The following is a 288,358-nucleotide window of genomic DNA, read 5'->3' as shown; positions in this document are numbered from 1 at the left end:
CAGTATAAAATTTTACAAAAAAAATGTTTTTTACGGTAAAATTAATTTTACGGATGATGCACCAGAATGCTTGTAGTACATTTTATCATAATTTGATCCAACTTTTTTTAAAAAAATTTTTTGGTGATATGCATTACTGGCATAAGTGAATCCTAACAAGATCAGGAATATCATTTAATTACACTCTATGCAGAAAAAAAATAATAAACATTAAAATAAAGTAATTCTAAACCCTAATGTAGCTTTTAAAGTTCATGTGATAATAATATTATAAGTTATAATGTTATAATTATCTATAATAACTTTATAAAGTTAATTCAAATTACTCTTAAGACATTTACCATTAAAGTTTTAAAGCCTTACTATATCAATGGAAACAGAATTATTCTAAATTCCACTCTGAAACGAAATTCGAATCTGAAAGCAAAACATATTTGAGGTTTACAGTGGAAAGGAAGTGAAGTCATTGGAACAGAAGTATTTTCTGTGTAAATAGGAGAAATGACATTTTGAAGCCGAGGAATTAATATCCGTTTATTAATCAAGTATAATGAGGCAAATGAGACAGCGTGGAAGAATTGAGGATTAAATTATTTGGCAGTAGCTAAGAAAATCGCCTCAAATAACTTAACTTTGGAGTAATTTGAATTTTTCCAATCGCACATGATAAATTCACATTATGTCACAAGGTAATGACTTCTAAAAGTAAGATTGCTACAAGTTTTGTATAATATGCATTTAAAGTAGATTGGTGCATTAGCACGGCGTTAATGCATTTTCCTTTGGTAAATATTAGTTTATAATTGAACTTTTTTTAAAAAAATTAGAATCAAATGAATAGTTTTTCTATTAGTTTTGAAATGAAACTTTTTATAAAGGACTTATTTAAGCTGTTTTGTATGTAAAATTTATTTTGATCAAAATTGTTTTAAGTTTCATGAGAATGACATCGTATTTAGGAATTCATATATTGCATTAAAAAAAAACATGGTTACATTTAAACATTTAAGAGAATGTTAGTCAGTAATAAGATTTCTTTCTTTTTTTTATTTTTTTTTATTGGAAAATAGGACTGAAATTTTTTTCAAGAGAATTATTATTGGCAATATAAGATAAATTTATTTTTTAAAAATTATATGTAGTGTTGTAGAGCACTTCTGAAATCAAATAGTGCAAAATTATTCTAAAACTTCACAAAAATGATATAAGTTATATACATTTATTATATACATTTAATATAAAGTTATAAAATAAAGTTGTATTATAAAATAAAGTTGCATTATAAAATAAAGTTGTATTATAAAATAAAGTTGTATTATAAAATAAAGTTTATAAAATAAAGTTGTATTATCAGCTGATTAAAGAGTATTAAATAATTTTAAAGAGAACTCCATTCACAGAACTCGCTAAATTATTATAATTATAGGGTTTTATTTCTCTTATTTCGAATTCCAAGTTGCAATGTTTTTCAAGCTATAATACATTTAGAAGTCGTGATTTATTTTTAAATATATATATAATAATATATAATATAATATATATATATATATATATAATATATATATATATATATATATATATATATATATATATATATATATATATATATATATATATATATATATATATATATATATATATATATATATATATATATATATATATATATATATATATATATATATATATATATATATATATATATATATATATATATATATATATATATATATATATATATATATATATATATATATATATATATATATATATATATATATATATATATATATATATATATATATATATATATATATATATATATATATATATATATATATATATATATATATATATATATATATATATATATATATATATATATAAATAAATAAATTAACAACTTTTCAGCATTCTCACTTACCATGAATTTACAGATAGTTGGTAAACTAATTTGTCTGGAAATTTAAAGTAAAGAGTATATTACCTGTGAACTTTCCTATTCATGAATAAGAAAGGACTTAGAATTATTTCACTTCATTAAAGTTCGAACTCTGACGAATTTTGATTGAAACGGCTTTTGAGAAGTCGCTATAAATATTTACTATGCTCTGTAATCGTAATTTATAATGAAAGAGTACAATGTGCTTTCAATAAAAGATCGGATATTGGAGGCGCACCCAATCTCCATAACACAAGTACTAATTAAGTATTTGATTAGAAACCAACTTAACGGAACTGAAATTAATGTATTGTTTAATGCGACCTAAATTTTAAGAAGGAATGGTAAAAATTATAACTTTAAGAGCAATTTGCACTTGTAAATATTCTATTTACTTCTTGAAAATTTGATCGCAATTGCGGTTAATAAAATTTCTTGTTCAGCACACCAGCACTGGACATTTTGATGGAACTAACCCGCATTTGCGTCATATTCGGGAAATAACACGAAAACCTCCTACGGTTAGCCTGGCAGCAATGTGACTCTAATTCATGATCCGTCTACCACTGATGATTATATACGTCATCACTGTGGTAGTGCGAGCGACTAGCCATTGCTGGGATTCAAACACGGGTCACCTCATTGGGAGATGAGAGCTCTATTTCTGTAGCAACATCGGCTCTAGATAGTTTATTGACATTCTTTGAAGACTGAGAAACTTGATGATTTGATCATAATTTCTATACATTGATCTCTCTCCTCTACAACTGAGTTTCCTACAAGGGCAGAATTCGATATCCGACAGCAGTATGTGTGTATAAAATGTTACAATGTTAGTTCTTTGTTTATTGGAATGTTTGTTAGAATATCACTTCTTTGATCTTAATTTTCTGATTTTTTTTTTGTACTTTAATGGCTTTTATTGCTATATGGATATCATTGGATCCATTGAGACTTTTTTCACTTTAATATCATTGTTTTCAGCTGTAAATGAGTTCAAGTTTTTCATTTTCTACATTCTTTCATGGTTTTGGTCATGGAACAATTATTTATACTAAACCTGTTAACATTCTTATAATTGTTCATATTTTTCGTGAAAGTAGTAGCAAGCGGAAATTTTAGTCAGGGCTAGTATTTTGGAACTGAAATTTTATGCTCTGATCTAAGCATCTAATGCAAAATTCATAACTTTTTTCTGTTCCTTTAATGTTTTTAGAGTAATAATTTCATGCATTAGTTTTGGTATTTATACCTGTCAAGACATCCAAGTTTCTAAAATTAGACGTAATTTGACTCGGCACTAAGGTTCTTTACTAATGTACTTAGTTTACCAATGGTTTTGTATTGGGAAAAATAAGAATGGAATACAAATTTTTACAGCGAATAAGTAACGATAAGTACACGTCAGATCAGAAAAATAAAAAAAATAAAAAACATTTTTGTTACTTTAAAAAGCTTTTTTAATAAAATCAAAGTTGACTGGTGGAAAAATTACACACCTCTGACCTATAATTTTCCAATTTTAATTTTTGATAGTCGGCATTAAAATGAGAAAAGAAAAAGGATAGGAATAAAATTAAGTGTCATTAACGATGACGTTTTAAAATTATTTAGTACCGTGTATATTTGATATAGTGTATAATCAGAAATATCAACATTTTGATCCGTATTATACTCCAGTCACCAATTTTAATGCCATTAGTCAATACAAAAGTGGAAAATTGCAAAAAAACTGCTTTTCTTTCTAAAATTTTTGAATTAGTAATAAAAACTTAAAATCCCCATTTAAGATCTCGAGGTCTTTTATCGTCGCACCTTCTTGCACATGGGATAATGTTAAGAAATCCACTTTATCAACTGTTTTTTTTTTTAATTTTATTTATTTTTTAAATTTATTTTTTAAAAATGAAACACTCCTATTCTTATTTTTATTGATTTGACGACAATTTCTCAAGATACAATACACTAAACAATATTACTTTTCAATCACATTTGCACATTTTTAACTCAAATTGTAACAAAAAAAAATTGAGTTTGGAATTGAAAGCTTCCGACTTCCCTAGATATCTAGTATCCAGAAATTTATCCGTATTTGAGAAATTTACCCGTAAATTTATCCGTCCGCTTCAAAATCAAACGTCGTTAATTTGCCTCAGTACTATAGATAATTCAAATTGAGGCAATAACTCATCGCCTAAATTAATCATAAATTAAACTCAAGTGAGCGATTTGTTACCTAAGCTATCAAGATTAGGAATTCTGTTTATATTTAGAAAAGGATTATCTTCAAGAATTAAGTATAACCATAGTCACCAGCTCAATCAATTTTTTTGTCAGCAGTACTGTTATTTATTCTAGCCCAGTGATATTTTTCTTTCTTTAATTATAGAAGGGTCTAAAAAATGCTGTTTTTATTTTGTTAAATTTTCATATTTTATTCCGCTTTAAGTATTTTTATCATTTATTTTTTATTTAAGTTTTTAATGATATACAATATCTCAATTTTTAAGGAAATTAAAATACTTTTTATTATATTAACAATAAATATTTACTTGAATTCTACTCCTAAATTAACAGCTATTTGTTGAATAAATCCATTCAGAATTAACTTGTAGAAAAAAACTTAATTTTCAGAATTAACTTCTTTTCTCTCTCTCTCTCTCTCTCTCTCTCTCTCTCTCTCTCTCTCTCTCTCTCTCTATCTATATATATATATATATATATATATATATATATATATATATATATATATATATATATATATATATATATATATATATATATATATATATATATATTATATATATATATATATATATATATATATATATATATATATATATATATATATATATATATATATATATATATATATACATATATATATATATATAGTTATGTTATGTTATAGTTATAGTTACGTTCGAAATGTAAATAATCATTTGTTTTCGTTAAAAATAATAGTTATTTATAATTAGCAAGTATTTAACTATTTCATACATTTTAACACAGAAATAATCCAAATCTCCATTAAAACTAACAAAAATATCATCATGACTTAACACAGTATTATTTGTAGCTTAAATATTTCTGCAAGGAGAAAAAAAATTGAAATTACCGTACTGTATGGTTATGACATTTATAGTTTTAAAAAAGCGTAATTCTCATTATAAAAACCAAAATATACGGTATATAAATCATTCCTTTGGTAATTTTTCCGTTCATATGGTAATAGCTTACCAGAAACTCTGGTTTCTAAAATTATAGTTCTTATTGCCACACATTCAGTAAAATAAAAAAAGAGTTAATTTAAACTAATAAATGATTTTTTACCGTGTTCTAAGGTTTTATGATAAAATTATCAAATTTTAACACATTTGCCAAATTTAATCACACATTAAAAAGACATATTTAATTGTTAATTCAGCCAAAATCATTACCATCTAGTAAAAACTACTGACCTCCATAGTGCTCTCATAGTGCCAAATACTGGGTAACTTTTATGATATTCTGACAGTTCCGATCATACAGTTTACATAATCGAAGGGAAATATCTTTATTTATCCCCAATAAATCTAACAAAAATCTCATAATGCTTGAGCACAATGCTTTTCACGAAAAAAGATATGTGAGAGCCTTTATGAACCCTGATAATTATAAATAAATAGATTCTCATTCTCATGGCTGAAATTTCCTCTTTATTTTCAGGTTTATAAATCTATAATCAAACACATGAATATTAAAAACTCTATTTCCTCCACTCACATCAAGTGATGTAACTTTACTTAGTGATTAGGAATTTTGATATTTTAATCCCCAGCTAAGTGCATAATGCTTTAAGAACAAAAGACCAAAGAAAACTTTTAGTTGGTAAAGTGCAAGAAACAACATGCTAATTTAATTCCGGATGTCTTAAGATGATGATAAAACAAATATGATGCAAGCATAAACTTTAAAATAACTTTTAATTTTTCTTATTACAACAGGTTAATTGAAAATACATTAAAATGATGGGTTTCAAAATTATAATATTGAAGATGAATATTTCTTATTATTTAAATTATACTTGTTGAAGATTAAAGAAAAACGTAATATCACTGAAGGAAATTATTTTAATTAATAACGAAATATATCATACTTAACCTTTTATAAAATTTTGAGAGACAAAATTTTCAGAAAACACGGTGAAAAAAAGGTTGCAAAATAAAAAAAAGTCAAAAACTCTGAAAATAAATTGAGCTAAAAAGTGCCAAAAAAAGCTCCAAAACATACTCTAATTTTAAAAGCTCATGTACAATATCAAATTAAATTCCTCTATATTTGTTTCAGAAACGCTTTGTCACATTTTTGCTGAATTTTGAAAAACCCTATTTAGCAATGAAGAGTAATTTAATTTAAAATTATCTTGCTTATAAATAAATTAATTTAAATTTTTTATTTTTCAATTTTTTTTTCTGCATCATTATATGAAAATAAAATGCAATAATAATACAAAAATACAACATAATATAAAAATAGAGCAGCATAAACTAATTTTATATAAACCATTTAAAAAAATTAGCAAAATAACGTGATGAAAAAATAACTTAGGAAAAGTGTTTCATATGCTGTTTATCAAAACTCCCATAACTATAAAACAATGATAATTCTAAAATAATACCAGACTTTGCGTTCTGCGAATCGAAACGGGGTCATAACATTACATAACTGTAACAATAATTTATTTTGTATTAAACGCCAAAAAATAATTACAACATAACTCCAAAAGAAAGTAAATGTAACATGACTTCTTTGCATTTTTTAATGATTTATTAAATATAAAAACGCTATTATAAAAACATATTCTAGGGCTAAAACATAAGCCAGAAAAAAATTATTTCTCAACAACGAAGGGGAAAATCTTTTTGCTTCGGTGAAATTATTGGATATTGTCATATCTTATGGGATTAGAGTAATTCCAAACAGGAACTTGAGATACTTTTTGGGTAGGTAAGGCTGAACTAACTCATTTAATTACTGAAAATAATAAAAAAAAGAACACGCAAATAATGATCTGAATATATATCATGCGTGTTGAAGTTTAAGCTGCTTTATTTCAGCTTTTTCGTTCCCTTTTAGTTTAAAAACCAATGCGCATAAAAATGTACGGAAAACTAATTAATAAAAGTTGCGGGAAACTCTAAGCCTGATTTTACTTTTAAACATGGCTAAAAACTATGCTCATTTTTTCGTATGGTTTCTCTAGGCACTTGCACACTAGAAAACATGATGCGAAACTACATATATAACTTAATTAAAAATCATGACCTAAATCGTTAATGCTTTTCTGTATTAAGTTATTTGTTAATATCTAATAGTTTAAAATTTAAATCTAACCGCAATATTCAACAAAATGGTTTTTAAAAAACAATAAATTTCGTCGATCAGTTTTTTTTCTTTCATAAGTGAGCGAACAACTTTTGATAATAAGTATTATAAAAGGAACGAAATTATAATGATATTAATAACAGCGATGGTAAAAGTAACATTTTAAACTAACAATTTTCCTTCTTGAAAAAGTTAAATTTTAAAAAGAAATTTCAGAAAATTCCAGGATTAAATAAGGAAAATGCTACAGCAAAATTTTTCATCCTAATACTGGGTCAAATGCAAAGTAAACGTGGGCTTAAATAGAAGTAATATTTAGACGGTTTCTAAACATCGTTCTGGGCTATAATTCGTAAATAAAAAATTTATGTAGCCATAAAATAATTAATTTACTATTCGTGAATTTCATTTGAATAAAAAAATCTTAAAAAAGTAAAAGAGTACACACTGAAAAAAGTATGGTAAAAAGTATCAGAATTATGATAAACTTTACCATGCTTTTGCCTCTATAAGAACACTAAAAAGCTCAATGTGAAAACATGTGAAAATATATGTTCGCAACTAAAATAAAATATTTCAATTAAAAAATATCTCAAAGTTATATTATAAAATAAAGCACAGGGGTTGAATACTCTAGAATACTTTTTTTGAAGCCAACCTAGTTTCGGATCGATATTTACCAGTTAATCTGGAAAGTAAGAACGAAAATGAGCGCAATACTGACCTGACCACATTGCCTCCTTCGATTGGTACCAGTTCGTCTTGGAAGAAGGAACGACAATGAGCGCAATACTGACCTGACCACATTGCCTCCTTCGATTGGTACCAGTTCGTCTTGGAAGAAGGAACGACAATGAGCGCAATACTGACCTGACTACATTGCCTCCTTCGATTGGCACCAGTTCGTCTTGGAAGAAGGAACGAAAATGAGCGCAATACTGACCTGACCCTACGTCCTCCTTCGCTTGGTACCAGTTCGTCTTGGAAGAAGGAACGACAATGAGTGCAATACAAACCTGACCACATTGCCTCCTTCGATTGGTACCAGTTCGTCTTGGAAGAAGGAACGACAATGAGTGCAATACTGACCTGACCACATTGCCTCCTTCGATTGGTACCAGTTCGTCTATGAAATAAGAATGGCATTGAACGTAATGCTAACTACATTGCCTCGATCATGTCATTGTCTAATATTCAGTCTAATATTCTAATATTCATTGCATAAATATAATGTCTAATATTCATTGTCCGATATTCTAAGTCATAACATCCATGTTCCCCTAGACCACAAAGAGTTGTTGTAGGAATTTTTTTTATCTCATAATTTATTTCCCTAAAATATAGTAATTACATTTACAGAAACATTTGAAGAATGTATAAAGCGTATAAGATATTCAGTTACCTTCTAAATTTGCTAATATTGCTTAGATTCACATTAAAATAATATAAACATTGTAAAAATTTGAATCATGCTTAATTTAAAACTAACTAATAATCTCGAAATATTATAAAAATATTAATGTCCACTGAAAATTTATTAAATAAAGTCTTTAACTCTCTGACGGCAATGCACATATAAAGTTTTGTTTTTACGTGCATTTTTCACCACGAAGCAACAAAAAAAAACTATCTCTCCCATATTATCAGATAGGTGAAGAGTGTAATATCATAGAAAAATTTCTAAACACAAAATTGTTACATAGAAATGAAAATATTTCCAGCATTGCACATATTTCTGACATTCCATACTTTTCCTACATATTAAAAATATTTATATCTAAGGCCTAAAATGTGTCAAAAACCGTTGTGTAACCTAAACCTTATTTGTAAAAAACATTTTAAACAGAAATCAAACTTACTGAATAAAAGGTTTAAAAAAGTAAAATGGAATAAATCTTTGCAATACTACCAGTGGCAAATAGCATTACTTACAAATCGTCAAAAGATTTAAGCTTTTAAATTGAAAATTTTCGCTTTTTTTTCTTCGAATCTAAATAACGCCTCCAGTTTATCTACCATATGTTGATTCAAAAAAATGTGTTCGCAGAGTACCAGAGACATATTTTTGAAATATCAGAATAAAATTTGAGAGCATATTCTGAATTTTTAAAATCAGATGTGTCTTTTTCAGTGCTAAGGAAGATATTTTCAGAAATAGAAACACATTGTAAAAGTTTTTATTCACAAAAAAATCCAAAGTTACAAAGTATTTTCTAATCATTTTTCTCTTTACTTACCATAATGAAGAAAGAAATAAAATCTTAGATTTATAAATTATTCACCTTCCTGACTTGAGTAACACACTTAAAAATGTACACTGGTTGAAAACAACTTCATTTTTAAAATTATTATGTGTTCGTGATTTTTTTCGTGATATATTTTATGTATGTATATGCAGTAAGTTTTGTTATATGCATGTTTATTTCGTTTTTGCTAAACTTTTACTAGAATAGAGAGGAAGAGAGAGGTGCTGTTTGCGAAATTAAATGCTAAGGAACATAAGTGCAGAAATACAAACACAGTATAAAATATATATATACAAGAAATATATATAAGTATATATATAAGTATATATATAAGTATATATATACAAGAAACGAAAAAAAATTTGTTTTGCATCTTTAGTCCTTTTTTTTTTAAATATTTTTTTAAAAAGGAAAGAATCTAACACACACCTTATTTATAAATTATTCATTTTCGAAACTTAATGCGAGCGACAAAGCAAACTTTTAATTATTACTAACATTACGACAGCCTGTTTACTTCATTTTATAATAGTTTTACGAAATAACGTTTTTTTTTATCACTAAGTTTGGCAACATTTTAAGATTAAACACATTACATATTGAACATATTTAACAAGAATATCTCGCGCATTCTAAATAACAATCAAATAAATATAAATCAAAATTCACTACTTGCAATTGTTCAAACAAATGCCAGTAAGTGAGCTGATCCATTTTGTATTTTTAATGTTTTTTTATATTAATATAAATAGAAATGATTTTCATATTCTTTCTGATTTGTATAATTACAACTGTTCTTATCAATCGAATCAGTATTTTTTTTACCTCTTTTATTTAACAAGATGATAAACAATAAAAATGCGAATTATAGTATAGTTGCGTAAAGTTACATACTATGCACGATGGAATCATACTATGCGCAGTGGGTAGTGCATAGTGGATAGTGCATAGTGGGTAGTGCTTAATGGGTTTTCCACAACTATTTTATGACCGTCGTTAAACAGCCGACCCAATTGTATGGGTTTAAATGTTCAACTCCACAGCCTTGTAATTTTGAACCCAATCCAGAAGACAAGGAAACTTGCTAACCATAATGCATCGAGTATTGGGAGAAATTTGCCTTCAAGGAGGACTTTTTGAAGGAGCTAACCCACATTTCCGTTACATGGAGAGGAAGACCACGAGAAACTCCCACGGTTAACCAGATGGCAAGGGGTTTCTAACCCATGATCCGTCTACCACTGAGGATATTTCACGTCAGCATTGTTTTCGGTTTCAAGCCGGATGCAGAATTCGTATCGACTGGGATTCGAGCCCGGTTCACCTCACAGGAAGGCGAAAGATCTGTCCCCTGAGCCATCGGGGCTCTGCCACGACTATCGTAGTTAGTTGAAAAATATATAAGCTCGAATTGAAATTTATTGTTATTTTGTTTACATTAGGTTTGTTTTTAAGCCAACTTGAGAAAAAAAAATGAAGAAAACTACCATAATATAGTAAAATTTACCATGTTTTTGTCTCGATTGGAATATCCGATAGTTTAATAATTTTAACCGAAGCACTTTGGTAATGATTTTGATAAATTATTAATAAAATATGGCTTAAGTTGTGAAAAAATTAGTAAATGTTTTAAAATTTGGTAAATTTATCATCATACTTAAGAGCGTATTGCAAAAAACCATTTATTTGGTTCAATTTATTTTCTGTTTTGTATTTTTTACGAAATGTGTAGAAATAAAACTTATATTTTTTGAAGACTAGAATTTCCAATAAACCATTACCATATGAGAATATTACCAAATGAAGGGTTTAAATACCATATATTTTGGTATAGCAAGAAATGTGTTTCATTTTTTAGAAATGTCTGTACCATATAGTACGGTAATTTTATTCAAATGTTTTTCTACATGTACCACTACTAAACTATTACGACTAATATTTTAACAAGCTTCAACATTTTACTTCATTTTTCATCCTTTCATTTTATTCCATTTCCTCTTCAACTTCTTCATTTTAATCGGGTTTTTTTCTACGTGCGCTATTGCTAAACAATCAAGACAAAGTTTTTAACAAGCATCAATAACAATTATCTTTTGTGTTTCTCTTCTTCAGTAATAAGTTTTTTCCATGCACCCCTACTAAGCTATTAGGATAAAGACTTTAACAAACTTCAGCAACAATTATCTTCTGTTACTTTGTATTGAAACTTCTTCTGTCATAACGATACAGTTGTTTCATACGATAAGATTGCTTTCCTTTATTTTTTTCTACTTGTGCTATTACTAAACAATCACGACAAAGATTTTAGCAAGCTTAAACAACAATTATCCTTTGTGTTTTTCTTACTAGTTAGAAAAAACTAAAATTTGAATAAATGGAAAAGATACAAGCTTATTTTACATATTTTCTAAAAAATTAAATGCGGAACAAGAAAACAGAAAAAATTTAATGAAGCATTGCATTCAAAGTTAAAAATAATATTAAAAATGATTTTAAATTAATTAAATTACAAGCAACAATGATGAAATATTAAAAAAATTTATTTGTAAGATGTTGAACTAAATGAAACATAATGATGTCAAAGTTATGTGAATAAATACTAAAATAAAAATTGTTTTTTAGATGTAGTTGTTAATGTTTATTATTGAATAAAAAAATAAAAATTTTAAATATATTAAAATTAAGGTATTTCTAAAAATATGCCTTGTGACGCCTTGTTTAAGAACAAAATCTGGAGAATCCATAAATAACTTAACCATATTTACTTAACAGAAAAAATGAAATTTGAATAAATAAAAAAACTTAAGCGAAATTTACATATTTTCAAATTAAAGGAAGAAAAATAAAAAAGTAACCCTTTTTAATGAAGCGTTACTTAGCAAGTTAAAAAAAACGGTACAAACGATTTTAAATTATTCTGAATTATAATCAGCGATGCTAACTTAAAACAAATTATAAACAACTACGCTAAATTATTAAAAATAATTTCGTAAGATATATAATAAATGAACAATGAAACTTTCGTAATTATAGGAAAAATTTTTTTTAAATTTTTGAATTTTTGTTTGCATTCAGCTGTTACTGTTTATTTTTAAATATAAATTACCTCTAAATCTGGGCCTACTATTAAAAAGTAACATATTTTCAACTTATTACTAAAATAATTAGATCTTCTCTAAATGCACTGAACAAAATGTTTACATTTCAAAAAATGCTTACTTTACTTTTAAAAAAATAAGATACTTTATCTGTTTTTAACTAGGAATAAAAATTATAACAGCGTTTTAATTAAAATATATTAAAATATTCCGTTATGCTGGAAATAACAAGAATAAACTTTGTTGTTGATTAAATTATTAAATGTAATACGCAAACGTTCTGGAAACAACTATCACAGAGCTTTAAATAAATTATACAAACATTGTATCTACCCAATGCGTATTATACCTTGATCATATAATCTAACTGTTATTGTGAAAACAGTTATTCTGCGCCATTATGTTCCCTGAATTTATGAGGAACGAGCTATGATATCAAACTCGATCGTTCTGTTCTTGACATCTCCTGTATACTAAGGTAAATCCTCATTATTGATTTACATACCATAATGGGCTAAGTACATACAATTAAAGTTAATAAATTGTGAGATCAAATAATATGATAGCAGATAACATTACTGGTATAAGATTTCTTATTAGCATATAATTAAGTAACATTTTTAAAATGGTATAAAAATATATTGAAAATGCATACACTATTTCCTTCATATTTGTATGCGAAAATTGATTAAGAAAAAAAAATCCTGATTTATTTATTTTTTATCAACACATAGGGGAGAATCGGGTAGCCAAGCCCAGAGGGTACCCCCGCCCACTGTCAATTTCATATGTATAGAATATTTTTTCAAGTCAATGGGCCATCGGACATTTATTCTTATATTAACAAAAGATTATTTTCAAAGTTTCAAGTATTTATGCAGCTGTTAACATGGTAAAAAATAGTTTTGAAAATATGTTGAATACAGTAGTCATGAAATTAAGAAAACTTGGTTGAATGTTTCGATTAAACTTCATTTTAATACAAAAAAAATAATTTTTTTCTATACATGCAGCATTAAAGTATGTAGTCTTAAGTTTAATTTGCACAAAGGAAGAAGTCTATATGTGAAAAATTGTTCGAGTAATTACAAATTTACAAAAAAATTGGATTTCGGGTAGCCCCGCTCACATGAATGTCGGGTATCAACGGCCAATTTCATTTCGTCGATAAATGTACGGTTGCAAAGATTATTATTTTATTGCTTCAAATTTGAATGTTGTATGCATTTTTAACAACAAATATTGTTGTTATTAAATTATTGTTATTAAATGATAGAATTCACTAAAAGTATATAAATATGCAATAAATAAAATAATTTTGTGATGAAAATGATAAACGAGGTTTACCTATTGTCAATACATTGGTCATTTTCATTTGCACCTGAAAAAACAGTCAAAAAATTTAATTTTTGTAACTGGGCACACATTTTGAAAAGAGCTGAAAAACATGTTTTTTTTTAAATTTCTATTTCTTTAAGTTAAACTGTTTTTTTTTGTTTATTCTTTTTGCATTATTTAATTCGACGATAAAGCAATAGAAACATACAAGAATATTGATTATTACTCAATATTATACAGAAATATAAGCAATACTCCTTAAGTGAGCGGGGCTACCCGACTCTCCCCTAACTAAAAAATGATACAATGCAAAAATATAATGTCATTTTTTGTTTTTAAAAATACATAAAAGAGTGAAATATAGTAATTAATAGAAAATTAAAAACAGTTTAACGGATTTCTTTTTATACAATCTTCCTTATTATAAAGTTTCGACATATGACAGAGGCTAAACTTTACACAATTTGAAAACTTCATACCTTAAGTACTTTTCTTATAAGTCTAAAACCTTCGATTAAAATTCTTAAAAAATAAAATTTGAAAATTGAAGTATTTAATATAAGTAAAATTTTTTCGTTATTAAATTAAATTATAAAAACAATATTAAATTTCAAAATATGAAGTTCTCGGTAATTTTTTTGGATCAAGAATCAAAGGAACAAAATCAAGAAACTGAAGCAATGTTATATATTTGCATATTTTTGAGCTTGGAACGTGAATTTAATTTTATAATTGCCAGCATTTTTTCCAACTTTATCACATCAGTTCATCTTGCTTTGGAATCTTGTTTTAATTAAACGAAGGCGGATTTCTCAGAAAACAACTTTAGTTTCAGGTTTTATACATTTCTTAATACAAAGCTTCGACATATGACAGAGGCTAAGCTTTATACCATTTAAAAACTTTCATACCTTAAGTACTGTTCTTACAAATCTAAAACCTTCGATTAAAATTCTTAAAAAAAAACTCTGAAATTGAAATATTTAGCATAAGTAAAATTTTTGTCGTTATTAAATTAAATTATAAAAACAATACTAAATTTCGAAATATAATGTTCTCGGTAATTTTTTTTTGATGAACAATATTAAGAATCAAAGGAACAAAATCAAGAAACTGAAGCAATATTATATATTTACATATTTTTGAACTTGGAACGTGAAATTAATTTTACAATTGCCAGTATTTTTTCCAACTTGACCACATGAGCTCATTTTGCTTTTGAATTTTGTTTTAATTGAACGAAAGCGGATTTCTCAGTAAAAAAATTTAGTTTCTCACCATCTTGCGCTTGGAAATGTAACATGCCCTTATTTGTCTCAGTTGGCTACCACGGTTTTTCTACTTTTGTTTTTTATATCTTCTTTCAAATTTTTCGTTGATAAATTTTGCAAATGATTTTGTTTTGTTTTTTTCATTCACGTCCGGAAAGTGTTGAGAATAGGCGTTTCCTTCAGAGGCTCGGAAGATGTCGACTTTTATCACGTTGTTTCTTAAACGATGTTTGGTTCACTAATGAGTATGATTTTCGTCGTAATTTTTTTAGTGTTTTTCGTTTTAAGTGTTTCTTATGATACATTTAAAATACCAATGAAATGTGAACGATTAATTTAAACTCAACTAGTAATTCTTTATTATATTGCTACTATTACTTTGAGGGTATAGAAGTTCAAAATTTCTCTTTCAGTGTTTCTCACATTAATCGTACCTAAGTTAATGTCATATTAAGATGAATTTAAGTCAGCAACAAATTGAGAAAACTGAACTAGAAAATCATTGAAGTTAATAAGTTGAAATATATTTTAACAAAAACTTCCGTTAAACTGTTATTAAGTTTTCGCGTAAAAGCTGTATGCATCGTAGTATAAAGCTCTTTATGTTAAGAATAAATTATTATTATATTTTAGACTAATTCAAAACGAAAGTAATAAAATTGAAATTAAGTCTCTTAATTTCAAAATCTCTGTCTCTTCTGTCATTAAAATTATACCCCTCTACAAAAATTTCGTCTAAAAGCACAGACTTAATATCTTAGCTGACTCATTAAATATATTCTCTACATACTTTGGTTTAAGGTCAGTAATTATTTAACAACTATTTAGCTTTTTAAAAACTTAAAAGAGCAAGTAATGTCAAAATAACTTGATTATAAACAAGCCGGTGTTGTTTTCTCTAACAAAGTTTAAACTAACTAAGATCACGTTTAATATTCATAACAATTTTGAAACAAACTGTTAATTTTTCACTTTTACTTAGACAAATAGTTTTTTAAGTAAAAGCAATATTCAGTTTATTTATGTTATTGAAGCTAAAAGCTTAAAAATTTTCGACACTTTTTATATTCTTTACCATTTGTGCTCATAAGCAATTTCGTTTTACAAATTTCTTTATTAATGCACAATTGTTAAATTATTTGCTTTTAAAAGATTGTAGATTATATATTTAAATTTTTATATACTATACTGATGTGTGATGTGGGCAATAGGATTATACTTTGCTCTTATACTTACTCTTTGGATTATACTGTTTAGAAAATTTTTGAACAATTAGACTTATTTTTTTGATTACTTATATCTGTAAATTTGTAAAAAAAAATTGATTTCTCCAGAACATAAATATGTTGTTTTTAAATAATTATTACACATTGATGGTCATAACTTTTTAAATTCCAGACTTTAATTGCTTTTAATTTTGTATATAATGTTCATCATAATATGTTCAGGTAATGTTCCGTTCTATTGATTATACTTTCATTTATTTCCCATTTTTCTTAATTATTTGATTTTAGGAGTTTGCAGAATGTATATTTCAATTTTCATTTATTCTACTGATATGTTATGTGTGCAATAGTATAATCCTATTTCGATAACACTATTTAAAAAATTTCTGAACAGTTAGACAAATTCTTAATATTGATTACGCATAAATCAATAAAAGAAAATAGATTTTTCCAGATCAAAAATGTACTACTTTTTTAATAAAAATTGTTACATTTATATTCATAACTTTTCAAGATCAAGATGTTAAATAATTTACTTTTTTTTAAATTTTGTATATAATGTTTAGCAAGTATTGTTCAGTGCTATTGATTATACTTTTATTTGATATTAAAAGTAGTTATTATACTGATATGTGTGAAACAGACATATCTGCATTAGACTTATCTTTATTTTAATCCCGTATTACTTTAGATTAGTTTTAAATTGAACGTAAAAATATGCTTAAAATTAAAAGGCTAGAAGATTTATATTCTCATGATTATAGATTATTCTTCAATTCATTTATTTTATTACCGTTTGATGTATGCAATGATGTTATGTAGATTACATTATTTATAAGATATTTAAAGCCATTTTTTTCATCATTTAAGTAATTCCTTTTCGTTACAAGTATTTTTGTCAAAATGCAAAATTTTTCCACTTTTGATTGCATAATTAATCTTTTTCTAACAATTTTTTCCTAAATTTAAGATGTAAAATTATTTACTTTTTGAAGATTGTAGATTAAGATTCCGTTTTTAGAGATTATTCTGAGGTATAGAATTGTATAGTCTTATGTGTTAAAATATATATTTTGACGCATACTTTATTTTAACAACGTATGGCTTAAAACATTTTATTTTTATTTTTCATTGAAGTGACCAAATTGTGTTTAATAATTTTATTTATCATAATAAATTATTAGAATTTTACAAACTTTTTACTATTAGAATCTTACGAATTTTTTTAGAGTTGATTTACAAACAATTTGTATATTTAATCTGTATTCAGCGTAATTTGATTGAAACTTGGGAAATAAAAAGTAACTTAAGAAGTAAAAACCAAACTTTACTAATTAAGTTCAATAGAAAGTTTCTTTTCTTGCGTCCCTTGAGAAAATGTGACAGTCCATGAAAAAGTGCCTTTTATTCGTAGACACAGTTCCCGTAAATATGGAAGATTTGAGTCTTTTCTTAAGGTTAAAAAAGGTTAATGCGGCTCTTTCTAGTTTAAAAGTAAAGCTGTTAAGCTAAAAGGAAATTAAATTTTCGGTATTATTACCTCATGCTTAACATGATCAACAAAAAACAGACTGTTTAACTCTAAAAGTTAATCATGGGCACGAACGAAATTTTCAAAAGCTTGGCTAAAAATATTGGCCTGTATCAAAGTTGCTCTAAATATGGCATTAGAATATAAAGCTATTAATTATATTTATATAAAACAATTCAAAAATCTATAATTTCTTGAAATATTTCTTTTTCTAATGCAATAAAAAAATTGATAAAATCTGAAAACTTTCAAAATGAAATGTTTCTATGGATCTTTGATTATTATATTTGACTTTCAAGAAAACTCAATATTCCGTCTGTTTAAAGCTTCTAAATTCTTTAAAAATATTTCTTGGTTATTGCTTGATTATATCATATTAATCTTGATCAAAACAAAATTGAATTACTTCTATGGATCAAAATAACTGTAAGTTCAAAATATATATATATATATATATATATATATATATATATATATATATATATATATATATATATATATATATATATATATATATATATATAATCCCGTATATATTTAATCCCGTGTTACTTTAGATTAGTTTTAAATTGAACGTAAAAATATGCTTAAAATTAAAAAGCTAGAAGATTTGTATTCTCATGATTATAGATTATTCTTCAATCCATTTATTTTATTACCGTTTGATGTATGCAATGATGTTATGTAGATTACATTATTTATAAGATATTTAAAGCCATTTTTTTCATCATTTAAGTAATTCCTTTTCGTTACAAGTATTTTTGTCAAAATGTAAAATTTTCCACTTTTGATTGCATAATTAATCTTTTTCTAAAAATTTTTTCCTAAATTTAAGATGTAAAATTATTTACTTTTTGAAGATTGTAGATTAAGATTCCGTTTTTAGAGATTATTCTGAGGTGTAGAATTGTATAGTCTTATGCGTTAAAATATATATTTTGGCACATACTTTATTTTAACAACGTATGGTTTAAAAAATATTATTTTTATTTTTCATTGAAGTGACCAAATTGTGTTTAATAATTTTATTTATCATAATAAATTATTAAAAAATTTTTTTAATATTGTATGCTATACTTTGATATCTATAGTAATTCATGATGCATGAATTAATATATGTTGCGGTAAATAATAAAATTTGCTAGAACACTTAATTTTGCTCGTACTTTATTTTGATTTAGTTGAAGTCAGGAAGCGATTGTAAAGTAAATATTTTTTCATGATGATATTCATATTAAAACTAAATTGCAAAAGGTATTTTTAGAGTTGATTTGCAAACAATTTTTATATTTAATCTGTATTCAGCGTAATTTGATTGAAACTTGGGAAATAAAAAGTAACTTAAGAAGTAAAAACCAAACTGTACTAATTAAGTTCAATAGAAAGTTTCTTTTCTTACGTCCCTTGAGAAAATGTGACAGTCCATGAAAAAGTGCCCTTTATTCGTAAACACAGTTCCCGTAAATATGGAAGATTAGAGTCTTTTCTTAAGGTTAAAAAAGGTTAATGCGGCTCTTTCTAGTCTAAAAGTAAAACTGTTAAGCTAAAAGGAAATTACATTTTCGGTATTATTACCTCATGCTTAATATGATCAACAAAAAACAGACTGTTTAACTCTAAAAGTTAATCATGGGCACGAACGAAATTTTCAAAAGCTTGGCTGAAAAATATTGGCCGGCATCAAAGTTGCTCTAAATATGGCATTAGAATATAAAGCTATTAATTATATTTACATAAAACAATTCAAAAATCTATAATTTTTTGAAATATTTCTTTTTCTAATACAATAAAAAAAATTTATAAAATCTGAAAACTTTCAAAATGAAATGTTTCTATGGATCTTTGATTATTATATTTGACTTTCAAGAAAACTCAATATTCCGTCTGTTTAAAGCTTCTAAATTCTTTAAAAATATTTCTTGGTTATTGCTTGATTATATCATATTAATCTTGATCAAAACAAAATTGAATTGCTTCTATGGATCAAAATAACTGTAAGTTCAAAATGTACAGAAAAAAGGGAAAAATTTATTATGTTATATATATATATATATATATATATATATATATATATATATATATATATATATATATATATATATATATATATATATATATATATATATATATATATATATATATATATATATATATATATTGTATCAGTACAGTTTTTATTATTTATAATATTTATATCATTTTCCGCATAATATTGCAAATAAAAATATTTTAATTATAATTTAATTAGAATATTTTGAATAATATAATTTAATTAGAAAATTTTGAATAATAAAATTTTGAGAATTAATTGTATATTAAATTCCTTTTATTTTATAATGATGATTTTATGAGGAAGTTAGATGAACATTTTAATTAAATTTAACCTAAAGCTGAATTAAAATACATTAGTTTTGATATAAATGAAATAATTAAATAATGACAATCGAATATTTACTTACTGTAAGATATAATTCGTAGCAAGCATTATTCATTGAAAATATTAATTTCTAAATTATACTTAAACCAAATATTAACACCTACATTTCATTTAGAATTAAAAAGTATTAAATTCATTTCATTTTGTTGCATGTATTTATAATGATTTATTTGATTTCAGTGATAGAACGTATTGAAGTTACAATAGTTCATCTAAAATAATCAAATATGGGGCCATTTTCAGTTACAAAGCAATATTTGATGGTAAAACTAATAAAGTATTTAAATATACAGTCTGAAACAGTATATTATTTAACAAGGCTAATACTACATTCTTTTAAAGTATGTGCTTAAATGTGTTTGTGTCGGAAAGTACTCTCTAAAATAAATTTATTACATTCATCGAGTTTAATTTAAAACATAAAACGAAAGATAAAAAATAAAATGTAAGTTTAATTTAACTGTGAATAAAAACTTATTACCAAAACCCTAACTATTAGTTAATTAAATATATTAACTTCCCAAAGAATCATTTTTTTACTTTGCTTTTATTTAATTTTAGTTATCTGGTTAATTTTTTTCATATTTTTGTTTCTAAGAGGGCAAAACTGTGAAGTATTCCTAAAATAGTTTAACCTGCAACTAGTTAATTACAACTATTTTTTAAAATTTTATTTACTTTTGTTATCAAGACTTGAAAAAAAATATAAGCTCTATTTCTGAATCATAAAAAATTTGACTTGTTGAGAATGTAAATGTAACGCTAAAAATTATATATTTTAGCATTAAATTTCAATTTTTTTTCAAATTATCGAAATTAAACTCGAATTAAAATGAACCAAAATTAGCATTTTTGTACTCTGTAGGGTCCTACCTAAAAAATTCCTTTATATTTCATTACTTTACAATAAAAAAATTAAATGATAATTATCAGAACTTTCCTGCCACCTAAAATATAGATTTAATTTATTCCTAGAATTCACTTATAATATATATATATATATAAAATTCCGCGTAGATATAATCTATACATTTACTTATTTTTCTTGTTTCAAAACTAAACTAGAAAAAATTAAAAACAGTGAAATAATAGACACTGCTATCGTAAATTTCATCATTTTTTATCATAATATAATTTTTTTTACATAGTTAAATAAGTTGCTGAATTTCGAGAAGAAATATGAAAAAAAGTTTTGTTCAAAGTTGAAGAAAAAAAAAGCAAAATTACTTATTCTAATTAAAAAATATTTTTTTCTTTTTCCAATACCTAAAATATTAATTTACTTAACTAAGGCTTTATTTATTTAACTATTTAATTTAGTCAAACTTTTTAATTAGACAAAAGGAAATTTAATAAATTAAATAATTAAATATGCCATTTTTAAAAGAATCATGATATAATTACAAAATTTTATCACATATTATAAAACCATATTTTATTGTTAATATTTGCAAAATCATTACCAAACTCGCCTCAGTAAAAATTACCGAGCTTTTTGGTGTTCCCATAAGCACAATAAATTTTCGACCATACTTTTTCCTCAGTATCGAAATATCAGTACCATAGGCTAGACTTACATAAATTTCAAGCATCATTTATTAATGCATGAAAAGATGATATTCTCAGTTTAAAAAAATAGTTTAAATAATAGTTGAACTTTGGGAGGCAAATTCTTTTTTATCGGCATTCTTTAACGCACTGTCTGTTTAGCAAATTGACAGAACTCAGAGAATAGTTCTTTCTAATACACTATTTCTCTATTTAATAACATTGAAAAACCAGTTTTATGCGAAGAAGACTACAGGTTAAAATACAACTTTTTAAGCGCAGAACCGTCATTGGGTGAAAAAATATCACAATTCCGATCACCTATCAATAAATCTTCCTTGTTTAGCTTAGTAAGTATCTAAAATCCCAATTTATTTAATTAGTGTAAACTTTTTAATGAACACACCTTGATAATCAAAACACGTGCGTTAGGCTTAACTCTAAAGAACTACTTATCTTTTCTTGGTTCAAAATGAAAGATATAGAAGGGACATTAACATTGGCATCATACGCTGGTGTTTAGAAAACTCTAGGCTATTAACGAATCTGATAACAGCTTCCAAAACTAAAATGTTATGGACTCCCGCTGGCAGCTTGTCCTTGGTGTAAATGAGTATCTTTTATATTATCTGGGTAATGGAAGATCAGTGTGGGGAAATTTTTAACTTAGTTTATAACCGCGATGTATAATTAAGTACTCTTGTTATGCAACTTCCAGCACAAGATTTTATCTGTACAAAATAATCTTTGATTAATATCTGAAATTGGAATTATTGGCTCTCGTTAAAACAGGATAAAAATTGCTGAAAATAATGTTTTTCCCTAGTGTCGAAAATTAAATATCATTAAAGCGAATTTCTTTTTTGAAACAATATTTTTAAACAAATAATAATGTGATTTTATTTCTTTTCAAGAAATATAAACAATTAAAAATTAAGTACTTATTTCAATTCAGAAATTTATAATTCATTGTCTTCTGCATTTTTTGTATTGTATAAAAAATTACAATGTAAAAAATTCCGGTTCAATTTACGGTTAAAAGTACCGACATGCTAAGTGCCACTTTTCATTATTGCTTAATAGTTTTGATAATTATCTGAATTTGCTGTAAATTGCACTCATTAAAATTGCTGAAACTTAATCAAAATTGCTTAAACTCAATCAAAATTGCTGAAACCTAATCGAAATTGTTGAACTGCTGCTAATATGTAACAAAAAGTGGCATTTAAACTAAACATGCTTTGAAACAGTACTTTCAAGAGCATTACAATGCGTGATTTCCCCATTTTAAAAATATATAAATTTTAAAACAACAATAATTTTTATTAAAAAAACTTTATAATGAAATCTCTTCTGCATTTATTATATTACGTAAGTAATACTATACAAAATTCCGGATCAAATTTTGTTAAAAAGTACCGGTACTTTTACCGGGACATGTTACGATATGTAAATCTGAATCTGACATTACAAACAAATCTGACATACCGTAATTTTAAAATTACATTACTTATTGTTAATCTTTAAAGTATACAAAATAGTAAATAATTTAGAAAATAACATATAAAAGCTTTACTTTTTTGCCATTAATATACTGTTTAGTTTGCCTTTTCTATCTTCATTTGTTTCAAAATTATTGAATTTTGAAACCAGGTGCACTTTCATCGGACACCTTGTATGTTAAAACAATGTAAATATCACTAAATCACTCTTATTAATTTACACTGTATTTCGAATTGTCAAAATGATTGTTGAACATTAAACACAGAATTTTTATAGAAACATTTAATAAATGTCTTTATTTTAATTTAATTTAAGGACTCGGTTTTAACCACTTTTCCTCACAACTTGTAACTTATATAGCTTATTAATTTTCTAATAATAGTACTTTTTAAAATAATATTGATTGTAAACAAAAATATTATTCTCAGAAAATAATAATTTTTGAAATTCATGCTGCCATTAAATAGCATAATTAATTCATAAAGTCGAAGCGAAATGAAAAAAACATGAATATCTCTAAATCTTCATCTTCAGAAACATTAACAAAAATATCTACTCAAAAAATATTTCATTTCTATTTAAAATTCAAAGTACGTGAGAATATTGAGATGCTAAAAAAGTTTAACCAAGCATAAAATATATAAAATAATGAAATTGTACTTAACAAAGAAAATCCTATTTCTTGTATTTTCAATGTAGATGTTGTTAAAGCTTTAGTTGAAGCGAAATATTTGAATACATTTATTTTAAAGTAATTTTACGAACTTTAAAAATGTATTACCTTTTTAAATGTTTTGTTATAGTTGGTAGTCTTATGTTTTTATTTCTTTATTTTCAATGTCACTGCATAGTATTAAAATAATTACAGCAGAAGTATGCTTTGTACATAAATAAACAGTTACATTTAAATTTGGACTTACTGACTAAAATTTATTTAAATGCACTAAATAAGAAATCATATTAACGAATAACTAAGTTTTTTATTATAGCAATAATAAGTGTTTTATGAAAAATGTATTTTAATAGAACAATATAGCGATTTTGAACCCTCATGACAATTGCTTAAACCAGATTTTTGCTAAAATAGAAATCAATAATTTGTTGTCAAACAGTTAGTTACATACAGATGTAGAATTCTCTTTAGAATATTAAGTCAAAGCCAAATAGGGGTCGTGAGTTTGAACCTGGTTGCTGACAAAATAACAGATGTAGATGTAGCAAGGTGCACGTTAAATCTGTCGTATCTGAAGGTCCTCTCCTTGTCTTCGGCGTGAGAGCTTGGAGAGAGGTACCAGCTCAGGAGCTGACCACGTTCCCTCTTGAGGGTCAAAATTATGTGACATTTTTACCAAGTCCTTAAAAACAGGTTCAGGTGTTTGGCAATGGTAGGGTGTTGATGATGTTCAATTTCATATAATCTAGTTTTTCGCTAACAGAGCTACGAAAAATAACGATTTTTCCCGGTGACGTGTCTTAGCGGAACTTGATTTCAAATATTTTATTAAATTATTATTTTATTCATTGATACTGATTCATTATTTTATTCATTGATATTTTATTCATTGATTATTTTATTCATTTAACTTCCTGCTCAGTGGGTTGGATTGAGAAATTAGCACTCTCCCAGAATAGCTTCTTTCGAGGTTCAATTTCCCGTGTTAAATCCTGAGTGTCTAATCTATTCACACTTTCTTTTATGGTATTTATTTCTAATTTCACTCGTTAATTTATTGTTTAGTTTAATTTATTGTTTAGTCTTAATTTATTGTTTAGCTTATTTTTGTAAAATTTCTGGGTCTCCTGTGAAGTGTTTTCGATATATTGTTTTTTTTTCTCTGTGACTTTACATGGAACTCCTGATAAGTGATTTCTGAAATATTCTCATGTGATATTTTTTACTTAAAATTTAGGTGGTTCTATGAGACTGTGTTAGATTAATTTTTGTTGCAGTCATAAATTTTTACGCTTGTAATCAATTTTATAATTAATCTTATAATGAACTAATATCTGATTGTTATTCAATAGGCTGTCATGTATTGTTTTTGAGTCTAAATTTTTCAAGTAACTATTTCAAATGAATAAAAATAATTCTCTGAACAATATTCCTATATATCTGAAATGGTTCTAGAATCTATATTTTATCAATAGTTCTATGATCTATATTCTATCAGTAGCTCTATAGTCTAGTTCTATAATCCATATTCTTATCTGTCCAAATATATATTTCAGATATATAAGAAAAATACTAATAAAAAACAATTTCTCATACGAATACACTGTATTTTGAATTCATATAGTAAAAGTTATATTATAATAAATTTTATTGTCTATAAAAACGCATTAAAATAGTTTTAATTTCTTTCAATTAATTAATCAATCTTAACTTTTTTAATTATTTTATTTAAAATTAACATTTTATCGATTATTTACTTTTAATTATGCTCGTATAAATAGTCATTTTTTTCGTAATCCCGTATACTACTATACTTTTGATTCCAATTTCATTCCAATGCTACGTTCATTATTAATATCATATCCCATTAAAATTTATTAAAAGATAGTTAATAAATTTTGCATTTTTTTAACATGAAAACTTTATTTAAACTAAAACTATTAAAAAAATCTTCAATAAAATTTTAAAAACGCATGTTTTAAAATACCCTTATTTCAAGGATCATATATAAAAAAGCACTCGAATACAGAAAAAAGTTTTTCGAGAAATTTTGACACAGAAGCTGTTTATCTTCGCACGTGCAGAACGTGTGTCGACTGAATACAATCGTCTTATTGCTCGTGATTTGTGGTCAACATGTCGACTACAACGCCTTTCTGAAAATATTTGATAAGCACTTTCATATTCAAATAAAATATTCGATCCAAAGAAGGGGGAATTTAACCAAAAAAATCCTTCTTTTTCAGCAAAATGTTTGAAATCTCTCTCTCCATATATATTTTTTAACAAAACCTATTTGTAAACTTTTTTAATACAAACTTTATTTTAATGAGTTTACAAAATTCTCATAAGTTAGGATTTTATTTAATGTTGTAACCTACATTCACATTATTCATAGTTTTTGCCTGAGACTAATGTAATAACATCTCTTATCAACTAATTCATGATAAGAATTTCAGTTTTGATATATAGTAATATAATTGCATCAAAAATGATACAGGTATTAAGTAGGATGCATAAAATAATTATTATATGGCTTAAAAAATAGACTTTGAATATGGTTAATTAGTCATTTGAAATATAGTTAATTAAGCGTAACATTCAATTAATGTATGCCAACAAAAAACTTAAAGCTTTAAACAATCTCTTTTCGTTTCTTTTTTAAAAGCATGCCTCTGATTTATTTTAAACCAAATATTTAATAAAACTAAATCTCTTTAAATCTAATGTTTACATAAATATACTTATGATATTTTTTTTTAAAAAAATACGCTAAACTTCCGTTAACATCCACACTGTAAAGGAATTCTGGATCAAATTACGGTATAAAGTAATTTGGATGCATCATTTATAAAGTCCACTTTACAGTAAAATATTATACCGCAATTTTTACAGAAATATTTATTTAATTAGAATAGCTCAGTGATTTTACGGTAATTATTACTGAAACAATTACAGCATATTAGATTTTTTGTTATTTAGCATCTTTCAACAAAAAAAAAAGGATTTTACGGTAAAAAATACTGTTATCCTGAGTGCCGGTATACGTATAATAAACATGACGTATAATTTTTTTTTTAAATCGAGATATGCATTTTTTTAAAATTATTATTATGCTTTATGTTTTACTATCAAACTAAAAATATTACTTATGCAAACACTTTCAAAAATTTTTGTGAAGGGTAATGTATGGAGCATAAGCTTTAATAATGTTCAAAATACAAGAAGTACATTTTTACTTCTTTAATAAAACTGAATTTCTTCTCTTACAATTTTGCTATATTGAAAATCTATCTAAAATATTTCTGTGACATTTTGACTTTATTTCATCTACTTCAGAAACAAGTTTCTTAGCAAAAATGTAATTTCTGCATTTTATGCTGCATGCGCGACGAAATTAAAAAATTTAAACTTTAGATAGGATAATTAAAATATTTAGAGAAAATGTTTTATCGAAATTATTAACTTTATGATCTTAAATATCTTTTAATGAAATTAACTATCTATACTAATAAAAATTTTAAGTAAATATCCAAGTAATACTTCGAAATATTGGTACATTTATATAACTTAAAGTTTACAAATGAAATAAGTAAATAAATAGACACAAAAATTAAAGTCATCAATGAAATAAAACAGAGTTTGCAAGCCTATTGAGTATTTTTCAGTTTGGATTCAGTTGAAATTGCATATTATAATACCTCAGAAATAAGGTTTAAAAATATTTCTCACGCAATGCATTCTGTTGTATTTACTTGAGAAATTCTTGAAATAAATTGAATTTGAAATGCGCATTCTGTGAAAATAGCTTTATAAAAGTTTTGTAACATGTCGTAAAGGCTTCAATTTTTTTACAAATCAATTTAAGCCTCAAAAACAGTTTTGAAAATAAGAGTATTCAAAACTAAAAAAAGAAGAAAAAACCTAAGTTGTTTCGCTTGTTAATACAAATTTAAATGCATCCATTACCAGCTAATGATTAGTGAAAAGCTCGAGAATCATTCTAAAATATTCCAGTTGATTCATAAAATTTCACTTCTTTTTTCTTTTACGGTACACATGTTAAAGAAGTTGAAAGATTGTTAATCGATCGGAAAAAGAATTAATGATCGGTAAAAAAAGTAATGAGTCATCTAAAGAAATGGGCTAATAGTAAAAAAAATATATGTCATTATTTGAAAATACTTATATAAGTTTTATTTTGAAAGTAGTTTTGCAGATTTTCTTATGTTTAGTTTTATTATTTTGTTTCCATTTTTTTTCCAGTAAGCAATATCTTGAGTTTTAAAAATAAAAGCATTCTAATCAAGCAAAAATGTTTTTAGAAACAAATCTATCGTGTTTGTACACTTGAAATGTACAAAACATTATTTGAATAATCCAAAAATTTTCATATTTACTTCTTGAAAGGAATCAAGTTTTGCCTTTCTGCAACCCTACTTATATCTTTAATTTTGGTAATATCTTGAAACTCTTATAAACAACAAAATGCATTGAATAAAAATGTCTTATAAGCACAAAATATATTGACGTGGGTGTAGTGTTATTTTTTTTTTGACAATTTGCAGGAAAGCAAAGATTAAATAAATTTTTTGTAAAAAATAGGATTGGTCTTTTTTCTACCATGATCTCAATCTACTAACTAAATATGTATCGAAAGCAGTCATTTAAACCAGTTCGAAATTGAATAACCGACACTCCTTAATTTGTAAAATGATCTCAGAAGAGATGATATCTTTGAAAATATGCAACAATTCATTTTAAATAATAAAAAAAAAATATTTTTTTAAGTTACTTGAAATATTACTTTTGTCAAAAATATGCTTCAGCGGCATTATATATTTATAATTTATATATTGTGTAATAATTTATATATAATGCACCTTTACACATTTAACTCTAAATGTAGTGCTATAATATTTTCGATTTGTTTTACTGTTAAAAGAATATAGTACTCTTAAGTGACATATTTTCTTTCATTTCTTAATCAAAGTAAAAATTTCGAGATATAGTAAATTTCAGTGACGAATTTTTTTTTTAAATTTCTTAATCCAAGTTGAAATTTCTAGATATAGTACATTTCAGTGACACGGTTTTTTTTTTCATTTCCTAATCTAAGTTAAAATTTAGTAATCTTCTAAGATTAGTTTATGGTTCATGCGATGCAACTTTTATTTTCTATTTTTGGATTGCAAATTTAAATTCATTTTTTTCCAAAATTGATTGACACAAGCCTTTCCTTGAAGTTCTCGTCTTTTTCAAGTATTATCTTCATTGAACACTGCTTAAGTGAGCCAATTTTCAAGGTGGAAAGGTGAAGAAAAAAAACATATCGAAATATATTAGATATCCTTTAATTTTCCTAAAAATAGTAGTTTTTTTTCTTTTAGGAAGCTAAAGGCCGTGTTTTTTAAAGTGGTCATGATAAAACAAAGATAATGTTGTTTCGCTAGTTGTTTGTTATATAATTAAGCTATAATTTAAATTTGTATTAAAAATAATAAGTTTTGAGGTTTAATTTTAATATTGCGTTTAATATATAATAGATTAAGTATATCGAACTTTGAATCATCACTTCGAATAATAATTTACTCACAATCTAAATGCAACATTAAAATTATTCCCTTGGCACAAATTTCCAATCAAATTTAACCTCAGTATTAAGAGTTAAAATATAATAAGGCTTAAATTTTTCTATAACAGGACTGAACTTAGAACCATATTGAGATTTGTCCGAATTCAAGCTATGTTAAGGTTTAACACCATTCCAAAATTCTCCATATATATTTTACAGTTTATATTTCTTTAAAATTTGAATACAAATTGTTATAAAAAATAATGTATATAATAGTAAAGTTCTTCATATATATATATATTGTGTAATTTCAGTTTTCTTTTTTTTTCATTTTTCCGCAAGCGTAAGTTGTAGCGTAAGTTTTTCGAAAGCAATTTAATTTTATTCAGACATCTTTACGTAAAACTGACAGTTTTCTCACTGTTTGGCAGCAAGTTTCAAAAGTTTCTCGCCAATATCATATTAAGTAAATATCTTGTTATCTGTAGCAATTCTTGTGTTATAAAGTGTGGTTCATAGTGCTTCCAAGATATCACTTTTCTAGTTGCGTAGTTGGAAAGTTTTGATATTTTGACATGAAAAAATGACATTTTATTAATTCAAATGGAAAGTGTTTTGCTTTATAGAAAATCTTTCGCTTAAAAATTATTTTAAAAAAATTAATTTTAGCATATTTTTAACAAATAAACATTTATTGTAATTTATGCTTAAAATACATCACTATTATGAACGATAATTTTTAAATGGTACGGTGAACAAATTTTCAATATAATAATAAATAACAGTATAATTTTCAATAATGAAATCCAAAATTTGAAGGGAGTAGGTTGAACAGATATTGATAAATAAAGAATCTACTTCTCTTAAATTTTATTTCTCAGTAACTATTCAACCTATTTCGTTCAAATTACTTTATTTCACAATTAAAATTTACGTATTTTAAAATGATGTAAAACTTCGTATTCCTTAAGATTCAAACATTTTCCGACAGTTAAAAAAATTATTTTTAAAATCAAGCAGAAACCACAATTTTCGATTCAATTCACCGATGGCCATTGGATGCATCCAGTGTTACGGCGAGACTCAAACCCACTACCTCCATTCAACAGAACATATGGCAGAACAACAACATCGTTTGTCTAGGGTGGCTGCTTAAAAATAAACTAAACGAATAAATAAATAATCTATCTTTGATAACTATAGAGTCAATAACATTAACTCGAATATATCTGCTTAAACAATTCTTCATAACAATATTTGTTGCAATTTTTGCTAATTTGTTTCCTTAACAACGTTACGTTTTTAAATCTTAATACCAATCGTGTTGTACTTTTACTGACCACAATCGATCATTTTGAGGGATATTATTTTTTTTCAGAGCAAAATGTTTCTCATTCGGGAAAACATACTTGTATTCTAAAAGATCCGCAAGAAATCTATAGTTTCCGAGAAAAAATCTCTGTTATATAGATTTCTGATAATATTTTTTCCTCTAATTTTTGTAAATTCGCTGGATTAATAAAGCTCCGATTTAAAATCTAGACACTAATCGTGTAGTACCTTCACTGATTGAAATCGATCGTTTTGAGGGATATTAGGTTGTTCCAGAACAAAAATATTCTCATTCGCGAAAACAAACTTGGCTCCAGAAGGCTCCGAAAGAAATCTGTCCAAACAGGTTTCGAGAGAATTTTTTTTGAAAAAATACTGATAATAGTATTAGCTATAAATTTTTGTAAATTCGTTGCATTGATAAAGCTGCTTTTTAAAATCTAGGCACTAGTCGTGTCGTATCTTTACTAACGATCATTTGGAGGTATGAGTTATTGTTCCAGAACGAAAAATTTTTTATTTGCGAAGAATGACTTGGCTCCAGCAGTCTCCGAAAGAACGTTGTCTTTCCTTTCTTCTGCTTTTTAATGATATTCGATATTCTGAACATTTAAGCTTTGCATCTAATATATTTTTTTCAAGTTTGTGCATTGTAGATTTGAATATTATAGTTCTGAAATAAAAGAGCTCTTTATGCTTGCAATTAAATACAATAAAGATAAAATATAAGATAAAATATAAGATAAAATATATTTCATAAAAATGTAATTGGCATCTTGTAAATGAGAGAGCAACCGTTACAGAAAATTTGCAGCATTGGATCTATTTTTTAAGCTAATTATTTAAATTTCTAAATTAAAGCCTAATTTAAAGCAATGCTTAAAATCCGTTATAATTTTTTAATCTACCTTTGATTATTTAAGTACAATTATCTGTGAATTAAAAACATATTTCATTTTAAATTGGCTTACTTAAGCTGAATTATGTTCTAAATCCAATCATGGGTATATGATTAATACGATAAAACCTAGATTTTCACAGTGCTTAGAAACTGTGATAATTTTATGATTTTCTTAGTATTAATTAACTACAATTAATTTAGGGGATATTAAATACGTATTTATCTTAAAGTAGGTATATGTAAGATGAATTATAATCCAAGTCTGATTTCGGATATACGATCAATGTGATCATTCATTAAAAATATATTTTCACGCAGTGCTTACGGAATTTAAAATTCTAAGATCGATTTAAATTGTTTAAACACAATTAATTAAGTATGCATTAAATGCATACTTTTATTAGAATACTTTAAAATGATTTTTTTTTGTCGTTTGTCTGTTTAGGCAGTGGGGGTGCGATTGTTCCTGTTTTTCAGTGGCGCCCTCTATGCCCAGGAATTCGACTTCTGCCATGCCATTCAGGGCGGGTCACATTCACACACATTCACACACAAAGGAGAAAGGACATAGAACACACACCGAGGGAAAGATACATTCATGCCTTGTCCGGGATTTGAACCTAGGACCTTTCTGATGCAAGGACAGTTCCCTGCCCCCTACACAGGCGCGGCTTAAGATGAATTACGATCTAAGTTAGATCAAGAAAATACGATCAACACGTTCGTTAATTTAAAACTCATTTTAAACAATGCTTAAAAACTGTTGTAATTTTAAGATTTATTTAGAATTATTTAAGTACAATTAAAGAAGTGAGTATTAAAAACGTATTTTTTAAAGTCGGTTTAGGTAAGATGAATTATGATGTAGGTTTAATAAATAAGATCATTAAATAATAGCTTATTTTCAAGTAATGCTTATAAACTGTTTAAACAGAAATTAACTAGGCGTGTATTAAATACATGCAAATATTAAGGTAAGCCAATGTAAAATGAGTTATGATCTAAGTCCTATCGCAAGAATATGTCAATATGGTTATGGGAACATATATTATTTAAATAGAAATACGAAGTTTTATTTTACGAAATTTTATTTTTGTTTTAAAAAAGCTTAACCAATCCAAACGCCCAAATTAAATTTCAAAATATTGAAAACATTAAACAAAACATATTAATAAAGTACCTTAAATGCAATTTAGATAGTTTTGTAACATACGTGAAAGTTTTCGAGATGGTATTAAATTCAAATTTAATTTTAGAAAGGAACTCAATATTTTTATAAGATATTTCAGAATTCGAAAATTGCACTTTTCTGGCTTAATTACATATTTTCTTACGGAAGTTTGATAAATGTTTTCAGATGTTTTTTTGGTTAAAACAGTTATTACTTCAGTTTCAAAGTTTATTATTAATATTTAATGTTTTAGAGTACTTACACGAGAATAAAAGGAATAGTAAAGAGTGTTACTTGCAATTTATTTTTATGTTCGGTTTGGAATTCCGATTTAATTAGAATTTTTGAGTTTAAACTTTGGAAGAAACTATTAAGAATTCCTGAGATTATGAAATATATATATTTCAAGAAATAATATGGTAAAAATAAATTACATACACCTAAATTAAATTTATCATATGTTCAGAGCAATTAAAGTTCAAAATTTTTAGAACATTCAGAAAATTCGTTTTTAGTTATTTTCTTTCGACTGTACCAATCCCCTTAAGGTATTCTTACAATTTTTACTCTAGAAACTCTTTGGTTTCTCAAAACAGACGTAAAGCTAAAATACCAACTATTAAATTTAAGAGAGTGTTGTTGTTTTTTTCTTTTAACAAAATTATGTAACGTGATTAAATACGAAATACCCAACACATTCCTTATTAAGCTTGCTATTTCGAAATATTAGTTTCAGATTACTTTAAAAATTTTAAGTTAATTAAATCCTTCCTTACTATAAGAAGCAAACTTAATTGCTTCTAAATATAAGTTTCATTCATTTACCTTTATTTTGAGAAATGTGTAACATTCTAAACAAAATTATATGACTCACATTAATTCAAATCTGAATTTAATTTTCATTTATTGTTAGCAATTTTTAATTGATAAAGTTTTGAGTAGTGTATGTTTCAACTCTTAAGCCTTTTATAATGATGCATCAAAATGTGATTAAGAATAATTAAAAATTATTGATAGCAAAAATTAATTTTTAAATTATCCCTCACTTATTTTATATTTTGAATTTTTTAAAGCAATTTGGTTAGAAAGGTTAAAAAATTTTTTTTCATGAAAATAAAATAGAAAGTTATGTAAAAGTAAAAATAAGTATACGAGAATATAATCTTTATTAATATGTTAGAGAACAATGACTCAGTGGACAGATATCAGCGATGACTACGAAATCAGCTCCCAGCTCCTGCCGACCACTCTCCTTGCAATTGAGCTACTTTCGGAAATTGTCCTCTTCATGCAAGATATTTCCGTGATAAAGTCTATTTATCACAATATTTGATTCATTGAATCGTGGTGGCTCAGGGCATAGAGCTTTCGCTTCTCAAAGAGGTGACCCGAGTTCAATGAGGTGACCCGGGCTCCAGTGCTGAGTGGTCGATACGAATTCTATACCCAGCTCACGCCGACCGCAGCTCTAACATAAAATATTCACAGTGGTAGACGGATCATGGGTTAGATTCCCCGTGCTGGCAGGCTAATCGTACTAGTTATTTATAGTTTCCCTCTCAAATGTGGTTTTGTTCCATCAAAAGGTTCACCACAAAGGCGGAATTTCCCCCAATACATGATCCAGAAGTTCCCTTGTCTTTTGGATTGGGTTCAAAATTACAAGGCTATGAGGTTGAACATAGAAAATCGTAAACTCAAAATTAATTCGGCTGTTCTATGACGATTATAAAAGGAAATAAAATGCATGTGTTTATGCTTTGTATCTTGCCGACCTGGTGGCCGAGTGGTTAGCATGCCTGACTGCGGAGCTACTGGTCGCGGGTTCGAATCCTGCTCAGGGCATGGATGTTTCTTTCTTTCTGTGTTCTTTGTCCTTTCTCCGTTGTGTGTGAATGTGACCCGCCCTATAATCGGGTTTGTGGTTGTGTGACGTGGGCGACGCTGCTCCACCACCATGGCTTCGCCACAGGTGCCCACTGGGTAACGAGAAAAGAGTAGTAGTTCTGGCATTCTTGTGGCCAATGGGACAACCCCCAAGAGCCCGCCATTGAAAAAAAATGCTTTGTATCTAAAAGAATGAAGTCTATTTCTTCGCAAATTTTTCCATATTTGAAGCGTTTAGACATTTATACAGAATAACACTGAAATGCCTTCTTCACATGCTTAAAAAAATAATAATTAACGAAATTTTAATGAGTAGCTTTTCACAGATATGAGAATTTTGTAAATGTTTAAGTGCATGAATAAAAATATTTCTGTACGGAAGTACACTACCAAATGTTTCATAAATTGTTGTAGCACAATTTCGTACAAATTTGCTTCAATATTAATAAGAAATTTGAATGAACCAAATAATTGTATTTCTTACACTATACTATGGTTCAACTTAACTGGGAATATGATTTAATTTAACACCTGATTGAAATAGTCTAAAACTTGAGCCGTATTATAGGTCATGGTATTGATAATATGATTCAATATTTAACACACTTTTCTAAGAGTAAATCGAGAAAAAAACCATTGAAATCAAAACAATTTTTATTCACTAAGAATAGTGTTAAATTGGTATAAATAAATTTTAAAATGCAAAGCAATATTTTTTTTCCTAACATTTCAAAACTTTTTAATAAAACCTCGAATTTTGTGTAATTTATATGTTAAATGTTTCAGCAAAAAAGCAAACAATAGCTACAATTTATCTAAAATAAATCTGTTTAAATCAACAAAAAAAAACTATGTTTCATTCATCTGATTTTTCTTACAATCTCATGTTCATTAAATAACAATTAAATATAATTCATTAAATATAATTTATTTATTAAACACAATATGTAAAACAAGGTAAAACAAGAATTAAGGAATCGATAATAAAAAAAACTACTTAGTCATACACATAACTGAAAGCTATATGCCGATAGAATTAAATCAATTAAAATAATTTCAATTTCTTTTTTTATTACTTGCCTCTCTTTTCGTGGCTTTACATTATTTTACCAAGCAAAACACGTTTTTAGAATTTTAACTCATTAAAATAAGGATTATCTTTACTCAGACTTATTAGACTTTGAAAATAAAGCTATTGATTTTTGCACTAAGAAATAAAAGTATAGTCAAAACTACTAGAATACGGTAAAATTTATCGTGTTTCTGGCCATATGGGAACACCAAAAAAAGCTAGGCATTTTTCAACGGAGCGCTTTGGTAATGACTTTGGTAAAATTATCAATTAAAATATAATTTTATAATTTATGACAAAATTTGTTAAATTTCGTGAAATTTTCTAGAATATTTTGTAGTTTTGTCATGATACCTTAAAGCATGGCATGAAAACCATTATTCGGTTAACATGACTTTTCAGTTTAGCAATTTATTACTAAATGTGTGGTAATAAGAACAGTTATTTTGAAAATCAGAACTGCAGATAAACCATCACCATACGAATGGAAAAATTACCAAATGAATAATTTAAATATAGTATACTTAAATTTTATTAACCAGAATTATGGCACGCTAATTTAACCAGAGTTTATTCTCTGTGTAATAGTACAATAATTCAAATTTAATAAAAACTCTAATCTTTTTAATTCCATTACTGTTGATTTTTCATAATATGGTTTCATGAAAACACGTTTAAAAAGCGTAGCAATAAATAAAATAATCACATGATAAATAAAATAAACACAAAGTTGGTTTCTATGTCTATTAGTTTCTATTACTTTAGTGACACTTCTATTACTTAGTACTTTACCACGTTCATTTTCTTTTAGCTTTCCTGAGATAATGAATCAAATATTAAATATTAGGTTGAGCAAATATACTTAATATTATCTTTTAAGTATGTGAAGAAAAAAGGATTCGCAGTTTAATATGCAACAATCTAATTCTAACTCTATGCATAAAATGCCTGTGTCATATGGCTCTCGAATAGACTAATTGAAATTTTTGAGCAATTTTTTTTAAAAAATTGTCCTTGCACCCGTTGTTCTAGCGCAAACGGTCTGAATAGTTCTAAGAGAAACACAAAATCCTGGACAAATTCTTCATTTTGTTAATATAGATTTTCATGTTACTTTTTTTCCATTATGGTTTACAAACAAAATTTTCAGCTAATTTGTCCAGTTAATTTTAATGATTGCTATTATCATTCTTGTCCTGTTAATGATTGGTATTGTCATTGTGATTCTATAAATAATTCCTGTTAATAATCCTGTCAATGAAGATAAATGATTTAAAAAATCGTCATGCATGCATTTTTTTCTTTTATTTATAATTATAACTACATACAGAGAAAAATATTTTGGTAAAATTACTATACCGTATGGTAATGGGGTTTCCGATAAGAAAAGCCATAATTTTAGTTAATAAAGCCAAGCTGTACAATATTTAAATCATTCATTTGGTAATTTTTTACTCCATATTACTGGAAGTTCTAGTTTTCAAAATTGTAGTTCATATTACTATACATAATACTGAAAAAGAACGAAACTAAAAGGTAAATTTAACCAAATAAATGTTTTTTATGTCATGTTTTAGGTATAATGATAAAATTACCAAATTTTATTGTTAATTTTACCAAAATCCTTAGCAAAGTACTTTGAAAGAAATTACTGAGCTTTTTAGTTTTCCCATAGAGCCAGAAACACGGTAAATTTTACCATATTCTAATAGTTTTGACCATACTTTTTTCTCACTGCATGAATTTCACACAGTATGAATTAATACCAAATTCGAAAGGACTTTTTAACCACTTCAAAAATAATTAAATACTTAAAATGAATAAGTACTTATTTTTTAAGATCATTCTAATTTAATTAAATTGGTTTTTCAGTACATGGGAAACATAAGAAATAAAAATTAACATTTCCTTAAGTAAACAGTTTTTGAATCTATCTAAAGTACGTAACTTTGCCTTTCCAGTAAAACAAAACTCATAAAAAGTGAAATTAATTACTGAATTCCAAATCGAATTTTTTTTCGTAAATAAAAATAAATTAAAAACTATTCGATAGATTAAAACGTAAACTGCAATATTCGTGTTATTTTAACACTTACCAAAACATCTTTTGACATTAAATGATTATTAGTTTTTACTTGCTTTCTAAAATGAGCAAATAGCTTCCAGTTAAAAGTCATGTGTTTGCAATTTAGTTTATGACTTTAATTATGACATGCATTTCAATTCAATTTCTTTAGTTTCTTAGAAACCAATTTAGTTCCAATACTTGATTAAATTTAAGGCTTCAGAAAATTTCTTAACATTTTTTTTAAACATCGTGTTATGTAGTTTGACTGGATTATTTCAAAACAAGTATCTTTAAGTATTTTAGTTGAGTTATCAAAAGAAAGATATGCAAGATATTAAAATAAGCAGAAATGAAAGTAGAAAGAAATGAAAATAAGCAGTAATTATGTATTCATATAAAATTGGATGATTTAATTAATTCAATATATTAATTAATTCAATATATTATTGTCGTTGCTTTATAAACAGTCAATAAGTGTTTTTTAGTTTTATAATTTCTAAATATCTTCAAAATTAATATTGCGTAGTACCTATTATAATACATTCCCCTTTATATTTATAATATTATATATAAGAAATATAAATAACTTAATATCTTACTTTTTTCGCACAAATCATTTAAGCTTAAGGGAGTACTCCCAAGAAGCTTGAATACTGAGAAAAAAACTTCCGCTTGAAAGCGCATCCAACCCCAATTTGAAGTACTCCTCCACCATCATTCCCCTTAGCTGCCACGGTATTTTATTCGCTCTGTTTTCCTAGTTTTTTTTTTTTTTTTTTTTTTTTTTTCAACTTTGGGATTTACTTACAGAAATCTATTTTGCCTTTATTATTCTCTCGTGGTGGATCGTGAAAATGAGTGCCTTTTTTCTTCGAGGGCCTGAAACATGTTAAATGTTTACACCCTAATTTTTACAGTATGCTATTCCAGTTCATTGAGAGTTATTATTGAAGAGGGATATCTAATGTTGAAATTTTATCGTAAAATTTTGTCTATTGCTCTTATTAATGCCTACACTATTTAGTAATCAACTATAAAAATGTTTACATTATTTATGTTTTAATTAAAATAATATTATTTTTTTATATTATCTAGTCTAGTGACTGATAAAAAGTTTATAAATACAAAGATAAAAAAAAACAATAATCAAAAGACACAAATAGATCATCAATACAAGTAGATAAGTAGATCAAACAGATCAAATGTAGATCACAAGTAGATCAATAGATCAAATAGACAAAAGACACAAATATATCATCAGTAATGTAATGATTTATTTTTTACACAGTGAAAATTATGGTAAAATTATATTCTCTCCAAAATTGATGTTCATCAACCCTAAATATTGCGTGAACGAACATTTTTATTTCAGGTTAACCCCAAATGAATTTTTCATATAAAATGAATGTATGAAAACACAAAATATAAAAAATGCAAAAACTTTACCCCTAGATTACACACCTTCATATTATACACTGTAAAATTTTTAGTGTATCTCCAAGCGCTAAATAAGGCCTTATTTAATACTTTACACCTAAGTGGTATAGTGAAACCCCATACATAACTCGTGGATCAAGTGTTTCACTATTTCAAGTGTTCGTTTACATTACTTGATGTAAAGTAGCAGCTACCATTTTTGTTATTCAATAACATTAAAATTTATGATTACAGTAAGATAAAATACGCATAAGAATCAGTAAATATCATTATTTAGAATGCATGCATGCACTAATTCTTTAAAAAAAATAGTTTATAAATCAAGCATTTTCGTAGCAAGCTTAACGGAACGGAAGCTGGTGGAAATCATACATTATTAAATCAGTTAATACCGTTCTAAGAGACTTAAAAATTAAAAGATAATTATGCTTATAACGCAACCTAATAACATGCATTCAATATATGCAGCAAATCTTTGTCTCCGTTGATGAATATCAGTGTTGTAAGTTACAACAAACTTATACCAGTTTATTCCAGATTGTAAAGAAACTACTCAGTATGCTTTACTTGTCTTTTATTGATCTGCAAAGCTACATATATCAAAGCTCTTGATGTTAAAGCGTGAAAGTTTAGCTTTTAGATTTAAATTTCACCCATTAAATCACATATGAAAGCGTGATTTGCTGTTGACCAAGAATAAAATATTCCTTTACACAATTGTTTGGGTTGCTCAACATTTTGTTTGTGAAGATATTACATCACAGTTTTATCAATGTACGTTAAATGTTTTCATTTCCAGAAGCTCCGATGTTGTAGAGTTTTAATATCGTCTTTAATTGTTTACAATCAATAACAAAATAGCGAGCATTTTTGATCATATTCAGTGTTGTTTTCGCTCTACAGAAATGTAAGTTCGCCGTTTAAAAATGTGTATGTTTACAATAATGTAATGAGGATATTTATATCTCAGTTTTCAAGTCGCTATAAACTGTATTTTATAATGTATAATTTTTATCCGTTTCTGCTCTATTAAGCCTAGTTTGAATTCTCTATGTGCTACGCACTTGTTTGATTTAAAAACTAATTTGATTTTAAGAATTAATGTCTGTATGCAATATAAATTTCTGATCATTAGTTTATATTGTTCTGTAAACATAACTTTAGTGATTCTTATGTTTATCATATCTATAAATTTTAGTGTTATTGAATAGCAAAAATGTTGGTTGGTGCCGACTACTTTACACAAAATAGTGTAAGAAAATATTCTAGGTGTTCATTGCACCAGAAACTAACCTTGAGTTTTGTTAATAACAAAAATGTTGGTTGGTGCCGACTACTTTACACAAAGTAGTGTAAGAAAATATTCTAGGTGTTCATTGTACCAGAACCTTGAGTTTTGTTAATAGCAAAAATATTGGTTGGTGCCGACTTCTTTACACAAAGTAGTGTAAGAAAATATTCTAGGTGTTCACTGCACCAGAAACTAACCTTGAGTTTTGTTAATAACAAAAATGTTGGTTGGTGCCGACTACTTTACACAAATAGTGTAAGAAAATATTCTAGGTGTTCATTGCACCAGAAACTAAACTTGGGTTTTGTTGTAGTGGAACACAACTTTCGAGTAAAGTAATTGCCACAATTTTTTGGTGTTCATATAAAAGAAAATCTCTTACAATGTAAGAAGTTCAAAACAAGTCTGAAAACTTTAAACAGGAAAATCTGATAAATTCTATATTTTTCTAAAATATATTAAATAAAAAAACATGACTAATGACAAATAGTTGTAAAGAAATCAATCATTTAAAACGCGTGTAAATTCGGGCAAGTATAAACGACATAATTAGCAATAATAAAATATCCATCTATTTTACCTTCAAATAGCAGAAATTAAAAATGCATTCTTCTACGGATAATTATATCTAATAAAATTCCTAAAAAGTAATTAATCTTTTTAAAAACTTATAAGAACAAATTACATATTTTTCTCTTGTTTAATTTTATTATTTACAAACAAACCTTAAATTTTTCAAAATGAACGTAAACGCTATTGAATAGTCAGTAAATAAAACTTTAAAGAACGTTTGAGAAGTATATATTCAAGCTTTCTGAAAATACTTCATGCAGCAATCAATCAATTTCTGAACAACTTTCTATAGAGAAGGGAAACTATTCCTTGTTTTATTTAAAAGTAACAATAAGTTTCGAAATTTAATGTTTTCAATGTTTTGGTAGAGAGTATGAACTTGTCTTTAATATAAATATTTGATTAATATTAAAATTTTAAAGTCTGTCTATTAAAAATACTTCAATAGAGAAATTACTACATTTTACAAATTTCAGTAATTTACGGAGAACTCATAATTAGAGAAGTTTTATAAATGTTTGAATATTTAGCTTTTAAAACTATTTAAAAATGAGTAAAACGTTGAGGGTAAGAATTTTTTTTAAAAAAACAAAACACTGAAATTGTCAAATTTGATTTAGTTTGGCTCTAGTAGAACAATCCATTCAAACGAATGTTTTAGTTATTTATGTGTTTGTTATAGGTGTAGTAAAATATTAGTACAATGCAACTCAGAACACTCAAGGAATATATTATGATTAACTAATTTTCAGCGAAGAGTTTCTTATGATTAAAACTAATTTACATTTGCATGAAACACTGAGGAATAGCAAGAAATTCACCAAACACTACGCCTGTACAGAGAATATTATTCAATCCAATTAAGGTACTACTAATTTCTCTTATATAGACAAGATATACAAATTAGTACTACTCATAAATATTTCATATTTCTTCATTTGGTTTAATCATTTCTGCAAATTCGAGATGAAACAGTAAATTTATGTTTACAATATTAAATTATTTATTTTAGTAGAGAAAGTCAGACGCATATGTGTCTTTAATGCTTTGTTATTTTTCCTAAGAAACTCCATGATAAAAATTGCTTAAAATTTTATTTAAATGAAAAAAATAATTCTTTGACTTCAAAAATAGAAATTTTTTACTTTAAAAAAAGCAATATTTCAAGGGGAAAATAAATTATTTTTAACGTGCGCTAAAACATGATTTCTTAAATATTATTGCAAATTAATTAATATAATGACCGGCCAACAAGTAAAAAAAACAGCTCTAGTAAAATTACCGGAGAAAAAAATAAATAAATGAATTAAAGAAAAACCATAATTTTGGTAGTAAATTATCTGTTACTAAAACATGTATAGGGCAAAAAAAATTATTCACAAACAATTAAAGATGTCATTAAAAAAATTATGTAAATTTTACACCAAAATAATGCATTAAATATTAAGCAAGACATTGAGGTTTTCGGTGCAATGCAGACATTTTATATTAAAAACGTATTTGAACCATTCTTGACTAAATCCAATATCTTATCTACATTTATCTAAATATAAAACATTTCTTTCGCTTGCTCTTGCATCAGGTGCATCAGGTGCAGTTGCTCATTCTTTGAAGAATGAATTCTCATTCAATAAAACCAGTGTTCCATGATATCATACAAAGGATATCCATGATATAATTCACCATATTTCACTCATGCTTGCATTTTTATATTTCATCTTTTTTTTAAAACATTTTGACTGGAATTCACTCGTTTGAAACTAAAAGAACGTATTACAGATTTACATGCTAGTGAACTACATTTATTTATCTAAATGCATGATTTTTTTTAAGAAAAATTTCTAATCAAAAAAGGTGTTTCTCAAAATTTTTTGGATGAATAAAATTATTTCTTGCACTTCATTTTTAATCCTCATCTATGAAATGAATGTCAGTAATAATAGTGAGTTATCATATCTGATTATATTTAAAAAGGAAAAATTTTATTTTGTTTTATCTTCATGATTTTTTGATCTGTGATAAACAGCAGACAAAATTCTGAGTTAACGGCTACCAATATGCACCGACATAGGCTTGTAATGTTAAACCCAACCCTGAAGACAATGGAATTCTTGGATCAAGCATTTGAAGAAATTAGCATTCGTGGAGGATTTTTTGATACAACTAACTGACATTTTCGTTACATGGACAGGGAAACCAAGACCAAGAAAACCACCCATGGTTAGCCCGTTGGTATTGGGATTCTAACCCCTGATACATCTACCACTGAGGATATTTTTCGTCAGGACTGTGGTCGGAGCGATCCGAGAGCAGAAGTCGTATCAACCAACCACCTCTGATTTATGAACTTGGTTCATCTCATTGAGAGACGAATGCTCTATTCTCTGAGCCATCTGAGTGGTACATTATTTTGATTATCAAGTATTTTTTTTGTAATTATCTATTACACAGAGGTTTTTTGAATTATAGATAGACATATTACTTTATTTCAGATCTGCAATGAGAACTATTGTCTTTTGCCTCTTTCATGACTAGCAATTAACAAAGTAAATATCTTGAAGTCTTTCTTATTCTGCAATTTAATGTTTCAGATTTAAACTCAGTTTTTTTGCCTCCTTTTTGTACCCAGCATCTGTCTATAATGATCGAATATTCTTTGAATTTCGTAACCTCATCGTTTTCTTTTTCTTTGTAGTATTTTCTTCTTCGTTTTTACTCTCTGTAAATCATATGGTAATGCTACAGCGAAGGTAGCACCAAGTCTATCCGGAATTCTATATCTGACACATGTTCTAGCAAATGTCCCAAGTATAGTTCTGTTTCAGATGTGACTGAAGTTTGAAGACGGTGGAGAGCCTGAAACTTTTGGTACTCATTTGACATCAAATTCAAAGTCTTCAGAATTCGCTTCTTTGCCTTCTTTTGATTTAGTTTGTTTTCTAAAATTTGAAAATATATGCTTGGCCTTAAGCTACATTCTTTTTTATCTATCCACATTTGTAATTAATTGTTCAAAGACTTGCAAAGTAATAAAGCCTATACTTATTCATAATACAGTTTGCTAGTCATGAAAAAACCTTAAGGCTTGGTTTCTTAGGACAGGACGCCGTCAGCTGGAAATCAGCGCTAACCTCTGATTGGTCCATTTGTGAGTTTGATAGTATGCGTCATCGAACGCTCATCTTGAACTACAATCGCCGTCCAACTCAACTGCAGTTGGATTACAACGTGACGTTAACCACAGAAGCAATGGCGGACAACATCCAACAGCACATTGAAATCAGCCAAGATTTTGATTTCGACATTAAACATAGCTTCTTCATTAAACATAGCACTCTTCATTTAACTCAGCTATAATGTGTTTTTTCTTGGACAAAGTCATTATTTGTTCTCTAAAACACTGATCGACAATAACAAAATCAATACAAATTCCAAATAAATCTTTGTTTACGTTATTAACGCATGCGCAATGAGAGATAATGTCTGCGTAGGACAGACTGCTCACGCTGAGCTAACAAAAAAGTATTTTTTTGGCGTCAGCTCTACGTCAACTTTCCGCTGACGCCCAGATAAGGCGCTAGTTCTAAGAAACCAGGCCTTGAGCTAACAAACCAGTATTTTGTTGGCGTCAGCGGGACGTTGACGTCCCGCTGACGCTGAGATAAGGCGCTTGTCCTAAGAAACCAGACCTTTATTAGACATATTTTTCCGTGATTTTATTTGAAATGTAAATCAGCCACCAATGCTACTCTTGTGAAGATATGGTGTACTCTTTAGTTTTCCTCTTTCTTGTTTACTTTTGGTTGTAATTTCAAAGGCATCGCAATAGTATTAATAATATGAAAAAATCTAAAAAATCTATCCAGTGTCCGTTACTGAGAAAAATGAACCAGAAAAAATATCAAAACATTTCATGAGTGATATATTAGCACATACACAGAGTTTGTTAAGTTTTTTATTTTTTTTTTCTAATAATTTTTAAAAATTCGATTAGTTTTTTTTTTTTTTTTTTTGAAAAATTTTATATAATTTTATATTTTTTATAGCTGTTACAAGGAGTGTAAATATCAAGAAATTCGAAGTAATACTTCATTCAATAACTTTTCGAGTGATAATTTTTTTTAGATGACATTCTTTGAAAATTTGAATATATATATATATATATATATATATATATATATATATATATATATATATATATATATATATATATATATATATATATATATATATATATATATATATATATATATATATATATATATATATATATATATATATATATATATATATATATATATATATATATATATATATATATATATATGTCTCATGTAGCTTCGCCTCTATTTAAATTTAAATAAAAGATCTATTATATTGTTCTACAAACTGAAAGAAATTACTCTGTGACAAATATTTTATGTCATTGAATTTAATATGAAGTGTTTTTTTTATTCTAGAAATATTCTTGTCTTCTTTTCATAATATTTTGTTGTATTAGTATCTTTGAAATATTTTTTTTCTAAATAGTCATCGAAGTACCTTTTAAAGGAATAAAATGATAGAAATGTGAATTTTGGTACTTTCTCTCTCTTTTTTTAATTTTAATTTATCTTCTATACAATTCGTTGTTGATTTTTAATTATTTTAAAACATTTTCCTTCAATTTTAATGAAAGAAATAAAATTTTACTAATTCATTCTGCTATTTGCATATCCTTTTTAAATTTTAAATATCTCAGAATATTGAGGCTTGCATTACAATATGTTTATTACTGATCAAAATGTTGCAAAAAAGATGTACGCGATTTTTACTAAAATATTAAAAATCTATTATTAGTTGCAATGAATACTAAAGTATATCAAGAGAAAGAATTAAAAATCAAAATAATCAAAATTTATGTATTTGGATTCATATAAATACAACAGAAGTATATAATGTTTCGACATTATTCTAAGTAATTTTCTTTTTTTTTCTCTTTATGTTACTTATGATCATATATAGTTATGGATGTTTCCAGAAATATTAGATTTTTGTATTTCTCAAATGCTTCAAATCGAATTTTAATTAAAAAACGTGCTGATGTTTTTATTGTTATTCTTATTATTATTATAATTATTCTCTACTAGCTGAATTCCCATTCTTCGTATAGAGTAAAAAAAAATAATTTCTAAATCAGTAAAGAATAATACAAAACTAACCGACACAAAAACTAAGGCCAAAATAATTCCAATACTTATTTATTTATTGTTATTTGTTTCCCTTCTCGGTGGCTTCACGTTATTTGATAAAGCAAAACTCGTAATTAGTTTTTCATACGATAAAATACAGATTAACTATATTCAGTATCATCTAGCATAACGTTGTAGTTCTAGACTACTCAGATATTTCAAATAACCCACAATCAAGCTACTTTCTCCTGTTCTTGTATCTTCAAGAGGATGTAAAAACCTATTTTCTCAGTATCTTTCATAAAAATATGCATTATTGATGAAGCTGTTATTACTACCAAATTTACGTATAAAATGCCTTGTACCTATATAAGACTATATTCGTATATATTAAAACTGCATAAATTTCTATAATGTCATTAGTGCCTATTATGAAAATTAAGCATCATTGGTGTCAATATTTGCATGACTACTACCTTATACGGTAATCTCTATGACAAATAAGTGCATTTTCTGCATTAACTTTGCTTTTTAGTACATAGATTATTTTTTTTTAAATTTCAATTAGTGCCTGTTACCAAAACTAATTAAGCTTCATTGACATCAATAATAGTTTGTCGACTTTTTATGCCCTCACATGCGAATACCATTTCTCCATTAATTTAGCCTTTTCGTACATAGATTATTATTCCACTTCACTGAATAGCTATAACCAAATTTAATGACAATTAGAGTCAAATGCGTATTTTGGCGTAGCATATATTGGCGATTTTTTTTACATTTATCTTCAACGTATTAGAACTATTTCTCCATTAATTCACAATACAGTTACAGTACAATTTTTTTTTATTTCAAACGGTTGATTTTAAAATTGAACGGTTGATTTGTAATAACGTTTTGTAATAACACGTTTTAAAAGCATAACTATGATTACGTTATTTCAGGTAACCTTAGGAATACTAATTTGGTCACATAATCCGCCTATGCGCAATAACGATTGCGTTTGTCATTCAGATAACCTAGAATTAAAACTTAATCTTTTTAACGATGGCTTCCGCTAAATCAACGTCAATATTCTTTTCTTTAAATGTCTCTGAATTTAAAAAGTAATTAAAAAATTGGAAGTTGACCATGTTGAATGTCGTACTTTTAGTGCCTACAATTTACCCCCAATCTGGTATATAAACACACAGAAAGACAAGCGCACACACATTTATTTTTTATTTTATGATATGTATAGATTAAACTTATGTTGAATCTAGAATTCCTTAGAACATAAAGCTTAGTGAACGCATGTTCAAATCCTGATTGATTCATATACTACATGAATTCTTAGTTTTTTAGCAATTCAAAACTTAGTCAATGATTCATATACTACCTACTACATCGACAACAGTATTGAAGTAAAATTTCTTGCTGATAGACATATCGGACATTTGGATCATTTTGCCAGCAAGATAACGCAGCAGACTTCCGCATTTTTGATCCACGAAAGCGAAATTGCTCTAATGATAGATTAACGACCACTCGTCTTTTAGGTCATAGTTGCTGTAAATTCAAAAATATTGGCTATTCAGTATAGTAAAAAATAAAACTTGCAACAAAATGAAAATAAATTAAATAAAATACGTAAAGTAATAAAAAAAGATGATGGTTTTAAAGTGAAAACATTTCACAAATATTTGAATGAGAGTCATTTTTGCCTCTAGCAACACTTCTCTGAAAATTGACAAATTTAATTTCAATATCAAAATCCTCTTTTGCATCACTCAAGTAGAGATAACTACTGCATTTTGCTTCGGAATTGCATTAAAAAAATTGAAGGACGTGTTCCATATAATACATAAAACAGAATAAATAATTAAATTTTGACTCCCAGGAGAATTTGTTGAGCGAAACACAGCTTTTTTTTTCAGAAGGTTAAAAAAAAACTGATAACTGATAAAGATAATATTTCTTTTCTGCAATGATTTTCTGCAATTTAATATCGCTTCATAAAATCTTATAAAAATTTCAATTATTCAACAAAATAGAATTAAAAATATTGCACGTGTTATTTTTCATTTCATGTAAAAATAAAACAGTCTGGATTGTGAGTAACGAGTTTTATAACAAGACGGATCAGTTCGTGACGACAAAGAAATCATATTCATAGAAAATGGGGAAGAGGGAAAATCGAAACTAAAATACATTTTATTTTTACCAATTTCTCAATTTCTTATACCAATATTTATGTTCAAGGTTTTTAGCGTAACTGCCTCTATTTTTGAATCAGAATTTCATCATAATGGAACATGACAGAGACGAGTTGAGCTGTCTTTGACTTTTTTTCCATTTCTCGGATAAAAGATCTTTACATTCATTTCTAAAACAATTGTTGTTAAAGCTCAGGAGAAGCGATATGTCAGCCTGTTATTCTTCGATTTCGTGATATGTTCTAGAACACCAGTCCTTCTATTATCTTTCGTATATCGAATTTAGTTCCAAAGTCCTGTTTTCAGCGACGGTTATGAGTTCGAAAATGTATTTGCAGAAAGGAAAACACACCGGAGGGAACAAGGAAATTTAGCCTGGAACAAGATTCTCCGGGAAAGTGTTTATGGCGTAGAGGAAAGTTCGAGAACGGATCAGTTTTAGATGCATCTCATTAAGATTTGACTTTCAATTACATTATTCCAAATTTTCGAGGACAGAGTTTTCGTACGAATTCAGCACAAAAATAAACAATATGCTGATGCAAATTATGTAAATTATACGCATATGCTTATGTCTCTTACCCAATCGAGAATTTAAGATAGGAATTTATTATTTTATATTAAGAGATGTTAACAGATGTTAGGTGTTTGAAAATCAACAATCCGTTTGAACAAAGTGAAGTGATAAGCAAAAGATGAACAATTTACTTAAGGGAAATATCTGAATTTCAGTACGATGCTTCTGATTTAAAGGAAATAATAATTGATTTTAGTAAAATTGATAAAATCAGTTTATTAAAAATTTTGTTCTTAGAACATATTAGTTATTGTCATTGACTCTCTACTAGTTAAGAAGAGAAGGTATGTAAATTTTAATAATTAAAATGGTACTTAAGACTTGAAATTTATGTTTCTTTTCCATACAAGTTATATTTTATTGCTTGCAATCAATAATTCCATTCAAGATTGTAAAGTGATAAGCAAGAAATTAAAAATTTACTATCAGGAATTCCTAAATTCTAGGAAAGATTTTTTTAATGTTTTTATGAGATAATAATTGGATTTAGTAAATTAGACAAAGTTAGGTTATTTTCCGATTTACTAAACTTCAAAAAATTAATAAAGAATTAAAAACCCTTATCACATGTTGTTGAAACACTGAATGCTTATAAATTTAAATAAAATTGGTGAATTTATAAATGATCGTATATTGTTTTATTCGCATATTAAAAGCATTTTTATGACTTATTTCCGTTGATTATTCCATTTATAGACTTCTTGTAGAAAGTTAGATATGGTCGTAAATTTTTGAATATAGTATTAAGCAAATAAAACCTCAAATTTTTATATTAGATGAATAAAAAATAGAGAATGCCTGAATTTGTCATATACCGTGACGCAAAAAAGGTGTAAATAAAAAAGGGTTTTTTAAAAACTAAATAAATATTTTCTTCAATAAGCTTCTACTTAATTTTTAAAAGGAATAGAAAACATTTGACTTTTAACAATCGCAGAACTTTTAGGATAGCTGAAAATCTTGCACTGCTTCCTTAATAACTCTATTTTAATTTATCACATTTATAAATGTGGGGAAATATCGAAAGCGTTTATTTCATTTTATTACAACTTTGGAATAGTTTACTATTTCAAAGACTTTTTAAAAGTAGCTCCACTATCAGAGTACTTTAAGAGCTGGTGATTTTTTCTTACATCACATTTATCTGCTCATTGTAAAAAATTCAGTTTCAAATTACAGTTACAAAGTACTGGAACACCAAGTGAAGCAGTCGTACATTTTCTTTTACCATAAAATTTTCTATCGTTGTCTTAAGAGTAATATTACAGTGATTCGGAAATTTAGAAGTAAATATTATTGCAAAAACTACGGTATCTAAGGTTTTTTTGTTTCATAATATTTTAAGGTAAAAAGTAATCTTTTTAATAAAAGTATTTTAAGGTAAAAGTACTGGCAACCTGAGTTCCATTAAATTTTACAGAATTCTGTGCAGTGTATGATGTACGAGAAATTATATTTAGTTTTATTACTTTTTCTCTACATCTCTATTAAATCATGAAACCAGTGCTGAGAAGAAAAATATGGTCAGCACTACCAGAATATGGTTAAATTTACTGTGTTCTGGGCTCTATGGGAAATTTTTACTGAAAAGCTTTGATTATGATTTTTGTAAAATTCACAATAAAATATGGCTTATTAATTTGTGATAATATTTGGTGAATGCGGTAAAATTCAGAAAATTTTTCATAATAACTTTGATCCTGGTATAAAAACCATGATTCGATTAAATTTACTTTTAACTTTCGTATTTTTTACAAAATAAGTTGTAGTAAGAACTATGATTTTGAAAACCGGAATTTCCAGTAAGTCGTTACTATATGGACGGAAACATTTATAAATGAATACTTTACCGTAGACCAGTGTTTCCCAAACTTATGACTTTTGTGTACCCTTTCTAAATGTTTCTTGCCGTGTACCACTCATAAAAAATTGAATGTATTTTTTACCATAAAAAAATTGCACAAAAGTTAAACATTACAATTGGCTGTTGACACCACTCATTTTTAACTGTCAACTCTGCAGAAAATAGCAAATAGAAAAATACGTTATCGTCAAATTTTCATGGCTAGCTTTTTTGAAATTTTCGTTTATTGCAAGATATCCCACATAAGAACGCGTACCCCCGCTGAACTATTCCCGTACCCCTAGGGGTACGCATACCACACTTTGGGAAACACTGCCGTAGACGTTTTTGAACCAGAATATTATTTTTTTTAACCAGAAATATCATTACCGTATAGTACAGCAATTATATCATAATTATTTTTCCGTGTGTTAGAAAAAACTCTTTAATAAAAAATCTCTTAATCTTATCCTTAAAATCTTAGTCTTTTAAATGATGTTTAAATTGTGATACTTTAATCTAAATAATAATATTTTGTAATTCAATTTACGTTTATTACATAGAAATTATCAAATTTAAAGTTTCAAGAAACTTTGTGGTATTAGTTTTAATATGTTGCTTAAAATATTTTAACACTTCTGTATCATCTTACGATGACTTATTCAATAACAACCAGGTTTTCTTTATAGATATTTTATAGTATAATAAAGTAAAGTATTCTTATGATAAAGTAAAGACATTTCTTAAAAATGAATTATTTTAATGCAATATTATGTAATACGAACTTCTGGACTAAACGTTTTACATTTGCAAATCATATTCAGAAAGAAAATTTTCCCAAACGAGCAATTTATTTGCTTAATAGCATTTTTCAAAGTAAAAGTTTTATTAAGCAATCACTTTTATTCTCTTTTTGTTTTATCTCAAGCTCATTTTACTTATGACGAACAGGGAAGAACCCTTTAACAAAACCATTTAGCACTAACAACATAGAAATAATAACATAGAACAGATTGACATAAAGGACCATGTCAAACGCAGACTCTTTCATGGAATATTTCCGCGAAATACTGTTATTTTGATAATCTCTTGGAAAAATATTACCACAAGCAGAAGATAAAATCATCAAAATTCCCATTTTCTTCGAAAATGCTCAGTGTCTCAATTTAATCTTTATTTTTTCATATTTTGATGTAATGACATGAAAGGAAAGAAAAATGAGACAGTGATTTTTGATGAATTACCTTCTAAAGATAGAAATTTGGGTTTTATTTACTAGCAAAGGAAAATACATTTTGTATCCACTGTAAAAAATTAAAAAATACTGTTAGAAATTTCTCCGTAAAACTTATTAAATAGCAATATATTTAATTGTTATTTTACCATATTAAACCAAAACATTGGTGGTGTTGTGTAAATGAAGGATCAAATACACCCATGGGTTAAAAGCACACGGGCAGTAATCTCCGTTGGGTGGTTGGAAGGAAATAAAATACCTCCCCTGGACAAACAGTTGGATGTCCAACCTGGCACTGGCAACATATTTTCCATGGAGGAAAACCAAAACAATCAAATAACCGTAAAAGAAAGATGATATTCTAACGGATTCAGAAAAAACATTCATTGTACAAACGTAACAACAAGAATATTATCCGTGCCAACGAGACCCACCTTATGAAGCCATCCTATTCCGTGCAACTAGGTATATACTTAGGCTGAAAGGACTAAACTGCCAAACATATAACCGGTTGAACATGGGTTTGGATAACAGAATTAACATCAAAAGCAATTGACATCGAAATATTTCTTTCCATTCGTTAATCGATGAAGAGCTTTCAAGGTCCTGCACTCTTCGATTGGTGCTCCTGGACTATCAGAATACAAAACTACCATTCACGCATAAATGACGCAGCACGATAAAGTTCCAACGCTAGCTTGAATTTAATTTTTCTGGTTTAGAAACTATGGTATTTTTAAATGTACATAAAAACCATATAGTTTTGATTTACGGTTTTTTAATCGTACCAGTTATAAGCAGTTTCAAAACCGTAAAGATAAAAAAATTTGTCTAACCATAAACTACACAGCTTGTCGGATGAAAAGATTGCTGCCGGTTAATTTCAGAAGGAAAATTCTTACAAGGAACCTGAACGTCATAGAATAACTTTTAAAAAAATTTAAAATATTTTAGTTTTTAAATATTTGCATAAGGAAAATCTAATAAACTAATTAAGTTGAGATTTTGCTACAGAATTATGAAGTAAAGCAACTAAATCTTATCACATAAAAACAACTAAAAAAGAAACATAGTTGTAAAATAAATCTTTATTATTGTTAGATTTTTTTTTATCCAGTGACTTTAATATGCATTCATAGTTTATACTTTTTTAATTTCCTTCGATTTTTTTACTCATTATTTTAACCAAAATTTCTTTAAATTCGAATCCAATGACTTCTGGAATTCTACACGAATTAAGCTCAATACCAAATCAAGTAGAAAATAATTTTAAAATATTGAAGAATCCTTTTTAGTTAAACCCCATCTCATTAATATTTCTCGGTTTTTGAGCCTGATAAAAAAAAATTAAATTTATTTTGACATTTCTATTTCCCAAAAAAAAACGTTTACGTTTGATCTTAATTAAAAGCACTTTCTTCTGAAATATTTTTTAACCTCTGACGAATGGGTAATTGCTAGGTTTAAAATAAATTTCGAACGGATTTACTTGCTTCAAAAAATACAACTAAAACATCTGAGGTTTAAAGGTTTTATTTTAATAAATGGCTAGGTTTTACATTAAAAATTACTTATAATTTTTAGTGTATTGATACTTGAGTTTAAATATGCATTATAAGTTATTTATGTAATTCATGAAATTTGTTAACTTATTTTTGGCAAAGCATATAATATTCATTTAAATTTAATGTTTTTACCGGAAACAAATTCAAAGCTTTAGTTTTTATGGATAATCAATTTAATCATTAACGTTAAAACATTGAAATCCAAAAATAATTAGTTGCAATATTTTTTGCTCATTGGTAAACTTTAAAATGATGATATTTGAAAAATTCAAATAAATAGTTGAAATTGAACAAAAAAAATTTCATTCGCTAAAGCTTCTAGGTTTCATTTAATTGAAATTAAATATTGTAATATTCATAATGTACATTTAATACTTTATCTTAATTAATTATGACTTCATTACGACTTCAATTAATTATAACTTCGCAAATAAATACAGAAATAATAAAAAGAAAAGAGAAAAATGAAAAAAAATTAAGAAAATTACTAAGTTTTATTTACTACGCATAAGCTGCAAGTATATAGAACTCATAAAATAATTTTTTATAACATAAAATAATAAATTCTTACAACATCCTGCTACCGGAAAAAGCCATCTCAGTCAGTTTACCTATTCTCTATCTATTCGATACTATATTTCCTCATCTGTTAAATTTCAAGTCTTTTAATCCCTTCTCTACTCTATTTAATCATCTTTTTCTAGGTCTTCCTCTTTTTCTTTTTCCCTCTGGCACTTGGAGGTTATTTATTAGAGACCCGAATAAATTCTAGTAGATTTTTAAAAGAAACTTTAAAAAATTGTTTGAGAAAATAATGGTAAGCTTTAAATCATGTCAAAACCACAACTCTTGCTCGTAATTTAATTAGTATTTCCTTAAACCTAATATTTTTCATTAACATGCTCCTTACTAGGTCTTGGATCCTAAACTCTTTAACTGAGAAGTATTACTATATCCCTTAAATGGGTAAGATACATAAAAGGAATTTCAATTATCTATTGACAAAGTTTCTTTTCTGGATTACTTTTAACAAAACGTCGACAGTTTTAAAATGAACAAGTATCAAATATCGTTCGAAATCGAATATCATTTCGAAACAAGTTTTCGAAATGATAGAATACTTCATCCAAAATGCAATCGAAATTAAATGTTAAATTACCTCACAAACACTATGCAAAAGTTTGTAAAATTCGTAATGGTTAAAAAACATATATTATTTTGAGGGAGTTGTGTAAAATACTAAATTATAAGATTCTTATTTTTTGCCAAAATTTTGATTTCCAAAAACTATTTTTTGTAGTAAAGTATACCGTCCCTAGTCAAATTATTAGACGCACTATAAAATTCTATGTAAAATCTTAATTATTAGGTGATACTATACAGCTTTATTGTTTTTATGTGACTGAAACCGGCTTACATTTGTTTACGTTATGGTATCAATTAGTTAAATTAGACGATATATTGTATAAATATGGAATATTTAATATATCAAGCATTATATTAGTATATTATAATAATTAGATCAAATTATTAGACGCACTGTAGTTTTTTAATAATTACATGACTTACACAAGTTTATATGCAATACTTCTATATTTAAACATACGTGTAATGCGCTTTTATTCTGGAGATTTTTATATACCTCATATTTGTATTTATTTTTAACGTATTGCATTACAATGTTAACCAATTGATACAGGAGCGTAAACAAATGCAAACCGGTTTCATTTGAGTAAAAACATTACAGCTGTATAGTACAACCTGATAATTATAATTATACACAGAATCTTATATTGCGTCTAATAATATGATTAGGGACTATAGAGTTTATTTTAAAAAATATGAAAATAATTACGCAATTAAAACTTAAAAAAAATAGAAAACCAATAAAACCATTTTGAGAGTAGAAGCAAACAGAAGTAAACGTTCACACTTTTTTTAAATGGCTTTTTATTTAATTACGATTAATGAGTTAAAGGTATAGTTCAACTTAAAAAATAATATAAGAATAAAATACATCCTCAATATGTATAAATACGGAAAGAGCGTTTTATGAACGAAATTTGTTCCCCTGAATGATATATTTTGCTCCAGGATTCATTCTTCATAATTAAATCAAACGAGCGATGAAATCTGATCTTTTAATTACAGTTAGAAAAAATTAGAGCTGCTCTTTCAACTGCAATCAGTTTCAACGCTACAGGTATCAGGAATTTCTCTCTTTGTGAAAAGTCATTTAATCTATTGATTTTGATTTTGGAAATTGATATTACAATAATAAAAGGAACAATAATTTTAGTGGTTATAATTTCATTGCCATAGTAAAACTATTACTGAATTCAAAATAAAAATGAAGGGAATTTATAATTATTTAGGATAATATGTTAAGTAAAGTAAAATAATAAAACAATATCCATTAAACCAAAACTGTGCATAGAGAAAATAAATTTCGGTTGAAAGACAATAAACAAATTCGTTTATATTTCAAAATCAATTTTTCAAGCAATTGCTCATGAATTTTTCAATTAGTTAGAGGTTGATTACTGAATGCTGAAGTATTATATTATTTTGCGCTTAATATTAGCCGATTCTCCATTTAATCATCATATCATCCAAAGTTTCTAAAATCGTAATAAATTTCTAATATATTCAACCATGTTTTGATTGAAGTGAAATTATAATATCGTGGAATAATAATAATGAAAGATTCATTCACACGATGTCAATGAATCTTTCATTATTATTATTCCACGAAAGATTCACCCATACAATGTTCTCATTATTATTATAATAATTCCAGTGGATGCTCATGATTTGAGATTCCCAATGGCTGTCGAGTTTTGCAACATTTGAACGATATTTTTAAAATATCAAACAAATCTATTTTTTGTTCTCGTTTAATTTCGATCTGGCATGCATTTTTCGATCTAACTCCATTTCAAACAATTAATTTCCAAGATACCCATTTTACCAATACCAATTTGTACCCATTTTATTTTGCAATCATCTGCAAGCATAAGTAAAAGATAAAAAAAACTATATGTCGAATTGGTTTACTATTTTCTGGATATTCCAAATCTGGAACAAAAAATAATGATTTCCGACTAGGCAGGAGTTGGGGAGGGTGGTAAGAGTGCGTTTCGTGTTATTGAATCAATATTTTTAAAGTATTATGCGAGTTCATTTTGAAATTTTTAAACCAAAGCGTATTTCTATATTTAACCACTCTGAAACTTTTTGGACATCCTGCATATAGTTTACAATATTTTTGAAAGTGCATCATCTTAATAATATGTATTATATTTTTATTCGCGTGTTCAATACCAGTGCTTTCCAACATTTTTGTCACGTCACCGTGGACAGCTAATTTGACCAGGGCCCGATGAAGGAAGGGGGTGACGGACGTTGATTGTTGTATTTCAGATGGTTTAGACTTAATAATTTAAATTTAATTCTATTTAAACCCGCATTCGAAACAAAAGACAGTTACATGAAAGTGTGGATGTGTCTTTAGGGGGCTGATCTTTGTTTTAAGTTTATCTTAGATTAAGTTTTATCTCAGTTCCCATTTAACTTATTGTCCATAGAAAGTTGCACAAATCTAAGAGAAATACACCACTGTAAATAAAATGGAAATACTAATTTAATGTTTCTTGGGCTGACAGGTACCATTCAATTAAAGGTCTTGTACCGGTTCGTAACTCGAGTGTTGGGGACCACTTTCTATACAGTCTGTGTAACGGTTTATTTGTGTTTTAAAAAAACATTCTAACATGTGTGTAAAAAGTTCAATTTACGTTAAACCATTTGGGGCATTTAAAAAACTCGCTTCCGTGTTGGATACATAAAATATTGCGTAACTACCAGTGTAAGAAGTACGTTTGCTGGGTCCTTTCAATTTTTATTTTTATTTTGACCTTCTATAGAAAATTGTTTCAGAATTTTATATAAAGGCACTCAAACATGTATGTAAAACGTATGATTTACGTTGAACCATTTTGGGACTATCAAAATACTCGCTTCCGTGTTGGATGCATAAAATATTGCATAACAGCCAGTGTAAGAAGTACGTTTGCTGGGTCTTTTTAATTTTTATTTTTTATTTTGAGCTTCTATAGAAAATTGTTTCAGAATTTTATATAAAGGTACTCAAACATGTGTGTAAAACGATTGATTTACGCTAAACCATTTTGGGACTATCAAAGTTCTTGCTTTGTTGGGCACTTAAATTATTTCATATCAACGCTTGATGGCTTTTTAATTTTTTACTTTGAGCTCCTATAGAAAAATTGTTTCCGAATATTATATTGCTACACGGTTAATAATTTATCGCTAAATCAACGAGAATCTCACCTTTTCTTGGAACACTGGTTGGGTGGTAGTCTGGTTGTCTTAGGAGTCAATTTTTTGGTACACCTCATATTCGGCGTAAAAAGCCTTTTATGTTATACATTTTAATTACTTTTCGAAATGTTTTTGATTAATAATTTCTTTTTATGTATTGTAACTTAAGCATAGTTTATAAGAAATTTTTATATCAAGTTTTAAACAAATTATTTAATGTTACATTTTAAGGGAAAATATTTTTTCGAGTGAAATTTTGCATTTTTTACCATTAGAAAAAGTTATATTTTCATCTAAATACATCTAAATATTTCCAATATTGTATAGATTAAAAGCACATTTTTATGTTATTCATCAAAAGTAAGATTTTATTTCAATCATTTAAGTTCTTACTTTCCATATTATTTTCCATAAATATTTTTCAAATGTAATGATCCTCGACATTTATAAAAAAAATTTATTTTACGGTAAGGTGAAAAAATACTGTTTGAATAAAGTCAATGAAAATTAGCATATTGTTTGTGAACATTGCTTAAAAAATCAAATGAAGTAGCTTATTTTTCCATGATGTATGATTATATAATACAATGGTAATATGAGGACAACATTTCTGAAACTTAAAAATAGAATATTTTTTTAATGAAACTTCCTTTCTAAAATAAAATTCTAGAGAAAGATATAAACGAATTATGACTTCTTTATTAAAAGCATATATGCTGAATATAGCAGTGTGCAAATTTTCAGAATTTTTGAGAAAGTGGGATTAGGTATGATTGCTCGTAATGATGTAAACAAATGCTTATTAAATTTATATCAAAAATAAAAGCTTATATATTTGTACAAAAGTTTGATTATTCTTGCCCAACATATCTACTTAGATTTAATCTTCCCAGATCATAATTGACTCTACAAACTCCTATTTAAAAGAAGAAAAAAAGTTTTTAACACTTTCCTTTTCCAGGTCAAAGCATTTGTTTAATTCTATTTTGATGCCTCCACTAAAAACTTCTATCTAAAATATTTTGTTCAGCATTGAATTTAACAATTCGTTCCATAGGTTCACCTGTTCTTTATTTATGTATTTAAACATTCTTTTTCAAAATTTTCTACAAAAAAAATAAGTAATAATAATAATAATTTTAAATTTAATTTCCTTTTTTTCTTTTTTTTCTTTAATTTTCTTTCTACTTTTTTTCCATTTTCTTTTTTCTTTTCTTTTGACACTTCCTCCTTTTTCAAAAAAAAAAAAAAAAATTATTTGTTTTTACCCTTTTCTTAAAAAAAGAAGAATAAATAAATATAAATTATTATAATTATCTATCTTAGTAAAATATTTCTTCTTATCCTTTTTTTAAACTAATAGACTTTCTTGTTTTAGATTCAATTTTAGGCTTTTGATAAATTTCCTTTTCTGAAAATTATATTTAAAAAAAAAAAATTCTTTTTTTATTTTTCAAAGAAAAATAATAATAATTATTCTCTATTATAGTCTAGAATTTTTCTTTTCTTTTCTAAATTTCCCCTTTGCTTTTTTTAGGTGTTAGAATGCTTTCCAGTTACAAAATTTTTTATTCTTACCTTAAAAATTTTTTGACGTTGTTTTCAGCTTCATTTTCTATTCCCTGTATAAGCCATTTATTCTTGTTGTAATTTTATGTGTTTTATGTATGTTTAATGTATGTTTTGTATGTAGAATGCATGTTCTACTCTCGTGTGCCCTTGAATACGATCGAGATAAGAATAAACAATATATTCTATATTCATAATATTAAAATATATTTATCATTGAAAATGAAAAATTTTTTTACAATAAATCAATTCAATTTTTCGCTTTTGTGAATGTCTTAATTCCCTAAAGTTTGATGCAATTAAACTCATTATGAATTAAAAACCCTATTCATTAACTTTTCAAAGCTCTAGTATATTATTATTTGCTTATTTTATTCTTGTTGTTTTTCTGTGATATATGAATTATAAAGCCCTCCTCCGTTTCTTTTCAAGATTCTAATTTACTATTATTCACTTACTCATAGATTTTTTTTTCTCCTCATTCATCTTCCTTTGTATTTTCTTTCCACATCATATTCTTCCTAAAAACCTGGAAATTGAAATAAATATTCTGATCAAATATTTTCTATACTTTTGGATTTAAGATTTTACATTCGTTTTCCTTATCGAAAATAGCAAAATGAAGAGTAATGCTGTTGAAATAAAATGTAATCTAACTGTTACAATTTTATTCTTGATTTATAAGAAAAAAATTTGGCTTATGAAAAATCAAAATATATTTTGAGCGGATGTTAAAAATTCATTTTATATGTTATAACCTAAGTTGTAAAAGTAAATTACTACTAATTAAAAAATTATAGCTTATGGTTTTTCATCAGAAATATTTGAATTCAGACAAACTTCTTTATGGTTTGCAGTTCTTTTTTTTTAGCATATTTTTTTATAATTTCACTACTTAGACTAAGACATTCCTCTTGATTGCATGTTTCAATAGGTTTTTATATCAGTTCAATTATACCAACTTGTCAATTTTCATACTATGCTTTAAAGATTCGTGATAGAATTATCAAAATATTTTTCAGAACTATCACTTGTTTTAACTATGTATTTGTAAAATTTAATGTTTTGATGTCTAAGTCTTTTAGCAAGCAGAATAATAATAGACCTTGTAATCTGCTTTCACTTGAGTTATTTATAAGGGCAATTTACTTAAATGGCTGATAAGAGTTAATTTATTATATATTATTAATTTTCCTGTAATATTTCTCAATTATAACAGAAGGAAAAGGGAATTAAATGGTGTTTTGAAGTGTTTTAAAGATGGTAAGCTTGGATTGATCAAGCTACGGTATTTGTTTTATGCATCTCTTATAGGGGACATGAAATCTGTTCTAAACTTAATTTTACACTTATTTCAAGGCGTTATAAAACTAAGGATTTCTTCTTAGTTCATATTGTAAGCATATTTTTAAATAGTGAGAGTTAGATTTAAGAATTAATTTATTCATAACATAAAATATAGTATGGTTTAAAAAAATACGACACTATTTCAAATCTACATTTTACAAGATTAAACCAAAATTTTCTTTCTTAATTTCTTTCGTTTACAGAAGGTCTACCATTAAAAATTTTAAGTGTAACACGTGATTGGTAGCAAAATAATTAAAAGTTTTTGAAAACGAAAAGCCCTAAATACAACGTATTATGCTTGCAGTCGTTTTAATTTTGAATCAGCGATATATATGAAGATATTTACGCTTTATACTAAGAAAAAAAATATTGACGAAATTTCCAGAATGTGCCAACATTTACCATGTTTCTGGCTCTAAGAGTACACCAATTTGCTTGGTAATTTTTAAAGAAGTGCTTTAGTAATGATTCTGATAAAACCAACAATAAAACCTGGTTTTATGATATGTGATAAAATTTGGCAAATTAGGTAAAATTTAGTAATTTTATCATGATACTTTGGAACTTGGCATGAAAACCACTTAGTCGGTTAAATTTACTATCCAGTTTTGTATTTTGAAGTTTTACTAAATGTTGGGTGACAATGACTATAATTTTAAAAGCCAGAATTTCCGGTAAACCGTTTCTATATGAACAGAAAAATTGTCAAATGATTTATTTAAATACCGAAGATTTTAATTTTGTTACCAGAATTATTTCATTTTTAATTAGAAATGAGTTTGCCATACGGAACGTAATTTTATCAGAATATCATAATATTTTCTCCCCGTACTATTTTCTGTAATTATGATTTAAAAAATATAGAGTTAGATATACGAATTATTTAATTCATTAGCGTATAATTTATAAAAAATATGTCATGAATTGCACGAATATCACAAACAAAGTTTTTATTTCTTTTATCCATGACCAACATTAAAATAGTGAGTGTGTGTTGATAGGTAACGAAATAGATAACAGTTATATTCAGAGACTCTAGAGTGCATCTCTATTTATAATACCCCATAAGAGAAATATATACGCACAAAAGATAATTACTTAAGGCATATTTTCATGTTTCTGACAGCCTCAACTTATTTTTAAAATTTCACATAATTAAAATTTCTAAATTTGTTTTAATCTTTATTAATTGATTTAAATTTTAAAAACTCGTATTAGTTAAATAAAAATAAAATCAATAAAATGAAATAAAAAATGATGAAATAGAAATATGATTGACATAGATTGTAAACTTTCACAAGGATTTTAAATTGATTACTTTTCAAAATGATATTTCTGACAATGTATACAAGGCATGTTTTATAAACCCACTCCTTGAAGAAACTCTAAGTAAAAAAGTTTAAAAGTGTTCTTAGTGCTGAGAAAATTAAAACAAATGATTAGGAAGAGAGAGTAAGTTAATTATTCTTCTTGTCAAAAAGTATTTTGCAACAGCTGCAAGTAGAATATTTTGATAGTTTACTCTTTTTTCCTGCTAAAATGTGTTTTCACGTTCTATTACTTTAAAGCATAAAGAAACAACATTCTGTGTTAGTTTTAACTTAAATATTCAATTTTTCTTACTTTTGTAAGAGACAATTTTTTTTCTTAGTGATAGTTATTAAGGCAATTCTATTTTTCTTGGTTATTAAGACAAGACATAAAACTATAAATACAAATTTTAAAAAATTAAGTACAAATAACATGATGTACACTTACAAAAATTATTTTAAAAATATTTTATAAATATAAATTTCCATTACCGATTTTTAGTAATTAATAATTTATATCATAATATAGTAATTTTTAAGAATTGCTTTTAGATTAAGATGCTATATTTTGCAATAAGAACTGGTTAAAAATGCAAAAAAAATAGTTTTCCAGAGTAAATATATGTATATACAGTACCGCTTAAAAGTATCAGTACACCTAGAAACTTATAAAAAAATGGCAAAATTCAAAGTGTCATAACTTCTTTAAAAATGATCAAAAATGCTTCTGCTTTAGCTCATTTTGAAGCTTAAAATCTCTACTTTTAAATACTCTAATTGTTTTTAATTAATATATTTTGCAACTACGTACAATTACACTCTAAGCAATCATGGAAAATTGTATTAATTTTTTGTGAAGTTTGACGCGATGTACGGGCATAAAGGGGTTAGATATTGTTAATTTCTACTATACCATTGAAAAATTTGGACTTTTAGCTTTCATTTTAAAAAAAATTCCAAAAAAACATGTTTTTTGACGAAGTTATTGTCAAATAAAAAAAAGGTTTTTTTTCAGAATTTAATGATTTTTCAGAAATTATAATGAATTTTAGTGTAATTATTATATGATAGGAAAATTTTTTAATTAAAGTAAAATAAAATTTAATATTTCTCGATAATATTATTTCATAATTTATAATAACAATTTTAACTTTTTTTTTTGGAAAATATAATAAAGAAATAAGAATCAACGTTTACAATTTAATATTTTGAAATTTATTTTTTCGTATTTTTCTCCGAAAAAAATTGAAAACAAAAATGTATGTACATTGTACGTTGTATGTACATTGTATGTACATCGTACGTTGATTTTTATTTCATTATTATATTTTCCAAAAAAAAAAGTTAAAATTTTTATAATAAAATATGAAATAATATTATCGAGAAATATTAAATTTTAATTTATTTTAACTAAAAAATTTTCATATCATATTATAATTACACTAAAATTCATTATAATTGCTGAAAAATCATTAAATTCTGAAGAAAAAAATTTTTTTTTTATTTGACAATAACTTCATCAAAAAACATGTTGTTTTGGATTTTTTTTTAAATGAAAGCTAAAGGTCCAAATTTTTCAATGGTATAATAAAAATTAACAATATCTAACCCCTTTGTGCCCGTACATCGCGTCAAACTTCACAAAAATTAATACAATTTTCTATGATTGTTTAGAGTGTAACTGTACACAGTTGTAAAATATAGTAATTTAAAACAATTAAAGTACATAAAAGTAGAGATTTTAAGCTTCAAAATGAGATAAAGCAGAAGCATTTTTGATCATTTTTAAAGAGGTTATGACACTTTAAATTTTGCCATTTTTTTATAAGTTTCTAGGTGCACTGATACTTTTAAGCGGTACTGTAGATACTAACACAAGGGTTTAAAAATTTATTTTCTATATAAACTAACAAATAAAAATTCGAAAATTATTAAAAATGTATATAATTACGCATTGTAAATTCAAGGTTGCTCTATACTGTAAAAAATTCCGGAAAAAATTACAATATAAATTATTGGCACTTTGGGATCATCATCTGAAAAAATCCCTTTTCACCGTAAAATATTATACCGTATTTTTTGCAGTATTACTTAATGAATTATAGTGTTTTAGTGATTTTGCCATAATTATTACTATAAAATTGCGATATGTCAGAATTTTTTTGTACCGTAACCTGTTTCGGCCGAAAAAAATAAAAATACGGTAAAAAGTAACAGCACCCTGAGTGTCGGATCTTTTTACCAAAATTTGCTCCTCAAAATTTTTTACGGTATATGCTTTTTAATTTTTTTCATTACTTTGTTTTAAAATGTTCACATACGACGTAAAAAATTAATTAAAGAAAAATTATCTTTTTTGGTTATCATGCATTTTATAATAATTCAATTTAATTGTTGAAAATAGATTAAATATACTACTGAATAGAAATATTATTTGTGTCAAAAAATTTATCCGAAATATGAGTATTAAAATAAAAACGTATTATTGATAATACATTTTTTAAGTAACCCAAGCTTCAGTGAATTAATTTCATTCTTTTCCAAATTATGATAAATATAATTATAATGAATTCAAAATGCAAAAATTGAATAAATAATATATTAAGAAAAATTAAATGCCGTCCGTGACAATAATTATTACAATTCCATATTATTAATAAAATCGTCCGTGCCGTCCGTGACAATTCAATATTATTAAAACATAATTATAAATAATATTAAATTAAAGAGTAATATATTAAACTTATTACAAAATAAAAGCTTGATATATTCTTTTACGTATAAAAACTAATTTGTTGGATTATATGCATGAATAACGATAGAAGAAACAATTCTCGTGAAATGATTCTTAGAATTTGTGTAGCATTATTAAAAACACTTGGAATATAAAATTTCAAGATGTTTTTTGATTACTATTTTCATAATAATACTATTTTCATTTCAAAATAAATAATATTCAGGCTTTAATATTATTAATTTTAATTGGTCAAAACTAAGAAACTTAATACTTAAAAATATACACTATAGATCATTATTTAAAAAAAGCAAAATTCGTTTCGAAGTGACAGGAGAAAATAAATCAGGATAAGAAAAAAAACATAGATTAACAAGTCCCAAAGACAGAAGGAAAACGAACAATAAAACGTAACCTGTCCATTTCTTATAGTCGTAATATTGACTCGCATATTAACAATGTGACATTGTTTACACAAAGTAAACTTTTTGACAATAAAAGTGCATAGTTACATGCGTTCTTTTTTTCTCGAGATTCTCTTATGTTTTGAGGGCAAGTCATATTCTTTTGTCAGTATGGGAAAATCATGTTCCTTTACTTGTGAAAAAAAGACTGTGAATCCTTTTATTTTCCTATCAATATGGAATAGGTATAGTGTTCAAAAGGAAAAACTTAATAACTTGTGATCTAGTAACCATATTGTCATGTGCTATACAATTCTATCAAAATGGTTTCAGGAGCAAGTCTTAAAATTGTTAATTTTCTGTTGCTGTTGATGTTTTGAAATACCTAATTAGACACAAAAAAAATTAATTTTTCATTTTTTGATCAATTAGTATTACTTCATCTTTAAAAATATGAAAGTGTAGAAGTTCCTTGTATAAAATGTTGGGACATGAGAAGAATATGCTGTAGTCAGTTAATAAATAGAAAAGTAATTTATCAATTTCTCAAATAGTAAAGGCAAAACAAGTTCTGAATAACGAACTGCATATCAAATTATCATGATTTAGAGATTTAAAAAAAAGTAAAAAATAAATACTGAAAATAAAGTGTACAAAGTAAGAAACAGATTATCTTGAAAAACTTTTATTCTAATGATCAAATTTTCATCTTCTAAGACTCAATCTTAATGGTTTGAAAGTGTGACTTAATAGCTCCAGGGGGTGACCTCAAATGTGCTAATTAATTAATGCAGATGATATTTTAAGTTACAAACTCAGAAACAAAAACACACTTTTTCTTAATAAATATACCTTTTTTTTTGACGGATTAGGATTTTTGATTCCCAAAATAAAGGTGTAGCCGCAATTTATAAAATATGGAGTTTGGTCAGAAAAGCGGTTCTAAATTGATACCATTTAATGTTAATGTTACTTTTTGCATTTTTCGTTATAACTCAAGAACTTTTTAAGGAAATTAAAAAATATAAAAACAATAACTTTTACTAAATATTTATAAATTTTTTTATTTTATTTAACTACAGTCGAACAATTTTTGAATTGTACGGTACATAATTTTTACTTTACTTCAAGAAATAAAATTTTGCATGGCAAATGCAAAATTTGAGTGAAATCGATCGAATACTTCCTGAGAAATCGAATTTTAAAAGCACGACATCTTTACTTTTTGTTAACTTGTTTTGCTAAGAAATAATTATTTTATCATGTGTGTTAAAGCTTTGTAAATGGGGTAAAATTTCATAATTTTATCCTGATATCTTAGAACATGGCATAAAAAACATTTATTCGGTTAAATACGCTTATCAGTTTTGTATTCTTACTAAATGTGTGGTAATAAGAACTACAATTTCAAAACCCTGCATTTTTAATTAATCGTTACAATCTAACTGGAAACCGTTACCGTGTGAATATTTGAAATAGCGTATATTTTGGTTTTATTGCCGGAAGAATGGTTTTTTCAAAGAAATGTCTTTCCCAAGCAGTGCAAGAACTTCACAAGAATTTTTTTTCCGTGGAGACACACATTTTGAACTCTTTCTGACATAATTTATTTTTAAAATTCTTATGAGAAAACTTTCCTCACTTCCCATTAAAATTTCCTCTCAGAAACGTTTTAAAAGCTTTTAATATTTATATTAAATGCAGCTTAGGAGTGTTTCTGAAATATAAGTGCTGAAGGCAACATTTTGTGACAGAATCTAAAAAACTAGAAACTTTAAGACATCTCTACTCAATCTAATTTACTTCTCCGATTTCACAAATTTAAAGAAAAATTAACAAACTGATTCTAACATTTAATATGTTTATTCCTTTTATATCAAAAATAATCCTTCCTTTAATTGGCTGCAGAATTTTTATTTTACCGAATAATGATTTTAAAATCAACAAAACGTTTGAGGTTTGGTTCGAAATAACCATAATGCAAAACAGAGAATAACAACCATGAAGCATAGTATTAAAATAAACTCAAATGGTCTTAAAATAATTAAAATGTCAACATTCTTATCTTTTCAAGAAAGATTTAATTGCATTAGGGAAAGTTAAGTGCATTACCTGAATGTCTAACTTGTTTATCAAAAATAATGAATCCAAATTTCTGGAGCGTATTACGTTAATGAGTAATTCTACGAGTTAAGAATAGCTTAATTTTAGTAATGAAAAATATTCTTTCCTAGCTGAACTACTATTAAACATTTCAAAATGAATCGCCATGTTCATCTTTGGTGCCATTTTCTTTATAAGAATACGTCTTCATAAGTATTTCAAAATAGAACAATTATTGATGAAGTGTGCGTGAAAAAAAAAGTAACATTACCGTACTGTGTGTTAATGGCATTTCTGGTATATAAAAGAAACAGAATTTTGTTACTAAAACCTAAAGATATTTAAGCCATTCGTTTGGTAATTTGGTAATATGGTAACGGTTAATCAGAAATTCAGGTTTTCATAATTATAGCTCTTATTACCACAAATGTAGTAAAAAAAAAGCAGAACTGAAAATGATTTTCGTGCCATGCTCTAAAGGTATCATTTTAAAATTACCACATTTATTGAATTTTATCAGATATTATAAAACCATATTTTATAGTTAATTTTACCGAAATCATTACCATAGCTCTTCGGTAAAAACTACTGACCTGTTTTGGTGCTCCTATACAACTAAAAACACGGTAAATTCTACCATATTCTGATTGTTTTTAACAACCAGAGTATTCTTTGCTTGGTGTAGAGTAAGCTTACTATGAGTCATTAATAAGAATTATTTTATACTATTATAAAAAGTATTTTCATTCATTCAGAGAGTAAAATAAGTGATTAAACGAAAAAAGTTTTATGCTGTAATTAAAAACTGGTGTGAATTGCGCAGTACTTTTGAGCATAATGCTTTATCATGTAATTTAATATAAAGTTTATGAAAGCTAACAAGTGAAAACAATGCAGTACAAATAATGTGACATGCAATTGTGATACTTTTTACTGAGCATTAAATCATTTTCAATTTTTAAACTCAAATAAAATAAATTTATCTTAACATAGATTCCAATTAAATGCTGAAAGTGTTTAAGAAAATACAAAATCATTAGCGTCTTAAATTCAAATATTAACTTTCATTTTTCTTAATTTTAAGCAAACCTTGATACGCTTTGATAATCACGCTTTACTAACGATTTATTACTTTTATAGTTATAATACAAGTTTATTTCTAATTTAATCCAGCACCCGCGATTTTACAGCTTTTTAAAGCAGTTATCTTACTGTTTAAAATAATTGAAGCGAATTTTTGATGCATATAGTTTGAGAATAATTTGAATTTGATTCATTCAGAATAATTTGAATTGGATTCATCATTTCAAAAGCAAAGAAAAAAATGTTTGTTTAGATAGTTTCTAATAGAATCCAAGAAATAAGTTATTCTAATCTTTTTGTCAATTAAATTTTCTATCGTATACATGCAAACTGATTTTCATCAATGTTATTTGAAAAATAGAGATAAAATGAATTTTCGGATCCCTAATTTCAAAAGGCTACAGAAACGGAAAATTTTTGCTTAAACATTTTTTAAAACAAATTATCAGCAAAAAGAACCAAATCATGAAGAAACTCATACTTGTACAGAGTGTTTCATAATAACCATCCCTAATATTTTGGAAAATGAATTTTAAAAAATTACACGTTAGAGAACGCAAATGAATATTTAAGCATGGAAAAATCCAATACACGCTATCCAAATCTAACGAGTCATTACTGAAGCAGAGGTAGGTCAAAACCTGTTTGATTGTCTGATGTCTCTCCGTATTCAGTATTGAAAATTCTAACACTGTGTGAAAGAATACTTATTTCTAGTTGACATATACACTCTAAAGGGTACAGCTAAATTAAAACACTAATGTTTAAAAATGCTTGCACCAAGCTTACGCGTTTTTTATACACATTTTTTATACATTATTTTCGCTCCCAAGAACACCAACATTAAAAACTTTGGATGTCGTCTGCACATTGTTTACAACCGAGCACGGAATGGCTTTTATTTGTTGCAGTTTTACAAGCTGATAAAAGAGTGTTTTTTTTTAATTGAAATTAAAAAAAATGAGTTCTTTACTAAATAGCTAAATTTATGACGAAATACTACTAATTCTTTTTGAAGAAACCTTAAAAAAATCACCTGACTATTTTTTACTACAATGGTGCTTAATCAATTTGGGCAATAGGAATTACTGATACAACGGTGATTTGTCCAATTTTAATTAGTACCAAATATACTAACATAGCTGCAGTTACACTTTTATACTTGGTAATTGGTAAAACAGCAACAATACTGCGCAGTTTTTATATAGATATTATTGAGAGTGGTTTTTACAGCTCCATCGAAACAGATAAGAACAGGTGAAAATTTCTTGATTGTCATTGCCGACAACCATAAGTTAGTCTTCGAGCAAAAGCATCATACCAAATTATAATGAACAAAGTTAATCGATATTTTGATGGAATAAACAATTAAAACGAGTTTTTACTAATCTAATAATGTAATGTACCAGAAAATACTAATAAATAATAAAAATTAAACTATTTTATCTTCTTATTGTACTAATTTAGTGATTATTTATTTTTGTCTCCTCCCCCCGAATGGAGCAAATTTAATAATTTGTTTCTCCCCTGTGAATTAGTAAAACATCTCCCTTAATTTTGCTTTTAAGTACAGTACTTATTTTTTAATTCAAAAGCCGTTGATTTGAAATTTTTTAGGTTTCAGATGACTTTCGAAATTCTTATTTGGTGATGCAGTACACCTATGCTACCACGTTTTTGTCAACATTTAGTTTATCTGACATAGAATAAAAATTAATTAAATACTGAAGAACGTCCTATAAACTTTCTTTTAGATAACATAGATCAATAAATTTTTAATTTCAAATTATTTGGAAAAAAAATAGAATTGCCGCCTGTTTAATTTATATCAATGAATTTCACTAAAACAATGAGAAAATTCTATTTTTCAAACATCGCTCCTGAAATTACAAATTGAAATTTCCGAACGATTCTTAAGGTTCGGGCTGGCTTAAATTACCTCTTTCACCCGATGTCCAAATTTCAAAATTGCACAAACGATACTGGAGTTATAAGAGAAACTCACGGACCAACAAACATACAGAAACTCTTCCTTAGAATGCTATAGATTTATACATTTTTAAAATACGATCCATTTCAGTATAAGAAAAAGGGTGCTTAATGGTTCTAAGGATCATGAAGCCGATACCATCAATAAGGTGGAAAAACTCTTAATTTTATCTTACACATACCACAGGTTTCTGATTATGCGTACACCGAAGAGCCATTACATTATGACCACCCTCCATCTATAACAATGGGCTCGCCCAGGTTTTCATGGATTCTCATCCAGGAACAATCTCTTCATGGGGCATATTAGAACCCATAATCCTCATAGAACAATCCCTGACGTCTGTAAGCTACTTAAGCATAGTTGCAGACCAGGTTCACCCATTCATGGCAACAGTTTTTCTTGCGGGGGATGGTGTTTACCAACAGGATAATGCACCATGTCATAAGGGTCGAATCGTCATGGATTGGTTCGAGGAACATTCCAGTGACTTTCAAGTCTTGTCTTGGCCCCCAAATTCTTATCCAATAGACCTTAATCCAATAGAGCATTTGTGGTCCTACTAGGAAAACCAAATTCGTAATGCCACGCTACCCCCTCGCAATATGAGGGAATTGCAGGATCAGTTGGTGAGCGCTTGGTACCAGATACCTCAGACTACCTATCAGCACCTTGTGGAATAAATGCCACGGCTGGTGCCAGCAGTTTTGAGGGCTGAAGGTGGTCCTACGTTTTATTATCAGGCTGGTCATAATGTAATGGCTCTTCGGTGTATAGATCTGTCACATAGCACAATATTGTGATCATTAATTTTACCAAAACGTATTAAATATAATAATATTAACTAAAAAAGCATTGTTGATAGCAACCGATTAATTGTTATCAATTACGATAATATTATGATCATTATCAATATGATAGTATATATCGAAAAATATTTTAGCTATTATTATTCTTAACAATAATACTGGTGAAAAAAAAAACTTTTTTTACTGTTCCATAAAATTTATAACAGATCTCAGATACCTTCGTAATGCTGATTTCAAACGTGAAATGGGCTATTTCAAGCTATTGAAATGGGCTATCCAAGTGACTGTTTTTAATGACATTTTTAGTTTTTTTTTTTTTTGTCGAAATGCACAAGACGTTATATATAGCAGAGGGTTGAATAAATATTGCGACAAAATTCTAAGGGAGTTGGGCGTTTCATCAAGATTGAAATCGCACAGGAACCCTTGCTAGGAAATATTCCCATACGCGACCAGGGGATGTTCGCTATTATGAACTATTTCTTTGTATGCTTCTAAACAGGTTGTGATAAGAAAGGGTCCTTAGTCGCGTATGATGACATTTTGGGTCAAGGGTTCCAATTCAGATTTAATCCTGATGATGTGCTCCAACTCCCCTAAAAATCGTCGCAATATTTAAGCAACCCTCTGTTGTATATAACGTTTTTACGCTTGGACATTTTGACAAAAAAATAGACTAAATGTATCATTTTAAATAATTTGCAGATATAAAAGTAAAAACAATTTCGTATTTGAAATCCCTATACCCGATAAGGCAAGATCAAGTATTTGTATAAATGCAACAACAAAATGCGTTCTCAAGAGTAATTTTTTAATATGATAGCATGGGTATTAATAAATTTTACTTGATGTGTCAAAGCAATTTAATTTTCAATTTGATTCGATTTTAACAATATTCAGGACAATTTCAAATTGTCTAAATAATTTATTTGAAATCCACATACCCGACTTAATATTTGTATCAAGTATCAAGTGATCAAGTATTTGTATAAATGCAACAAAAAATGCGCTTCCAAGTGTAATTATTGAATACGATAGCATGAATATTAATAAATTTTATTTGATGTGTCAAAGTAATTTTATTTTCAATTTGATTCGATTTTAACAATATTCAGGACAATTTCAAATTTTCTAAGTAATTTCATATTTGAAATCCCCATACCCTACTTAGACAGGATCAAGTATTTGTATAAATGCAACAAAAAATGCTCTCTGAAGTGTAATTATTAATAAATTACTATTAATAAGTTACTATTAATAAATTATAAATAAAAAATATTAATAAATTTTATTTGAATAAAAGTTGAATTGGTAGCTGGAATTAATAACAATTAATTTCATTGGGTTAGATAAACTTTATTTGGGTAATTAGCAAAGTAAACAATATTTTATTTTATAACCGTCGATGAACAGCCGACCCAATTTCATGGGTTTACGACTACTTACGTTCAACTCCGTAGCCTTGTAATTTTGAACCAATCCAGAAGACAAGGAAACTCCTGGATCAGTACCCCCAGAGGTATTGATTTGTTGTGGGAACGTGGAGGACTTTGAGACTCGACAGATTTAACGTGCATCAGTCACCATTTACTACACGGGGAGTCTTCGGCCAAGTAAACAATATTGCAATATATACTTTTATAACGCTATTTTGACAATATCTCGTGAGATAAAAATTCGTAATTATCAGTCATATAGACCAATATTTGCGCTGCAAACAACATGAAAAATGTATCTCCAATTGAGGGTGCTTAAAACTAAAAGTACCAGTAAAATAATACTTCTTTTCTGTTTCTTGCAGGCTTTATTTGCTATTCTCTCTTCAACAAATATAAAAAATGAAATATTATCTAAAAATTGCAACTCTTGTGATGATGGCCCTGGCTGTCCTGACAGTAGCGGTGAGAGCCAAAAATATTGGACAACAAGAGCGAATCTTCTATCCTTCACAGTTGGATGTAAGTATTTATTAATTTCCAAATAAAAATATTTTTAACTCATTTCAATATAGAAATAAAGGTAAACAACGTAAAAAGACGAATAATAACACATATTCTTACATACTTTGATTTTTGTTTTGTTTGAGCAGAAACTTCAATGTCTAAACAAAGATGCAGAAATAAATTACAAGCAAGTACCACAAGAAAAAAAATAGTTGATCAGTAGATGATAGAGAGCAAGTATAAACAAATTAAATGTACAAAAGAAAGGAGTAAAATAGCAAGTGTGGTGTGATAAGGATAAGGTGATGACTTTATTGGTGTCAAGATGCACACTGAAAACAGTATGGTCAAAACTGCTATAATATAGACAAATTAGCAGTGTTTTTGTCTTTTTGGGAACATAAATTTTGATAATTTTTACCGAAGTGCTTTGGTAATGATTTTGGTAAATTTCCTAAAAAGGCATGATTTCTGATATATGATATAATTTAATAAGTGTGGTAAAATTTAATAATTTAATCATACTAGCTTAAATCATAGTATAAAACTAGTTATTCGGTTAGATTTACTTTTCTATTTTTCAGTGATCAGAATTATAGTTTGGAAAACCAGAATTTAAGGAGAACCCCTACCAAATCAAGAGAAAATAACCAACTGCAAGATTTAATTACCATATTTTTACCAAGATTTAATTACCATATTTCCATAGCCTTATTAAATTAAAATGTTGTACCAGAACTGTCATTAACTGTCATTATCAAATTAAATGTTTTACCAGAAATGTCATTACCATGCAGTATGGAAATTTACTAAAATTTATCAAATATTGGTAAAGAATGAGATATAGAGGGATACGTAACTAAATTATTTAAACTTTTTCAAAACTTTATTAATTTTAAGTCCTACCTCCATTTTTATCTAGCGATACGCATCCTGCCTAAACTTTTCTCGAACTCAGTCAAAAATATCATATAAAAGCATCAAAATATTCATCAATTTTCTTAGCAATTCCCCCCAAAATTCCTCCGAATTCAGTTATGATTGTCATACTAAAAATATTAGCATAAAAGTCTCTTAACATTTTCGTGAGCTATTTATTCAGGCAATCTACATTCCATAAAAAAAACTTTCCCTTATTCCGTTAAAATTAACAATACTCGGATTACAATTTTTTCTTAGCAATTTCGGCTAGAAAACCGTATTTTTAGAAAGTATCCTTGATTTCAGACAGGAATATCATATAAAAACAGTCGTATAAGAACTTATTTACCGTTTTCATTCTGATTTGTGCTGGAAATGCTCATTTTAAAGAACTCACACAGAAATCAACCCAAATCTAGCCAGGAATAATACGTAAAAATAGTCTCATCAAAGTTTCACGTAAAAATAATCTCATCAAAATTTCTTAACAGTTCTATGAGCTATTTGCGCCAATAATCCACATTTTGCAGAAAATTGTCCCAATTTCAATCAGAAATATCTTATAAAATTAATGGCATTGAACTCCTAACATTTTTCACAGCTACTTGCACCGAAAATCAACATTTTCAAATTGCTTAAAAATTGTCGCTTCCAAATTTCTTATGAGCTTTCTGGGCCATTTGTGCTAGAAACCCACATTTTGTAAAAGATAATCCCGAATTTCATTTAGGAGTATCAAATAAAAACAAACGTGTCAAAAGTCCTTATCAATTTTGTGAGTTATTTTGGTCGGAAATCTGTATTTTGTACAAAATTATCCCAAATTTGAATAGAATCCCAAAGAATAGCTATATCAAACTTTTGAGCATTTTTCTGGGCCATTTGTGCCGAAACTCCAATTTTGCGCAACATTTTTCAATTTTAGAATTTCCTACAATAATAATCACATCAAAATCTAATAACAATCTCCTCAGTAATTTGTCCAAAAACCAATTTTTTTTTAAAATCGAGCCGGGAAATAAGATGAATAGTATCAAGTCTGCTTATGAATAGAAATTCAATATTTATTCCAAACTGAACTACATTCATTCATAAATCTAATAAGCCAAATCTAGTCTCATTTATTAACGAATATAATATGTATAAGTTTTGAAATTATAGACTTTTACGTGCATGAAATAAATTTATTCGAACAAAATTTTCTATATTAGGCATCAGTATTTGCATTTGAATAGTTTTCCCTTTTCAATTGATTTTCAGAAGAATATTAAACTTGTTTACTACCCTAATCAACTGTATTCATCTTTGAAATTAGGAGAAGGAAAGGAGGAATAAAATTGAATAATATGTTTTACATTTTACTTTTACAGGAGAATATTTCCAATATATTCTTAACTTCAGAAGTAATACCCATAATTTTAATGAGCGTCGAAATGTTCTCCCCTACTCTGTTACTTTAACGTTCTAAAAATTATTTCTTTCATAGATGCCTTTCCAAAAAGCAATTATTATCTTTTAAAAACTCCTCTCGAACTAAAACGTAGTGAAGTAGGCGTATTATTAGATTTCATTTTCATTTAATGAAAATTTAATGTTTTTTTTTAACAGATACTCATGTTCCATTGTTCACTTATAATTTTTCTTAAAAAAATCACTTTATTCCATACGTCAATTTATAATAAAAGTTATTATAGATTAACGTATCGAAAAATATTTATATGAAAATATTGCTTCACCATTAATTACATAAACTATATATAAATATTGCTTTATAGAAAATTCAATGATGATTTAAAGTTATTAGCTACATAGAATTAAAGTACTTTTGTTTTTACATTGTCCCTTCGTTAGTAAACCAATAATGAGATTACGATTAAGAAAGTTGTTATGAAATATTAAAAGACAAATTAAATTTAATTTAGTGTCAAGTAAAAATGACTTTAATTATTTAGCTTAAATAAAAAAATTGTTTTTAGATTATTCCTATAATAATAAATACATAAATATAAACTGTATTCAGTGCCAAATTCATTATTCCATTACCAAACATATCTTACAATATATAAAACTAAATTGTTGTTTTTATAACATTAATTTCTATTTTATTCATATATCAAAAATAAGTAATTTTTTTAGGAAACATACTGTCAAATAATATCTTATAATTCCATAAATTAAGAAATAATTCAAATTGTTTCCGTGCTGTTTTCGTGGTCTTTTAAATAATATTTTTAAACGCAGACGTATCACAAGACCATATTTTAGAAAATATAAAGACTAAAAACGTTAAAACTTTCTTTCAATGAAACTATTGTAAATTTTGATATTCAAAACTTACGCAAGAAAATATTTGATATTCTAGATTCTTTGTTTCGAAATGTAAATTCTATTTTATGGAAATTCACTTGGGTATAATGCGTCTCACTTTATAAAAATAAATTTAGTTTGGTTCTTATATATTATTGATAAAATATTTGAATCATAATTTTAGCTAAAATTTTCACGAAATTTATCCTATATTATTATGCATCAAACATTTTTTAAATCATGTAAAGTAAATATGGTTCTATTTATGTTAAAATAAACTATTTATTTTTAGGTTTTTCTTGTTATACGCTATAAATTTTCTTTATACAAAAATTTTAAAGCATTAAAGTTATATATTTGTAATGAAATCAGAATTGCGTTTAACTTAACCTTTCTTTCATATGTTTTTCATATGTTGTTAAACGTGTTTCTGTTAAAAAACAAGGCATATTTTTTTCAAAAGCGTAATGAATCCTAAAAAGAAATGGTTGAAATAAAATAATTAAAAGTTTTTTTTGGAGTAACTTTTCTATGAGTCTGACGGGAAAAGTAATAAATAAAATATAGCGTATAACTTATAAAAATCGAGTTTAAATAATCTTGGTCAATTTTCCGGGTATTTTATTCATTTCTAAAAATATTTGCCTTAAAAACTTCGTTAGAATTTATTATAAGAGTTTTAAGAAATGCAAATGAAAAGTCTGTGATTTTCGAAGAAAAATAATAAATTTAAACCCCAGACTTTTCATCTGCTTTCTTTAAAAACTTTACAAGAAATTCTTGCAACACATTTTAAGATAAAATTTATAAAAATAAACATAATGCCTGAAAAATTAGCCGAGACTACATAAACTCGATTTTTACACTTAATATTTTATTCATTCGTGCAGATCCATAGAAAAAACGTTTTTCAAAGAAATATTTAAAATTACTTTATTTCAAATTTTTTCATCTTAGGATTCATTAAGCCTTTGAAAGTTTTGAGTAAAAGTCAATTGCATAGCAATATAATTTTGTTTGAACATTAATAACGCAAAAAATTATTTCGAAGGGAAATTTTAAGTCAAATAAATAATTTGTATAAATATTGTTAAAATTTAATAAAGCTGTGTTAGACATTAAAACTTATTAAATTATACAAGCTATAAGCTAAAATTTCATGAATAGTACGATAACAATTATAAATATTTTTATTGTTATTAATAAATGATCGTGTTTAACATAAAAATTAAACTATATTGATAGAAAATTTGTTTCCTCACAATTATTATTTTAAATATGTAAATAATTTAAAAGCAAATATTGAAATCAATGCTGAAAGTAAACCATAAATTCAAACAAAGTAGATGCATCTATATAACGCAAGATGAGAGAAAAAGATTAAAAATTCAATGAAATACAAATACGAAATGAAAACTTTTGTATGAGATTTATAATGCAAACAGTCTATACATGCATTAAAACAATATTTATTTACAAAACTAAGGAATAATTTATAATACGAAACGAAATTTTACAGAATAATTCATTTGTAAAAATGTTAACTTTCATTTTAAGTCAAAAACAAATGAATTATAATGCATTATTCTTCTTGATTCAGTGAAGATAAATTTAAAATTTTTGTTTAATAAATCGAAACGATAAAACAAACGTATAAATTATGTACATTTTCATTTCTTTCGGAATTATTGTATACTGAAACTTATGTAAAAAGTACCTCATCATTTTTTTAAAATTAAATATGCGAAAAAGTAATATAAGAGAATTGTTTATTTTTGTGACTTTTAATATTTAGAAGATGATTAAACAGAATATCCATTATGAAATAGAAATTTTTGTTTTGCTTATTCAATCATTAGTTTTTTATCGAATAAATCCAAGACTATCAGTTTTGGTTACCTAACAAAATAGCAGTTTTGAAGGATTTAAAAGAAATTATTGGTAAAAAATTACTGACATGATTTTCCGTCGAAAAAACAGAAATAAATTTATTTACCATTTTCTGCTCAAAATATTGGACCATATTGAACTGTAATATCATTCTAAATTGATATCGCGTGGAGAAAATGGTAAAATATGACCAGAATATATATATATATATATATATATATATATATATATATATATATATATATATATATATATATATATATATATATATATATATATATATATATATATATATATATATATATATATATATATATATATATATATATATATATATATATATATATATATATATATATATTTATAAATTGTTTTTTTCAAAAAATGAATTTTTTCATGCTGAAAACAAAAAATTTTATATTTTAATGTTGATTTTCTTAAAATTTGAGAAAAATCACTTCAAGAAAGTGTATTTAAATATTTTTGTTGCTGGATGGCAATACGTTTAAAAATTACTTGCAAAATCTTGCGCGTAAAAAAGGGAAATTTTCAAAAAATCGTATCGATGTAATATTTTATCCTAAAAGAATCCTTTTATCCTTTGCTATCAAGTTGTCTGAAATCGTGGGTAATAATACCACGTTTTTGGTATTATGTGGTTGAAAATTGGTAAAAATACTACGTTTCTGGTATCAAGTGATCCAAAATTTATAAAAATACTACGTCTTTAGTATCATGTCGGAAACCGAAAACTGATTAGAACTTAGTTAAATGCTACCTATTACATTTGGGAAATGAGATATACTTTTTATATTATAATGAGTATAATGATATGAGTAACATTATTCCAGGAACAGATTGGAAATTATAATTAACTTGCTTTTTTTTCAGAAACTAATGAGCTCTTCTATTTTTAATAAATAGTTTTTTAAAAATAAAAGAAAACTTAATAATTTAGAAATAGTAAACAGCTTAAAGCCGATTATTCTTTAAAAATATTTTAATTTTATCATTAAAGCAATCAATGAACGAAAATGTTATAAATGAGTATAACAACTGCTTTATTTAAGAAGATTTTAAGATGCCTAACAATATTTCGCTTTTTAAATTTATTATCTCTTCAATACTATCAGATATTTCATCGAAGCTTTTAAATCTCTGATGATAACAAGCTTTAAAATTTTATACAAATTATTTAGAACAAAACGAATAAAATAAGGTCTGATAAATTCCTTAAGAATCGTATTTCATTAAATCCTTCAAACATACGAATTCGAAAAAAAGTTTTTCCTTTATATTACACCAAAACTGGCTTAAAAATGAAACTTTCGAAACTACATACCTAATTATCTCTTCGATTCTTTTAAGCTTATTTGCCACTATTTTCTTCATAGAAAGTTAATGATCCTGAATTCATTGAAAATACACTTAACTTCTTGTTTGTTCATCAAATTTTGAATCGATTTCGAAACATCGTCTGCATTACAACTCGCTGGAGGAAACAATTTCTCTGAAAATGTACAAACGATGCTATTTTCTTTTTTAAAACGTATAAGATAAAGTGAAGATTTTGAACCAATTATATTTATTTCGAAACTTTCAACTACAAAATGCAGTTAATCAATAATTTTATCTATTTGATAAACCAACTTGATAAATGTAAAATATATCTCAGACGACTTTAATCGAAAGTTACTAATTTTATTTCCCTTTAATTATAATAAAATTAATTAAAGATTTAAACTATAACTAGTTCTTATTGAATCCTCTTAAAATTAAGCATGTATGAAGCATGTACTTAAATAAAATAAAGTATTATAAGGATTTGTTTAATTAAAATATGGATTTCTTCAGTTACATCATCGAGATGATATTCTCTATTAGAAATGAAACTCTTATTTTTGATTATTAGACAACCCTTGAGCTGTATATCATTACTTTTGACATATATTTCAGTGTTTTTAACATATATTTTTTACATATATTTCGGAAACATAAATATTGAAAAAACAAAAAATTTCAGATAGTTGACGAAACTGGTGTATTCTCAGTGTATTCTGGCAGTTTTCCAGCATTTTTCAAACTCATCATAAAACAGTTTATATTGTATGACGAGGATTGTATGACGAAACTGGTGTATTCTCAGTGTATTCTGGCAGTTTTCCAGCCTTTTTCAAACTCATCTTAAAACAGTTTATATTGTAGGACGGCATAGTATTCGGTTTTGTGACTTCTGATCAATATAACTTCATTTTATATAAAAGTAGGTTAGTATTTTTTAATTGAGATTAAATTTTAATTTGTTTCAAACTTTAGAAGTTGTTTCAAACCCTTATTATTTCACTACGTAAATCTCATAATTTTAAATAATTTTTAAATATTCAATAATAATATTTGAATTGTCAATCATTTTAAAAATCAGTTAAGTAAAACCGAAAAGGATTAGAAACGCTGGATTCGCTGCCGTTTGCTTCGGTAGCTAATTTATTCACTATTATCAATTATTAAACTTATATGCAAAGCTTGTCATCACATGACACTGCTAACTGAGAAATTCAATAAATTAGAGAATTCAATAATTAGAGTAAAAGTTATGCAAGCTGATAACTATTTTTTCGTTCTCAGAATGTCACGCATGGGATTATCTTTCGTTGATTTATTCTAATAAATGTGTTGCCCATACACATTTAACAGCTATATCATCTCGAAATCATGTAATATTTTAACAAAACGCGAACAGTTAGGTAGGTAACGAAACTAGTTTGTCACTTGTATGTCACCTCAGGGCACTGTGACTGTTCTCCAACATTTTTCAATCCCATTTTAAAAACTGTTTTCACTGCGCAGTGTCATAGTTCAAGTTTCATCTACTCAATTTTCAGCTTAATATAACCTCTCCTTTTTGGAAAAGTTAATCGAAAATTTCTGAATGCGATGTTTCCATATTTGTTTCAAACACCGTATTTGTTTCAAACTTAACAGTAGTTGATTGAAACCCACATTATTTCACTACATAAGCCATATAACGAGTAGACTTTTTTCTTTCCTAAAAATTACCTACCACTTGAAGAATCAGTTAAATAAAAATTGAATTAAATGCAAGCGTTACGATTTGATAGCTAAATAAGTTACTATTACAAATTATTAAATTTATTCCGGAGGGCCAGAGTTCGATTCCCGACACCCAAGACCTAAGACCTCAATCTTAAGACCCACCGAGTACCTGCGATGTATTTAAGTGTTAAATCTGTGGAATAAAAAGTCTTCTGATCGGATCAGTAACATGGGTACTGAGATCTGGAGAAAATTTCCTTCCCCTTCATATGTATATCTGAATTGAGAAAGTGGCCTCTCGAATGGGGGTGTTGCCATCTATTCCTGAGATTCTGGGCCAAGACATACTTTCAGCTTTGCGCTGCTCTCTTGTCAAAGGAAAGGCGCGCCTTCCTAATTTAGTTCGAGAAATGCCAAAGGCTGTCGAGCTTGTCATGTCCAGGCGTCATTAGAACCAACAACATTAAACTTATTTACAAAGCTTCTCAACATATGACGTTGCTAACTGAAAAATTCAATAAATGAGAAAGTTTAATAATTAGAACAAAAGCTATGTAAGGTGATAACTATTTTTAACTCACTCAATGTCATACATGGGATTATCCTTTGTTAATCTGTCCTAATAAATGTCTAGTCCATATAATTAAATTTTTCTATACAAATCCTATTTATTTATCAGCTGGTTATTATCATAACTTATCAATGTATTTCTCAAAAATATTTACAACAAAATGAACAGTTTTTAAAAAAAATTACCTTAAATTGAAATTATTAATACTTTAATCGTATTATAAGAAAACACCTATGAGCTCATAAAGAATTTATAATTAAAATAATCGGAAAAATTAAACTGAAGATATTCGTTTATAATCCTATACTTTCTCAAACATTTTATTTAAGCTTTTTCGCTGGATAATAAGATACAAACTTTCATTCAAATAAATCGGATTAAAACAAATAAAACATAATATGATAATTTTCTCGACTTGCTCCTAATCTGCATACCAATTAAAAATTATTCACCCTTTAAAACCAATTAAAACAGATAAATATTCCAAATTACGTATTTGATTGCTTCCCAGTTCCTGTTTAATTCTTGAATGCTAATTTGTAACAATTTTCTATTTGGATGATGATGGACTCTGTTACTAATGCTTTTCCGAGTTTCCTGTTTACCCACCAGATGGTAAATCAACCCGAAAATATTTTAATTCCATTGATTTTCTGAGAAATTGATCTTACAAAAGAAAGTATGCATTCAATAATGCTTTAAGCTGCAAAATATAATACTATATTTAATTATCATCGAAATTATAAAAAACTTTTATAAAATATAGATTTGTAATTTATTACCTATTTAATAATAAATTACAAATCTATATTTTAATTCACGATTACTAATTTTAACTTTTTATTAAAAAAACAATTTGACATAATAATGTGGTTAAATTATTAATACTGAAAGAAAACACAAATAATTAAGATCAAAAGGATAAAACTTCTTTGAAAAAAACGCGCTAAGAAGCAGCAGAAATTTCAGAAAAAAGTATCAATACAAAACAAATGAAATAAAATAAAAATATGACCACCGAAGCCGACGTCTTCAGGGGGTACCGGCCCCGGTAGCCATTAAAAACAAAACCATTTCTATTTGAGGGAGAAGCAAAAGCTTAAAATATCTCCCTCAGTACCCCGATGGTTTTGTATAGATATCTTGTTTTTCCTGGACCTCTATACAAAACCATCGGGGTACTGAGGAAGATATTTTAAGCTTTTGCTTCTCCCTCAAATAGAAATGGTTTTGTTTTTAATGGCTACCGGGGCCGGTACCCCCTGAAGACGTCGGCTTCGCTGGTCATATTTTTATTTTATTTCATTTGTTTTGTAGTGTTAAATTATTAACTAATTATTATGGTATTTCCTTGAAATCAATAAATAACTATATTAAATAACATAATGTTAGCTAAAACTTTATTTCAGATTTATTCAGTGAAACTTATATAGTATGCATTTAATATATATATATACTATATATATATATATATATATATATATATATATATATATATATATATATATATATATATATATATATATATATATATATATATATATATATATATAAGTTCAAAATGAAGAATAAAACAAAGAAAAATTATAGACATATGAAAAAAAGGGGGTGGGAAATAATAAGTAGTTACTTATAGTAAGTTACTTATTGTTTTTCTTAACTTTCTTAGTGTTTTCTTGTATTTATTTATTTTTATATATATATATATATATATATATATATATATATATATATATATATATATATATATATATATATTAAGTAATAATACTATAATTAATTATTATTGAAATTATAATTACATTTTTATAAAATATTCAATTAAATAATAAATTACAAATCTATATTCTCATCCACAATTCCACAATTATTAATTTTAACTTTTAATTAAAAAAAACAGTATGACAAAATAACCTGCTTTTTAATTAATTGTTATAATATTTCTTTGAGGCATATTATATTATTTCTTTGAGATATTTATTAATTGTTATAATTATTCAATAGACAACTAGTTTGACTAATATAATGTTATATAATACTTTATTTCAGATTTCAAAGTTGCTAATATTGTATTAAATTGTTACTAATATTGTATTGTATATAAAGTTTTAAGCTGCCCTTAGGAAAATTTGCCACAGAGAAGCCTATGGTAATCTATGGCAACCTATGGCTACCATAGAAATTTGTATGGCAAGATGTCATACGCCTATGGTTACCATAGATATTTGTATGGCACAACCCCATAAGCCTATGGCTACCATAGAAATTTATATGGCAAGATACCATACGCCTATGGTTACCAAAGAGATTTTTATGGCAAAACCCCAAAAGCCTATGGCTACCATAAAGATTTGTATGGCAGTATACCATAAACCAATGGTAACCATACGGATTTGTATGGCACGTCACCATTGGCCTATGGCAACCACAGAAATTCGTATGGCAGTATACCATATGCCAATGGTAACCTCAAAGATTTGTATGGCAGTATACCATAGAGAAAAGCTGATCTAGATCTCCACCAACGAAACAACAACTTCTATGGAGTCCTCAAAAACATCTTCTTAAAGAAATATATATCCATTATTTCACCCCAAAGTTAATTAAATTCAACATGTAATCCTGCAGCGCATTCCTGGAGAGTCTTTTCCGGCTTCCGGGTGGCCAATTTTCCTATTTTTCAGTGTTTGAAATCCGATGTTCTATTCTTTTAGGCTTAGAGTATCAGACCGCCATGTTAACATGTCATCCACTTCAAGTGGAATCTTTTGCTAACTTTGGCGACTTATTTTAATATTTTTTCAATCTCATTCTTGGTCAAAAACATTTTATTGCAAACGCCTATGCGATTATTTTCCTGAATTTATTAAGTTTTTAATTTCCGGCAGTCTGGTCTTTTAGTATCTGTATCTTTTTAAAATATGTCGCGATTGAGTATAGGTGCTCGCTATGTGAAATTTTGCCATTTGTTGACTTTGTACACTTTAATGAATATCTTGCTGTTTATATTTTTATCTAAATTTTTTATATTTCTTTCCCCCAACTGTTTCTGATTAAACGACATCTTTCTTTTCATTTTATCCCCTCCCTCTGATTTTATATAAATTTTTAAAGTCACATCACTTTTCCATTATTAATGGTGTTCTATTCCCCATAGCAATTTGTAAACTATCTTCATGATGAAAAACGCGGTTAAGTGCTTATGATCAAGCCAGATTATCATTTCTTTAATAATTAAAATTTTTTAATTCTTTTAACTGGTTCGGTGATAATTTCATTTTATTGCTGTCATATATCAATATCAAAGTTAGTGTTTACATTCTCATTAGTTTTTTTATTTTAATTCCACTTAGGTTCTTGCAATGCTTTTTTACATTATCTTACATACGTTAGGGCTTTATATTTTTATTTTGTGTTTAATTTTTGCTTGCCATTAAATTTTTTTTATCATGTCTCTGTGTTTTACTATCTTACAACTAATATTTCTTAACTATCCACATATATTTGTACAATGTTCCGTTACATATTTATACATAGCTTAGGGTCATCACTTAACTAGATTTGCTGGATTACTGGTAGAAAATTATTTTGCTTCAATATTATCAACGGGACAGTCCCTGGCCATATTATCTGTTGCTGTTACCAAAAGTGCTTTTAACAATTTAATCGTTCCTTAAGTTTACAACTTTTTCGTCATAGCGATGCCCTATACCCAATTAATTTTTATTTACTATCCCTGACCAAGTGTCAATTTGTCAATAGCAATTATTAATTTTACCAATTTTAATCATGTCTTAAACATGTTTTGTATTTACCAATGTTTCTATATTGCGTTCTCTTTTCTAACTGTGCTTAACACAACTCAACATAAATTTTCTGAGTTTTATATCCCTCACTAGTAGGGGATCAACTAATTTAGCCTGTTTTCTATTCTTAGCTTTTCATAGTCTAATACCATCTTTTTTATAGATAAAATTTTGTTCACATGCCACCATTGGTAGCACCGTTACATATTCGGCTTTTATCCAGTTTGGTCTATTTTAAACTAATTTCGCTTCGACCACCGGCCCCACTCTTTATCTTTTGAGTTTTCATAGTATTTTATTGTTTTAGTAGTCTGTTTAATTTTTAGCTTAGTATCACATATCAAAATTTAAAAAAAATTCATACTCGCTCCGACCATCGGACTATTATTTAAATTTGCTTTCTTTTAGGTTCCTCTAATATCTGACGCTTATCTAACTAATTATGATACCAATCAATCAAATTAACGTTTTTTATACTCGCTCCGACCTCCAGACTCACTTTCTATTTTCTTGTTTTTCACAGTTTTAACAAATATTGGTTGCCTGTACTCAATATATTTTGCTCCTAATCAGCATAACCAATACTTTCCCCACTCGCTCGGACGGCCGGACCCATTTTCTAACGGTTAGTACTAACCATTTAAAATTTATTTGAATAAGAACAGCATTCAGAAAGGATTCTGCAAGTGAAACAGGAGAAGTTTATCAAAGAACTTTTTTAAAAAAAAAGCTTTCTGGATATATATTTATTCTAAAATTATTAAGTTTTGCATTTTTAATATCCATTGCGAAAGATTCTTGTAAGTAGCTATTTTTTGATGTATGATAAAATATCAACAAAAAATTTTGCCATAGCTGTATGGCAAAGGTGTACCATAACCTATGGAAAAATATTTCGTCATAAGCTGTAGCACATCTTAGTTTTATGGCAAAAATTTGCCATATAAAAAAATGCCATAGGATATTCCTATGGGGTTTTGCCTATGGCAAAATTTTGCCATACACTTTTGCCATATACGTATGGCGAAATTTTGCCATATAAAAAAATGCCATAGGATATTCCTATGGGGTTTGCCATACATGTATGGCAAAAATTTGCCATAGGATATTCCTATGGGGTTTTGCCTATGGTAAAATTTTGCCATACATGTATGGCAAAAGTGCATGGCAAAATTTTGCCATAGGCAAAACCCCATAGGAATATCCTATGGCATTTTTTATGGCAAACCTATGGCAAATTTTCCTAAGGGTGCAGAACAGAAATGCGAAGAAACATAATTAATTAATATTGTAATTATACTTAATAATTTTATGGAACATTCAATTCAAAAATAAACTACAAATCTAAATACTGGTCTACAATTAATAATTTCAACTAATTATTTAAAATTATTTAACAAAATTACCTGGTTATAAATTAGTGAAATTACATCTCCATATTCTGATTTACAATGAGTGATATTAACTATATATTGAAAATTATATTTTAAAATAATCTAAATATTAATAATTGAGAAGTTTTTCATCGAAATCATTACAAAGCAAATTTGAATATTAAAATGCTATCGAAAAGCACATCTCATATTTCAGTATTACTGAGACAGTATGCATTCAACGAAATTCCAGGTTGCAAAATATAAAAAATTATTCTATAATTAATTATTGTTATACCTATAATTATAAATTTTTTTAAGCATTCGCATTTAAAAAAAATTATATTCTTATCTGCAATTAATAATTTTAACAATGTAAAGCAAAAACAATGTGTTTGAGTAACAGTCAAAAACTGATCATCGTTTGAAACCAATTGAATTCGATGTGTTCTTGAATAGGTCACGTACAGAGTGTTTTCAATGGAGGTGATATCTATCCATCACTTAACCCCTTTTCTAGTTACAGATGGAAATTATTCACCGTTTGAAACCGTTAAATAGATGCGTTCGTAAACAGATTATCAACAAAGAATTTCCTACTGAGATGACCTATAATCTATATCATAAGTCACAGTTAGAATACATTGAAACACTATTCACCGTTTGAATCAATAAATTCGTAAACATGTCATCTATAGTGGATTACCTATTGAAATGACTTATTATCCACCTCATAATCCCCTATGTTGAAGTAACAGTAAAAAACTGATCACCGTTTGAATCGATAAGTTCTCAAACAGGTCAACTCTAGTGGATTTCTTAAGAAGATGCTCTGTTTTCGGACTCATTGTTTTAATTTAACCCCTTAACGATCGGTTAATTTTCAAGAAAATGGTCAGAAAAGTCCCTGTTTTTTTATCCCTGAAAATTACATAAAAATATGCATATGAACAATATATATATTCATTTTTATCTTTTTATTTGTTTTTAGCTTGAAATTTTAAAAAAGTAAATTTTTAGGAAAAACCAACATTCAACTATGACTTAATGTTGGTTTTCCAACAGGCAAGGAAAATGAAAAAAATATGTGTTCTAAACATTAAAAAAGCATTTTATTAAACTTATGCATAATATAAATAAAGATTAGTGATTTTTTCCTGTGTGATAAATTCCACAGTATTACAAAGGCCAACGTCACAATTTGGAAAGTAGTATCGAATTTCCTTCCTACATCATTTATAAACTAACTATCTACAATTTACCTTAACAATATCCTGGTACTGCCATCTGGTGTGTAAAAGGAGAAATAAAATGTTTTCCGGGCAAAAGAAATGAATTAGTTTTCTTCTTATTGGCGCATTATTACAGAACACTCCAGCCTGGAAATAGCACACGGGGGAGAAATAGAGGGCGAAATCTCACCCTGTCATTTTCACGGAAGCGAGAAGGAAGGGGTCAAACAAATTAATTTTCGAAATTATGTATCAAAAATATTTCTTAGTAATAAGGTTAAGAACAGTTAAATGATCTAATTGACACTTCTTGTTTTACTAATTGCTAATTCCAGTTTCTGCTCAGTTATGCTAATTATGCTCAGTTATGCCAGTTATGCTAATTTGTTAAAATTTTCTCTTAGGTGGTTGATGATGATGGATCTTATGATAATGCTCTTCTAAACTTCCTGTTTGCCCGCCAAATGGTAAACCGACTCCGAAATAACTTGGACGTCAATGACCTCCAGAGGAAACGATCTTACTGGAAGCAATGTGCATTCAATGCGGTTTCTTGTTTTGGGAAAAAATAAACGTCTGAAAAATCCTGAAAACAATATTGTTTATAAATATTATAATTAACTCTCATTAATTATGCCTGTGTAATTTAGAATAGAACTTTACAAATATGTAATTCTATCTGTAACTATATGTAAATCATTTTTCATTGTCTTTTGACTGTTTGATGATTTGATTTAGTTATTTAATCTTAAAATACCATCCACAATATCACACAATTCACAGTTTTCATCGCAGAAAAAAATATTACATTTATATCGAGGTATAAATTCATTTTGGATATGAATTTCGGTCGTAGTTTTAATCGAATACTTTGAATACATTAAAATACAGAAATATATAATTGATTTAAAAATTTCAACTATAGTACTTTTGGAATAAAATAATGATAATGATAATCAAACAATCACTGTGTTAATATTCTTAATCATATCACCTTATTATTCAGATTCTTATCAGCGTCAATATATTATTATTATTATTATAACAATATTTTTAATTGTTATCAAAGTCTTCACAAATTTTAATACTTTTAGTGCAAGCAATACATTGTATTTACATAATACCAGCAAGATAAAAAAAAATATGCTTACGTAGGCTAATTTTGAGTTTATTTTGAATTACTTTACTTACTATAACTTTTCGCTCATTTTTTATATGGTAATATTTCAAAATTTAACTTTGTTTTTTAAAAGTTAAAATTCATCTTTACAACCTTTTATTAAAATGTAATTTTTAAAAAAAAAACGAAAGTTCAAAACTATACAATTTACTTTTTATATTAATTTCAAATTGGTACCAGCTCACAAAAATTGCACTCAGACTAAGATTGAAGTTTAAATAGTAAATGAATTTTCAGCAAAAGAATTATACAAATAATAGAAACAAAACCTTCATAATTTTTTTTCAAAAAATTAGACAAGGAGATTTTAATTACTTGATGTTATAATCAATTATGTTTTGTATGATATTAAATAATAAGCAAATTACTCAGAATTACAGCATAACTCTGTTGTACTGTAAATTCCCTTCAATAAATTTTTTTTCAATGGACACCAAATTGTTAATTTAAAGATTAATGTTACAAATTACATGGTTAAAGTTATTTTAATTAAAAGTTGTCTTCAATGAAATAACTTGGTTGCATTAATTGATTATATTATATGAATTCAAAGTTATTCAAGAAAAGATTTTAAATGAATACTATTAAATTATTTATATATACTGTAAACGATTTGTCTTATCATTTTTCTGCTGTCTTAAACTTGAAATAAATGATTTATCGCAAAACTCTTCTTTTTTTCAATTATTCGCTATTCTATTCACAATAAAAAAAATTCACTTAAGACCATTTCAATTAAATAATCTTAAGATAATCCAGTTAACATTATTTTTGAAATTTTATTTTCAAAATATTCCTCTTATCTTAAGAAATGCTTAAAACAATGTATTCTAAAATTTTTAGTTACAAGGGAAGGATGGTTTTTGATAAAAACAAACTTTTAAATTAGATAGTGGACGAAAGGCAATGGGCAAGTCTCGTTAAGGCGTTCTCTTAGGAATGACTTGAACGTCACGTTAAAAAGATGCAACAATATTTGAATTGAGAAGATGGAGCCGTGGTGGCTCAGGGGAGAGAACTCTCGCCTCTCAGTGAGATCCCGGGATTCAAATCCCAGCGATGACTGATCGATACGCACCCGGCTTGCACAGACTACAGTTCTGACGAAAAACATCCTCAGTGGTAGACGAATCATGGGTTAGATTCCCCATGCTGTCAAGCTGACCATGGTAGTTTTTCATTGCTTCACTCTCCATGTGGCACAAATTCCGGTAAGTTCCATCAGAAAGTCTCCCACAAAGGCAAATTTTTCCAAATACAATCTATAACAAAAAAATCAACGAACCAAGAAGGAGTTGCCCGATTGAAACGAAAATTGGGGGATGGGAAGAAAATGTACAGAATAGTAAATGATTAAAATTTCAGAACAATTGAATAATTTATTGCAGAGTTACAGTAACAAGTTCAATAAGGTGTTGACCCGCCTCTAGCCTGGATACAAGCTGCCACACGGCGTGGCATAGACTGATAAAGCTCCCGGATGGTCTCTTGCGGTATTTCTTGCCAAATTCGATCCAATTGTCGAACGAGGTCATCAACATTCCGAGCCAGATGCAATCGCCTTCCCATCGTATCCCAGACATGCTCGATGGGAGAGAGATCTGGTGATCTGGCAGGATAAGGAAGAGTTTGGCAAGCTTGCAGACAGTTCATAGAAACACGTGCCGTATGTGGTCTGGCATTGCCTGCTGAAAAACCACCCCAGGGCGCTGCAAAAGGAACGGTAGCAAAACAGATCTTAGGATGTCGTCGACGTACCGCTGTGCAGTAAGTGTACATCTAATGACGACCAAAGGGGTCCGGCTGTCAAAGGAAATGGCAACCCAGACCATAAAGCCTTGTTGAGGACCGGTGTGGCGTGCAATAGTGAAGACAGGATCCCCCCTCTGCCCTGTGCGTCTCCAAACACGTTTTCGATGATCGTCAGGGCACAGTTGGAAGCGGGATTCGTCGCTAAGGACTATACGTCCCCAGTCGGCATCATTCCAGTCATATCTGTTAAAAACATTCATGCATACGAAATTTCAAAGCAATCGGATGATTGATTCTTGGTGCGTCGATTTTTTTTGTTATAGAGTGTACTTGACGACCTAAAAGTGTTCCCTTGTGTTCTATATTGGGTTCAAAGTTACAAAGCTACGGAGTTGAACATAAGTAGTCGTAAATTCACAATTTGGTAGACTGTTCAACGGCGATTATAAATTATGAATGGAGAAAAGTTCTTGCGAACGAGTGCGCAAATGACAATCCTGTAAAAGCTGAAAAATTGTCCGTTACGACGCTTATTATAATAAATAATAATAATAATAAGCGTCGTAAAGGCAGAAGCTAGTGAAATGCTAGAAAACTTTCAGCATCAACGTCATTCACTGTGTCGTCGGTGTGAAGCCTACATAGGGTCCTTTATTTGAGCTATTTGCAGTTATTTTAAAATAATAAAGATTTTTTACCCTTCATCTACATTTTAAGTTTCACTTTCAGGTAGCATACGAATTTTCACAGCTCGCTCTTTTCTTTACGACCCTCCACTGTGTGATGAAATGTATTTACTTTGACAAGTTCTATCACTCTATTACCTTTGGAGTGGATCCACCTCTAGTTTTATAGTTATCAAGGTTCTACCAAAGTGTAATATTTCCGGGAGTCAGCAGCTTGAAAATATCCAAAATTTCACATTAGTCTAAAATTTATTAAATATAGCTTGCCGGATTGGATTTTTTAGCGGCTAAGACTATCGGGTATTCAGAATTTTTGGACTTCTACTTTGAGCTATTTAAAATTATTTGCCATATTATTAAACAATCCCAGTCGGAAAAATTAAACTATTTAAAATTGTGAAGTGAAAAATCACATTTTTGAATTCACATTCAAAAAATGAATTCACTTGAAGTTACAAACCATGCAAAATATTTGTCATATTGAAAAATCACATTGTAAATAATATTTTATTTATATTTATAAAGTATATCATGCATTATTAAAAGTTATACAATCAGAAAATAAGAATCTTTTAAATTTTAAAAATATTTGTTGTCCTATTGAAAAATCTCATTTTTTTTAAAAATAGAGTTATTTAAAGTTGCAAAGTACTTACCCTATTATTGGAAATTTGTATTCTTAAATTAAAAGGAAGAGTTACTTAAAGTTGCAAATATATTTCGTATTTTCGTATTTAATATTAAACACAATTTTTAATACACAATTTAATATTCTAAAAAAACATTTCCCTTAAAGTTTGTAAGTATTTATCAGATTTTTGCAAAATCACATACTTGAAGTCACATCCTATAAAAATGCAGTTACTTAGAGGTAAAAAAAATCTGTGTCATAATATTTCACAATCACATTATTGATGTCATATCATAAATAATGCAGTTAATTTAACGTAAAAAACATCTGCCTTGTTATTGACTAATATCATACTCGAATTCACTTGTTAGCACAAGAAGTTATTTAAAACTATAAAATATTTGTCATATCAATAAACAATCAAATTCTTGAGTTCACATTGTAAGGAATAGTACAATTAAAGTTGATTTCAAAGAAACCCTGCACATAACTCATTACTTACTTTAGTCCAACAGCATAACATTAACAACATCAGTATGATACTTTGGTCAAGACTTTAAAAGCTATTGCACTGGGAAAAAATGAAACCGAAGAATTTTTTATAAAAAAATTGCTCGAGAATTTCATTTTAATTTTGAAATTTTTTTGTATTGAATTTTATAAGCTGAAGATTTATGCTAATTATAATGAAACTACATTATTTTAAGAATAATTTATTTTTAAACTATAATTTTTAAAACTAGAATCTCTGCTTAATCATTGCCAGGAGAACGGAAAAATTATGAAATGAATGTTTATTTTTTTATTCATCAGAATTAGGGTCTCTTTTACCAAAAATGAAACTATCTTACAGTACAGTATTTTTTTCATTGTATATATATATATATATATATATATATATATATATATATATATATATATATATATATATATATATAAACGACGCCTTTAATGGTTACAATTTAATAATTTCATAAATTTAATAATAGTTTTTTTCAAATACTCAGTCTATTTGTTTGTGGACATTTTCTCGTTAAAGCATCTGATTATTAAATCCTACCAAAGTTCTTACACAAATTCATTATTTAAAATATTCAAAATACATTCCGAGGGTTTCATTTTTCTGAACAAATCAAAAGCAAAGAATATTTCGTTTTTTTTCCACAGATATGAGAGTCTGCAAAAACATAAAAACACCTCTCAAGACAGCAATAAAAACTCAAATATTTACTACTTGCTCTGTGTGTTTTATAATGCTCAGCTTGAAGACTAATAATAGCAACAAGACTTACGGATAGAATATCATGGCTTCTAGTTATTTCTTTCATCGAGAAGTAGTTTTCCTAGTGGTAGTGGAAAAACAATTTCATTGATACTTGTAAACAAAATGTTTTTAAGATTCCTCTAAATCTTATCCGGAGTGACAACATATATCCCATTTAAACAGACTAATGGGAGATCAAATGTCTCAAGGCTTAAGAGAAGTGAATCTAGATACACATATGTATATACAGAGAGAGAGATACAGAATATAAAATATTTGTAATACTATCAATGGTAAAAAATACAAAGTGTTGCTAAAAAAAACTTTCTCAATTAAAAATTAAATTTAAAAAAATTAATAAAATTTTTAAAAGTGTCTTAAAATTTAATTTAAAAATGTAGCCTTTTTTTAAAACTACATATTCTGATCTATAATAAATAATAGATAATAAAAAAAAATTCTAATCTGTGATTAATGATAGATGGTTCATGGTTGATTCGATGAATTTGAAATTAAACATTGAATATACACTCAAAATATTAATAAAAATAGCAAGAATAAAAAAATAAATTAAAAATAGGGTTAGTAACTATAAATTTTGAAAAAATTATTATTATTATTATTTAGTCCCTCATAATAAAATATTTTAAAAGCATTATCTTCTTTTGAACTATATATTTCCATCGAATCTTCAAATAAAGTACAACATATCCATTTGATTAAAATTCTGTTAAGTTATAAACTTTAAACCATCTGACATTTTAAAAAAAGAAACGAAAGTAGAATTTTGTGTCCTATGTCATTAAAAATTTTATGGGGCCATAGTTAATCTTATTTCATGTATTTTAATATAGCATTGGAATGATTTTACTTAAGTTATTATCGATATTATTTTGAAATCATCTGACTATCTGATTTGATCCTTTACAAGATAAATTGATCAATTCGAAATTAAAAAATTGAAGTCCAAGAACTAAAATTTAAGTACTTCTTGCACTAAAATTTACAACAAGATACAATTCATATGCCAAACTAACATAGCCATTATTATTCCTGATTTAAAAAAATAGCAAAATACTTTTAAAGCGCAAGTCTTTGTCCAGTTTTTCAAATATCTCAACAATACATTGATCAATAAACAGTTTCTGTCAATAAAACTATAGCTCTTTTAAACCTTGGATTATGAATTTTTAATTAAAAAAGCTTGTAATCTAACTTCACATGTTTAATTAAATTTTCCTATTTTTACGTTTAATATGTCCAGGTTCCTTTATCCATATTTTTATCAATTTACAAAACTTCGAATATTATTTAAGAAAAAGTTTAAGTGGTTAAATAGAATTTTTTTGATTATAACGAGATTAAAAAATTATGCCTCGGTTATCAAGCAATTTCATGAAACTTATCACTAATTTTCTCTCCATTTTAATTGACTGTTTAAAAAAATGTATTCATAGAAACGAAATTAATTTGCTAAATTAATTGGAGACTTTCTCTTAATTATATTGTATTTTGTATTAAAACTTTATAAGCGTCCTCATGAATTCAATTAATCATGCCAGCCTTCAGTAAATAAGTATTTTTGAAAATTTGAATTAAGTAACTGAAATGTTGCATAATTAGAATTATAGAAAATAAAATTATAAAGACGTGGGGAAATCTCATTTATTTTATTATGTGTAATATCTATAAATTTGATTTCTTTTTTAACGAATTAAATGTACTGAATTTTAATGCGCCATTAGAAATTTCTCGGAAAAATGACTAAATAGCAGTTTTTTATTGTTATTTAACCATTATTTTCTGGTTGATTGTTATTTTACCATATTCAAGCTGACAGTCAAATAACCATAAATAAGATAGTAATCAAAATGTTAATTGTTAGAAAAAAACCGTTTATTAACGGCTTTCACCTATAACGGTTAAATAATAATGCTCTTATCACATCAATTAAGACCACTTAGTTCCGTGCAATTGAGTACATATTATAGCCGAAAGGTCTAATCTGTAAATCTCATAACCGACAGAATGGTGTTACGAGTCCCAGCGTGGACACCACAATATTTCCTCCATTCCATTCAGTGACCGGCATTCTAGTGACCAACATTCTCCAATGTCCATTCAATTTCGAAAAATCTACATCCTATGTCCAGTTTCTTTTTCAACGGTTTTGAAACCATGCTAATAGTAAATGTTTAAATAACCGTATAGTTTTATATCCCTTGTTTTATAACCATACTAGTTGTAAGCAGTTTCAAAACCACAAAGGCAGAAAAGGTTCTTTACCGTAAACTTTACGTTAAATCGGATGGACAGACTGCTGCCTGTTATTTTACCATAATTTTAGAATGAAAATTCTAACAGTCTGTATATACTTTCAAGTCAATTAATAGGCATTATATATTTTTTGGTTTTTTTAATATAATTTAATTTTTAAGTTTATATAAACTATCTAGTCCTTTCCTCAATAAATATATTCAAAAAACATCTATTTGTTCAATGCTATAATCAAGCGAAAATCAAATTCGAAAAATACTTAATTTTTCTATAACTTATAATGCTTCTTAACTTTAAATGCTTAAACTTTTAATCTTTCTTAAACATATAAATTCTTCCGATTATCATTCAAGACCACAGCTTATCATAAATTGGTGAATGTTTTTGAAAAAATTTTATATTATCATATTATTTAAAAACATTTCATTTTCTGTTATTTTATTACTCTTATTATTTCACAAAATATCTTATTAATAACATTAGATTATCACGACTTTTTTAAAATCTTGTGCCCAAACGCTTTATGCGATTTATAGATTTTGTTACAAAAATTAACTGAAAAATATAATTTTTAATAGACGCTTTATGCGATTTATAGATTTTGTTACAAAAATTAACTGAAAAATATAATTTTTAATAGACATTTCGATTTAAAAAGAATAATTAACTTCACAATATTTTCAAAATATAATCCTTGAAAATTTATTTACTTAAAATTAAAAAAATACGCACATACGATGTTCTTATTTTCAGAGTTTTAAAATCCGAAAATACGTTCTCTATAATTCTATATGTTCCAAAAAACCCAAAAAACCTGAGAGCCAATTATTTTCTTCAACGCATTACCTTCAACATACCAAAAGCAATCTTCATTGCATATACATTAAAAAAATAAAATATTGAATTATGTCCAAATTTATTACAATATTATTCAAATTCAAGATAGAAATGATATCTACTTAAACTTTATTAATGCACAACATAGAGGCGGCAAATAAAATATAGGTCAACCTAAATAATTGCATTTCTATACATTGAAAAGTACTCTCAGTCTATCACGAGAACTTCTCTACTCATCAGTGACAAACGCTGGTGATCACAATGGTTTCAAAGATGTGTTACTTCGAGCAAACTGAGTGTAAAAAAAAAACAACGAACTTCCTGAGTGTAAGCAACAGCAACCTTACTGAAATTGGAACGGACATTAGAACATATTTTATTGTCTGTGATGTTTCATCGACAGTGTCATTTCGGTGAGTGGTTCATTTCATCAAATAAATCCCTTAAGGCTACAGTGGACCTTAAAATTCAATAAAAATGATCAAAATGTTGATTTTTAGATTTTCACACATTTGGATAGTAGACATCATAAGCTTTCAAACAAAAAAAAAATTATTTAAATTGGAGCATTTTTTACGGAGATATTAGCATTTTAATTAGGCCACGCCCCTTTTTTTACTCATGTAAGTACTGAAGTCAGTAGTTGACTGCAGACGGATTTTTAGTTTCGGTTTAAGCTAAAGGCTAATTATTGCAGATAATCTTTAAATTATTTAATTTTTAAATTGCATTTGTCTTACTAAAAGTGGCAGCATATTGACCTAGTTGATAGATTGATTTTATTTATGCTTTTATTTGGTTTAATAACGTTTATTTTAATTTATCATGTAGTTCTCCAATTTTTTTCAAAACAGCTTTTTTTAAAGCTACATCTTTTGTTTTTGTTACGTTATAAATTGAATCTTTACAAGATTCTTCTATTACTGATATGATGGAAGCGGACCTGACTAATTTTTCTGTTAGTGTATCAATAATGAGCTTATAAATTCAAACTGACTATAATCACAAGCTTGCAGTGATACTACCAACATTACTCATTATAATTCATTCATCTATCCTCATTAGCTACTTTACAGCAAAATGTGAATTGTTGTGAATGCAATGAGTGTAAATTGAAGGTGTTTGAATGGATTTTTTTTACAATTCTTTTACCTTATTGTGAAATGATATATTTTGAAAGTAGAAAAGATAGAATAATTTTTCTGTTTTTTTAATATATTTGAAATTAATTTTATTACTCGTGATTAATTACGCACAAGTTCTGATTATATGCTGTCATAAATTATCATGTCATATATTAAATTTATAAAAACTTTTATAATAATATTTATAATGGATTGTAGAAATGTAATTTTCGTGTTGTTATCAATATGCAAAGTCGGGACAGAAAAGGAAAATGCTTGTTTTCTTTTTTTATTTGAGATATTTTATATAAATGGCTTTTAATTTTATTTTTTATGTATCATGCAAATATCAAAAGGGAAGGCAATGACATATTATTTTAACTGATTTAAGATAAAATCTCTAACTATTTTACATATTAGCTTTGCTTGAAATTTTTATATCTTAGTATATTGTCGTTCACTTATAATTGAGCTGTTTTACGAATTTTTTAAAATTAATTTTTATATGTTACAAGTTTATAAAACTGTTAAGAATTCAAAGATATTGTTAATTGTCAGAAAAAATTACCTTTTCAAGAAATGTTTTATTACTATTTATTATATTTTACAGTTTGTTTTATAATAAAAATAAAATGACAACAAAACACAAAAATGCTCGTTTTTTTCAATTTTTAAATTATTTCTCTTTCTTTATTATATCCATAAAAAATGTACCTTTGCTTTTATATTACTGTGTCAAAATACTAATACATCTTTATCTAAGAATATTAATCCAATTAATTACCTAACTTTTGCCACATAGTAAGTCTGATGTTTAAAATGCTGTTTTCTCAGAATTTTATTTTTTCGCAATTTCTCAACTTCAAAATGTTCCGGGCGGTTCACATTTTAAGGTATGGTGTTTAAACTATGCCAAACTAGTTATAATGTTAATCCTGATAAACGTATGATTCATTTTAATGAATTGGGTGATAATTAAATTTTATATTATAATTTTTTTCTAAAAAATCCTAATTTTTTTTTGAAAATTTCACGCAAATGTTGAATTTTTTTTTTCATTTGAAAAATTAAAAACTAATATAAAAATTCAAACCATAGAAGTGTTTCTAATAGTTCAGTATATATTGTAAAAAAAAATCATAAGAAAATATTCAAAAATAAGCCGCCTGGAACATTTTAAAATTTGCTAAATTTTAAATTTTAAAAATTTAATAATTAAAAAAATTATTGAGTTACCTAAATAAAAACTAGGAAATCTTATTATAATTAGATCTATTATCTAAAGTGCAAGTTTGATAGAAAATGACTTATAATTAAAGAAAATCATTTTGAGTGTCCACTGTAGCCTTAAACGACGTTATGATCTGACGACGAAACGATCTAGTCACTGAAATGTCCGGTTGGCAAAATGACTTCAAGGAAATAGTTATCGATATGAAGAATTGGACTATGTCTAATATATAATTACAAAAGATTTAAATGCAAAAAAGTGATAAAACAATAGATAAAAAGAATCTGGCCATATCTAATAAATAATTGCAGAAGATTTTAATATACGAAGGAGATAAAACAATCTATTAAAAGAATCAAACACTATCAAATATATAATTACAAAAGATTTTAATATAAAAATTGATAAAAGTGGTAAAAGTAAAACCTATCTAGCTACTAAAAAAATGATCGAGCAACCTGAGACAATTTTAACCATTTCATCCTATACGTGATGCATGAAAATGGGAAATATTTATTTATTACTTTTTCTAAAAATAAATGGGAATTTATTTTTAGAAAAAGTAGGTAGAACCTTGTAAACATGCATTGACATATATTATAACCTGATTATATAACAATTATAGATGTAATAAAAACCAATAAAGGTTGCAAAGAAGTCTGAATGTATGAAAACTTAAAGACACACCGAAAAAAGATTCTAGTAAAATGACAATTACTGCATGATAACAGCGTTTCTGTTTGCTTTTTCTTGTGTTTTTTTCCTGAAAAAAAGATTTTTTTCATTTATAAAAACCAAAATATACGGTATTAAGAAATTAAAACCTGTCATTTGGTATTTTTTTTCCGTTCATATAGTAACGGCTTAAGGGAAATTCTGTTTTACAAAAATATAGTTTTTATTACCACAAATTTAATAAAAAAATATGAAATTGAAGAGTAAATTTATCGAATCTATCGGCTTTTAAGTCAAGCTCTAAGGTATTATGATAAAATTACCAAAATTTACTACAATTACCAAATTTTACCGCAAATTACAAAACTAAATTTATTGTTAATTTTGCAAAAATAATTACCGAAGTTCTTCAGTAAAAATTACCAAGATGTTTTTTGTTCCCGTGGAGCCAGAAAAACGGTAAATTTTATCCATATTCTGATAGTTTCGACTATACTTTTTTCTCGGTGAATAAATAAATCCTATGGATTAAACTGCATTAAAACCATGAAAAAAAATTAAATCAAAATAAACATTTCTACTCAAGGAAAAAGGGGTTTAAAGGTACTTGTTAATGCATTTCAGATTTTACGGAATTTATTCTGTGAAGCGTACATTTAGAAAGTTATAGCGACAGTTAAAAAGTTGAATACTTGAGAGCTAAGGCAATATCTTTCTTTTTTAGTATTTTTTTTTTCATTACCGCTTTAATCACGACTCTGCGAATCTTTTGTTTCATGAATTTATTGCAGAAAAGAATTCAGAAATTATCCAAAGAAGATAAGTGCAGTACGAGAATAAGTAATCGCAAAGGCTGAAAATTAGTTGTTGTTTCAAGTACAAGAATTGAGTAAAGTAAACTGAGAAATTTTACCATCTCTTCAACTTTATTTATTTATCTTCTTAAGTAATAGAAATTGTTTTATGCTGTTAAAACTGTATAGATAATACAATGACATTTTTAACAGAAAAAAACGTGGAATTTCATTTTACGAAAAAAGTTTTAAGAATTTATTTTTCTTATTTTTAAATTTCATTTTACGAAAAATGTTTAAAAAATTAGCACAAATAATTGATAATAATTTAATTCAGAGTTGAAAAACTGCAAACTTCTATTAATTTACATACTAACTTTTTTAAAACTGATTTTGCAGAGAATTTTTTAAATTATTGCTTGTTATAGGGTAAACCAACCAGTGAAGGAACATTTCATATATGTTGATTAAAAATAAGAATTTGAAAGTTTTTCTTCAGATTGATTGGTAACAATAGCTTACTGCCAAACAATAGGAAGTCATCTAGCAATGTTTTGGATTATCTGGTCAAATAGACTTCTCTGGAAAAAATTTTAAATTCGTTGTTATCTCTGCAACACCTTGTTTCTTTGAAAAAAATTATAAGGTGAATGTTTGTATTTATATGTTTAAAGTAAAATTAATTGCATGTAATAGTTTTATTTTTCTCACTGTGAAAAAGAGAATTCAAAATATAGTTACTGAAGTTACGTTTTATTTTTTTAAGCATCATAGCATAATAAAGTACTGAGATATGAGGGTGTTTATTCACTGGATCACCAAACGATGAAAAACCAGTGAAAGAACAAGTGTTCCTTTACTGGGTTTTTTCTAAGTTAATGAAAGTAAAGGATAAAATTTAATTTTCTTGTAACTTTAGTCATGGTCCGCATCAAAAGTATGTTAAAAATACGAAAAACAACTTCTAACCAGTAAGGGAGCAGGCATGTTCCTTTAATGGGCATAGATTTCCCAGTGAATGAACAGTATGTGTTAATATGTTGACACTTTAATTTTCAATTCATGATTACAAAAGAAAGTTAACATTTTCTGAGTATTTATATGTTGTAATTTCAAGAATAGGCTTGTTTTTAAATATTTGTATGGCTTATAAATTCATAAAGAGCATTAAAAAATAACCAAAATTAAGTGTTCCTTTACTGGGTGTTCATTCACTGGTAAGAGCTGTTCCTTCACTTGGTCTTTTTACTACTTGTTATTTGAACCTCCAAAACTTTAAAATAATATTATGAAAGTTCTCGAAAATTTTCTTACATAATTTGCAATTAGTAACAAATATGTTGACACTGTCATTTAACTAAAATTACGAATTTTGAAATTAGTATGATTTTTTAAAAGGTAAGCGAAGCTTAAGTGTTCCTTCACTGGTTAGTTTACCCTATAACTCAGAAAACAAAACTAATTTTACTCTATAAATACAGTTTGACATAATAATTAGAATATGGATCTTTTCTTTCATGAATTAAAATACTTTATAAAACACAAGAAATTCAAAAACTGAGAAGAAAAGTATAAGAACTGAGTAAAGTAAACCGGGAAATTTCGCACTCTCTTCAGCTTTATTTATCTTTTGAAGTAATAGAAATTTTTTTAAGCAGTTAAAATTGCATAAATAATACAATAACATTTTTAATAGACAGAACGTAGAATTTCATTTTATGAGAAAATGTTTAAACATAAAAATGATTGATAACAATTTACTTCACAATTAAAAAACTATAAACTTGCCTTTAGTATACTTACTAATCATTTTTTAAATTAATTTTGTTCAGATTTTTTTCTTTAATTTATTACTTGTTTTATAACTCAAAGAACAAACTACAGCGTATTTTACTCAATAATTACAGTTTTACTTGATAGTTACAATATGGGTCCATTATTTTGTGAAATTACTCTCTTAAAATGAAAGAGTTATTTCCCCTACTCAAAAAAGAGCTAAATTTTTTAACTCAACTTGAGTGAAACACATTCTTATTTGAGCGAAATTCTTGCTTTGCGTTTACTCAAACTTGAGTGGTATTTATTAAGCACTATTTGAGTGTTTTTAGCTCAAACTTGAGTGATTTATTTAATATTTTGAATTAAGAAGAATTAAAACAACTTTTAGTTCACAGCGTTATTTCTGAAGAAGACGCTGTTTTACTTTTTAGTAAGTAGATATACCTTGTTGCTTTTATTTTGAAAATACTTTTATTTTGAATGTGTTATATACACATTCCATTTAAATCTGTCGTTTTTCAGCGTTTTTTACTAAAATACTATTCATTTAAATTATTTGTCAGAAAAATTTATTAAAATTGAAAGTGTTAAATGTGGATGATTATGGAATATTAAAAAAATCTGATTCCATGTTAGAATCTTTGTCAAAGCATGTGGGAATATCTGATAAGAGTTTTAGAATTTGTTCAGATTTCATATTAAAGTTTTAACATTTTATTTTAATATAATAAATTTATATCCATGTTTTAGTTTTTTTGATGTATAATTTTGGTACAAAACATTTCTGGATAATTAATTTCATATCATTCTACACTTCTTTTATAAAAGATATTTACGAAATTATTGTTCATACAGTCTATAATTGCTGTTATTTAAATTGCTTTCTGTTAATAAAGTTGACTGTCTTTAATTTATAAAAGTTCACATTTGCAACATCCATTCATTCAAATCAGAATCTTCAGATGTTCAATGCATTTTATTATAAATATATCATTCAAAGAAAAGTGTGAAATATTGTTTTTAAAAAAATTAAGCAGTATTTCGAATTTCTCTGTTTTTATCCTGTTTTTAGCTTTTATTTAATTGGAATTCAGAATTAATACTATCTTCGTATTTCATAAAATATTTATCACATTATACAAACTATTTTTCCATTGTTGCTAGCATAAAAGTTCTTACCACTTTTCTTCAAGTTCAATTTTCGAGGCGAAATTGAAAATGCAGAATTAATATTTAATTAAAAGTACAATGCTAATTAAAGTATTTGAAAATGCAAATAAATTAGAATTTTGTAATAGTTATAGATTAATAGTCAAAAAATAGGAGCAGAATTAAAAATAATATTTATTATGAGATATAGTTCAATTTGAATTTATATACCTCCCAGCTGAAAATAAACTGTAGTTTTTCTACAGAACTGAAGTAATTTCGTAGTTTTTCTAGAGTTAACTGCATATTTTCTGTAGTGCAATCTTAACTGTAAAAACACTGCAGTTATTTTGCAGCTAAGGCGAAGTAATTTCTCAGTAATTTATTTCGACAAAACTTTTAGCTTTAAACTTTTAGCTGCAAAATTACTGTAGTTTAAGTGAGGTCACTTTAAAATCATAAATTAAGAAAAATCTGAAACTTTGAACCCGTGGTCATTCTGCAGTAAATTTGAAGTAATTATGCAGTCATTGTTTCTGAAGTATACTTTCTGATGAATCTGCAGAAAAACTGCAGTTACTTTGCATTGTTGTAAAATTGAAAGAGTTTGATGTCTTCAATCTTGTTTTCCTGGCTAGCATATTAAATTTTTATAATGTTTTTTCTTTTTGATTATATATTAATTTTTTACAATTATTTAAAAATTCTAAACATATATATTGATAACGGAAATAACGTACACTATCTATATTCATAATAGTTAAAATTCATAAAATACATACTTGATTTAATTGTATTTATTTATAATTCAGAAGTGATACAATTTAATTAGTTTAGAATATGCCTAAAATTAGGTATTTAAATATTTCTTTATTATAGTAATTTTATTAAAAATGTCGTTTTTATTAATTTTTATTATTTATTTCTTTTTGACTTAAGAAAACTATGTTTGAGTAAAGTTTATGGTAAAAACAACATTAAAGTAAAGTCAAGTAGTTAATGTTAATTAGTTAATTTTTTTATTCGTATTCATACTAAGCTAGGATCATTGCAGAACAAAAATTATACTTATTTTTTTCGAATCGAAACAAATACTATATAGTTTGGGTTTTAATCAAATTTATATCAAAAGAGTTCGCAAAATTGAGTTTGAAAAAGGGTATTTAATCCAGATTTTTTAGCTTCAAACGTCTTTTTTAAAAATATATTAATTTCACTTAGTTTCAGAAATTTGTCTTAAGAAAACTTAGGCAACTTAAAACAATATACCATTTTTATTGCTTGAAAATAAAACTTTATAAATTAAACGAATAAATTTGTTCGAAAAAAAAAATAACTCATAGTATTTTCATTTGAACCTAAATGAGCATAATATTTATAAAACTGCTTACGTTCAAAATTCGTTTAGAGCTCCTTACTTTTAAAAATTAAACTTTAAAGAAAAATGACGAAACTTAGGGGAAAGGAAAAAAAACTCAAATCTACAGTGGTTAGGAATTTTTCATCAAAAAAACTCTTAAGTAATAATTCATTTAATTGTTGTTTTACCGTATCAAGCAATTGGATAACCATAAAATGCTGCTATTCAAACTGTTAACTCTGAAAAAAAAAATTTACCTGTATTTTCACCTTATTTGATTTAACAAATAAAAACTTTATCCTCGCCAACAAGACCCAGCTCATGAAACTAATTAGTTCTTTGTAGACGTCTTGACACAGGACTGTAGCCGAGAGGGTTAATCGGTCAATCTCACGACAGACGGGAAGCGAGTTCGAATACTAGGATACACAGTGTCGATATGCTCACAGCGAAAACTTTCTATGCTATCCAATACTATACAAGTACTATACTATCCAATTCGGTATTTAAATTCAAAAAACGTTATGATAAAAAAAATTCCTATCTAAGGCTTACTTTCAAAAGGAATTTTTTTAAACAAAAATTATAGTATTTTCTATCGCTTACGATAGATGGCACCACTAAATACAAACATTTCGTATATTAACAGTAAAAATGTTGACTGCAATTTAGAAACGGAAATACTGAAAATCACTCAAACTCGAGTGAAAATAACTCAAGTTTGAGTGAAATTTTTTTCACTCAAATTGAGCTATTTCCAAATAACTCCTTCACTTGAGTGATTTTAACTCAAGATGAGAAGGCCGGTTTTATCTAGATGAAAGAGTTAAATAGCACTCAAGTTGAGTTATTTTCACTCGTTTATTTTAAGAGAGTATTTAAGAGAAGAATTCAGAAACCCCCCCCCCCCACAGAAAGTGTTATACAAGAAAAAGCAATCGTAAAATCTGAAAATATTTTGTTGTTTCAAACACAAGAACAGAGTAAAATATACCGAGAAAGTTTCTTTGTACTCTCCTCAACTTTCTTTATGAGATCTAATTTACAAAAAAATGTTTAAATGTAAAAAAAAGGTTAAAAAATAATTAATAATAATTTTTGATAATTGAAAAAAACTATAAATTTACATTAATAAACATGGTTTTATTTAAAAATTAATTATATATACAATTTTTTAATTTATAGTTTTTTTCATAGCTTAGAAAGCTGTATATACTTATTTCATCATGTGCAAAACTTTTTTAACAATGATGCATAATAAGATATCTGAAATAATCTTATTAATCTCAAATTATTCGGTTTTTATTATTTATATTCAGGCAGATACAGTTTATCAACTTCTTACGTTCCCCAAATTTATGATATTTTTAAAATATTTTCTAAAATTCCATTAAATGTTCTGCAAGATATTGTAAGTTTATTTATATTTAAGGTCAAATAATAATAAACTCTATAAATTGAACGATAAAATAAAATTTATTTATTACCGTACCAACAATTTTTATAAGTTAGATTCATTTGAAAAAATTTTAATTTACCTGCTTTTATAAAATTTATCCTTAAATCAGCCCAAAATTTGTAAGATTTTTTTTTAAAACTATTTAAATATTCGTTGTTAAATTCCTTTCCAACGAGAATCTTTCGTTTTAAATTTCTCATATTTCAACCTGAATTGATAACTTTTTCCTTTTCTACCAAACGATAAATGTTTCTTTCTTTTTTTTAAAGTTATAACGTAAATGTAGTAATGTACACGTACCAAAAATGTATTCATTTGATGGATTTACATAAGATGAATGAATTGAAACTGCATTTACACATTGTCTGCAATTCACAATTTTTGCAACATTCACCATCTATCATAACAGGTGATAAGCCCTGTTATCCTTGTATTTCATCTTTTATTCTTATCCATATTTCTTTCCTTACTTTTAAGAAATAAAAAATAGTTTCTATTTTTCAAAATATTGATCTTTTAAAATTTGAATAGATTATTTATTAACTTATTTAAAGATAAAAAAAATAAACTCAAGAACCTAAAAATTACGATAAGGATAATATTACGATAAGGATAAGGAAAATAAGGATAATATCCATATGTAACGATAATGTTTAAGTATTTTTTTTAAATAGCTCCAACTTTTCATTTATTCGTCGATAAGCTGGTGAATAGCATTTCTATGAAAATTAGGGGAAATGTCAGGAGCCTAATAGTTTAGGGAATCTTTAATAATCTATATATAAATTTCTTTCATGTGGATTTTTTTTTTTTGGCAGTTGGGTCTATTTCCCATTGGCTTCAGAAATGCCAGAATTGCTACTCTCTTATCGTTACCCAGGTGAGCACCTATGGCTAAGCCAAGGCGGTGGAGTAGCGTCACCCACGTTATAAAACCACAAACCAGTTTATAGGGCGGGTTACATTCACACAGAAGAAAGGACATAGAACATAGAGAGAGAAAGTAACATCCATTCCCTGAGCAGGATTCGAACCCGCCACCATCGGCTCCGCAGTCAGGCACGCTAACCACTCGGCCACCTGATCGGCATTAATGTGGATTATAAACTCAAGTTTTTTACTGTCTATTGGCAACACTATAGTTCATTTTGTTAAGTTAATAATTTAAGTAATGTTAAAAAATTAGTTATACGTTAAGTATTGATTTAAATTACTTTTGTTAGGTTATCGTAAGTAATAATTTAAGTAGTGTTGAATAGTTAGTTAGAAGTTAAGTATTTAGAATAGTTTTGCATTTTTAACGAAATAAAAACTTAGTTATCAAGTAAATATTTAGATTTATTTTTTATCTTTCCTGAAAAAAGGACTGTATTTTCTTTATGACATAAATGGTGCCATAATGAAGCATACTGTAATACCAATTATTGGTGTCCGAGTTTGCGTTTTCAAGCAACAGCATATATATTATACGATACTCAAGCTATGGCTCTTGAATGAAATGAGAGGAAATAGCAAGATTCGAGCATTGAGATGAGTTTTCGATCTTATCTTGCAACAGAGATGGAAATATTTTTGATACTTCTGCTGCATACTATGTTGAAACTGCCAACCTTGCCCCAGAACTCGTTCTTATGGTTATGTGATTTAATGGTAGCAGGACAGAATGTAAATAAAAATTAAAGTTCAATGCATAAAGAACTTTGACAATATCACGGACATCATTTCTTGAAAATAGTTAAAATTAAAGTCAAAGCATTTCCGAGTAGGCAACAGCTGGGTAAAAAAATTTGATTAATATAATTGTTTAAAACTAATTAAGGTAATAGGAATGGAAGCGATGTTGAAGAATAAGAGTATTTAAATACAGTTGCGCCCAGCATTTGAGTTAGTTCCCATTAAAATTTATATGTTGTGCAAGATAATTTTGAAGGGCGACTAGTTAATTTCGTAAAGAACATAATACTTCAGTTTTTAGTTTTGTTCATGTTTCGTAACTTTTTTTAAAAATTATGCTTAATAAGTAGAAAATAATATGAAGTTTTTATATGCCTACCATTCATTCCGTAATATTACAGAAATTTTCAAGCAACGTTTTTGTCTGAGAGTTTTCGTGTGCTACAAAAGAAAAAAAAAAGAATGTTAACAAAACTCTATAGTGTATAACAGATTTTTTTTTCAGTAGGGAAGGTGTGGTAAAAATCTATTATCCTCCAAACCAGAGATTTTTAATTCCGTAGCTAGATGCCAGCTACTAAGTCATCGCGTCATTTGAATTGTATGACACACACAGTCCCTTTGCAGGCTCATCAGAGTGGCCCCACAGTATTGATCATAAAACATAGAAGATGATCATCGAAATCAAGCATCACTGGCAGCGAACAGTGTGGGTGGCCACTCTGACTAGCCTGCTAAAATACCGAGAGAGCACGGTATCAGTACTTGTTAAACTTTTTTACCGTAAAGTGCTAGACTGTGCACGTAGGTCTACGACGTGTCTACAACGAGTAAGTCATCCCCTTTGCACTTGTGATGGCTTGTCTTTGGATCATCCTAGGTGACGTTTTCCAAATCGTCACCAATAGCCCATTGTGCAGCTCTAGTGTGACGTAAATAAAATACGACAACTACTACTGCATCCTGATGGATTTAACGAATATAAATGAATAAATAACTTTGTTAAGAGAGGAGAATAATGTCAAAATGCCATGTTTTTTCTTGTTTTGATAATAAATTATTTTTTCTTATTCGAAACAGAAAAAGTTTTTGTTTAACAAATATATTGTGCATTAATAGTTAAAAATTTTATCTGTTTGCAAAAAAATGTGTCCTTTCACTGTTCGAAATTTTATTTTACAGTAAATTTCTGTAACGAAAATGTTCTTTAGGAAATCTTTTCTTTTTCCTTTAACAATGCATAGTAAATTTTGACATCCAGTAACATAACTCATAACATCAAATGCTTCAAAAAAAGAAGTTAATTATGGAAGCAACATGTAATTTTAAGGAAAAAATTTTATAAATTAAACTTTATTCTTTACAGCATATTTGAACTCCCGATATTAAAACCCGTGATATGACTTTTTTCAAAATTGACAAGACTGAATATTTATTTTTTCTTAATGACTTGTTTCAAGTTTGACATTACTGAATATTTATTTTTTCTGAAATTATCGCTTTGAAATTAAAGAAACATAACGAAAGTGTAGAAGAATTGATAAGTTAAATATTTTTAGAATGTTGGCAAAATAAAGTTATTTAATTATTGTAGAAAAACGTAATCATTTTAAGGGAAAAAACGTAAAAAGCTGAACTTCCTTTTCTTTAAAAAATTTGATCATCCAACATCAAACTTTATGACATGAGTTGTTTCATTTTTGACATTATTCTTTTTCATTAACTTCTCGTCAAAAATAAGATTAATGTGTCCTGAGTTCTTCCAATAAATGTCTAATGACATAAACTTCCTATAAAAATATTAAGTAAGAAGTAAAAAGTGAAAGCCTTAAAAAGTTAATGAATTGTATGACATAAAAAATTGAAATAAGAGACATTCATAACATAAAAATAAATCTTTAAATTTCATTTTAAAGTTCATATAATGGTTTCTAGAATTTTTCAATGATACAATCATTAAATGAGAATTTGTATTAATTAAATTTGGAATATTCATTTAATTTTTCAATGCTTAGCATCGAAAAGAAAAATATATATTTTTTTTCGTTTTGAAAAATATTAAACTCGTAAATAAAGCGCGACAAAGAAATTTATGTCAATTTTTAGGTTGAAACTATTTATAATGAGTAAATGAACATTAAAAGTTAGATATTTTTAATTTTTTAAACTAGTAAAGAGATTAAATTAATTTTCATTTTGTTTGTACTATTTTGTTGCTTGTAGTTTTACATACATCAATTCTTTGTTAAACTTTTACTCGTTACTTTGAATTAAGTACGACAGCAGAACATAAATCTGCATTTATTTCTAAAAATTTGCAATTTGAAAAAATTGAAAAAGATATTTTATTTTCCTTTCTTTTAAGATGAATTTTCACGCAAAGTTACGCAGGAAATATTTATTTAATTTTCACTTGAAAATAATGAGGAAAAATATTGATGAAAATATATAATTATTTTTTTGTTTTCACATTAAATTAAATATAATGTATTCCGTATAAATATTTATTTTTATTCTAGAACCGCATAATTTCAGTATTATATAAAGTTTTTAGCATTTCGCCTTGAGTGTCAAAATAAAATAAATTTTTAAATTTATTTTTAAACAATGCAAAAGTTCAGATCATACTTTCGTTTAGAATTTTTCCAATTGATTTCAAAACATTTAATATACGAATTGCTATTGAAATATTTGGAGCTAATTGGTTTTGGGACTTTTAAATTTTTATTTTAACTAAATAAAATACATTAAATCCGGATTTTAAAAAAAAACTTAACTAATTCTAGTCTTTCTTAAAAGAGTTTAAATGTTTTTAAACAGGGATGTTAGACAAGAAAGGAACAAGAAACGAAAGGTCAAGATTGGAACTTTGATTACACTTGATGCACTAAGATTACACTTGAATTACACTTGATGCACTAAGATATTAACTCTTCCCCCCCCCCCTAATGAAGCACTTTAATTTAAGGGGGGGGGAAGAGTTAATATCTTAGTTAGTACTAAATTAAGTCCTCGATGCAACTCAAAAAGAGCTCTGAAATAAGAAATCCCTGCGAACATGAAATATACGAAAATAATAATATGAACACAACAAAAGTCTTCTCTGTTAATTTGCCAGGCTAAATTTAAGATGCTTTCATCTACATAACACAAATGAGGAATTATGTTTAGCTGAAAATCTTCAATAAAAAAGCAGATCTGTGGAGTTAGCATACAGCAAAAAATTACTCAACGTCTTAGATAATCACTATTTACCTTATATCCGTTACGTAGGCAAAATAATTTTTGGATGGCATGTAAATCATTCTACCGGTGTAAAATTAAAAATAGCATTTGTTTTTATTCTATAACCATTTAAAGTTACGTGCACTTAATTTTCAATTTTCACCAATGTTTAATAAAACAACAATATTTATTAAGTTCAATATTAATCCTTTGCTTGTATCAGCCGTAAGTGTCCTTTTCTTGTATCAGGTGTAAATAAACCATTTGTTGTATCAGCTATAAGTAATACACCTAATGTATCAGCTGTAAGTAGTACACCTAATGCATCAGCTGTAAGCTGTCCACTTCTTTCATCAGCCGTAAGTGACCTACTTATTGTATCAGCCGTAATTAGTCAACTTTGTTGTATCAACAGTAATTGGTCCACTTGTTGCATCAGAAGTAAGTGGATCACTTGTTGCATCAACCGAAAGCAAAAAGTTAATTACACCATACTACTCTTCTGCTTAATCCAGGCAGCACGAAACAGACAGTGTTTCGATAAAACAAGACAAAGAAAAAATACTAATAAGTACTAAATTACTTAATTTTAAGTAAGCCTGTATTCATAAATAATTTAAATAATTTTGTGCCTTAATACTATAATACGATTTTTTAGTTTATTATCTGTCATACAGCTATAAATAAGAAAATTCTTTACGAAAAATATGCATAACTCCAACTCAATACGATCAATAACTTAATGGAACGTCTTTTGTTCCTATTTCAGGATGTGATGCAAAATGTTAAATAAAAAATAATTAAATCTATGATAACTTAAATAAAAATAAAAAAAAGTCCATTCTTATATTCGTATTTACTAACGAAACTATTTTTGATTTAAAATGAATTATGTAAGAAATAAATTTAATTAACCCTTTTGTTCTTGATTTCAAAATTAATTACTCTTGAGTTAATACGAAAATGGTTTTATTGCAAAGAAGGTTCAGTTTTCAAGCAAGTTCTTGATATGTACAGCCGACTAAAAAAATTTAATAGAAATTATTACTTAAAGCAAATTTACACCATATAACATTTTTTAATAAGTCCCTTAAAAAGAAGCAATGAATTAATTAAAAAAGCATCTTGGTAATTTATAATATAATTTAATCTTTACGTCTTTTAAATTTGAAGCAAATGTAATGAACTGATAAAGTTCTTGTAAATCTGACAAAGTTTATACAAAACAGAATTTTTTAAAAATAGTTTATTTTTTAAGAAAATGGAACATAATAAAAATATTTTTGTTGTCCCTTATAAAAACATTTTTCAATAAGTCCCTTAAAAAGAAGCAATGAATTAATTAAAGAAGCATCTTGGTAATTTATAATGTAATTTAATCTATACGTCTTTTAAATTTGAAGTAAATGTATTGAACTGATAAAATTCTTGTAAATCTGAAGAAGTTTATGTAAAACAGATTTTTTTAAAAATAGTTTATTTTTTAAGAAAATGGAACATAATAAAAATATTTTAGTTGATGCGAAGATTAAAATTTGCTAGTACTACATCATAACTATCAATAATAGTTGAGCAATTTAAAATAGTTTCTAACGAAAACTATTTAAATCTCTTTTATTACTTTTTTCTAGTCATTTTATTTAACCATAATTTGTAGTCACAGACTGGATATGAACATGTTTTGGACTCACATGTATACAAATGGATGTGTTGGGTTGAAAAAGAAGTAAAAAAACTAACCCTAAAGCTGAAATTTGTATATCATATTATAATCTAGAACACTCGAGATTCAGAATAGCGAATATTTAATAAATTGAATTGTCGCCGCTTTTTTACAAAACATGCCAAGAAAATGTTCTAAAGAATGATTTACTTCAAAGATTTACCAATGCAAACAGTACAAAAAAATAACAAGCAGGGCTTGAATGTCGTTTTCCATTGGATTAACTTCTGTAAATAAATAATACATTTATTTAAAATCCTTTCTCGTGCAAGTCATCTTCAGTATTAAGTTAGATCTTTTTTTTTTCAGTTTGTCCCGTTGATAAATATTTCCATATCAGAAGTTTGGCAGTTTATTTCTAGAATTTCCCAACAGATATATTTATCGAGAGTGTTTGTTGTAAATTAGATTGAAACGAATTCTGAATAAGTTATTCGCCAAGGAGCTATTACATCAGTTTTTGGATAGAGTTTTTCAGTTTTTAGTAATCAATATTTTTGCTGTAGAGCTTGGTATTTATTTGACAAGTTAAAGACTGAAATTTCTCTTCTTTATTTGAATTGAAATTGTTACTGAAGACTTCAGACAAACATCAGGAAACTTTGAACTCAGGGAAACGATTGGGATTATTTCGCCCCCAATATTTTAAATTTGATTTTTAATTTAATTCTAGAAAACATATTTGAAATATATTTTAAAAATAAAACAAGATAATTTTCAATATTTTTTAATTTAAATATTTATGTAAATTTGTTAAACATAATCGAAATTTTTTACCTGATGGCTACAACTGTTAAATAGCATAACTTGACCGATTATTTAAATTATTTTTCTATTTCACTTGAAACCTGATTATTTCGTATGCTACTTGATTTATTTAGAGTTCCCCTCGAAGTCTGATTATTTAGCATATTACAAGATTAAGATTTCTTATGCACATTTTATTGTAGATTTCATGAAATAAGTTTTTTTTAAAAAATCCAAAAAGTTTTTATCTAATCAACAGAAATTTAACACCCACATTATAAGAAATTCGGGATCAAATTACGGTAAAAAGTATCAGCATTCAGGGTGCCGGTTTTTTTTTTACCGTAAAATATATTTTTACCGGATCACAAAACAGAACAAAAAATCTGATACAACGCAATTTTTACAGGAATAATTACCGTACAATCACTGAATCACTTTAATTAAAAACATATTACTGTAAAAATTACGGTATATTTTACAGTAAAATGGATTTTACGGATAATGTACCCAAAGTGCCGGTACTTAATACCGTTATTTGATTCGAAATTTTTTACAGTGCAACACGTTTCTTAATAAGACTCCTAAGATAAAAGTGTTCGAAATGAAAATATGTTTATACAAATGAGAATATTCTTCTGCCAGCTACTTCGTTGTATAGTTTTAGAGAAAAATAGCAAATACATAGTTTAAGTGGATATTTAATGGTTTAAATTATTAATTTTTAAGGAAGGGCAGAAATATGCACTGTTAAAAAAAACATGGAAACACTGTTTCCACAGTTTTTTACACATTTTTTCATAGTTACATTTATTTTAAGGTAAAACAGTGTGTCACTATGTATTTATAAAAACACAAGTTAGTCCTGTATCTGAATGTATGATTGGTAATAATTCGGGAACATCAGCACTAATTTCTATCTTTTTTTTCTAGCAGTTTACCAATTTTCTAGGGGTGGTTTGTAAGCAATCGCCTATTTCCATTATTACGTCGTTCGGGCACAGTATCAAAATTACGAAATTTCATTAAAGAAAAAAGTAAAAACATTTTGTCATCCGTTTGTACATAGGATGCGCCAGACCATATTAAGATTAAATATTAATCATCATTATCAACCTTGGAATGGTAAACTAAATTTTTCAGTTGCAAAGAACGGTATTCTTCATTACAATACACAATAACTAATTTTAAATAAAACAATATTTGTCTCAAACGTTTTTAAATAATTTAGTTAGTTTATTGTTATAACAGATATGTAAAGATGTGCAAGTGATTATTAAGAGTGTATCTAAGTTGTGAAAATATTAATTGTTTAAGGCTTAAATTTCCCTTAAAGAATTAAAGCAAAATTGAAGGATATTAATAGTTTTTAAGAACCATAAATCTTTTGTTATTCTCATTTTAAAGCTAACGTCTCACATTTCATAAATTAGCTTTGTCCAGATCTAATGAAAAAGTACTGACTAGGGTAGCAGACAGCTTCAATTGTTTACATAAATGGCGAACATAACAAAAGCAACATTGCTTTTGTGACAATTCATATAATTATAATGATATAGTTTGAAACGTAATATATAATCTATAGATCTAGTTTAGCTTCGCAAGATCATGAAAAAACGCAAACAGTTTTTTATGAAACAAAATGGCAACACTCTTTGTACAAATGAGCACAGCGCTCCGCTGCGTCAATGCCATGAGTTTATTGTTTTCTTTGATTATTTTCAATCATATTCATAAAACTATCTGTAGCGTTTGATTGTTTAATTTAAAATTCATAAAAATCCAGAATTCATTTTTTTTATGGTATTGGAACCAAGTACATTGTTTCTCAGCCCCAAAAGTAACTTCGAATTGTTTTAAATACTTTATTTTAACTTTTATAAATTTCTTGCAATTAAACTTATTTCCACGTTAAATATAATATAAATCTTTGCATTGGACAGCTACTAAAAATCTTTTTTAAAGTACTAGAATAAATATGAATAAGTGTTAGTTTTTATAATTACATAAATAACTTTAGATAAATTATCAATACAAACTTTTCCTTCCTATGTTCATAGAAGAAGTTTCGAAAAGAAATTAAAGAAATACACTAACAAAATTTAATAAAGTTTTGTCGGAAACATTTTATTATTAGTTGTAGAATATTTATTTCTATTTTTCAAAACCACGGCCTGAAATAACCGTTTCCTTTAGGTGCCACTGAAGGTAAAGTAATTTTGAAAAATGTTTTGTGATCACAGTGCAATGGATCCTCCTTTAAATATTATTCGTTCATTGATATAACTTATGAAACAAATATAATCATATCATTTTAAACAATACATTTTTATGAATCTCAAAGTTGAGGATTAGTTATTTATTAACTCTTTAGTAATACAAATCAATAAAGAAATCAAGTCTGGCGTATATGTTACAGACTTGGCCTCAGACATTTCGTATTTCAATTGTTTTATACGTCAACAATAAAGACGAATGGACTAATTTTAATTAAATAGAAAAGGGATAAACTTTTCGATTAAGTTAATGATTGCAACTTTAAGAATGGAGTTTAATGACTCATAACCACGAAAAATAATTAAAATTTAGAGTACTGAAATGCACTTAAGAATTAATTAGGTTTTCCGCAGTAACTTACCTGTATTTTAAATTAATTGAAATATCTGTTACCGTCTCATTCGTGTATTGCTTTTAAAGTCACTAATCACACTGAGAAATTTATTTGCAAAGTTGCACCTTTAAACTTAAGTTCGATTAAAAATTTACAGAACCTGAACAAATTGAGGGCTGGAACTCTTTCCTAATTAGTAATATTACTTATCGTGAAATTTTAACGATTCACAAATGCCAACTTTAGAAATAATTCAATCAAATCGAACTCTTAACGCAAACATGAATTTGCGAAATCATTAACGAAGGTTTAAAAATAAATATTCGAATAATAATTTTAAAATCAAAATTTCAATTACAAATACTAGGTGATGATAAATTATTTTTAACATTAAATGATTGTGTAATTTAAAGACTCGGCATAAAATAACAAAATGATTATTATGCAATACTTTATAAATTTAATATCAAATATTTTTCTTGTTTTAAGATTTTTATCATGAAATTGAAACAAACTTTTGTTTCCTTAAAATATATTTAAATTTAGTTGCCGAAAGGACACGTGACCTATAACATAAAAAGAACTTTTTTATTCTAAAACTTTTATTACATGTATAAATACTAAAAACGAAAACTTTCAAACATGGAAAAATTTTTGGATCAGCAATGATAGTTTTAATGTCAATGAACAAAAATGACTGTGTAGTTATAGCAGAGGGTGAAGAACAAAGCGAGCAGGGGGCGGAGTCCTTTCAGGGTGTGCAGTCAAATCTTTCAACAAAAAATAAGCACCTTTTAAGCACTCAAAAAATATTTTTTAAGCCCTATATACATTAACAAAATGCAAAATAATTTTCGCAGACTTAAGATTATCATGAGAAAATAACTAGTTTCAGACAAAGAATTCTTTTCTTGATTGTATTCGCCGTCATAAAAAGATCGAGAGATTTTTCGGTTCGATATCAGAGGGTGGAAAATGAAGTCTGAAATTGAGAATGTCTTGCAAAATGCAGCAGAGTTGCACATCAGAAGGCAATAATCCCACCGAACCCAGCTCAGTAGACACACATACGAACTCGCAAGTATTTCATCAAACATGTAAAATGATGAACGCTTTCAAACGCTATAAACCGACGGTACGCCGAAATGGATTGTGAAAACGTTGAATAGAACAATGTGAAAAGCACGCTTTTGCATAATATGCAGGGAAAATCGACATGGTTACGAAAATAAATCTTATTTTTGAAAAGGGAAGAACAATGTGAAAAGCACGCTTTTGCATAATATGCAGGGAAAATCGACATGGTTACGAAAATAAATCTTATTTTTGAAAAGGGACAATTAAGCACCTTTAAGGACTTTTTAAAAACGCTACGCACCATGCCTTTAGTATTCAGTAGAAGTTCTTACTATTGTTGTTGTTGTTAATTTACGTCACACTAGAGCTGCACAATGGGCTATTGGCGACGGTCTGGGAAACATCCCGGAGAATGATCCGAAGACACACCATCACAATTTTGATCCTCTGCGGAGGGGATGGCACCCCCGCTTCGGTAGCCCGACGACCAGCGCGCGAAGTCGAGCACTTTACGGTAGCACAGTTTAACGAGGACCAATACCGCACACCCTCGGTCCCTACGCAGACTGATCCAAGTGGTCACCCACCCGCACACTGACCGCAGCCAGTGATGCTTGACTTCGGTGATCTGCTGGGAACCGTGTCTTAACGGTCAGTCCACTGCGGGACTTCTTACTATGGAAAGTGTTTAATGCACTAAGGTACGCAACACTGTAAAAAAAATCCTGAAACGTCTCTGAATATATGGGGCAGCTACGGGGCATGTAATTTTCAAAAACGTTTCTGAATATTTCGGAAACTTCTTTCTGTAATATTCAGAAACATTTTTCAGTACTTAGAAATATTTTAAATTATTTCTTTCTGTTTTGAATTTTTTTATATATTTTGACGCGTTTCTTAATGTATCGGAAACCTCTAGGGACTAGGCTACCAACAATGTCAACCGTCATCTATCAATAGGTACCCTAGGAAAAAATTGAGTTAACATGTTTTATATACTAGTGAATTGGAATTTAATAGTTGTAATCTATACTACGCTCTGAAACTGAATCGGCGTCAGTACTATTCAGTTTCCTGCATTTGAAAATAAAAGAAATGTTTCTCAATTGATCGGAAACATGTTATTAAATGAATTTCTCTAAGATTTTTCTGAAACATTTTTTCTCAAGTTAAAATTAGTTTCTGAAATTTTTTATAGTGTCCCTATACTTTCTGGTTACTGTTTCCGGTGTATTTAGTTAAAGGCTATTAACGTGATTATAGTGTTTTGAGACTTTCTTGATAAGTATTTGTTGTATTGTGTGTATAATAACCATATCTAGTAAAATAATCATAGCTAGAAAAAGAAAGAACTGTTATAAAATACTTCTTACCTTGTCAACAATATACCAACTCAGAAATTTAAGCCAAAATGGTAGTTTGTAAAATGAATTTAATCTCGCTGCTCAAACGTATGATGACTAACGTATGATGGTGCATGGCTTGCAACAAGAACAAACAGTAATAAACAAGTAAAAAAGAGGCCAAATTGGGATTTCCAAAAAGCGAGTTCTTTCAAAATCTAGTAACCATGTCAACTTCTTTTTAACAATAACTAAATAATAAATAACTTTTAATAAATAACTAAAACCAATTTTCACTTCAAACTCACCAGAATTACTTAATATCATTAATATCTAATAAAATACAGCAAATTTGATCTTTGAAATTATATAATTTATTTATTTTATTAAAAACAAAATAATCTGTTTGAAAATATCACCTCGCAGAATAAGCAGGTTTATACTTTCTAACCGGAAGTAGATCTCGAGACTGTTGTTGCTTACATTTATATTTTAAACACCATTCATCTATCTAACCAATTTTCAAAATTACAGGTTAATGTTAAGAAAAGATGTAGACAATTATGTATGTTTAGAGCATGCAATATATTCTTTTATTACAAAAGGAATATTAATAATACAATTCGGCTTCCTTGTACCCGAACTGTTTCGTCTCAAACTGTGGGGCTTGGTCTCGTGTTTTCTTAAATTAAAAGAATAGATAGGGCAAAGCTTAAAAATTGTAGGTTAGTATGATGCAAAATGGTGGCCTTTATGTGCATGCAGAAAGCACAAGAAATTCACAGAAATTTTATTAGAGTCTTAGTGCTTTGTTTATAAAGGGGAATATTGAGAGCGATAATTGAAAATACTTTATTAAAATTACTATTGTAAAAAATGCAACAAAAAAATAATAATTTTAATTCTGTAATAAAAAATAATTATCACTTCCTCCGTGAAGAGCAAATGATACATATGAAACTGCCCCTTTGATATTAGATTGAAAAACAAAAAACCCATATGGACAAATCACAACTTTTATTACTCTTATTATAAACTACTAAAACAATTTATTTATTATATTCCCAACTATCGCATGCATTAAAAAAATCAGACTGAATTGATTCTGAAACGAGACATTGCTGTCTCGTTTCTGAAGATTAAGTATATGAAGAGTTGAAAGATTAAAATCAAACAAAAGTAAACTTTGCGAATAAAGAGATTTTATTTTATTATTACAAAATACTATAATGCAACAAAGACAAAAGCAGCAACAAAAAATTTTACTTGTCGAAGAAACATCTTCAGCTTCAAAAACAATACTGATTGTCATTTAAATAAAATATTTCATTACAAAAGTGTAAATGTACTATAAAATAAATTAATTCATATGATATTAAATCCAAGTAAAAATATCAATTGTAAATTACTGAACTAGCAGCAAAGACACTCTTCACTATTGTCAGGTCTTAATGTTTTTGAAATTTAATTTCAATTCTTAAGAATGAAAACATTAAATTTTATTACTTTTCTGTCATATAATACAGACTTAATAGCTTTTCTCACAAATTCAGCTATCTAATCCTTTAATCTTACTTATATACAATCTTACATATCTTAAATTTACATAGATCAATCTTACATGCAATCTCCAAAATTATAATGACACTACGTTTTAGGTCAATTATATAAACAAACAAAAAAAAGATTTTAAACAATTATTTAATGCTGAAAACTATAATTCTCTAATGCTAATTATTTTATATTTAAATCGATACATAACAGAAATAATTTAAATGAGATGAAACACAAACTGCTGTATCATAACTTAGATGGTATTTTTGTTTTTCCTTTTAAAACAAAAATTACATTAAAAAAAATTTGATTGCAATTGCTTTTTAATCATTATTTTTATCCATAGTACACAAATGTTCACCTTCTTTAGTGATATTTAGGATACTTCTTAAGAAGGGCCACATATTGAAGGAAGTGCGCTCATAAAATAAAAATCGCAAGACAACAAAAAATTTACCGACAGCTTTTGCAATAAAAAGAGAATAGTCATTGTGCAAAGCAAAAAATGAGTAACAATTCTCGAAAAGCACTTAAAATTTCAGTAACTCTACGTCAAGTTCTATAACAACAATATCTCGTATAGCACTTTTAATTTTACCCCTACAGATGAATTTATTTGGACTGTATACCAGCTGACATAGCAATAAACAAATAAACAGCACCAAAATATGGTTAAATGTACTCAAACTAAAGAAATGAAGTCCTCAACACCATAAACTAAACTTTAGTCTATAAAAAATATATTTGGTATATTAATTCACGTGTCTTAGCAAACTCCTCTCTTAAAATTCATTCAAGAAAATCGATATACCTTACTTAAGAAAAAAAGAAAGGACGAAAAATTAATTTTGTTCTGTAATTCGATTTATTATTTAATACAATGAGTCATAATTTATTGATTTTCTACCTTTATCGAAATAAGAATAAATAAAATTGTCTACTGCAAATTTTTAATTTCTTGGCATGGATTTTAACTTTTTTTTTTACACTTTCATTGTTTTGGCTTCAAAAATATGATTAATTGAGAATCTAACATTATTAGATTTAGTGCATAACAGTATAGTTCTAAGTATAAAAGATAAAATATTAATAAAAGTATTTTATTTATTTAAAACTAACGAACATTTATATGAGGTAATAACTTTGTGTAGTAAGTGAATACATATTTTTAATTTCGTGAATCAACGGACTAGATACTAGGTAACACGTGATATAAGTTAGGCTATGTAAGGCCACATGTAAGCAGGTCTGAATATTAAATAAACATTAATGACCTCGAAATGTTATTTTCCTGACATTGTGTTAATGAAATAACTTCTTTGAAGTGTAAAATTCGCTTAGTTTAAAGCAGGGATAATCGCTTAGTTTAAAGCAAGGATGCTCATACTGTGGCGCCCTCAAAGCCTTTTTTTCAGCCTCTGAACTGTCTGTAAAAATAACAAAAATATTAAAGGAAAAAAAATTATTTCAGCCATGCTCTGTAGCAGAAAGCTACTTACCTAGTTTACAGTTTTTCGCAAAGTATCAAAATATGACCATTTCGTTATGAAAGTATTCATGCAATGGGTTCAGAGTTTGAAGTGAATTGTAATTGTTTATGAATTTGTACGAATAAACTAAAACAAAAGAAAAAAGAATTTCGAAAGATTATAAGATAAATAAAAGAAAAGTCATAATTTAAAAATTCTGATAAAAATCATTACATTAATCTAATACTGTATTAGCATCAAATTTTGCATTCTGAATAATAGTGAAAGTTAACTTTTAGATCAAATGTAAATTTAAGTTACCTTTTATGTTGCATGCCTATAAATTTAGCATATTTTGCTTTGTAATCTAATAAGTACATTTTTTATTTGCTTTAATTGTTATTATTATTTGCACGAAAGAAAAAGATTAGTTATACATTTGTAACTCATTTGCATTACTTTTAAACAGAATCTAAATATCCCCCACCCGCAGTTTTATAATTATATAGCGTAATGTAGCTCACTGCCTGAAAATAGTTATGCATCCCTGGTTTAAAGAGTTCATATTTTTACGAAATTGCGGCGTTACATAACATACTAGTAATGTAACACAATAATCAAGAACATGAAATAAAAAAACATCCAATCGATAGATTTTCCTAAAGTCAAGTGCCAGTATAAAAATTAATTCTAACCTTTGTAAAAAACTTAAAGAGTTTACAAAATAAATGAAATTATAAAATGAAAATTGTGACATAAAATATCTAAGAGAACTATTAAAAACATAAGAAATGTTTAAAGCAATAATATTTTTAATGTAAACATATCATTAAGAAGTTTTCTTCAAAAACAAAATAAAAAATTTTCTTTTCTAAACACATACATTAATTCGACATTTTTCAAACGTGTAAGATGTTTCGAAATATTTTGAAATTAATAAACTTTGTATAACAATTAATTTGAAATGTCTTTTATTTACAAATACTTTCAATTATTGTGAATTTAATTTAATTCTCACATATTTCTATATTTACAAAACTGTTTTATAACAATTTTTTTAATTCATTTTTAAACGAGCAAAAATTAATAGAATAAATCAAACGAATTTGTTATTCCTAATTATCTCTTCATTTGAAAATTTAAAAAAAAAATCTTACGTTGCTAAACATTAAAATTCAATTTGATGATTGAATTACTGATTTTTTAATTTACAGAAAAAAATACTCGACAGGCATAACGATTTTATAAAAATATAGTTCAAAAAATATTAAAAGGTAACAAAATTTGTCTTTGTTATTTGCATTAATAATTTGCATTAATTATTTTAGGAAACAGAGCAATTTTTTTATTTTATATATAAATCATAAATCTTAAAAATGAAAAATTTGCTCAAATATTTTTAATCATTATTTTTCCGTTTCTTTTTCTGCTTGGGAGATTCAGATGTATAAGCATTTGTAGACAAAAGTTTTTGGAGTTTTATGCAATCCCATATCCAATCTTCAGTTACGCAGACAGCAGTTTTAGATGTATTATTTTCCTAAAAAAACAAATTTGATTTATTATAAAAACGTATCAAAACAATATTTTTCAATACACTAAGTATATCATAAATTTAAAAAAAAAATTCTAATTACATTGAGATTTTATTGTTAAGGTCACACAATAGCTGCTTTTACGAGCAATTCTCGAAGTTTTGGGATTCACATACACTGTTTCATTCTATAATTATGGTAAAATAACCAGCAGCAGTTTGTCCATCCAATTAACCGTAAAGTTTACGGTAAAGAACATTTCACCTTCCATCTTTTTTGAAACCATTTACAACTAGTATGGTCTCTAAACCCTAAAAAAGAAATTTAACAGGAGATTGGGGCTAGGTTTTTCGTTAGGTAACGGACAGTGAAGTTAAGTCGCTGCCATATACGCTTGAATGAGAGAATCGTGTTCTAACAGTTCAGGGTCACAAATTTGTGCAGAAGAATGGAAACGCTTCTTGAGAAGAAGGGAATGGAGTAAGTATTTTGGTGTCGACGCTGGGACTCGAACCCCGGCTCTGTCGGTCACAGATTTGGCCTCTCAGCTATATTATGTACAGAGCTACAAGGGACTAAATAGCTTTATTATTAAGTGAGCCTAATTGGTGCGATAAAGTATCGGTTGTTTAACTATATTAGATGAAAGCAGTTACTAAACAGTTTTTCTTACAGTTAACAGTTTGAATACCATCTTATTTATGGTTATTTGACTGTTTTGTTTGAAAACGGTAAAATAACAATTAAATAAACTGATATTTAACCATTTTTTCGAAAAATTTCTTACTGTGTATAATACTTAGAATTACTACTGTTAAATAAAATATAAATAAATCAGTACCAATCAAGTTCTGGATAATTTATTGAAAATTTGAGAGATAAAAACGAAACACACAATTAGTAAGTACAAAATTAATAAAGCTAATAATGAGACATATATTTACAAATCGTATCTGATGTATTTATTGTAGTTAATTTAATAACAGTTTGCCTGAGTCATTTTTATTGTGCTTAAAAATGGATTTTTTGTACCGCATTCATCTAATTCAATTTATAATACATTTAAACAAAAATTAATTGAAAAGGTAAATCTATTAGATAATATATCGAAACATTGAAAAGGTACAGTATGATAACGAATTATTCATATTATGTTATAAACGTATTTCATTTATCGATATTTTGTAGGAGTAAAAAAAAAACTCCAGATAAAGAAATTAATTCAAATAATATCGACTAATTAATTCGCACTTTGAAGTAATAAAATAAAACATTATTTCAAGATTTTTTTATTTAAAATTATTAGAAAAACTTTCTTTTACTTAGCGTTGTATTTATAGGCAACAAAATTTTCACGGAATCTCCTAAATATTCTATTTAGTTTGAATTTTTTTTTTTCATTTTTAGAAGGAGGGGTGGGGTAATTTAATATAACGAGACTGCTTTAAGTAAACTATTTTTTTCCCTGCTGATGAAACAACATTTAGAAACAGTAGAAGGTGAGTCAATTTTTTTTTTTTAAATGTTATTAATTTTTTTTTTCGTTTCATGTGCTTGCGTATTTGTTAAGTAAAAGAGAAAATTATTTCAATAAAAAAATAAGAATTATTTATTCATGAAAAAGGAAAAGCAATTTTTAAAAAATAAAATTTGGAAAAGAAAGAAAAATTCAATAAGAAATTTTCCTGATTTTTATTTTTATTATTCTAACAAAATAGAAAAGCTAAAATAATTCTATATTAAAAAAGGGTTTTCAGACAAAAAGGTTGTACAATGTATGGATTAAAAGAGTTAAAGGTTATTCAAAAACTATTCCAAGCACTATTTCAAAACACTCAGTTGTTTTCAAACAATTCAGTTTGTTTTTTACAATAGGACTGATTGCTTAGTAAGGAAATTAAAACTTTTGGTAAATCTATAAGCGAGACCACTTAACATTTGAATGAAAAAAAACAAACAATGTTCTATAAAGTACAAAAAATACAAAACACCATCATACTTTTATACTATAATTAAGGACCCTTTTCAGTATCACAACACAGAATAGGAAAAGGAAACACAAAGATTCAGAAGAAAAATTACAAAGAAGTTGCAATAAGAAAACAGTAGCTTAAACAAGAGGGCATGGGGTACAAGCATGAACAAGGCAATCAAACAAAGGAAAGGAAACAAGGTGCAGAGAGAAGGAGAACTTGAAGTGTGCAAATTAAAATAAAATAGACTCTGGAACATTAAATATCGAAATATGGAAATAATTAATTATGTGGAAATCTGTTTCATTTAAATTTTTTACATCTTGCATACCAGAGGTTTCTCTTCCAAACCCCACTACACCTATTTGACATTTAAGACTTTCATGCTTGCAATACTTTACTAAAAATTTCAAGTTTGAAAACAAAATTTCAAATTAGTAAATGAAAAATAAATTAAGAGTAGTATTTAGCAATTATGATTAAAAATGCCGACTTTCATTAAATTAAAATTAATAATTAATAACTAGTACGAAAACTAGTCTTGTATAACAAAATTTCTATATTAAAAAAGTCATTAAGCATAAAACTTGCCAAAAATAACACAGCAAAATAAATTTAAAGTACAATTTTTTTTCTGTCGTCTGATATTTTTTCAACAGATCTCAGATACTTTCGTATCATTGATTTCATATCTGCAATGGGTTTCTCTCGCCAAGCTACAGTTTTCTTAATGGCATTTTTAGTCTATTTTTTGTCGAAATGTACAAGCTTAAAAACATTATACTACAATAGAAGTCGCATAAATGTTGCAATGAACTTCTAGGTGAGCTAAGAGACATCATAAGGAAAAAAACTGCAAAAGAATCCATGGTTGGAAACGTCATCGTAAGCCGCTAGGGGAACCTTGGCAATTATTAATTGTTTCTTAGTGTGCTTTTAAATAGGTCACAATAGGAAAGTACCCTTAACCAAGTATGACGATATTTCAGGGCATAGATCCCCACGCAATTTTAATCCTGCTGATATATTCTAACTTCTCTAGGAAGTTTAAACTAACATTTACGCAACCAGCTCTTGTATATAACGTTTTTAAACTTCTACATTTCGACATAAAATCGAGTAAAAATATCATTTTAAAAAAAAAATTTAAAAATCTATAGTTTTAAAAACAAAGCTGATTTTAGATTCCCCAAACCCGAATTAGGCAAGATCAAATATTTGTATAAATGTAAAACAGTATTTGTTTCTCGGTGTTGTTATTTCTTGCAGTAAGATAGATAACTTTACAATGATAGGCAAATATTTTAAAATCTGGATAGAGAGATGAATGGAACTGAAAGCCAACGATTGTTCTAATTTAGAATAAGGTAAACTATTGTATTAAAAGAGTGAATTGCACATTCATACAACAAGCATAGATAAGTGTTGAAAGAGAGTTTTAATTCATCCCCAACAGATCAATAACACGGGGGGTTAAATTCCAAGGTATTTGCTCAGTGAAGTATAGAGCAATGTTTAAATTATCGTCTAGAAAGGAATATTGTCAACAAAAGAATGTCACCTGGAATCTAACTCAATTTAAAGTGTACTGTTTGTTGTAAGATTAATTAGTTACAATAATGATGTCCCTTGTAAACATCTATATGCATATTTCTCTTTGTGGTCATCAAGCTGAATTTCATTATCTCCATTGGATACACTAACATTATTTTTAATGACGGATATTCTATAATTGAAAAAAGAACTAATAAATGAAATGATACGTTTTTGATAACATTTAACTTGAGATATCCATGGTATATTTTTATGTAAATTATACGCTACTATATAAACTGACTCTAATATCTATAATTATTAACAAAACTTCCCGAGGCACAAGCAGCTCATCTTGATACTCTGGAATCTTAGTTTATTCAAATGAGTGCTCACCACTTACGAGTGGCAATGCATTTTACCCTGATGTTCTTGTTTGTTTTTCTTGTTTTCTTGTTTCCTGATTTGTTTTTCTTGTTCTGTTTTCTTTTCAACTATTTTTTGTTTCACTCTCGGCTATTGCGGTTTTTCTAGTTTTGTTTCTCATCTTTACTTTCTATTTTTAATTGGCAACTTTTTTTTTTAAATGGCGGGCACTTGGGGTGTGTCCCAGCATGATATTATAGGCATGATGCATTATTTTATTGCATGTGCATTATTTGCATGTGCATATTGCATGTACATTATTTTATATTGCATGTGCATTATTTTATTTGTCACCTTTCACAGCATAAATTAAAATTTTTAACCCCTTAAAGTTAAAAGTTTAACCCTTTAGGTCTCTGCTCATTATTATTTTTACTCCTAAAATATCACTACTATTTTATTCAATAAAAAAAATATATCACAACTATGATATTATGTATAATTAACTATGTTTTAGTTGAATTTATGAACTGTTACAATTGACCTTGGAAGTGGGGACAATTGTAACAAGTGCTCGACTGTCAAAAATTGTTAATAACTAATATAATAACATTTAAAATAAGGTATTTATTTTTTTTTCTAGCAGAGGATAGTCTACTTTACTCGTCTGTTAATTAATACTAATAATATATTGGATTTTTTGTTAGTTAAAAATAGTTAAGTAAAAAATGTTACAATTGACCCCACTCTCCCCTACTACATGTAAAAATTGCCAAACATAAAAATTAATCGATTTTTAAGTAATAATTATAAATAATTTAAAAAACTAATTTAAACTTAATTTACTTATTTTTTTTACTACATGAATAAGTTTTTTTAATTTATAAGCAATCTAAACTTAAAACCCATAAATCCTTTGCTGGTTGAGGTATTAAGAGCAACAAGATAAAAATGTAACAAATTCGCTAACTGATCATTTTTAAACAATTAAAACTTAAAAACAAACAAATTTAAACCCACTAATGACCTGATCTTAAATCCCGAGGAAAAATTTAGAAAATTCTAACTAGAAATCCAAAAATCGGGCTTTGAGTCTAATGTTAAAATTCTTAGCTTTAAATGTGATCCATTTTCTCACAATCCGACACGCAAACACATAAATTAATTGTTTCTGTAGAGATTGATAGTATAATCCTTGAAGAAAGGAAAGGGATTTTGAGAACGAACACAGAACTTTCCCATATTATCTCGGACCTATACTCTGGGCAGAGCAATTACGATTGAACAAACTCGTTTCTCTATAGAGCTTGCGCACAACATGTGGGATGATAGATGGAAGTGTTAAATTTCTCTTTTGTAGAAAATCTAATCTTCCCACAAACTAATGACAATATATAAGCCGTAAGCTAATTGAAAAATCCGGAATCAAAAAATTAATCAGACGTTGCAAAAATTTTGCAATTCGCCATACTAATAGAAAGAAAACCTTGAATATTTTCAAATATGTTATATTTTTCAGCCTTATCACAGTCATCTTATATGTCTTTAGGTGCATTAGAAAATGTGAGAAGAATTACTCAGAATAAGTTAGCTTTAGCTTATTAAAATAAACGCTTATAAGCTATTTTCTATAAGCTTTCCCTACTCTAGTTATTTTTTGCAAACAGTCTGGAATAAATCATTCTAACTGAGCAATGAAATACATATTTTCATAGTATATGAACAGCAATTTTTCCATTGGACAAGGTCAACTAGGTGATATTGCAAAATTCTGTGTCAAAAGCTCAGAAACAACTATTACAAGAATTTTATCTGATAACATAGTTTTATTTTTTGTTTTAATTAACATAGTAGATAACAAATATAAGCGGATGCAAGCACGAAAAATATCATTATTATACTGCTAGTAATTAAATAATTTTTATATACACCGAAGAGCCATTATATTATGACCATCCTGCTAATAACATGTAGGACCACCTTTAGCCCTCAGAACTGCTATCACCCGCCGTGGCACTGATTCCACAAGGTGCTGATAGGTAGTCTGAGGTATCTGGTACCAAGCGCTCACCAACTGGTCCTGCAATTCCCTCACATTACGAGGGGGTAGCGTAGCAGCACGAATTTGGTTTTCCAAGTAGGACCACAAATGCTCTATTGGATTAAGGTCAGGTGAATTTGGGGGCGAAGACATGACTTGAAAGTCACTGGAATGTTTCTCGAACCAATCCATGGCGATTCGACCCTTATGACATGGTGCATTATCCTGTTGCTAAACACCATACCCCGCAGGAAAAACTGTTGCCATGAATGGGTGAACTATGTTCAAATAGCTTACAGACGTTAGGGATTGTTCTATGAGGATTATGGGTCCTAATGTGCCCCATGAAAACATTGTTCCTGGGTGAGAAACCATTAAAACCTGGGCGAGCCCATTGTTATAATTGGAGGGTGGTCATAATGTAATGGCTCTTCGGTGTATAATATAAACATAGAGAAATTAGATTTGTTACTTAATTATTAAACTTACTTTGGTATTTTCACAAGATATCACGTGGGTGGCGTCATCTTGTTCATGATCTTGCAGCAAATCCCCATCATATCTTATCAGTTAAGAAAAATGCAAACATTCATCAAATAACAATGGTTAAAACATAATAAAATGTGAAACAAAATCATAGAAATAACTAACCATGTAAATTTCAATTAATAATTAAAAATTTCACTTTCATTAACTCAAAACTACTATAATGTATTCAACAACAATTGATTTATTTTATCTTTAAATGAAAACTTTAAATAGTGGCAAAAGTAAAAAAAAGTGAGTAAATTAAAATTGCCTAAGTAAAGTGCAATAAACATAATAAAACGTATTCTGTGACTATATAAATTAAGCACCAATTATTAAATAAAACCCTCAAAATACTGAAAGTAATTTTTTTAAATACCCTACAAACAACAAATGAAAAATATTTAGCTTTATTAGTTGGAAAATTCCATCTCCAATAGTATGACGGGTAAACGTCACTTGGCAAAAATTTTCAGCTGTAAGGCATACTTTATGATCACATTAGTTTCTAGTGCAAAAAAATAAAATTTATGAAATAAACAACTGCGTGGCTTCTCCTATAAGAATGGAGGAGCACTATATCTATTTGACCAAGGCAACTTGGAAGTAAGTTGAGTTTCTATAGCAACAAAGTCAACTATTGAAAGAATGTCAGTCCTTCTTTTAGCAGACCAACTGACCATGAAGCATACAGGCCTCTGAATCCTGACAAGTCCTGAAAAAGAAGGGATGATTCTCCTCATCTTCGAACTTTTTTTCGTTTTCAGCTACTTTGGGGTTTAATGCAGTAAAATATGCTTCCAGGATTACCTGGAAGTTAAGAAGAGATATTGGCAGTTTGTTCTATATTCTTTTGTCATATGTCTCCGAAAAAGTCAGAGTGGTTGGCATAGTATATTTTTTTGGCGCTGAAGTGGAATGGAACTCGCCAAGTAAAGAATTTCGAAAATGCAAAGTTTGTAGTTTTTTTTCTAAGATATTCTACTGAGTGTTTTAAATACGTTGGATAGTTTTTAAATAAAAGTTATTTATGTATTTAATTAGTTTTTCCTCCTTATTTTTATATCCTTTTATTGTTTTTTTTTTAAATTTAATTTTAGGTAAATTATTTTTCATAAAATATTCTATATTTGACACAGATCACAAAGTTACAGGTTGAAAGAGTGTAAAGTAATATATGCTTAGATAAGTTCCTGTTTCGCTACCATATTATATAAGAAACCGAAGAGAAGGGCATTAAAATAATTTAGAGTAATATCGATAATTAAGAGAAATAAAAAAACATTTATTCAGATGGAAAAGTTAAATTAAACCAATAAGTAACCATATACTTTCTCGTTATAAGCCTCCTTGAGCCTCCTAAACTTCTTCTCAAAAGTTATTTGTTCTAGCCAGTGATGGCAATCAGAAACTATAGAATCATTTAAAAGTTCTATTTTAGGTAAGTAAGAGTGGACATAATCACTTAAAACAACTCTCTTAATTAGCCAGCCAACATTTATGAAAATATAAAAGTGGTTTCAGATTTTAATTTCAGAGCATATTTTTCTGGGTATCTTATGTTTCTATTTAAGCTCCAAATAATGATACTAACAACACAAAATGTAATCGAAATATCATGAAACGCAAATTGGTAACTTTAATGATCTAGACCTTAAGATCAAAAAAGCTTACATAACAGGTTAACTCTTTCAGAAAAGAGAAAAAAAAATATTTTAACTCTTTTTTATATGTTTTTATATTTTTTGTTTTGTTGAGTTAAGAGAAATTTATAGTTTTGAATATTTATTCCATTTTTTTTTTACATAACATTGATTTTATTTTTCATACGCTCTAGTCTATGATTTCATAGACTCTATTTATTTTTTATAGACTTTAGTTTCAAATTTTTATTTCGAAAACTTTCTACGTCATTTCCCAGATTACCTAAATTACCGAGTTAATAAAATAAAAAATGATCATTTAACATTCCTATATCACTTAAGAACCTCTAAACCCTTTATTATCATTTATTAAAAACAAATCGTTATCGCACAAATGAGTGCAAAAATCAAAAAGAAGGCAACTAACAAAAGAACATCATTCTCATAAAAATGCATACAAAAATTTATAAATAAATTTTTAAAAAAATCCCGTTAAATTAAAAATCGAATTCAAAATACAGGTATAAAAAAGCTAATCCAGGTGTATAATTAAGCACCACATGTTACTAACCATCACTTTAAGTAAGCATCATTTGTTAGTAAACATCAATTTTCAATAAGCATCATTTGTTAGAGAGCTTTATTGTTGTCTGTTAGTAAGCTTTACTGCTGTCTGTTAGTAAGCATTACTGCTGTCTGTTAGTAAGCATTACTGCTGTCTGTTAGTAAGCTTTGTATTTTTTAGATATATTTTTATTTGTCCCATTTTTTACACTTCACTACATGCATAGGCATTCATAAAGTATTTTCGTCTAAATAACACTAACTATTTTTTAGATAAAATATCTTCCCACAAACGCTTTTCATTTTTATGGTGATATTTTTGTACACATTTTATTATTATTAATTTTAATTAGACATTTTAAACTTAATATGCATGATGTAAAACCAATTAAAAATGCTATACATGTCTAGTTAGAAACTATATTACTAAAAGCAAACCAAATCAATATTTTTAAAGCAAAGCAATGAACTGTCAATAAAAGTATCAAAATATGTTATTTACTGAAAATATTTTTGACATTCCGAAAAAACAGGTTTTATAGCCTTTCCTTAAACAAAATTAACTTACATAATTAAAAAACATGACGAAAATTTGTCAAATAAGGAAAGATTTACTGTTAAATAATATACCAAAACCTAGAAGTTTAGCACTAAGCTTAAGTTGATATGAAATGGAAAATAGAATGCAAATCAAAGCAAAATATTAATTAAGAAAATATCTTATGTTTATAATATAAAAATTCCATTTCAAGAAAACTACCTTCTAAAAAATCAATTAAACATCACAAGATAAAACAAGACTTATGAATGTAATTTAAGAAAAAAATCATTTTGAAATATGCTTTTATCCTAGCTAACTCAGAATTTTATTCTTGTTAATCAAATTAAACGCTAAAAATTTAAGAACATATTCAATGTTGTATAAAGTGCAAAAAACATTTTACGAATGTCGATGAAAGAATTTCTTTTTAAAAAAATTAGGACATAAAAGAGAAGAATTAATTGGTAAAAATAAGATTAAGTTTCTCTTTTTAATTTAATTCTATTCATTACAGAACTAAAGCTGGAAAAAATATACGGTTATAAAAAACTTAATTCGGTAGCTGTAGAAGTTTCACTTTTTCTAGGTATGAAAAATATATCTTATTAAGTCTTACTATTTTCTTTACTACTTACAGGCATCATTTACTTGATTAATTACTTTATGACTTTTCATCATCAAAGTATAAATTACATGAGAAAAAAAAATCCAAAGTTAAAATTTTTGATTAAAGACATGTTTGATTATTTTGACAAAATTAAAATTAAGTGAGAAATTCTTATTTCATAATTTAGCCAGTAAATAATTATTCAACCATTCAAAAAACCCAGTTCATCAGGGCATCTCTTTGAGGAATTCTTAAAATATAAGGCACGCAACAGGTAACAGGTTAGTTAAAACTTTTAGGAGAAAAAAAAAACAGATTTGCCAGTTCAAAATACACTTCAAGCTCAAATAATAAAACAAAAATAGTCATTTTATGCTTAAAAAAAGTAGGTATAAATGTTTTCTTCAGCGGGAGAAAACCAAGATAAAAAATTATCCTAATGTTCCATGTAGATATTTTCTACTGCTAGCTACTCTTCTACTTTTAAAAAATTTAAAATCGAGATATAGGTTTCTAAACTACAAACATAATGTAATGACCGAGAATATTTTGCATTGATAAAATAATTACTAACACTGGATTACTTTTCCTTCTACTCTTCACTTGTCATAGTATGTTCAGATATATTGGAATAAATCTAATCTTAACTCTCCCATACGTAAATTCAGTGCAAGTTCTGTAGAAAATCGAGATACTTTTGTGGCAACTGCATTGCGTAGATCTTATGTAACAGACCACGTGGGAGATATGTGAAAATAACAGTATCTCTGAGGCTTCTCTGCCACTCTAGTCAGGCTCGATAGTGCAAATGGATTGCCATGAATCCACTGTGAAAACTTCAAATGACAAGTATGAAATTTGATAATGATTATTTACAGAAACGCTAATAAATTCGAGAAAAGATCTGGATACCCACACTCCAACATTATTAACAATTAGTATCAACGAAAATGTGACGCCTGTGTAAACGGTTATTTAGTTGCCTTGAATTCCAGACAGGCTATCCAGACTACTAAAAGGTTAATCCAATCAGTTATAGTCACCAAAAAGCATTCATTTCTTGGTTTTAAATTATCCAAGACTCAAATTCTAACCCGTACTGTGCCGGATATTAGTACAAGTTTGAGTCATTTTTCCTAGCCGCTAAAAGCCGAATTCATCGTGTATCACCGATTTTTCGTAATCACATTTTGACAATTTCCTGACTAATTCAAGAGCACATATTATCTGGAGGTCTGTGCTGGTTGACAATTCAGGTTATTGCAGTCGTTTTCTAATTATCAAAAGGTTAGGAGTTTTTTAATATTTAAGCAGTTTAACTCTTATTTCATGAAAATATTTTGTTATATCAATAGCTAAAGAGCTAATGGTTAAGCAATAATTCTTATATTGTAGGTATTTTTTGTTTTAAAAAAATCAATTTTAAAAAAAAAAATTTTTTTTTAATGGTTTAATTCAAATAGGGTTGATAGGCTTTTTTAAGCCAGAAATCCTAAAGTCACTGTTATTTTTCAAGCATAGTTCAGTTAGTTTATTATATTTAAAAAAACATTTAAACCGGGCTAAAATTTGATATTATGTAATATTGCTGTTAGACGAACCTTTTTCATAACTATCAATTTATAAAATTCTTGATAGTTAGGTATTATCATAAGTTTTTATTTATATACTACCGATCTTAACTAACTAATAAATCGAATAAACTATTAAGCTTTTTTATAAAAGACTTTTATAATTTATTTTCATTATTTTTTATGAATTGCGTGCTTTTAAGATTTATTGCTAAAACAACAGATCGATGCCATAATATGGCTCCATAAAATATAACCCTAATTGTTTACAGTTATTTTGTAATCCACTTGAACAAACATACGAAAATTAGTTTTTACTCATAAACTACTTATTAAATAAAATTAGAACAATTTATTTGATTGACATGAGTTGCATGTGATGCAAATGGAAGGAAAGAAAAACAAAGAAAATTGCAGAACCAATGTGTCATAACATAAATCAACAGGTAGTCTGACGTCATTCTGTTGCTCTAAATAAATCTGTTGATCAAATAGCACACATACACACACACTATTATTGATTGATTTCTAAGCCTTTTTAGAGTATTTCATCCACTCTTACGCAATGCAATGCATTTCTATTTTAATATAGTAGATTTGCAACGCAAATAAATAAAAGAACAATATATCAAAGAACATATTTAAGGTTACATTATCATTCTGAAAGCGCCCTTTTAAAACTATTATAAATTAAAAATAAGACATAATAACATAATATTAAAAATTAATAATAAATTCTTTTATGATAAGAAGAGGTTTTGCTATAGATTAAATGAAGTAAAAATTTCCGTTCATAATAGAATATGCAATAAGATATTACAGAAACTCCAAAAGCTAAAACTACACAATTTAATAGTAAAGTACACAAATAATTACATAATATAAAGCTAAGTAATTTCAACTGATGAAAACTGAATTTTGAACAGAAATGGTAGAATAATTCTTAAGAGATGAAAATTTAAAAATACGTTTCCTTTTGAAATTTCGCAACTCAAAAACTATTCGACTGTTTTCGCTGAAATTTTGTGTTTCGTCAAATTAAATTACGCAGTTTAAAATAAAGCAAAATTTTTATGCCTTACAATACAAAAAGTTTATGATTTTTAAATTAAACAAAAAGAAAAAAAGTTTTTAAAAATAAAATTTTGAATTAAACTATCTTCGCTAAATTTTATAGTTCCTTTTTTTCAAATCTGACTGATTGAATCAAACAAAAGTTTTCTGGCCAATGCATAGGAAACCTGAAATGGTTGATAACGCATTATAGATATTTGTTATAAGTACAATGCAGTATTTGTTATAAGTACATTTTGTTTATAAGTGCAGACAATAACTACTTATCTACTTGTACCACCAAATGCAAAATACAGGGACTCAAAATTTAAGGGACACAAATATCTACACCGAGATACATGCAGTTTAAGGTACTTTTTCCTAACATATTTCATGGTTTCTTAAACATGATTTATTTTTCAAATCGCTACTAGATTAATCTTCTTTTATTACGCATCAATAAATTACAAATAAAAATTAGAAATCGATTATTTCAAATAAAAGCGTTAGTAAAAAAAGTCGTTTGTCATTCAAGTTGGTTAATTAGAAGCGACATCACAAGCAAGTGTCGACCCTGATTAGCTGATGAATCGCGGTATTTGTTAATGCCACGATTCAGTAGCCAATCAGGTTCGATACCCACACATAACGTCGGTTACAGGTTCCCAATTAAATCAGATTGAGAAACTTATTCACTCTGAGTGTAAAGAAAGCCTAATAGCTGTAAGGTCAACATGCCTTCTTGTTTACACACAACTAGCAGATTTTTATGATCTTCTTTTTCTCGAGTTGCAGGTACCAAATAGTTTTCTTTTTTTTTCCACTTAAAATAGTAATTCTTTTTATTTTCTTTCGCTTTTTTCCTGAATTTTCAATCGTTTCTTTTTATTTCTTAATTCCAATTAAGAAACACATTTTGCGCATGTCTGTTGAGGTGTACGTTACTTTCGACCCGTTTCTTTGGATTTAAAATATTTGAGATGCCAGGAAGCAATAATATTTTTTCAAGAATGGACAAATTGCGTGGGTAGAGGTCATTTTTTTATCGCTTTTGCTATTACTTTCGTAACGTTCTAGCAGTCAGTCAGGATTTGTTTTCATTATTAATAGGTAGTTGTTAATTAATTAATTTCAAATCCCCCAAAACATGCGAACGTAATAACTATATGGTCTGACACTCCCTTATTATTCGGTCATCATTCAAGAGCTTTCTGCTGTCTATTAAAAAATACAAATTTTAAATATACAGAAAATTAGTGTATGAATGCTAAGCAAATAAGATATTTCGTTTTATATTCTTTTTAACTTCTGTGAAAAATCAGAAAGCTAAAATTGTGCGACTAAATTTAATTACGAAAAATGCAACGACGTTACATAACAAATATTGACAGGAAATTTTTATATTTGTCAGTTCTTTAAACAAAATAATTTAATGACTATTTGAATAAATTATGCAAAATGCACGCGCGAACACTATTCCCTAACAATAATTTATTTTAATTTAACGATTATATGCCAGTCGCTATTTCTTACCATATCTAGATAATTTAATTTAAAATGCTGCATTTCGTACTGCATCTATTTGCAAGAAAAATGAGAACAACTTTTAAGCTAGCGAATCACTAAGACAACATGACTTTCAAAACAAAAAGATGAATCTACGTCAGTTTATACGGTAAACATCATTTTTTGGCGACGGATATATTTAATCCGATTAAATTCAGACTGCCATGCATCATTCCAGTTTATTATTTTAATTTCTTTCTTGCATTCATTTAATATTTTATTTAAAAAATTTCAATGTTTAAGCAAATAGAATCAAATCTTTATTAATTACTTTAGCCTTTTATTATTTCATTTATTTTGAGATGCACTTTAAAAGGACAATTAAAAGAAACATTACAAAATGAAAATAGCTAAGAATTTCACAAAAGTATGACAACTAAATGCCATGAAGCTTAAGTAGTAAACGTAAATTCATTAACTATATTTTTGAAAATTACAGTCTTAATTATGGGGTAAAAAATTACTATATTTTATGCTTTTTATAAACAATAATTTTGTTTAATTATAAAAGAAATATTTTATCCGTTGATTCTTTGAGCTACATAAAAAAGATTTTAAAATTATGTTTTCTATTAGAAATGCTCTTTTTTCTGTTCTCGAAAGAAAGCTTTTAACAAAAATATCAAAATAAATTAAACTATTACTGTGCTTAATTTACTATTATAATTTAAACACTTGATAGCTTAAACATTTTCCATCTCAATTCAAAAACGTTTAATCTATAATTACAGCTTTTGTTATGCATTTTACAGTATGCAAAAAAAATCTGAACTTCTGATTTAACGAATCGGATTTTCACGCGCTAAGACTTAATCTTAATGGTTCGAGCAAGCTACCTCAAATATACTTATTAGTTAGTCTATAAGATATTTTAAGTTACGAAATCAGACACAAAAACGAACTTTCTCTGAACAAATGTACTTTACTTGACGCACTATAACTCCTGATTTACAAAAAATATATAAAAGTGCAATGGGAAAAATATGGTCCTCATAGTTTGGTCAGGAAAGCGATTGAAAGTTTGGACCCCTTAATGTTAATTTTATTTCTTGAGTATTTCAACCACATCTCTAGGACTTGTTAACCGAATTGAAAAACTTTTGAGCACAATTATAAAATTCGCTTATCCAAAGACAATTCTGTGCCAAAAAATTTTTTTTAACAAGTATGCATTATTTAATTCAATAAAAGTAAAAAAAACAATTAAATTGTAAGGTATACAAATTTTTACTCCGTTTTAAATAATGTAACTTTTATAGCAAAATACAAAACAGTTCCTGAGAAATCGGTTCTTTAAAAAAAAAGGACTTGAGCTTAAAATTTGATTTTTGAAGGGTTTTATATGCAAGTTTCGGTTTACTTCAGGATAGTTTTTTAAAAAATATCTTTAAAAACAAATGATGCATGTAAAAATATTATTTTAGCAAAATGCACAAAAGTAATTCATGCAGCATATATACTTTTTCTTTCTTCCAAAAATGTCTGAGTTAGAAGTTAAATAACAATACTCAAACTCCAAACTTGTGTCATTATTTTTAGATTCTTTAATTGTGTTAACACTCAAATTTTGTGCGATATTGATATAAAAAAGAAGGGAGAGCTAATATCCATGGGGCGCAATAACTTCGATAGTATTTTTAACCAATAGACATACACTACATTTGTGTAATATTTATGAAATAAAATAAAAATGTTACTTGGGTTGTAATTATTACTTGTGAAATAAAAAATAACAGAAAAAACATGAAACAGTGAAATTAACTCTAAAAACTTTCCTACGTTCTTATATTTGAATTCAGTAAGAAGTATATATTAATTTCAGTCTATAAAAATTCTTTTTCACTACCAACAAGTAATAAAACTAAAGTAATAATTTATATTTCGAGTGGGAAAAATTTTTTATTAAAAAAAAATTGCTATTCTGTAAAACAACGGAAGAAAACTATTCAAATGCATTTATATGAAGGAAAAAAATATTTTACAAAAATAAATAGTGATTAGCTGGATTATTTTTTTTAAAAAAAGAAAGAAAAAACTTTAGATGTACTTTAAGAAAATGGTAAACTAGGGAGCACAATTTTTGCATAAATTTGGCTGATCATTATGTCGGTAAATTTTTTTTTAGTTTAGTTTATTTCTGTTTGATGTTAAAAAGAGTAATTAAAACGAAAAAAAAAAAGAAACTTACGAAAAAAAATTTCACATATCGAAACTTCAAGAAACTAAACGTTTTTATATGTACGGAATACTGTTTAGTATTCATTTGAATAAATACATTCTTTTTTTAAAAAAATTCAGCCTGGTTCATTGACATTCAGATCCTATTCAGGAAGTCGTTTTCCCATACAGTACAGCAATTAAAACTTGCACTTAAATTCAATCAGAGTTTTAGCTCCAAAATTCAAACTGAATTTGAAAGAAAAAGAGAAAAAGTTAAACGTATAGATAATTACTTATTCTACACAGTCAAAAAAAACTTAAATCAATCAGCACATTTTTGAGAGAGAAAAAAATTACTTCAAAGTAGAAACAAATTTACAAAAAATAATCTAAATATATAACTAATCATTCAAAAAAATTTTATTTTTGTGATTTATTTAACAATGGCGAATAATAAATTTACACAGCTGACCTAAGTTAGCTGCTTGGGAAATTACGACTTATTATAACTTTCAACCGTTTTTAAATTTCGGTAGTGCTGAGATTCAAACATTGCTCAAAGATAGATGCCCAGCTGAGGAATCCAAACCATGTTCGATACTCAGCTATATCCCCTCTATAACGGAAACATTCATTAACACATCTTAACTATACCTAAGACAACTTTAATCTGAAACTTATCCGACTTGAAGATTACGAATTAAAAACAAACACTTTCTTTTAATTTATATCAAATTAACGCGTTTTAAGGAAAATATTCTTAAATTTTTATAAAAAATTAGATAGGTGATAAGTTTTGTGATCTTTGAAAATGTTCAAGTGATGGTAACATCTCAAATTCAGTAGTTTATTAAACGAGTGTACAGTTACAGAGTGTTTATTTTTTGTTTAAATATGTTAAGTATAAATACGCTTTATTTTACAGGGGGTCGTGTAAATGTTGAGACAAACTTCTAAGTGAGTTAAGGCACATAATCAGGTACCATCATCATCAGGTACCATAATCAGGTACCATAATCATTCACAGGTACCAATGCCGTAAACGTCATCATACGCAGCTAGGAGTACTTCCCTGTTAGGAACAGTTCAGAAGCACACCAAGAAACAATTCATAATAAAGCGCTTCTAGCGGCATATGAACTTTCAGGACATGAATTCCTATGCAATTTTAATCCTGATGATGCTCCTTAATTCCTAGAAGTATGTCGCAACATTTATGCAATCTTCAGTTACATACAGCGTTTTTCAACTTAAACAATTCGACAAAAAATTAACTAAAAATGCCACATTAAAAACAAAAACTGGAACTTGGAGAGAGAAACTGATTGCAGATTTTAAGTTAGCTACACGAAAATAACTAACATCTGTAAAAAAATCTCATGCAACAAAAAAAGTAAATAAATAAATATTTTACTGCGTAATTATATATTTTTGTAAGATCTGGCCATAAACGAGAAATCAAGCCACATTTTTTGTTTATTTATTTAAGCATGGGTTATTTTGGTTAAGCAAAATATTATTTTTTCCTTCACTACATTATTTAAAATTAAATTAAAATGTTTGACAACTTGTTACATTTAATCATATAATTATTTTGAAATACCACCTGAAAAAGAAATATTTATAAAGCAATAAAAGATTGCATAAATAAAAAAAGAAAAGGAATTTTTCATACATTTCATTTATATAGTAAACACTGAAAATTATTAATATTATTATTTAAATCATGGTTTAAACGTAAAATATTAACAATCAGTTATATGGGTTGAAGAATTTTATTAACTACAGAAAGAACTGCTAGAATAAGCGTGCGTAAAAGATTTCTAAATAGTTCAAAATACCTCAACATGCAAAGTTAGATAAGTCCGTTAAAAAATTCAGGAAAATAAATAGCATGCAAAGTAATAATGCACTGTAGATTTACTCAAAAGTCGAATTTACGCAAACTATTTCATTTGAAAGTTGTTTAGCCGAATTAAAAGAAATATATTTGAAGTATTTATTAAAAAAAAAATCCTGGAAACTTTTCATTCGAGCATTTTCACGAATTTCGTAAACAGCTATATTTCAGGTTTTCCACCCACTTTTGCTGATTAAATAATTTTTTTTTCTTTTCAAATTCAGCAGCGAAATCTTCAAAAGCGTTGAATTTTGGCGGAGTTTTGAACACATAAAACTACAAGAAATTGAAGTTTAATGGAAAAGACGAACGAAACAAAAATTCTGAGAGCCAGCAGGGAGTAAAACTGTTTTGGTGAAGTTCGAGATTAGTTGTAAACTACCTCTCTTAAATAAGCCAACGTTTAGGATTTTTCCAGAATTATCCAATAAATATATCTTTTAAGAGGGATATTTATTTTCCCTTTAAAACTATGAGGCAAAATTAGACATTAAATGCAAATTTATTGCTTTTAAATCAGTCTTAATTTTTATTATTAAATTTTTGCACTTTGAAGAGGGTTTCAAACAATATAATTGATTGATTTTATGATTTCAATTAAAATAAAAAGAAGGATAAATAAACAAATTTATTTTAAGTTTATTAAAAAGAATAAACCTAAATGCAATTTTGTTATCTTTTAATGTGCTTAGTTTGCAATGTTTTAATAAATAATGCAAATTTGTTATGTTTTTATGTGCTTAGAGTTTTTCTTAAAAGCTTTTAAGGCGTTATGGATTCCGATAGATAAAATATTTAATGATATTTAAGTAGAAAACCGGGAGTAGTAATTACCTGCAATAAAAAGTGCAATTTATTTATTTATTTTTTTAATCCATTTTTATTACATTTATGAAAAGAATAAACTTATAGGATTTCAAAACACTAGTTTTTTAATTAAAAAGAGCTTTTTCACATACATCAATTTTTCATTACATTTATGTAAAGAGTCAACTTTAAAGATTTTAAATCAGTAGTTCTTGTGTCGCTAAAATTACCGTCAAATAAAATAAACACTAGCATGATACATGAGAAGGATTGTAATGTCATTTGTCACATTAAATTCATAAAAAAAGTTAATAAGATTCTATTTTTTATCAATCACCATCATCAGCAAGACAGCTTTGCCATCTAATGTACAAAGTTTTATTGCCTGGCCAATAAAAAAGAGATCTTACCTTATTTGAACTGTTATGAGAGAGAACTGTAGTATTATTGAGGGAATTGTTATGTCATTGAGAGAACTGTTATAACCTTATTTGAACATTTGTTATATTATTTGTTTCGTTAAAGAGTATTATTATTTCTTAATTGTTTTTTTCTTATTGAGTCATACAATCTGCATTCCTAAATTTATTTTTAATTTTTTTTATTTAAATTGAAATTGATTTTTTTTCCAAATCTAGGCAATTGTTTACTTTTTTAGGATTCACAAAATAACAAAATTTTCTTAGATAAAATTATAACAATTATATATTTTATACACAAAATTTTCTTCGTTTTTGTAGAAAATATCGACTTTTAAGAAAGAAAAAAACATTGATGAATGAGAAGCAATCACAGGGTAATTATATATAGAAATCAAAGAAATTCAAAGAGCTTATACATCATTTGATTATAATAGCATAGTATCAATGCAAGAAAGCCTTATAGAAAATAACGACTAAACAAGGTCTACAACTTTTGCTAGGATGGACAAAGTTATTGTTGCTCGATCTATAATAAATACTATAAGGTCGACTTTTAAGGAAAATAAAACATTGATGAATGAGAAGCAATCACTGGGTAATTATATATAGAAATCATAAAAAATTCGAAGAGCTCATATAATATTTGATTACAATAGCATAATATCAATGCAAGAAAGCTAAACTAAAAATACAAATAAACAAAAGTCTGCAACTTTTGCTAGGATGGACAAAGTTATTGTTACTCGATCTAGAATAAATACCACAAGATGTCCCCAGAGTAAAAAAAGTAGGAAGTATTTTTCTTTACAACTATTACAAGACGAAGTAAAGATACTTTCCTTCTACAAAATACTTTCTCCTATCTCCTACCAGTTGAAAGACCTTCCATTTTGGACAAAATACAGACCACATCAAAATATGGCAGGTTAGTGATAGAAGTATTGAAATGCGATTAGTATAGATCTTTAGAAAAAAAATACATACAGAGGGAAAGTAAGTCGATCGAAACTGGACCACCAAATATGAAGGGAAAAAAAAGGTATGAGAATGGCATAATATGAAAGGAAAAGATACTTTTCTTTGCATCCAGTGAAACACAAATACAGATTTCGAAATTGATTTCCGATACAATATCGAGTTGTTGGGTGAAAATCAAATTCTCGTGAATATTTGTTCATTGTTTTCGCAGAAATAAGCATTCAATAAAGTGGGACTAGCCTCAACCGCATAATGTTAACTTAGATTCAAGAAAAATCGTAATTTCAGAAAAATAGAACTTAAGTTTGAACAACTTGAATTAAAACCAGTTTAACATGAAAAATGTGTGTGTAACAATTTTTACAACGTACATATTTACAATTTGTTAAAAAAAATTATACATAAAAACAATTTCGGAAATTATGAGATTAGTCTTGCAAAAAATTTAATTAAAACTTGGGAGGCTCTGGTCCTTCTCATTGCGTCCACTCAAGTACAGGAACTGTTTTCATCTTACGATCCAAACTCGCTTCAATTACTTACTTTTATCTAGTTTTTTTTATGATCTTTTATAATAAATTTTCTAAAAGTATATATCATTTGCATCTTTGAAAAATCTTAAGATTTATTTCTAAATATTCCATACACAATTATATTTCGATTTATACACACTTCAATACTACCAGAGATGCCAACTGCTCCAGACACGCCAAAATAATTTTAAAAAAAAACGGTAAATAACTACAAAGTAAATTTTGTAATTATTTACCGTTCGCAAATATTTGATTACTTTTGCTTCTTAAAAGGCATAGCATGACATAAGTACTATAAAGTAGTGAATTATATAAGCCTACGAATTATTTAGAAATAATGGTGGATAAAAATCTACTAAATTGAATCTATTAAACCGAGAATCACAACTGATAAACTACCACTTTAAAATATATATTTGCTGTCCGGAGAAAGTTGGCATCTCTGTACTACTCATAAAAAAACATTTGGAACAAATAAATCTTAGAATTTCTTTTTACGCGCAATTTTCAATTTCAGTGTTTTGTGACACAAAGTTTTAAAATTCTTTACTTGGTTTCGAACATTTAGCTTTGTACTTTTTTGGATTTTGCACACTTTATATACTCGTAAAATTTATAAAAACCAAAGAAAACGGCTAGAAAATGAGAGTAACGAAGACAAAAATAGGTATAGTTATCAAGGGTTAACAAAAAAATACATGGAATTTACTAACCTTAAATTCCACTATATATATATATATATATATATATATATATATATATATATATATATATATATATATATATATATATATATATATATATATATATATATATATATATATATATATATATATATATATATATATATATAATATTAAATTCGGGAATTTGACACGTCAATAGCAGAATTGGGTATTTGCACTTCAAGAAGATCACAAATACTTATCATGTGACTTATAACGTCAGCGCCACCCGATCGCTTATAAGCAAAATGGCGAGATAAAGTTGAACAAAGCTTCTCCACATAAGTTAGAGTGTTAATTAACGTGGAGTTAATTAAATACAGAACCGTATGGCACATCAAATTTTTTGAAATATAATTCTTTCTCGTCTATGTCTTATGCTTAACTCAGATTTATTATTTGTTTTCTGTTACCGTGGTATATTTTTCCTTTGTGTACTTGGCAACTTCGTTACATAATTAGCTTGTTTATGATATGGCTTCGTGCCGGTCTTTGTGTTAAGTAATAAATATATTTTGAACGAATTGAAATCGTTGTGAAAGAATATAAAACGAGACAATGATATTTGTCAAATTTGGCTTACTCGAAATAGAATGGAAAGAACAGTTGCTAACGTACACAAATGCCACGTTTCAACAAGCAATCAGAATCGAGATACCCACACTACGACACTTGCAGGTATCCCATTAAAATACCTCACTCTAGAAATACCTAAATATAAACTTGTTGCGACAGTTTTTCTGACCGATCTCTGTTTAATCCGTTCTTCCACCGTTTCATTAAAATGCTTTTCTAAATTATTATGTGACCTTCGGTTTATTAAAACAGATAATACATAAAACAATTAATAAACTTAATTAATAATTTGATTGATAAACTAAAATACAGCTATTATGTAACCAAAGTAAATTATTAATCAAAATTTAATTTATGAATTTATATAAATACAAGTTTGTGCGCTCAAAACAAAGAACGGCTTATTAACCCAAGACAAGACAAAAAGAAGTATTTTTTTCCTTTAAAAAGAGGACAGCAAAGTGCTTTTGTTTATAAGAATAGTTCACTTTTAACTTTGCATATCTGCTCAGCTGATAGTTCAATTTGTTTCATCTCTTCGTTACCATCGCGAGAAAAGAAATTTCTTCAATAAGAAATTTTCGCAAACTTCTTTTTGATTTTTCTTCTTTCTAAGAAAATATACAAATTGTACTTATGAAAATATACATATTTCGTTCTAAGAAAATATACACATAGGAAAATTTTTATTTTTACCATTTTAACACATTAAATAACCCTTACCTAAACATTGAAATAAATGTAATGTTATTGGAAAACGATTTCATATGTTGAACCTTCTAGCAAGAGAGAAGAATAAAAATACTAACATTTCAGAAAGGTTGTCTCTAACCCTCACCCTTTTATGTAAAAAAAAAAAGGTATAAAACACAAAAACTCATAAAATAACGGAGATTTGCGCATCTGTCTGGCTCGAACACATATGTTAAAGAATTACAGTCATTACCACCACCGTAACCTAAAAAAATATGCACACATAAAAACAGCTGGGTCATTTACTTTTCTCTTCCAAATTCGAAGCAAAAAAAAAACAAATCAGAGAATAAAACTCTAAATTACTCAAAAGCTTCAATTTAAAAATAAATACATAAATAATGTGTGTTTTGAAAAAAATAACATTACTAAGATTAACAAATGATTAAAAAATACCGTCAGGATAAACAGAATTTTAAAAAAAAGATGTTAAGGTATGTAAATACAGAGAGATATTGTGAGAATTCTGTGATACGGAACAATGCAGCATCCTTCAAATTGTCAAAAGCCTAGAGAAAAAATTACTAACTTGGTGTATTTCTAACTAAGTTACTTATTTCTTTCTTAATTTAAAACCATTTATTTAGCTGAAGGATGCAATTATTAAATGCGCCGTTCATAAATCGGTATTTAAACTTCCACCAGTTGAAAGGTTCCGTAGCAAAATAATAATGCTTGCCACAGTCGATAGTTTAAGAACATGTTCCGTTAACAAAAATAAAGAAAAGAAAATGGAATCACACTATTTACTCTCACTGTTAAAGGCTCTCAAGGTAAAAACTAAAGTTTCTTTATATAAACATTGCTACAGCAGATGAGGCTATAGATGTTAAAATTTTTATAGCTATTTCAGTAAAAGAGACTGTAAGTGGTCAAAGATGAGGAGCTAGGGGCAAGAACAAGAAAAGTGTTAATGGGAATTCAATAAAAAAAAACAAGTTTATATAGTTTTTTATGCTATTGACTCCACAAGAAAAGACTAGCCTGTTTTATTTGCTTCCGGCTGTTGCACAAAGCGAACAGCGATATTGTCCACAGTCAAAAATGTATTAAGACTTGCATGGTTCCTGCAGCAAGCCTCTCTTATATTTTTGAAGATCTAGTTTTGCTTGGATTAGATTCAATCGGCAGAGGGTTCGAATTCCATCCGTGTCAACTGCTTCAAGTGGGAAAAAAATGTTTGGACCTGTAATTATTACTGTTGTGGCTATGATTGTCAAAACTAGCAGAGACATAGCTAGGGGGGTAAAAAGTCCAGACCTCTGCCTCCCAAAAAAAACTTTTTTCAAGATCTAAAATTTTATTATTATCATTTTAAATACATAGATAATGAATGGATGTATGAATGGGCCCGCCCTATAAACGGGTGTGACGTATGGTGTGGCAGAAGCCGAATTCTTGGCCATAGAAAAAAAAGAACAATTGCACCCCCTCTGCCTAAACAGGCATACGTCAACAACAGCAACAAATACATAGATATTATTTTTTATATATTTTGTGAACCCCCTCAAATATTGTCACCTAGCTACGTACCTTAAAACTAGTTAACAACAAGCTGTAAAAAAAAACATAAAATGAGAATATACAGTAAAATCATTACAGAGCAAACGAAGAATATATTTAAGCGTAAAAATCACTTATTCTACATAAACAATGAACTGCAATTTAATTAAAAACATAATTTAGTTATTAAACTTTAATTACTTTAGTTACAACTGCTAAAAGTGTTGAATAATTTAGTTAGACCTTTCTCGTCGCAAAAACCAATTAGTTTAATTAACCCAAATAATTTGCACCCAAAACATAAACACCTTTCTCTGGACACAATAAAGCGTTTCCATTTCCTAGCATTTAAAGCACAGAATAAGAGCAAAACTTCTTTAATTTCAGGCACAAAGTTAAGCTACTCAGAGAAATAGATAACTAGGAAGAACTAAACTGTTTCAGTAGGCAGGAAGAAGTCATTCAAAGAGAAATAAGCTTAATGGGAAGCAATAAAACTGGATAATGGTTAAAGTTTCATAATATATAACAATATGTTATGAAATAATATATATTGTGTAACAATATACTATGCAACATGTAGTATTGAAATTCAACATTAAAAGCGATTAGCAATTGTCTGGTCAAAATATTAAACAAAGTTTCTTGAAATCATTTAATTGTTTTTTCAGTAACTGCTCTTAAGTTTGAAGTATTTCGTTAAGTATTACGTTAAAATAGTGATGTAAATAAATTTTAAAAAGTAATGCGCAGAACTGAATTTGCGTACTTACAAATAACAAAAGCACCTAAATTAAATTTATATAATTTTGCCCGTCCTCATATTTAAGATGATGTTGATTGAAATCCCATGATAAGCATGTTGATTAAAAAAATTGTACTCGGATAAAATTATTTAGTTATAACCTGTGCAAAATTTTTAAGTTAGTTTTATGTAGAGTATTTAGCGGGTACAGAGTTTTCCTATATATATATATATATATATATATATATATATATATATATATATATATATATATATATATATATATATATATATATATATATATATATATATATATATATATATATATATATATATATATATATATTCTAATAGTTTCCAAAATTATCTGTGAGATTATCAGAATTATATGTGCACTATAGTTTAAAAATTTCTTATTTACATTCAAGTATTTATGAATAATTGATTTTGTAATTTAAAGAAAGTTCAATTATGACTGCTATAACTGTTTCTGTTAGATTTAAATAACTGTAAATAAGAGCAAATTGAAAAAATTATTGCTTGAAAGTGAGCCGTGTTTGGAATATTTTACCTTTTATGCAGAAAAAAGCGTTGGTGTTTCATGCTGTAATTTCTCACCACAAATTATTAAAAATGTAAATACAATATTTTTTTATTAATTTTGACCTAAATAATACAAAATAATGAAAAATATGATCAATAAAAAATCTGCGTGAGAGGGTTAAAATGCAAATCAAAGAGTTCTTCCTTTAACGCAGATGAAAACAAGCAACAAAAATTCAGGTATGTGACCAATCAAAATGAAACATACCGAAATGGCTTAGATGTTAGTTTGTCAACACATTTTGAGATATTAATGCACAATTACACAATAAGATACTGAAAACAGTTTCAAAAAAAAAATAGTGGTTTCAGTAAAAATACCGAAAAATTACACGTCTAATAAATAATTTTCGAATAATTATCAAGAGGAAGCGGAAAATATATAAAACTTGATAGTTTATATTTAAAAGAAAAGTAAAGCGAAAAAAAAATTCAATATTACTTCACTTTCAAGACAATTCGAACACGTATACAAATGTGTAACTTAAAAAGTTCGCATAAAAGAAATCGAGTGGAACAACTCTTTAAAAACTAACAGAATAATTCACAAAAATTAGATTTAAATAAGCTAATAAACACGAACATCCGTGAAATAAATTAAATTGAAAGAATTTTGCAATAAAATACAAAATATTATGTATAAATAGAAGAGTGAAATATTTGAAAGAAAAAACATGATTGCTTGGAGAAAAATGTTTGCGTAAATAATTTTAACGCACAGTAGCAAGAGACATTATTTCTAAGTTCAAAAATAAAAATAGGACAATGATTTTAAGCGTAATTCGATTTTTTACTTAGTGATCAAAGTGCTTCAAAATATTTTCTCGAAAACAATGTTCAAAATTTATTAAATTATACCTATTCGGAGAAAACATTTCTTTCTCCACTTGATTTTTCCCTGAAAGTGTACTAGCATTTTGAACTTCATGAGAATAAGATTATTTATTTAGAGGAACCACTTTTGAATATAAGCAGAGACTGTATCCATATTTTTTTTACTCAAAACTTGAATCAAATCACATAATATGAATGATATCATATTTCTAGTTGTTAATTACACCCACTTTCTGATCACGTTTAATGTTTTACCAACAATTAATATGTTAATTCGTGTCAAACATTTTTAAACAATGTTTTAAATTACATACAATCAATTCATGAACTACGGCTTACATTTCCAAACTATATGCTTGAACATAAGAAAACATTTTTAAACAATGCTTTAAATTACATATCATCAATTCTATCTATCCATTCACTCACTATCGAACCTCTTTTGAATATAGGCAGAGATTGTCTACTTTCTTTACTCACAGCTTGAATCAAATCACGTGATATGAATAATATCCTATTTCAAGTTGCTAATTATGCTTATTTCTGCTTATGTTTAATGTTTTATCAACAATTAATCTGTTTAATAGTGATATACGATTCACATTCCTAAACTATATGCTTGAACATAAGAACACATTATATATCTATTTTTTTTTTTTTACTCAAAGCTTGATTCAAATTACATGATCTTAATGATATTATACTCCTATTTTCTGATCACGTTTAATGATTTATCAACAATTAATCTTTTTATTCCTGAACTACGGCTAACATTCCCAAACTATACGGAATGAACCTAAGAAAACATTTTTAAACAATGCTTTAAATTACATATCATCAATTCTATTTATCTATTCGCTTACAATCGAAGAACTTCTTTTGAACGTAATCAGAGATTGTATCTCTATTTTTTTTTTATTCATAGCTTGAATCAAATCACATGATATGAAAGGTGTCATATTTCTAGGTGCCAATTTTGCCTATGTTCTTCTCACGTTTAATGCTTTACTAACAATTAATCTGTTTATGCATTAACTAAGGCTTACAATTCCAAACTATTAGCTTGATATTAAGAAGATATTTCTAAACAATGCTTTAGATTGCTTTAATTTAATTCTATTTATCAAGTCACTTACCATACAGATTTTATGATCACTCTTTATGTCTCATGTATTTGCACCAACCGATACTAGGTTTTACAGGAAATACAAATTTGAAAATATGAAAAGAATTTCATTTTTTATTAATGCTTAAATTAAATCACATTGTTACTATTCTAGTATATTTAAATGAGTAAATCTATTTTTTTCTCGCATTTAAAATTATAAAAAAATTCTTTAACCCCTTCCTTCTCGCTCCCGTGAAAATGACGGGGTGAGTTTTCGCTTGCTATTTCTCGTTCCCGTGATATTGACGGGCTGGAGTGGTCAGTAGTAATGCGCCAATAAGAATAAAACTAATTCATTTCTTTTGCCCGGAAAATATTTTATTTCTCATTTTACACACCATATAGCAGTACCAGGATATTTTTAAGGTAATTGAAAATAGTTAGTTTATTTTAAACTAGATACTAGCACTAATCAAATACGTGTATTTGGCAAAATAGACACTTTTATGACCGTTTTCTTGAAAATTTGCCGATCGTTAAGGGGTTAAAGAAATAAATCTCTTAAGGAAAAAAAATTACATAATTTTTATACGTTGACATTCCAGGCTAATATAAAAACAAATCTCATACAATCGTTATGCTTGCTCATAAAGGAAATTTGCGCCAGTGTATGAAAATTTTCATACGCAAGTTCTGGTATAAAAGCTTCGTACTCACGCATGATAAATGGCGCAATAATAATAAAAATATATGCGGTTAAGTGTTTGGGACAGACGTGATGTGATTTTTAAAGAAAAAAACTGTAATTCACTACTAACTAATAACTTTTTCGGTTAGCTGTAATTTAAGAGAAAAGATTGTGAAATAAAAACAGCAATAACACAAAATTTGTACGGTCAAATAGAAGTAATTAAGGAAGTATTTCAAACCTCAAGTATTGATTTCAAAAGAAAAAAAATCTTCTCTCATTTTCTACATTTGCTGGTAAAAAACATTATCTAAGCTGAAACCACTTGAAATTAGTGAGAGTTGTTTATCACTATTTTTTTTTCATTAATTTCAAAATATTAAGAAAAGAAAGGGATATTTTTGTGTTTCCTACTTACATTATTTTTAATATATAATTTCTTAGTGTTAACCAATTGTTAAAGGATTACGAAAATGTTTCAGAACTAAATTATTCGCAAAGCGTTAGGCGTACCAAAGATAATTTGATGCAAAAAATAACTTTTAATAGATATTTAGTATTTTATTTAGTAAGAGTTAAAAAAAATTTAATTGTAAGATAAATAATATTTAACATTTTTAATAATTTATTCGATTACATTCTTTTTTTTTAATTTGATTTCTCAGGAACTGTTTGACCGATTTCGCTCAAATTCTGTATTTTGGCACGTAAAATTACATATTTTAAAATGATGTGAAAAATTGTACGTCTTACATCTCCAATTTTTTTCGACAATATTAAATAAAATAATAAAAAAATAATATTTATCTACTAAAAGTAAATTTTTGCATGAAACTATCTTTGCGTAAACAAATTTTGTAATGGCGTTGAAAAATTTTCAATTCGCTTAAAAATTTCTCGAGCTAGGGCGAAATGCTAAAACAATAAAAGAGGTCCAACGTTTAGATCGCCTGTACTGACGAAACAATTGGGGCTATATTTCCCAGATTGCGACTATCTCATATATTTTGAGGACCAGAAATCCGAACCCAACGAAAAAAAGGTATATTTATTCCGAGAAAGTATTTTTGTATGTCTGATTTCATACCTGAAATTATCGTCTGCTCGAATTAATTAGCATATTTAAGATTATTATTATTATTGATGATATTATTATTAATGCCTACAACCTAGAAACATTATTCAAGATAATTCGTTTTTTTTTTTTTTTTTTTTGCTTTGCGCAAGTATAAGTCGAGAATAATAAAATATTCCGATGATATGTTGTAAAAAAAATTTTTTTTTGGTCCGAAATGTTCCGAAGAACAACAAATCTAAATTTCTAGAACATCTGTTGAGGCATATATCTTTAAAGTATACAAAGTTACACAGTGTAAAGTTGTTTTTTTTAAACTTGCAGTAAGTTTTCATTTAATTTATAATTCTGATTAGTATGTAAACACAAAGATTACTTGTGTAAAACAAAACAATGCCACGACAATAATAATAGCAATACCAAAACAGAAGTTCGAAAAAATAAAAGTGGGAGAATTATAATCGAATGCATGGATAAGGACTTCTTGTTCCAGCTATAACGTTACATTTAAAAACCAATCAAGGTATAAAATTGATTTAAGCACATATTAAGAAGAAAAAAACTTTAAGCAAAAAACTTTAAAATAATGAGTTAAAATGGAAAAGCGCTAAAAGCAGTTAAACCAAAATTTGTCTTACGTAAACAATTTTTCGTTTTTGCTTGTTTTTTGGTTTCTAACTTTTTATTTAAATTGGTTACGTATAAAAAGTCATGACAAAAGGATTTAAAATTAAAAAATCATTGCTTTATTCTACAAAGGCTTTGGAAAATCAGAATTTTCAACCAGATACTAATTCAAAGATATAAAATTGCATCACAGTTTTTTTTCCTTTTTCAAGCATAATAAAACAACGAAAGTGCGAAATCCTTTTTCCTCTATAAATTCTTAATTTCTATGTCAAAAAGCAATGTTACCAATTGTTTTTTTCAATACAGCAAGTTATTCACAACAACTGTTATAAAGCAGTTGTTGTGAATTAAAATGTTAATGTGCATAAAATTCATAATATATAACTATATAATACGTGGAAAAGAACTTAAAATCATGTATGAACTAAACTACATATTACATAAAATACTACTATAATTTAGAAAATATTTTTATTTCTATAGAAAATTGCATCCTGAATAAAGCTTAGGAATTCTGAGCATTATGAAGACGGATTGTCTTCTTAATACTACTACTTTTTCGAGGCACGCCTAAGCTTGGCCCCAGGAGATCTTAAACATTCTATCACCAAATTACATTTTAACATTCTACAATGCGCCTATGTCAATACTTTTGGGAATGCATTGGATTTGATGGTATCATCCGATAATCGTGGGAAATCGAAACGTTTAAAACACATTTGTGTTCATGTTTTCCTAGCATTTTTCGACCTTTTTTGAAAAACTCTTTTAGACCTCGCCTATTTATTTAAATGCCAAATTTTTAGAGTAAATAGGAATTCCAAATGTATGCAAAGATTATTAAATACTTTAGAATATGTTTAAAAAGCATGAAAAAAGTCTTTGTTTCCTTAAGCTATCCCTTGATTTGATTTGATTTTACAACCATCGTTGAACAGCAGACCCACTTTTTTGTGTTCACGACTGCTAACATTCAACTCCGTAGGCCTGTAATTAATTTTGAACCCAATCCAGAAGACAAGGAAACTCAGAGATCAAGTATTGGGAGAGATTTACCTTCGTGGAGGACTTTTCGATGGAACTAACCCGCATTTGAGCTACATGGAGAGGAAAACCACGAAAACTTTTAACCTGTTAACCACGAAAACTAGAAGACAAGGGAACCAGAGAAAATCACTTCACTATAGTAAATTGATACTATCATGATTTCGCCACGAACAACAGCATCATACAATATGATAATGAATCCCGTACAGAGAACGGGTATTTAGCTAGTTGCAAATAAAACCACATTGATTTTTGCTATTCACAATTAAAGCATGGAATCAGAAATTAAAATTCATTAAAAGAAAATCATACATACGTCTTTATGCTTGTTTGTTAATGAATTAATAAAATGTAACAATGTAACACATATAATAACTTATACTTATTTATTTCATACTTTTTTTGTTTTATTTTTTTGTAAACATTTCCTAGTTGAATTTGTGGAAAACTTCAAATTTTGAATTGATAAGGGCGATAATTTTCATTTATTTTATGTCTACGTCTAATGTCTATTTTTTTTAACGTGAATATCCCGTGGATAAGCTTCAAAACGAATATCGTAAATACTAAAAAATATGCCTCTTTTATTATATACTTATTTATTTCATACTTTTTTTGTTTTATTTTTTTGTAAACATTTCCTAGTTGAATTTGGGGAAAACTTCTAATTTTAAATTTATAAGGGCGATAATTTTCATTTATTTTACGTCTACGTCTAATGTCTATTTTTTTTAACGTGAATATCCCGTGGCTAAGCTTCAAAACGAATATCGTAAATACTAAAAAATATGCCTTTTTTGTTATTTTTAAGTACACATATTTCAATCATCTGTATTTTATTAATTGTAGTTTGAATGAAACAAAAATATTAAAATTTTACACACAGTTCAATTTAAAACATTATTCAATATAATGTAACCATTCGTTGTCAATAGGAAAACAAAAGGCCAAAAATTGGATAACTCCTTCACTGGAATAATCCAGATTATATACTTGAAATACATTTATCGTGGTATTGCTGTACAACATAATTACATTTTATAGGTTATTTAAGTTTTAAGAAGAAAATTCAGACTTTTTTTCGAGGTTAAATTAAACTATAATTATGTGCTCAGGCAATTCGAATAAATCTACAAAACTTATGTTCTTGCTAGTGGTATAACTGCACAGAATGCAAAAGTTACATTAAAAAATTTTACTATTTGACTTCAACTAACCTAATTATTTATCGAATAATTTCAAACTTTCAACCCTTCGACTAAAATTTTTTATGGGGAAAAATTTCCACCAGGTTAAGTTTTCGATAACCAACGTTGCGTTTACACTTAAGTTGTTCATTGCATGAAATCGATGTTTACGTTCAATTGACGGTAAACAAAATTTCCTAATGGTTTATTTATTCTCATTCTAAAACTAGTTATAAGACATTGAGAAAGTCAAATATAAATACTTTACCAAATGTTTCGGGACAAAAAACGTAGAAATACAGTCTTCATTCATATACTATTATTAGATGAAGTTTCTACAATAAAATAAACTGCTTTCCGAACCAACTTTTCAGTATTCTTTTTCGAAAAAAAAATAAACAAATAATAAAAAAATTAAAAATTTGTACTGATTAGAAAAGCTAAGATATTAAAATTTTGTGTAACTCTAATATTTTTATTTACTCAAATTTATTTAACAAAAAAAAGATCACAAGAAATAAGCTAATGAGAATGATTCTTAATACTTTCGTAGAAAAGTGTAATTCCTTTTTTTTTTTTAAAGGAGAGAGAAAAGAATTATCTAAGAAATAAAGCTGTTCTTCAAAAGGAAGTTTAACTATTTTACTGAAGATAAATAAATTATGTATAACAAAGGAAACTTCGAAATAAAAAAAGTAGTTAAAGAGAATGGCATCATTTTTAATATCCCACCTTATACAAATCTTACTTAAATTTCTGTAAAATGAAAATAAGTTTAGAGCAACAATATGGAAAATAAAAGGATACGCAATAAAATACCTGCGCAATTTTTCAAAGTTTTCTATTGAATCAGGAATGCTAAGCTTTACCCCAGAGAATATGTTAGACAACGTCTGAAAAAAAAAGATAAATTGAAACATGAGTTATGGGTTATATCAACGAAAATATAAAAAAAGAAAAGAAATGGTATAGACAAGATAAAAAAAATGGTGTAGTTTAAACACAAAGAATAAATTTAACTACAAGTATTATTATTGACATCAACTAAAGCAACGGAAGAAGTATAATAAAAATACATGAAGTACATCGAATTAAAATTTAACTGAGGAATTTTCAAAAAGCAAACATCTAGGTTAAATATTATAAAGGTTAACACATTCCTTTAAATAGAAGAAATAGAATAGGGAAAATTAAAATTCTTATTGTAACCTGCCCTACCCTAGAAAAATAATGACAAATATACATAATACACACCATAGGCTAATTTTATTTCATACTATAACAGCCTACCACCATTACCATTTTGGGTTTACGACTACAAATATTCAACTCTGAAACCTTGTAATTTTGAGCCAAACCCAGAAGAAAACGAAGCTCCTGGATCAAGAATTGGAACAAAGCCTTCATGAAGGATTTTTTGATGTAACAAGTCCGCATTTGCGTACACGGACAAGAAAGCAAGTTATTAAGCTCTCCCACGGTTAGCCTAACAGCAAGAAGATCCTAACAAATTATGCGTCGACCACTGAGGATATTTTACGTCAGCACTGTGGTCGGTGCGAGTCGGGAATAGAAATCGTATCTGCCAGTCATCGTTGGAATTCGAACCTGGGGCACCTCAATGGGAGGCGAAGGTTCCTTACGATGAGCCCACAACAGTTCATCGTAGGCTAATTGTATTTTAATCTATAACCGGCGGAGAACAGCCGACCTGATTCTGAGTTTACGACTATCACTGTTAATTCCATAGCCTTGTAATTTTGAACCTAGCTCAGAAGACAAGGGAACACCTAGAACAAGCATTAGGACAAACTAGCCGTCGTAGAAGACTTTTTTTGATGGAAAAAACCCCCGTTTGCGTTACACGGAGAGGAAAACCATGAAAACCTCCCAGGGTTAGATAGAGGACAAGGGGATTCTAATCCATGATTCATATTGAATAATCCGCTAATTATATAATCCGGCTCTTCGCAAAAACTGCCGTCATTATGAAACATGCCAGGCTGATTGGAAAAATCTCCAGTAATAGCATAAAATTTTTAAGGCTAATTGGAGTGAGCCCACGTGCCTTTAGGGTAATTAGAAAATATAGTATTTATTGTCTCACATAGACTGATTAATTTTAAGCAGTTTATAAAAATAAACCCAGAGTAGTTATTCAGTCTCATTGAGTAATTCTTTGCTCACTTGCTAATTAGCCTAAATTAAGAAGCATCAAAAATAAACATATCAGACAGATTAAAAACACTAAAGAACTTTCTAATTAGCCAGACACATTGTAGATAACTGTGTATTTACCCATATAAAGATTGTAAAGTAAGTACAGTACACTAAATATTTTCTTTTACAGCTGATTTTTTCAAATAAACTAAACATTTTAAAAAACATTACAAAAGGAAAAAGCAATTGCTTATCAATCGTTTTGACGAAGTTATATTCGAGACATTCCTTAAGAAAAACTTAATTTAACTAAACATAAAATACAATTTAGAATTTCTAACAGTGCTATTGAATGAACATTAAATCTGGACTTAATGGAAGACACTACAGATGAATGAGAATAATTTTTTTTTCCGGGAAAAAACGTTTCGAGGAAAAGAAACTATATTGATTGAGTTGAACAAAAAGAAAACTTTCAATAAATCTCATTTCAGAATTTATAATCAATTTTAACCATTGAAAGTCATCAAAGTAAGCTATGCATAATTCAATCGAAATTTCACGAATTAAAAGAGAATAAAAGTACCAATGTTCTGAGAACACAAGATTTAAGATTGTGATCGATCGTCCAGGAGTAAAAGTTTACAAAGCTTCTTTCGACCTCAATAAGGGCTCTAAAGGCTCAAAGCTGAACTTTTCAAATGCAAATGACTTAAGTTTGATGATATGTAAAGTAGGAAAGAGACTTTATTCTGAATAGAACGAAACACATTGCAATAAAACTTTCCAATGCAAATAATTCAAGAGTAGAAATTTAAAAAATATATTTTAATAAGCTGGAAAATTAGTTTATAGCACACTTAGCTCAAAAGATATTGAAATATAATTTTGAAACATCGCTTTGCATCTAATTTTATAAAATTATAAAATCGATAAAAGCAAACTCTGACAATATTTAAAAGTTTTACTTTTATAAAAACTTAATCTTAAAAAAATTATTGAATAAAAGGTAATTTTGCATTTTTAACCCAATTTTAATTATTTTTTTTTAAATTCGTTATAATTTTCGAACCTGATATTTTAATGATATACAAAATGTCTTACTTAAAATACATTTTTTCTTGATCCTTTAAGTTTTTTACACTTTATTTTATTATAATATTAGCCCCTTTACTCGGTGCTACTCGAGTAAAAAACAATTTTAATCATAGTTAAATGGTCTATATGATCCTGAATTTCTGATCTGTGAATCTGAGTTTGAAATTCTGAAATTCCTGTAAATAAATACTAGTTTCGTGAAGAAAGTAATACAGAGGTCTCATTTAAGCCTTGAATAAGCTTTCCCAATGAACTAGTCTTTAGTACATAGTTCAACGTCTCTTCTTGATACTAAATCGTGGTAGTCAAGATTTACCTCAATGATTGTAAACTTCGATAAAAATTATTAATGGCACTAGTATTTTCATAACCCTTTTTTATTCACTAATATCGCGGTATTGTTCACGTACAGCGTTACTCTTACGCATCCGGTGCTTTTACATCTGTTAGGAATAAATTTGCTAAATTGGCAGTTAAAACACAACTTCCTTTTGTATTATTCAACCAGTGAAAGTCAAGATTTAACACAATCAAAATTTTTTCGCTAAATTTGAGCTAAGTGCACAGATTAAACTATTTATTTTATTAATTTCATTCTGCTATATACATTTTATATTTATAGAAATACTTTTTAGAAGTGCTACTACAAAGAAATTAAACATGTGGTTTAAAACAGCTTTCAAATTCTAATTCGGTGACTTTCAGATCCTTTTCATACGTTACAAAATTGTCCTGTTTTGTAACGTTGTTGGATATTTTACTGTTGTTGGATATTTTACTTAATTTAACCAAATTTGGGAAACAAAAAATGAAGGAATAATGAATACGAACTATAAACTCCAAACGTGGTGAAAGTGGTACAGACTTTCAAGAAAAAGCCTAATTTAGAAAACGGTGTAAGAAAAGTATTTACAAAAGGTCAAATGCAAGCTTGAATGAAAGGTGCTTCAAATGTCAAGTAGACAACACAGAACTTTTCCCGACGTACTCATATACGTTCTCTTCCTTCAAAAGTGTATAATTTCAGAAAATTTATAATTAGTGTTTACCTCTATTAAGAGCTAGAGCGTAAAAGCGGTAGTGAGCAAAATTATCTTGTTCTTCGTGATTGTCTTGCTTTACTTTACTTGATTATCGGTTCTTTTAAAAAAAATTCATTACAAAAATTCATTACGAGAATGTCTCATTACAAAAAGGTCATCCGAAATTTAAAGGCCAAATCAGTGCTCCTGGCAGATTTAATGACCATCCAAGTCCTTCCAAAGTTATTAAATGATTTAAATTCTAGCTAATTGCAAATAAGCTACCTGATCTTTCGTCAAAAGTAGGTACTGAAGTAAAAAAATTCAGAGATAGGTCATTTAACGGCTGAACTGTTAGAAATTTTTTTTAAAAAAATAACACAAAAACTGCAGTTTCTGCTAATCATGGAATTGTAAATGACTCTGCAAACAATGAAAATATAATGCAATTTGTAAATAACTCTATTCCAATGTCTTAGGATATTGACCGTAATTCAGAAAATAAAATTGATTCTCAAGAAAAGAAGGACTAAATTATATAGCTGATGGTTACATTGCATTTTGACGTAAAAATATTGATCCAAGCTTAGGAATTCCTTCTTCACAACAACACGAAATGGATAAATCTATTATCTAAGGGAGGATTAATTGTTCCGTTCGTAGCATGGATGGAAGTGCGTCAAGAATTTGAAAACATTTTGCGGAGTGAGCAAGGATATTTTAGAGAAAATCAATGACGGAGCAAACGACTATTCAGTCATTTAAGAACTTCTATTAGAATTAGTCATCTAAAAAAATAAAAAAAAACGTCGCGCAACTTAAAAAAGAAAAGCAGAAGAAAAAATGGATGAAGTAAAAAAAAAAAAAATCCTGAATTTCAAAAGCAAAAGTTATTAAGGGTTAAATATTCTCCGAGATTCATAATCTATTTTTAATATAATTATTCTAAATATTTATGTTTTCTTAATCATATAGTCTTAAGTTTAAATATCTCGAAGCAAATGTAAAATTTCTATTATTATAGATCCAAATGCTTATTTTATATCAGTAATTAGAATTTAGGATTGTTGTTTCCTAAAGATTAGGTTAAAAAAAATATTATTAAGAAAATCAATTTTCAAAATTTGGCCCTACTTTACAAACTATTTCTATCAAACAATATGTAACTATAAAAGTGTCTGTATATGCTTTCCTTTTTTTAACAATAAAAATTAAAATCAAAAATTATAAAACGATAGCAAAATATTTATAGAGTAATTTATGACGACCATTTAGATATTTCATGTTTTTTTTAAGTTTAAAATACTAATTTTTTACATTATAAGGATGAAGCACACCACGAAAATGTTTGGGTAGTATATTTTTGAACAAATATAATTTGTTAGTTACGTGAAATAGAAAGCTAAAATTAGTAGTGTCGAACATTCAACTCATAGGGGGGTAAGATAATAAGTTTTCAGAAAAATGAACGCCCGTCAGAAGTTTTTAAACATATGTACATTGCGCAAAATAAAAAAACAGAACACACTATATAACTTTTGATCCATTGATTGGATTTTCTCGTACCTGGACTCAATCTTAATTGTTAAAGGGCGTGGTGATAAATATACAATTAACTATTGCAAACAACATTTTAAGTTACGAAACCAGATACAAAACAGTACTTTCTCTAAATAAACTTATTTTTTCCGAATAGTTTTGGATTCTAGAACCTGCAAATATGGAGAGTAGCCGCAATCTGAAAAATATGATCCCATTAGTTTGGACAAAAGAGCAGTTAAAAAAGTCGTATACTTAAAATTTGATTTTTCAAGAATTATTCCACCGCTTTCGTTCAAAATTTGTATTTTGCTAGCAATAGGAAGTTTGATTTCAACTTTCATGAGATAATGATGAAAAAATAAATTTCAATATACTAGCTTTTTTTTTTTAAATTTAAAATTACATGATTTAAAACTAAGTAAAAAATGCATATCTTACTACTCGAAATTTTTTCGACCATCATTAAATCAAAAATTAAAAAATAATAAATAAATATAAAAAATAATTTTTGACGTGGATCTTTGGATCGACGAATTTTATAATTGTGTGGAAAAAATTTTCGACTTGCTTTTAAAAGTTTTCAAGAAATGGCAAAATACGCAAAAAATAAAACTAATATTAAGATGTTTAAACTTTCAAGGGCTCTTCACCAAACTATTAGGACCATATTTTCCAGATTGCGGTGAAATTTCGAGAGTCTAAAATCCGAATTCTTGGGGAAAAAAATATGTTTATGCAAAAAAAGAAAAACGTTATTATTGTTAATAATATTTCGTAACTTAAAACATCGTCGGCACTGAAATATTAGTATATTTGAGCTGAGGTCCTCAACACATTAAGATGTCCTGGTATATTAAAGCACAGTGAAACAAATCAAGATGTCTGAATGTAAACTACCCAACATTTTTGTTACCTGAATAATAAAAGTAATTTCTCAGTTTCTAAGGTAAAATATAAAATTAGGTTTGCTTGCTTACACTAAATCAATAATTTAAGAGAAATATTTAAAAAGCATTCAATTTAACTTCAATTGCGGATTAATTATTTCACAATAAAGAACATTTAAAAAGAAATTGTTTTATTTTAGACATTTGGCGTCAAAATGAAAAAAAAATTCTATTCCCGACCACTAAATCGATAAGATTAATAAAATTATTGAAAGAACATTCAATTCAACAATAAGAGAAAACTCATTTTTTCTCAGAAGGAAGAGCATAACATCACTTGAGATAAAAAGCACAATGAAACAAATCAAGATGTCTGATTGTAAACTTCCGTACATTTTTGTTACCTGAATGATGAAAGTAATTTCTTTGTCTCAATTTCTTTCAATTGTCTTTGTTTCAATTGTAAAATGTAAAACTAGGTGTGCTTGCTTACACCACATCAATAATTTAAGAGAAATATTTAAAAAGCATGAATTAATTATTTCACAATAAAGAACATTTAAAAAGAAATTGCTTTATTTTAGACAGTTGGCGACAAAATGAAAAACAAGTTCTATTTTCGTCCACTAAATCAATAAAATTATTGAAAGAACATTCAATTCAACAATAAGAGAAAACCCATTTGTTCTCAAAATGAAGAGCATACATCATTTGAGAGCAAAAGCACGGTGCAACAAATCAAGATATCTGAATGTAATAATACTAAAAATAGCTGACTAGCAAAGCATTTGTTGTGATTGGAATTGAAACACATCTAAAGAATAGTTGGATAACGAATTTCGTACACTGGAATTGAAGACACAGCATTAAGTGTAAGGCGTCTCAGTTTCACTACCAATCAACCATTCTAAAGCTCAAAAGAGATTTCGTTACACCCATCTGAAATGGGATTCTTCTTTATTTTCCCTCCCATCCTCTGCCTTATTTTTTTTATCGTTATGTAAGTTTTTTCTCAGAAACGGAAAAATAGGGAATTTAGGAAAACATTCCACATCGTTTTCCTGATTTTTTCCGATTTTTTTTTTTGAACTTAGTTGATATAAAATGATACTGCAGAATTTATCTTTTTTAAAGAGAGGCGCTCTTTTTCTGATAAAATCAAGGAAATTTTCCATAGCTGAAATTACGTATCATATAAGAACTCAGAGCAACTAGCTTTAGTTATTTAAAAAAAAAAAAAGCAAGATAAAAATTATCCAAGCTATTTTGATAATGTTAGAGGAATTTTTATTATATTTCAGTAGTATTAAAAGAATTCTTATTAACTATTTCAATAATATTAAAAGATTTCAGATATTGTGCTTTAATATTTTTTGTAACAAAAGAAAATTCTTAGGAGTTGAAAAAAATTGAGATTTGTGTATGTTTTTAAGTTAAGTTAGATCAAGTAAAAAAAAATCTCTAAATATAATTTTTAATATCACTCAAACACGTAATTATACAACATGTCAAACAAAAATAAATTCTGTTTTTTTAAATTTTAGTTTTATGAGCATAAAATGTGTCTGCAAATTTGATATACAGGTTCTTTTTTAAATTTAAATTTAGAAATAAGTTAAAACAGTCTTTTGAAGGTCAGAAACAAAAATAGGATCATAAACTGAGAGTTCAATATTTACATGTATTTTTGTTTTCGAAATTATTTCATGTACAATGTAGCTAAAACCATGATATAGTCGTCACAAATAAAACTTTTTTTGTTAGAAAAACAGCTTTGTAATGGTTAATATTACAGGAGCTTAGGCTTTTTTTTTATTAATAACAAATGATTGAAAGATAACTAAAAATGAGGTGCTTTTATAACTAAACAGAAATTAAAATTTAGGAAAAATTGCGATGCTCCGCTTCATGTGGCTCTGCCACAACAACTGGAGCATTCCCATTCGCAATCATTCCTATCATAATTCGCATCATCATCCGCAATAAAGAAAAATACCATAAGATTTCTACTAACTACCCTCCCTACTGAAACAAAAACGATTTTAAAAACTATTCTTACCCCCTACGAGACCGAGCGAGAAAACATTTTAAACTTACTGTACTCGTCTAATTTCTACATACTATCTCAAAATGAAAAGTTAATCAACAAAACAGTTTGACCTCTACCCTTATAAAGGCCTAAGAAGGAAAGATAATAGAAAAAAAAAATAATTAAAAACAAATTGTTTTGCAGTACAGTTAAACATTTAATAGAAATCTTTAGCAGATGCGTATTTCATTATTGAGAAATTCGAAGAAAAAAAATTGTTTAAAAGCTCGAAACATGTCAACGTTTTAAGAAGTTTAATGAAGTTCTTATTGAAGTAAAATGAATGCTGTGAATAAATTTATTAGTTGGACCAATCACAGTTTTAAAGATTCTACGTGTTTATATATTACATATTTACTAGGTCTGTTTCAAATATATCCAACTATAATTTGCATTGGCAATAAGAATGAAACTTAGGGTGCGGAACTTAACGACAATTAGTAAGCACCCCCTATAGTGCACATGCTCTTTTTCCATGATCATAATACCAACGCCACTAGTTAAAGAATTGCACTTATAAAAGTAAGAATCGTAAGTTTTTTTATTTTGAAACGAACTTGCAGAAAAAGTTAAACAACAGATAAGTTGGAGTAAGAGGAAAAAAACTGCAAAATTAAACGTGTCTTGGTACCACAGAAATAAAGGAATAATAAAGCTGTTTCAAAGATGGATGCTCATCAACGGAGAGTGGAGAACGTTTTCGTGAATCCAGGGCATCCAGAAATAAGATATTTCACAAAGTTCACGGGATATAAAACAGAAAATTTGCTGACGAGGTAAGCGTAAGTATTAAATCCACTGATTAACATTTTGAACGAAGATTCGATCCTCAGTGGAGTATTAGTGAAATATGTTGCCATAGTTGCTTATAATTAAACAAACGAAAAGCACACAGGACATGTAGGGAACTGTTGAGAGTGATCCCAACCTTTTTCTAACACCGTGATCACCATAAACAAAGTTCCAATCATCACAATCGTTTTCGTGGTTTTCCTCTCTGTATAACGCAAATACGGCTACGGAATTGCACATTCGTAGTAGTGAATTGAAAATTGGGTCAGTTGTTCAACGACGGTTATAAAATAAAATGGAAAGATATATATTATCCCACCGTATCCTTATTAAATGGGCAGAGGAGTGGAGGAACTGTCCAAAAGGGAGGCAAACCTATGATCTCATTAAAACACCATCAACTAAAAGGTTACTTACAAACTTTTACCTAAATCAATTCATTACTGGCCACGGAGTGTTCGGAGTGTATCAAAAAAGGTTTTTCAACAAAAGTGGTATCTGTCAATATTGCACGGAAGAACAAACCATTCACCACCTACTTTTTGATTGTGCACGCTTCCGGGCACTCCGAGGGGATATCTTTACTAATAAAACTGAGCATCAGATCTTCTCAAGTAATGACTGCAAAAATATCGTCAAGGAAATCATCAGGGTCACACTAGAAGATCTACTAAAAGTTAATCAGGTCTAGTCTCACTGGCCCTCCTCTCCAGATCTTCATTCGTTCCCCCAGTAGAGCCATCGGCCGGCATCCGGGCACGCTTGCTTTTACTTTGTGTGCCTCTTGTGTTTTAATTTCTTGCTAGTCTTGACTTGTATACCTCTACGGCCCTGACTTGTTGCTGGTTTTAACTTTTAAATTTTAAATCTTTCGAGCGCATGTAACTTTTTTGTATTACCACTGGTTGGTTTTATTTTCATGAGTCCCTATTGATTCATGGTTTTAACTATCTTGATCACTTTGTACCCCTTTTGGCTTGTTATTGCTCTTTTAACTTGTCGTTGTTATATATTTTTAACTTTCCCATTTTGGCTGTGTATTGCCAGTGTTTTATTTCTTGTGAATGTTTTGGGTGCTTCTTATGGCAGCGAGACACGGCCATAATAAGGGTCTGTAGACCTAATATAAGGATCTTTTGATTCGGCTGTCTCTTGCTCAAAACACAACCAGTTTTTACTTACTTTATCACTATGCATTGTTCTTTATCTTTCTTATGTATTGTAAATTTTGTATCTGATGGCCTGTTGCCATCCATCCACTTGATGTAAATTTTGTATTTTGTATTTTTTGTATTTTGTATTTTTTGTATTTTGTGCTTTTAATGCCTCTCCCGTATGCCCATAGATGGGCGGGTCGGGGACATACAATAAATATTATCCCACCGTTCAAATTTCGATAGATTTTTTTTATTTAAACTCAGGAGATACGTTATTTTTCAATGCCCCGTTTCCTTGTACATAAGAATTCTTAAAAATAATGATGCACTTATAATAAATACTGAATGACATACTTATAAAACTCCTCCAATTCATAATTTTCTTTCATTATAACTATTTGATAATAATTCGTCTTTGCGCTGCAGTTGCATTGGAATAGGAAATTTTTTTTTTAATTTTAAAATAACTACATTCATTGAATTTTTATGAGAAATACAAAAAAAAAATTTTAATTGACTGCCAAGATGCCTTTAATATTAAATTCGAAAGTTTAAAAAAACACTTATTACAATTACTAACATAATATTTTGTTCCCGGAAAAAAAGACTTAAACATTGATTTGATTAAAAAATTAATGAAAAATTAGCAAATCGGGAATGTAAATAAAGTTGTAATAAATAATATTTTACGAATGCTTTACCAGGTTTTTTTTTAAATAAAATTTTTGTTCAACTTTATATGAAAATGAAAAAAAACTTTTATTCATTTTAGCAAAACAAATACACACTTCAATTTAGAAACGCTGAAAAACTTCATAGTATACTTACCTTGAGGGAGAAATATTATTTTAATGCCTGAATAAAGCTACAATTAAGTAAGTTAATTTATAAGCTTAATTATCAAACGTTTCCCAAGGAGGAAATTAAAAATAAAAATAAAAAGTTACGAAATATGAAATAATTTAAATGAGAGAGGAGGAAGAAAAAATTAAAATAAAAATAAAATTATGCATTACTTAGGCAAATGAAATAGCTTTCATTTGCACTTAATAAAGTTAAATTAGCAACATTCGAAAACGATATTTCATGTAGTATTTGTACTAATTAGAACTGCAATTATGTTCAATTAAGTATAGAAGGAAAAAATGAAATAAGTTATTGGAAATATTACATTATTTGGCAGAGATTTCATTATTATCACTAAGAGCGATAATATTTTCTCATTTTTCTAAGCATTTTATCATGATAAATATGTATACATTAAGCTTAAAATACACTTTATTATTTTAAATTAGCAAAAGAGTTTTAAACTTTAAAAAAAAGGGAAAAAATATCTTTATTTTTACCCTCAATTTAAAAACGAAAATATGATTGCAATTAAAAAGATATTGGAAAATATATTTAATTGATTACTTTAATTAAATGAACAAATAAACATTTTGCGCATTTTGATCGTGTAATTAATATAAAATTGCACTCATAAAATTTAATATTTTGTAATATTTCACGTGATATTTTCAATTGTACTTGTGAGAGGTTAAAAAACATTTTTACAGTCATAACTTACACAGTTGTAAATGCTTTTAAAGTAAAGATATAAAATTTAATGATATTTTGTGCATTTCACATATTACTTTGGATGTCAGATAGTGATAAACATTTGTACAACACAGCATTAAACTTGATTTTTTATGACAATAGAATATCGATTCGTGTGGTAGAATAACTGAATGTATTATTTATACAGAAGGTAAAACATAGTATTGAAAAAAGTAGACTTAAAATAAGAATTTAACAATCTTTACATATCCATTTGTTAATGTTCTTAATGTAAAATATTAGCTATAAAATGTAAAGATATTTTTTTTAATATTTCACACATTATTTTGATAGGCAGATAGAGTTGAAAATTATTACAAAGGTGAATTTAACTTGATATTTTATGACATATATCAGAATATTGATTCCAATGGTAAAACAACTACGTAATATTTTTACAAAAGGTAAAACATAGTATTGAAAAAAGTAGGCTTTAAATAAGAATTTAACAATCTTTACATATCCATTTGTTAATGTTAATAATGTAAAACATTAGCGATAAAATGTAACGATATTTTGTTAAATTTCACACATTATTTTGAATGGCAGATAGAGTTAAAAATTATTACAAGGGAGAATTTAACTTGATATTTGATGACATATATCAGAATATTGATTCCAACGGTAAAACAACTACGTAATATTTTTACAAAAGGTAAAACATAGTATTGAAAAACATAACTTTAAACAAGATTTAAACAATCTTTACAAATACATTTTTTAATGTAAAATATTAGCAATAAAATGTAACGATATTTGTTTTTGTATTTCACACATTATTTTGGATGTCAGATACTGTTAAACATGATTATAAGGGAGAATTTAACTACGATTGGAATAGTAAAATGAATATGTAATATTTTTACCAAAGGTAAAATGTAAAAAAAGCTTTAGCTCACATTATAACACAAAAATCAAATAAACATGAAACCAATAGCACATTTTTATTCCTAATATATATAATGTCAATAAATATCACGAAAATCACTTTAAATGTAAGTTAACAACGTACTGTGGCATTTTGAAGTTACGCTCACGTTTATTTTACCTTTGTCTACTAATATTCATTGATTTGTTCAATATTTTAACAGATTTTTTTCTGTATTTTTTTTTTTTTTAATATATAATCGGCGTTGAACAGCCGTTCCAATTCTACGTTTACGACTCTCAACGTTCAACTCCGTAACCTTGCAGTTTTGAACCCAACACAGAAGAAAAGGGAACTCCTTGTTCAAGCATTGGGATAAATTAGTCTTCGTGGGGGACTTTAGATGAAACTAACCTGATCTTGCGTTGCATGGAGTGGAAAATCACGAAAACTTCCTACAGTTAGCCGGACTGAAAAGAGATTCTAACTCATGATCCGTCTGCCACTGAAGATGTTTTTCGCCGGTACTGTGGTCGGTGCGAGACAGGAGCAGAATTCGTATCGACTGCACACTGCTGGGATTCCAACATGGATCGTCTCATTGAAAGGCGAAAGCTTTATCCCGATAGCCACCACTGCTCAACAGGTTTATTAAACGTTTTTGACTTAACATTTTACTAGAATACGCAATAACCAATATTTTTTTAAGTATTTCACAATGTATTCTGTAGCCTTTAAAATTTATATTTTTAGTATCCTTGACAAAAAAATTAAGAAAAAAATGTATGAACATTAGGGGTTGCAAATTAAGATTTAAGTCAGTAAGAAACAAGAACGCAATCAAAATCGGCCGAATCACTAGTGAAGAGAGCATGAACATCAAATTAAGTTTGGATGCCAGAAGAAGTTTTGTGCCATACAACACTATATACTAATTACGGGAACATAGTTTAAAAGTCAAAGTATTTCAAATAAAAATATATTACAAAACAGAAACTGACTTATTTATTGTAAACTTAAAAACGTGATAATTATTTAAATATTTTTCCTTGCTCTAAAAGAATTAAAGAAAAAAGGAAAAAAATATCTACATCCATACTTAAAATATAACTAAAAAATACATAAAAGGTTTTAAAAAATCTTTGCATTTAATCTAATAAATGTAAGTATTTTCAAGTCCGGACAAATTATTAAAGGGAAACATGAGATAATGATTGAAAAAATATTTCTGCCTCATTTAAAATATCAGCAAAAAACTTCGAAAAAAAGTATTAAAACTTTCAGTGCTCATATTTTAAGAAAACATTTTATTCATGCATACATTTTTTAACTAATGTTTCTAATAACAAAATTCAGAAAACTTTGAAATTTCTAAAACGAGAAACATTCATTTTCAAAATGAGATCATTAACAAATTTCTCATGATTTTTTAAAGGTAAAAAATATATAAAAAACCTTTCATCTGTGCAATTTTTTAAAGATCATATTCCACTTTTTAATACATGAAAATGTCAGACATTTTTTTATCCTTATAAAGAATATTATTAACAAATTTTCAAGGAGCTATTAGCAAAACTTTCCAGTTAACATAACTGTAATGAAATAACCGTAGTTGTTAAATTCCTAAATCAAAATAAATAAATAAATCATTTGAAAATAATAAGTGAATAAATAAATAAGCTATATTTAATTATTACTTTTTCACTTCAAATTGCATTTTATCTACAGACATATGATTGTCTTTTGAGTTACAAAAATCGTAAGTGCTTCTCTATCCAATTTGACAGTATTAATCATCTCTAACTTTTGAATAGATTTATAGATTGAAACGACCATTTTTGTAACAAATTTAAATAGAAAAAAATAGCTGATTGAACTGTAATAGATAACGGAAAAAATGCAGATGATCTAAACAAACCACAATATTTGTTTAAATTCCAAACGCTACAGTTTTCGCTAACAATTTGCACGTATTTGTGCCTAGCATATATTTTTACTTCAGCTCTTAATCTTTGAGTTTAGTGAGATTTAAGATGGTATTTTATTTCCCCCCAGATTTTGTCTGCTTTTACTTATTTTGAAATTTGATAACAAACATTTTCAACAATGTTGTTTGCATAACAGCGCACGTAAAAACAATAAAAAAAGCATGATTTTTTTCTCTCTTTTTTTTAATATTGCTTGCAAACAATTCCCTGCAAGGAGATGAAAAATCTCGCAAAAGGATTTTAAAAAAATATTTAGCGATTTGTAGAGAAAAAAAACCTTACGTAATTCGGTGAAATTTAAGAAAAATTTCGTTTCTTAGACATTGCGTGCAAACTATGCATTGAAGAGGAGCTCTAAAAACCAACCCAAGAATTTTTATGTGGAATCTGCAGAAAAAAAAATTCAATGTAAATCAGAGCACCCATTCTTGAGTTATTAGAGTACATACACAACACACATACAATTAAACTTTTAATTTTATATATTGGGAGAGATAAAAATGCCATATGATGCTACAATGCCAGATCATGCAATAAGGAGCCACGAAGTGAAGAGTTCATGAGGGCACTTTTGCGGGTCAACAAAGGCAGTAAGTGTTACTTAATTACTAGAAGAAATTTCGGCATTTTTTTTATTTGAAAGAAAATATTTTTTTATTTAAATAATTAATATTTAAGTATCTTATTGCGAAAGATGATAATGTTATATGATGCCACAATGCCAGATCAAACAGTAAGGAGTCACGAAGTGGAGAGTTCATGAGGGCCCTTTTGCTGGTCAACAAATGCAGTAAGTGTTTCTTACTTACTAGAAGAAATTTTGGCATTTTTTTTTCGAAAGAAAATATTTTTTTTAAATAATTAATATCTAATAAATTAGTATTTTATTGAGAAACATGATAATGTTAGTATATGATGCTACAATGCCAGATCATACAGTAAGGCAGTGTTTCCCAAACTTATGACTTTTGTGCACCCTTTCTAATTTTTTTCGTAACGCTGTGTACCACTAATAAAAAAATGAATGCATTTTTTACTGTAAAAAACTGCACAAAAGTAAAAAATCACAACTGGCTGTTGACACAACTAATTATTAACTCTGCAAAAAATAGCCAATAGAAAAATACGTAATCGTAAATTTTCGTAATTAGCTTTGTTTTTAAATAAAAATTTTTGAAATTTTCGTTAGTTGCAAGATATTTGGCATAAGAACGCGTACCCCCGCTGAACTGTTCCGGTACCCCTGGGGGTACGCGTACCACACTTTGGGAAACACTGCAGTAAGGAGTCACGAAGTGACGAATTCATGATGGCCCTTTAGCTGGCCATCAAAGATCGTAAATGTTATTTTATTACCAGCACATTTTTTAATTTGAAAGAAATACTTTCTTTTATTCAAATAATTAATATCTAATAAATTAATAGTATACAAGCATAAAAGTATAATTCGCAATACATCGCAATCCATACTTTTAAAGCATGCTAATAATAACTTAAAACTATTTTAAGCCGAAGTGCAGCAGACATTAAAGCCAATAGGAACTCAGTATTTCAAAGATAACACAACATAACCTCTTAAATTGTATTTAAACCGCTCAAGCTTAGGCATACAGAAAAACGAAACCTTTTAAAGACTAAGAAGCTTACGAATAACGTAAACGTCAACAGAAATGACATGCTACCTATCATGAAACAAAAGATTAACAATGAATGTTTTCGTTTTTATGCAATGTTTAGTAACTTTTTAACAAGCCAGCGAAAAAAAAGCCTGTTTCAATTGTAACCCATTCGTTTCAGTGTTCGTCACATATTTTTCGATATTTTATTTGAACCTTTTGTTAACTCTTTATTTTTTTTTAACATTTTAAAAAATCCAAAAGAAAAAAAAAAAAAAAAGACAGAGCTAAGGTAACGAAGTTCATATGCAGGGAAAAGTATAAAGAATTAAGAGTTTCATAAAGAAATAGGAGAAGTATTTATACTCGAATAGTGGCCAAATAGTAATATTATATTATAAATAGGTTCATCGTCCAGTTAAGTTTATAAGCGGATACAACTTAGGCGATGATTTAATTTTTTTTTTAAATTTCTAATTGAACACGTGAAATTCTTTTTATTTGTTCGGTATTTGTTTCATCTAAATTTTATAAAATACTTAGATGTTTTTGTTTTTTTTTTCATTATGGGTGTCGGATGTTAATGAAGACTAGGTACATTTTTTCTTATCATCTATTGTAAATTGCGATATAAATTCAATCTTTCAACTCCACTTTTCTTTTTTTAAAACTTATAAATATTATAAATATTTATATATTATAAATATTTATATATTATAAATATTTACCTCTGTTTTTCTAGTACTAAAATCTATATCCACAGAGTGCATAATAATATGTTTGACATGATCTATTAATTCTTTCGAAAACTAAAATATGGATAAGTGTTATTGCTTACAATCACTATAAAAATATTACTATACAATAAAATACTATTGCAGCTTTTCTTATTTTCTTTTTGCTTGCATCCGAATTGATCATATAACAGAATTAAATAGACAAGAGAAATAAAGAAATGACAAAAATTCTATTATCAAACAATGTGACTAAAATCTAAAATAATTTATTGGAATTTAGAAAATTAGGAATTGGAATTTCTACACAAATGTGCAATACAAAAATAAAACCGGAAGACAGTAAAATAAATTCACGCAATCTTGACTCAGCAATTTTTATTAAATTGAAGCAACAAAAAAATAAACTTTACGTTAAAGCTAGAAATATAAATGGTCCATTAATAGAAACTAAACGGGAGTTAATAAAAATTACAGAGGCACTAAATTATAAATTGTAGAGTGTCAATTCTTCTTACACACAGCATGAACAGTTTCTTTTTAGTTTTGCTAGTCGGCTCTGTTGTAAATTAGACAAGAGAAAGTTAGAGAAAAACATTTGACGCCATAGTAGATCCGTAGTTCATGGCCTAGAATCTAGCTTTCTTCTTTAGACACAGTCGTAGAAATACATTTAACTCATTTAATTATAATTTTCAGAATACTTATTTTTTTTTAATTACATAGTTATTTTATCAATAAGCACTATTATAGAGCGTTCACCTTTCTTTTTCTTTCATGTTTTAAAGTCTGAGAAAAACATTTGACGTCATAGTGGATCAGTAGTTCTTGGCCTAAAATCTATCTTTGATCTTTAGACATAGTCGTAGAAATACATTTAGCTCATTTAATTATAATTTTCAGATGAATTATTTTTTTTACTTACGTAGTCATTTAATCGATAGCACTATTATAGAGCGTTCGGCTTTCCTTTACTTTTCACATTTTAAAGTCTGACTCGAGAGTAACTTTCCGCAATGGCATGTAATAAAATGCTTAGCTATTAATCAATTTATTTGCTCTTAAGAAAAAGTTAAGAAATAATAAATTAAAGAATTTTTTTCTCGAATCAATTTTAATATTTTAAAAGTTCATAGCTTTTTTTTTCCTATTTTATGTGGCTCTTTAAATTTCCCCAACTTTTCTTACAAGCAAATATCAAATATGAATTTGAATAGGTAAGTATTGATAATCATTTCAGTCTTCCCATGCATGTTCCTATTATATTCCACCCTATCCTTAGAGCATATTCCTATTTTAATAATATCAATTATTTTAAAATCTCGCAAACTTGCCCTATTATCATTAAAGTGAAATCTTTTAGATTCGAAACTTTATTTATACCAATACCAATTATAAAAATCTGAAGTGTATAGCAATATTAGTCCACAAAAGGAATTTAAGTTATTTGATTTTTTACATTCTGCAAAAAAAAGAAGTTAAAACTGGTCCAAGGTACATTTTTTACGACCAGGGCATTCGTGGAATAAAGTTATTCACGTATCTCAATTTGCACGGTTATAAAGAACAATATACTTAAAAAATAAAAATTGACCCTACCATGAAAAATAAATAATTCAAACATTTATATAACAGTTGTAGTAACTAGGCAATCATGAGAGTTGACAATGTAGCTTAGCGTTTAGGAAATGCTTCTAACTATTTTACAAAATCTTTCCCGACTCTACAAGTTAACAGGAAATCAATGTTCTATTTCTATAAAAAGTTTTCTTTTTGCGTGGGCAGGTGCTTATTTTTTATTTTATTTCTTTATTTATTTTAAAAATAAAAATTTTGCGTACTATATTTGTTAAACATTATCAGAGAAATGCAATTGATGAGTGTTTTCTTCTTTGCTGTCCAGTACATCGTGTATGACATAATAACTTCCTATTAAATTTCTGGATTGCATATTTATTGATCAGATTAAAAAAATTATTATTTAAAAAAAAGATCGGCAAAGGAAAGAAGGTGTCGACATACTTCTTAGATTAAAATTTAATAAAAGAGTGCAGATTAAACATTCACTGCATTATAAGAAACTAGTGGGCAGCGCCCCCTGCTCGCCAACGCTCGCCAACCCCCGAAAATTGCTACGCAATCTTATATGGTTTGCTTCGCAAACCAAGCTCGCTTCGCTCGCTACTAACTTAGATACATTGCAAATGCACAAAATTCTAAGAATTCAAAACAATCATTCAAATTCATATAAAAACTTTTTAAAAAAAATTACATCTTTTTAGTAAACACTAAGTCATTAAAATAAATTTGAATTCAAATAAATGACATGCAATTCGTTAAACCTATTAGAAATGTGCTATAGTATAATTTGTGATATAAATCAAAAATCGTCAAATAAATTCGTAATATATAAATTCGTGAAAAAAAGCGCTTTCGACAAAATACTAAAATAGAGATCTATCGACAAAGACTACTCACTTCTGCATAGCTTAATAGTATGAGATTGCCGCAGCTGTTGCTCTCTGGTTATTTCAGTTTCCGTTTTTATAAGCGCTATATGTTGAGCCACCTCAGCTAGATTTAGAATGTGACATTTTTAGCGGCAATCATTGGTCGATTCGCCGTGTAAGAGAAATAGTAACGTAAACAAAACAAAGCAAACGTTGCCACCGGCGGAAAAGAAATACAGCCAAAATTTGGGAGCCACGTAAGAGAATTATATATATTAGATTCATTTTTTAGTCATTTATCAAAAATCAAGCCAAGTACTAAAGTAGAGTTAAATTTAAATATTTTGGCAAAAGATAAAACTTAACGAATATTTTTAAAAGAAAACACTGTGGTAATTGGCTTTAAAATCTTTGAAAGTGTTTATTCGATTGGAAGCAATTTTAAGATTAATGGTTTCCCTTTCTAGTATTTTTGCTGATAAAAAAAAAATTCATGCATATATATTTAGTAAAAAAGGATTATAGGATAAAATATAAATTTAAAAGTTAAACATTATTAAGCTAAAAAGTTTTTATCGGTTAATACTCTGTTAATTTATTTAAGAAACTGTAACCATGAAAATGCATTTTAAAAATAATCAAAAGAATATACAATTATTCGAACTAATGAAGAAATACTAGCTATTGAAGCGTAGAGGTAAAGGGTTAGAATCTCGTCGTTACCCTGGATGTTACTGTTTTTCTACTTGAAAAGGGTTTATAAGCCGTTTTTTGTATTGAGCAGAAAAATCTGCATGTATTCATTAATAAATAAATACACAACTTATTTTAATATGGCCTATATAAACGAGAATTTAAAGGATCTTAAAACGTTCCTCTTAAAACAATAACTTTATGATTTGGAAAAGGGATTCAAAATGGCATGAAATTTCAGTATCTTCTTTTCAAATTGCTATATGTCACCAAAACATTTCTTTGAGCGAATTTAAAAATAAGTAACTTATTATATTATAGCTCCACTTTTTTCTATTAGTTATTATTGTATCGACATCTACTAGTATTTGACTTTTTGAAATTAGCTTCAAAAATATTTTAAGTAGGCGTATCATAGCTCCAGTATGATCAATTTCTAATATAAACTAAAAATCCCTTTCACTTTATTGTTTTCCAATAATAATACTGTTCGTTTTCGATTTTAAAAAAATAAATAGTTGATAGTTTTAAAAAATAGAAATCAATTCACTTTTATAAGCTGCTAAAATGAAATTTTTACAAATATCTATTTTCTAAGAAAAGTATACAATTTATACGAAATGATACTTTGACGCAAAAGCTGAAACGTAACGAATGACCCGAACAAAATTTACTAATAAATTGCAGTTCCTTATCTCAAAACCCAATATTTCGATAAAAATGATTACGTGTCACTTATTCCCAATTAACTTCCTAGAACCGATGCGAAAAACATAAAACAGTTTTCGGAAACGAATGGAAATTAATAGTAAATATTGAAGGTTCAAAACTTGTTAAAATCAAAACAAATAATAACTAACAGAACAAATAATTACACTCATTTTAGTTAAAAGTATAAAAACATAATAGTAATCAAATATTTTTGGCGGATACCTTGCCTTTTAAAATAGTCGGCCATAGTGTCATGATTAAACTGGGGAACAAATTTTTCATAGTATTTATACAAATATTTGATCTCACCAAATTCAGGTGCGGTGATTTCAAATCTGAAATAAGTTTTGATCCCAAAGCTATATAATTTTAAATGACATTTTTCGTGAATTTTTGTCAAAATGTACAAGCTTAATAACGTTATATATAGCAGGGGATCGCGTAGATATTACGACAAACCTCAAGGAGGGCTATCATCAGGATTAAAATTGCATTGGAAACCATGTCCGGAGATATCGTCGTAGGAGGCTAGGGACGCTTTCCTATTATGACCGGTTCAGATGTACAACAGTTCATATCAGGAAAGCGCTCGTAGCGGCGTTTGACGACATTTCTGGGCATGGGTTCCGGAGCAATTTTTATTCTGATGATCTGCCCTAACTGTCCTAGAAGTTTGTCGCAAGATTTATGCAAACCCTTGTTATTTATTACGCTTTTAAACTTGTACATTTCGACAAAAAATAGACTAAAAATATCATTTAAAAAAACTAGCTAAGAGAGAGAAACCAATTGCATATTTGAAATCAGCGATGTAAAAATATCGAAGATCCGTTAAAAAATCTCTTAAAAAATTTTTTTCTTAGTGTTATCTAAATAAAAGAGAGATAATTTATTAATTTGTTTGCGAAATGGGTTAAAATATATTTGGTTCGGTCCTCAAGAACAAAAAGTAGTAAAATTGTTTTTTGATGCTACAACCACTTAGATTTTCTCAATTTTACAATCTTAACTTGAACAATATTTATGAAAATCTAATGTTTACAAAATAATAGATAAAAAGAAAATTTCATTCGACTTGTACTGTGTACCATTCTTTAGTGTATATATTTTATTCTATGACACATGCAACATTCGTGCGATTAGCTTATGGATTAATGTCTGCTGTGGTCAATATCGTGTATCATTTAATTCATTCTGAGAGCAATAATATTTAAGTGATAAGAAAATATAAAGGCATTTGAAATCTGCCAAATCACTATTGAATAAAATGGGATTGAAGCACGCCAATTTCGGTTTGATTGCCTGAGGAAAGAGTATACGATAGACGATTGGTAGAAAAAGCTTCAAGTTCCATTCGATAATCAAACTAGTTTAGATGGGTTTTTTTTTTCTTTTTTTGACCAGGATAAAAAACGATATATTAAGCGCGTTCATTGCAGAACACGATTGCTATAAAGTATTCCTGTGTATTCAACATTACAAACGTGTTTATCGACTCGTCACCTATTTAGAATCCACTACATAAAACTCTTAAGGCATTATTTTATTGTTTTGTTCCCTTCATGGCACCATAACAAAAGAACTAAACTTATTTAGAAATGATGGCACCACTATGTTAATGAATCTCGAAGAAAATAAATACATACAAAATTTCAATCTCTCTTTAACATCTATGAGTAACATCATGGGCGAATAACATTGAACTGCCGAACTCTTATCTGCAGAATGTATACTAATCAAAATAGTAAGCAAAACTGTAAAGAATAGAAGAAGGAAAAAGCTAATTATGTTTATGAGAATAATGGATTTTTTCTTCATTAATATAAATGAATCGCTTCTGTTTGGATCGCAGTAATAAATTCATAATTTTTCTTCTTTTAGAATATACAGTGATCCAGCTTTCTTTCAAAGGCAAATGTTTTCTACAAAGTACTCACAGAGTTTTTGAATACTGATTTTTATTCAGTGAAAATTTATAATGTTCTACACAAATAGATGTTACTCCGTCACTAATTTCGTATCAAACATAAGATTTCACTATTAAAAAATCGCTTTGTTTCCGTAACTATTCTTGTTTTAACTCTTTCAGTATAAATAATTTTAATGTATAATATCTAACTTATTTTAGGTTTTATTACAATGAAAAGTCGTGTATTTTAATTAAATTTAAATATATTAATTTAATGAATTTTTTTAGCGAATTTCTAAACGGAGCACAGTCGAGATAATTCAAGCGGGGTCGTATTTTATGTTACATTAATTTTCACACTCCAATACAATCAAAAACTGAGAATAACAAAAAGAAAACTAGGGAAAAAATTTTTAATTGGTATAGGGTAAACCAACCAGTGAAGGAACACTACCCAGTGAAGGAACATTTCATATATATTCATTAAAAATAAGAATTTGAAAGTTTTTCTTTAGATTGATTGGTAACAATAGCTTACTGCCAAACAATAGGAAGTCATCTAGCAATATTTTGGATTACCTGGTCAAATAGATTTCTCTGAAAAAATTTTTGAATTTGTTATTATCTCTGCAACACCTTGTTTCGTTGAAAAAATTATAAGGTGAGTGTTTGTACTTATATGTTTGAAGTGGAATTAATTGCATGTAGTAGTCTTATTTTTCTCACTGTGAAAAAGAGAATTCAAAATATAGTTATTGAAGTTACGTTTTATTTTTTTTAAAGCACCATAGCATAATCAAGTACTGAGATAAGGGGGTGTTTATTCACTGGATCACCAAACGATGAAAAACCAGTGAAGGAACAAGTGTTCCTTTACTGGGTTTTTCTCCCAGTTAATGAAAATAAAAGAAATTTTTTAATTTTCTTGTACTTTTAGTCATATTATACATCAAAATTCTGTTTAAAAGACAAAAAACAACTTCCAACCAGTGAAGGAACAGGCATGTTCCTTCACTGGATCACCAAACGATGAAAAACCAGTGAAGGAACAAATGTTTCTTTACTGGGTTCATTTCTCAGTTAATGAAAATAAAAGAAATTTCGTAATTTTCTTGTACTTTTAGTCATATTATACATCAAAATTTTGTTTAAAAGACAAAAACCAGCTTCTAACTAGTGAAGAAACAGGCATATTCCTACACTGGGAATACTTCCAGTGAATGAACAGTAATGTGTGATATATGATTTTACATGACTCTAGGATAAGTAATTCTGCTATATAGAGGACAACCGAAATTTTGTTAAAAATTGTATGAATAATTCCTGAAATAATTTCAGTTCAAAATGTTAATTTAATAGCTTAATTTATGAAAAAATTATAATTTATATTTATTAACGGGGTGTGTAGTTACATCAAATGTTAGGCAACTTAATAAACTATGTTTACAAATCGAAAACTAATTAAATATAATCATAAAAATAGAACATTTTTTCGCTGGCTTTTGCACCAAGAACTCCTAATAAGCTATCATTATAGGATAGCAACGTGATTATATAATTTATAGAAACTACTTTACAATGTTAAAATTTAGAAGTAAGTTCCTCAACAAAAAACAAAGTTAAACAGAAACGATACTCAATTTCTTCAGAAGCTTGAGAGGGAAATCCCTCAAGATATGTTGTAAATTTTTAACACAGCATTGACGGAAGAGTCTAATATCGAAAATGTCCAAGAGCCTGTACTTTTTCCAATATGGAAGAAGCACGTATTAAAAGAAGACCACTTGGTTAAGTCAAACTTAGGAACTGAAGCTAGTATTGATAATGAATGCATATTAGATATCGAATTTGAAATGAGTCCTCATGCTGATTCTCTTAGTTGAAAAAAGAAATGATTCTGTAAGTAAAATCAGTACTTCTAAAGATCCTCTAGATATAAGTCAACAAGAGATGGATTTGCCTCAAACTTCAAGACACCTTTCCCCCGTCTATTTTCGAGAAAGGCATTCTAGAAATGTTGCTGAAAAATCAGAAGAAGTTTGGAAGAGCCATTTACATTGGCCAAATATTGATGATAAAAAGAAAGGTCAAATAAGAAGAAAAGCGAATAAATTACCTTTTGCACTAACTTCAGAGAAATGGCAAAAATTTCAAGAGGCTGAAAGATCTAAAAAACATTAAAACAAGAGAACATGGAAAAGAAAAAGAAAGAAAAAATACTTAAAAAAGAAAAAAAGCTTCAAGAAATAAGAGGAAAAAGAGTAAACAAAAAGGTGATAAAATAATAATGATAATAAACAGCATCGGATGACACAATGATTTAGATTTGACTGTCAAATTATAAGAAAGAACGATTTTTTTAAATTTATTTTGTATTTAACATCACTTTAATTTCTAGTTCATGATTACAGAAAAAAGTTAGCATTTTACAAGTACTTGTATCTCATAATTTCACAAATAGTCTTGTTTTTAGTCTGACCTCTATTTAACAAAATCACTTAATACCAATAATAAGCTCGTTATATGGAAAATTCGTTAAATAGAAAATCACTTCTTAAAATACTTAAACAACACAAAACAGGTTTTAAATTCTTAAACACTAGACATAATTAAAATAGCAATTGATACACTTTTATCTTGTAAACTAGTATCTACTATTTATCATATAAATCTCAACCATAAAAGAAATCTGCATGGAAAGCAAGAATAGATCAAAACATTATCCAGTGTTACACTATCATGCTATATACATTTTCAACTAAAAAAAGTCTAAATTTATGTATAAAAATATAGTTGCATTTATTATAAAAGTAATTTTAAACATACATTACCACTTGCGTTAAGTTAAATTGCTACGGATGAAATCCGTTAATTTGAAGTGAGTTTTTCGTTTGAAGTGCAAACAAAAAGGGAAAGGGAATTTACTGCTTTCTCTAAGATAATTTTTAGACAAAACAGTAATACATTTCATAAAGCAGTGGCTTCGAAAATTAATTTTATGTCATTTCCCCCATAAATTGCTTTAACAAGTTTAAAATGTTAAGAAATATTTTGGAAAATAGGGAAATTGGATCTCATGAAAAGTTCGTTAAATAGAAAATTCACTTCGCTATATGGAAGTTATTTTACAAAAAAATTTCCAAAATGCTCTTGGTTCCTCGAAAAAATTCGTAAAATAGGAAAATTCGTAGAATGGAAGTTCGTTAAATAGATGTCCAACTGTATTTGTATGGCTAAAAAATTCATAAAGAGCATTAAAAAATAACCAAAATTAAGTGTTCCTTCACTGGGCAATTTTGTGTTCCTTCACTGGTAAGAGCTGTTCCTTCACTGGGTCTTCTTACTACTTGTTATTTGAACCTCCAAAACTTTAAAACAATATTATGTAAGTTCTCTGCAATTTTTTTGCATAATTTGCAATTAGTAACAAATATGTTGACACTGTCATTTAACTGAAATTACGAATTTTGAAATTAATATGATTTTTTAAAAGGCAAGCGAAGCTTAAGTGTTCCTTCACTGGTTAGTTTACCCTATATCATTTGCAAAAGATTTCAAACTAAAACATTTGTTTGTTCAAAATTAAAATGTATTATTATGATTAAATATAATATTGTGCCGTAATTTCTGCTGCAAAAAGTACAAATATAGATTTTTGCTGATAAAAATATGTTTTTCTTGAAAACAGCAATTTGAAAAGAAAGATAATAAAAGTCGACATACTGGCAAGATTGTAATATTCGGCTATTATCTACAATGAGAATAAAAATCCAAAATTATTATTATTTACTTATTTCAGTTATTTATTTATTTTTTTATTTTTTTTTTGTACAGCGATACTTAACTACCCAAAAATAAAAATAAAAATTATAATATATTTTTAAAAAAATTCAACATTTATTTTTTAAAAAATTTATAATCTTCAAAGAAATATTTATGCAATAGGTTATCACATATGCTTAAAAAAAACATATGAGAACAATTTGAACATCATTTTAAGGTCTATCATTATTTTCGAATTATTTGTTACTAAAAAAAATAAAATAAAAAAAACTCAGAAAATTTTTCTTCAAATAAGAAGTTTCGCTCCCTAACCCCATATTTGCTTTGCAATCATCTTTGTTTTCTGCTGTCGAACATAAATCCCTTGCAAAAGCAAACTTTATTATATTTTATACATACAATGCATACAAAAAAATTAAATATAAAACATGGTACATGTTTTACATATATATATTTTTATAATGGTACAATAACGCTCAACTCCTTTTTGTCATTACTCTTTTCAATTTAACTCAGCGGACAAGTTTTGACAATGAAATAAATTCATCTTCCGAAATCTGGTGATTGCTTTGCAATTTTTTTTGTTTCCAATTGTGAAATGCAAATTTTATTGCAAAAAAAAGACTTATTTTATATATCTTTTATCCTACTGTGACATTAACTTTCAACACCTTATTTTTTATAATTTTACATTCAACTTAAAAACAACTATTGACAACAAAAGAAACTCGTCTACGAAGAGTACTTTTCGAGACAAACTAGCAATCAGTCACGTTAACTACAAAGAGAGAAAGACCACAAAACTTTTTCAAGTTTTTCTAAGGGTAAGGGGCTTCAAATCTTTAATCTAACTACTCATGTGATATAAATTTTGTCCGGATTGTTACTCTTACTTTTCAAATTTTTAAAAGCTCTATTTGCTGTTCTCACGATTTAGTTTGCAATCATTTTTAAACCTCTAAAGAAAAGGGGAAAAAAACATCTTCAAATTAAATATTCTTGTTTGATTTAATTTTTGAAAAGCTACCTATTTTAGCAGTAAAAGTTCGATTTGTGACAAATAACTAACGCTGACCTTTATATTCGAACAATTTTAAGAACGATTAAAAAAATAAGTTAACTGTGAAATCAAGTTCTTCCGAGAAAATTCCAACTTGCTTTTTTGAAATATTTATTTATAGAAACTAATCTGCATTCGTGTTTTAAGGAGATTAAAAATAATTAAATTCCTGACAGTTGGCTAGACAGCACTGATTCCTTCGATGTAGTTGGGACACCTGTGTTCCTTATATTTACATTTTTTCATGCGCTTTAAATACGATCAAACCTATATTTGGTATTTTTCAACCATAAATAAGTCTAATAATTACTAAAAAAAATCTGTTGATTACCAGAATTATATTTATACTAATCCAAAAGAAGCAGTTTGAAAAAAAAAAGTTATATTCATATTTAAAAATATATCAATAGTTGATTTTATAAATTAAAGAAATTTCAATAATGAATAATCGTTTATCTTATATTTATATCTAAATTACTCCACCTAAATACAAATTTGAAAACTATTGCTTGGAAAGTAAGCCGTGCCTTTAACGCCGAAAAAGACACCGGTGTTTCATGCTGTATTTTAAAACCATAATATGCTAAATATAATATTTTTCACTTATTTTGACCTATACTAATAAAAAATACTGAAAAAAATTATGAAAAATATGTTAAATAAAAATTCTGCGTCAAAGGATTAATATGTCTACATTTGAATATATTTTGTTTACACTACGGTCTGTGCAAACAAAATTATTCCATTCAGAAAAGGATACCACAGATTCCTTTTGTATTGCTATTAATTACAAACACTTACTACGCAGGAACATTTGATATTTGCACAAATGGAGCGCATACGTCATATTAACACGTTGAGTCCTCGCCATTTATTTATTTTTTTATATAACTTCTCTATTCTAACTTATATTAAGTACTCTAACTATTACTATTAACTACTATTATTCTCTAACTTCAATTAAGTACTCTCAATAAAACATCCCGTTTTTTGTTACTAAGTCAAATAATTTACTTTTTAGTACGTTAAAATTAAATATGACATAAATGAACGAATTGATCTCGTTCAAGATATCTTTCATTGAAATTCTGAATTGAACTCGTAAAACAAGTATTAAGATAAATTTATTTTTTCTGGTGATTTTTTGAATGAAACTTAACAAACCTACTGAAAACTATAAAAATTTCTCACGTTTGCCTAGCAGTAACAGGAATCTAAAGCTTGATTCAACTACCATTAGAGTTTCGGATATTCGGGAAAATTTTCTAAGCTAATAAATTAAACTCTCATTGTAAAATTAAAACTCTACCTGCATTGTAAAATTAAACTCTCATTCATTAGAGGCTTCAAGTTAGCAAAACTAGAGTATTTTCCTCAACTCTGAGTGTGAGGACCTATGGTATGGAGTTTCTCCAACAAGAAAAAAAAAATTTTTTTGAACAACGCATAGAAATCGTGATTTAAAATACTTTCATCGTGTTTAAAGCAGAAAAGTTAAATTATAATATTTCTTTGTTAACCGTTTATTGACTTTCATGCACATATATCTCAGTAGTTAATTTTAAAAAAATATCACATTGGACAACTAAATGGGATCTATGAATTTAGTTTGCATAGATCTGTGAATATCCAAAATAAAAATAATATATGTACTTAAATAGCTACCAATTTCTCAACAACAAAATAATAAATAAATAAACAAATAAAATGAATATTGGACAAAATATTTTGTTCATTAAATTGAACAATGAATATTTAAAATTAAAACATAATATGTTCTAAAATAACTGCATATTTCTAAATTGATTTTTTAAATAAATTTATTTTTTATAACACTTATTATGTACTGCTGACACATATCAAGAATTTGTGGTAACCAATCAATCAAAAATTTGTAGTACAAAACTAAGTACAATATGATTTTGATCAAAATATTTCTACCAACACTTTTCTGTTGTTGTTTGCAACGCTACTCGCCAATACCAGAAAACCTGTTATGGGTATCCAAGCAGTTTTAAGGCAAAGGGTGCGTTTCTTGTTTTGCAGTGGTGCCATCTATGGCCAAGAATTTGACTTCAGCTGCACACGCGTCATAGCCGTAGCACTTTTCTTAATTGCTCTAATCAAGCACTTTTTGCAATCAAATACTTTTCTTTTCTTCTCCAAAATTATAATATGTTGATGTCTTAATTTTCTGAGTCACTCTCAGAACTGGAGATCATAGGATTAAATAAATCAGAATTGCTACTACGAAGTGAAAAATCGGTGTCTGTGTGTTTCTTTACTAGGTCATACTTAGAATCAGAATATAAAAGCATTGGCATCCTTTATAACCTTACAGAACAAAATGACTTTTTTATTCATGTCTAGTGCTATATACATGTGAGGAATTATCTTCCCTTCATAACTGCAGTAACCACTACAGTGGTGCCATCTTCTTACAGATGCCATTAACACTTTATTTTGTTTATAAAATAAAAGAAATAAGGGAAGAATGCTCTTTTATTACGAAATAGTGTGAATTAACTTTTTATGAATTGCAATCTAAACAATGACAAATCTTAAGTAATAATGAATAAAAGTAATAGAATAAATATTAATAACAATAGTAATTTTATTTATGTGTATTGCTAAGATAGAATTATAACCTGTAGTTTTTGCTTAAACAGCACATAAATTGACAAGTAAAGGAAAATATGGAAAGTGCAAATATGTACTTAAATGTATCAAAAAATAGCCTTGTCAACATTTAAAATTTTCTGGAAAATTTTCCAAGTAAAATTTCTTTCCCCACTGTTGTTATGAATATTTTTCATATTTACTAGTCGAATATAATTTTTAAAATTTCCAAGACATTTTCTTTTAGAACTATGTTCAATTTAATTTTCAGTTCCTTAACTTAAAAGTTTTCAACTTGTTTGGAAATCAAGACAGAAACTAATATGCTTCTTCTCCTATGACTCCCCTAACGCTAATGGTGAAAGCATGCAAAGTGTTGCCATAGGTAGAGAGTTCTGCTCAATGCTACCTTCAGCTCATTTTGATCACGAATACAGAAATGCAATGCTTTGCTCTTTTTACAAAATGCGCACTCATGAGCCATGATGGCTCAGGGGATAAAGCGCTTGCTTCCCAACGAGGTGAACCGGCCATCACTGGGATTCAAATTCCACACCCAGCTCGCACCAAGTGCTGACATAAGATATCCTCCGTGGTACACGGATCATGGGTTAGAGTCCCCTTGCTGTCAGGCTAACAGTGGGAGGATTTCATGATTTCCCTCGCCATGTAACATAAATGCAAGTTAGCTCCATAAAAAAGTCTTTCCGAAGGCAAATTTCTCCCAATACTTGATCCAGGGATTCCCTTGTATTCTAGATTGAATTCAAAATGCCAAGGCTACAGAGTTGAACATTGGTAGTAGTAAACTCAAAAATTGGGTCGGCTGTTCAATGACAGTTATAAAATAAAATATGCACCCAAGCTTGGTATTTAATTTCATGGCTTTTCCCTTAAATTTCACAATTTACTATAAAACCAGTGCATATTTAAAATATTATAAAAATATCTAATTAAATTATTTATAACGAAAAATGATAGATAGTTCTGTGTATTGTTCCAGGTGATTGTTCTGATTTGACAATTACAATAAATAGTTTGAAAGTGTGAATATATTCATTGATTGTACTGCAAAAGCATTATATTTATATTAATGGATAATTTCTTGCTTAAAATGCAGGTTTTATCAGTAATTAAAATATCTAGTTATTGTTAGAATTTAAATATTTCAAGAATTCAATTATTTCTTTAATTCTTTGAAGGTTGATTAACTAGATATAAGTTAATCCATATCTTTTTACTAATTATCAGATCATCATCACACTAATCAAAATCAACCCAAGATAATGTTAGTTCCCATAAAAACCACACAATTTTTCACTACTGATATTATGAAAAATTTTCTTAACCGAAATATATAGCTTATCTATAACTCTGTATTTAAAAATTTAAACATTTATGTTGTTTTAATGTTTAATATCTTTCGCAAGTTTTCAATTCAAAATAAGCTGTGCAGTTTTCTGAATGTGTGATAATCTAATTCTGTAATAAAGAATAAAAATACATAAAAACCTACTTATTTGTTTGTCTAAGAAAAGGCAAACAAATAAAATGAAAGAATTGATAAAATTATAAGCTGGATAAATTCAATTATTAAAAAAAGAATAAGGGAAACAGCATTTTAAGAGTTGTTATATGTTAAAAATTAGAATATGAACTAATTTGTTAAAACAGATAACAAGTTCTTAAGAAACAAACTAACTCCATAGAAAATAACTATGCCATTTCTAAGAATCATAAATTTACCAGGACAAAGCCCTAAAATAAATTAATATGAAATGCAGATTCAAAATATTTTTTTTTTATAAAAATTGTAAATTATATAAATATTCCAAAAGAAATTTTCAAAATTTGGACTGGAAATAATACATAGAAGTTTTGATTGCAATTAACTACAGCAAATACGAAATGCAAATATCATTTTATTCGATAACAAAATTAGAAATATGTAATAACGGCCACGACAAAAAATATCAAGAGCTATTTGTGAACTAGTACTTAAAATACCAATCCTTCAGATCAAAATTTTGATTCTCAGAGAACAACAAAATAAAAAATAAAGCAATTTCCCACGTGTTTTTTCTTCTAGTATCATTTTTCAGTAATTTTTGGTTATTATATTTCAGAACATTTTCAAGCTTTCCTTTTCTTTATATTTCTCTTTTTCTAAACAATAAAAATAAAGAAAAAAATTATTACTTCGGACAGTAAAAAATTATTCAGCTGAAAAGTTAATTTTACAATTAGTATGTCTCTAAGTTTTGTACCTTAAAAAATTAAAAATAACGAAAAAAAATAAAGCTACCTAATAAGCTCATTTCAAAAATAATATACTTAAAAACTTTGTTTCACTTACACCTTAGAAATAAAATAAATACCACAAATTTAAAAGTTATACTCTTTTTTGATATATATATATATATATATATATATATATATATTATGAATAGCAATTATGCTACAAAACTTTTTAGTTAATTCTTTTTTTTCTACATATGTATGGTATTACAAAGTAGCTCAGAGACAGATGCTTACTTCTGACTTGAACAGTTTAATTTTTTTGTTTTGTTTTTCACCTGCTCTAACCCCAGCAATAGCTTAAATCATCAAACATAATGAACAAAAGAATGCCAGTCTACAGTAAAGTTTCAATAACTCATAAACGCGTTGAAATTGAAACTTGAAAGTTACATCAAGTTATCAAAAATTTAACAAATAGTTGTTTTTTTTTTTCTTTCACACAAGGACAGATACAAAATATTGTTATAAATTCATAATGGGTGATACTTTCTTCAAAAGTAGTGTCTTTTTTACAAAACAATTCAAATAATATAAACTCTGTTAATATTTAAAAATAAATGCATCTTTTTATTTATTGCCTAAATCAGTAAAAAAATGAAAACTTACAGTTTAAACTTTTAAAAGGTATCAAACTACTTTGTTTCTCTTTCCAGTTTGGGATGAATTGCACACACCATGATAAAAACTAATTTTAACTGTCCTCATTCTAGTAATAGTTACTTTACCATTAAAAACGGTATCGTCTTTTACTGTTTATCGTAAATGAGCTTTGTATGTTCAAACCTAATAAAATCAAAATAGACTCTTTTAATTGGAAAATTTATTCACTAACATTCTTGTTAAGGATGCCATAAATTGTCTTTAAATGAGATGAGTTAATAACAAAGAATAATTCAATGGGATCCTAGAAAGTTGGTATAAAATTTGAAAAAAAAAGAGTGTGTTTTTAAGTAGCTAGGAAGGATTGATAAAGTTTAGAGATAATGAGAAGCAATTGCCTCATTTAGATATCAAATATATCATATAAATTTTGACTGATATTAGTTTATACTTTAAAATGTATAACTGACATCCTAAGTTTCAGACACACAAGTTATAAATTTCAATGATTTAATAATTGAAGTTTTTACACATTTAATTGACATTGCATTATTAATCAACAATTTGCAGAAATTTCTTTGAGTGCTATTTCTAAAATTCTAATCTAGTTTCTAAAATTTAGTTTTAAAAAGTTTAACTTTTCCCCCAAAAGTTTTTTTAAAGCCCCTTCTGTTTATTTGTCAAATAATTGTCGGAGTAATTTTCGTAATAAATATAGTTAACAGAATCAAAATATAATACATGTTTCTATAGAAAATAGTAAAAAGGACATAGGTTCTACAAACTTTAATATGAAAATTTATTTACAGTGCAGTCTTTCGGCAACAAAATCATTTGGTTCCAGTTCAGCTGAAAAATTCCCAGTGGAGAATTTTTTTTATGTAAGTTAAAGCTTTCTTGCAGTTATTTAAGTATAATATTTAATAGATATTTAGTCCAAAAGTATATAATTATAACTAATTATTAATATGAAAGTACAAGTGTAAAATATGTATATTTTTTATAATATACAAATAGTTAAGACAATCGACAGATTTAAAATGTCCATTTGTTTAACATTGTGATATGTCACATAATAAAGTCAAGTCGTCTTACTGAATTTATGAGCTGAGGCATACATTGATGCCACCCTATGCCCAATATGATAAAAATGAAGCAATTCATATTATAAGTTTATTAAAATCATAATTTAATAGTATAAATTCTCAAAAAAGAATACAATCTATCAATTCAGAGAAAAAATGCATGCTAGAAAGCATTTGTTTGATAATGCTGCATGATCTTACATTGTTTGAAGTTTAAGACATTAAATTTTCCGACAAATTTTACAATTTTGAGAGTGTGCTATACTTGTAGTCAATCACAAATTTCTACCATTGGGAAACCTATTGTAACGGTTCAGTCTTCATAATACACACAGAATATAGGAATAATTTTAATGAGCCTGTTTTCATAGAACTCTATTGTTATATGAGTTATTACTGGAATGAAAAACGTGTTTTCAGAAACAGACATGAGTGAAAGTGAACTAAATTTCAGCTTCCATAAAAAAAATGGCAAGAAACAAAAACATAAACAATTGAAAAATTCCATAAGTGAAGAAAATAGAAAGCCAAAAAAAATATATTAAAGGGAGACAACCACTTTGCTAAAGTGGTAGAGCATTTTGAATGCAAATTAATATTCCGATTTACAAACTTTTTGTTAACGAGAAAATTCCTTGTTGTGGCTTTGCTGTAAGGTGACTACGGTAAGATGAGGTGTTGTACTAAAGAGGCTCAAATACCTACCATTGATATATTATTTTTAACCAGTGTAGTATTGTTTGCTTTATAAAGAAAACATTTATCATATCTGTACATATACATACATACAAACATTTACAAACATACATATATCTATATGCATTACCCATATACCAATTATCATATGAGCTTGTATCATAGGTATCTTGTAGCTTGTATCTTTCCACAAATGTACACTTTAAATGTATACTCCTGTCACTTGTTTTATGAAATATTATTGCGATTATAAAGCAATATTTTTGTACTAGGAGGCTCCGCCCCCTGCTCGCTAACGCTCGCCAACCCCCGAGAATTGCTACGCAATCCTATGTGGTTCACGCCGTGAACCATGGGCTCGCTGCGCTCGCTCGTCAATGAACACAATGTTCTAGCACAAAGACATAGTATATTATCATCAAAGACATAGTATTTTATCATCAAAGACATAGTATTGTACTTATGTAGAAGAATTCTATCAATGTTCTTATTGGCTTTTAAAAAAGTATATTAGATATTTAGATTGTACATGGTGAAAAAATCAAAACATTAGCTAAATGAAAAACATATTAGCAAAATAAATTATCAAATATTGCTGTTACTCACCTAAATACAACTAAATGTGTATAATAAATTAGTTAATGCTAGAAATTCTGAAAGTTTTAGAAAAAAATTTTATTATTTAAAAATATAAAATTTAAACCCTAACTTTTCCTTGTGAGATAATAACCCTCAAAAAGTCTTTCATTTTCAAGAACACAAAAATTTGTTTTATCGCCAAATGAAATATTTTTTGGTGATCAGCATTATTGAAATCAATTTCTATATTATTTCTATATTAACATTTGTGATAAAGTACATAACATTTTAGAACAAAATAAGGATGTTTTACATACAATAAATTAAAAGGCATGGCTGTTAGCATTACCCGAGAAATACCACGTGGAGGTCGCCATGCTGCATTTCTAATCGGGGAGTTTTGATTTTGGCAGTTCCCCTTGCCTACTGCCAATGGAAGTTTCAATTAAATTTTTTCCAAAAAACATTTTTTTCTGCAAAGCTCTGAGAAATTAACACTAAGCATTTAGAATTTCTTTGAAAATACAATTATAGATTTGGCATCTTGGAGCAATTACTGAAAGGCTTTCAAATGACTTAACTCTTGACAGGCCAACATAAAGTTGTCCATGACTAAAAACTTGCGGATTTCGATAATTTCGTACCTCAATCGAATTATCACTTAATAATTTTTGCGGCAACTCGGGAATGTTCATTAGTGTAGGCAAATTAATTTTTCCATCGTGGCAGCATTTCGTATATTTGCCTGAAGAATTTCTTTCTTTGGCCCAGAAGTAAGCATTACAATAACTACATTGCTCCGTCATTGATCCAATATTATACTCTTCGACATCTACTGTTACATCTTGAACAGTTATTATTGCACTTGATCTCTGCAATCTACGTCTTCCATAACATTCCTCAACACTTTCTTGGGCTCTTCGAACACGTTTTCTTTCATTACGATTAAAGCGTGAAAATTCAATGCATAAATAAACGCGAAATATAAAAGAATTCAATGCATTCAATACAAACACTTAGATGTTTAGGTAGCTCCCAGTACAAAAATATCAATTCAACAGCGGCCTTTTAGAGCATTCTCACTTCAATTAATCAATTAATTCCTAATTGAGTTTAAATTAAATATTATCATGTTTTTAGGGCATGAATCTGAATTGAACAACCTGATAATGCTCACTCTGGTTATTGTTTCAGTTTTTAAAAGCGCTATCTGAGCCATTCGGGGAGTTGTAATGAGGCTTTTTTTTGGTGCCGTGTAAGAGAAATATATATATAGATTACTCTAATTATTCAAATACATACAGTTGTAAAGAAATTATTTTTTCAAAATTAAATATTTAAATTCTGGTTTATGTGAACGATAATAAACTACTCTAATAAATGAAATATTATTCACTTCATGGACTTTCATGATTAGGACATTCATGAACACGGTAAAAATAACTTATTAAATTAAATATTAAAATTACTTGCATGGACAAGAAAAAAAGTTAGCCAATGTATTCATGAACAAGTGCTTAAAATTACAAATGCAATGATTTATATTTAACAAACTAACCTGATTAGAAGGTTTTCCATCATCTGTTTCACCTTTGCCACCATTTTTAAGCTTTGTCTAAAAAAAAATAATAAGCTTCAAATGAGGTACTGTTATAAAAGGATATTTTCTTGCTAGTAATGAAAGCATGTGTATGTTTAAACACAAAAAAAGCTAAATAAAAACCATACCTTTTTTGTTGAATAAGAAGAGTCACTATCTTCTTGAGGTTTTCTTTTTGAAACCTAAAAAGGGAAACATGCTATAAATGAAACAATTTACAATGGCTGCTGTTTAACAAGATCATTTGTTGGTAATTCTAGTAAGCAAACACCAGATGTAGTGTGTACCAACTAAATAAAGCTACAACGTTTTTTCTTTTTTGCCACAACAGGGTGCCAAGTAATCAAATCGCACAGTAACAATTCTCAATAAATTTTGGACATACAGAACTACATCAAATGAAACAAGATCGAGGATATTCAACTCAAAGATTAAATCACTACCAGGGTGAGTAGCCAAATCCCTCAACAAAAAATAAGCATGTTTAAAGTACTTTTTAAGCACTCAAAAATATTTTTAAGCACTATATACATTAACAAAATGCAAAATAATTTTCAAAGGCTTTACATGATCACGATAAAATAACAAGTTTCTGACAAAATACTCTTTTCTTGATTATATTACCCACCATAAAAAGAATTTTTCAGTTCGATTTCAGAGGGTGGAAAATGCAGCTTAAAATACAGAATATCTTGCAAAATGCAGCACAGTTGCACATGAGAGTGCAAGAATCTCAACGAACCCAGCTCATTATTCACTCCCAAGTATTTCATCAAACATTAAATTATTGCAGCTATCATACGTTATGGATCGACGGCACGCCAAAATGGATTGTGGTTGAATGAATAGTGAAAACAGAACATTGTGAAAACCACTTGTGCAAAATACGAAATTTGAAAAAAATCTCATTTTTGACAAGTTAAAATTAAACACTTTTTAAAACACCCTATGAAAAAAGCACCTTTAAGGGTTTTTAAAAATCGAAAATAAGCACCTTTAAGCACTTTTTAAAAACGCTATGCACCATGACTACTTCTATAAAGATCAGAAACCTGGTACAAATTGAAAACAATTACAAATAAGTTATACAGTCTCTAATCAACAAATGTTTCAGAAAAATTCTTAATATATAATGGTCTCAGAAAATATTTCACAATGAATTATTCATAATCAGAAAAAGCAAAAATCAATAAAGTTAAAAATCAAAAAATGGAAATGGCAGTAGATTAGACGCACTATCAAAATACAGGAAAAATTTTAAAAAAACAACAACTAGGTGCTAGACTGTACACCCTAAAGTAAATGGAAGAGTAAACCTAAAATAACATGACGCAGAGCTATTATGAATGAATAAAAGAAAATAAACCAAACATGGAAAATAATAAAGTGCTTGGTCACCAACAGGATGAAATTGAAAGTCAGGACAAAGGCCCTATGCTCCTTACGAAGTAATGAAGTATAAGAGAAGAAGAGAGAGCACAAAAAAATAAGAAGAACAAAACTTATATATTTAGAAAGTCTATATCTCTGAACACATATTAACAAGGAGTACGTCACCTACTGCTCAACCTAGAGCAGAAAAAAAACAGAGAGAAATAGTGTCCCATCAAAATGAAGCTGCTTCTGAATAATGCTAATATATCTGTCATGCTTGTATATGAATTGAAATATCGGATGTTTCACATCAACATTAGCATCAATGTTATTCCAAATTTCAATAATTGCAGCCTTCATTTCTGCAACAAACTGAAACTGCTACTTTTTGGTATATTAAGTTCTACTGATAGCTCGTATGCTTTTCTTAGGGATATAAATTAGATTAAAGGGCAAATCATTCATGGCATGAACCTTTTTTTTCAAAAACCAACACTGAGAAGATTTTACAACCTAATTGGAGGCATTGTCCTGCTGTTAAATCCCACTTGGGATACCAGCTGTGCAATGGCAATAAATAAATTTCTAGAATTTGTTTGATTATCAGCAGCCTGTAAATAAGTCGAATTTTCCAACAAGATAAGGCCTACATTGACATTAGAAAGTGGTGGGCTTCAAAGCGGAAGGTTTTGAATAATAGGGTGCATGGTATAAATACCTCACCAGTTTTTCTGACCTATATCCCCCAAGAAACATAAGAGCTATCCTCAATAAGACTATATATACCAAAAAGTAGTAATTTCAGTTTGAGGCAGAACTTAAGACTCCCATCAATGAAATCCGGACTAACGTTGATGCTAATGTGAAGGACTATTCTCAATAAGATTATAAATACAAAAAAGAAGCAATTTTTAGTCTTTGACAGTAATGAAGACTGCCATCATTAAAACTTGACATAATTTTGATGGAATTGTGCTCCTGGGATAGGTAAATATTATGTAAAGTAATATATCTTAAGTCAAATAAAAAATATGTCAGATATTTGATTATAAAATGAAGTGCCTTCATTTTGTTGGAACACTATCTTACCCCTTTTTTTAATTGTTTGATGCTTTTTTCCTTTCCAGGTAGAGTAGAAAGTGAGCTACTCCTTTTAAATATCTGTTTAAATATAGACTTTTATAACACCTGTTTGGTTTTCTTTGTGCCTACTTAGTTGGAGCATACGGTATTTACATCAACAAATTATACATATTTATTATTATTTACTAGAATTATTTTCATAAAATAAAATATAAAAAATTGAAACAATATATGATTACACAAAAGTTCCATCAATTCTACAAAAGATTTAAATAATAATTAGAAATACAGATAAGGAATTTCATTGAATAAAATTTGCTTATAAAAAGAATTACCTGCTTTTTTGCGGTTGGACTTTCATCCTGTTTCAATTTTTTGCTGGAAGGTGATTTTGTATCTTTAACAGGTGACTGAAAAAAAGGAAATAGTAAAATAAACATTTTAATATTAATAACATTTTATAAATCTCAAAAAAATATTATGTTAACAATAAGGAACGTTATTAGAAGGTAATTCAGAGTCATTTTTTGATAATACCTAATAAAAATTATAGATTCAACTTTTATGAAAAAAAATATATTATTTAATTATTTATATCTAAGTAATTATCTAGAACTAGGAATGTGGCTGTGAAAATCAAGAAAAACAGGAAAGAAATATATGAAATAAAAAATATATTGATAATAAAGTAGGTAAATTCAAACTTCAAAAAGAAATATTTACCTTTTTAGTATTTTTTGTTTTTTAACCCAATACAAATAAATGCACACAAGATAGTAAAAAGCATGATAAAGAGAAAACAAAAATGAAATATAAAAAAAAAGAGTTTAATTAATATATTTGAAAAAAAAAAGCTAAGCAGAATTTTGTGTATATAGCAAATTATTGGCTAACAATATTTATTTTAACTGTTGGTTTATCAGAGTGACTATATATATATAATACCATATAAAAATAATTTATTTAAAGATTTTTAAGCTTCTAACAAGAAGATTAGTGTATCGTTACGCTTTTAGATCATAAAATATACACAAAATATCTTTTAACAATGGAATGTTAGCAGCATAAAAATTTAATATTGTAAGATAATATTCATGCATATAAAAATTATTAATACAGATATAAAAGAATTATTTGGGAAAATTCACCATAAGAACTTCAGTTTAATTGAGAAAAAAAATTATAACTTTAAAAAAATTAAGTAGTGAATGATTCTGTTACAAGTTGCATTTAAAAAATCCTATATTTTGAGCATTTGAACTCAGTCGTTATCAATCCATAGATTTAAAGCTTTTTTTCATTTATGTCTATGCAGTTTGAAAAGTACATTGTAGAAAAAAATAGACAGTGTATAGATTTTTTAACATAACAGAAATATGACAAAAAAATGAAAAATGATAAAATGGTTTATAATAGCTCATTGCTGCATATTAAAATAATCAAATAATTATTTTCATTAAACTAGAAGATTTTGTTGAAGTTGCTAAAACTATCATTTCTATGTCCTAAAATAACAACACCATACATTCAAAAGAGCTCTGGCAATAAAATTGCTTGGTGTAATTTCTTTTCAGTGACAAATTAATATAACTAAAATGCAATGGTATATTCATTCTAAAAGCAGTTTCAACCCTATTTATTGTCTTTTTTTCACTCAACATAATCAAATTTACTAAACAAATAATTTAATAAGTAGAAATATGATACACATTAACTATGCATACAATGAAATTTTTTAAAAAAAAAATAGTAATTAGTTAGCAAAAAATTACATGGTTTGTAAGAATATCAAAAATCATACATTTTAAAGACATTATTATTAAAATAGTTTAATCAAATAGATTTCTGAATAAAAAATTTAAAATATAGCATGGGATGGGTAAGGCTGAATAACTCTAGGAACAAAAGAATAAAATTATTTTTACAATTGTAGTAAATCAAAATAATCTTTCATAATAAAAATAAAATATACTTCTTTTTAGACAGTTGACTTTTTCTGCAAAATGCATCAAAATTTTAAAAATAAACAACAAAAAAAAAAGGTACAATTGATAAATTTGACCTCATGACTGATATTTACATTGAGTAATAAAAACTAATAAAAATTAATGAGATTGGGTTGCAAATGAAATGGTAATACATAAATTATGATTTTTAAAAATATCGACTTTTAATTTCCTCTTTATTATTTAAAAAAATGTGCACTAAAATGGAGACATTGGAAAATAGTTTATTTATAATTTACGGTTAATTTTCTTAATTCCCATTTTAAACAAGGGGCATTAAATTTATTATAATAATTGTTATCTAAAAATCCTAATAAAAGTAAGGTTAATCAAATATATATTTAGATGCTACAAACAATCATTCCAGTCAGTGCAGACTAAAGGAAAAGAAAAGCTATATTTTCAATTATACAGCAATATGCAGCACAGAAAGTAAAAACAGGTTAAAAACAGGAGAGAGACAAGGGTAAAAACAGCATTAGCTAATAGAAATCAATTGTCAAATAATAATAACAAATGTTATTTTACTTTTTAATTTCCTACACAACACTGAAAATTAGTTTAATTGTCAGTAGTGCAAAAACTATAGTATGCTTAAACAATCTTTTATCTCTGCTTTCTTCATGTTTTAACTTCAATGAAGTTGTTAGCAATAATGAAATAATTTTCTTAATTTGTATTTAAGTTTTTTATGCCACAAAGATTTAACTGATGCAAAAGACAGCATAGATTTGCCATAAATATTCCTTTAAAAATACAATAATAAAACAGTGAATATTGTTTGTTACAGTAATTTACCTAATTATATTAATAATTTATAAATAAAAACAATAAGCTGAGTAATAAAGATCCTTACCTTTTCATTAGAGCTGCTACTGCCTTCATCTGCAGCATTATTCTGTTCATCATCTTCATTATATGTCAAGCCTACAATGTCAGATGTCTGTTTTGATATTTTATATAGATCCTAAAAAGTAAAAATGAAGCATGAAATACAAATATATTATAAATAATAGAATAAAAATAATGGCCTCGTTAAAATAATATCATTTTACAAACATAAAAAAAAGCCCATAACTTTCACAACAGAAATAAAACCAACGAAAGAGAAACATACTAACTTAGCATTATCAAACTTTTTTTCTGACTTATCACTCTCCTCACAGCAAAATAAATGCACAGTTTAATTCATAACATTTATTAATATAAGTTTTTACGAGGTAAAGCATAAAAATATTTTAATAAAGTTTGAATACCACGCTTTCAAAATACAAAAATTTTTAAAAAAAGATAATGAAAGATTTTTTTGTAATACAACCTCCTGGACTACACAAGCAATGAATTACACAGTTTTGATAAACATTTAACTTCCATGTACAAAGAGTAGCATTAAGGTTTCCTTAAGTTATAAGTAGAACTAACTCTTAAAGATTTTATTAATATAAAGAATTAATTTAAGGATTTTTGTCTTACAAATGAAATTTTTAATTAACTTTTCCATCATTTTTATATACATAATAGATTTAATTTCAGTACAAAAAATATAATTAGCAGGATTTATCTCAAAGAAACTGAAATAAAGAGATGAAAAGTACTAATTTTATTTTTTCAAGTCAATAAGAAATTTTTTTAATTCTAGAAATAATTAGTTAATAATTGAGACACAGAATACTCTGACAAATGTAAAATATAATATACCTCAAGTTCTTCTAAATTAGTTGCCTCTTTCCAAGTCTTATCACTACGCACTTTTGTCAAACGTGGGAATCTGATTGAAATTCCCTTAGCAGAATGAATATCAGTTTGAGTGAATTCTGCACCAGTTATTTCCCATACTGAGGATTTCTAAAAAAAAAATTAACAAAAATAATTCATTATCACAACAATAAATTATGCATATGAGAAAAAGATAAACAGAGGCATAACCAAAGTGGCATCCAATGGTCATAATCCCTCTGCAGAGTAAAAAAAAAAATTCTAAGAAATTATTTTAAAAGTAATTTTTAAAAGATGTGTACAATTGCTTATTTTCATACATATTTATTCTAACTTTTAACACTAAATTCTAACTTTTGTCAAATTTTCATACATGAAATTCTAACAAGACTAATCATTATCTATCATATACAATCCAGTCATCAATGTATATTAGATACAGACTTATGCAAATAAAAGTGTGAAACAATATTTCAGAAATAATAATCAATTTTAACTAATTATATAAAAAGTACCTCATAAAGATAAACATAAAAATTGCGATATCACGAATTAATCAAAATATTGCATTCATAAAATTATTTCAAAAAGAATTCAGTTTATTAGAAAAGGGTAAAGTAGAAACTTCATTAGAAAAGACTAAAATAAACTGGAAACAAATGTTTTATTATAATGCATAAATAGCATTGAAAATTGTCTAGATCCATCTTGTAGTCAATATTTTTTTTTTTGGTAACAAAGAGATGTTAACAAAAATATTTACATATAAAATTTATCTGTACAAATTTAATCTGTACAAAATAATATATTTATTATACATTAAAAATAGTTAGTAATAATTAAAAAATATTCTAAAACCTGCGTTATTCAATAAATTAAACCATTAATTGTTAAAAGTTATAATACAAACTTATAAAGTAATGTATATAGAAGGTAGAAGCATAACAATAAATTTAAAATAAACAAAGATTATAATTTGCCTGAAGCTAAAAAGGTCACTTAGAAAAATGTTAATGTCTATATATAAACAACATTTGCAAATAATATGTTACATACATAAAAAATTATAGATTTCTAAAATAAAATTAAAAAAATCAGCTGATTTTTTTTTACCTTAGGATCAAGAACAACAAAATCTGGAACCATTGAATCATGAATATTTAACCAGCTAGGGACTTGTGTACGATCCTAAAATAAATATCATTGTTTAAAATTTCATTAGGTCCTTAAATGAAGTGAAAAGGAAAAACTATTTCAGATAAACTATACCCTGCCAATTTTCTTCATGTTTGGTTCAAATTTCTTCTGCAACTTTTCGATGTCATCTTCTGTGAGACCATTATGAACTTTGGTGACAGTGCAAAATTTTTTAGTTTTTGTATCATAGCATCCCATTAAAAAAGTTGACATATTCCCTCCTAAAATTACAAATAAAGTTTACATATTTCAATAAAAGATGATAAAATACAAACAATATAACAAAAAAAAAAGAAAGCTTAGAAGCATTGGACTAGAAAAGCAATATAAATTAATATTTAACATGGACTAAACAATAAAAGTGAGCATTAAAAAAAAATCAAATATTGCTATAGAGATTTTACAGATTTGCTGAAAATAATAAATAAATGTGAATCTGTTACTTCATCACAGTAATTAAAAAATGTAAAATTATTAAATGAGATTCATTTTTACAAAAAAGTCCTTATCCTGAAGGTAAAGCTACAAGTCTGAACCTTCTATTTAAATCGTGGATGGTACCAAAGTTCATGAACTATCGAATTTTACAACATTTATAAATTTCTAGCATTAATCATTAAAATAAAAAGGCATTCGTTTAAAATTTTAATTTCTTAGATACTTCACATTACTTATTTTAAAAACTACAATTTTGCTTGTTGAAAACAGGATGTTCTTATCACACACAAAGATCAGAAATATTAGAACAAAATGCTAAAAATCACGTCACAGAAGGAGAAAACATTTTTATGAGGAAAATTAGGTTTATCAGGACAACTATGAATCCTGAGACATTAAGAAATTTTACTTAAACATGAAAGCTTGATGCTATTATTTTTTAACTTTAACAAATACAATTTATTTGTAGATGTAAGAAATAATTAAGCTTACCAAATTTTCCAGTGCCATAAAATGCTCCAAGAATAATAAGATCAGCAGTGTCAACCATATTATCATCTTTCAAATAATCTTTCTTAATTTTAAGCCAATGTCTCTTACCAGGTTCATAAACACCCTAAAAATATATGAAGCTGCTGATTATAATACTATAAAAATAAATAAAACATATAACTATACTACGAACTTTTAAAAAATAATAATAAAATAATAAATGTAAAAAATACATTATCAATTCATTTACAATATTAATGAATTTTCATGCATACAAATTTGGATAATTTAAAAAAATGCTATCCTCTTTTGTTACATTAAGGACATTAGAATCATAAAACCATAGAAACACAAAAGTTGCATAAACGAAGAAAAAAACAGCAATTATGGTGTCGTTAAAAAGAATTATTTAAGATTAGTTTGTGATAAAAAAGATAAATAAATTATATAAAGATAAATTATACACAATGAGAAAAACATTAAACTTGCATATAGTAAACAATTAGCAGCTGGTGTTTTTAATAAATTTATTCAAATGCAAGCAATTCTCTTTGAACAAGACAAGAAATTGATTTGTATATAGAAACCAATTAACAGTTAGTGCTTTAAAAATAAAATGAGTTATCATATTTTAAAAGAAAATTATATGAAAAAAGAAAGTAAAAAACATAGCATGAAGAAACTAATATAAACATAAACTAATATGAACAAACAATTTATGATAATGAGAAAATTTACAAGAAAATTTTAGAACAAGAGTATTAGACTGTGTTTAGTTATAAAAATGAAGGAAGTTAATTTTAGTGCATTTTAAAAATAACAAAAAACACTTACATCTTTACCTTTTACAACAACTCCTTCTAAGCCTTGCTTGAAAACAGATCTTATAGTCCCTTTCAATTCTGCCATTTTCTAAAACAAATTCCATTTAATTGGCATTTAAAATTGAAACAAATTCAATTAAACACTTTATCATGGTAAAAACTTCAACAAAACCTTTTGTTAATTATTTTAATGAAATGTTTCTAATTTTTAAATGAAATAATACAGTTTAGGCAATAAACATCAAGTTTTTAAAAATTTCAGATCAAAATACTTGCATAGGAAAGCTCGAACATTAAATCAAAATACAGTGAGACCTGTTTTTGTGCGGTCCTTTTTTATGCGATTCTGTTTTTGTGCGATTGGTTTTATGCGATTTTATTTTTGTGCGATTTTTTTTTGTGCGAATTATTTTTATGCGGTATATGAACCTTAACGGCGTTAGCACCAGTTTAATGTTTCCTATCAATGTGCATATGCATGTTGTGAACGAACTCTGATTACGTGGTCTCCTTGACAACGATGTATCTGAACTTCGCGATGCTCAGTTTATTTATTTTAATAAGTTCATTTATTATCGTCAACTCCATTTTCTCTTCTGTTTAAAATTTATTCTACGCTAAACAAGTCAGTAAAAAATCGTCTGCTGTGTTAAAATACTTTGTATTTTAAAATTAAACCATTATTTTTATTTTGTAAATTCTCGTCTGCGCGTATCTCAAATATACGCTTCGTATTCAGAGTTTTTTACACGATTCATGTGATTAAGGATTCACTTTATAGTGAGATTAAAGGTAAATAAATTAATTACTTTTGTTTCTATTTATATGTAGTTTTTATGATTTTTATTTTATTTTTAGACATAGTAAGTTCTCCCTTAAAATGAATAATTATAGCCAAAACAAAGTAAAAAGACAGACAATTCCATTAGAAACAAAAATTCTAATATTAAATAGACTAGCAGATGGTGAAGGATCCACAACTGTTGCTAAGGAATTTAAATTAGGTGAATCCACGATCAGAGCTATACACAAACGTGCAAGTAAAATATATGAATCTCTTAATAATACAACAAACGACAGTAGTAAAAGAGCATCGTATTCGAGAAATATTGTAATAGAGAAGACGGAAAAGGCTCTCGTGCTGTAGGTTAAAGATTTAAATAAAAAACGAATCCCCGTTCATAAAGAATTAATTCAAGAAAAAGGTAGACAGTATTTCAACCAACTGAAGGACTTAGAACCAAGTTTGTCTTCCTGTTTACGAGAAGTGACATTTTCTGCGAGCAATGGCTGGTTTGCTGGATTTTTACAACGGTGCGCACTTCATAATGTGAAGATACAAGGCGAGGCAGCGTCCGCCGATGAAACAGCTGCAATGAATTATCGCAAAGTATTAGCGGAAATCATTGATGATGGTGGATATTGCCCAGATCAAGTATTTAATGCAGATGAGACTGGGTTATTCTGGAAAAAGATGCCCAGCCGAACATTCATTGCGAAATCGGAGAAAATTGCAAGTGGTTTTAAAGCGGCAAAGGATCGAATCACACTTCTTCTTTGCAGCAATGCCTCTGGTGCAAAGATGTTAACACCACTTATTATAAATAAAGCTTTACACCCACGCGCTCTAAAAGGCGTAAATTTATCAGAATATCCAGTACACTTCATGGCCAATAAAAAAGCATGGGTCACATCAGCTGTATTTGCAACATGGTTCAACGATTCTTTTGTACCAGAAGTTGAAAAATACATGAAAGAGATGGGTCTTCCGTTTAAAGCATTGCTAATTGTAGATAATGCACCCGGTCATCCCTGTATAGAACATCCTAATGTACAAATAGTGTTTTTACCACCAAATAAGACTAGCCTTATACAACCACTGGATCAGGGCATAATCGCAAATTTTAAGAAACATTATATCAAATTAACTTTCAGCTACATTTTGAAAAAGCTGGAGAGCGATAAACTAAACCTGACTGAAGTTTGGAAAGAATTCTCAATTTTAGACTGCATACACCATATTATTGCAGCAATTGGGCAAATCAAACAACACACATTAAATTCGTGCTGGAAAGCGATCTGGCCTGAATGTGTAATTAATCGAAACGTCACCGAAAACGCGTCAACGTTATTATCTGAAATTAGTGCGCTCGCACATAACATCGGCGGAGAAGGCTTTGATTCTTTTGGCGTTAATGACTTGGACGAGATGATTGAGGACCAAACTGTGGACGATAGTGACATTATCAATAGTTTGATAGATTATGAAAATGGACAAGAAGAACCGGAATCTATTACAGCAGATAAAATATATGCAGGGATCCAGATTTCGAAAAAATTGGAAACGCATTTTCTTAAAATAGATAAAAATGTGGAAAGACGCTTAAAATTCCAAAAAGAACTGAGATCATGCATGTCTCGCGATCGTGACGTTTACATGCAATTGACCAGTCGACCGTCGTCACAAAAACTGATCACTGACTTTATGGTACCAAAAAACAAATCAATTGAAACCCTATCTTCAAGCGACAACAGCGATTTTCAACCAATTCATTACAAGAAGATGCGCGTTTTGGATTACGACGAGTAGCGGCAAACTATTTAAAGTATAGCTTGAAAACTTCTCCATGTATATGTACAATGAAGAATTAAATATTTTTAAAATTTCTTTAGGTCTAATTTAATTATTTAATTTTGTTGAAAGCATTCTCTCATCTATTTCATAAATCATTGATGTATTTTCTGAGTCCGACTTTTTTTATGCGGTCCCTATCAACCGCATAAAAAAAGTTTTTGGTGATATATCGTACAAACTTGTTTATTACATGTCAGAATTTATAAAATTTTCGAATTTTTTTTTGTGCGATTTCTTTTATGCGGTCCCTATCTACCGCACAAAAAAAGGTTTTACTGTATATAATTATGAGTGATTAGAGTATAATACTCGATATCAAAGAACTATTTGAAAGAAAAAAAGAAAAAACAGTTTTTACAAGCATGTAAATCAAATCTAAATAGACATTATCAATTGAGCTAAAAATACAATCATACATTAAAATTAATACATTAATAATAAATCAAGTATTAAAATTAACGAAGCTTCAAACGTAAGAACAGTTAACTCTATATTACAGAAAAAAATTGTGAAAATTGAAATACATTTCTCTCTATACATCATATTTTGTAGTGTAGAAATCAGGCATATTTCGAGCATATTTTTGTTAATCATCTATAAACTAAAGATTTCAGCTATTAAACTAAAACTAAACTTAATCCCAATGCAACATACTTCTAAGGCAGAGGTGTCAAACTCAATTTTGCAGAGGGCCATATATTAAATTTAGAATGTGTAGGCGGGCCAGATTCAAATAAAAAAAATTTACTGAACTATTATAACATTTTATTTATCTAATTATATGGTATATAATATACGGTTGTTAAAAATCATATCAAAGTTATAAAAGATGGTAATTATTTTGAGCTCGAGAATCCAGATACCTGACTTCTCTTGTTCTCAGAATGCGTGCTGCATGCTTTTTTAATTCCGGGTAGTTATCCAAACTCTTGAAATATTGTGTATAAAATGTAAGAGCGTTATCCTCTTGAAATTTTTCTTTCAAAATACTGTCCGATTGAAGATTTATCAACTCCATTTGCAAATGAACTGGTGCCCGTGAAACTTCAAAATTGAATGGATTGTTGAAAATTGGGAATTCCGTTTCATTCATTTTGTGGAAGTCTTCAAAACGATTGTTGAATTCCGTGATCAGATTTTGCAGAAGTGGAGAATACTGATCCAATTTTTTTTGGTTCACTGTGCCAAATGATTTTAAATGAGGGAAATGGTCCAAAGTTTGATTTTTTACCTGATTTTCCCACAGCCTCAACTTTGTTTCAAAGGCTTGAATACATTTGAGTGACAATCAGATTTTTACCCTGTAACTTTACATTCAGATCAGTCAAGTGTTAATTCATATCTACCAAAAAGACACAATCAATCCACCAGTCATTGTCATAATCAATTGGGTTGCCTTTTTCTTACATGAAAGCTTGAATAGAGTCACGTAATGCAAAAAATCTTTCTAAAACTACTCCTCGAGTGAGCCAACGAACTTCAGGGAAATAAGGGACACCAAAAAAAAATTTCGTCCAAATCTTGTAAAAACTGCCTGAACTGTCGGTGATTTAGTCCTCTGCTCCTTATAAAATTTACTATTTTAATTATAGATAGCATGACATGGTCCATTTTTAAATGCTTGGATGCCAATGATTCCTGATGAATTATACAGGGAAATCCCACAAAATTCCCTGATGTTTTCTGCTTCAATTTAGTTACAACGCCCGAATGATTGCCAGCCATGGCAGGAACGCCATCCGTAGTTGTGCTGCTAAGTATATTCCAGTCGAAGATTTCGCCTGTTGCTAAGAAATGTCGTTACTGTCTATCTCTCTCGCTTGTCTAGGCACGCGCTGCCCTTGAAATTACTTATAAATGTAGTGTGCACATTTTAAAACTTCCGTAGAGGAATCGAGTGAAGTCTAAAAGCTAAAAAAAAAAAACGATTCTTCTTTCTGTGACATATCGCGATCGCGGGCCATAACGATATGAACCGGGGGCCGGATGCGGCCCGCGGGCCGTATCTTTGACATGACTGTTCTAAGACAAACTTAGCACATTATCTATATCAGTTATTAGGGAGAGGAGATAGATTTATAAAATACTTCTTACATTTACATTTAGATTTCAATGTAAAATTCAACTATACCAGATAAATATGCAAAGAATGAACGCAAAAGAAGGAACAAAATGCAAAACTTACATCTATCTCTTTCATTTCAGAGAACATTACTCGATTTTTCACAGGCTTCATATTTTCTTTGAGAATTTTTCTCCTTTCTACTAGGGGCCTTTAAAACATGACAATATACATTAGCAAATATAAAAACAACCAGAAATATATATTTTAGGTTTTGTTCTAAAGAAAGAATAAGAACATACGTTTGCATTAAATTTTGATCGTTAAACTGCAAGCAATCGAAAACAAAAAGACAAACACAAGCATCCTTAAACTCAGCTTTCTATAAATAAATAAGAAAAATAAATATTACTTGTCAGCACACCAATATAGATTCAATGCTTAAAATCATCATAAAAATAATACTTTTTAAAATACAAAAAGATTAAGAGCAGTTTTCAATATAAAAAAAATTTATTCCATTAGTTTGTTAAATTTGTTAAAGAAAAAGAAACAGTTTTCTAACTTATTTTAACTTACAATAGCATTGATTAATGTTATTTAAATTAAAAAATAAATTTCTAAGCACACAAAAGTTTTAAAATATTTTCTTCACCAAAATGGTTATTAATTTTATCAAAATGCTGCATATAATGTTAAAAGATACATTTTTAAAACATTTTAATAGTTTTAAAGATGATTTTTTGATGTTGTTAAGAAATGAAAATAAAATGGTTTCAAGTTGTTTGGTAATCACAGACCAAACTCCAGATTTAAGATTAATTTTAAATACTCACATTTTTCAGACTATGTTTTGAACTTCTTTGCTCGTATCAGGTTTTCTAAAGAATGTATCAAGCTTGTTTTTAAAACTAATTAAAATATTTAAAAACTTGTTGACTCCATTATACAATTACAGCAAACTTAATTCATAAGCCTTAAAATATGAGTAAAACTTCTAGCAATAGAATATCTTTGCTTCATCAATATTCAATGCGCACAAAGCAACGAAATATCCTGAATAATTTTCGATCTAAGGATAAGATTTTCACATACTAGGGCTCACTCTTTATGGTTAGAGGAGGTGACCTCAAACATGCTACTTAGTGCAGGCAATATTTTAAGTTACGAAATCAGACATAAAAACATATTTTCTCTAAATATTTATACAAATATGATTCCTGATCCCCAAAACACAAGAAGTAACGGAAATCTGGTTAATATAGTCTTAATAGTAAGGTCAAGAGAGTGGTTGAAAGTTTGGACTCATAATGTTAATTTTATATCTGTATTTCGTTATATCCAAAGAACAGAAAGTGATTTGAAACATTTTTGCACACAATTATAAAATTTGTCAGACAAAAGATAATTCTAGGCAAAATACACGTTTTAATAGTTATTTATTATTTTATTTAATGAAACTCGAAAATATTTGAATTGTTTATGCAAATTTTTACATCATTTTAAAGAATGTAATTGTAAAAGATAAAATGCAAAATTTTGGCCAAATAGTTTCGAAAAATTCGAATTTTAAAAAAAGTCATATTTTTTTTGGCTGTACAGTAAATATGAACTGTATCAAACACTATACATTAGAAATAAGGTAAGTGAGAAAATTATAGATTTGGCATAAGTTAAAAGCTTTTAAAAAAAAAGATTTTCAATAATAATTAAATGCAAAAAAATTAAAAAAAAAAAAAAGGATTGGTATAAACTTTTAAGAATTAGAAATAAGACAAAACAAGAAAAAGTGCACTAAAAATAAATACAGCAGATTAAAAGTTTTTACACATAGTAATTACATAAATAGTCATTATTCCTTTTAAACATTTCCAGTAGTAAAACTAAAATCAATTATTAATTATTGAATTGATTGAAAAAATTTCATTTACTCTATGAGCTCCAAGAGTTCCAAATGGTAAAGGTTTGCTATCATTGTCCACCAGCAAAATTTCACAATCCAGCATTAAATTATTGCCATGAGGGAAAGCTTTTGGTATGTAATCTTTTAAATGAGCAGTCTGTAATGATTTCAAAAATAAAGTTTCATGCATAAAATAAATAAAGTATCTTACTATGAATACATAACTTGTATGGTAGATGCAAGATGGTAGAAATTAATGTAGAAATAAAATTCCAAAAAACATATAATATAATAAAAATAAAATATATTAGTAAAATGTGTAAAATTTAAAAGATTTTATTTCTTAAAATATGTTTTAAAAAAATATCAATGAGCAAAAAATTTTATATTCAAACATAAATATAAATAAAAACATAATATCTATATACTAAATGCATTAGAAGTTTAGTAAAATTCTTAAAACTCAAAAAAAGACCATTAATTATAACTTATATAATTTAAATCTTCAAATATTGCAAAAAACTCTGTTAATTTTCATTCTATTAACAAGCAAATGTAAGTAGGTGCCATGTATCACTAAAATTCTAAAATATATTCACTTAATAAACATTAATTTATAATAATTCAAGAGTTTTATGAGGGAAGGTTGCTAAGTAACATTTAAAACAAAACAAAAAGTTTTTAAAAAAATATTTATTTTAATTCAATTACACAATATTGATTCATTTTACTAAGTCACTAGATGTTAGAAATCTCAGTGGAAGATGCTAGTATATTTCAGGTCTAAGAACTTTAGATTCAGCAGCAAATTAAAACATCAGGATAGGAACAACTTAAATGCGATTTTAGTTATTTTTAAGTTTAAGGGCAAAAAATAAAAGTAAAGAATAATATTTATTTCCTCTATCCATGCATTAATTTTAAATCTGATCTATTTACTATAATGTCACTTAGAACACTCATTCTTCACTAAGCTATTCAATTATAATTTTAATCCCACAGAAATGATACTTTTTTTAAATTTTATAATTTAATTAAAAATATATGTTTACTTCAAAATATGTTGAATTTTTTTTTACAAACATGTTATGTAAATATACAGGAAAAAGTAGTATATAAATTATTATGAGCTATAAGTAAACATTGCCAGAATATGGCTTGCAATCTAAAACTAAACTCAGCGGCGCGACAGCCCATAGAGGACCAAGACCTACTGTGCCCATCTCAGCTTTCTTGACCTTGGGCTCTGGGGTGCAGGAGCAGATATTCCGGTCAGGTGGTCAGCCAAACGCGGAATTCCCAGTGTTTAGTTCCCAAGCATGCTTGGTACTCATTTATTGACGCATTGAAGGGATGAAAGGCTGAGTCAACCTTGCCCGGCCCGAGGATCGAACCAGGGACCTGTGGCACGACAGCGCGAAGCACTACCGCTCAGCCACCGGGCATCGATGGCTTGCAATCAGGAAACAAAATTATTTTAAAAATTGCCTAAAATAAATTTGCAAATTATCAACCTGATAATTATAATAGTCATATATGTTTTGGTGCATTTATGCTATGTGACAATATATAACATTTAATAAGTAAGGATAAAGTGCTACATTTTTATATAGTACAAGTTTAAAGCTTGAATAAGCTAAAGTATGCTTATAAATATATAATATTTTTTTAATACTAGCAGAAAAAATAATAAATTATTAATAGGTAGATCAGTTGAAAATGAACTTTAAAAAAACACTTATTATAAAAACAGCTGTGAGATTTCAGACAATAGAATATTTAAAATTTCGTAAACAGTGATTGGTATAAATAAACATGTATATATTTTAATGGAAGAAATAAAACCACAAATAAACACAGCAAAAAACCCACTTTAAAACCGTTTTAAAATAAAGAGCATAGAGCAAAATTTGAAAAACTTTAAATAGCATAAAAAAAGCCACAGAATTTCCGTTTTTGCAACGTTTTTATTAAGAAAAAAAAGCATTTATTATAAGGTAAAAATATATTATCTCATAAAAATTACATATCTGTTTTATATAATCAACGAACATTGTTAAATTTTGTTTGAAATATCACATTTTGCTTGCAAAAAGCAAAGCATTCCCTTATTGTGTGCTATAAAGATTAAATCTCAATTTTTCTTGTAAAATGGCAAAATTTATAAAAAAGAGTTTACTTTACTCTAATTTACCTTCTTTTTGAAGAAAAAATATAATTAAAATTAAGAAAATTGACAAAAAACTCTCTGAATAGCATATTAAATAAAATATAAAATAAAAATTCCTGTTATAATGATGTTTATTCAGGGTGCGTAGCCAAATCTTTGAATCAAAAATAAGCACTTTTTAAAAACTTTTTAAGCACTTTACAAAAATTTTCAAGCACTCAAAAAACTCATATTCAATCAATGATATTATTGAAAAACAAAAACTTCTTATAAACAGTTTTAGCGTTAAAAAAAAACCCAAAAAGAGACGGGCGTAAATTGAAACAATCAGTACTTTCCCACATCACTGAGTGAATTCAACTTGACCCTGAACTCAGAACAAAAGTACCCTTACCCCCTACTTCAAAAAAAGTGTTAGAAGTAAAATAAAATAAACAAGAACAAAATTAAAAAGAAAAACATTTCATAAGGATCTGATATTCTCTATCCGAATTGGAGCACTCGGGTTTCGGTTTCAAGTGTGCGCGCATGCGCAAGTCATAACGTGGGAAGGACATGAAGTGCGCGTGAATGTTTACGTAGCAAACTCCCCATTTTTCGTGAAATGCATGGGATCCACCAGATATCACTGAAGGGGGAAAAAATTATTCGGAAAAAAAGCACTTTTCAAAAACGCCAGCTGAAAAAAGCACCTTTAAAAGCTTTTAAAAACGAAATCCCCAAAAAAGCATCTTTAAGTACTTTTTACAAATGCTACGCACCCTGTTATTGAGAGCAATAACTTTGTATGATAACGTTGAGACTATAAAAAAAGCATGGAATCTAACAATTGATAGTCAGGGAAAGAAGAATTGTTCACATGAATGACTTGAAATTCAATTCACAAGATCATAAAACTCACATATAAAAACAGAAGATAAGATAAGATTTCACAATTTCATTACATGTGCTGAAATATAATGTAAGTAGAAGAAAAGAAATTAAAAGAGGAAAAAATAATTAGTTCTTTTTTTAAAAGAGGAAAAAATAATTAGTTCAATTGAAATATTTTGATAGGTTATAATAAATTTCTTTAAAAAACTTTGCTTATGAAACAGAAAAAACATCTATACTTTAAAACTATTAAAAACAAATGTAGTATCATAAAAAAATTTCTAAAGGAATAAGTTTTCATTAAAAAATATTTAAAGTATTTTTTTGAAAAAATACAATTCAACCAAAAAAAAAATTTTTTTTTAAAAGAAGAGCAGATTTAAAAAAGATTAATACAAAATATATATACTCCTGTTCCTGTAAATATACCAAAAAGTAATCTGATCTTTTAGTTCATTTTTTAAAATAATTTCCCAAACCTATTTGTAATTGGTACCTTTTTAAATAGTCAGTCAGTTCACTTTTTGTTTTTTTCCTTAACAGATAAAAGTAGTAGCACAAATGTCCCCCATTATTAATATTTATTTTGCAGAAATATAGTTCTGTCAAACATAATATTTTAATAATAAAAATCTTTATATTTGTTTCTGAAATCAAAGCAATGTGCATATTTTAAAGAATAAGATAACAAAACTAATAATACGGCTCATATAAGTAAATATTTACCACTTTTTTTTCACACAGCTAATATGCATATACCACTTTTTGTGGTTGAGCAATAATGGGTTAAATTCAAAAGGCAAGATATAAGTTTTTATTTTGTTTTTCATTTAAAATTTCTTAAAATAGATAGAGTTAAATTTTAATCCAAACTTACAAAGATATTGCCTTAATATATAAAAATTAAAAGTTTTATTACCAAAGTGGTTTGTAAACTTAAATTAATATGTATTCAAACAAAACATAAAACAAATTTAAGTCTATTCAATTAAAATAAATTTTTACCTTGAGAGCCATGACAGGCTTTAAACTTCGGCTGAAGTAGCTAAACTCATTACCCTTTTTATGAAGCTGTACTCTTTCTCCATCATATTTAATTTCGACGAAAAATCCATTTGGACACCTTTTAAATACCTCTTCGTAAGATTTACATGCCATTGCCTATAAATGCAAATCTAGTATTAAATTTGAACACATATGCAATTAATTAAAATAAAGACAAATTCTTAATTTTTGATAGGGCCATTTTTTATAAAAATGATATGTACAAATATTGTTGGGATTGATATAGATTTAAAAAAAAGAGATTCATTTAGCTTATAATCAAAAGTTTTTTTTTCTATTATAAACCTCTCAAGAGGTATGTGGCAACAATGGTAAACTTTCAGAAGCATGAGTTAAAAAGATACATTTTCTGTTGGCACTCTTAAACCTATCTAAAACAACCATTAAACCACCTGAACACTTGACTAAATTTTTTATTTTCATAAAAAGTTTGCCTCTTCCTTAGAAAATATTAATTTTGAAACAATAAAAAGCAAACTGTGTTGACCTCAATAAACACAAAGCAGACACACAAAAATTATGAAAAATAATAGCAAATAACAAACTTACAAGCATTGGTAAAACAGGAGTCATTAATGAACTTTGAATCACCAAATCTTTTTGAGAGCCTGTCCCTGAATTTTGCTTTACTGAACGATTAATAATATCCTTCAGATTTCTAGAAGCTTGAAATGCTGCATAAGCATCAGGATGAATGGATTCAAGACTAAAATAAAAATGATGAAAAAATATTTAAAAAATTTTCTTTGTAGCATTTTTGGGGCTCATAGTATTATGATTATTATTATCAAAAAATAATCAGGACAATATATATACATATATATATAAACATGACCCTTTTTGGAGCAGTATAAATATACAAGACTATTTCAAAATGAGTAGATGATAAGCTACATAAAAAGAATAATTTGTTCAACTTCAGTACAAAAAGGTGAATTTCATTGCAAAAGAACAAAAGAATAAAATGTTTTTGTTTCAGAATAACTTTTGTTTAGAACATAAAGTTTTAAAAATTTTCTGTAAAATTTTATTATTAGAGCACTGAATATCTCATAATAATTTGAGATTAATAAATATAAAAAACTTTTATTGTACTGTAGTTTTTTTAAAAAAAATAACCAGTATAAATTAGATAACATTCCTTCTATTAATATTTAACTGAAATGTGCAATTAAACTCAAGATTTCCTTAATTAAATTAATTTAAAATAGGGTTTTAAAAATCTCAAAACAGAAACATAGTAAAAATGCAACTTTGCATGGAACTAATTTAGATCATCATCCTTTAATTCACTATTTAAAATTTCCATGATAAATTTTCTGTATTGTTAATTAAAATCGACCATAAATTTGATCATAGGAATCTATTATAAATCGATCTTTTGAATCTATCATAAATTGGTCATTGGAATCAAACATTAAAATCAATCATTTGAATTAATCATTGGAATCAAACATTAAAATCAATCATTTGAATTAATCATTGGAATCAACTAATAAAATTATACGTCTGAATCCTATTTAAAATTATGTAAGGGTCCTTAAGTTTGAACAATCAAATTTTGTGATTTTTACTTGTACTATTAATTAAAATAAAAATATGTTGAATTAAAAATCCAACTCCTTCCATTCGTCAAGACAATTATTTTATAATTTACATTTGTTTTCCTAGAAAATGGGATGTTCTAAGCACACATGAATATCAGGAATATTATGAAAAAATATTTTTATCTGAAAAAATATGAACATCATGACAACTACAAACCCTGCACTTTGTAAAGTAGAAAAACATATATCCAATAAAACTTGAATTAAAAGTTTTCATTTGCTATTGACAGTCCTCACACTTCTATTATTCCTTTCTTCACTTTATTTATATATTTTATTTAACTTTAAAAATATATTGTTATTCAATAAATGAAGACTATAATGGTAGTGAAGACTATAATGGTAAGTGAAATTTTTGTGCAAAATTAATTTAACATGCCAAATCTCAATAGATGAAAGTACTATTGTCAGTTTCTTAGCATGAATGAGGAGGAAGGTTTTAAGTGCAATGGACAACGAACAATCAACAAGCAATCTTAGAATGTTGTTCATTTTGCAACAAATTAAAAAGCCAAAGAGAAGAATTTGCAAATGTTATCAATTGGAAGCTTACTGACAAGAAATTAAGAAGCAATCTTTTATTTTCTACTCTCATTAAAAAACGTAAGAGCAATTTACTTAAATTATTAACAGCATTTAAAGCTTTAATAAAATCATCTCTTTAAATTTAAAAAAAAATTCTTTTTAATTAGAACAAAATTTTTTATATATATTTCATTCATTTGCTTCTGATGAACAATCTTAAACAAATTGAACATCAGCATTTCTGTGCAATCTCAAGTATCATGAGAAAATATCTGAGAATAAGCAAGAACAAAGAAATAAGAAACTTTTAAAGTTTAGTAATAAACATTATTTGCATGTTTTGTACATCTTTCTTGTATTTTTGCATGTACATGATCACAATTAAGTTTACAAATCAAAAAACATTCACACAAATATTTACATTTAAATAATCTTTGTAATATTTATTATGTATTTTTGCTACAGTTTAAAATTGATAGTTTGAAGCATTTAAAAAAAAACATGATATACATTTTGAAGTTTATAAGCACACCAGATTTTTTAAACAATATTAAATGAAGACGTATGTTTTTTTTTTCATAATGGTATATATTCATATGTTTGCAAAGTAACAAATTTTATCAGCCTAGATGAAAATAAAAAATTATATTAAATGTTTTTCTTTAATTGGTAATAGTAAATAGCAAAAGTATTATTATTTTTTAAACTATGGTCATATCATTTATACTGCACGTAATTAGCTGCTATATTTAATATACAGTGTTTTCTGGACACACTTAGTAAAATACTAATACATAAAACAAAGCTATAATAAAAATCAACCAGAAATCAACTGAAATAATATATAAAACTTTATAAATAGAAACTTCTATACTTACACTGGTTTTGGACCAGCATTTATTCGTAAATCATGTTTCAAAAATCTAATAATCATTTTTAAATCATTCCCAGTACATCTAGAATAATAATATACAAATTAAAACGTGCAGAAAAGGAAGTTACTGTGCAAGTTATAGTAGTAAACAATTATATAATGTTACAGTCATAAACAGCATCGCAAAACATTTGAAAATTTTAGGAAAGTTTTGTTTTTAATGCATTATTTAAATGTCATGAGGAAGAAGAAATAGGTTACTAAATTGAAAAGAAAATTATTAGGGAAAAAAATGCACATTAAGAAACAAAAATTTCTAATCAAATGCCAATCATTTGAGTTCTGGATACTAAGCACTTTTACAAAAGTAAAAACAAGTATCCATTCTATAAAACTGAATTACATAAAAAACTCTTTTGTTTTTTTAATGCATTTGAATCATTTGATAAGGCACACAAAGTAAAATGCTTTGGGGTTTAATTCCAAAAGAAACGTAAATATAATACTTTATAAGTATTTTAATTAAGGAACTTAACAGGAAACAATGACATGCCACAAGTATAAAGAAATTGAGTTTCAAAGAATTAAAAAAACCTGTACAATATAACATACACTTTTAGTACACTTTGAGAAGGTTATATTCTTCAGAAATATACGACATATAAACAAAATTAAAATTGAAAGAAAAAAAAACAGCTTTTTATATATTTTCTTTTAAAAAATTATTGCATAAAATAGTATTTAATATTATTGCACTTACTGATATTCAATATTACTGCTATTAAAATAAATTTTATAACTGAATGGAAAGTTTTGTGAGTTTTTCCATTGTGGTAAAATATTTATACATGAATACAATTCAATAAAATTTTACAAGATAAAGGAATATATATATAGTGGAACATCAACTTTATGTTTTTCATTGTACTAGCATTAAAAAATGCACAAAGCATTATAACGTAAAATGAGGGTAAAAAAAAATTAACGTACATTTTTCAAAAATTTACATTCACAAGGTGAGCTACAAGAAAAAAAGTGTTATCTTTAAATAGTTTTTGTTTTGATACAATAACAAAATTATACATCTCTATTGTTAAACTATTGCTTGCAAATTTTCTTTATAGTTTAAATCCGCAAATGTTCCAGAGTTTTCATGCTTTCAAACTCATGATCTGTTGTGGGTATATCCTCCTTTATTTTTTGCTCATCTTCATTGTTTCCATAGCAATCATCGGGAAGCAGAAATTAAATCAGGTATTGAAGAAATTGAAAAGTAATGCGGTATGAGTAGTGTCATCAATTCCATTCCGCCATTTTATTTTGAAGGACCAATGTTCTGATTGGATACCGAGTGGCCTAATTAAACCCCTTTGCAAGAGATTTTAGTGGACAAAGCCAAATGCTATAGAAATCAAATCCAGAGTTTTCGGAAAAAATTTTTTTTACTTCAGAAGCATTTTGCAGATCACTGGAATCACAAAATAATGATTACCTAACCAGTTGATTGGTTTATTCCAAGAGCCAATGGTTGAAATTTGTTAGAAAAAAATTCACTCGTAAATTTCATAATTTAAGCTCCCATATTTCCTTTAGCCATATTTCCCGGGCTTTGCCCTTCTTACCACACTTATGTCTTTGACTCAAAGGAGAAATATCATCTCACTAACAAAAGGTGAATAACGTAGAATAGAAATCAGAAAAGCTACAAACAGCTAATAAACAAGTCTCTAAAAAAAATTTAAAAAAATCTCAGAAAAAGTTTGAATGATAAGTAATAAATTTATAGAGAAAAAAAGTGATTTTGATCTGTTAGAAAAACTTATAAAGCGGGAATTTCTTACATAGGGTAACGTAAACTCTGGGATAATTTCACATTATAGGTAAAGGTAATTTTCCCATACCAGCATAAAATAATCTAGAAGGAAGGGAAAACATACGGAACAGACAACATAAAACTGGGGTTCCACTGTATATATTTTTAAATAATTGTTTCAAATAAAGTTCAAAATTAAATTTTAAAAAATACTTCTTTGCAATTTCCGTTAAAATAGAAGATTGGTCGAACTCTCTGGAAACTTGAGACAATCTATGCAAGTATTTATCAACCTAAAATGCAAATTGTAAAATGTATATAATATAATATTCAGATTAAAATACATTTATAGAAATGCTAATGTATATATTTTTATAGTATAAGCACCTATACTTCAAAAATGCAATGGCAAGCATTTGGGCGTATGGTATTCAGAAAATTTTAATCTATTACTCACAATATGAAAAAGTGCTTTTATGAGAAACTGTGACGAAAATATAATTTAAAAATAATAAATAATTGTAACAATTTAATTTTTTATTATAAATCAGTAATAAATTTTAAGAACACTATACATGAAAAACATAAATATCTTCTACAGTGGCGAATTATTGAAATGAAATCTAAAATGGCAAATATGTTAAAATTTTGAATATATTTGTTAATATCTGTGCATCGAAAAAAAAGAATTAATAAATAATTTTAACTTTTAAACTTATAAAATATAACAAGAATGTATCAAAAATAACAGTAAGTACTTTTTAATTATGTAAACTAGCATTATTATAGTATATTACATTTATTTTAAATAATTTTTAACATACAGAAACTGACCTATGAGAAATTGTAATTTATTTCTTTTTATATTAATATTAAAAAATTTAAAATTAAAGTACCATAAAAAATAATTTTAGTAATTTCAATGAATAATTCACTTGGTAAAACCTGGCTTGTCCCACAATTCTATTCCATTCCAGACAGTCCTCTGTTTTGCCTTCTCCCTGCACCTACAAATCTGTATTATTTCTAATCGTCAATAATATCATTCTTCCACTTTTTCTTTGGGCAGCCTCTAGGCCTGATTTCCACATAAGTGTCCAGCGGATGAAGCTGTAATTATTATCTCTCCTCTCTATGTGTCCAAGCAATAAGAGGTGCTGGGATTTGATAAAGCGAACAATATTTTTTCTGTTTATGATTTTCTCAATTTATAGGTTGAATCTGATTCTCCTTTCGCCTCTATCATAAATAGGTCCTATTATTCTCATCAGGACCTTTCGTTCAAACACCAGAAGGTCATTTTCATATTTTTTGGTCATTGTCAAGGTTTCACTTTTATATGTCACAACTCGTCTGATAATAGTCTTATGAAGCTGCATTTTTAAAAATTTTGTACGTAATTTATATTTCAAAAGTTAACTGTGTAAAAAGAATGACTGTTTCCTTTTAAGAATTTTTACACATATTTCTTCTGAGTTACTTCCTGAATCAGTGATGATGGGAGCCAAGGTAGGTGAAACTATGCACTCTTTCAAAATCAGATCTACAGTAATTTTGTTATCTGATCAGTTGTAGTCTTACTTTTTTCCCTGTACTTTGCTTTTACAGCATTATTTTTAAGTCTCACATCCTCTGCTGCTCTGATTAAGCATCTAGCGATGGAGGTCAAAGCTGATGTTTTTCTACTTAGAATCACCGAATCATCAGCAAAAGGGCAAATCTGTGATGTTTTGTAGCAGTTGTTTCCTCTTAAGTCAAGTTGTCGAACAATATGTTCCAGAATCGAATTAAATAACAGGGATGAGATCTTTATTCATTATTTGACACATATCAAATCAGGATTTTGAGAACAACTTTTATTTTTCATGGGTTGTCTAAAGTTTTACTAAAATATTATCTATAGATTCTACGGTATAAAACGTGTTATGAGAACCTAACATTTTAACTAATTGCCATAGAAATAAAGATTTCACAGCCACATTGAGCTTTACTTCCTTTAAAAATTAATCGAACTAGTAGTTAAATAATATTAAAAATAGAAAATGGAAATTTAAACTTAAGCTATCAATTTAAAATAAATTAGATAAACTTGTTTATTAAAAATTTTTTTGTTTAGTTTCAAATATCTGTGTGCCACATTTGAAAAGTATCAAAGAAAATTTTTTAAAAAATGAAATTGAATATAAATTAACAAAATAGATAGTTACATCTTGCAAATAAAGAGTACTTTTATTAGCTGGAGGACAAGCACTAGAATCCTCAAAAAAAGTGCTAATTGTAACTGCAACATCTCCAGCAGAGTCCCCCTAAAAAGTTTAAATTTGAAAATAAACATAAAAAAATGAAAGATAAAAATATATATAAATTAATTTAAAAATATACATTTTGAGTTTCTTAATTTGGCTGTTTAATAAACTATTTTCCAAATAAAAAACCAAATGCACTATATGACAGTGTGCAAATAACCACTCAAACACTTATGAGAGGCTCTTATATAAAATTCAGCATTTAGGAGTAGTATAGTCACATAATTTATGAGAAGTGCTGATACAAAGTCTGGCATTTATGAGTAGCATTGTCCTAGAGTGGTCAAAAAATATCATTGATGTTCTTAGAATATACAATATGCAAAATAAAATTTTAAAAAATTCAGAAACCTTAAAATAACTTTCGATCTAATGACTTATCTTGTGATTTTTATGGCCTAGGACTTAAGCTGGGACTTGTAAGAACCTAACATTTAATATGCTAATTAATTAGTGCAGACAGTATTTTAAGTTATGAAGTAAAAAAGTACTTTCTCTGAATAAATGTATTTTCATCTAATTTGGATTACTGATTTGGACTTAAAAATATAGGAGATGCTTTATAACTGGAAAATATGGTCCCAATAGTTTAACTCTTTAAAGACCGAAGCAGTGGAAATTTTACCACCGTTAACATCCTCAGTTTTTCAGAAGAGAAAATTCACAAATGAACTCACCCTCTTTGTTGGGGGTTCTCTTTAGTCATTTGCTTCTCAGCAGGTCATTTGCTCCCCCACGTCACTAATAAATCAAAGGCGTGCTCTACTTGTCAGTGAAACTTCATGGCATTCAAACTGACAATCGGCTTGCTTATTTTTTCCCATTGGAACGTTTTTCTGGTTAAATATTCAAAGGCAGGAATTAAGTAAATAATGAGATTTTTTTTTCCATATCTCCCTTTTATTTATACATAAATTTTTTGTTATTTTATTTATTTTTTAAATTTGGGGTTATTTTTTCTTAAAACAGATTATCTTCAAATGCCTATATCATGCAAAAATAGAAGAAAAAAAGCCTCTTGAAAATGTGTCGAAAATTCAGTAACAAGAACAATTTTTTTAGTTATTTTTTGTTTCAGTTAATATTAACTAAATTCACGCTTTTTTTTTTTTAACTTTATGAGTCAAATAAAGTTCAAATAATATTGAAGTTTGATCATGGAAATGTTTTTGCATTAATTATTAGAGAAATATTTCCTTGAGCTATTTTTCTGATTTAATTGAATACTTGGAAAAATAACAGATAACTTTCAAATGCTGCTTTCAAAACGTTATTTGGGTGTAACTGCAAGAAGAGAAGCTGGAACTGGTTCTTAAAATACTGTTAAAAACTTGCAAATTGAAGAATTTGAGTTTTAGGAAAAAGTGAATTTTTTTAAGGTAAATTTTGAAGGAAAAAGCAAATGCTTATGGGATATGGTAAAAAATTAATTCATTTCTTTTCAATTTATTGTAAAGAAAATTTTTTAGCATATATACAAATGTGTTTCCTTTAGTAACAACGGAAATTACATCTTATGTCTGACTTATCGGATATCTTTTTTTAATTTTATTTATTTAACTTCATCTGTTTTCTCCAACATCAAGTCGGTTGTCAACATCAAGTTTCTACAATTTATCTGTACCTGTCTTCATTCAGTATTTATTTATTTTCATTTGAACGTACACTTTAGTGGTCTGGTAGGAACACTTTAGCTCTGTAAGTAAAATGGGATCAGTTTGGTTCAGATGGACAAAAAATATTTCATTTGTAAAATCTTTTCTATCAAAAAAAAATGTGGAAAATTATCTTTTCCCCTTTTAACCATGAATTTTTTAAAAGGAAATTATTTTATTATTAAAATTAATAGAGGCTGCAATTGCAGTGATATATTTTTTTTTAATTATAACATAATTTCATTAATTAATTTCGTTGGATAAAAAGAAAGCATAATTAAATATTTTTAAATCTTCAAAGTCATAAGTTTAAAAAATTTTTATTATTATTATCATTAATTTTTAGTTTTTTTTTTTTTTAAATTTTTTTTTCTTTTAATTTTTTTTCTCTCACATTTAAAGATGCAGATAAACCATCGTAAAAGTAAAGTATGCATCTTCCAAGCATAATTTTAAACACTTTAAAAATCCTTTCTTTTTAAATTCATACAAGCACATTTTTATTTATTGAAACTTTGCTTAACTAAATTTATTAATGAACAAAAAGTTTCTCTGTTGCAGTGAAACTTTATTTTCATATTTATTTCGGATAATACCTAGTTCAATGTGCAGAAATATCACGTAAAAGGTATTTCTGCACATTGAACTATAAGTAAAAGAGCAATAATGCATCAAAATGACATGGGAAAAAAATTATTTTTAGTTTGAATTACAATTTAACAGTTAAAATAAATTACAATTACATTTCCAAATTGGATATTAGCAACTGAGTGCAAATTAAATTTGTTAACATCGGATTTGCAGTTAGGTAATAAAAGAATTACAAACAATTTTGCGCAAACAAGATAGTTTTGTTCGATTATTCAATTGGCAATCTCAGTTCAACCTCTCAGTTTAGTCACAAAAGGGAAGGGCATTAGTCCCACTTTTTGACAGGAGATAATCTATGCTCATCTTTGAATGAATACTCCTTTGAAATCTTCAATTTATTGTATTCAGACTCCTTTTCACCTGCCTAATGATTTGAAAGGGTATCACATTCTTAGGTTTCTTTTTATCCTTAATAAAAATTAGCATATTTTTTCTTCAGCCAACTATCAGCTGGTTATCCCTCCCCCTTTTTTTTTCTGCAAACCCCAAAATACCGAAAAAAAAGCAACATGATTACACAATGATTACCCATTTTACTATTTAACAAAAGGCTAACACAAGTTTGAATTAAGAAATCATGCATAATCCTTTTACTGTGTACTAGAATCAGGGAAATAGCGATCCCTATGAAAACCCTTATATAAATGCAAAGAAAAAGAATTTATACATAAACATATAATCAAGGAAAAAGAATTAAAGGGATAAATTGGCTATTTATCGAAGAAAATATTTTTTTTCTTCTTTTTTTTAGCTTTTTCTGAAGCAGAACTATTGTAGTTGAGATAAGAAAAGCTTTCTTTCCCCACTACAAGGAAAGGTTAGCTATTTCTTTAACACCTCCCTGTACAAAACAATTTAAAATTCTGGTGTTTTCAAAAGAAGAATGAAAAGTAAAATATCCTTTCTATGCATTGCACCTGTTTAGCTGAAAGCGTTTCTTTGAAAGGGACAAAGGAAGCCTTAGTAACCCACCAACTTAAGTCCTAATTATTGAGTGCTATGCAAAGATAATCTATCCTTGATTATTTAGCAAATGTGTTATATAATGACTTACAAAAATAATTATTGACTAAATTTTCTTCCAGTTTTTAAGAACTATATAAATTCCCGTGAAATTGATTTTGTTTACAAATTTTGATATTTCATAGTAAATAAATTTTTCGAAATCTTCTTGATGCACCTATTTTGTATTATACTATTATATCAATTGCTATGCATTTTAGTTAGAGAAATTTGTAGCGCGCATTTTACCTTTTGATTCGTTTTAAAACCGTTTGTTAGGCGCAGCATATCTTTTCTCTGAACTTGTGTCAGTAAACCCTGCATTAAATTCAACTCAAAATCTCCTCGTTTCAACGTGCAATATTCAATTATTTAAATGCAATTATCTTTTAGCACCATAGTGTAAACAAAATTAAGAAAATAGTATAAAATAACTAAGCAAAACTATAAACGAGAAAAAATTTACAAGTTAAGTTAGTCACTAGTTTTAAGTATTTTTTAATGAAACTTTAATATTTACTTCCATAGTTCAATATTTAATAAAGGTAAATAACAAATTTCATTTACAAATAATTTAAAACAAATATTAGCACAAAGACTTTGCATTCAGTACTTTCCCCATAAGTTTTTTAAATTTAATATTTTAACTTGCACATCATGTTATTTTCTTACCGTCGTTGAACAGCCGACCAATTTTGGGCTTACGACAAGTAATGTTCAGCTCCGTAGCCTTACAATTTTATATCCAATCCAGAAGACAAGGGAACTCCTGGATCAAGTTTGCCTTTGTGGAGAACTATTTGAAGGGAACTGATCCCTATGTGCGTCACATGGTAAGGGAAACCGCGAAAACATCCTAAGGTTAGCCTGATTGCGGGGGACTCTAAGTCATGATCCGTTTACCACTGTGGTTATCAGCACTGTGGTCAATGCGAGCCGGATGCGAAATTCGCGTCGACTAGCCATCGCTATAGAATTCGAACTTGGTATACCTCATTGGAAGGCGAATGATCTGTAACCTGGGCTACAACGACTCTACATCGTATTATTAGAGCTAATGAGATTATGACAGCAATTTTGAATGAGGAATATTGTAACGTTAACCAAATATTGTGTAGTAATTTAAATTTTTATCGATTGTTTGAAATAGTAAGAAATTAACTAAAAAAGATGGATTACTTTTCAAATTAATTTTTTTTATTAATTACAGATTTTTGTGTCATTCTATACAGAGTTAGTACTATTTAAATGAAATATTTTAATTCATTGATCAAGCAAACTAAGCCTGCAGCGGAAACAAATAATATTGTTAGACAAAAAAATTTACTTAAATAGAAAAATTTCTTTTCACAATTATTTTAATATATGCATTTAATTTAAAAAAGAATGAGTTCCTCCATTTATATTAATTTAGAAGTTTATCCGTTTCGCGTAATGAAAATGGAAGTATGTTAGCTATTTCTCTTTATATCATACTCATCAAAGGGGGAAAAATCTATATATTTTTAAATAATTAAGAAGCCTAGATTTCTCTTAGAAATTAATAGATGGTATCTTTGGTATTATTTAATAGTATGGATAAAATATTTTCTTTGAAATGCATATAAATGAAATATATGAATCTGAACCAGTCTGAATTATTTTGAATGATGTCTAGTTTTATCAATAAATATGCTACACCTTCAAAGCTATATTTTGCTCAACATAAAATGTCTGAAACATATTAAAACAAGAAAAAAAAATAATACTTAAACAGTTCTTTATAGTATGAAATTCATATGTAGCTACAAAACTTCCTTTATAAACTTTTCTTTTATAAACAAATTCCTTTTATAAACAAATAAATATCTATTAATTCAGCAATAATAATACTGTTCTTAGAATTCAATAATAATACTGCTTTCAGAAGAGTATCAAATCAAACTCGAAAATTAACGTTTAAAATAAGGTATGGTTCTTTTTAGCTGGTGGGTTAATTTTTATTTTCTTTAAATAGAGATTAACTTTTAAAATTACTATTAAATTAAATAATTTATTTATTTGAATAAACTATTGATGGGGTTAGATTTAGCATTACAAATGAGCGTATTGTCAATTCTATTTAACCACCTGCACTCATTTACAGACTTTACCTACTAATCATATGAGAGTACTACCAAATGGTACAGCAAATAGTTGCGGCGTTTAGTGAATGGAAATAGATTCCAAGTATTTTTCAAAGAAGATAAGTTGCTATTGTCAATGCCTACCTATTAGCTTCCCTTTTCGGCTTTGTCACAAAAGAACTGGATTTACTATCCTTTCCCCGTACGGTGATCAAGGAAAATCGCTTTCAGCAATTGTACTGACTGATGATTTTTTTTTTTTTTTTTGGAAATCTTTAATTTGTTGCATTTAAACTCGTTTTTAGCAACAAATGATTTAAAAGGTTCACTATAAAACTTTTCTCTTATAAATCTATTCATTTTGACATTTTCCCCTGTATATATATATTATTATTATTATAATTATTAAAATAGTTAATGTAATTTGCTCAATTTTTAAGTCAACTAATGTATCTAGCAAACTGACTTAAGTATTTAAATGAGTGAATAGCAATTAAAATTACACCATTAAAAAAATCCAGATAACAGATACTATTATGTATCGTGACTTGAAGATAAATTTTTAATCGGGATGTTTTTTGCTGCTATCTGATGCAGGACACAAATTTATTTTATACAAATTTATTTATTTATTATAAGACTTACTATAAGATTATTCAATTAAATTAAATTCATATCAGCAATGTCATTTAATAACTTTGCATTAGTCATGTTTTGCTATAAAGGACCAGATTAAAACAATAAACAAAACAATAAACTTAATTTTAAGCTGATTTGGAAATTGTAATTGCAGTGAAAAAGTAAATAATGATTAAAAAGCTCTGGTTTACAATTAGAATATATAACTTGCTGCGTAAAGAAAATGTATTCAAATTTAATAAGCTATTTCATAACAATTACCTAAAAACCTTACAGGTGAAATCAGAAAAACCATTTCATTCAGAAAGATCTGCGACATTGTTTGACTATACCTATTGAATTACTTATATACAAAAACTGCATTATCAAAACTGCTTACATATAAGTGAGATGACATTTATAAAAATCCTTTATGTGTGAAAGCAATTTCCTTTAAACAATAATTTTATATAACTTATTATCCTTAAAGATAATTTATATATTAATTGATAGGAAATTAATACCAAAAAGAACGAAATTACTATACCGAAATTATATAATACAATGTAAAAAAATTTAGAAAAAAAAAGCTGGATTATTTTTTTTTAAATATTTGTATAGTATTTAAAATTATGTATAATCATAAATTTAGATATAATGGAATTTAGTTTTCTTTAATAAAGCATTAAATAGAAATTTTAATAATAATTTTAAGATTTAAAAATTTTTTTGTTGAAGTAAAACAAAGTCTAAAATATCTGCACTAGCTCAAGTTTAAAAGATATATTATTAATTTAATGTATTTTAAATTATTTTATCTATCGTCTAACATTCACTAATGAAAAGCACACTGTAATAAAATTGATTACTGAAAAATACCAAACAGGTTAATGGAGAACAAAATGGAAATAAATAAAATATTTGATAAAAAAATACCTATAAAAAGTTTATTAAATGATAAAAATGGTAACCTTTTTTTATTTTATTCAGGGATCAAAATTTCCATGAACGGGTTTAATGATATTTTAATGATACTATTTTAATGATAACATTATCATTAAAATATCAGTGATTAACAGAAAGCATTATACAATGTTGGCTTTATTCAAATTTTTTTCAGTAATTTCGGTATTTATGATAGTGTATTTGTAATTATACAAAAAATTAACGTTTGGTAGTCAACAGTAAGCACATTACAATTTTATTAAAAATATATTTGTTTTAATGGACTCTGATATTTCAAAAATAAATTCCCAAAAGAACGCCATTCCCGAATTTTTAATAAATGAATAAAATGGTCCAGTTCAAACAACAAACAAATCTGTTACAAATTAAGAGGATTTTGTGTTTCCCTAAAACCACAGGGGGAAGTGTTTCTGAATAAAGCGTGAAGTTCGCACACCTCTTCCTTTTGACTTTCGATGAGTTCCTATACATCACTGTCAAGCAGCTCATCCCCTCCCAATCACTACTACCCATTCACCCTTCAGAGTTCCCCACTGACCCCAGTCGGTCGTTAAGTAGTCCGGACTTCTTCAGGCCACTTGGTCTTTAAAGAGTTAAAATGGAGAGTGGTTGAAAACTTGAGCCCCTACTTAAAAGTTTCCCTATTCGCATATATTATTACATCACAAAAATATTCGGATAAATAACTTAACTATACATATGGAGCTTACGAAATTAATCAAAAATGTTTTGCTCGAAATTATAGAGCTTGTTTATTCAAAGAAAATTCCACATAAAATATTTTTTATCAAATTTTTTCAAATTACTGATGGTCAATATATTTAGAATTATTAAGTTTACAGATTTGAAAGGAAAATAAAACAAATAGCAATATTGTTGATAGAAAATAGACAGAAAAAAACTGTAGTGTCTGATAGTAAAATTATTCAGTGTTATACAGACACAGGACAGAGCTAAGATTGTTATTTTAAAAAATTGCATTTAGTTTTTAAGAGTATCAAGGTATACTGTCATGTCATAGATCTTAGGTAATAAGAAATAAATTTTATGGTTAAGGTTTCAACAGTAGAGGCAAGCAATGATTTCTTAAGAACAGACATGTCTGTTATATTCTTTAATTTTAGATTGAAGAGTGCATCTACTCAGGCTAATGAAATCAACATTTAGTTTAAAAAGTGTGTAATAAATTTTTTAGAATTAAAAATTATATTTTGAAGATGACTTAAATTTATTTTAAGAATTGACTTAAATTAGACTTTTAAACCATATTATGGAAGAATGGAAGAAAATTAAATTTTTCTAAATAGTGCCAAATTTTTAACTATAATCAAATTAACTTAAATGGACAAAACGAAATTGACAACTGCAAAAATACTTTTATACAAATATCCGAATAATTAACAATGATTTGCAGAAAGAAAGAATTAAGTTAATCATTATTATTAATTTTAACATAAATATCTCATGTAACAACAGAAATGTACCATGCATTTAAACCAAAGTGAAGCATGATTAAGTGAGGTACCTATGAAATTTGCAAAATAAAATTTTAGATTAAAAGACTCAAACTTCTAAACTAATTAGTAAAAAACTATATAAGTGAAGATATTATGTAGGATTATGTTCAATTGTACAAATCCAGATTATTTTTAAATGAATCCCTTTTCAAATTTTAAGAAATAAGAAAAATTTGAAATTATGACACAACATAAAAATTCATTATTTTAATTACTACTTTTTCTGATATACCAAATTAAATCTAATCATCAATTGATTTAAAAAATAAAGCATAAAAGATTAAAACAATTGCTTTTAAACTTTTTGATTCAATTAAGGTATACTACTATACTAGCCTTAAGAATATGCAGAAAGAAACAACAAATGAAAAATAACAATTCGTTTTTGTTTTTAAAATTGAAATAATGTACACATATAAATGAATTAATTGCCATGAGTCTCACAAAAAAGGTTTTTCTGTCGCATATGCTATATGAATACATTAATGCTTTATTGTTTTCAAAAGACTTTGCCATAAAAGCAGCGTATGGTTAGATCAACCCATATGTTTTGTCTTGTGAGTTTAATTGTAACTACAAAGTTGAATACTTGGCAATCATGATATTAAATGAATGTAATAATCAATTAAAATATAAAATTGAATCAGATCAGAAAAATAGATGAAATTAACTTTAAATTACTTAATAAACTTCAAAAATTTTACACTAACAGCAGAGAAAAAATTACTAGGTATTTAAATTTATATAAACTTAAGTACAAATAAATCAAAAATGAAATTTAAAAAATAAATTAAATAACTAATAGAACATAATTTGAGCTGCGCTATTCTCTATTATCTAACTATTAAAATTATAAATAAAAATGGTGCATAACCGAATTATAAATTTATAATCAGCATTAAGCAATATATGCAAAGATGATATTAAATGTAACCACAAAAGTTTTTTTCTTTTGTATTTTTTAATATTTTTTTAGTAACCTTTACTGAATAGATATAATTACTAAAAGAATCATATAAAATCAGAAGCATAATTTTACCTCTTCAAAATGTTCCATCATCTCTTCAGCTGAGCACCTAAAGATCTGAAAATATCCCACATATTAAAAAGATTATTAAATATCTACATTAATCACATATTAAATATCCCACATATTTAAAATATCGCACAATTAAAAATACATAAAGAATTTGTACAAATATATATAAAAAGTAAAATAAAATAAATGAAACTTACCCCACTAAATAATTTGATTATTTGTTTTGTTTGAAGATTATATACTCGCTTTTCAACCATAGGCAAAAGCATTTTTGCCCACAAATACAAATTTCCTTTAAAACCATCTAGAAGAAAAAAGAATATAATTACTTAAATGTAGCAAATTTATCACTAGTTGACATTCAGCATATTTAAAGTAACTTATATTATACTATATTAATGTATTTTGTAGCCATTGTTTATCTAATTTTCTGTTATATATTGTGTACTTTATACATTGTGTACTTATAAATTAGAAATAATACCTGTTTGACAGACTGCAAATTCAATGTGTGGTTCATAAACTACAAATACAATTATCCTCACTTTACCGTTACTTAAAAATAATAGATGATGCAAACCCACATTTCTTCACTTAGTATATTACATTAAATCTAGCATAAACTTGAAGCTATTAACATATAGTACAGCCATTATGCTGTATTTATTAAAATAAATTTTAATATATCATATACTTTTTGAGGAAAATTTGTTTTTATAAAGCCAAATATAGTATGAGAGTTACCCGAATGAAAAGTAAATAGGTATCATAGTATCAGAAGTACAGTAACTATAGTGGTGGTTCATTCAGGGTTAAAAGGGTAGGGAAGAGAAGTGCATTACAGATTGTGAATAAATAATTAAACCAGTGAATGAAAGAGCGCTTGACATTAAGGTAAAGTTGAGCTAAAAATAATGTGTCCAAAACAGAGCAAAACGATATAATAATATAATTTTCAATATCAAAAATAGTATTTATTAACTCTAATCATTTCACTAACAGCAGTAGTAAATCCAAGAGAATCATGGCGTTTGTTGGTCCTAGCTCTTGGCAGATCTGATATCAATTAATGTCCGACATGAAAAATTTTATATAATCTTTTTTCTAGGCAATGTCTGTCCAAAACAAATACTTTACTATTATGCTCTTCTTCTGCTACTAAAAATCAGTGAACTGTACATTATTTTAAGTACATTTGTTTTAATTACATCCAATTTCGAACAACTTTACATTCACTTTAAATGTTTTCAAGCAAAATAGTTTATCAGTTATAATCAGTCTGCACAGGACACATCTTGCCAAAATTTATAAATCAAATCTGAAGAGTGGCACTGCCTTTACTATTATATTTTTGAAGCTTTATGCATACTCATTTTTCACATGGGCAATACTTCTACACATTTTAAGTTTGGCAACTTACAAACTTTTCATTTTTTATTAAAAATTATTTCATAATAATTCAAATTTATTTATGAGAGAAAGCTATATTTTCACATTAATGTAGTAAAAGAAAAGAAAAGTAATTCTGAAAACTTTGTTTCAGTAAAAAAAAATTGCAATAGGTAAATAACACAGTTGTTAGATAAAAAATCAAAATATAAAAGAATATTTTGAAATAACTTTAAAGTAGTGTAATATAATGTGCAACATAAATTAGTAACAATTTGTTCAACATACTTCCATCTGAACCTTTGGAAAAAAATTTAGATAAAATAGCATTTTTCCTTTTGTGTTCTGAAACTTCAGAGAGTTCTGCACATATTTTTCGAAATTGTCTTAAAGAGTCATCTTTGGTTGGAGTGGAATCATCATCATCTTCTTCTTCTAGCAAAATAAATAAATAAATAATAATTATAAAAATATTAAGATTGAATTTACAGCTAAACATTTGAGTGAGATCAATAACAGAACCTGTCAAAAGTTAACTAAGTTTTCAATTTAGATCTAGAACATAATTTTCCTTTTGGTCTGGAGGTAAAAGTTCTCTTAACAAATTGATTTATCCATGTTTTGTTTTAAATTTTGAAGCATCATTTAAAGTGAAAATTTATTTTATTTAATATAAGATTTGTAATTTTTTGAAGATTTAAAACATTTTAACAATATAATTCAATTTAATTGTTTCACATTCAATTTTCAGTGATACTTATTTTATCCCACCTTTAGTGAAGTATTACATTAAATTATATAATCAGCATAATAAATTAGTGCATATAAAAAAATAAAGCATTTCTTATTGTCTTTTGAAAAGATTTCCCGATTTTAATCTTTAAAGATCGAAAAATTAAGAATTTTTGGTTTTAATCCCTTGTTAAATTATTACTAAATAAATTACTAATTATATGATGATAAAATAACACTCTTTGTACTATATCTTTAGATGAGTATGATATTTTAAATAGGGACCCACTTTTAGTAAAAAAGGACCCAGAAATTTAGAAGTCCTGGGTTTTAAGGACATGAAGTTTCCCTAATCTAACGAACTTATAAAAAAAGAAAGTCAAGTGTTACATTATTTGAGTATATTGCATTGGCATACCATTGTAAAAGAATCTATTACATAAAGAATTACGTAACTCCTAAAAATATTATTTTATTCAAATTTTAAAAAAAGCCTTAGCTTTAAATGTCTTAGAAATAGGAGCGATTTGCTATTTTTCGTACAACGTCCTATAAAAGCTATAGATTTGGTAGAACCATCTTTGGCCCACACCTACAACTTTTCAAGCTAGCAAAAAAAAATATTAAAAAAAGTAGACCTCCACATTATTCTGCAACCATTATTGTGAAATGCAATAAACAAATTAAGTGTAATAAATTACCCTGAACTTCTTCTTCATCCACAGGGTCACTTTGCTTTTTAGTTTTCTTAGAGGGTTTAGCAGTTTGTCCAGATGAAAATTCTACATTAAAAAAACAGATTGAAAAACAAGAAGTAAATTAAACAAAATAAATAAGATTATATAAAAAAAATTCTAGAAGCAATATAGATCCAAATCATATAATTACAACTAAAATAAAACGAGTATGCGATAACTACATAATACACTTAACATCAGACAATAAGACAATAGATAAAATGAAAAATTTTCTGCAAACCCGAAATCTCAACTAAAACACTTTCTGCATGCATTGTTTAACTTTTGTAACTAGTTTCAACCCTTTCTTCATCAACTCATTTTGACAAATTTGACTGAAAATCAGAATTTTTTTTTAAAATGCTTAATTTTATTAGAACTCTTTATTGATTCCTGCTACAAGAATGAGTTTGATAATTAAAAAAAAACTGAAAATAGAAATCTAAAAATGTTTTGTGCAAAAAAGACTTTTTAAATAATTGAAAAAAATGCTTGAAATTTAAGCATGAAAAAAGGGTATGCAGGAAATATTAATCCACAGAATGTTATAATATGTTTTAAAAAGAATATGGATGAAAGATCTTTATTATTTATTTAAGTTGTGTGAACATGAATCTCAATGTGGGATTTTTAACTCAGACAAATACAAATCTCCACATTTAATTTTAAAAATTTGCTAATACGAATCTCAAAGTTAGATTTATAAAATAGTGTGAAAACGAATTTTGGAGTTTGATTTTAACAAGATGTGAATACAAAGTCATTTGAACGCATTAGTGGCTCTTAACTCATGTGAATACAAAATGCAATATTTGATATAAAATTGAGAAAATATGAAACACATTCCTAAATTGCGTAAATAGGAAGATTTGTAATGTAATAATAATAATTTGTAACGTAATAAAGAAAAATAGTGGAATGTAATTTTAAATCGTGTTTGCATTGGTAGGAAAAAGCGTAAAATTGAATCTCTTTTTTCTAGTGAAATCAAAAGAGATAAACTTTCTTTAAAGAGGTGAATTATTTTTTCAGTAATAGCAAAACAGTTTCCTAGATGGTGACAAATTTTTGATGAGCGGTGTTCATGTATATAAAGGTCTACTGAATATTAACATAAAATCCATTTAAAAAGTAATACCTGCTATGTATTTCTCGATTTCTGGCTTATGTTCATCATCTAATTCCTCCCATCCTTCAAGATCATCTATATCATCAATTTTTTTTGTCGTTGCTCTTGCTCTTGACAATTTCTCAAATATGCACTTTACATGAAACCATTGCTTCATATCTCCACCACTGTCAGTGAAAGGATTGGGAATAACTTTTGCAATTCTCACCACACCTTTTTCTATCTTAATCTTGCATTCTTTACAACCAGCTGTACCTCGCTTTGCAACATCCACACAATATCGATTTGTAGCCATTCTGAGATATATAAAAAAAAAGCTTCTGCGATAATTTTAGAATTCTGGTATAGACCATATAATAATTTCTTTCTTTCTTATGAGAGCTAAATATTCATATTTCTAAATCTATAAAAATAAATTAATAAAATATTTATTTTTAATATTTGAGGAAGAAACAATGCAATAGGGTAATAAAAAAAAAGTGCAATAAAAACAGTATCAATAGAACCTATAATTTTTAATTTAGTTCAAAATATAATCTGAAAAAGATAAAGATTTAAAAAGTATGCCTTGATAGTTCATTGTTCAAGAATAATTTACTTCAATCCGTTTCATTAAATATAAAGATTTCACAAATTTTTATGATTAAATGTCAGGCAAATGAATAAATAAATGGATAGAATTATATTTATGGAGCAAACTTTTACAAAATGCAATGGTCTGGTTAGCTACATTTATTACATAAAGTCAATTTAGAAAATTTTGTAGATTACAATAATGAAGTGGTTCAGATTGCACAATTTTCTGACTCCACTCACCAACTGTTTTGACTCCTGTTTTTCTTCAAAGAATAATTAGAATAAAAGGAAATCAATGAATAATTAGAAAAATATCTCTTTATAACTAATTATTCATTTAAATTTTTCAGAAATTTTTGTGGTTATATTTTATAAGCATAATATTTTTCGACAATTTAAATATTAGCAATTTCATTGAATATTGCAGGCAGAGGAGACTAGTTCCCTTAAAATGTCATTATTTTTTTAAACGAAATTAAATTAACTTTATAACCTGATTGACAATTTTTGAATGCTCACAAAATATGTAGCAAGTACAGGAGAATCATAATAAATGTGTCATCTATCAAGTTGGTCCCTTTCTATGATGTTTTTTTATTTATTTTAGTTTCTTAGAAGTTGCCAAGACTTGGCGATTATTCTGTCACTGATCATGATACGGAAATCTCCCCAAAAAATGAACATTTTATATTCATTTGTCTCTTTTTTTTATTATTCTGAAAAGTTAATAAACCGGTAATATTTTTTTGATTGTTTTGGGTTTACAAAATCACAATAAAATTAAAAAACAGAAAAAAAATTGGCAAAAAATTATTATACCCAAGATCTAACTTTTATATTCATAAATGTAAATAATTATAACAATAAATGAAATAAGAAACTGACATCAAAATGCAAATACTATGACATCATTTATAAAAGGAAATCATAACCATTACTACAAATAAATGAAGCTGTAGTTTAAGAATTAATTTAGCCTTCTCTTCTATTATAGCTCCCTTTCTAAAATAAATAAGTTTTAATGGTAGAAAGAAAGAAGGAGGTTCATTTAACAATAAAATATATTTATGAACATATAAATTAAAAACCAGTAATTTCTTACTTCAATTATGAAAAAGTGAAAAGAGTAAGCATCAGGGCGAAATAAAACATCTGAATAAATTTTGTTTTGATTAATATATGAGTAATCATATACTAATGAACAGTTTATTTAAAATTCCAGCGTATTTTACGTGAAAAAACAGGCTAGCACAGGAGCAGACGATAAAATAAACACTGAGTAGTTATGGTTACAAAGTAAAATGAGTTTCGTTTTAAATAAGAAATATTGTTTTTGTAAAATTTAAATATAGCTTAATCATAACAAAAGAAATCTTATTCATTAATGAAAAAATTTCCTTGAAATATAAAGTTTGAAGAAGATCACTTTGCTTTCAGTTTCTGTGGGAGAAATAAAAGAAGTACGCAAATAAGTAAGATTTATACCTTTATATGAAATCTCTACCCAAATAGCATATAATGTTTGAAATAAATTTTGATTAAATATCTTTTATGTCAATTTGAAATCAAGAAAAATGACAGGTTTGTGAGTTATTTCTCTGTTTTTGCATACTTTTCTTTTTTTGATTTGGCAACACGTCTGTTTAAGTTATTGAAAATTATTGATATGAGGTCAGCTCTGTGCATTGTATGACTCTTGCTGTCTGCAAATGTTAATTTATTTTTTTGCTTCTTACTTTTATGTTTAAACTGTAGCAATATTTTTAGTTCCCGCCCGAATGTTTTTATTTCATATTGATCACCTATAGTTCAGGCCGAGTGGTGAAAATGATCAGCTGAACGATACAGGACGTGCGTGTGTTGCAGGAAGCTCATTATCAACCCTGCGTTTATTAACTCGCATTATAACTCCGTGAGGTATTTATTGCACTTATCTAATTCTTTTTTAACGACGCATATCACCATTTAAGATTCTGTTGCTTCTTATTTTCGTCCCTTACTAAGTGGGAGTGGCATCAATGATGTTCATTGTTGTAATCCATGCCTTTGTGCAGTGTGATCATGCATGAATATTATTATAGTTTCTAAGTAATCAACTATCCTATATCAATATTCCAGTTCTAGATGATAAATTATATAGTCACATTGTGGGGTATATCACATTTTGTATTAATTATTTCTTATCGTATTTACTTTTCTGATCTTGAATGACTCATGTAAACAGGATACGATAGACTGGCGAAAATCATTTATGCATTTACAAAACTTAATTTCTTATCAAACTTAAGCTTAAAATTCAGTGATCACGTATTTATCTTCGTAAATGATTATATTCTGTTCATCAATACTCATTTTGTAAAAAATTTCTTTAAATATTTTGATATAATAGAATTTAATTTAACTCATTTTATTTTATTATAATTAAATATATGCAAAACTTTGATGCTAATGAAATGAAAATTTTTTATAAGATAATTAAATCGTGTATCCTGAAACTTTCTTCGATCTATGCTTGAAACTCAACAATATTGTTGTACTGTTATATTTCAGGTAGTAATGCAAATTGCTTACCTTAAATGTTCATAATAAAATTTCTAAATATAAAAAAAAATTCCACACATTGTTAAAACTTTTGAAATTATTTTGGAAAATATTCAAATCCCATGTTTTGTTTATTAGGTCAAATAAAGTAACAGTAAAACATCATGTGACAGCTGTCAGTTATAAGCTATTTTTTAGGATTCTAGCATAATTGAACATTCATTGAAACCAAAATAATTTGGACACCTAGGTGTTTAATAAGTGCTTAAGGATTGATATTCAATGATTTTTGTCATAATTCAGATACAGCCTGTCAAAGTATGAAAGATATCAATAATGTCTGAAACCAAATTTGTTAATATTCAAAGTCTAAAAACAGTTGATATTCTAATCTGACTATTTAAATAAAATATTAAAAATAAATTGTTAATGTTTTTTTTATTTATGGTTTCTTTTATTATAGTTTATCTGTTGGTTAGTCTTTTTATATTTCAGGATTTATTTATTAATTTAATAATCTATTTCTCATAAAAGGCTTTATTCTAATAGTTTAAGCAATTATATGTTTAACAGATATGTTAACAGTTATGGCCAATATTTGTTGATATTTATTTACTGATGGAATATAATTTGCATACAGTGTATAAGGATGAAATAAACATATCATTTTAAGAGTTTCTTTGAGTTAGCTTAAGGTTAAATTGTAAACATTATAATTTTCAGAAGAAAAAAAATTCTACTTAAATAGGTGTCATAGTCATGATTAATTATATGAATTCTGTTCAATAAGAAGAATTCTATTGAATTTTTAAATTGTGTTTTTATAAATTGTATAGTAGGATGATATCTTATTAAAATTTCTAAAAATATTATAAACTTCTTAGTTATAAGTTATCTTAGCTGTAACAATAAGGTATTTTATTTATATAATCTTTATCATAAATATTTAAGGAATTTGAATACTTTTTATTAAGTTACAATTTATGTTATGAGAGGCATGTTGATAAAAGAAATTGTTTTATTTAATATTGAAATCCTTTTTGATTACTACTTATTAACCATTATCACTGAGTTAACAGTGTTGTGTGGGTCATATTAGGTAACTTTTTTATCATGATTCTTCTAATGCAGTGTTTCCCAAAGTGTGGAACGCATACCCCCAGGGGTACAGGAACAGTTTAGCGGGGGTACAAGTTCTTATGTGAAATATCTTGCAGGAAACGAAAATTTCAAAACATTTTATTTAAAAACAAGGCTAGCCATTAAAATTTACGATTATGTATTTTTCTATTGGTTACTTTTTGCAGAGTTAACAGTTAATAATTAATGGTGTCAACAGTTGTAATTTTTAACTTTTGTACAATTTTTCTATAGTAAAATATGCATTCACAGCGTTTTCATCATAGAAAAAAAATGGGTGAGAATTTCTCACCCTTTCTCAAAAGCAGGGTGAGATTTCAATAAGTTAAGTGAGATTTCTAAAAACTAAAAAAACACTACAACTCTTTAAAAAAATTATTTCTTTGATTATAATAAATTTTTAACGTCTTCTATTTTTTAAAGCATTGAATATTTTTGGTGCATCATCATAGAAGATTTTGCCTTTACAAGGTATTTGTCCATCTTACATAAGTGCATAAAAAATTTGAACGTCTTACATGAAGAAACCTTACCTACGGTGAACATGTGATTGTAGAGAAATGTGCTCTGAAAGGGGTTCCGTGGTTGTGTTCTGTTGTTCGAAAATGTTCTAAATAATACTGGTAAATAGGGAAGCTAGATAATGGGGCAGATGATGAAAATAATGAAAGATCTAGGAAGAAAAGTGAAACGGATTTTTTTCTAAATGGCGTAATTCGAAGCTTTTTCCAAAATGCAAGAAATTCGCGAATTTTGAAATTGATTTATAGAATGCGCGAATTTCTCGCGGTAATCATTTTTTAATGCGAGCAAAGAAAAAAATATGCGAGATTCTCGCGTTCTCGCGCTGTAGTGAAAACACTGATTCATTTTTTTATTAGTGGTACACAGCATTATGAAAAATTTAGAAAGGATATTTTTCCTATAGTAAAATATGCATTCATTTTTTTATGAGTGGTACACAGCATTACGGAAAATTTAGAAAGGATACACAAAAGTCATAAGTTTGGCAAATACTGTTCTAATGAAGTATTTCATTGACAAAATTGTGGTTACAACTGAAGAGGTTTTACTAATAAGAATATTTATTAATATAAATGAAGAAGTTTTGTATGTAATTTCTAATTAAGTGATTAATTATCAGTGTGTTATTATACCAATAATTTTTTAATTTATTTTCTTCAGTTTCAGAGTAAATAATCATGCGAGAGTTCAAGGTAGTGGTTTTGGGAAGTGGAGGTGTTGGAAAAAGTGCACTGACTGTCCAGTTCGTATCTGGAATGTTCATGGAAAAATATGATCCAACTATTGAAGATTTTTATCGAAAAGAGATTGAAGTTGATTCAGCTCCTTGTGTTCTTGAAATTCTTGATACAGCTGGTACAGAACAGTTCGCATCCATGAGAGACCTTTACATTAAAAATGGTCAAGGTTTTGTTGTAGTATACAGTATTACAAGTCATCAAACATTTCAAGATATCAAGAATATGAAAGAACAAATTATGCGTGTCAAAAATACAGAAAGAGTGCCAATCTTGCTTGTCGGCAATAAAGTTGACTTAGAAAATCAACGAGAAGTGACTACAGTCGAAGGCATGGGACTTGCTCAACTATGGGGCTGTCCATTTATGGAAGCTTCTGCACGTAATAAATGTAATGTGAATGAAGTTTTTGCAGAAATAGTTAGAGAAATGAATTATTCCACAGTTAGGGAGAAGCAAAATTATTGCTGTTGTGTAATTCTTTGATGGTAAGTATTACTTATGTCTATCTATTTAGTTACAATAGTATAATCTCTCTCATTTGGGCTAATACCTGTTCTGAATCTCAGAGAAATTCGTCTAGATTATGCTGGTCACTATTCAAATATACCTAAAGGGGAAAATAGTATTTACTTATTTTTGCTGATAAAATTGAAGAAGGAGCAGGGTAATGTTTACACATGACGTTTTAATCTCTCAATTTTTGTGATTTTTTTTTTTAACGGGGAAAAATTGGAAATTTTAATTTATTTGATATCCATGTGGTGAAAAAAAATGTATTCATTTTCTTGCTGTGAAGAAAATTTACATCACTTATTTTATTATCTTTATTGGCCAATTTTAAATTTTGTCATTCTAAGGAAGAAAAATGTGCTACTGGGTATTTAAGTTCTTATTGCTTGATGTTGTATTATATTTTTATGTGTTAGTCATAATAACATTTAGATTGATGTACTACTATAAGAAACTTGGGATAACCCAAAAAAATTTGCTTATACAGTCGACGCTTTGACCTGTGTTGTCCAAAGGAAAATTTATATAATGATGTAAAATCGCTATATCATGATTACACAAGATTATTACAAATATTAATTCATAAATAAATAAATACTGAATTTATTTCTATGACCGTTTGCCAACAGCCCATTGTGCTGCTCTAGTGTGACAAAAATAAAAAGTATTAAGGTGGGTTTTGCAAGACGAGCCACCTTATTTCCATGTAGGATGAAAAATGTCCATCTTGCATGCTATTTAAACCTGATAAACTCCTAAGTACCAAGCATTTAAAACCTCAACCTCTCTTGACTACCACAAATGCCCGAAGTCAAAAGATGGGTGGCAAAGTTTTTCGACCCTCCCTTTCTTTTAGAAATGACAATATGTATGATCATCTCCTAATTCAGATGTAGAAAAATCCCCAAGAGAAGTGCAAAATGCTCAAATGCACTTCTTCGAAGAGGAATGTAGGAGATAAATTAATTTTAAAATATATCTTTGAGCTCACGAAAGCATAAAAAATTTTCTGAAATACTTTTGTGTTTTCTATATTTTTAAAATTGTATACACTTTAATACAATTTAAAAATTAATGTGGAATTTTAGCAAAACCAGTTTTTAACGAAGAAAATTCCAAAATATTTTTTTAAAAATGTGTAAATTTATTATTTAAAATTAAGATAATTTATAATCTGATTTTGAATTTCAGTTAAATAAATGTTATTTTATTGCAGTATATTTATTTATATTTTTTTATTTGAAGAATAATAATAATTCATATTATGGTAAACTCTAACAATATTAAACATATAATTATGCCCAGATACTTCTCATTTAATAGCAGAGAAATGCATTTTTGTTTTTATATCTTCTATATTCATATAGATAAAATTCATTTTTGAAAATGTCGTAATTAATTCTCTTTCTCTCTTATTATTTGTATACTTTTTCTTATGTTTGTTTTTATTGTAAAATTTTTCATCCATTTTCTTCTTGCTAGCTAATTTTCCCTGGAAATTGTTAAAATGTAAAAATATGGTAACTCACACAATTTGTAAAGCATTTTTTTATACTGAAAAATTAACCTAAAAAATTCTATACATAACAGTAAGAGGCATTTTTATATTCATAAATTTTTACCAACAAATGAGAAAGAATAATTTTAATTGCATTCAATAAATATACAGTCGAACCCCGCTATAGTGAATCGTCTGCGGACTCAGTAATGTGTCCACTATAACCGATGGTTCACTATATCCAAATTTTTTGAAGAATATTTTTTGCATAAGACAGTTGAATGATTGAAAATTGGCTTTGCAATTTTGCATAAGTTATTTAAAAAATTATTAACTAATTAACAGATAATAAAGCAAAAATTGATGGAAAAAGTAATTACGTCGCTAAATATTTGTTTTATTTTCACTTTTTATGAAAAAAATTTGTGATTTTTGATTGAGCACAATTTGATTTTAAATTGAGTTCATCAATTTCCTTATCTACAATGTGCAAAGAATGCAAGATTTTTACATTTTGAACAAGATTTTGGACCATCTTAACAAAGCATCTTCCATGTTTTCTCTTTCAACTCCACGCAGTTTTTTCGGTGAAACCACGTTTTAGTCGTATGCTGCAAGAATTGCACTTCGATTTTTCCAAATGTTTGAAACTGTAGATTTTGACAAGGAAAATTCCTTACACAGTGTCGATTGATTGGTTCCATCATCAATACGCTTTACAATTTTAACTTTGTCCTCTATCGAAAATGCTTTTCTCTTTAGAGAATTTGCCATTTTCACTGCTTTTGAAATAAAAATCTTGTCTCAAATAGATAATGTAAGAATATGAAGAGAGCAGCTGTAGAATGAGTTAAATTGTTCCCCTTCTTGTTTGTCAAGGGGTGATTTGTAAAGAATATGGTTTGAACAGATAAGAAAATTCCAAAAATTCAGCAGGTGGCCAAGTTAACTAGTTGTAGAGCAAGCTTGGGGAAAAGAGATGGACAAGCGAGGCTTGTCAGGGAGGGGGGAGTATAAGATTCTGTTTGACATTTATTACAGTATAGTTAAAAGTGATAAGCATAAAGGAGAGTAATATGACACATTTTATAGGAATGCATTCATTTTCAGTCCCAACACCTACAAGTTTAAAGATGGGAAAAAGATATTTAAAGAAATGAAATTTGAGTCCACTATAACCGAGTTTCCAAGTTCTAAGCTGTTCACTATAAGAGTTAAAAATAACATAATTTAAATAGGAATACGGACGGGACCCCTAAAAAAGTTCATTACATCCGAGTGTTCACTATATCCCAGGTTCACTATAGCGGGGTTCGACTGTAAGTTCTTTGCAGGACAATACTCGTTATACACGGCGAAAAAATCCTGGTAAAGAAACCATATTTCTGGTTAATAAAATCCAAATCTACAGTATTTGAACCTTTTTATTTGGTAGTTTTTTGCTTTCATGTGTGAACGGTTTGTGTGCAAATTCTGGTTTTCAAAATTAAAGTTCTTATTACCAGAAATTTAATAAATGCTAAAAATGAGTAAATTAAGCCAGATAAATTGTTTTTATACCATCCTCTAAGTTATAAGAAAATTGCTAAATTTTATCACTAATTGCAAGGGTCTGTTCAGGCCAAATTTACTACCGTTTATCGGTACCTTCGCAAATTTAACTTAAGAGAAAACAGTAGTTTCACAAAATACTTTTTCTTGAAATTTCATTTTTATATCCCTTACAAAGAGATAAATCCACATTTTTGTGTTGATTTTTTAATATAATTTTTAATTTTCACAAATTATGTCTAAATTTTCACAATAGGTACCTCTCAGAAATACCTAGACTGACCCCTGAATTATAAAGCATTTTATTGTTAATTTTTCAATTTTTTCTTTGGTAAATATTGCCAAATTTTTTGGTCTTCCCATAGAGCCAGAAACGCAGTAAATTTTACCATATTCTGGTAGTTTTGACAGTACTTTTTCACAAATTGTGGGTAGGGGGGAACATAGCCAACATAAGTTTTAAATGATTTCTGAAAAAAAAAAAATTTACATTCAAATTTTTCTTGTTAAAAGAATAAGTTTGCAATAGTTTATTTAGCGAGGTCGAAGTCTTTATTCATTGTGCATGTTTATTTTTTTAATTAAATTAATTATAACGCGGATTAAGCATTAAACTGCTCTCAACATTGTACATGACTTTTAGATTATGCAGAAGGTACTAAAAGTAAGAAAACCTGAATAGTGTTGGTTCTTATGATTTGCAACACTTAGAAACAAAAAATATTTTAGGTATCTGGTACTTTTGAATTATGTCTAAGTCCCTGCGTCCCACTATTTTTCAGCTAGATTGCAGTTCTCCACATTTACAAATTAATATAATTATTCTCTTTACTGTCGGTTCCACATTATTTCCAAAGCTGTTAGCAGTGCTAAAACATTCCAGCATGGCATTCAGTGTAGCATACAGGCATTTCAGAATAATGTCCACTGAATCTAACAACTATTTGACATTTCATAGTCTATAAATGATGAGCTGAACCATACTGCTTCATTACAAGAAATTTAGTGTTCCAGTTAATATTATTTGTTTTTAACATCTGATTCAGTTTCATTACTCAATTTCAAGACTGCAGTATACTTCATTTGTTCACATATTGAAAATGTACACTTGTGGGATTTCACCAAATTGTAATACACAGCATTGATATGTGCTGCTGTGTCATCCCAAAGCTAATCATATATAACATCACTTTGTTTTTTTTTTAATATTGGTTCAAGAAAATTATATGGAAACTAAATTTATTTCTACTGACATTAAAAATTCCTTTGTATTATACATGGTGCGTAGCATTTTTAAAAAGTGCTTATTTTCATCGGGTGTTTTTAAAAAGTGCTTAATTTTCCCTTTTCAAAAATTTTATTTTTTTCGTTGCCATATCGATTTTCGTCTCATATTATGCAAAAGCATGCTTTTCACATTGTTATATTCAACGTTTTCACATCTATTTTGGCTTACATTCGGTCCATAGCATATGAAAGCGCCAATCATTTTATATGTTTGGTGAAATATTTGCGAGTTCATATGTGCATCTACTGAGCTGGGTTCGGTGAGATTATTGCCTTCTCATGTGCAACTCTGCTGCATTTTGCAAGATATTCTCAATTTCAGTTCCACCCTCTGATATTGAACCGTAAAATCTCTCTATCATTTTATAACGGCTAATATAATCAAGAAAAAAGTTCTTTATCAGAAACTTGTTATTTTCTTATTTTTTATTTCTTGTTATCTAAAGTCTATGAAAATTATTTTGCATTTTGTTAATGTATATAACGCTTAAAAATATTTTTTGAGTTCCTAAAAAGTACTTAAAAGGTGCTTATTTTTTGTTAAACGATTTGGCTATGCACCCTGTTATATACTAGAAAGTTTTGTTCTTCTAAATATCTAGAGAGAATGTTTCTAATTAAGGTTTATCTGAGCTAACTGCAATTATGTACCTTCTGTTATAACTTTTTTTTTATTAGAAAAAAAAAACAGAAATCTAAAGTACACATTTAATGGTATAAGCAGGGTTGGAGTTTTTGCCGGCAAAAAGGGGTTTTTGCCAGGACAGTGGCAAAAACCTGGTAAAAACCAGCAAAAACCGAATTATCTAAATTGCTGATTAAATATTATTACAAAATACTTGAAACAAATTTAAATCAATCATAAGGAATAATAATTTTGATACATTACATGAAAAAATTATTTTTAACATATTAATATACCTAAGGGTAATAATTTTTAAAAGATTGAAAGTTTTTGATCTCTTTTCATTTTAGAATCCTGAAAAAAATCTTTTTTTACAAATAAATATTATTATTTGTATAATACTATTATTTATTATAAAAAATTATTATTTGTACAATAATTAACTACACATGTTGATAGATATTTTATGCTTTAAATTATATTTGTATTAATTTAAAAATAAGTTCATTTCACTGGAAAAAAGAGAATAATCACAAATTTTCCAATCAATAATGTTTTAAACTACTAAAATGATACATTATCATTTAATTATGGAATAATGGTTTTGTTAATTTTTTTGTAATTATTTATATTCATAGTATATATTTCAATTTTAGGAATAATTTTGTATCAAAAATGTGTTTTTGTCCTCTCATCTTGGAAAATATAGGTTTTTGCCACTTTGCTTGGCAAAAACCTGTTTTTGCCAGGACGGTTTTTACCGGTATTTACCATGGTTTTCGGCAAAATCTTGCCAACCCTGGGTATAAGTATATTTTATAAGTATGCAGAAAAATTAAAACTATAAAGAAAAAAAACAATTTTCTTAAAAAGGAAAAAGACCATTTATCTTTAATTGCTGTGCTGTTTCAAAATTGACAGTTTTGAAACAGCAAATTTAACAGACATCCATAACTCATCAATACATGATAATGTAAATAGGAAGACTATTCAACTACTTTTAATTATAATTTATGAATAATAATTATAATTAAATAATTGAGATAGCAGGAACTAATGTGGAAACTTTGCTAATTTACCAAAAAAGTTAAATTAAAATTTCAACTTTTATTTTCATTTTGAATTATGCATAACTGACTTGAATGTTTTTATTTTGAATTTTTTTCTATCGGGCTCACGCTTCTCTATTCTTTTTTCAACAGCTGTTTAAATTTAAGTCTTTGGAAAAATTATATTGGTATATTTTTTCAGACATGGTCATATCGTTCTTAATTGGCAGTGTACTGCAGACAATTACTGATACATCTTTATTAAAGCAACATTTTCATATTTTTTTCTATCTTGGTAGAACGAGGAAAAGAAATTTGCATTGCATTAATTTTGCCTCATTGTTATCTTTTTTCGTTTTTCATTGCCATGGAATAGTTTTCTATGAATCAGCTCTTTTCTGATCAATTTAATTATTGAGGATTATTTATGGTATGGGTTTTAATCTCCTGATCCCTATCTTTACCGCACTTCTGCATTGCAGGTTTATAGTTTTACACAAAAATTCATTGCTTTCATGTTGGCAGTCTCTAAAAAAAGAAACTAACTATACTTGATGTTAGTAATACTTTAATTTTAGTTATAAATATTACTTATCCTGTTAATAGGTAATAAGCCTCTTTACCCCCAGAGTTGTCTACTTTATCCTGTACATCTTATGCCAATTTTTTTTTTTTTATCCTTTTTAATAATTTTTTTCAGAGCTTGTTCCCTACCAGCTAATTATTATAATTATTTTTCTTTCATTGCATTTAAAATCTTATAAATTCAAAGAAATTGCTGTTTAAAACATTATATGTTTGTTTTCATAAATATTTAAAAAGTGTTTCTTCCATTTTACTATATTTATAATTTTTAAAATGTTTATTTTGCTCCTTGGTGGTATAAATCCTTGCCAAAAGGTGATTTTAAAAATGAAAATAGTATGCTTTAAATCATTTGTATATAAGTTGCTTATAAAATATATACTCAAAAAATGCTCTATATCATACTAAAAATTTTCCATTATAGTCTAGTTAGAGAAAAAGAGAGAGAAATTTAATTCTACTTACTGTAAAAATCATTGAAATTATTTCTATTCCATTTTGAATAAAATTGATTTACAGTAACTCCTATTCTATAAGTCTTTTACAATAAAATAAAGTTTTAAAATAATGTGGCATTGTTATGCTAACCAATAATAAATAGTGTCTCAAAAAATAGTCTCTTAGATATAAATAAAATATAACTTTACGCATGATTATAAACTTTCAGTGAAATTCATTTTGATTAAATAGAGCTGTAAGCTAGCTGAGGGCACTGATGTTGTCTATGTAATAAAAATAAAAAAATAATAATCATCTGTATCTTTGATAACGATTTAAATTAGGGGTACACAACCTTTTCAGTGAAATGCCACTTGAACAGCAAATTCACAAATGGAGCATTATCAAGTGCATAGGCTTGTTGACGGCAATTATGGTAATTTTTATAATAATAGTTTTAGGCACTACATCCTTTTTATCTGTCAACGTTCTCATATATGTTTGCATTTAATTGAATCCTTTTAAATAATTCGTCCAAAAGTGATGTAAGCAAAATTTATATTGTTTAAAAAAATATTTCCTTTCAAATAAGACAAAGTAAATATAAACATTGGGGGAAATTTTTTATCACATTAAAAAAAGGCTTATTTTAAAATTAATTCCCACAAAAACAAAACTTAAGTGTTCATAGAATGAAAGTTAAAAATAATTAAGACTTAATATTTTTTGAGTAATATTAATGTCTCAATTAAATACTTTAAAGAAAATTTTTAAGGTTTAAAGTGATTAAAATTAAAACCATTAGAACGCCAAATAAGATTCAACAATTAGTTGGGAATGTACTTCAGATATCGAAATTTATATTTAACATTATAAAAGACTTTATGGATGTTACTTTTTGTTTTTTTGTTAGAAGGTATTTTTTAAGGATCAAAAAATTACAAACAGAATTATAAGAGTGAACAGTTGAAAATAAAGTTATTCCTCTTCTTTTTGAACTTCGCGTGTTCTAATAAAATTATTTAGAATGCAAATTTGAAGTAACGTGTAAATGAATTACTCTAACCAGTGCCTGATCTATCTTAAGACCTAAGAGTTGTTCTTTTTTTGCGTATGTCATTTGTTTTAAGAATTGTACATTGGAATTGAGTTAATAAATATAATATAAGTTTATATTTACCATAATATCTTTACATGACATTTACTTATGTTATTTAAGATTTAAAAACATTTAATATGTAAGCATGGTTTAAAGAAATGACCAGTGGGGTATGCAGACTCTAACGCTGACTGCCTTATAAAAAAAATAAAAAAAAATTTAAAAAAAACTTGCTTTTTCGATATAATCGGCACAAATAAAGTACGCCATAAAAGTTATTTAATTGCATATTTAAAAACTCGTGCCATATTAATATCGCATAAAAAATACTTATTTTCGAAATGATATGGAAATGCGTTGCTATAGAAGCCAAAAACAAAAAAAGAAAAACATTATTTACATTAACGATGAAATCGGCACATTTAAAATATTATTTAAATGAGCTATCCGAAATTCTATTAAAATTTACATTGAAATCCGTAGTAATAACTGAAGATAGAACAATTAAAAATTCACTTCGATTGTCTGTCGATGAAATCAGCGCACTAATTAAGATCATTAAAAGTGATTACTCAATTTTGTAAGTGTTGATAATTATTTAAATTTAAGGAACTAGTATATTTTCTAAAATTGTATTGATAAGTGTTTTAATTTCTTCATATTCTTATCTTATTTTATTTATTTATTTTATTAGAAACCTTCAGATGCAAATAATGCTTATTTTCTAAAAATCTGTTAATAAATGTTCTAATTTCCTTTTATGAGATAGTTTAAGAATATATATTGTTACTTTAACTTATTTACGTATTTCAACTTCAAAATAAACAATGCTCATTTTCTCATTCTTTCACTTAATCTCTCTTTCACTGTCAGAAAATGACATTTTTCTTATGGGTCGATACTAATGTCTTTAAAAAGACAAAAGACTAGTTAAGAAAAATATTTTTGTCTCCCTTTGTTATTTTAAAAAAAAAGCCTTAAGGACTTGAAGCTGTTACTTCCATTAAAATTAATATTTTTAACATGTTTATAACTGAAATTATTATCCCCTAACCATGTTATCATTTCTTCAACAACAACAAAAAATCATTTTCCCCTTATTTAATATATTTTAGTACTTTTTTTAATGTAGAGCTTGACTCTTTTGTTTTTCTTGCCTAGTTCAGTAGCAGTGTTCTAGCGTTTTAAAAAGAGCGGCCCGCCCCACCTGCCCTTTCATCCCTATAAATGCGCTTTTCCTCCCCTTTTTGTAAAAATAAGCGGCCATTTTGTAAAAACACTGCCTTTTTACTTTATATCTTCAAGGAAGTTATTTTATTTTCTTAATCACTTGTTTTATTAAGAAGACCACTTCTGCTTTATTTTGTTATTGATAGTTATTTTACTTTAATTTTTAATTTCATTCCTTCATTTTAATAAGTTTTTTCTTATGTTTGGTTATGCAGTTAAAATTCGCATAGTATTCGACCCCAGAGATATTCATCTATTTATTTTTTTGGCGATAATGAATTTTTTAGTGATTTTAAATTTTGGTAAATAAATGCCTTTTTCTAAACAAATACCTTTTATTTAAAAATGTACCTTTAAATTTTTATTTTCTCCCAATTTTCATTTTAAAATGTAAAGAAAGCTTTAAAGTTTATCAGTAAAAAAAAATTTTTAATAATATTTTTTTTATTTATTTATTTATTTATTTTTTTTTTAAGAATATTTATATACAGATATCGTCTTTTGGCTTGCCTTTAATTATTTTTCAAAAGCTAAATTTTTCTGGTTAGATAATAAGTGTGAGTATACTTACTTTGTACTTATAGTACTTTGTGAAATATACACATAAAATAGTATAAGAGGGTAATTTACAAATTGATCAAATTCTGTTATTGCATAATGTTACACATTTTGATTTTTAATTGCGGTATGTGAATGCCCTTTAAAAACTCTAAGTGCCCTTTCCTGTGAGGAAGTACTCTGCCCTTTTTTATTCTTAGGGGGAACTCTACATTTGTAACAAATATTAATTTGGCCGTATACTGCGTATTCAGCGGTCGAATAGTGACATTTTTTTAGTAAAATAATTATTAATAAATATTATTTTTTATATAAGAATAAGTTTTATCATTATGAAAAATAATCAAAATTTAACTATATTTATTGATATGGTGTAAAGGGAAAAAACTAAATTATCTGTAAGCAATTAAAGATAAGTGAAAAACTGACTAACAGCCATTAAAGATAAAATATAAAAAAGGAGAAATAAGAAGAAAAAAATCTTCTTAATTCTTAAAGCAAAACTTAAATGCTAAAATTATTTTCCGTTAAAACAAGCATCCATGAAACTTTATAAGAAATATAGTTGATGAGAAATGCTGTTAAAAATGCCGTGCAATCATAAATCGCACATAAAAAAATATTATATACAAAAGCAAAACGGAATAAGAAAAAAAAATTATCTTAATTCTGGAAGAAAATTTTAAAGCTGAACATCTCAGTTTTCCAATTACCGTATTTTCGCGAAAAAGTGAAGAAAAACGAAAGTTTAATAGAAGTCCTCTTAATTGCTTCATCCTAATAAAAACACGAAGAGAAAATGTTAAATAGAAACCAAAACAGAAATCGTCCTTAATTTTTGAAAGAAAAATTTTATGCTAAAAATCTTTTTAAACTTTTTTACTTCGATGTATTTTTAGAAGAAAAGATGCAATAAAAAAATACAATTCGTTAGAAACGTTCTTAAAATATGTTATGTCACAATAAAAACGCCTATATAAAGAAAAAAAAAGGCAAAAAACTGGGGGGGAGAGGTTATTAATAGTTCGTAAAGCCCCAGAAGCAGAAAGTGCCTAAAACTGCGACGTACGTCGCAGAACAAACGAGGTCCTGCAGAACAATTTGTATCTTGAATAAGTGACAGCATATTCCTGCGATAATAATTTATTAATAATTCATCGTCATTAACAAAATTTTTCACCTCAAAAGTGATTGAAAAAGTAACAAATCAAGAATGTTTGCCTTGGTTTAAAAATAATGTACAGTATCTGTGTATGATCCTGTATTTTAATAAATGAAAATATGTATTTTTCGGCGGAAGAGCCGCGGCGCTATCGAAAAAAAAGTTGTTTTTTTCCTACATGCGGCGCTTCCGATGCAGCGGCGCTTCCGACGAAATATTTTTTAGTAGCAAAAAAATTTGTCAAGGAAAGTTATTTAAGATGGAATAATTTTCTGAGAGAAAGACTATTTAAAAAAATTAACAACGAAGTCAACGAAATATTCGCCTATATCGCGATCTGCTGCAGAACATCGCCAATTCTTAGCAAACTTTTTGGCAGCAGCCTGTAAGAAAATAAATAAACGAAATAATAACTTTAAAAAAACATCGCATAAGGAGAAAATTTAAAAGGTATGCATCTTGTATCCACCCCCAGCTTAAGGAAAAATCGCAAGCTAGAAATCTATTTAGCGCCTTGGCAATTGTAATTTGAGCGAACAGAAAAGGAAGTATAGGACCCTAAATCCGACACTCACGGGACTGACGAAATGCCGAACTTCGGATCTCTTTCGGAAATTCCAATATGGCCCCCAAATTTTACTATAATTCAATTCCACTGTTAATTTCAGAAAAACCAATAAATTTAGTCAAGTTTCGATCGTAGATTATGATGGGGTGAATTTAAAACTGGCCCATCTTAAGAGAAATTTTACTAATCAAAATAATAATCTATATAATATAATCAAGAAGAAATAATCAGAATCCTATGAAGAAGAAATAATCGTTTCTTCTTTGGAGCGAGATCATAGTTCTCGTTTTTTCTTTTAGATAACATTTTGTTTTAACAAAAGACGCTTACCTCGCAAGAAGAAAAAAAAAGCTAACAGGGAACTACAAAAAAAAAAAAAATATTTTAACAATTAATGCTAAGAAACTAACATTGAATAACAACAAAAAACAAGCTAAAAACTAATAACGATAAAAAAAAAACAAGCAAGCAACAATTAACAAGAAAAAATAAAAAGCGGCAAAATAAAAAAAAATTTATGAATCGAATAAAAAACAGCAAAAGGGATAGAATTCATTTTGTTGTCCACCTGGTAGTTTCAATGTCAACTGGGTGTGGCCAATTTATGGTCAAACAGAAGAGGGAAATTTGGGGGTAAAGCACAAGCACAGCTGTCAAGATTGATTGATCAGTTTTTTCCAACTTCCATTTCTTTATTTTGTTCATTGGAAATGCAAGTGTTTTTACTTCTCACTTTATTTTAAACTGCTTAAGAAACAGATGTTTCTTTTGACACAGATTTATAGTTTTTTTTCAAGCTTTTTTATTTTTAAAAGATAAAATAAAGTAAGTTACTTCAACAGAATAAAATTCCAAATAAAAAGAATATAGCTGATTTTTTTTGTCTTATCAATATAAATTTCTTAAAAAAAAAAATTTAAAAAAAAGATTAGATCAGATTAAGTGCCAAATTTTGGAATGCTGGATTAGGGGTCCCATACCCTGTTCTTTTCCCCAACCCCTTTTAAATATTGAGTCACATTGGGTTATTTCCATTGAAGGAGAGGGCATTCTACCCACTAAAATTACACCCTCAAAGATTGTGAAAGTGAAACTTATTTCCCGTTCGCTAATTTCTTCAGAATTTTTTTGGGGCCTGTTTAGTTATTTCTTATTCTTGTTATTATTAGTTATTTCATTATTATTAGCTGTTTCGTTATTATGACGTTATCATTTTTCCTCAAATTGTTAACGGTAATAAATTTTAAAATCTTTTTATTTTAAAATCTTTCTTTTAATAAATTTTTATTTTATTTTTCTTATTGCATTGTTTTACGGATTCCTGTAATCAGTTCAGCCTTAATTCAGCTACTGAACATATAAATATTTTTTTGCTGTTCTTCTGTTTTTTTGGCGCGGTGCGAACTAGTAAGAACAACTTTATTTTATATAGTTTTGTTGTTTTCTTTTCTTTTTTTTTGCTGAAAGAGAAAACTTTTTTTGTTGCTTTTTTTTTTTTCGCTGAAAAAGAAATTTTTTATTATAATTTAGAAATTAAAACTTTATTTTGTGAAATGCATAAAAAAATGTAATTTTTTATTATACAGATATTCTAAATGGTAATTTAAAGGTCTCATCTGAAAGGATGCTGATATATGCGGTTCAGCGCCATTGCGGCGCTTACTATAACTTTTTTTAAAAAAAATTCATTTCTATCTAGGTGCGGCGCTTCTAACGAAGCGGCGCTTTCGCCGAAAAATACGGTATTTTAATGTAAAGCTAACTTTTTTTCGCTGTGAAATCCTTGCAGAACATTTGTATATATTAATAAGTACTGTTGCAGAACATTTGAAAATATTCTGCTTCTGGGCGTAAAGCACAACTTTAGCTTTAAAAATCACAAATCTCTATGTTATCGGTATTACCCTGATCTGTATTAAGTTCTACGAAAAGCTCTCTGTTGAAATACTGGTCTATAGTAAAAACAGCAAAAACTAAACAAATAGAAACGTCACAAAACTGACTTGCCGGAATATAATTTTAAAAAAAGAAAGGGGAAAAAATCGACAGTACAAAACTCGTGGTTCAATATAAAATACAAATCTAACTTAAATTCTTCAAATTTCACTTTTCCATTTGTTTCCCAGGACATATATTTGCAAGTTTTAGAACTTAACAAATGTGTGTAAAAACTGTTTCCAATAATCTATTATTTTCATATTATTTTGAAGAAAAAAAAGCAATTAAAAAAACTTGTTCGAAAAAGTATTTTCCTAAAAATAAATTGTCGAATATTCGGCAAAACAGCCAAATAGTGGCAAAATATTCATTACAGCCCTACTTAAATGAATCTATTAAAATGTTAAATAATAAAAATTAGGATCACTTGACCATGTTATCATTCTCTAACTGTAGTGAAAAAAATGTATTATAATTTTAGTATTTTTTAATAGTAAACCTAACTGCTATGTTTTTCTTATCTAGTACCTTTTCCATGCCTTATTACAAAAAATTAGAAATTTCTGGCTAATTTATTATTGTCTTTTTATTTCCTTAGGTGTTCACAAAAAATGGCAACTGTTGTATTTCTTAATGTGGACCAATGGCCTGATGCTATTGCTTGAAAGAAGTATGGAAGGCTGCCTTATAGACTGTTCTTGCTGCTCACATGAAAAGGAAAGTGTGTTCTCGTGCAATAGAAATTACATTTACCACTATGCCTTGTATCTTAACTATAACAGATACAACAGGGAGAACACAATTTTATTAGTTGTTTCGGGCGGAGAACTACTTATTGTTTCAAAAAAACTGCCTCCCTACTGTGATTATGAATACCGAAGATATGTAATTTGTACATCCAAGCATTACTTAAGTAATCCTTTGGTTTGTTTGTTTTTTTTTCTTTTGTTTTCTGTACATGTGCAATTATTTCAGGTCAACATAAACATTGTGTAAAATAAAAAAAAAATCATAAATAATATTGTATCGCTGTGTCAAGACAAAAATCAAAGGATTGCACATATATCAAGAATTTGTGACAGCAATATATTTTAGCTTTACCGACTAAATATTAGTTTTAACTTATGCTATGTTTTTGTACATTATACTCAGATGTGTAGAGTAATAATTTTTGTATCTTGTATATTTTAGCCCTTTATATGAATGACATCGAGAGTATTTAGTCAACATGTACTAAAAACAATCTTTTTATCTCTGAATTCTAACTTATCTTCAGTCATATTGTAACTACTTTTTGTAATTGTACAGTTGAAATAAATAAATTTTTAAGATATTATTTAGAATATTAGTTTTTGTTTTAGTGATCAGTGCAAAATTTTGTATGTTCATTCTTTTTTCTGTCTCGTCACTCATCATATACTACTAAAGAAAGAATCATATACTACTAAACAAATAGTATCCAAAATGTTCCATTTTTACTTATTAAGATCTACTAAATACAAAGTACTTTATTAATGTACTTCAAAAATAAACGTTTGTGATTAAATCAAAACTTTATAGTCTTGATTTAATCACAAACCTTTTCTCAAAAATCGCCAAAATAATTTGCCTTAATTTAAGCCTGCTTAAAAGATAATATTACTTGTAGATCTTGTAAAATTTCTTAAAATGAATTGATCTGATTTTGAAAACAAATCTTTCGTGTCTTTATTCGTTTTCAAAATATTTGTGTTAACTGAAACAGACATCAACCATTGAATTATTAAGAAATATCAATTGCTAATGGAAATAATCGTACATAATTATTAATTAATGTTTTATTATTGCCTTAAAAATTAAACAACTAAGAATAAATTAGTTTTCATAAATTTATGTAATGATAATTTTTAATTTATTTTAATCCTTGATAGAAAATAGTTTGCAATGTAATAGTTTACTTTGAAACTTTATCTGAACATTTGTTAAAATCTTTTAGTATACATTTTCGAGCTGAAAATTTAATAGGTCCTACAAAACAAATTAAAATTACAATGTATGCTTAAAAGGTATCACTATTAGCATTTAATCTTTTTATGTTTAGTTATGATTAAATATGTGTTTCTTGTTTTTACTTATTTTGTTTATTATTTAAATGCATACTTTTATTTAATTGAATCTAGTGTTTGTTGTACAAAATTAGTTAATTAAATTTGTTTATATTTTATTATTAGCAATTTTTTTTATCTTTTGTGTCTTTTGATATAATTTTGTTTTTGTTCATTTCTGAGTATTTTAGACTTTTAATTTCAAGTAGAGCAGAAGACTTATTTAAACTTATGTGTTGATTTGGTTATAAGGCTCTAGAGCTAGAGAGGGACAATCATAACTTCTTACTTTTTCTCAAGCATATCAGGGGTTTAGATTAATTCCATAACTCTCTTATGATTCTATCTCTACTAACGAAGGTTGCTTAAACGATAATCTCCAAGTACAATTCTTCGATTTGATGAAAAATATTTTTTGTAACACCAAAATTCTAAGCCTGTCATCTTATTGATTAATGGTTCCTAATTCTCCTTCCTTGAAGATTTTTTCTAAAGCTAGATAACTGGTAGCAATTTTGTAGAATAAGCAAATTTAAACAACTTTCAGGATAGAAACAGTCGCCTGTAATTTTTTGGGGGGAGGGAATTTTTCTTTTTCCAGTTATTAAAAAAATTCCTGAAAAAAAGTTTATTTGGCCGAAAACTCCTCTTTGGCTGATTTATGGGTCAGCCAAAGACTTCCAGCCAGTATGCCCGTGTCTAATTCGAACTCCAGCGTCTACTATCTCATCCATGGCACCAAGTGTTAAGGATTTGAGAGAAAACTAAAACTAATTTTTTCAGTGAAATTGAACTCTAAACAAACGAAATAGGTTCATTTAAGAACAACACTTCTACAATAAATAAGATTTTAGTACAAATTACGGAATAAGGGGGAAATTTTTAAAATCTAAGGAAAGGTTGTTTCCAGATTTATTTTTTAATAGCCTTTTATTCAAAAAAAAATTTCGTACGGCTTTATTCGAAAATGTATGCATGAAATAAGCAAAATAAAAGAATAAATATAAATACATCAGTGGGTAATATTGAACCCTAAGAGGGACACAAAGTCCACCGATACTTCATTATGTTTCTAGCGGCCCAAAATAATTTGAAAATTACCACTTGTTTGAAATACTGAATTGAATTTTGGGTATGGTTGTAGGTATTCAGCATTAGTGTTACATGTTCTACATATCTGGCATTCACTTGAATAGCCTTTTATTCTTAGGTAGGTAATTTATTTACATCGCACTAGGGCTATTGGCGACGGTCTGGGAAACATCCCTGAGCATGATCCGAAGACAAGCCATCGTAATTTTGATCCTCTGCAAAGGAGATAGCTGCCCAGCTTTGGTCGCCCGACGACATGCACGCGAAGTCGAGCACTTTAGGTTGAATATTTTTTTATTTTATTTTATAACCGTCGTTGAACAGCCGACCCAATTTAAGTGTTTACGACTAATAATGTTAAACTCCGTAGCCTTGTAATTTTGAACCCAATCCAGAAGACAAGGTAACTCCTGGATCGAGTATCTGGAGAAATTAGCCTTCGTGGAGGACTTTTTGATGGAGCTCACCCGCATTTGCGTTACATGGAGAGGAAGACCACGAGAACCTCCCATGATCCGTCAACCACTGAGGATATTTCACGTCAGCACTGTTGTCGGTGCAAGCCGGATGTGGGATTCGAACCCGGTTCACCTCATTGGAAAACAAACGCTCTCTCCCTTGAGCCATCACGGCCAGGTAGAATAGTTTAACGAGAACGGATACCGCTCACCCTCGGTTCTTACGCAGGCTGATCAAAGTGGTTACCCACCCGCTTAGCAACACCGCCAGTGATGCCTGTCTTCGGTGTTCTACTGGGAACCTTGTCTTTACGATCAGTTCACTGCGGGATCCTTATTTATAAATTCGTTTTGTAAATTATCCTTACTTTGGTTACTTTTCGCAATTTAAAAACAAAACAATTGATTTGTGCCATAACTAAGTGCAAATATTTTTAATTAATTGCATTGAAGCTAGGGGGATGTAACTTGAAGAATATATTATTGAAATAGTGTGGAGTGCCGACGGAATATAATCTATACTGCTGCTGGAAACAAAAGCATTCTGAACTTAACATTTTCAAATAAAGCAGGTAATAGCCTCTCCCTTTAGTTACAATTCATTATTTATGGAAATTAAAGTAGGATAAAAATTAAAAAAAATTGCAGAGCAATTTTGCAACTTAATGGAAAAATTGCGAAGTACTTTTACAACTTTCAAATTCAGTATTGTTACTTAATGATCAAAAAATTTATGTCAAATGATAAACATCTTCCCAATACTGAATCCAACTTTTCAGCAACCGGCGAGAGGATTTCTTTATTAATTCTGTTATCACATGTTTTATCAGCTTCTTATTTTTTCTGTAAAGCAAACATTCTATTACTTTGTTTATCGAATCTTGAAGGGGCAATTTACTTTTTCGCCTTTTATTCGTCTGACTTAGCGGATATTAGTGATTTTTTTTTCTTACTGCAGAATAAAATAAGATGAATAATTATTGTAATTTTAGTCGTTCGTTCTAATTTATGTACAAGATTGTTTTATTGTGATAAATATTTAAGATATTCTAATTTGATTTCTAATAAATAATTTTGAGTTACATCACCTTATTACTTGATTAAAAACTTCATTCGCTTCTAAAATATACAAATTGAAAATAACAGTCGACATGTTTCAAGCGTTCAAATAATAAGCTCCCATTTTCCAGACGTGAATGAGAGGAAACAAAAGAGATTTGAAATGTAAAACGTAAATTTGCCAACAAAATATGGAAAAATGAAAGAAAGAAACCAAACTATTAAAACCACAGTAGCCGAAAAAAGAAAAAAAGAACCTCGGTGACTGAATGATAAAAAAACAAAATGAATATGAATAAAACAAAATTCTAGGGCATCAAGATTAATTGATGTGATTTCAAAAATGTGCAGCAATTTTATTTTATAACCGTCGTTGAACAGCCGACCCAATTTTATGGGTTTACGACTACTAATGTTCAACTCCGTAGCATTGTAATTTTGAACCCAATCGAGAAGACAAGGGAACTCCTGGATCGAGTATTGGGAGAAATTTGCCTTCGTGGAGGACTTTTTGATGGAGCTAACCCGCATTTGCATTGCATGGAGATTAAGACCACGAGAACCTCCATCTGTAAGCCTGACGGCAAGGGGACTCTAACCCATGATCCGTCTACCACTGAGGATACTTAACGTCAGCACTGTGGTCGGTGCAAGCCGAATGTGGAATTCGTATCGACTGGTATTCGAACCCGGTTCGCCTCATTGGAAGGCGAACGCTTTATCCCCTGAGCAATCGCGGCTCATGTGCAGCAATTAATGATTTCTCTTGTTCTTGATAGGGAACATATCGATCGTGTACCTTATGTCTAAATTTTTCTTAGCGAGTTGAAAAATGTTTGTTGTTAATTATAAAGTTAAATAATTGTTAATTATAAAGTTGATTTATTGAAAAAAATACTATGCAAAAAACCTTTCACAATTTATTATTTTTTGTTTAATAATTGTTTAGTAAATTTCAGTTGCAAGGTATACAATTTGCTTTGGCTATATTGGTATAATATTAGAAAGCACTCTACTTTGCGGATATAATCGTGTGAACTGATGACAAAATTATATTTTTTATTTATTTTGTTTTCCGGTATTTTAATTTAAATATTTTATTTATTAATAATTCTTCTTCTATATATAGTATATAAAGTTTTTTCGAAATTTAGTAACTTCTGCACGATTAAATATATTTAAAGAAAGAACATCAGAAAGGATAAAGTTTTCATTGTTTACGGAACGTAAGTCACTTTTCGTAGAATGATTTTTAGCCTCACGAAATACTGTAAATATCGTGTTCTTCACGTAATTACGAAAGTGGACAGTAAAATGCTCATTGAAAACTACATTTTTCAGGTTAGGGTCATCGGAAAGAAAAAGAAAATTGCACGAATAATTCGATCGTGCGAACAAATAATGGAGTAACATTTACATGGACCATTTGTTTTTGAAGCAGCTGGATAAAAATTGATTTTTAAACATTATTTAGTAGTAATTTGTATCACAAGTTTATTAAAAAAAAAACTATCCAGAATTTATGAATTTGATGCAATTTAGTGTATGATATTTTGAGATGATTCTCAATAATGAGTACATGGGATTTTCAAATTCAACTTTATTTGTTTCGGAGCTATTTTGACAAATTTTTGCTCTATTTTGAAAAACATTTTTTTTTTATACACTGAATTGCACAAGTGAAAGAATGGATAAATCGTGATTAAAACGTATTTGCTAAGTTCTTTTTAGAGAAACGCGTTTGCTAAAGTTAGTTGCTTCTTAAGTGAATGTTATAAGGGCCACGGTAGCAAAACATGACGGGGAAAAAAATAGATATTTTATCACTTAAAAGTGTCCTTCTTAAAAGCATGTGCTTTATTTATTTTTTTTTAGGAATTGCAATGGAATTCAAAATAGCTTAGAGGGTGAGGCGTTCATGCTTAAATGCTAGAGTGACAAATACCTTTTCTTCGAAAACAATCGATTTTCGGAAATTCGATTTAAATTTTTTTTTTTCCCATCTTGTTATGGTGCACATTTTAACCCTGGTTTTATTTATTTAATGCTAGAAAAATAGGAAATTTAAAACTTTTTTTTAGTCAAAAAACTTACTTTATAAGTCAATAAGAAAAACAACAGAAAATTTAAAAAAAAAAATGTGAATAAAAAATCAGCAACTCATTACTTTTTTAAAAAAGAATATGTAGATTCTAACACGAGCAACAAAAAAAGTAATGGAGAATTTTAATTTAATGTATTAATTAAATAGCTTAATATATTAATTAATTATTTATTTTAGCGTAATGTATTAATTAATTATTATTCTCCAGCGGTAAAAATAAGGACTCTAAAACATTTCTTTCCTTGATAAGAAGGAAGGGAAAACAGCTAATTATGCTTCAAAGTTATTCAAATTCATTCAACGATTAGATTCCTATAGAATATGAAAACGAATCTTTGGTAAAGGGGTAAGCGGAGCGTAAGTGAAGAAATGTAATATATATTCATGAAAGTTTTTACAATAAATAAGTTCGGTACTTTAACTATTGTAGAATAAATTTTTTTTGAGCCGAGAGACAAAATATTAATCTAGAGTAACTCAGTGTTTTAGTTCAGTTTAATTAAAATAAATTTGCTATACCTGTGCCATTAATTTTAAACTCAAAAAATTACTTATTCATTTTCAACTTTTCAAAGCTTGGCCAACTAGTCATATAGACGTTATGCATTTTTGGAAACGTTAATGCAAATAAATAAGTTCGGTACCTTAGTTACATAAGCTTCACTTCGTTGTGTGCCAAAATGTAAAATATTAGCCTAGAGCAGTGATTCTCAACCTTTTTTTTTTTTTTTTGCGGCACACTTTTAACGATTTCGAAATTTGACGGCACACAATGAAAAAAATTTGATTAAAAGTTGCTTAATTACCTATTTTACACTGTATTAAATCAGGGGTCTGTTTAGAAGAAATTTGGGTCCGTTAACGGACCGTTCACAAAATATCTTTTCATAAAAACGGACCCTTCACAAAATATTTTAACTTAAAAACGGACCCTTCACAAAATGATTTTTCTTTTAATCGGACCCTTTACAAATTTGTTTATCTTCATTATTATTTTGTTAATCGAATAAACCCTTTCCAGGCCAGAAAACAAGAAAGATGGATGTAAACGAATTAAGTTTTGTCTTCGGCAGACGATTCTTCCATTATTCGTCCGAAATTAATATTCTGCGTTCAGCAGTATAGGCTAAATACCAAATATTTGTTTGTTGCATCTCTAATTTAGAAGGAGCAATTGTTGTTTATTTTTTACAATTTAATTTTTTTAATTGCAATTTTACAGTGTTGAGCATAATCTTGTATGTCTATACAATTTAAAAACTCCTTGAAAACATGTTTTTTTGCAGTAACGGACCCTATTTGCACAAATTCATAAAAGCGGACCCTGGTTGAAAGAATGTGAGTAATTTTTTCACAATTTCCCGAAAAACGGACCTTTCACAAAATGTCTGGACAGACCCCTGGTTAAATAGTTTGTGATAATAATTTTGAATGTGAAATTAAATAATATTTACTACAAAAGCGCATTTATTAAGGGATTAATTATTTCTTTCGACCAATTTTTTATTAGTTAGTAACAGCTATTTATTTTTTTGCTAGTTATTAATTGTTAGCTTGTTTTCTATAATTATTAATTGTGATTTCTTGCTAACTAGTTTTTTTTTGTTAATTATTAACTGTTAGCTTAATTTTTGTTAGTTATCCTTTGTTAATTTGTATTTTATATATTTGTTTTTTTTAGTTTTTTGTTAAATTGCTTATTAATTATCTTATTAATTATATATTGCTTATTATTATTATCCTTTTTCAATTTGCTTATTAATTGCATAGCTTACTTTAATGATTAGCTCTTACTACATTTTTTAAAATTGTGTGTCATATTCAATTTAAACACTTCCATCTTATTTTAAGATTGTCAAAGACAATACAATCGCCGATAAAGATGTTCACGCGGTTAAAGCGTGGAAAAATTTTAAAAAGTATATATATATATGTGTGTGTGTGTACTTTTCTTTAATTTAAACTTTACTCATAATAAAAAAAAGCATTATAATTTTTATTGTATCATTTCTAATATTTGGCGGCACATTTTAAGAATTTGGTGGCACGCAAAAGTACCGCGGCACAGTGGTTGCGAATCACTGGTCTAGAGCAGTGGTGCGCAAACTTCTTTCGACTGCGACCCCTTTTGTAGAGAGAAAATTTTTGGCGACCCCTAAAGATAAATGTTCACAAATACGATGTATATTTCGCGCATTTCTTTCGTTTCATCGAATAAAAACATCATCATATTTGACTCATATTAATTTTATTTATAATTTTAAGAAAATACTTTTTGTATAACACAAAAATCAGTAAATTGCCCTTTAATGAGATGTATGTGGCTTTCTAATTATCTCATCGATGTTTGGATGTATGTTGCTAATTGCAATTCGCATATCATCTTCAGGGTTTAAACGCGAGCGGTATTTAGTTTTTATTGAAACTAGTTTGCTAAATCCAGTTTCACATAAATACGTTGATGCAAATTGTATTAACACTCTGATGGCATTCTTGCATAAAACGGGATATTGTTTTTCCACGGATAGCCAGATGGAGAATCAGGGCCGGATTAAGACCTCTTGAGGCCCTAAGCACTGAAAATATTTTGGTGCCCCCTCCTCAACAAATCAAATATATTTAGTACTAAGTCACGAGTTAATTCAAAATATAAAATCAAAATTTTTTGTAAAAAAATGTATTTATTCAAATTAAATAAAAAAATTAAAATAGAATCAATTGAAAACTTTTCAATTAATATTAAAAAAATAACTTATGTTTGTGTGTATGTACAATGTGTAAAAAAGCAAACACTTCGAATAACTTATGATCGAAAGTTTGAACTTTTATATACTAAGACTCAAAATACTTTAAATTAAAAAAACAGACAAGTACTTTTTCTAAAAAAAGCATGCCTTTTTTTTCGATTGATTCGAATTCTTGACTCTAGAAATAAATAGCCATATGTCGAGAATTTTTCAACCCAACTAAAACATTTCAGCTCACAATAATAAAATTCATTTACCTAAAAATAGTTCATTCTAAAAATAATTTTTAAGAAGTATTAATCATTTTATATTATTTTATTTATTAACAGAATAGTCGAAAGAACTTTAAATTGAAAATTTGAACAAATGTCATTTTGAATGACAAAATACAAAATTTAATGTGTACTAAATCAATCAAATAAACCTTAATTATTCAATTTTAAAAAAGTTATATATTTAACATTTAATTTATCAAGAACTTTTCGACAGATTTCGTTCAAATTTTATATTTTACCATTTAAATAAATATTCTTTAAAATTATATAAAAATTTGCATATTTTTAAATTAAAAATTGTTCCGACCATTAATAATAAATAATTTAAAAAAAAACTATTTTTGACAGGGAATTATTTTTAGGTTAATGAATTTTATTAATAGTTGCAAAATTTTTTCAATTCGTTTCAAAAGTTCTCGGGACATGGCGAAATGCATGAAACCTGCAATTGAATAAAAGAGTCCAAACTTTCAACCTAAAAAAACTTTTGGGATCTTAATTTCCATATTGTGAATACCATCAATATTTTGAGAAGCAAATATCCAAATTCAACAACAATAACATTTATATATGTAGGTAGAGGAAGCACGTTTGCCGGATTTCGTAACTTAAAAAAAAACTTCTGCCCCAACTAATTAACATATTTTAAGTTTGACCCTCAAACCCTTTGAGATCTAGTAAGTTAAAATCCGATCATTAAATCAAGAGTTATTCAAGTTTTTTATTTTATTTTACGCACTGTATATAATACAGCATAACTTTTACAAATAATAATGCTTTTCATTATTCCTTTTTCCTTATTAAACCTAATATATTAATAATGATAGGAAGAGGGGGAAAATAGTGATGAGTAATTTTATAAATACAACAATTATCTTTAATGATCCTATAAAATCTGGATTAAAAATCTGAAATGAACTTATTCCATAATAACAACTCACTCTAGATTTCATCTGTGGAAAACAGAACTAATTATCTAATAAAATTATTACTATATTTTGTTCTATATTTAGGACATTCTCGTAGTTAGTTGACCTGTCAAAGGTACAGAGGAGCTTAAGAGTAATAAATTACTATCAATTAAATCTTAATTTGACTATTAAAAAAATGACCTTTTAGAAAAAATGATAGAAATCACTTAAAACTACTGCATTAAACCTGTACTTGAAATTCTCATAAGTGATAGCAGAAACTTAGGTCTGAAAAAGCTGTTACAGTAAATAAACACTCTGTCCTCAATAAGTAAATAAATACATAAACAAAATACTTTAAATAACTATAAATTCAATGATCAGATTTTCATTTACAAATTCAGAACATTCGTGTTTTTATAATACAAAACATAAATATAGCAACAATGAATATAATATAAAAACTAAACTTAATTAATAATCAGTAGAACATAACAAACCATCATTTTTAATTTATTCACTTTTTTTTTCTTTTGGTGTATGTTAACGATATTTTTTATTCCTGTATGCATACGCGTATATAATACCACATAAGTTTTATCGAAAATAATTTCAGGTTTGGAAAAATATAATCATAAATGTAAATAATCATATGTATGTAATTTTATTAAACCAATATTTATCTTAAACCAACTAAAATCTACTTTGCCTACTAAAATTTTATGTTCTAAATATTTTACATATTCTTTACAACATTTAAAGACAAATTCGTAAAATAAATCAAAATAAAATTTGTGTATTGTTACCTAAAATTTTCATTTTAAATCGAATAACTATTTTAATTATAACGTCATAGAATGAAATTTATTTCGATAAGATCATTCATTTAAAAAATTTAATTACTTCTTAAAACTTATACTACGGCAGCCCCTCTTAAAAAACATGTCACATTGTATTTTTAACAAAAGCTTGAAATTTGTTTTTATTGCTTTTGAGTATTATTGTGTAATAGAATGCTTAAATGTAAAAAAAATTATATAATTTTTAATAATTGTAATTTTATTTTTACATTTAAGTTTAATTTTTTATTATTAAAATATAATACTATAGGAAAATTAAACTCTTCGCTTATATTGATTTAGACAAAATCAATATTGATCGATAAATAATAATTATTGATAAAATTATTTGAAGGATTTAGCTACTACCTGAAGCAACATCAGTTTTACACTATTACAGCATGCTTTCAAAAGCAATAGTTTAGAATAATGTTTTAGTAGAATAAACTTTTTCTGTGCATTCATGTAGGATTCAGTGCACTCACGTTCTGTGCATTCACGTATACACGGGGGTGTGTAAATACGAGAAATTAGTTACTGATTGTAGCATAAATAATGTTATTGGTTAAAAATTATGTCAATCAAGAAACTTTTCTTTTCCTAGACCTCCCACTTTCTTCAATCTTATAAGTCACCATTTATTTGTATATCTACCCCCCCCCCCTCGAAAGGAAGACAATTTGAATTTTCTGAGATATGCACCTTTTTTTCTTTTGAAAAAAAAAGAAGGGGGAATGAGTCCCCTATAAAGATATCTGAGATGAAAGGATGTTCTCTGTCTGTAGTAAATCAATTGGTTACGCTTGTCTTATCCTTAAAGTGTTTCTTCTCAGAAAATTTAGCTTTGTATTCTAACACATATGTTGGTGACAATCACGGTGGTCCTTTTCAGGAACCTTCGAATTCATGAAATCGAATGCTGGCAACATACAGATTTTGTTGTTTTACTGGATTGTTTGTTACAGGCAGAAAGCAAGATCAGGTTAAATTGAACCACGTTTCCCAGAAGTCTATTACTCATAATAAAATAACAGGGAACAACAATATTTTTCCCACTCGTTTATGCAGAATGACCAATTTTTATTTTAAGAAAAAATTAATGGATAATGGAAATACCTTAACTAATTATTTATTTATTTCAATCTGATTTACACACCAGCTACAAGTAAAAATTAAGCACAACTATTAAAATTTTTTTTAGTGACGGAAATAATATTATTATATTCAAAATATTTACATGTTCAAATTATCATCATAATAAAAGTTGATGAAATTACACACATATATTGTATATATATATAATCATTATCATTAAGGATTTTCCTTATTAGTTATTAAACATATTTTAAAATTCAATTAATAAAAGTATCTTTCCTAAATTTGCTATTTATTTTTAATTTGAAATTTTCAGTACTTTTCTTATTTCTTTATTATAATTTTTACAAATTTCGCTATAAGATGCACAAAATATAGTTTACTTGCACTAAACAAAATTCAATGATTAAAAATTTTATTTTATTGCTACTTATTTCTTACATTTGCTTTCAAAATTAAATTAGTTTTAATGGGTACTCTTCTTAACGTATTTTTCAATGTCAACGAACATCCGGTTCACATTGAGAATTTACACATTTTTTGTGCTCAACTTTTATAACATTTGTATTTATACAAGACTCTAAGGACTAAGGAACCTATAATTCTTTCCTTATTCAAAAACTAGCTGCTTGCATTCATATTACGTAGTATATATTTTAAATCTAATTTCGTTATTCGATATATATAGATAAAAAAAATCATAAGTGATGCGAAGTGTGTGGTCATATTTTTTCTAAATTTAACCTCTCCTCCACAAAGAAATTTCGAAAAATGATACTTAAACACAGCTCCTTTTTCTTAATTTAGTGAATAAAAAAAATTATTTGACGTAAATTTTTGAAATAAATTTTTGCAACACAACCTTTACGTAATTTGATGGCTTCTTTTCCAGTTGCAATGAGAATATAATTAAAAATATAGTATAAGCAAATATTTTATGTAGTATAAACAAAAACATGCGCAGAAACTGCAAACATGCACAACATAGATTGTTTTTTCACATCAAAAATCAAATTTTTTACATCATCAAACCATTGCATCAAAATTTTGTAAATCAAATTTTTTTCTTCATAAAAATATCAAATTTCTGGAGTATTAACTTCTACAACTGCGAAAAATATTCTGTAAACATGAATCGTAGCAGTATGTTATGGAATCATTGTAATGGATAAATAAATAGAGCTTTTATCGCATAGAAATTCACTACCTAATTTCATTATAAGACCGAAAATTTTTGATACAAAACATCTTTTTTTTCTTTTATTATGTGAAATTTCGTACTTAGAAATGGTTGTTATCTACTCTTAAAATGGAAGCTCAAAATAATAAATTTATTATCAATGTTTCAAAAAAAAAAAAATTTTTTTACTGCGAACATTTAGTTAGGCTTTGTGGTGCCCCCAAATCCTCTGGTGCCCTAAGCACGTGCTTAGTGTGCTTAATGGTTAATCCGGCCTTGTGGAGAATACATTACGCATTACGGTCAAAGAAAGAGTGGACAGCATGAAATTGCAATTAAACAGTGAGTGACGGCGCTTCACTCATTATATGTACACTGTATAGTATGCAGCATGCAGGGATAATGCATTTCATAAAAATTTGGCGACCCCCAAAAAACTTCTGGCGACCCCCACAGGGGTCGCGACCCCTAGTTTGCGCACCACTGGTCTAGAGTAACTCAGTTTTTTCATTTAACTATAATATTTTTTTTTAAAAAACTTCGTTATACCTGTGCCATTAATTTTAAACTTAAGAAACTACTAATTTTTTACTTTTCGTCCCTTTCCCATGAAAAAGTTTTATTTACTTGAATCACTACATTCCAAATCGCCTACGAAAGTGAATCTCACTGTATAACTTTTTTTTTTCTCAAGAGAATTGAAATACATTCTAAGTTTTAGATAAAGACGCCTTCTTAAAAAAATGTAACATTTAATGTTTCTTTTACGTGCGAGGAATAAACGCAGCTAATAAAACATAGAAACGTTTTAACTGCGAAAACAAAATCCTGTCACCAGCAACAAAACCTATAAAAACCTCACAATGAATTTTGCTTATTTTAACTCAACTGATCAAAGCCGTTATCGGATGGAAGAAAATCGTCTGACCTAAATGGAATATTAATTGCCCTTTTGGGTCGCTCATCCAATCTTGAGGGTATGACATTCCACGACAAAAAGTCATCTAATTCAAGATTTCTCTGCGTGGTCGCAAGAATTGCGTGGAAGGTAAAAAATGTGGATCCTTTTTAAGTTCCACACTTTCATTTCTTTTTTATCCTATTTCGAACTCGCGGAGAAATATTTAAGAATGGGAAAGAAAGAAAAAAAATTCAAAAACCGCTTTTCAATTTATGTCCGCAACAATGTCGGGAGTGGAATGCATCAGAGATGGTACCGTATATCAGGTATTTGTCATTGTAAGTAGCAGATAAGAAATCTCCCCTCCCCGGCATTTCTTTGATGGACTCTTGATGTACTTAAAGTAGCGTAGGAATTTTTATATTTGCTACTCTGCCGAAAAATTGAATACAAACTGAAAAGGGTGTCTCCTTTCGTTTGAAAGATATGCGTATTATATTGAGAAATGTATTAGGTTCTAAAATATATAAAAATATATTTCTGGCAAAAAAACTTTTTTTTAAGAATATTGACAAACAAGATAACATTCGAAAGAAATTTTAAAAATATACTAGTAAAAGCTATAATTCTAACTATTTCAGGGAATATTATAACCTAATCTTGGCAGTGCGTGCAGAAAAGAAAATGAAAGCGTCTGCAGCCCTAGGCATCCAGCCAAACAGGTCTTCCATTTGACCACTAACGTCATCAAAACTTTAAACCTATTTTATTTTTATTAAACTTTTTGACAAAAAAATATTTGACTCAAGATATGAAATGTATTTTAAAAGAAATAAACTATGATATTCAAACAGATATGGTCTGAATTCTTTTGAATTCAAATATTCTGTACAGTTAAGAAACAACATAGTGCTTAATGCTCTGTTATTTAGAAGAAATTATGTAAATTTTTTGACCATCTGTATAGCACAATACTCGCCGGGATAGCCTGGTCAGTAGGGCGCTGGGCCCATGTCCGAGAGTTCTTGGGTTCGAACCCCGCCTGCCAAAGACTCCCCGTGTAGTTGGTGACTGTGCACGTTAAAATTCCGTCGAGTCACAAAGTCCTCCATGCTCCCATAACGAATCAATACCTTTGGGTGTACTGGATTGGAGATCGATCGTTCTCTGATTCAGGTCAAAATTACGATCTGTGGATGAATGAAAGGATGTATGAATGGGTCTGCCTTATAAACAGGTGTAACGTATGGTGTGGCGAAGTCGAATTCTTGGCCATAGATGGCGCCACTGGAAAATAAGAATCGCACACTCTGCCTTAAATTTGCTCGGTTTCACCAAGCAGGCTTGCCCGTGTGGCAAGTGGCATTAGAACCAACCAACCAGAACAATACTAGAGAACAGCTTATTTTTAAAAAGCGACATTCGAAAAAAAGTGCGATTTATAGCTGTGTTACTTGTCTACGGAGTGATTCTGTTACAAACTTTAAGGAGGGAGGGGGGTAGAGCACATCTTAATTACTGAGAATACACAACTAGATGATTTTTAACTGTTTCGATTTCGATGTAGACATTTGCCTCACATGAAAAGATCTCCGAAGCCAGAACAGAGGCTCAACGGAAGCCAGAACAGAGGCTCAACCAGTTGTATTGCGTAATGAGCTTTGCTTTGCGGAAGAGAGAAAACTCTGCACGCTGAAGAATCTGTTTTTGTTTACATTCAGATCAACTACGATAAAAATATTTATATTTTAACTTTAATCTCAGTTAACACAGTCAACTAGTTACATCACTAAATGAGAACTTGACTAGTTGTTCATTGCATAGCAACCCATGGTGCTAGAGGCTTATTGTACTAGATGCGCTGTCCTTTTTCAATCTGGTTGTTAGTGTGCATTCGAATCGATACTTTTATTTGTCTACGTTATCTTATTTATCCACTCCTTCCATGTTATTCTTATATTTTATAACCGTCGTTGAACAGCCGACCCAATTTTATGGGTTTACGGCTACTAAGGTTCAACTCCGTAGCCTTGTGATTTTGAACCCACTGCAGAAGACAAGGGTACACCTGGATCGAGTATTGGGAGAAATTTGCCTTTGTGGAGGACTTTTTGATGGAGCTAACCCGCATTTGCTTGCGTTACATGGAGAGAAAGACCACGAGAACCTCCCACCATTAGCCTTGCGACAAGGGGATTCTAACCCATGATCCGTCTACCACTGAGGATAGTTCACGTCAGCACTGTGGTCGGTGCAAGCCGGATGCGGAATTCGTAGCGACTGGGATTCGAACTCGGTTCGCCTCATTGGAAGGCGAACGCTCTATCCCCTGAGCCATCGCGGCTCATGTTATTCTTATAGTTATTGTCCAAAATTGCATTCAAATTAATTTAAAAATATCTGTTCATCATAATCTGTTGATTAAGGAACTAACTGGCAAAGCTCGCCAATTTGGTCAGAAAATCAGCAGGTTACAAAGAATCAGCTATTTTTTTCTGTTAAGCACTTATCAGAAAACAGACTGTGATAAAATTTAGGTAATTTATATGAATGATACCAACTCAAATGCGCACGAACAGACAAATTCTTAAATAGGGAAAACAGCAAGCGACATTTCCAGCTATCGTTTGCTGTGTTATTCCCATAACTTAAGTACTCAACCTCCACCTCACCTCCAAATTTATAACCGTTGCGCTTAATCACCATGTATATCATTCTGTATACTATGTTAAGGAATGATAGTTATAATTATCAAGTAATTAATCAAAATAAAATCAAGTAATTTATCTGCATTCAAATGAATGTGAAAAGAAGTTGCTAATCGGGCCCTGTTCGTACATTTTTTGATTTTATTATCTGAGATGTTCAAAACAAATGATGACAAGAATCAACACCCAGCATCATCGGAGGAAAAACATTATTAATTGTTCTGCCAGCAATAACTGTGGTGAACAAAGGATGAATTAGAGTTCATTGACGAACAAAAATAAAGCAATGTTAGCCATATTCATTTATTTGCTTAACACTTTATAATTATCGCATCAATCTCATTCAAAACCGGAAGTCAGGCAACAAATGAAGAAAAATATGACAAGAGAGAAAACAATATTCAAAAGACAATACAATTTCTTAAAGAGTAGCATTGATTTTATAGTAATATTTGATTAGTAATTAACTTGCTCAAATATTTTTAATGTTATTTAAATAAGTTTGAATCCTTGTTTTTCTTGTAGAGTTGAATTATAAATTTGTGTTCTGTTATAGATCGTGAGATTGTGATCCATAAATATTAAAGGTAAAAGCTCTAACTCACTCCAATTTATCACCGCTAACAAAATAAATACATAAATAAATAAATATAATATATAAATAATGAAAAAAAAATAACTGTAGTAATAAGTTATAAATATCTTTAATTTTCTTCAGAAAGACTGGTGTTATAAATAAATAAATGAAATAAGTAAATAAAAATACAACGAAATCTGTATAGTATATAAAAGACAAAACCCTTACTCACTAAATTTAATCTCACTGACTCATTTATTCTCCAACTTCCCATGAAATTAAAAAGTTAAAATTTGGAGCATAGGTTCTTTAAGAGATAAAGAGAAAACTTTAATAAAAAAAAAATCATTTCGATATTTTATAATTGTTAGGGTAATTAGCGTTAATTTGGCTAATATAATCATAAATCTTTTATTATGTATGTTTTATTATTATATATTGATCAATGTATTGATAATTTTTTTTTTTTTTGTTTTGCTTATATTATTATTATATAACAAAATAAACCTAGTTATAAGTTAAAAATATGTTTTGTTTTCTACAAGAATATTGGCTTTGTAAATAAATAAGTATAAATAAAATACAACAAAATCTCATCCTCCCTCACTAACTTATCACTAATTCTCCCACTTCCCGAAATTAGAAAAATTTGGATCATAGATTTTTGTGAGATATGAATAGAAAAACTACTAAAATTTGGAGCATAGGTTCTTTATGAAAAAACTTGAAGGGAAAAAAATCATTTCGACATTTTGTAATTATTGGGATATTTTGCAGTAATTTGACTAATGTATATTCACAAATGTTCGTTTTATCATTTCAAAAAACTTATCTTTCTTCAAATGTTTAAAACCATGATGTTTCATTAGTTTAGGAAATAGAATATATCAAGTCGCAGTAAAGTTAGTCATTTCTATTTATTAAAAGAAGTTAAAAAGTAAAGTTAGTGGCGCACTGTTGACAAATGATTTTTAGATTATACTTTAGATTGAAACAAACAAATGGGAAGGTAGATAGCAGCTTATTCGTCAGAATATTTTTTAGATTCTATTAAAAATAGAAAACTCAAAACAAAATACGTTTTTTGATTGTACAAGGAAACGCATTTAATTAAAAAGAAAATAAATGGCATTATTGACGTGATTCGTGTGTTTAATTAACTCCAATATTTAATAAATTTAAGTAATTAGTTATGTCGGTCAACTTTTTATCAAGTAAGGAAAATAAAGGAACTCATTGGGCAACATCAAAAGTATTTTATTTTTGAAAAAACTGTATTCAAGCAGGGGTAACGATGCCCGAAGACTCATTCCTTTATTAGAAAACCCTAAAAACTGAAAAAAGAAATGTAGTAAATAAAGTAAATAAGCAATGAATTAAAAAATAACGAATAGAAAATAAGTGAAAAAGTTGGAAAAAATTTAAATCCATTTTTATGTAAATGTAATCAGAAATTATTGTGTGGTGAAATATTTATTACATCAAACAAATAATCTTTGTATTTTCGTAAATATAAAGAATATTTATATTTTTATGACCTAAAATTATTATTGATTTTTTTAGAAAATTATATTTTGTTCTTCATAAAATATTTTGCTTACATCAGATATTTACCAGCAAAAAATTTCATGAAAAAATTATTGTTTTTAGTGTTTTTTGTTCTTATTAGGTGATTGTGGGCTCCCTTTGGCTGGAAGCCTGCGACAGTTACCTCTGCACTCCTCTCTTCTAACCATGTGATTTAAATCAGATTTAATTGGTTACCTGTGAGCGACGTCACGAGTGTGTGTCGGACCTGATTGGGTTCTGTATCTACAAAATCCACGATTTATATATGATGACGTAGGTATAAAGTATGTTGTAAAATATATTTTGAAATATATCTATAACAATAAAAGAAAAAAATCTGTTTCTTATTAAAAATGTTTAAGGCTTGATTGAAATGTCTAGAATTATCAAGCGAAAACATACCTTATTTAATTTTTTACTTACATTAATAATTATCTAAATAATTACCTTATTTAATTTTAACCTAACTTAATTATTTATTTATCAAGCAAAACCAAACGTTTATCATAAAAAAAAAGGTGTGATGTTTTTAAACCGAAAATTTTGCAGATCCAACTTGGACTCCAATACAGAATTTGACCCACAATGGGAATATTTTGCTGATTAAAAAAAAAAAAATATATATATATAAATATAATAGTAATAATTTTTGCATTAGTTGTATGAAAACTGTATCATCTATTAACTATATTATCTACTATATCTCGAATAACCATGCAATCACTTATCTATCTCTAACAAAAATACTTTACTGTTTCTTCAAGAACCGAAGAAAGCTTTATTTTAAATCCGGTTTTATTAATTTATTTTTTAATATTGTCCATAAAATCTATTTCGTATCCTTCATAAATCATAGTTCGAAGCATACAATAACAATAAAAAAAAAAAACGAAGTTCAAATAAGATTACGAAGGAAAAGTACTTTTAATATCCTGTTTGACAGTTTACTGGTTTATTCTATGGTCATTCTTTGGCGAAAAATCTGCCCAGTTTGGGTTGATTGATTGATTAGAAAAACTAGTCGTTTTCTCTGACCTGTGCACTGACTCGGTTGAAGATATATGAAATATTGAGGGCAGTGAAATGAAAGCTCTAAATCAACTTCATTCTAGTTCTTGCCTCAAGTTATTTTTTATTTTATTTTTATGGGAATAATTAGATTGAATCTGCTTTCTTAACCGCTCTAATTTCATTTTTCAAGTTGGCGGCGTGAAAGTGATTATATATATATATATATATATATATATATATATATATATATATATATATATATATATATATATATATATATATATATATATATATATATATATATATGGAGAGAGAGAGAGATAGTTCAAAATGAAGATAAAACAAAGGAAAGGACGATTTTTCACTTACGGTCGCTTTTCTTTATGGTGCTTCTGTGTACGTCACCGCTTCAGGAAAGCATTTCCGACCCCACGTTGCTATATGATTTCGAGTCGTCAGGATGCCCCCTACCCCTCTTAGAAGTTCTGAAACGCTTAACTAAGACACCCTGTATATATATATATATATATATATATATATATATATATATATATATATATATATATATATATATATATATATATATATATATATATATATATATATATATATATATATATATATATATATATATATATATATATATATATATATATATATATATATATATATATATATATATATATATATAATGTTTTTTAGTTTTAAAGTGCAGTTAGTTATTATTTTTTTTTAATTAGTCTGGCCTTGTTTAACCAAGATAAAATTTTGGACCTCTGTCCCTAAAATTTACCCAGAAACTCATTTAAAAGAATTCTTTTATAATTTATAAAGATAATTTATCAAATTTTTGGACTGATCTCAGATATTTGCCCACGAGTTCGAAAATAAGGAAATGTAAGATATGAAAAAGTAATTGAATTGCTCTTGTGATTACGTCAACCAGTATCAAGAATCGTATTACAATTGTTGAACACTGCCGCAAAACATAAGAATTAAGAAAATTTTTCTCAATCCAATGGAAAAAAAACAAGAAAAAGACATGCAAAATTTCTGAGTATAAACTTGTTTCTACGATTAGCATAATCTATGGAAGAATCGTAATGATTGATAAGTTAAAAGAAGACACATGTATTGATTGCGCGATCGAATTTAAACGAGAAAAATTGATGTTTCGAATGTCATCGAACCGTGCAAGTAGGCTTAGCGTGAAGCAAAGTTATAGAGGGGCACAAGAATTTATTTTTCGAATCTGCTATATATATATATATATATATATATATATATATATATATATATATATATATATATATATATTGTTATTATTATTTTTTTTTTGAAGTTGATATTAATAGGTCGCCTTCCAATTTCAGTTAAAAAAAATTTGCTATGATAAATTTATTAAAAAAAAAAAAAAAAAAAACTTCAAAACAAATGCAAAATTGAAAATAAAAAAAGATTCGAAATTCTATTACGAATTAAATAGTGAATCAGAAAATATAATAATTAGACAAATATTTATTACTTACAATTTTTTTTCCCATTAAATATAGGCATTGTACTTATTATAATATTGCATTTATAATAACTAGGAAAGACAGCATTTCAAAACATATTTACAAAATCAAATGTAAAAAATTTTATCTAAATATATATTTATAGAACCTGTAGAAGGAAACTATTTATCACTGCAAAGTTCGTAAAAAATAATTGCTAAATATATTTTATGACCTAAACGAAAGTGATGACTAAAATTGCATTCAATATGTGAATACATTTATTTATACTGAAACCAAAATGCATAAAATTCCCAAGCGTGTAAAAATATGAATCGTTTGAATGAAGTATGCAAAAAAGAAATAAAGGGAGTTATTTCAGTTTACTTTCGAAAAAGATTGTGAGATTTTAAAGGAGTTACAAAGCTAATTTTGCTTAGATTAAACACTAAACATACACTTCAACCCTTATTAAATTCTTTGATACAGGAAACAACCTAGACTAAAATCATTTTTCTTGAAGATTTGGCAAAATGATTGGTCAACATTTTGAGTTCTTCAGGTTGCATTAATCATTTCGTTATTTCTTGCTCTATAGTCATTAGCGATTAGAGCTAGTGCAGATTTTAAGTGCAAGAATAGATTTGAAAACACAGCTGTCGCATATTGTATGAAATTATGGTCTTTTATAGTTTCGAAAAGAAAAAAAACTTTATTTTTGATGAATTAGTATCATTTTTTAAATATTGCTATAGATATAAGAAAACTTAATTTTAAAAGAAGATTTTTTATATCAATTTCATTGATATAATTTTCATTGATTCAATTTTTATATCAATTTCATTGATATTCTGGAGTGAATGAATAAAGTTAGTGATATTAAGTCATACAAATCAGAAATAAAATATTCTAAATTAAGAAGAAAGCGAAATTGTGAAGAAAGCTAAGTTAGGAAGATTCTAAATCATTGATTCTCAACCTTTTGTTTTGTTGCGGCACACTTTTAACGATTTCGAAATTTGACGGCACACAATGAAAAAAATTAGATTAAAAGTTGTTTAATTACCTATTTTACACTGTGTTACATAGTTTGTGATAATAGTTTTGAATGTGAAATAAAATAATATGTACTACAAAAGCACATTTATTAAAGGATTAATTATTTCCTTCAACCAATTTTTTAATAGTTAGTAACAGCTATTTATTTTTTTGCTAGTTATTAATTGTTAGCTTGTTTTCAATAATTATAAACTGTTATTTTTTTGTGATTTCTTGTTAACTAGCTTTTTTGCTAATTATTAATTGTTAACTTATTTTTGTTAGTTATCCTTTCTTAATTTGTTTTTTTATATATTTGTTTTTTTAGTTATCCTTTGTTAATTTGTTTACTAATTGCATGGCTTACTTTAATGATTAGCTCTTACAACATTTTTTAAAATTGAGTGTCATATACAATTTAAACACTTCCATCTTATTTTAAGATTGTCAGAGACAATACAATCGCCGACAAAGATGTTCACGCGGTTAAAGAGTGAAAAAATTTTAAAAAGTATCTATACATGTATACACTTTTCTTTAATTTAAAATCTACTCATAATAAAAAAAAAGCATTATAATTTTTATTGTATCATTTCTAATACTTGGCGGCACATTTTAAGAATTTGGCGACACACTAAAGTGCCGCAGCACATTGGTTGAGAATCACTGTTCTAAATTAAAACGAAAGTATTTATTTCAAAATAAATAGAAAAAAGAAGACAATTATTTACTTTGATTTTTAGACGATCATGACTACTGACATTTATGCGCCTAAGAATCAAATTATTTAAAAATATGCCAAATACTTTAAGCAAAGGCACTAACTGTGTGCATTTAAATTATGTAACTATAAACTTTTCTTTAAAATAAAAATAAGCATCACTAAGAAAGTAAAAAATAATAAACTTTGCTTAATAAATTCTTATTTAGATATTTAAATTAGTAATATTTAGACCTTATCAAATATAATCGATTTTATTTATCTTTCCCTTCGGCACATTTGATTCGCTTTTTCCGAAGATTTCTTCAAAATTTGAGGGAATATTAATTAGTATTTTAAGATATCGCTAAATATTTTCTTGCCCTTCGGTCATATGAAAGGTTTGAAAATGCATATCACGGGCACGTCGAACAATTTAATCTTCGTGCCATACTCAAAACAGTATTTTTCCCATAATAATTTAAATTTACCCTTTAATATAATAGGTGTGCACCACATAAATTAATATTAACTTTGAAGGACAACCTAAAGAAATTAAATGTCAAATAAACGTAACCCTAATCATTAAAAAAAAAAAAAAAAAAAAAAAAAAAAACGAAATTTAAATTGCGAGGAACACCAAGACAATTTTCCCTCAATTCTTTAATTAATTCAAACATTTGGCTAGATTAGTCACACCTTAGATTGAATTATGAATATTCATAGATAATTGCACCCATTTATTTCTTCCTTAAGTATAAATAATTGTATGGTAATGAGTTTCTCTCAAAAAAGCTTTAACTATAAATAAATAATTTTTTATGGGGCTATTTGCTTATTTGCTAGATTGAAAGGACAGGATTTTATTTCTTCCTTGACATCTGCAGGGTTATTTTTTCGGCAATTATTATTATTAATCCCCTGTTTCGGTTTAATTTAACATCTGTATTCAAAACATCTACAAACTTATGTTTTATCTAGATAAAATTAGTAACTATACCGGTAAAAATAACAAGTTAAAAAAGGTAACTATAAATTTGTAAAATATTATTAAGCTTTATCACTAGACATAAATGTTATTAATAAATGATTAATAACACTTTAAATAAATGATTTTTCGGTGATCTTAAGATAAAAATATTTCACTTATCTTAAAAGAAATGCAATTTTTCAAAAAATAAAGAATTTCTAACAGGATTTTCCCTTACGAGTGTTAAAATTCAAATTTTAAATTAAGCAAACGATCTTGTTTTGAAAGACCAAACATGTGGACGAGTACATTTCAGAAAATGGGTGCATTACTGAAGTCTTAATTAGTAATCAACAACCCTTTTGACCCTTTTTAAAAAAAATAGACCAATATTCACTTCACCTGCTTTTTCAAACAGCTGTTTTTCCAGCACCCACGGGTTAGTACATGGAACAAAAATACCCAAATAGCTTCTTAAAGCAGACGATTATTAAATCAATAATTTAAAATCTCTTTCTCTTTTTATAAGTGACCTTTTATCTTTGATAAACACATTAGAATAAGCCAAACTAAGTGAGAAAGAAAAATAATAATGAACGGGGTAAGATATAAATAAAAAAATTACATTAGTGGATGTAATAATCTTAATTTTTGTGCAGCTTTAAAAAAATGTTTTTTTTTTTTTAATCACGCAATCAACTGCAGTAATATTTGCAGTGTTGCAAAATATTGTCTACCCCCTCGATGCTAGGCCTATGTGTGCACATGTAGCTTTGCTAACATGCGGTTGATAATTAAAATGGGGGTTTCTGCAATTCTCAAAATTCATCAGACACCGAACGTATGAAACCAGACTCAGAAGTTTTACGTTGAACCATCGGATATTAGTCCTTGAATGAATTCTCCTTAATAATTTCCTTATTTCTAGTTTTTTTTTTCTCCATAATATTTTATAGAATTTCGATATTCAAGAAGTTAATATTTAGTTTTCAAGTAGCCTGCATAAGTTAAAATAAATCGCATTAAAAATTAATAGTATAATACTAAATAATAGTTAATTGGAATTTCTTTAAAATTTATAGCTTTACTAAGAAAACAATATTTTTCACAATTAAATCATGAATTGTTTTTAAATGGTTACCGTACATGTTCATTGAATAAATCTAATTTTATAAAAGAATCAAAATTTTTCTACTAGAATTTTGTAACATATGTTTGTATTATATGAAGTTTAGACAAAATTTCCTGTTGAGTTGTTAGTGTACGGAGTAACCTTTTTTTGTTAAATATCATTTTGTTCCTTATTTCTCGCATTAACCTTATATATAAATATAAATAAAAAAGGACTGTATAAATTAAAATACAATAAATATTACGTCCAATCAAATCCTTAAGACAGATCCTAACATCCTATCAAATACTAAAATGGTTATAAAACAGAAAAACGTTCATAAAAAATGTATTAAAAATTATGAATTCTCGTTTTTGCCTTATATCGTTTAATTATTGGGGAACAAGCCAAATTATTTCAATAATTTGGAGAGTACTATATACCTCCCAAAGATATCATTTTAACACTGTATTATGTTCTATGTGTGCTACCAGTAAAAATTAAAGTAAATAAATAACAATTTGGTTTTTGGAAAAGTTCAAGGTGTTTTTTTTCTTCTTCTTCCTAATTCACAAACAATTGGGACTACAACGAATTGTGTTCGTGACCAATTAACAATATAAATTGTAGTTAATTGAACAGTGAAATCACGTGTGTGGCATATTTGCTATTGATTAGGTTGTTACGCATAATAATAGATGCCATAAACACAAAAACAATAATAAACTTCATCTGGTAGCAAATAATTTCACCTGACATTTTACGTGATAACAGGTTTTCCTTTCTTCCTTCAGTTTAACACATGACACATCTTGTCTATTGAGATCGTTGTTACACGTTTAAAATTGTTTATTTAATTGTTCTCAACTTTTTTCGAGCTAAAGCTTCTTCCATCTAGTTTTGCTTTTCTTCAAGGTTGCAAGATTTGCAAGTTTTTATTTTATTTCATCAAGGGCGATAAATGCCCAACAGGGTTTGTATGTTTAAGATAAGACTGATAATATTTGGAAATTCGAAATGAATCATAAAATTTGATAACGCAGAGCAGAATGTGTACTTAATACATTAAAAAATGTCATATTTACTCACACATTGTGAAGCATAATCTAACCTTTACTTTCTGAAGATATATTTTTACGTTTTTATTAATTTATTTATTACTTTATTTTTTTATTTATTTATCTATTTTTATGCAACACATGCTTAAAAATTATCTGTAATATTAAATATCGATGACCTGCATATCTTAAGAATGCATGCTGTAAACTGTCCTTAGACGTGTTCTGCGCAATTAATACAGAAATCTCTCCTCTTCAAAAAAAGCATCAGTCACTGGTTAATGGTCATGATTCATGAATATCAGTATATTTTATCTCTGTTTTTTATTTTATAACCATCGTTGAACAGTCGACCGAATTTTTGAGTTTACGATTACTAATGTTCAACTACGCAGTCTTGCAATTTTGTACCCAATCCGGGAAACTGAATGGGGATCAAGTACTCCTGGATCAAGTATTGTGAGAAATTTGCCTTCGTGGGTGACTTTTGGATGGAACTAAGCCGCATTTGTGTTACATGGAGAAGAAGACCACTATAACTTCCCACTGTTAGCCGGACGGCAAGGGTACTCTAACCCATGATCCGTCTACCACTGAGGATAATTCACGTCAGCACTGTGATCGGTGCAAGCCAGATACGGAATTCGTAACTAGTCATCGCTGGGATTTGAACCCGATTCATCTCATTGGAAGATGAACACTCTATCCCCTGACCCATGTATTTTTAGTTTCATATATAAAAAAATGACTTTCTTAAAGCAGTTGGGGCTAAAGGCCTTTAAATTTGTCAGGGCAGTAATACTCAACTACTGATAGCTTTAAAGTCCCATGCAATTTTATGTCCTAATATATTTGGAATAAAAAGTTTATTATTTTCAATTAAAAAGAAAAAAAAACTAAGTAAAGGAAGCTGCATACAAAATTTCACCTATTTTGAATAAATCTGATCTCGAGTGGATTTAGTAAATTAAGTATAGATAGAGTGGATTAAATTTCGATTGTTAATTGCAAGTAGATGTTAGGATTTAATTATGCTATAAGATTGAAAGTGAGTAATATGTAAGAAACAACAACAAAAAAAAGCTTTTTGATATGGAGAAAACAAAACTATACAAATAGCGATGAATTGGCCGTAAGACTCAAATAACTGACGTTAGCCATTTCTTGGACTGGCATCGCGACAACAAACGATGTAGAAAACGTGAAAAAGACCAGAAAACTAAATAAGAAAAGTAGTAGAAAAAATGGTAAAACGGGAACGGGAGACCAAAATTTTTGGAATCAGACGTTCATCCAGCAGTGAATGTATAATGGTTAAAGTTGATGAAGATGATGATGCGTACATATAAACATTTAAAAAATAATACTTAGTGTATATAATTTCTGAAGAGAAGTTATATAATTTCAAAATATATATATGTACATAATTATAACTTAAAAATAAAACATTACTGGTGGTTGCAATATTCTAAAAATTGATCACGCGTAGCTCCGCAATAAGTATGCTGTTGTAATTTTGCAAATTACTCTCTGTAATCAATAACGTAAATAGGAAGTGTTAACTTGAAAATTTTATTAATTTATTTGTGAAAAAAACATAAAAAAGTCGCTTATAATGAATGGAAAAAATGAAATAGAGAGTGATATCAAAGAACAATGAAATTCTTTTAAAAAAATAAATAGTATTACACTTTTTCGAGTCACTTTTTAAACAATCAAAATTAGAGAGTTTTTTTCTAATTTATTATTATTATTTTTTTTTTTTAAATTTCAAGTGTGAAACACGGAGGTGAAAGGTTTAAGGAAGTGCAAACTCTACGTTCCAACAATGCCACAAACTCGGAAATAGAACATCTGGAAATTCATACACGTATCACAGGAAAGTTCATTCAAAACGAAAACAAAACCGCTGCACCATTAGCCAATTAAATGAGGCACTTACGAGCAAGTTTACTTTTGAAATCGAAATTTATATGCGGTTATACCTTTTCCGCTAAGAAACGTTTACATAAAAATTCCTGCGTCATTTATCTTTGATGACTATATTCATTCACTATAATCAGATTGCGGCAGGAAGTGAAAAGTGAATGAAAGATGATTATTGTTTTTTACCATGATTTTCCTAAATTACCTTGAATATTTTTACTTAACTTTCACCGGCGTTACAATTACAACTCTTTCACACTGTTAAAAATTTCTCGGAGAAAATGGTTAAATAACAGTTTATTTAATGTTAATATTTTACCATATTCTAACAAAACAGTCAAATAACTATTAATACGATGATATTGAAACTATCAACTGAGAAAAAAATCTTTTTCCCGAAAAATATATCCCGATGTTTTTGTTGGTTTGTTTTTAAATAAATTAGGTACAAAAAAAAAACTATTTTTAATATTTTAATGAAATTAGTTATGGAGACAGAAATTAAAAAATCTTAGCGATTATGGTCATCAGTAAGGCCCGGATTTTGATGACATTTGCATTTTTTTGCATTTTTGGACATTCTTTGTCCTTTAGAGCATTTTTTGAGATTTATAGGGCATTTTCTTTAAAATTTTAAAGCATTTTTTAAATTTTTTGTTAAATTTTTCTAAATTTTATTATTTTTTATAATTTTTTATTATTACACTGGCTTCCAAACAATGAAGAAAATTTCTAGAATATTAACAGGTGAAGCAACATCTTTTCAAATTGAAGAAGAATTGTCAGTAAGTGTGACCGTCCTTTTCAAGTACGCACCAATAACATCAGTAGACGTTGAAAGAAGCTTCTCCTCGTATAAAAATTTGCTTTCAGACAAGAGACGCTCGTTTACATTTCAAAATATAAAAAAAAAAAAAATTATAATCCACTGTTATTCTGATATTTAGTAATATTGTGAGATGGAAGTTGTTATATTCATTTAAGTTTCTATACAAAATGAAAATGGTTTGGAGTCAATATATTTTCCTTTTTTTTGTTATTTTTGGATATAAAACATATTTGTCAAACTTTAATGAACGTAGAACAAGTATTGCATTGCTTTATATATTTTGAAACGACTCATAATAATTTTAAAGAGTAAAATATTGTTTTAGTCCAATATTTTTACTTCTATTTAAGTCATGTCATAAGGCATTTTTAGCGCAATTTTCGCATTTTAAGGGCATTTTTTGCACTTTTAAGGGCATTTTTTGCACTTTTTAAGGGCATTAATTGAGATTTTTTAGGTCATCAAAATCCGGGCTCTAGTCATCAGTCTATCGTATTGCATATTTATATTATATTTACAAGGAAGTTTATAAATCTTTATACGTCAAATAAAAGGAACAAATACATAGACTATTATACTTCATTTTTCTGAAGGGAAGGGGCATATATATTTTTACATCATAATCATATTTAAGTTACAATGGGCCGGCCTGGTGGCCGAGCGGTTAGCGTGCCTGACTGCGAAGCCATGGGCTGCGGGTTCGAATCCCGCTCTGGGCATGGATGTTTCTCTCTCTCTTTGTGCTGTCCTCTGTTGTGTGTGTGTATGATGTGTGAATGTGGCCCACCCTATAAACGGGTTTGTGGCAGTGTGGCGTGGGCAGTGTTGCTCGCCTCCGTGACTTTGGTTCACAGGTGCCCACTGGGTAACGCGAAATGAGCAACAATTCGGGCATAGTATAGGCAATGATTCAAATTCAGTGCCTGCCATTAGAAAAGAAAGAAAAGTTACAATGGGACAAATTCCTCCGAAGATCCGAAGAATTTACAAAATTTGAAATCATAGTTATCTACTCGGTACGTGTGATTACTTATTCATGGACTGTTGCCACCTAACTTATTTATTTATTTATTTTAGAACAGTTTACAGTACAATTGGGTGTTTGCAACTCAAGAGGAAGAAGATCACTGATTCACAGACACGTGATCCATGATCTCCGCTCCAGCTGGATGTTTTCAAACAAGATGGCTCGTTAAAGCCGAGCTAAGCTTCGCCATACAAGTTAGAATGTTAATTAACGTAAAGTGAATTATATGTAACGTATCACTTATCGAATTTGTAAAAATATAGTTCTTTTTTGTATACGTCTTTTATTTTACCTAGATTTATTATTTGTGCATGTATTTTGTTGTAACAGAGTGATTATTTTTGTTTCGTGTAACTGAAAATTTCGTTGAGTAATTGGTATATGTTCTACATGGTATTCTTGCCAGTATTGGTGTTAGGTAAGAAATAAACCAAATATGTATGAGCATGGAATGCAAATTTCGGAAATTTCGTTGCGTAATTGGTATATGTTCTACATGGCTTTCTTGCCAGTATTAGTGTTAGGTAGGAAATAAACCAAATATGTATGAGCATAGAATGCAAATTTCGGAAATTTCGTTGCTTAATTGGTATATGTTCTACATGGCATTCTTGCCAGTATTGGTGTTAGGTAAGAAATAAACCAAATATTTATGAGCATAGAATGCAATTTTGGGAAAATTCGTTGCTTAATTTGTATATGTTCTACATGGCATTCTTGCCTGTATTGGTTTTAGGTAAGAAATAAACCAAATATGTATGAGCATAGAATGCAATTTTGGGAAAATTCGTTGCGTAATTGGTATATGTTCTACATGGCTTTCTTGCCAGTATTAGTGTTAGGTAGGAAATAAACCAAATATGTATGAGCATGGAATGCAAATTTCGGAAATTTCGTTGCGTAATTGGTATATGTTCTACATGGCTTTCTTGCCAGTATTAGTGTTAGGTAGGAAATAAACCAAATATGTATGAGCATAGAATGCAAATTTCGGAAATTTCGTTGCTTAATTGGTATATGTTCTACATGGCATTCTTGCCAGTATTGGTGTTAGGTAAGAAATAAACCAAATATTTATGAGCATAGAATGCAATTTTGGGAAAATTCGTTGCTTAATTTGTATATGTTCTACATGGTATTCTTGCCAGTATTGGTGTTAGGTAAGAAATAAACCAAATATGTATGAGCATGGAATGCAAATTTCGGAAATTTCGTTGCGTAATTGGTATATGTTCTACATGGCTTTCTTGCCAGTATTAGTGTTAGGTAGGAAATAAACCAAATATGTATGAGCATGGAATGCAAATTTCGGAAATTTCGTTGCGTAATTGGTATATGTTCTACATGGCTTTCTTGCCAGTATTAGTGTTAGGTAGGAAATAAACCAAATATGTATGAGCATAGAATGCAAATTTCGGAAATTTCGTTGCTTAATTGGTATATGTTCTACATGGCATTCTTGCCAGTATTGGTGTTAGGTAAGAAATAAACCAAATATTTATGAGCATAGAATGCAATTTTGGGAAAATTCGTTGCTTAATTTGTATATGTTCTACATGGCATTCTTGCCAGTATTGGTTTTAGGTAAGAAATAAACCAAATATGTATGAGCATAGAATGCAATTTTGGGAAAATTTCGTTGAGTAATTGGTATATGTTCTACATGGTATTCTTGCCAGTATTGGTGTTAGGTAAGAAATAAACCAAATATGTATGAGCATGGAATGCAAATTTCGGAAATTTCGTTGCGTAATTGGTATATGTTCTACATGGCTTTCTTGCCAGTATTAGTGTTAGGTAGGAAATAAACCAAATATGTATGAGCATAGAATGCAAATTTCGGAAATTTCGTTGCTTAATTGGTATATGTTCTACATGGCATTCTTGCCAGTATTGGTGTTAGGTAAGAAATAAACCAAATATTTATGAGCATAGAATGCAATTTTGGGAAAATTCGTTGCTTAATTTGTATATGTTCTACATGGTATTCTTGCCAGTATTGGTGTTAGGTAAGAAATAAACCAAATATGTATGAGCATGGAATGCAAATTTCGGAAATTTCGTTGCGTAATTGGTATATGTTCTACATGGCTTTCTTGCCAGTATTAGTGTTAGGTAGGAAATAAACCAAATATGTATGAGCATGGAATGCAAATTTCGGAAATTTCGTTGCGTAATTGGTATATGTTCTACATGGCTTTCTTGCCAGTATTAGTGTTAGGTAGGAAATAAACCAAATATGTATGAGCATAGAATGCAAATTTCGGAAATTTCGTTGCTTAATTTGTATATGTTCTACATGGCATTCTTGCCAGTATTGGTTTTAGGTAAGAAATAAACCAAATATGTATGAGCATAGAATGCAATTTTGGGAAAATTCGTTGAGTAATTGGTATATGTTCTACATGGCATTCTTGCCAGTATTGGTGTTAGGTAAGAAATAAATCAAATATGTATGAGCATAGAATGCAAATTGCGGAAATTTCGTTGCGTAATTAGCATATGTTCTACATAGCATTCTTGCCAGCATTAGTGTTAGGTGAGAAATAATCCAAGTATGTACGAGCATAGAATGTGACACTTAAGAGAATTCATACTCGAAATAGAATGCAAACAAACGAATGCCACGTTTGAATAGCCAATCAAAATCGATACTCGCACTACGTCACATATAGGTACCTCATTTTGATATTTCTCGAACTTATTATAATAATTTTACAATAACCAAATGCTTTTACACAATGTATCTGAAAATAGCTTTATTATAAAACAAATATCCACCATAAAAATTAAAGTGCTGATTTTTCCACTTCCAATTTTCATCTTTTTTTACCTTCAATTTTTTATATTCCTTAATACGAATACGCAAAAACATTTAAAAAATCTTTAAAATTTTTGTTTTATGTCCCGTTTGACCGTGTACCTCTGGAAAAGCTATAGAAGTTTGTTATTATTATTATATTTTTTTTTTTGTCGGAACAAGTTCAAACTATTTTCTGAAAAGACAAATATTTACATGGATATATGAAAATACTTTCATCCTTGTTTGAATCACTTCATGAATTTTACTTTTACTTCCCATTCTTGTTGCTAAACCAAGTATGACTTTCACGTTTATGGATTTCAAAACATATCGCAATAAAATTTGTAAACTGAAAATTCGTTTTATTTCTTTTGTTATTTAAATGGAAGAACTCTCTCACATTCATTATTTTTCTTACAAATGTTATTTATGAAAAGAATGTTGAAAATATATCTTTCGCAAATTAATTTACTTTTGAAGTGGAAATTTTCATTTATAAGGGTAAATTCTCAGAAAAAAGAAAAAAAAAGAAAAGAAAAGAAAAGAAAAAAACAGCTTATAAAACCTTGAATTATAATGCCAAGCTAATTCGCTGCAATCTTAATAAGTTTTTAAAGTAAACCATATTTGAAGTTAAAATAGTTGTTTCTGGATAGAATCATTAATTTTTCAAAATTATCTGATTTAATTTGGTATTTTATATAAAAAGTATATTATTAAAAATACTAATTATTACTGATAA

The 288,358-nt window shown here is 27.5% G+C and overlaps 3 protein-coding genes across 11 annotated transcripts in view; 2 read left to right on the top strand and 1 right to left on the bottom strand.

The window, feature by feature from the left end:
- Positions 1 to 90,716, top strand: part of LOC107449047 (prohormone-1) — a 102,826-nt gene extending 12,110 nt beyond the window's left edge. The window contains exons 2-3 of the mRNA XM_043041194.3: positions 73,573 to 73,729; positions 89,273 to 90,716. Of these exons, the coding sequence (XP_042897128.1) occupies positions 73,610 to 73,729; positions 89,273 to 89,440 (288 nt within the window). The 5' untranslated portion in view covers positions 73,573 to 73,609 and the 3' untranslated portion in view covers positions 89,441 to 90,716. The remainder of the gene's footprint in view (positions 1 to 73,572; positions 73,730 to 89,272) is intronic.
- A 29,938-nt stretch (positions 90,717 to 120,654) lies between these two features.
- Positions 120,655 to 236,281, bottom strand: DNAlig3 (DNA ligase 3). 7 transcript variants are annotated; one of them, XM_087169151.1, is made up of 27 exons: positions 236,107 to 236,281; positions 235,890 to 236,006; positions 234,438 to 234,831; positions 233,264 to 233,344; positions 232,119 to 232,265; positions 230,639 to 230,745; positions 230,442 to 230,486; positions 220,790 to 220,888; positions 218,796 to 218,875; positions 216,774 to 216,851; positions 214,313 to 214,469; positions 213,704 to 213,859; positions 209,684 to 209,812; positions 208,055 to 208,134; positions 207,876 to 207,963; positions 203,066 to 203,143; positions 202,232 to 202,355; positions 201,374 to 201,522; positions 201,218 to 201,292; positions 200,087 to 200,233; positions 199,245 to 199,355; positions 196,718 to 196,792; positions 194,054 to 194,107; positions 193,884 to 193,940; positions 157,095 to 157,180; positions 130,430 to 130,502; positions 120,655 to 124,032 (listed from the first exon to the last, which is right to left on the bottom strand). In XM_087169151.1, the coding sequence occupies exons 3-27, from the start codon at positions 234,721 to 234,723 to the stop codon at positions 123,892 to 123,894; spliced, it is 2,703 nt and encodes a 900-aa protein (XP_087025277.1). In that variant the 5' UTR covers positions 234,724 to 234,831; positions 235,890 to 236,006; positions 236,107 to 236,281; the 3' UTR covers positions 120,655 to 123,891. The 7 variants fall into 7 exon arrangements, 6 of the variants coding, with proteins under 6 accessions (XP_087025277.1, XP_087025276.1, XP_087025278.1 ...); XM_087169150.1 differs by lacking the exon at positions 235,890 to 236,006; XM_087169152.1 differs by lacking the exon at positions 235,890 to 236,006 and having other exon boundaries at positions 234,438 to 234,724; positions 236,107 to 236,266.
- Positions 236,282 to 236,639: 358 nt separating this feature from the next.
- On the top strand, positions 236,640 to 255,391 carry Rap2l (Ras-associated protein 2-like). 3 transcript variants are annotated; one of them, XM_087169156.1, is made up of 3 exons: positions 236,640 to 236,921; positions 239,871 to 240,435; positions 254,647 to 255,391. In XM_087169156.1, exon 2 carries the CDS (start codon positions 239,888 to 239,890, stop codon positions 240,431 to 240,433), a length of 546 nt encoding a protein of 181 aa, XP_087025282.1. In that variant the 5' UTR covers positions 236,640 to 236,921; positions 239,871 to 239,887; the 3' UTR covers positions 240,434 to 240,435; positions 254,647 to 255,391. The 3 variants fall into 3 exon arrangements, with proteins under 3 accessions (XP_087025282.1, XP_087025283.1, XP_087025284.1); XM_087169157.1 differs by lacking the exon at positions 236,640 to 236,921 and adding an exon at positions 236,931 to 237,156; XM_087169158.1 differs by lacking the exon at positions 236,640 to 236,921 and adding an exon at positions 237,431 to 237,554.
- Positions 255,392 to 288,358: the final 32,967 nt, after the last annotated feature.

This window comes from Parasteatoda tepidariorum, chromosome 8 (assembly GCF_982258835.1).
Source record: "Parasteatoda tepidariorum strain Cologne lab strain chromosome 8, Ptep-v5.0, whole genome shotgun sequence".
NCBI classification, from domain to species: domain Eukaryota; kingdom Metazoa; phylum Arthropoda; class Arachnida; order Araneae; family Theridiidae; genus Parasteatoda; species Parasteatoda tepidariorum.
The sequence above is the reverse complement of the archived record's forward strand: the minus strand, read 5'-3'. Positions and strand labels throughout refer to the sequence as shown.

Excerpts from the sequence above, each read along its gene's own strand:
- DNAlig3 (XM_087169151.1), bottom strand. The coding sequence starts at position 234,723 with ATGGCTACAAATCGATATTGTGTGGATGTTGCAAAGCGAGGTACAGCT. Across the intron at positions 207,964-208,054 it reads GATCAAAATTTAATGCAAAC|GCCCCTAGTAGAAAGGAGAA; the intron begins GTATGTTCTTAT and ends CATGTTTTAAAG. Across the intron at positions 201,293-201,373 it reads ACATGAAGAAAATTGGCAGG|GATCGTACACAAGTCCCTAG; the intron begins GTATAGTTTATC and ends TATTTATTTTAG.
- Rap2l (XM_087169156.1), top strand. The coding sequence starts at position 239,888 with ATGCGAGAGTTCAAGGTAGTGGTTTTGGGAAGTGGAGGTGTTGGAAAA.